The sequence below is a fragment of the Dryobates pubescens genome, chromosome 18, assembly GCF_014839835.1.
Source record: "Dryobates pubescens isolate bDryPub1 chromosome 18, bDryPub1.pri, whole genome shotgun sequence".
In the NCBI taxonomy this organism is placed as follows: domain Eukaryota; kingdom Metazoa; phylum Chordata; class Aves; order Piciformes; family Picidae; genus Dryobates; species Dryobates pubescens.
In genome coordinates this window covers 4,781,968-5,027,695 of record NC_071629.1, presented here as the reverse complement: position 1 = coordinate 5,027,695, position 245,728 = coordinate 4,781,968, and the positions used below count along the sequence as shown (strand labels likewise).

Below are 245,728 nucleotides of genomic sequence, written 5' to 3'. Positions count from 1 at the left end.
GCCGTTCCCAGCTCCACAAGTGCCTGACGCCCTCACACCTCCTCCTGCCCTCCTGCCATGGACACCTGCAGCCCCTGCCCAGCCCCTGCCCAGCTCTGCTGCTGCTGGGTGTCCTCCCAGCCCGGGCCCCCCACGCTGCTAGTTTCCCATCTGTCCCAGCTGCTCTGACGCCAGCAGAGGAGTGCCCTGGGAGCACAGCGGTGGGGCTGGGACCTGCGGGACCTGCGAGGCCACGGAGCTGCTGCTGTTTGTCCGCCTCGGGAGGCGACTGTGGTGCCAGGCTGGTGCTGCCACGGTGCTGCTTCAGGGGGTGTAAAGGAACCGTGGCAGGGACCCTCTGCCCTGGGAGCAGTGCCTGCAGTGCCTCCTGTCTGCGGTGGCTGCTTGCAGCCCGGGACGGCGCTGCCCTGTGTGCACCGTCCCACACGCTGGCTCCCACGTGCATGGTCCTCCAGGCACTGTCCCACGCTGTCCCCAGCAGCCCCACAGGGCACGGTGGTGACTCAGCCCATGCCCAGGCTGCAGCTTTGCCATGAGGGACAGGCAGATGTGCCCTGGCTAACGGGGACACTGGCCCTACAGCCAGCACACAGTGCAGGCAGGTGGCTCCCCCGTTCCTGCACAGCCCTGAGCCCACCAAAGCTGCCTGCTCAGACCCTGCTGGGAGTGCAGAGAGTGGGGCATGTGCAGGCTCCTGCCAGGGCAACACTTCTTGGGGGGCTGTGGCACGATCTGGCCCTGCCACCACAGACATCTGCAAGGGGTCGTGGTGCCACACACAGTTCACCGGTGGGTGCTGCCTTCACCACTGTGGTGTGGAGGGAAGCTTTTGGTGGAGCTGTACTCACCCAGAGCTTTATACCCATCCAGAACACTGTGCCCACCTAAAGCATGATTCCCACCTAAAACATGATGCCTACCCTGAGGAAGGTGTCCACCCAGCACCCTGTACCTGCCTAGAGTGCCCACTCAGAACGTCATGCCCACCCACAGCTCAGTGCCCACCCAGGATGCTGTGCCAAGCCAGAGCACTGTGCCCATTCACAGCCCTGTGCCCTGGAGCACTGGTACCATCTTGCAGAGACTGGCCAGGGGCAGGGAGCAGGTGGCAGCTCTGGGAAGGAGGCTGTGATGGGACACGTGGATCACGCCAGGCTGCGTTCCCCTGCGTGGCACCAGCCACGGGTGCTTGTCAGAGGCTCTAAAGGTGAGGGGAATGAAGCTTAGTGCAAATGGGCCCCTCACCACCTGAGCATCACCCCCTTCTTCAGGCAGGTGCCCTCATGGTCCATCTGGGTTCTGTGCCAACTCTCAGTACACTTTTCCTGATGCTTTTCAATCACTCTGTGGGATTTTAATTAGGGGACAGGGAAGAGGAAAGAACCCCAAACTCTTAAAGGGGAAGAAGTTTTTCTGCAGTTGTTTGTGATGGGCTTTGAGGGTGGTGAGAGCCTGGCACAGGTTGCCCAGGGAGGTGGTGGAAGCCTCATCCCTGGAGGTTTTTAAGGCCAGACTGGATGTGGCTCTGGGCAACCTGCTGTAGTGTGAGGTGTCCCTGCCCATCCTTGGGGTCCCTTCCAACCCTAACAATTCTGTGATTCTTGCCCTGCTAGATCATGTTCTTTCTCAAATCCCTTCTTCTAGGTGCCAACAGAGTCTAGAGAGACCCTTCCTGAATGCCAGCCCTGTTCTCAGCAGCTTTTTCTGGGTCAGGGGGCTCCAAGCATTTTAAATGAAAGTGTGATTGACTGATATTTGTTAATGCCCCAGTGAAAACCCTGCTGGTTCACTCCTCTCTCCTTGACCATTTCCTGGCTGCCAGCAGCAGAGTGTGGCAGCAGCTGGGTGGGAAACACCCTGATCACTGCCTTCAGGAGGAGGATGTTTATGAGCAGTTTGAGTAGCTCCTGGAGAGCTTTAGATGCTGCACGAGTTCATGTGAGTGAAGCTTTCATTAGTGGAGGGTGTCCTGCTGGCTGCTCTTCTGCTGCAGGCTGGGGAAGGAATCAGACCTAACAGGGAGTGCTGGAAGCAAGAAGTGTGAATGAAAAAGTGGTTTAGCAGGGGACACTGCCTGTGTGTCATCTGCCAGGGGTGTGCAGCTTCTCCTGCCTGGCCTTTAAGGGGGGAGCAGGAACTCGCTGAACTGCCCCAGCTGATGGGACAAGGAGCATTCTGGTACCCCCACAGCTCCCCTTGCCCTCGAGTGGGGCACTGGGGTTTTGTTCTCTGTTCCCTCAGCAGCCAGCTAAACTTCTGCAACTTCTTTGTTCAAAAAGCTGATGACAGGAGAGAGAGTGTGGGGCCCAGGAGCACCAGCCCCCACATCTGGATTTGCTGGGGGAGAGTTAACTCTGGCTCCTTGTCTGTTTTCATGGGCTGCTGGAGGAACTGGGAAGAAAAGAGGCTTAAGACATACCAAAGTCTGGGTGCTGACATGTATCTCTGTGTTTTCTTCTGCGTTTTCTTGTCTGCTTCTGCTTCAGTAAAGCAAAGAGAATTTCACCATCTTCACCATCATGTAGAAGCTGTCCCTGAGGCTTCCCTCAGAGCAGCCAAGCCCTGGTGAGGGGACCCGTGTCCCTGTCCCCCTGTGGATCCACTGCCTCTGCTCTGGTTTAGCTGGGAAGTGAGAGGGCTTTCGTGCTGGCTTCATCTGAGTCCCAGCTCAGCTCATCAGCTCCTGCTGAAGGCAGCAGATGGAAGACAAGGAACACACATGCTGGGGTTGGCCCAGGAGCAGCTCTTTGGGGTTCAGGTTCATCAGAGAAGGGGTGCAAGGTGAGGTTGCCTTTAGCCAGCGTAGGAGGAACTCTTCAGTCCTGTGTCATGCCAGAAGCAGTGAGCTAGACGACGTGGTGCAGTTGCATGCCCAGGCAGGCAGCTTTCTTGTGCCAGCAACTGCAGAACTTTGCCCACCTTCGCCCAGCAGCTCCAGCCACTGTCAGCAGAGAGCTTTGCTTGGCATGGGTCTGAGCTGGGGCAGCAGCTCTCCACCTGGAGACACGGTGTGAACACTTCTGCAGGGCCTGGCAGCATCTCAGCATGGTTCTCATGGGAGTCAGAAGGCCTTTTGGAGCTTGGCTTGGGGAAAAGGTGTGAAGCCAGAGCGCCAAGCACCGCTCGCCATGCCACGGCCGAGTCAGCCAGCCCTGCACAGGGCAGGCAGCACCCTCGCTGCCCTTCCCACCACCTGCTGGCTTCACATCGCTCACTCTGGCCCTGTGGTGCTGCCACAGTGTGCAGGGATGCTGAGGTGGTCCCTGAGGTGTCACCTGCCTCCCAGCCCCACAGCATCACTGGGAAGAGCCAGCTCAGGCTGGCTTCTGCTCGCTGCTGTCTGCAGCTGGCGCTCCAAGGGCTGGTCTCTCTCCCTAGGGGTCTCAATAACATAAGGTATGTTAAGCACATATATATAGATATAAATAAATATATATAGAGAGAGTATATAAAAGGCATGCCCATTTTGTATTGCTACAGATATTTATGTAATGCTCTAAGAGAGTTTCTACTTGGGTTGCACAAGGACTGCAACAAAATCCTCTCCAGGCAAGCAGTCAGTTTGTGCCAATGCTGAAACTTGTAGTAGGTTTTTTCCCTGGCTAAGTACTGCCCAGTTTTCCCAGGGCCATCCTTTGGTGGCATGAACAGAGCATATGCTGGCACACAGCCTGCTGGTGGGAGCTGCTTCTCCAGCTTTCCTGTAGCTGCTTCTGGTTAGGCAGGGATAGTATTTGCACTTGGGGGGGGATGATGGAGTGGCCTTTGTGTCTGCCCTCTTTGGCTGCACAGAGTCCTCACACCTCAGGGCAGAATCCTGGAGTTCTAGAGTGGTGCCTGGTTTCTGGCTGTTTCCAAGCAGGCTTAGAGGCACAGCAATGCTTTCTGGTACCATGCTGACCAGTCCTGGTGCCTGCTTCAGATGGACACTGGCTGCTGTGCTGGTGTGGCAGGGGACCAGCAGCACGGAGCAGTGTGTATCCCCAGGGTGGTGGGGATGGGACCTGCAGCATGCTCACAGCACAGCCCCAGCCAGTAAAGGGGGGGGGGGGGGGGGGGGGGGGGGGAGGAGAAGTGCTCCAGCTGCAGCTCCCCCATGCCCACCCCTGCACACTCACCTGCTCCTGGGCAGCATGGAGGGACTTTGCTCATGCCCTGGCAGGGGAAGCTGCACTTGTGATTCAAAAGGTCTGCAGCACACATCCAACCACAGCAGATTTGTCTCGAGCTGCTCTCTGTGCTGGGTGTGTTGTGTTCTGTGGCAATCTAATGCTGATTTGATTTGTTACATGTCTCTGTAATAAAACAAAAAGAGTTCTCTAGATTGATATATTTTATTTTCTTTGTAATAAGCCAAAAAAAAAAAAAAAGCTCATTGTTGGTGCCTTTTTTTGCCTGGGGGGGAGGTAACTCCCAGCCCACAGCTGCATCCATGAGAGTAACACAGCATAATGTCTGCAACTGCTCCTTTGGCTGGCCTGGGGTGAAGTCACAGAGGACACACTGCAGGAAAAGAACAAGAATCCTGTAGAAAGGGCAGAGAGGTTTTCAGGTGCAACAGCCAGGCCTGGTTCCCAGGCCAGAGTTAAGCTTTTGGCTGCCCACACCTGGCCTGGACCAGCTTTGGTGGGACTTGGGGGCTGCGCTGCCAACCTTGCTCCCCTGCAAGGTGTGCAGAGGGTGAAGCACACAGAGATCAGTTGTGGTTGCTGCTGTATGGGGATTGCACCATTGTGGTCTTGTTTCAGGCACCTAGCAGAAAGGGCAGCGTTCTGCCCACATGGACAGCCTCTGGGGCCACGTTCTGCTTCTGGAGAGGGACGCTGGATGGATCCCTGCCGCTCCTCTGCGGTCTTCAATTGGAACTCAGTACACTGACCAAGGAGGGTTGATGTCCTGACATCACTGATGATGAGGAGCAGTGACATTGGCTGCCTGGGCTGGTGAGGTGTGGTGGAGGATGCCCAGGAGACGACTGTGACCCAGACATCACCGTCTGGGCCTGAAGGACATTGATTCTGGTACCCAGAAGAGAAGCCTGCCCAGCACCGGGATCCAGACAAACCCAAGCACACTGCAGCAGGGGAGATGCAAGCTCCCTGGTTTTGCCTGGTTTAGTCCATGCTTGGGCCCCCTGCAAGCCCTGGGCCTGTGCTGTGCCAGGGGGCAGAGCCTCACGCTTGGTGTTCAGCTCTTTGGTTTGTTTGTAACCTTGAAATCCGTTGTTGTGCTGAGTACAATAAAGGCAGCAGTTCGTTTGCTGGCACACAGCTCTGCGCCTCTCTTTGGCTTCCCTTTGCAGCTGCCTGCATGGCAAACCCTGCCCAGTGTGAGGAACATCAGCTCTTGAGGATGCCAGGCCTCAGTGGGTCCTTTCTTTTCAGCGGCCAGGGCTCTGTGTTGGGTCCTTCCTGGGCTGTTTTTCACAGTCAGGTTTTGCTCTTAGTCACCTCTGAACTGTCAACTCCATTTACACACCAACTGACTTAATTCTTTCATGTATGCCTCTTTGGGTCTTTTAATTCCAGTTTCATTTGATGAATGTATTTCTCAAAGCAAGGAGCTAATAAAGGCCAGTGTCCTCCTCCTCCTGGTGGTGTTCTCTGTATCTTTATGAGCAGCTGCAAATCCCCTCTGCTGCAACTTGGTTCTCAAGCTGACCTGTGCTCCCCAAGTCGTAAAGAAGGCTCCTTATCAGCTCAGCTTTTAATTCAGGGTACAGATGGGAATGCAGCAGAGGGTCAAGATTTTATTCACTCTTGAGCCAAGCCAAAGAGCTTGGGAAAGCAAAACCAAAACCAAAACAACCATCACTCGTCAGTCACAGCTTGCTGGTGGTGCCCAGCAGTAGTCCCTGTGCCAATGCACTGCAAGCTGACCGAGCAATGTCCTGAGCGGCACCAAGAGCCTTGCCCGTGAGGAGGAGCATCATGGTTGGTTGTCTGCAGAGAGCCTGGGCCCATCCCTCTTTGTGAGTCCCAGCCAAAAGGGAAGGTATCATTTTAGAGTTCCCCCTTAACTAGCAGTGAAAACTCCTCTGCCCTGCCCAGGCTGTGGTGCTGTCTCGTGTGCCTGTCAGTGCCAGCCCCACCAGGCGTTTATTTGGCCTTGGGATATTCAGGAGCTGCCACTCCAACATATCATGGGGTCATGGCCCTGTCCTTCACATGGCTACACATCTCCTGGTCTTAACACCACCTCTGTCCTCCAGCCTCAGCCCACATGAGAACAGTGAGGGAACCGCTGAGTGTTTGCAGAAGATCCCTGGAGCCTTTCCAGGTCAGATTGAGCAGGGCTCTGAGCAACCTGATCTAGCTGAAGATGTCCCAGCTCACTGCAGGGAGGGTGACCTTTGAAAGTCCCTTCCCACACAAACAATTCCATGACTGTGATTGTCTCTGGCAAGGAGGCAAATCCCCTTCCTCTGCGCTGGTTTTGCTCTGCTCGGCCATTCCTGCCGCACATCACACACGGCTCCACCCTGATGTTCACCACCACCTACAAAGTGCACCCCAGCTGCTGATCCTCCTCTCTCTGTCTGACCACACAGGAGCTGTGTGGCCTGGCAGGGCTGGTGGCTGCCACGATGCCGAGCTGCAAGCCTGGAGGGATCAGAGCAGCCCTTGGAGAAGCATCCAACTGAGCAGCACCGAGCTCTCCAAACACAGCCCAGTCACCACGAGAGCCAGGGGCCTGGTAAGGAGCAAAAGCCATTGGTTGTTAGGAGAGTCCCTGAAATTTGCTTTGGTTTCTCCACCAGAAGCAATCAGGCCAGGAAAAACAACACTTTTCTACAAGGGTTTTACTTCTGCCAGGCACTGGTGGTGTCCCCCAGGGATCAGTGCTGGGCCCTCTGCTCTTTAACATCTTTATCGATGATCTGGATGAGGGCATCGAGTCCATCAGCAGTAAGTTTGCAGATGACAGCAAGCTGGGGGCAGGAGTTGATCTGTTAGAGGGTAGGAGAGCTCTGCAGAGGGAGCTTGCCAGGCTGGACAGATGGGCAGAGTCCAAGGGCATGAGATTGAACACATCCAAGTGCCAGGTTCTACACATTGGCCACAGCAACCCCATGCAGTGCTACAGGCTGGGCTCAGAGTGGTTGAGAGCAGCCAGGCAGAGAGGGACCTGGGGGTACTGGTTGATAGTAGGCTGAACATGAGCCAACAGTGTGCCCAGGTGGCCAAGAAGGCCAATGGCATCCTGCCCTGCATCAGGAACAGTGTGGCCAGCAGGAGCAGGGAGGTCATTCTGCCCCTGTACTCAGCACTGGTTAGGCCACACCTTGAGTCCTGTGTCCAGTTCTGAGCTCCTCAGTTTAGGAAAGATGTTGAGGTGCTGGAAGGTGTCCAGAGAAGGGCAACAAAGCTGGGGAGGGGTTTGGAGCACAGCCCTGTGAGGAGAGGCTGAGGGAGCTGGGGTTGCTTAGCCTGGAGAAGAGGAGGCTCAGGGGAGACCTTCTTGCTGTCTACAACTCCCTGAAGGGAGGTTGTAGCCAGGTGGGGGTTGGTCTCCTCTCCCAGGCAGCCAGCACCAGAACAAGAGGACACAGTCTCAAGCTGTGCCAGGGGAGGTTTAGGCTGGGTGTTAGGAAGAAGTTCTTCCCAGCAAGAGAGATTGGCCATTGGAATGTGCTGCCCAGGGAGGTGGTGGAGTCCCCATCACTGGAGGTGTTTAGGAAGAGCCTGGATGGGGTGCTTGGTGCCATGGTTTAGTTGATTAGATGGTGTTGGGTGATAGGTTGGACTTGATGATCCCAAAGGTCTTTTCTAACCTGGTTAATTCTGTTCTATTCTCTTCTATTCTTTTCTTTTCTATTCTATTCTCTTCTATTCTATTCTCAGCATGGAGAAGGACTTGCTGGGAGGTCTGAGAGGGCTGCAGAGCTCCACTTCATGCTGCCAGGTACTTCTTTGGTTTTGGGGTTGGGTTTGGTTTTTGTTTGTTTGGGGTTTTGTTTGGTTTTGAAGGCCTTTGCAGGTTCCTGGCCCTTTAGCCAACAGCCCCTGTCCCAGGCAGGCTCCTGGATGCCCCTCCTGGACCTTCTCTGGGAGTGGAGCTGCTTGGGGACATGACAGCATGTGTGGCATAGATAACTATGCCTGGCTGCTGCAGGGTGGACTCCCAACAGCAGAAATCCACTGAGGAACTAATCTTGGATTGTTTTCTGCTTTGGGTTTGGTTGGGGGGATTGGGGGGGGTTGGGTTTTGTTTGGTCTTTGTCTTTTCAATTTGCTGAAAGTGCCTCATGTCATGCAGCCCTAAAGTGGCTCCATGCTTTAAAGCTCTTTGTTTGCCTTTGTTTGCCCACAGCCAGTGGGAACTTTTTAAAGCAGCAGAACTGTTCCATTCCCTAAAGCTTTTATCACCCCCTGGCTGGTGGTTTTCCTCCCCAGGGGCCCTGGGCTGGCTGTGCACAGACACAGCTGCACTGGCAGCTGCTTCCCTCTGTGTGTGTCCAGTTGTGTCAGGGTTTGGGCTGCACTCACCCTCTCAGGCAGCTCCAGAGTGGAGGGAGATGCTCCACATGCTGGATTATCCCAGGAGAGGAGGGATCTCAGTCAGCAGCACAGCCCAAAGCTGCCCCAGCTGTGGGGACCCCCAGAGTGCTGCTGGGCCAGTGCAGGGTGAGCACTGTGGGTGCTGAGCACACGCAGCCTGCGCTGTGCTTCTGTGTCACACTGAGGGCTCAGAATCTGGCCACTGAACCCTGCTGTGACTGCTGATACCTCACAGCCCTGACCTCAGCCAAAGAGCAGCAATGGGCCCAGGAGCCACCAGGATATTGGCTTTCCATGGGCCTAGCACTCATCAACCACTTAAACAAGGCATTTGCAGACAGTGCCCTTCACACAACCCTGGTGGTGAAGGACACCCAGCTGTGAGAAGCTGAGGGGAATGATGGCCACAGGGCCTGGTAGTGAGAAAATTAATTGGTTGTTCTGAAAGCCCTTTAAATTTAGTTTAGCTTCTCCAGTTTGCCTAGGAGAAGTTCTTGCAGCTCCTTCAAGGATCAACTCACTTCAACTCCAGACCTCACCTGGAGCCCAGAGAGCACTGGGCTGCCAGTCTCCCACTGACCTCTCCAGCACTGGGACTGGTATGCAGAGCCCTGGGAGTGCCCAAGGCCCCAGGCAAGGTGGTGATGGGCTCCTGCAGCTCCCTGCTCCTTGCTTGCCCAGATCAATGCTTTGTTCATCCCTGATCCCTGTGGAGCACCACAGAAAGCTTTAAGGTGCAGGCTGCAGCAGGAGAGCAGTGTGCAGCCAGCGTGGGAATGGGTGCAGAGCAACCTGCTGCCCGTGCCAAGCCTTTGGGGTTGGGTTATTTTCTTTTGCACAGAAATCAGCCTTTCTGTCAGCAAAAGCTTGGAGGTGGGTGATGGGTCACTGATGCTGGCAGCAGGCATCCCCAGCAAGTGCTGCCTAGCTGGGGCAGGTTCACCCTGTGGACACTCTCTGACCAGGAAACGTGTGACCTGCCCAGCCCAAAGCAGCAGCCCCCAGAGCAGCCTCTTCAGAGGGGCTGCCTGGGCTCCAGCCCCCAAGCCCTAGCCCTGCTTCTGTACCTCCCCTTTCTGGTGGGGCAGCTCTTGACTGCCCCTGCAGCTCACCCATCCCTGCCCAGGGAGCAGCAGGGAGGGGACAGGGGCTGCTTTGCATGGGATGTTACCCCTCAGGAGGTCCTTTCTACAGCACCAGTAGGTGATGTGGCAGGCAAGGAGTGGCCACCACGGGGGCTGCCTCACAGCTAGAGCTGCACTGGCTGTTCAGGGATGGGGGGTGTCTGCTGCTTGAAGTTCGTGTCTCGGTCCAGCTGGCACCTCCTGCTTCCTGCCTGCCCTGAGCAAACAGCAGTGAGCACAGCTGGTTGAGCCCAGGAGCTGCTCTGCCCTCGGCCTGCGCTGGGCTCCACTTCACCAGGCAGCCACAGACCTCAGCAGGGTCATGCTGACTTGTGTGCTCTTGGCATGAGGAACCTTGGCCACCTCTGGGGTTTGCTCCTTGCCCACAACTGCTGCCACCTCCCACTGCTGCCAGCAGGCAGACGCCGAGAGGGTGGGCAGGGCCCTGCCTGCTCCGTGTCCTGCCCCGGCTGGAGCAGTGATTGTAAGGGCATGGTGCCAGTGTGGGGCACAGTGTGGGGCACAGTGTGGTGGCATAGTGTGGGGCACAGTGTGGTGGCACAGTGTGGGGCACAGTGTGGTGGCATGGTGCTGGGATGAGCCCACAGGGACAGGGCAGGGAGGGAGGGACTGGGGTGTGCAGGATGAGGAGCAAAGGATGCAGGACCTGTGGGAGGATGGAAGTCTTGTGGGGGCAATGCACTGGGCAGGGGAAGGGGAAGCTCTCTAAGCCTCCGTGGGAATGGCAGCATTTTATACAGGATTTCCAGCACCTTCAGGGTCTTTGGGGACCTCTGACAGCCTCTGGCAGAGGCTGTGGAAGCCCTTCTCCCGTAAACTTCTGGAGATGCGATGAAACTAAATCACAGCGCAGCTTTGACTGGTTCAAAGCATCTCCTGATTTCTTCTTAAGCCAATGGCAGGATATTTTTGGTGTCCCAGCCCTTGATTTATGGCTGGGTAGGCCGAGTAACGCTGCTGACAGCTGCCAAGAAAACGCCTGCTGCAGGAGGCTGCTCCTAAATCAAAGGCTTCAGCTGGCTGAGCGCGCAGAGAGCAGGGCCAGGGAGAGCTGCGCAGCTCCAAGCCCAGGCTCCCATCTCCCGAGGAGCCCTGCGTGGGTGGATTCCTGTGCCTCCAGGGGTCTGCATGCAGCACACACATCTCAGCTGCCAGGGCTCCACTGAGCACATCTCGAGTCTAAATTTACCATATAGCTGTGTCTACTGGAGTGTGCCTTTCACCTCTCCAAATTCCTCCTCTGGGCAGCCCTCGCTGAGGCCCAGCCTCCGGCTCTGACTCTTCGAGCTTTCTGAGCCTTTCCCCCACCAGGTTTTGCCTCTGCTGGGAAATAGTTTTCTGGCTCAGATTGAATCAAAGCATTTTCTGTCAGAAAGCAAAGCACACACCTGTGCACTGGGACACCAGAGATGGTGGGATAGTGCCTTGGTGCTTTTAATCAGAGAGTGGTTTGGGTTGGAAAGGACCTCCAAAGGGCATCTAGTCCACACCACCCTGCAGTCAGCAGGGACATCCTCTGCTAGCGCAGGTTGCTCAGAGCCTTGTTGAGCCTGACTTTGAATATCTCCAAGGATGGAGCCTCAACTACCACCCTGGGCAACCTGTTGCAGTGTTCCACCACCCTCATGGTGCAGAACTTGTTCCTAACATCCAATCTGAATCTCCTCTTTAATTTCAAACCATTGCTTCTCATCCCATCACTGCAGGCCTTTGCAAACAGTCCCTCTGCAGCCTTCTTGTAGCCCCCTTCAGGTACTGGCAGGCTCCTGTTAGGTCTCCCCAGAGCCTTGATCATTTCATACAAGGGCTAAAGGGAAAGGCAAAGAGGCTGTCTCCCCAGACTGTTCTTTTGGAGGTGTCTGGCCCTGTGAAAACAACAGGCTGCAAAGGAACATCTCTAGAGGCAGAAGGAGCCAGGAAAAAAGATGGGGAAAAACCCTCTCAAGCTGCTGCTTCACCTCATGCCACCCAGGCATGGAGACTCTGTGTCCATCCAGGCATGGAGACCCTGTGTCCACCCAGGCAGGGAATGCTCCAGACACAGGAGTGGGGTGGGACAAGCACTGGAGGTGCCTGTTGGGGATGCTCTCTGTGGGGCTGTGCCCACTGCCAGCTGCTCCCCAGTGCTGCTCAGTTTCTCCCCCTTCACTAAGGACCTTTAGTTTGTTCTGGGTTTGAAGCATTTTGTGCTTCACCAGCAGCCTGGAGCCCCAGTGTCTCCAGGTGGATCATGCAGTGGGATTTTCTGCCAGCCCCACAGTGACAGCTGCAGATAGATGAAGCCTTTGGGTCCAGGTGAGACCTGCACAAGTGCTTTGTCTGGGGATGGAAAGGCAGGTTATGGGGGCTGCTCTTGAGCCCACCTACCCCTGCTCACTTGATCCAGGCTTTCCCTGCATCCCACACCAATCCCAGGGCCAGCCCTGCTCTTCATCTGCTCCTGGCTTCCACAGCACCCTGCAGCTGAAGTCACAGAATCATAGAATAGAATAGAATAGAATAGAACAGAACAGGACTAGACTAGACTAGAATCAACCAGGTTGGAACAGACCTCCAAGCTCATCAAGTCCAACCAATCACCCAACCCTAACTAATCAACTAGACCATGGCAATAAGTGCCTCATCCAGTCTTGGAAGTCCTGGACAGCTGTCCTCTCAGGAAGTTCCACTTCAATATGAGGAGAAACTTCTTTACAGTGAAGGTGGTGGAACACTGGGAGCAGGCTGCCCAGAGAGGTTGTGGAGTCTGCTTCTCTGGAGGCTTTCAAAACCTGGCTGGATGTGCCCCTGTGCAGCCTGCCCTGGGTGATCCTGCTTTGGCAGAGGGGTTGGACTGGATGATCTCTGGAGGTCCCTTCCAACCCCTACCCTTCTGTGATTTCCCTCCCCACATTATTGCTGATAAAGCTCTGTCCCTCAGTGCCCCACAGGTAACCCAGCACTAACGTCCCCAGATACTCCTGGGATGATATCTGGGAGGTTTCCAATCACAAGGTAAATGAGCTTTTGGAGGCTGCATCCCTGCTTGCAGGGGGTCAGCCAACCTCTAGCTGTGGTTAGGATGGGATTAGACCAGCTTATAAAAGGACACAGAGGGAGTGATGCCATTGCCTCTGCTGGTGGCAGGCTGGACACACCAGGCCGTGGAGCATCTCCAGGTGATGACCTTGTGCCAGCTGGAGCTGCCTGCCCACTCCTGCCCTCCTCAGCTCCTCTCCTGCCCCATACCAGAGGGTTCACCCCACAGCCAAGCTGATGGCTTGAGCTCTGAGCTCTCCTAATCCTGGGTCTGGTCCAAGGGCTCACGAGGGAGCAGATTCCCTGCTCCAGCCCTGTGAGCGCTTGCTGAGCCGAGCTGAGCTGAGCTGAGCTGCACATGGTGCTGGAGGAGCTGAGGAAGGTGCCCTGCCAGGCTCCTCAGCCTGGCATGAGCTGTAGTCATTCCAGTGAAGCTCTGGGGTCTCTCCAGTTGTCACCACTGGCATTAGCTTTTGCAGCTGCAGAGCCAGGGGAATCAAAGCAGGGACCACAGGAGGCACTGCACATCCTGTGCCATGGGGTCACGCTGGAGCTGGGCGCTTCGGCCGCCGCTCGCCCGCCACGCTGGGCTGGGAAGAAAGCAAGGTTGCCCTCACTCGCCCTGCCAGGAGGGGGAATTCATTTTCTTCTTTGCCAAGAGAAGAAAAGCCAAGAATGCCAAAGTGCTCCAGGCTGCAGTGAGTCCTGCTGCACGGACTCCATTTCCACTCCCCCTCCCAGCAGCGGATGGTGCAGGCGCTGAATGGGCACTGCTGAGCCCCGCGGCCGGAGGAGATGAGGAGCCTTGGGGATGCTGGAGGGTTATTCCCTGTCCAGCTGCTCTCTGGGGGAACCTGGGAGTGTTCTGGCCACTCTGAGGGGGTCTCAGGCCCCATGCCACAATGGTGGGCAGGGAAGGAGAAGGCAGAACCGTGCCTGGGGAGATGGTTCCTGCTCAGGGCTCTGGAGCTGGGGCACGGTACAGACCTGCTCCCAGCCTGCAAGCCTGGACTCATGCTGCAAAGCTCAGCAGCCTTTAAGTAGGGTGGGAGGGGTACAGAATAATGGCAGCTGGAAGCCTGAGAACACAGCAATTAGTGCCTGGCTAGGGGTGGAGGTGAGAATGCTCCCCCTCATTCGGCTGAAGAATCTGACACCAGAGCTGCACTAATGAATTCATCTCCGAGTGCCAGAGCTGCAGCCTTTGCCAGTCACCTTATTAGGTTAAAATAATAAATGCCTCACCAAAGGAGCAAGGGCTGCACTTGGGAAACCTGTGGAAAGAGGCTGCACCTCCAGCTTGGAGAGGAAACCAAAGGCTGCAGGGTGCAAGCAGCAGGGGGCAGCTCACCTGCCCCATGCTTCCCCAAGGACCATCCCACCTCTCCTGGCACCTCCCTGCCAGCTCCGGTGTGCTCTCCTCAGGCACATAAACTCAGGCTCAAAAGCAGGTTGCAAGGCTCCTGGTTAAGGGCTGTTTTCTCCTGGGAGAGGTTGTGTTGGTAAATAAAAGCAAGAAGCTTGAAAAGCAAATCCTAGTGCAGAGTGGCAGAGCTGGGAGGGATGGGGAAACAGCCATGAGGGGGGAAGAAGCTCCTGGGTGGGTGGAAGAAGCCAGAGCTGTGCCTGTGGTAATCATAAACAAGCAGAAAGGTGTTTGTGGTGCCAGGGGCTGCCCCTTGCAGGGTCTGAGTGAGGATGGGATGGCTACAGCATTGCCTAAAGGGCCAAAAACCACACTGGGACTCTGCTCTTGTTTTACTTCATGGAAACTTTATAAACACTGCCATGATCTGTGCTTGCACCCAACAGAATGGCCCCAGGGCTGCTGCTGGGGGCCCTGGCATGCTGCACAGGGTGAACCCTACAAGCTGTGCCACTCTTCTGGCTCTGGCAGCAAGGATTTGTGCCCCAGCCCTCTGCCAGCACAACCCAACATCCCACCACTGCTCCACCGCTGGGCCAGCACTCAGCTGTGCACACAGGGCATGAAAAGCCAGCAGGACACAGGTGACAATGTCTTGAAAAGGACACAGGAGGTTTCTGATAGGCTGCTTCCTCCTGTTGTTCACAAAGCCAGACCAAATCCCAGCTCCCTTGGATTCCCCTCTTCCCTCAGACTCTGCCATGGGGGAGATGCAGCAGCCACAGTGCCCCAACAGCCACTGTGTCCCAACAGGCACTGTGCCCCAACAGGCACTGTGCCCCAACAGCCACTGTGTCCCAACAGCCACAGTGCCCCAACAGCCACTGTGTCCCAACAGGCACTGTGCCCCAACAGGCACTGTGCCCCAACAGCCACTGTGTCCCAACAGCCACAGTGTCCCAACAGCCACAGTGTCCCAACAGGCACAGTGCCCCAACAGCCACTGTGTCCCAACAGCCACAGTGCCCCAACAGCCACTGTGTCCCAACAGCCACAGTGTCCCAACAGCCACTGTGTCCCAACAGGCACAGTGTCCCAACAGGCACAGTGTCCCAACAGCCACTGTGTCCCAACAGGCACAGTGTCCCAACAGCCACAGTGCCCCAACAGGCACAGTGCCCCAACAGCCACTGTGTCCCAACAGCCACAGTGTCCCAACAGCCACTGTGTCCCAACAGGCACAGTGTCCCAACAGGCACAGTGTCCCAACAGGCACTGTGTCCCAACAGGCACAGTGTCCCAACAGCCACAGTGCCCCAACAGCCACAGTGTCCCAACAGCCACAGTGCCCCAACAGCCACAGTGTCCCAACAGCCACTGTGTCCCAACAGGCACAGTGTCCCAACAGGCACAGTGTCCCAACAGGCACAGTGTCCCAACAGCCACTGTGTCCCAACAGGCACAGTGTCCCAACAGCCACAGTGCCCCAACAGCCACTGTGTCCCAACAGCCACAGTGTCCCAACAGGCACAGTGTCCCAACAGGCACTGTGTCCCAACAGCCACAGTGCCCCAACAGCCACTGTGTCCCAACAGGCACAGTGTCCCAACAGGCACAGTGTCCCAACAGCCACTGTGTCCCAACAGCCACTGTGTCCCAACAGGCACAGTGTCCCAACAGGCACAGTGTCCCAACAGGCACAGTGTCCCAACAGTCACTGTGTCCCAACAGCCACAGTGCCCCAACAGCCACTGTGTCCCAACAGGCACAGTGTCCCAACAGCCACAGTGTCCCAACAGCCACTGTGTCCCAACAGCCACTGTGTCCCAACAGGCACAGTGTCCCAACAGGCACAGTGTCCAATGGGACAGGGACCTGTGGGTGCCAGCACTGCACAGCCTCCATGCCAGCCAGAGCCACCCCTGTCCAGAGCAGTGTGAGGAGTGGCTCCACCACAGCCACCCATGTCCACGTCAGTGTGGAGGTGCCACCACCACCAGCCTCCTGTGTCCATGGAAGCCTTGCACTTGCCAAATCAACAGCCCTGGGGGTCCTCAACACACAGCCCTGAGAAGGGAAGGCATTCTGGGAGACACTGGCCTTCTGTGAAGGAGCCACTGGCCTGCCACCTCTGGGACAGCCACCCCACCAGGTGAGGAAGACACCAAAGGGCAGGCTCAGGCTGAGTGGCCACAGCAGGCAGGTCTTTTGACAGCTGGGCTGCTGGAGAGGCTTCCCAGCAACCACAGCCATTCCAGGCTGGCCAGGGCACCTCTCCCACTTCATCCTGCTGGCTCACAGCCTTACCTGCTCTCCCAGAGCAGGGCACCACGGCAGGCTGTGTTTTGGTGCTGCTCACATCTCTGGCTGCTGGCAGAGGGTGCAGCAGGAAGGGCTCAGCGTAGCTCTGGGAAGCCCTGAGGAGCTGGTGTGTGTGAGCCAGTGGAGGTGTGGGCATCACTGGCTCTCTTGGTTTGGGGTGTTCTTTTGCAAGCCCACTCTGACATGCCACTGGCAAAGCAGGAGTACAGCAGCAGGGCCACTGGCAAGGCCTGCAGGAGTGGAAGCACCATGGACACAACACAGCTGTGTCCAGAGAACTCCAGAATTACATTCAGCAATAAAAAGCAGACAGGGGCTGGATGCACACACAGGGCAAGGAGGAGATGGCACCATGGCAGCACCCCCCCCCAGCAAACCCCCCCTGGGCAGGATACAAAGCAGCCTGAAGGGATGGAGCACCTGGGAAGCAGCTAATGGGTCTGGGGATGGGAATGCTTCCAGCACCCAAGGAAAATAATGTGGGACACAGAAGCTGCCTCTGGGCTGTGGGAGGAAGCAGGGAAGCTGCTGGTTGCCTATTTACAGGTAAAAGCTTCAGCCCAGGAACAGAGCCCTGGTGCCAGCTGGAACCACAAACAAGCCTCTACTGTTAGCAAGGGTACAAGGGGTGGTCCTGGCTAGCAGAAACTTTCCAGACCAAGAGCATGATCTGCAGGGCTGCTGCTGAGGGAAGGAGACTGGACATCTCTTGGGTTGGAAATCAATGTAACAGACAAACAAGGAACTAGGTCCCTCTAAACAAATGGTGGGTTTGGACCCACAGACAGGGAGTTTTCAGCTCCTCACCACCTCTCTGCTGGCCCACCAGAATAACCCCTGGACAGAGGTTTCATGGTGGGGCCATGGGAAGTGGATCTGGTGGAAGAGTGGCTCATGCAGGAGCAGGAGGAGGAGAAAGAGGCCGAGGATGAGGAGCACCTGTGGCCTCCTTCTCCCAGCAGTGCCCTTGGGAGGCTGCTGAGCTGCCTGGTGCTGCCCTGCAGGCAGGGGATTCAGTCTCACCGAGGCCAGGCAGGAGATGAAGATGTCCCACAGAGCTGAGCACAAGGCACTCCAGTTCCTATCCTCCTGCCACAGCAGTTTCCAGTTACATACACTGTGCTCTACACACTGGCACACACACTACAGCTTACTGAGAGAGCAAAACATAACAGAAAGGAGGGAGCTTCTGAAAGCAAGGTGGGGCCAACCCCAACCCCAGTCATTCCACCCCTGCAGCCGAGCAGAGGGGGTCAGCCCCTCGTGTTTTGAGTCCAATGTCCGCGCAGGGTCAGCCCTGCCGAGGCGCCTCCCGGCGAGCCTGTGGGCAGAGGGCTGCTCCCGGTGCCTGCTGTCCCTTCTGCAGCCCAGTGGTGCTCACTCAGCCCTGCAAATGGTCCCTTGTGAGGGCACAGGAGTGTCCCTCGTGGCCTGTGCAGAGAGGAGTGCTGGAGGGCCTGGAAGAGTTGGTCACAAGCCTGTGGGCAGGGGCTGCTCTCCAGCGTCACCTCCCTTCTCTTCTGATTTCCTGAGCCGCCTGTGACAGTGAGCTCTGAAACTGCTGTCCAGGGGCACTGGAACTGGAAAAGTCTCAGCTGTGGCACGGCCATTTCACAAGCACAGAGGATCTCCTGGGTCTAGCTGGGCTGAGGTGGTTACAAAGTCTGGAAGAAGAAGACAAACACGTTCTGTGCAGCAGCTGAAATTCATCGGCGACGGCAAACCCACAGCCGGAGCCAGCCCGGCCCTTGGCACCAGCAGAGCAGCAGGAGGCTCAGGATGGGCAGCACAGGCTGATTTACCCCACCCTGCCACATCACTCCCATCTCTAGTCATCATCTTCCTTTCTGCAAGGGTGTCCTGCAGGGAGGACACTTCTTATCCTTCTTTTGAGGCTCCCAGTGCCTCCACTGAACTCCTGCCACCCCCCGATTGCTGAGCTGGAGTTCCACGCGTGTGCTCTTGGGGTGCTGCTTGATTTATTGCCATAAACACATACCTCAGCTCTCATCACCTGGGATCCTGCCTTGTGGTGATGAAGAACTGCAGAGAGGGAAGCACAAGAAAACAAACCAAAAAGGCAGTTGATGCAGTAAGCAAGTTCACAGTTGGAGCCACAAACTGAGGAGAGGCCTGGCAACCACCACGCCAGGGATACGCTGAAGACCCCGAGTGGACTTGCTGCCAGCACTTGGCAGGCAGCATTTGCCACTGACACACAAAGCTGCTGGCACTTCTGGCAGCAGCTGGTGATCCTTCAGAGCAGGACAACGAAGCTTATTTGGGCAGCTATGATTGAAATGGAAATCTGCTGCCAGGAAGCCTGCAGCTCCGAGCTCTGCCGTCCCAGCCTAGCCCCAGCTATCCCTCCCTTCCCGGCCTCTGGAGGAGCTACACTTCTACATACACTGCCTGCAGGACCATCCACTCTCTGCTCATGCACCTCTGATCATCTGCCACGATCTAAGCAGCCCTCTTCCTCCTCCTCATCCCTCCCCTGAGCTTGTCTGAGCTCCTTGCAAAGGCTGAGCAGCAAGCACAACAAGCACCAGGCTGACTCAGATCCAGACAGCTGATAAAAGGAATCTGCAGAGATGTTTATTACTTAGCAGATTGGCATTTAGCTTATCAAGTCCCTATCTGGCTCAGCTTTTATGCTTTCTGCTCTTCATTTACTTTCAAGAAAAGCCTGGGCTGGGGCTTCCCAAGGAGACTGGCTCTGCCTTCAGGGCAGCCCCCTCAAAGGTCTGTTCACAGGCTAACATCCCAGGGCCAGCCTTACTTGCTTGTTCTTCGGGAAGCTGTCTCAAAGAACTTTGTCCTGGAGGCCACCCTGCAAAAAGAAGGAGAGAGGTCACTCCAGTGATCCTGCAAGGCAATTCTGAATCACAGAGCTGTCAGGGTTGGAAGGGACCTCAAGGACTGTCTAGTTCCAACCCCCTGGCCATGGGCAGGGACACCTCACACTAGAGCAGGTTTGCTAATTCGCTGATTAGATCTCCTCTGCACCAGGGAAAAGAGCATCAGCAGACACTGAAGAGGATTGCCTTCTCATGGTGCCTTCTCTGCTGAAGCAGCAGCCAAGCTCCTGCTGCTGCCAGCTGTGCTCCCCTCTGCCTGCAGACAGCCCTGACCACACAGCCTGTGCTCCCTTTTGGCCAGACCATGTTTGTGCTCATAATCCTGCATGCTGGTTCCTGAACCTGCATCCATCCCTTCTTGTGGCCCTCAGCTTTGATGTGCTTTGCATGTAGCTTCTAGCTGTCTTCAAAGACAGACAGATTCTAACAAAGGATTCAGGAAAGCAAAGGCAAGGCCTGACCCTGCCCTGAGGGTGTGGAGCTGAACCTCAGCAGCACCACTGGTGAACCTAGCAGTGATCAGGCAGGGCTTGGATCAGCTGCACAGCATGGCACAGAGAGCAGAGGCAAGCAACCAGTCCTGGCTGCTGGGCATCTGAGACCCCCAGGTTTTTAGTCACCCTTTCCTCTTTGATCCCCATTGAAGGCAGCAGGGGTTTGTCTCTTTAAAATCTGAAAGGGATCTGATAATGAAGCTGAACACAGCCCAATTTCCTTAAGAGAGATCCAAGCTGGATCTTGTTCTTCCCCTGGAAGTGCCTCATTTGAGAGGCTTGCTCAGAGCCAGGCAGGGAGGGGCTCTCCAGATTCACTGACATCAGAAACAACAGAGAAGGTGACAGGGCAAAGCTCAGCCCCAGGGCAGTGCTGGAGAAGGTTCAGAGCTTTGTTCTTCCAGCCTTGCCTCTTAGGAGGAGAGGCTGAGAGCCCTGGGGCTCTTTAGCCTGGAAAACAGAAGAATGAGAGGGGATCTTATGAATGCATGTAACATCGAGAGGGGGCAGGTCATGAGGATGGGTCTGGGCTCTTCTCAGTGGTGGCCAGCAATAGGACAAAGGGCAACAGGTCCAAGCTAGAGCACAGGAGGTTTCACTTCAGCTTAAGGAGAAACTTCTTTGCTGTGAGGGTGCTGGAGCCCCAGAGCAGGCTGCCCAGAGAGACTGTGGAGTCTCCTTCCCTACAGAGGTTTCAAACCCACCTGGATGCATTCATGAGCAACCTGATCTAGGTGGCCCTGCTTTAGCAGTGGGGTTGGACTAGATGGTCTCCAGAGGTCCCTTCCAACCCCTCCCTTAGCCCTTGGAATGTGCTGCCCAGGGAGGTGGTTGAGTCACCGTCCCTGGAGGTGTTCAAGAGGGGATTGGACGTGGCACTTGGTGCCATGGTTTAGTTGTCATGAGGTGCTGGGTGACAGGTTGGACTTGATGATTTTTGAGGTCTTTTCCAACCTTATTGATTCTATGATTCTATGTCCATGTTCCCCTTCTGAGCTGTGCCCACTGCACAGCTTTCCAGCATGCCATCAAAGCCAGGCTTGCTGAAGGGGGTGGCCATGGGCTCCAGCCACTGTATGCCCCCAGCACTGGAAACCAATGTGGTATTTCTCCTCCTCATCTCACCTAAGTCCCCACGGGTGACACCAGCTCCTGCTTCTGCCACCTGGGCTGACCCCATGGTCCTGCACGCTCCTCAAGCCCATGGGCATCAGCAGCCCCTGTGGCCAAGCTGCCCAGCTGGGTAGCACGTGCCAGCTGAGCACTGCGAGCTTACACAGATGAAGGTGTCTCCTCTGCTGTTCCTGCTATCAGATCTGGCTTCTGCTCCAGCCTGGGAGGGATGGAGGTCCTGCATGGTGGGTCTGGAGGTCTCACAGGGGGACGCGTTATCACGGGCTTGTCCCCGTGGGATCGTGGCTTCAGGACGCCGTCACACTCACCTGCAAGGTTGAAGGTTAAAGCACTGAGCAGGAAGCTTTGGCAGAGGGCTGGATGGTTATCAAGAGGCATTTGAGGAGACAGGGGGCTTAGTTCTCCTCATCTGCTCCAACATCCCCTCTCTGACAGCAGCCAATACCCAGAGTTCAGGGAGACTCTGAGGAAAAGGCAGCTCCCAGTCTGCTTGTGCCAGCACAGCCCTCCTGGCACCAGGCAGAGGGGCTGATGCTGGACCCTGTGATGACAAACTTGATAGAGGTGCTGGCTGCAGAGGTGATATTGCCTGGGAACTAGTTTTCTTCGACACAGCCTGTGCAGTGCTGCCCATCAAAAGCAGGAGGAACAGCACAAACAGGGGATCCCTGCAGCCTGGGGTTGCTGCTTCACCTAACATCTTCCTTCACCACTGGCACTCCCCCAGCTGTCTGCTCCGCTCACAGGGGTTCCTGTCCCTGCTGCCTTTGCTCCCCAAGGTCCAGCCAACCTCCTCACTCACTGATCCCTTGGAGGCTTTCAAGAGTTAAGTGAGTATGGAATAAGTGTCAGACTTTACCTGACACCTCTGGTGGCCCCACACCTCCCCTCAGTCCCTCAAAACCATGTGAAGGGCTGGGCTCCTGCCCTCCCAATTCCAAGGTTTCCACTGCTGGAGAGTTCTGTTTCTCATTAGAAGTCAGAGATGTTTTCTTGTTTTCTAACATAATTAGTTTCTGCACCTACTCAACCAAGGCTTTGTTAGTGAACCTTACCATACCCTGGTGTCCATCTCAAACACCCCAGCCCTGCCTCTCCTCTCCTCCAGGCTAGCACTTGTAAATCCTGGTCCTAAATGCTCTCCTTGGTAAAGCTCCACGACCTGAACCACACAATCCAAGGATTTCTAATTCTTCAGCCTCTTCTTCCTCTTGGAGTTTCCAAAAGGACCCCCAAACTGTGAGCATCAGAAGCTCAGTCCACTGCCCCTCCAGCAGTGACTGGCAAGTATCAGTACAGATGCAAGAGGACTTCATTACTGCCTCAGTGCTCTCCTCTCTCCCCGCCCAAGGAGCCACAAGCAGGGGCGGTTTTACGAGCTGTGGCTCCGGGACACGCTGTCAGCACACCACGTCTGATAATGGAAGCCCATAAACCATGGAAGCACTGAGTGCAGCTGAGGTATAAATCAACCTTAAAAGCCATCTCCCTCTTCTGAAAGCAGATTTCCACCTACCATTTACGGCACCAATTCCAATTAAGCCAGCGGTGTCCGTCAGCCGGCCCCGAGGCCTGCCTGGCCACCCACCAGCTCCCCGCTGCGCACGGGGACTCCTGTGTCAGCCACTCAGCCTGCGGTTCATTCCCTCAGTGCAGGGCTGGGGGGCTGCAGCTGACAGGCACCCACAAGCTGGCAGATTGCAGAAAGGAAGATGACAGCTCTGGGCCCCTCAGTTTAAGAAGGACATTGAGACTCCTGAACGTGTCCAGAGAAGGGCAACGAGGCTGGGGAGGGGTCTGGAGCACAGCCCTGTGAGGAGAGGCTGAGGGAGCTGGGGTTGCTTAGCCTGGAGAAGAGGAGGCTCAGGGGAGACCTTCTTGCTCTCTACAACTCCCTGAAGGGAGGTTGTAGCCAGGAGGGAGTTGGTCTCTTCTCTCAGGCAATCAGCACCAGAACAAGAGGACACAGTCTCAAGCTGTGCCAGGGGAAGTTTAGGCTTGAGGTGAAGAGGAAGTTCTTCCCAGAGAGAGTTGTTAGCCGTTGGAATGTGCTGCCCAGGGAGGTGGTGGAGTCACCGTCCCTGGAGGTGTTCAAGAGGGGACTGGACGTGGCACTTGGTGCCATGGTTTAGTAGCCATGAGGTGCTGGGTGACAGGTTGGACTTGATGATCTCTGAGGTCTTTTCCAACCTTATTGATTCTGTGATTCTATGACTTTTATTGCAGCCACTGTTCTGAGTGCTTTATGAAACTCAGCACCAAGTGCCCTCCCCAGTCAGAGCAAGGCAAAATGTTCTGGAGCCAGCTCTTCAGGGGACAGCATCTACAGACACAAAGATCCACAAACACCCACCTGCATTCCACCCCTGAAATGGGCAATGCCAGCTCAGACCTGGCCCCAAGTGAGCTGTTTCTACTGGTAATAGCTTTCTGTATAAAGCTTAAGAGATTAGAAATAATAATCATGATTTATATTTAACACCAACTGATCAACAGCTGAAAGAAGTGTTCCCAGGACTGCCTTGGTGAGCCAGGAGCTGAGTCACAGGGGCCTTGCAGATGAAACCAGCAGACATCAAAATGTGAAACTGACTTTTGCCGTTTTCCCCATCTCTGCTGAGGAGAGCCCTGGCCACCCAGAGCCCTGCTGGCTGGTTAGAGTGGGTACAGATTGCTGGGGGTTGAATGGTCTTTATGCTGCTGCTCAAAGCTGGATTTTATGAGTCCACCGAGCTAGGCTGAGCTCAGAACAAGCTGAGCCTTGGCTACTGCATGGAAATCCTGCTTCATCTGACACTGGTGGCATCTGTCAGCTAGGCACTGGCACCAGCACCAGTGCCAGGCTCAGCAAGCTGCTCTGAAACCCTGCAAGCAGTAGCAGCCCCAGTAAGCCACAGACCAAAGGTGGTCTTACTATTTGCTGTCTGAAATAAACTGGGACGAGCCCAGAGGCCAAGGCTGGATCAAACCTCCAAGCTGTTCTGGTCTCCCAAACCCCTCCTGCTGAGCGACTTCAAGAGGACAGAAGCCCACCACCCACCTCCAGTCATGCCAGCACACGATGCACAGTGGGGAGGGCTGGCTCAGGCACCTCCAGATCTCCCTGGGAGAACATTTTTGCCTCAGCTCCTCTGGGAGCCCCGGGCACACACTCACCCTCTCTGCCGTAGATGCCTGGCCTGGGAGCGGGCCTCCTGGCCTGCAGCGTGGCGGTCCTCAGTGCAGGGCTGGCCAGCACCCCGTTGGCAGCCTTGATGGGCGGCTTCACCCCTCCGTCCTGCAGCCTGGGCGCCAGCTTGCCCAGCTCCGCCTCTGCCCGCGGCTCGGGCCGGCCCTCGGGCGCTCGTCCCGGCTCGTCCCCGCCCGGCCGGGGCGCGGGCAGGCGGCTGCGGTGCAGCGGCTTGGGGACCTCCGTGCCAGCGCTGCCGCTGCCGCTTCCGCTGCCGTTGGGCGTCTGGCCCTGCCGGTCTGCTGCGGGGCCAGAGGGGCAGAGAGGCTTCGCGTTACAACCACAGAGCCACAGACTGCTTTGGGTGGGAAGGGACCCTGGAAGGGACCTTCTGTCTAGTCTGGACGTCCCTCTTTCAGTTCAAACCATCACCCCTTCTGCTGGCACAACAGGACCTGTGCTGTCTCCAGCTTTCTTACAAGCCCCTTTAAGTCTCCTCAGAGCCTTCTCTTTTCCAGCCTGAACAACCCTAACTCTCTCAGCCTGTCCTCACAGGCTCCAGACCTCGAATCGTTTCTGAGGCCTCCTCTGGACCAGCTCAGGACCCTGCTTAGGAAGCAGCACAGTGCTGTGTGGGTCTCTGCCCGTGGCAGTGCAGACCTCCATGCAGCTCCTGCCATACTGAGGGACAAGGACACTCGCAGCAGGGGATCAAGAGATCCTCAGCCCAAGCAGAACACAAACAGCAAGTGGCTCACACAGGTGCTGAGGACTAAAGTGAGACAAGGCTGAGAACCACAGGATGTACTCCTGGGTTTCTTTGCAGTTCCCAAGACTCTTGCTCACAGCAGCTGCACACCGTGCTTCACAAACCACCAGCCTCATCCTTCTCACTGTGGAATCTGACTGCCCCCTTGCAGCTTCTGCTCCCCATTTGGGGAACCATTGAAATTCAAGGCCACCTCTCCCCCCAGGAGCAGCCTTGTGAATTCAAACAGCAAGCTGAATCGATCGTGTTTGGCTGGTGCCAGGAAGTACACTTGGCAGTATTAAGCCAAAAATATTAGCAGAGCTCTAAGAGCTCTAACAGAGAAAAAGACTTTTTGTTTCTTTGGTGATGATGTGATCTAGGGCACTGCTTGCAAGGACACAGCAAATTGGGTGGAGGCAGAAACGTGGCTTTGAATCAATGTGCCCTTTGATGTGACAATTTCCTTCCAGCCGAGTGAAATCAAGAGCAGGCTTGTACCTGGTCTAGAAAACCCTGTCACTGGGTCCTGAAAAAGTGCTGCAGAGCTCTGCTGTGAAATTACAGGGTCTGCAGGGCTGGACCAGCTGCTGTCAGGGTCTGGTGGAACAAAGCTCCAGCAGCAGGCAGCCACTCCCAGCCTGGACCCATTCTCACTGCCCCACCAACTCTGCTCCCCAGTTGCTTTTCCATCACTTTGTGTTCCTGCCTCTGAAGCTGCAAAACCTCTCCACTGCTCTTCTCATGCACAAGAACCAGTTTCAGTTTAGCTAAGGGAGAACACTGCAAGCAACAGAAGGAAGGAAATGCCCCTGGAGCTGGAGTTGTGAGGTGACACAGCCTATCTGTGAGGAGTTTTTCTTGCTTTCCTTTCTCATTGACCAACAGACCCCTCCCTGTCTGCTGGGCTCCTCACCTGGGAAGTGCAGTCCTGCTCCTGTTATCCTCCCTGTTCCCAGAAAGGTGTTAACAGAAACAGGAGAGGGGAGAGGCAGGTAAGGTATCAGGGAACAGCCAGACTGACCTGCATTTTCTTCCACAGAAGCTCCAAAGAAGACAGGTCTCTCCCTCAGTGGGCGCTTGGAAATGGTGATGGGTTTGTGCCGCCGGGCAGTCACCCTGGGAGGGGGCACTGGAGGTGCAGTGGTGTCTTCTGGAGGCCCAGAATAGATCTGTTAAGGCAGACACGTTTAGATGACCCTCCTGGCCCATCAAGCTGAATGACATCCTCAGAGGTTCACCTCATTAACTGGCTGTCATCAAAAGGCAGCTCACAGCAGATGGAGTCAGGAGATTGAGTCAGACCAGGAGCACAGACCCAGCTCCTGCTGCCTCTGCCATTGGCTGCCCTGCTGCTCCTCTGCTCTCCAGCAGAAGCTGTCTGCAGCCCAACTCACCTCTGACTGACCCAGGAGGGCTGAAAAGCTTTGGCTGCTCCATGCTGCTCCAACCAGCCACAGCCCATGGGAACCTGGCTGGGTCCTCATCTGCCCTGCCAACCTCCAGCTCCTCCAGCCCCCCTGGAGCCAGCCAGCCACTCTCAGGGGCCAGCAGCACCCAGGGAAGCCCTGGGGCTAGAGAGGAGCTGGAGCAGGGCTCAGACTTTAGTGGTGTCTCCAGTGACACGTCCTGCCCTGGGCTCTCTTGCCCTGTACCTCGCACAGCCACCGCAGCTGCAGTGCTAAAGTAATTAATGCAGCAAAATCACCAACACAGGCAAAAAGTGTAGCAGTAAACACTCCTGGAGCAGAAGCCAACAACAGGTTCTGAGAAGCATCAAATTCTCCACAGCACTGAGGTGATACAATCTACACCACGGAGCTGGTTTAGATTTAAGGCTGGAAAACCCTTCAGCTCCTGGCTTACAATGGAGTGTGTGGCACTAGGCAATTCTCTTGGATGAAATACTGGCATAAAAACAATGCTTCCAAGGAGTTTTAGCCCCTTTTCCTCACTGCTCATATGGCACCTATTTGGTTGGATTTGATTTAGAGGTTCTTGTTTATGTCAGTGGGGTGGGTTTTTTTTCCCTCTCCAAGAATTGAGCTTCTGGGAAGGCTCCTGAATATCTGAAACACCACACTGAGGATGAAAACCAACTGCTCTTTGTGCTTCCCACCCCGCCACAATGGATATTAGTTAAATTTGTAGCCAGCTTTTAAAAGGGGGTTACTCCAGATGGAGTGGCATAGGCTGCTGTGACCCAAGACTGAGCTGCCCACACTGGGACAACACAAAGCTGGTCCCTTCCTGAGTGTTGACAGCAAAAGGCTCAAGCCCAGAGGGCAAGAGCTGGTGCCAAGCCCACCAAGGGCCAGGGCAGCTGCTCCCCCAGTGCACCCTTTTGTTAGGGAAGAACAATATTGTTGTGTCACACAGGAAAACAAATTTGCAATGGTTTAACTCAAAGCCCAAAGCATATTCATCCTTCTGCCAGCCAAAGGGCAGTTCTAGGAGATCAAACAAGTGTTTTTCTAGGAGAAAAAAACACTTCCCCACTTTAAACTTCTTGATCCCAAAGAGCAGGCAGCATGTGCCAGGGTGAGGGTGGCACTGGCAGCCAGGCTCCCCACACCTCCCTTATCTGGGCAGCACAGGGGTGAGCTTGGACCTGAGCTGCTCCCAGCTTTGTCTGCCCAGGCTTTCCCTGTAAAACCATGCAGTGGAACTTGGCCCTTGCTCTGCCTTGGCCTGCCCTGCTCTGCAACCAGACAGGAGGAACAGGTGAGGGTCCATGCGAGCTCCAAACCCCAGTCTGGTCACTTCAGCTGCTCTTCTGTCCCAGTTCTGTGGCACTATGTGGCTGATGATGCTTAATGTCAACAGAGGCTTTGCCCTCTGCAGGGGTGGAGCATTTTCTCCACTCCAGAATGCAGGGTCCTACATGCTCCCTACCCCTGGATTCAGATGACTTTGCTGTGACATGAACAGCCCATGACTTAGCAGCAGCAGCTCACATGCTATTGAAACAGCAAAGGACTACTACCTGCAGCAAGGCAAGGTCTGGAAACATCAACCTCCTTCCTACACACTGACAAGGATCCAAGATGGTTTTTGAAAGACAAAGAAGTGTTAAGCTCCCCACAGATGCTTATACAGGGACCATGGAATGATGTCCTCACCAGATGCTTTTCCACATCTGCAAGCCATGCTAACCCCCACCACAAACTCCTCTTCTGGAAGATGTGGGAGCAGCCTCAGCTTTGCTTCTGCCTCCTAAATGAAAATCCAAGTTAAACAACCCCAATGTACAACAATATTGACAGACCCTCATATATTGAGGGTTTGTAGAGTGAAGATGATGTTTCCAGAGTGAGCAACTCATTTAATTTAACTGAAATATATGCTCTGGCAACAGTAATTATCTACCAGGACTTCAGGAATAAGCTACTCTGTCCCTAGGGCCTTCATATTGCACCATACAAACCACATCCCTCTCCTCCTGCAGGCTCATTTAAAGTGTTTGCTCATGTGTGAGCTGAAGGCTCTTTAAACTCTGGCACTGAACTTAGCAGCTCCATCTAATAAATGTGACTAACTAAACCTTATTGCTGAAGAAATTAAAAGCAAGCAGAGAGATGTCTGGCTTAATGAAAGATGTCCTTCCAGCTCTGGGAGGTGGCAGTGCAAACGGTGTGCTGACAGCCCGCACCGTGGGCTGTGCGGGAGGGGAGGACAGAGGCTCACTTCTGGAGCGAGTTGTGTGAGGCTCCCAGCACACAAACAAGTCTCTGTTTTGCTGCAGCAGCTTATTAAAAGCATTTGCAGAGACCTACAAAGAAACTGGCTTGTCATTTTCATGTGGGTACTCAAAGGACTCTCTCAACTCTTTCATCCTCTTCCTCTGGTTTCTGCCCTCGCCACTACAGCCAACTCCTACACTGCCCATCTGGTCCCTGTTTGGCTGCTCTGGCACCACATTCACTTGTGCAAGAGCCCTGCTCTTCCAGCTTCAGCCTCCTCTTCCTCTCACCAGAAAGGTGCTGCACCTCTGCTCATGTGCTGCCCTGTCTGCTGGGAGCACTGCCCCATCCTCTGTACAGCAAGAGACGCTCTGCAGTGGGTGGCTTCTGACTTTCCCCTCCTTTAAGGCATGAGAGATTGCTTGGACACTGTCCTGTCAAGCAGTGAGAAGGACTGAACTCACTCCTCTGAACCTTGTGCAGCTACAAGGAGAGCAAGCTGATCTCTGTGCTGATCTGAATGCAAAGGCTGCTCAAGTGTTTGATTATGAACAGAGAGCTGGATCATCCTCCAGCCACCCTGAGCCACGGCATCAGAGAGCACGAGAAGGAAGTCCTGCCACAGGAGACAAAATGCCACATCACCAAAAGCTGCTCTCCACAAATTAAATTTGGCATCCAAGACAGCAGAGCGAGCCAGGCTGTGTGTTTAGGCCCTGCACTCAAACAAAAACACTCAGCAGAGGTCCCGTGCAAGGCAAAAGCTGCTGGAGCCCTGTGGAGAGCCCTGCCCCACAGGGAGGTCCCCTCCCCAGCCCTACCCACTCCATCTCTGCACCTGCAGCTGAACAGCTGAATGATTGTCATCAGCCTTTCAATAGTGGCCTGCTCTGGGCTGTCTTCCCCTGTATTAATAGCTGTATAGTGCTTCACCTTGCTTTGTGCCCACTGGAACCAGTTATGCTCTTTGCCTATAGCAAAGAGAAGTGCAAAGCCCTGTCATGTCCAGAATTGTCTAGAACAGAGTGTCCAGATTTGCCTAGAATAGTTATTTTTCTTTCCAACAGATGCCTCTTACTCAAAAAGAAAACCACCCCCCCCTAGATGCAGGCTTTCCCTCAGAACTAGAATCGTGCAACCATTCTCCAACCCAGCCCACTCCATGATTGTGTGATTCTGCCACTGTTAATGGCTCTTTTGAGTCTTAATTTAGCTGAAGCCTAGCTTGAAGGCAACAGTGAGGAAGGCACCTGCTACACTTTTTGCTTCCTTCTGAAGCATATCAGAGCAGTACAATACACAAAACAATCACAGCCTCTAAGGAGGCTTCGGGAAGAAGGAGCCAGAACTCCACAGCGTTGCCACAGCAACAGTTTGCAATGAATGCGACGGAGCAGCCCGGAGTTGTGTGAAGGCTCCCGGGGCTGCTACCCATCCATACCTTCCCAAAGTGCTCAATGAGGATCTCCACTACTATGTTTTGGAACTTGATGTTCATCATGGCAGCCACGGTGTCCTCCTGGGATCGCATGAGGGTGGGTCCAAATATCACCCCCATGTTAGACGGCGACATCAGGTTCTCTCGGCTGTGCTCACAAACGCTGCAGAGAGGAAGGAAAGAAGGAAGGAAGGGAGAGGGTTTGGTGCTTTCCAAACAGCTCTTACCCCAAGCAGCAAAGGGATAGAGTAAGAAGCAGTCTTCATTCTGTCTCAGCAGGATTTGTTTCCCAAGCCTACCAGGATAAAACATGTCTCTGGCTATGACACACGTGCTTGGCTAAGGGAACTGGTTGGGAGAGCAACATGCCAGCAGCAGTTTCATTTGATCCCTTCCCAGCTCCTCTCTTTAACCCTGAAATCATGTCATCTGCACAACACACACACAAAAGGCAGCATTTCAATCACAAGATCCTATTTATCCAGAGCTGAATTCTGGCTTTATTTTTTCCCTCCTTCTGAAGGAGGAGGACTGGCTGTGGGGGGCCTACTATGGAGGTCTTCAGTAAATCTCCACACAGCACCACTGCTTTCACAGCTTGGAGCTCTGGCTGTCCAACAGCCTTCAAGCTCTGGAGGAATGTGCAAGCCTTGGAGTAGCACTGATGGCTGATTGAAGTCTTAACTGCCTAGGTGGGTGCTGCCTGCTTCCAGGAGTGGAGCAGAGGAGAGATACCCTGAAGCTGACACATAATGAATCCTGGGTATGCCCTGCAAGCTCTGGTGTTAAAGGGGTGTCTGTCAGCACGAAGGGGAGAGGGAACAGACTTCAAGAGAAAACACTTGAAGGAATAAACACAGTGACCACAAGTGCAGTGTTAGCTCTACTGGACTGTGCACCAGACATGCTCAGCTCTGCCACTTAAACAGGAAGGCTTCTAACCCACCCACCCCCGCCATCTGCAGGCAGGATCACCCAGCCAGAGCTCCTTGGTTCACAGAGGGGCCATTGCACCAAGGATGAGCACTTGTTCTTGAGCACTAAGGGCTGACAATTTCACATCAGCCCAGCTTCTGAAACAGGCCAGTTTTGGAAACAACTTCTCTAAAGGTCCAAAGTGAGCCCTGCCATACCAAAGCCATTGCTTCTGCAGCCCTTGGTCCTTCAGCACCTGCACATAGATCACTCCCTGCCTTTTGAGCTTCAGCACGGCCCACCACAAGCCACTCTCCCTGCTGCACCTCTGCTCCTACCTGGGGTGAGGAGGGCAGAGCTTCCACATGGAGCCTTCACATTTGCTGTGACAAGGTGGCAGTGCAGTGCTGGTGCCATTATCAGCTATCAGACCTTTTCAGTGGTGGAAGCACTCCCTCACTGCTGGAAGCAGTGCTGCTCAGTGCCACCAAGCATCCAGCAGAGAGTGACACACTCCAGCCCCTGTGCTGCTCACGACATTGAACCCATAGAGCTGGAGAGCAACCCAAGGCATGCTTCACGTTCAGCCCACGGGCACGGGCCCTACAGTCATTCCCAGACCCCACCCCTGAAGTCCTTTTTAAGTGGAGGGAGAGGTGACAATTGACAGCTCCATGTAATCCCATTTTTGAATTATCTTCTGCTGGGGCTGCTCAGCAAGGGGCCAAAGCTGGTAATTAGAGAAGCATCACTCAGTGCAGCGGGTAGCAGGGATAATCACACCATTTGTGCAGTCTAAATGTAAATCCTGAGGGGGATTGTGGTGGATAGCACTCTGCAAACCTGCCATCAAGCTGATTCCATTATTCCCCTTCCTTTGGCTTGAGAGACAAATGCCTGCTTACTTGACAAGGTGCTGCACGAGGAGCTCTAACATCTCTCTGTTCTTCTCAGGCAGTTTATAGACCAGTGTGTGAATGGCTCCCAGCCTGTAGTCCAGGTTCTCAGACTCTGGAGGAATGTAACACAAAGAAAAGTCTGTGCCCACCACTTTCACAAAGTCAATACCAGGAGAGAAAGATAAAGGCAAAGAAAATCTGTGGGAGCTGCTCCTACTGCAGGCCAGGGCTGGCTGAACCCAGCGACGTGAGGCAGAAGGAAAGCGAGATTGCACAGCGACAGGGCAGTCATTGTGAGAAACAAAATGAAGTGGAAAGAGGGAGAAATGAAGCTTGAAGGGAGCTCAGGGTTGCACACTGCCTCTAGGCATGGCCAGGTACTGCCCTGCACAGCAGCACACCTGGGGAGCACACGGCCGGCCTCGCTGCTGGGTGTCTTATCAGCCCAGAGAGCTGTGGCCCTAAACACCGTGCTAACGAGTCTTGCAGGGGAAAACAAATGGAGTCCCTGATCCAAAGAGGTCACCCTGAGAGGCATAAATAATCAAGAAACAATAAGATACCCGGTGTGAAAAGAATAGGGTGGGATCTTGGTAACTGGGAAGCTCAATGGCCCAAGTTTCTGAGGGAAGGTAGGGAAGGGATGATGGTTTTGCACATACCCAGGCACCACTCAGTGAACCACTTCTGAGAGTAATAAATCTTGGGCTTGGGCACAGTCAGTAGCTGGTGGAAAGTTTTCCTTTCCAGAGACAGAACAAATGTTATTAATTCCCTGCAGACCCACAGTGAGGAGAGGCAGGAGCTCTCCTTCCCTCCCCTTGACTCCAGGGGGCTGTGAAGGATGCTTTCATCCAGAGTGCTTCAGGGTGTGCCACACGTTTCCAAATGCCAGTGCTCTCACGCTGAGGGAGATAACCAACTCCCTCTATCCCTCTGGTCCCCATCTCAGCATGCAGGCTCTCAGCAGGCTCAGAGGATGCAGCCAGTCCAGATTACTGTGGTTTATTTCAAATGGCTGTTACAAGAGGACAGCCAAGGACTGGCTGGTTTAGCACACCCATGTTACTTGGCTGTCTCTGCTAATGCTGGCTGTGGCTCGGATCCAAGAGCTGCAGCAGAAAAATGTCTTTTTGTGTAGTGGTGGACACTTTGTAGCCAACATCCCAGGACAAATCTCACAGCCCCAAAAGGAGCACCTATCTATCTGTGCAGCAACAGCACATCCCATTCCCTCACAGGTTTGAAAATAAAAATAGCAAGAGGAAAGTATTTTTCTGGGGCACTTGTGCTGCTTGCAGGTATGTTGACATCCCCTGGCTCTCCAGACCTTCTGAAAGCATGAAACTCTGTAGGAGGAGAGCACTGCAACAGCAAAAGCAAGAACCAGCACCCTTGCACAATGAAGCACTCAGAAGAGGGGGACACTCCTCTTTCTGCAGGGGGAAGCAGCTGGACACCCAATGTCGGGCTGGCAGGGCTCTGCCAAGCGGTTCTGATGCACACAGATTGGAAGGGCAGGGCAGCAGGAGGACTTACTGGCAGCCTGGACCAACTCTTTGTGGAGCTTGTAGGTCATGACAGGTTCAGACAGGTTCCTGCAATAACCAGAAAGAAAGCTCAGCTCTGGCAGGGCAGCCTGACCTGCTTGGGACTGATGTCAAAGCCCTCCCGCACCACCGCTTCCCAGTGGCATCTCCCTCCAAGCCGGTATTACTTCAACAGCTTTCCCAGTAGGATGCAAGGTTTCTACACCAGGCATGTTCCTCCTTTGCCTAGGCAGGGCAGGGGTGACCTGCAGTGCTACCTGAGATAAAACTTCAGGGAGCTGGTAATTGTCTTGATGTCCCAGTCGCCGCTTTGGAGGTCCACGTCCCCTGGGCACTTCGGATCTGGAGGGAAGAACAACATGGCTTCAAAGAACCAGAAACAACCAAGGTTCATTCTGAGTCTGTTGGATGAAGAGGCTCTCAAGACAAATGGAGCTCCAGCAGCACAGGAAGCAGCTGCTGATGCTCCCAGCTGGGTAAAGCAGAACAGCACCAAGGTCAGTGTTCTGGAAGCGCTGCGGTGCCACAGGGACAGAGGAGAAGCAGAAGGTCACATTTAAGCAGCGGTGGAAAGTTAGTCAGGGCAGCTTCTCCATGCTTTGCTTTTGCCCAGCACAGCCAAGAAACATGGCAGAAATTCCATAGTTCTGCAGGTTCAAGGGAAGCTTTCTGATACACCAAGTAAACTGAGTGTCCAAGCTCCCATCCTCCCTCACAGTGACTCCCTGAAGGCTGTGCTGCAAACATTGCCTCTCACTGCACAGAGGGGAGGGGAGGAGGAGGAGGCTCAGCAGTGTGGAGGTAGACCTTGCTCCTGCCTCCAACCCTCACCCAACCACCACATCATTTCTGTGGTACAGTGAAGCAGAGGACATTGTTGGAGGATGTGTGTGTGTGTGCAGCTGGACTAAAGAAAGGTAGCTCCACGATTTGTTCTAAAAAAGAAACAGGACTAGAAGGGAAAAAATGATTCAAACCCTCTCCCTCCCCACTGCAGTTCTGGATGAAGCCCTTCTGCAGCAGTTCTTTCTGTGTGGTTGCCCTTTTCCTCATGAGTTTGTGCACAGTGGGGTGGCAAGTGGTCAACCAGACCAGTGAATATAAAGAAAATGAGATGCCACTGACTGGTGCAGAGGAGAAAAACACAGAGCTGCTCACAGGGAGGGTGAGAAGAAGCAATAAAAACTTGGTCTAAGCAATTAGTCATCAGGGAAGCATAACTGGGGAGTTGTCTGGGGTGGCAGCTCCATGGGAACTGGGTACAGCTCTGTGACAGCTCAAAGCAATCCCTTTCATAAACAACAAGTAGTAAAAGCAATAGTAAACAAGAGTAAAACACAACAGCCTCTGAATGTTCCACTAGTATCAGATTGTCTGCACAGACAGCTGGAGTGAGCCTGAGGCACACAGGTATCAATGTAAACGTGCCTTCTGCAAGCTCCAGCCCCTCAGGAAGGGGTGGTCAGCATGGCTCAGCCTTTGAGATGGACCCTTTGGACCTAAGGGCCAGCTGGCAGCCTGCCCTGGCCCATGTGTGCCACAGGGCACAGGCGTGGTGGCCTCAGCAGGTCCCAGAATGGGGCAATGTCCTGTGAGGACAGGCTGAGGGAGCTGGGGCTGTTCAGCCTGCAGAAGAGAAGGCTCCAGGGAGACCTAATAGCAGCCTGCCAGTACCTGAAGGAGGCTTACAAGAAGGCAGCAGAGGCACTGTTTGCAAAGGCCTGCAGGGATAGGACAAGGAGCAATGGTTTGAAACGAGAGGAGATTTAGATTGGATGTTAGGAACAAGCTCTGCACCATGAGGGTGGTGGAACACTGCAACAGGTTGCCCAGGGAGGTAGTTGAGGCCCCATCCCTGGAGCTATTCAAGGTGAAGGCTCTCAGCAACCTGCTCTAGTGAAGGCTATCTCTGCTGACTGCAGGGGGGCAGGACTAGATGAGCTTTACAGGTCCCTTCCAACCCAAACCCTTCTATGATTCTCTGTTGCTGCCCCACAGCCTGCTGCAGGGAGCTCACCTGTCTCTCAAAGACTGCCCAGGCACTTACAGCACAGGGTTCAGAGCACAGAGGCCTTGCAGCAGAAATGCCAGCACTGACTGATCAGTGCTTGCAGCAGAAATGCACACAGGAACCTACTGATGCACAAAGCACATACAGTGAGGTGTCCCAATGCTGGGGCTAACCCCAAAGCCAGGCTAACAGCCTCCCTGTGGGGCCACCATCCCAGCAGAGGCCTCCACAATACACCACCAAGGAAAAGGGTTCCCCCTGAGCTGACCTGCAGGGGCTGTTTAAGGAGGTCACCATGCAGGATCCGTGGGACATGGCACTCTCCATGCCCAGCAGCAGCTGGCAAGTTCCCTGGCATCAGCACTGCAGGAGGAGAGGCTGAGGGCTCCTCTCTCCTTGGCCAGCATCCTGCACCCTGGGTTGGTGGCAGGAACGTGTCCCCAGGGTGTGACTTCAGAATGCCCCAGTATTTTTAGCACCTGATGGGAGAAGTCTTGTCCCCACTGCCCCAGGGGTGCTGCCTCCCTTTACCTTGCAGATGCTCACTTAACTTACAGCTCAGGCTGCACCACCACCATGCAAATGCAGTTTGAAGGGAGAGGCCCTAGAGTGGGGTGCAGAAAAAAGCCTGGGAAAGGGGAAGATGTGCCTCGAAGTGGCCCCAGGGACCAATCCCCAAGCTGGCCACTTCTTGCTGTGGAAGTCCAGCCCCCTAGTCCCTCCTAAACAATACAAACCCCAGGATCCAGTGTCACAGAATAATGAATCCTTACCAAAAAAGGCATTCAGCAGCTTCTGCACCTGAATATTGCTGCCAACAGTCCGGTAGACACCCTCCGTGGTAATCCCTAAGCGGGAGAAAGCCAAAGAGTATCAGCCGAGCTCTCCCCTGCTGCTGGAAGTCCACAAGCCCCATCTAGTGGAACTGCACTCCCGGGTGTCAGGGTTCTGGCTCTGCACAAATGCTGCTCCTGTCCCAGTCGAAGGGGCTCTGTTCCACTGCCCCCCTAGGCTTCCACCCCAGCAGAGCCGGGCTGGGCACCTGCTGCCGGGCTTGTGTCCCCGGGCGGGCCAGCACAGCCACGGGGTGGAACGCACGCTTGGGCTGCAAGCCCCAGCTGCCTACACACACCACCTCTGGAAACAGTGCTGCTGAAACCTGGGTGTGCTCAAACAGGGCTACAAAGATGCTGAGGGGACTGGAACAGCTCTCTGATGAGGAAAAGGCTAAGAGACCTGGGGCTTGTTTAGCCTGGGGAAGAGCAGACACTGAGAGAAGATCACAGAATCATAGAATCAATAAGATCTCAATGAGATCTCAATGAGATCAATAAGATCTTCTCAATGCTGCTCAATAGCTAAAGAGTGGGAGGGCAAGAGGACAGGGCCAGACTCTTTTCAGTGGTGCCCAGTGACAGGATAGGGGCAACAGGCACAAACTGGAACCCAGGAGGTTCCATCTGAACAGGAGGAAAAAGTTCTTTCCTGTGAGGCTGCTGGAGCCCCAGAGCAGGCTGCCCAGAGAGGTTGTGGAGTCTCCTTCCCTGGAGACATTCCTAACCCACCTGGACATTGTGATCCTGGGCAACCTGCTGTGGGTGGCCCTGCTTTTAGCTAGGGGGTTTGGACTGGATGATCTCCAGAGGTCCCCTTCCAACACCCTCCCCGCTGGGATTCTGTCACAGAAGGCCAACACATTGAAAGAGGTTCTCTGAACACAGTAGCCAGTGTTAGAAACCAGACCTGCTGTATCTGCCTGGCTGTGTGAGGAGGGGCTCCTTACCCTGCTCCTCCTCACTTCAGTGGGGCTTGGCTGGCCCTGTCCCTCAGACTCTGGAAACAAACCCAACCACCTGTCCCTGTGGCAGCTGGGATCCAGGCATTCTGCAGTGACTGATCTCCATCCCCTGAGCCACACCAGTGCTGCACACTGGCTGGGCATCTCACGAGAGCAGAGGTGAGCTACCCCCGTCCAGCCTGCCTCTGTCCTGCTGCTTTAACAGAATGGGCCAGGATAACCCCAGCCTGCCCTCCCAGGACAGAAAACACTCCCAGACCTGCTCTCCTTCTGCCTAACAATGAATTTTCTCAGAGTCAGATGAGAAACTGATGAATGGAAGCAGAGCAGAGGTGGAAGTTCAACCCTAACCCAACAGGGTGTAACAAGGCTCTGGACACGCAGGGTTTCTGCTGCTCTCACACGGGTTGTTCAGTTAAAAGTCAGAGTCTTGTTCCACTGACTAACACCAGACAACACAACACATTCCAGGCCACAGGAAGCAGTGCCAGGATGGCAGCACCCCCTGATGCCAGGGCAGGCACCTCACCTTTGGTTTCCACCGCGTTGATGCACTTGCGCACGAACTTGAAGCCGACCTCGTTCAGCTCCACTGTTCCAGAGGACAGAAGCAGGGTTAGATCCCAGCACAGCACAAGGGAGAGCCCCAGCCCCAGCCCCTGCTCTGCCCCAGCACACAGCTGGGCTCACATGTGCACCTGCACTGGTGAAAGCAGGGGCACTCTTCACCTCCTGACAAGGAATCATCAGTTCCATTGGTTCTCTCTTTTGCCTTGAATTTGAGTTTCAGCACCGCTGCCTACCCCCTTCTGGCATAGAATCATAGATCAATAAGGTTGGAAAAGACCTCAGAGATCATCAAGTCCAACCTGTCACCCAGCACCTCATGGCTACTAAACCATGGCTCCAAGTGCCATGTCCAGTCCCCTCTTGAACACCTCCAGGGACTGTGACTCCACCACCTCCCTGGGCAGCACATTCCAACTCTCTCTGGGATGAACTTCTTCCTAACATTCAGCCTAAACCTCCCCTGGCGCAGCTTGAGACTGTGTCCTCTTGTTCTGGTGCTGGTTGCCTGGGAGAAGAGACCAACCCCCACCTGGCCACAACCTCCCCTCAGGTAGTTGTAGACAGCAAGAAGGTCTCCCTGAGCCTCCTCTTCTCCAGGCTAAGCAACCCCAGCTCCCTCAGCCTCTCCTCACAGGGCTGTGCTCAAGGCCTCTCCCCAGCCTTGTTGCCCTTCTCTGGACACATTCAAGAGTCTCAATGTCCTTCTTAAACTGAGGGGCCCAGAACTGGACACAGGACTCAAGGTGTGGCCTAACCAGTGCTGAGCACAGGGCACAATGACCTCCCTGCTCCTGCTGGTCACACTACTCCTGATGCAGGCCAGGATGCCCTTGGCCTTCTTGGCCACCTGGGCACACTGCTGGCTCATGTTCAGCCTGCTATCAACCAGTCCCCCCAGGCCCCTTTCTGCCTGGCTGCTCTCCAGCCACTCCAACCCCAGCCTGTAGTGCTGCATCACGAAAGCATAAATCAGAGCCCCGCCACACATGAATTTGTGCCTGATAAGGAGCTGGTTATTCATTTCCAGAGCACTGCAGGGTTGGCAGTCAAAGCTCTGGTGCATCACAGGTTGGTGTGATCTCTGCTTATCCACTTGATTGGCTTAAGAAGCCGAAACAATGGAGCTGGATACGCTGGGTAAAGCGGAACACACGTTTTGTTCCAGCCAATTACCCACAGACTCTCTGTGCCTGTCTGGGAGGCATCCCACAATGGTTTTGCTTGGAAGAGACATTGAAGATCACAAGTCCAACCATGAAGCAGGTAAGAAAGCCAGGAATAAACTCTGCACCACGAGGGTGGTGGAACACTGCAGCAGGTTGCCCAGGGAGGGAGTTGAGGACCCATCGCTGGGTTATTCAAGGTCAGGCTCGACAAGGCTCTGAGCAACCTGCTCCAGTGGGGGATGTCCCTGCTGACTGCAGGGGGTTGGACTAGAGGGGCTTTGGAGGTCTCTTCCTACTCAAACTATTCTATGATTCTGTATCTATACACATAGAATAGAATAGAATAGAATAGAATAGAATAGAATAGAATAGAATAGAATAGAATAGAATAGAATAGAATAGAATTAACCAGGTTGGAAAAGACCTTTGAGATCATCAAGTCCAACCTGTCACCCAACACCATCTAATCAACTAAACCATGGCACCAAGCACCACATCCAGTCTCTCCTAAACCCCTCCAGGGATGGTGACTCCATCACCTCCCTGGGCAGCACATCCCAATGGCCAATCTCTCTTTTTGGGAAGAACTTCTTCCTCACCTCCAGCCTAAACCTCCCCTGGTGCAGCTTGAGACTGTGTCCTCTTGTTCTGGTGCTGGTTGCCTGGGAGAAGAGACCAACCCTGCCCCTGGCTACAACCTCCCTTCAGGGAGTTGTAGAGAGCAAGAAGGTCTCCCCTGAGCCTCCTCTTCTGCAGGCTAAGCAACCCCAGCTCCCTCAGCCTCTCCTCACAGGGCTGTGCTCCAGACCCCTCCCCAGCTTTGTTGCCCTTCTCTGGACACCTTCCAGCCACTCAACATCTAACCTCAGGCCAGCTCTAGCAGCTCAGAGAACAGCAAGAGAAACAACTCACTTTCTTCCTGTTTGGTGATGGGGCTCTGGTAGATCTGCAGAGGGGGAGGGAATGGAGGAGGAGGAAGAAACAAAACCACAACACAACAGGATTCAGTTATTTCTCTCCAAAGAACATGCAGCACCCCATCCCTCACCCAAAGCCAGCATCCCTTTTGATGATGAAGCAAGACACCATTATCTACACCAGGAATGAGCTTTTGGTGCCTTTCACTGGAGCATCTGTGTCTGGGAATGGAATTCTGTCCAGTAAAGCCAGCCTGGCACATGGGGATTGGGGGGGGGGGGTTTGTCTGCCTGCTTGCTTTTACAAATTCAAATAGCAAGCCATTCCTTCACCCCATACCAACAAAAATCTGATAGCTGGTCACTAATAACAAACAGTGAGTGCCATTCTTGGGAGAAAAATCTAAAGTCCTTTAGCCATAGTGACAACAACCAAACCAAATGAGCCCCAGGCATCCCCCAGGTGACTGCCTGCCCTGCCTGAGCACACTGACCCTCCTCTATGCTTCCCCATGGCCTTTCCTCTTTAAATGAGGACAAAAGTGCTGTGGAGGGTGTCTGCACTCCATCTCCCCACTCCCACATCCCACCCTCCCAGCCCTGTGCTACCTCACTGCCAAGCATCCTCCCTCCCAGAGCTCCCTTAGGGAAAGGCAACTCTCCAAAGGGCAGCTCCCAGCAATGGGCTGTCCTGCACTGCACAGCTCCAAAGGCAAGGGCAGCTCCCAGCAATGGGCTGTCCTGCACTGCACAGCTCCAAAGGGCAGCTCCCAGCAATGGGCTGTCCTGCACTGCACAGCCCCAAAGGCAAGGGCAGCTCCCAGCAATGGGCTGTCCTGCACTGCACAGCCCCAAAGGCAAGGGCAGCTCCCAGCAATGGGCTGTCCTGCACTGCACAGCCCCAAAGGGCAGCTCCCAGCAATGGGCTGTCCTGCACTGCACAGCTCCAAAGGGCAGCTCCCAGCAATGGGCTGTCCTGCACTGCACAGCTCCAAAGGCAAGGGAGGCTCCCAGCAATGGGCTGTCCTGCACTGCACAGCTCCAAAGGCAAGGGAGGCTCCCAGCAATGGGCTGTCCTGCACTGCACAGCCCCAAAGGCAAGGGCAGCTCCCAGCAATGGGCTGTCCTGCACTGCACAGCTCCAAAGGGCAGCTCCCAGCAATGGGCTGTCCTGCACTGCACAGCTCCAAAGGCAAGGGAGGCTCCCAGCAATGGGCTGTCCTGCACTGCACAGCCCCAAAGGCAAGGGCAGCTCCCAGCAATGGGCTGTCCTGCACTGCACAGCTCCAAAGGGCAGCTCCCAGCAATGGGCTGTCCTGCACTGCACAGCTCCAAAGGCAAGGGCAGCTCCCAGCAATGGGCTGTCCTGCACTGCACAGCTCCAAAGGCAAGGGAGGCTCCCAGCAATGGGCTGTCCTGCACTGCACAGCCCCAAAGGCAAGGGCAGCTCCCAGCAATGGGCTGTCCTGCACTGTACATCACATTGCCCATTTAGAGGACACTCAATGAAGCACAGGAGTCTGTGCTTTGCTTGGATTGAGGAAAGAACCACCAGCAGGTCCAGACAGGTGGATGAATGCTGGTGTAGGGTAGCTGCTCCCATGGGGCAGACTTTCCAAATGCTCAGAGCAAGGACAGATGGAACAAAAAAAAATCCTCTCCAGCAGGTTGCAGAGTGAGTTGTGAGCAACAGGAACATGGAGTGTTCCAGAGCCAGAAAGGCCACAGTCCCTGGGCTGTCTGGCACAAGTGGGGAACGACCACAGCTGAAAAGGGGGGGAAACCGAATCCCCATGGCAAGCTGTGCCACGAGCAGGACAGCACCGTGCTCCAGCTGGGATGTGCAGCAGCAGAAGCCAGAACTGCCGGCAGCTGTGTCCCTGCTCCTCCCCAGGACCCGCCAGCAGAGGCCACTGCTCGGCAGGCTATTCACAGCGCACAGCGGCTCCTTCCGCGCTTACCGGCTCCTTCCCGTCCATGGCTTCCATCCACAGCCTTCGGTTGGCTTCTGAGAGGGCTTGCAGCGTGATGGTCCCAGACCTGCACAGCGTTCAGCCACGGACAGGCAGGAAAACGAAGGCAAATTGGCTTTCAGCAAACAGCAAGGAGTGATTCCAGCAGGGTGAGCAGGGCTGAAGGGGAAGAGCCTCACCTTTCGTTTGTCTCAATGTCAAAACAGAACCTTTTGTCTATGGAGTCAGTCTTCCTCCTTACACAGGATTTCAGTGTCAGGTCTAAGGTGCCCTAGGAGAGGAAAATCAGCATTGAGACTAGAGGAATGTAACAAAGGAGAAGATTTCAGGCTCCTCAGTGCCCTTTGGCTGCAGCCCAGCACTGCCCACGGAGCACCAGCTCTCTACCCATGGCACTGGTACCAGGAGCACAGATGGTCCTTCCTACCTTCAACAAAGACAGGGATCAAAGGCTTTGTGTGTCAGACTTCCTCTCCTCAGCCACAAAATGTTCTAGACTTCACATCACTACCCCCACACACGAATGCTGCATATCTCAGTGACAAGCACCATGCCCCCACAGAGCAGGAACACTGCTATCAACAAACCTCACCAGGCAGCTGCTCAGTCCTGGAGGCCAGGACCATGCTTGTCTGGAATCTGACATAGCTGAGCCCTAATTTTGATCAGAGCTACCAGTCAGTAGCTGATCAGTGCTAGCCATTGCACTCAGGGTCATGAGGAGAGGCTGAGGGAGCTGGGGTTGCTTAGCCTGGAGAAGAGGAGGCTCAGGGGAGACCTTCTTGATCTCTACAACTCCCTGAAGAGAGGTTGTAGCCAGGGGCAGGGTTGGTCTCTTCTCCCAGGCAACCAGCACCAGAACAAGAGGACACAGTCTCAAGCTGTGCCAGGGGAGGATTAGGCTGGAAGTGAGGAAGAAGTTCTTCCCAGAAAGAGAGATTGGCCTTTGGAATGTGCTGCCCAGGGAGGTGGTGGAGTCACCATCCCTGGAGGTGTTTAGGAAGAGACTGGATGGGGTGCTTGGTGCCATGGTTTAACTGATTAGATGGTGTTGGGTGATAGGTTGGACTTGATGATCTCAAAGGTCTTTTCCAACCTGGTTAATTCTATTCTATTCTATTCTATTCTATTCTATTCTATTCTATTCTATTCTATTCTATTCTATTCTATTCTATTCTATTCAAACAGCTCCAACACAAAGTATCTCTGACAAAAATGAGAGCTAACTAACTCAAACTGGAGCAGAGGCACCCTGGTGGAAGGCTGGCACTGTGGGGCTGAGCTCTGGCCCTTTGCATTTGTGGCCCTTAATAAAGGGGCATTGACTGACCCTGCAGCAAAGCCAATTGGGAGCATGATTGTAAGATCCCCAGGACTTTGCACCAACATTTAAGAGACACCCAGGAGACCTCACAACCAACCACACCCTAGGGCTGCCTCTGCAAACCTGGAACGTGTTCATCACCCTGGCTGTCCCCACATTGTGCCTGTGAGACCTCTGGCAGAGGTGGCTGGGGCAGCCCTAGGAGAGCAAGGACAGCCTCCTGCAAGGTTACAGCCAGCCTACACACCGTGATGATAATCTCCTGGCTGTGCTCTCTGTGTGTGCTGGCTGGTTGGGGCTTTTAAGAGCACAGCCTGTAATTGTAGCATTTGAGACTGCCTGTCCAACCCTAACCTGAAGATGCAGCTCACCAGACAGCAAGGCTTTGGGATGGAGACTAATTTACATCATTACAAGCCCTTACCCTCCATTAATCGCCCTTAGGATACATGTTTACAGCAGAAACGACAACAGATCTCTTCAGTCCTTGTTTTGGACATTTCTTTGCCAAGGTCTCTGCCAAGGGCTTCCAAAAAAGACATTTGATTTGATTGCTGCAGCCTGCAGAGTGCTGCCAAAGAGCAGGCTGTGAGCTCACGAACTGGAGAACAGCACGCCTCACTGGGAGGTCCCTGGGGGCTCTTGCTCCATGGCAGAGCAGGGTGGGTGGACTCAGCTGGCCACACTTGCATTGTATCATCCTGCATCCTACCCCTCCTCTGTCACACTGAGGAACTGCAGGGAACTCCCTGACGCTGGCAAAACCCAGAGCAGCTGCCCACAGGGCTGCCTTTCTGCAGTTTAAACCTGCCCCAGCTCCTCCTCTCCCAACGCTGCTCCCCCCTACACCTAACCACTTCTGAAGAGCATAAACCAGAGCCACAAACCAGTGACTGTGTGAACATGCAAAGGCAGAGAAACACTGCATCTGGAAGCACTCCACTGACTTGAGTAATTCAAGCACTTGCAATGGCTGCCAGAGGCCTCTGTGCAAAGAGGCTGCAGGTTCCCTGCCCTGCTTTCAGGGGCAAATACAAACTGAGCTCATCTGGAAAGGCCTAGACCAAACACTAGACCAAACCTGCAAGTCACCTCTGCCCCACTAATGCTCAATGTTACATGAACCTGTGCCTCTGCTGCCAAACCCTGCAGGCTTTGGGCCATTTGGGAGAGAGAGATGAAACTTCACAGAGCTGCTTCTCTTCACAGAGCTGCTCAGGACAAGGTGCAGTGGGTACAGGCTACACAGGAGGTTCCACCTCAGCACGAGGAGAAACTTTACTGTGAGGGTGCTGGAGCACTGGAGCAGGCTGCCCAGACAGGTTGTGGAGTCTGCTTCTCTGGAGACTTTCCAAACCTGCCTGGATGTGTTCCTGTGTGACCTGCCCTGGGTGATCCTGCTTTGGCATCCCTAACATCCTGTGATTCCTTCAGGTTGCTCCAAGTCCCTGGCCTGTGCAGCCAGGAAGCCCACCCTTCTGCTCTGTGGCCAGGAGCCTTTCCACAGCTGGCATGCCCTGAGGACCAGCTCTGCCAGGCAACTGCTCCTGACAGCAAGGGTGGCCTCTGCTGCCCTGGACATAGCCCCTGCACATCTGTTTGCTTCTGGAAAGAGATGATGTGAGTGGACTGAAGGTGAGCCCTGATGTGTGGGTCAGCGTTTGCAGCCATCTCAGGAAACCAACTCACTTGCTTAGCTCCAGGCTTCTGGTCCATGGGTGTCATCCGTAAGGTTTTTGCCTCTTTTTCATACTGGCAGTAGTATTTCACCCAGGAGATGCCCAATGCCCCTGCAGAAACACACAGGGAGCTGGAGTCAGAGACAACATCTCAGCTGGATGCAGTCAGCGAGGCACGCCGGGCGTTCCCCATGGGTCCAGGCTCCGCCGGGGAGGGACTCGTTGCTCTCACCAGCATCTCCACTGACAAGAGCTAAGAAGAGAAAGAGGAGAAGGAAGAGGAGAAGGAGGAGAAGGAGGAAGAAGGAGAAAGAGAAGCAGGAGAAGGAGGAGGAGCACTGGGCAGCAGCCACCTCCAACACCCTCCCAAAACCCTGCTGGTGAAAGGGCGTTTGTGGGACTCTGGTCCTGAGCCAGGCTGGTTTGGCCAAGCCCAGCCAAGACCTACAGTGCCAGCCTCCTACGTGGCCTGAATGCTTGTTTCACACAGACACCACTATTTCTTCCTGTTGATGAACAAAACCCCTGGTAGTAAAGACAAGAGCACCTTTAAGCCACTCTGAAGTTCCTCCTTGCATCACAGCAGATTTATCCACACTCTTCTCTACTGCCTTACCTAAAGCCCTTTTACATGAAACACTTAACTGATATTTTTTCCCCTGCCTGTAATTCCTTTCCAAGTTGCAGTTGTTGGGAGGAACAACTCCCTTCACACTCAGTTTGTAGGGGAAAGAAAGAGAGGCAGCAAACAGCCACTGGCGTGCAGGGATAGGCAGCATTTGTTTGTGGTCTCAGGTTGCTGCCTCTGTGTTTTGAAAGCAGGATGAACATCCACACAAATGCATGCAGAAATACAGCTGCCTCTATCATCCAAACCCTAACTGCTCAGAGAGGAAGCTGTTTGCAGATCCAGGAGCCACAGCTCTGCAGCCAGGCTGGTGTCCCCTGAGTGCTCCCTGCTTGCATGGCCATGGGAAGGTGCAGCTTTTACACTGTAACAGACTGGATTTGGTTTGGTTTGCTTCTGCAAAGACTCGCAACGAACTCTGCCCTCAGAAGCTTCACTCTCAGTGCTGGGGAACACTTTAACTGTGCTCAGATGCCCTCAGAGACACTGTGAGAGGGAAGCTGGGCAGGCCACCAGATTTGTCCTGATAAAACACAGCCAAGGAGCAACCTGCCAGAGCTCTGGTCTCTCCAGCGCTACAGCAGAGCAATAAATCTCATCTAATTTGAGCACAGGGCAATTAGCTCCTTGCTCACACAGCTCATGTCACCCAGAGACAGCTCAGTGCCAGTGCTGAGAGAGCTGGCAGCTCAAGCTGTCAGTGATCCCTGGGCACTGGCAGGGAGTGACAACCTGAGCAGCACAGCCCAAGGTGCTGCCACAACTAAAGCTGGCCTGGGCACAGGGGCTGAGCAGGGCTATGAGCAGGGCTACGAGCAGGGCTATAAGCAGGGCTATGAGCAGGGCAGCCTGGGCTCACACATTCTTTACAGGCTGCCCAGAGAGGTTGTGGAATCTCCCTCTCTGGAGACTTTCAAAGCCTTCCTGGATAAGTTCCTGGGTGACCTACTCTAGGTGATCCTGCTCTGGCAGGGATTTGGGCTCGATGATCTTTCGAGGTCCCTTCCGACCCCTAACACTGTGTGACTCTCTGATTCTTTAACAGATGGAAGAGCAGATAAAATCCATTACATTTCTCCTGAGTGTAGAGATAGCCCTCGATGGTTGGCTGCCCAGGCAGCTTGCAGGTCAGAGGAGCTTCTTTCATCCTCTTCTTCAGGTCTTCCAGCTCCTCCCGCGTGCTGGAAAAGTGATTCCTTGTCTGTGAAAGAGAAAACACGAAGCAGCACATTTGAACACGAGCCAAGAGCAAGCTTCAGGTGTCCCTGGTCAAGTTTTGGGTGCTCTGGCAGAAAATTAATTGGTCCCCAGTGTGGAAAATGCAGAAGCCACTCCACAAAGTCACATGAGAACTCCAGCTGCAAGAACACCAGGCTGGTGAAGATGATGAAGAGACGAGGTCTGACACAGCATGCAGGGAATGGTGCTGAGGAGTCACGGCTGGGAGGGAGGGGGCACTTACAGAATAGAATAGAATAGAATAGAATAGAATAGAATAGAATAGAATAGAATAGAATAGAATAGAATAGAATAGGAATAGGAATAGATATAGGAATAGATATAGGAATAGAATTAACCAGGTTGGAAGAGACCTTTGAGATCATCGAGTCCAACCTATCACCCAACACCATCTAATCAGCTAAACCATGGCACCAGGCACCCCATCCAGGCTCTTCCTAAACCCCTCCAGTGATGGTGACTCCACCACCTGGGCAGCACATTCCAATGGCCAATCTCTCTTTCTGGGAAGAACTTCTTCCTAACATCCAACCTGAACCTCCCCTGGTGCAGCTTGAGACTGTGTCCTCTTGTTCTGTTTGACAGGACTGAGGGCCAGCCATGAAAGAGTGAGGATAAAAGAAACAGGACATGGGAATTTCACCCCCTGAGTACACTCAGCCAGCAGAGGAGCCTACCAAAGCACATGGTAAGCATTAAGATCAAGACTGGAAGACTTCTCATGGTCTTTAAGGTCCCTTCCAACTCAAGCCATTCTGTGATTCAGAGGATGAGTACAACTGCAACCTGATGGCACTGGAAGAAATTCTCAGGCTTGTTTATGCACCAGGTTAAGTGACACAACTGCTGTAGCCCCTTCCAGACAGAATCTGCTTTGAAAACCACTCTAACAGCACCTGCAGACTCCCTTGTGCAGGAGAGGAGGAAAAATATGTGTGAACTGAGAAGGAAACAGCTTTATCTGCACCTCCCACAGTGCAAACATGGACAGTCTGCTTTGCATGGAAAAGCTTTGCCACATTTAACTGTAAGTCACATGAAAAACCAGAAAGAAATCCTTCAGCTGGGCAGGAACTCACATTCTGCAGGCTGAGCTGAAGCTGCTGTTTGTAAGGGAGGAAATCCTGTGTGAGCTCAACTGTCAGGTTGTTGTAAGTGAAGAGGCTGTGGAGAAAAGCCAGCACCTGCAAAGGAGAGGAAGGGCATGGATTCAGCTTCTCTTCTGTGTTGCTAGTCAGGGGGAAAGATAGACAGGAAAGCTTCAGAAATTACATAGGCAAATGTTTAGGGTTTGGGTTTTTTTCTTACAGTTTTGGAGTGGTGCAAGTCTCAGTGCTACTTAGCCACCACAATGTCCCTAAAGCCCAGGTCTACCACCCACACACCTGTCTTAGGGAAGCACACCCACAATGAAAGCCCCTCCTGGGAGCACAAGAGCAGATCTGCAGATTCCAGGGGACCTACCCAGGCCTACACTCAACCACATCTGGGCAGAGCCAGCCAGCCACCCAGGGCAGGATCCCCATATACAGCCATGAGCTGGGACCACTGCAGCCCATGCTGTGACAGGGCAGCAGATGAGATGTCACCTCTCTGCCTCTGAAGACAGCTGCCACCAAACACAAAGTGGCTGAGATCATTCATAATGAGAGCTCCAGCTACCCACAGCATCATAGAATCACAGAATTGTCAGGGTTGGAAGGCACCTCAAGGATCAGCCAGTTCCAACCCCCCTGCCATGGGCAAGGACACCTCACACTACAGCAGGTTGCTCACAGCCACCTCCAGCCTGGCTGCAAACACCTCCAGGCAGGAGGCTTCCACCACCTCCCTGGGCAACCTGTGCCAGGCTCTCACCACCCTCATGGGGAAGAACTTCTTCCTAACATCCAATCTGAATCTACCCATTTCTAGTTTTGTTCCATTCCCCCCAGTCCTATCACTCCCTGACACCCTCAAAAGTCCCTCCCCAGCTTTCTTGTGGCCCTCTTCAGATACTGGAAGGCCACAATTAGGTTTCCTTGGAGCCTTCTCTTTTTCAGACTGAACAGCCCCAACTCCCTCAGTCTGTCCTCACAGGAGAGGGGCTCCAGCCCTCTGCTCATCCTTGTGGCCCTCCTCCATCCAGCCTGCTGCTCAGGATCCACTTACAGACAGGAGAAACAAGCCTGTGGTTTCACATTGCTCCAGCAAACACCACTAATGCTGTTAAACTGCAGCAATCCAAGTGTGCAAGGTTAACTCCTGCTCCATCAGAAGACTGCCCAGGACCAGACACAGCCTGGTAAATGATTCCTTCCTGCCTCAGCATCTGAGCATCCAACAGCAAGGCCTGAAAGGAAAGGAAGCTCCTACCGGTTCCACAATACTGAACTTCTTGCTCTCTTGTACTTCCTGGATCTGGTACACATACTCAAGGGAGGACTCAAAGAAATTGTGTCTCTCTTTGTCAACCTGAAGGTCAGCCTGGAAGAAAGAGGGAAGAGGTGAAAACAAGAAACCCCATCACCTCTAGCTCGACAGTATCTGCCGAGCATTTGTCTGCCAGCACACAACAGCCCTGTCCTCACGTCAGGAGGAGCCTGTCAAAGGTGTCCAGCCCAGGTCTGGCACATCTACCCAGGTCTGCACAGAACCAGAGGACTGGAACTTTGGCCATTCTTCCCAGGTCTGCCCTGCTCTGGCTCCCTTTCCTTTATGGACCCAGAACCTCACCCCCCTCTGCAAGGACAAAGCTTTCCCGTAGGGTGTTTGCTACTTCAGCACAAGCTCCTTCTCCAGCTGCAGCCCTGCACGGGTGAGGGCAGGGCCATTACCATGATCCTCTTGCCTGACTCCAGCTGTGACCCCAAACCAGCAATTCCAGAGCTGCAGCAGCAGGCAGGACAACATGGCATGCCACACTACCACAGCTGGCACAGGGTTTGCCTTGCAAAGATGTTTGTAGGTTGATCTGAGAACTGGTTTGGCAGCTCTGCTTTACCCAGCTCCTCTGATGTGGGCTGCAGCAGCTGGTGCTCTCCCTTCTTGTTGCACAGTGTTTGGCAGCAGCAGCAGCACCTGCCAGGGGGATCCCTTCCTCTGCCTGTCTGCCTGTGGCTCACCACCACCCATGGGCCTGCTGCACAACTACCTCTGCAAGAGGAAACCAGCCTGGCCAAAAGAACAACAATAACCAAGGCAGATAAAAGGGTGGCCAAGCTGGCTGGGCCAGTACAGCTGCTCACTGCCCACTGCTGTGTAAGGGTGAGAAGTAGTGATGATGATGATGACTATGGTGAACTACCACCTCAATATCCTGGTCCCCTCCATGTGAATAGGCTTTAGAGAGATTTCATTACTGAAAGGGATCATTCCCCCTCCCATTTTCAAGATCTAGGAGCAGCTGCTGGGGTTGCCTCTGGACCCAAGGCTGAAGAGAACTCCATACACACCTCCTGCAGCTGGGATTCCTTCTTCTTGGAAGACAAATGCAAATGGCGATCCAGCATGGAATAAAACTTCTCCCCATCCTTCTCAAACTTCTTCTTTCTTTCCTGTAGATACAAGAGTTGGAACAGGACCACTTAGTGGCATTCTCCAGACAAGAATCTGCAGCCAGGCCAAGCTCTTTTGTGCAATTCAGTTTTGGCATGGAGGAATTCTGCCTGACCCACCAGAACAGGAGGTCCCCTTCCATTTGCTCTGTGTCCACAGCCTGTTGCCTCTGCAGGATTTAGTTACACCTCTTGGAGGCAGCCCCCTGCAGATGGTCTGATGCTTGCTGAGCTACTGTCCACCTCTAACATGCCCACCACAGGCACATAAATATGACTGTGGGCTCATCTGTTGAGTCAAACCCAGAACTGTCTGCACTGACAAACCCGAAGGGGTCTAGAGCAAGGGCAAAAAAAGAGAGACTGAAGAATGAAACCCTGAGAGAAGGCAGGGAGGAGCTGAGCTGAGGACCAGGCTGTGTGCTTGAGCCTCACAGCAACTGTGACCCCACAGAGGACTGTGGCAGTTCAAGAAACAACCAAGAGCAGCAGCTGGGTTGACAAATACCCACATGAGATTAGGTAAAGGAGCCATCAGTGATGGCTCAGAAGCAGTTAAATGGCTACAAGAAGGAAACTGCAGCCTGGCAGCAGCCTCAAGGTCAGCTTTAAGCAGCTGTTTGGTGTCTACATACTGCAGGCTGTGTATTAGATGCTCAAATCCTCTGCCTAGCTTTTGGAAGCTCAAGAAGGTGGAAAAGAGTCCAAGGGAACCCCAGCCTCCTGTGGAATTCCTGCTACCTTTTAACAATTACCTGCTCAAAGCCCTGAAATGGATGGATAAGCAAACAAAGAGTGATGGCACCATGAGACAGAGGAGATGGGCTCTGCCAGGCTGGTGGATGCTAGTTGTCCTCCTCACAAGTTCAGCAGTGAGCACAAAGCCTGAAGCTGTGCTTCCTAAAGGAAGCTCTTTCTCTTTCTGTAGCCGCTTCTCCTGCCATGAAGTTTTGCTTCCCCATTCCTCCTGCACAGACTCTCTGGTCTGTCCCACAGGATGTCCCCACAGCAGGATGCCTGGGGGCTCACAAACCCAGCAATGTGCCTCTGCAGGGTCAGCCCCTGCCTAACTCTCTGCTCTCTTCTCTGCCCCTTGCTGCCATAGTGCCTATGGAAGAGGAAAGGTAATTTTGTGGTGGGCACTCATAGGCAGATGCTTATAGGCTGTTTTCTGGGGCACATGAAGCTTGCCCAGCTCCCCACATTACCCATGGAGGGTAGCATCTGTCAGAAGGGCAAAGGCACTCACACACCTGCAATCACCACCTTGGCTTTGGCTGGAGGAGCAGCAGGCCATCAGCACCCAGGCTCATGCTGGAAGGCACCAGTTCCTCAGAGGCACCCCAGCCAAAAGGCAGAGAGGAGGCACTGCCAGCTGTCTTCCTGCAAGAAGGCTTTCTCACCCCACAAGAGTCTAATCCTTGCATGTGGCCATTGTGAAAGCACAAGGGCTATGGAACAAAGCAGAGGATATCCCTGCTCAGACTGAACTGTCTGGAGCAGGGCAGGCCTAGACCAGCAAATCCTTTTTACCCCATTAATTAGACCTGCTGCCCTGCCCAGAGCCTGTAATTAAACCCCTGAGGGGAAGAGCCTCTTCTGCAACACCAGGGATACTGCAGCTTGGCCTTAGCAAACCCATGCCTCTCCATGAAGAGATCCATATCAAATCCAGAGGAGCAGAGAGTCCTCCATGAGTGCAATCTCACTGCAGCAGAACTGCAGCTGTGGAGCTGGTGCCAGGAAGGTCTGTCCAAACAAACCACCACCCTGGTGACTAACACCCTCAGAGGCCAGCCCAAACCTCGAGAAGCAGAAGCCTTTGTGAGGGGCTCTGAGGCTGCACTTGTGGGCTGGCTGTGACATGTCCATGGCCCAGCTGCCGTGTCCAGCACCGCCAGGAGCCTGGGCTTGCTCTTGTTTCTGTGCAGAGGAGCCGCCAAACCCCAAGGCCAAAGAAATGCAGTGAAACAGTGAAAGAGCTGCACCAAGGGCACAGGTGGCCAACACAGCTCTGTGGGGCTGCAGCCCACACCTCTCCTCCTGCCAACTTCTTGTGTCCTGGAGAGGATGGCTACACCAGAGGCAGGTCCTGAAATCTCCCACTGATGGCAAGCCAGCTCCAAACCTGACCAACGAGACCTCAGCTCCCCCTGCAGAGGTGGCACATGGAGGTGACCCCTCAGCCCTGCTCCCTGGGGGACCCACAGATGAGCTTGAGGCATGCCTCCAGGTGCCCTGTCCTGCCTCTCCATGCCAGAGTAGCAAACATGGGGTGACTCAGCTGTCCCCACCCTGCTGGAGTGGCCAAAGGACCACGAGCCCCCGGCTGCAGGGGAGACCACGAGCCGGGACCCGTGCAGCAGCTCTGCCTCCAGCTCACCACAGGAAGGCACAGCCCATCCTGCAGCAAAGGCTGAGAGAGGAAAGGACTGGTGAGAAGAAAGGAAAAGCCTTCTAGGGAGCAACAGAAGAGCTTTGTCCATAGCAGGAGCTCAGCGGGCAGCCAGCAGCTCCTTCAGGGAATGCTTTCTCCTCCATCAGCCCTTGCAGGTGGGCAGGGGGACACAGCTGTGCCAAGGGTGTGGAGTTTCAAGCATTCCCTAGGGATTGAGGGCATCAGGACCAGGAGCCTGGATGGACACCAGTGTGTGGAGCACAGCTTGCTCGTGCAGAGAGCTGCTGCTGCAGTGTGGAAAGGAGCGCAGCACAGAGCAGCATCTCTGGCTGCTAAAAGGGGGGCTGCCAATCACTTCCCACTCTGGCTAATTAACACATAACTGAAAAGCAGAAGGATGAACTACAGATCCTGCCTGCTTGTCCAGCCAAGGCTTCTAACAGCCTGCTGGCTGCTGAGCAGAGCAAGCCAAGACAAAAAAAGACACCACCAAGAACCCACCCAGGCTGAAGCACGAACTGAAGCACGAACACAAATCAGTTCCTCATGAATATCCCACACAGGACAGCACTGTCTCCCCATCAGGATCTGCCAAGTCCAAGAAGACACTCAACTTTCTTTGCTCACCCAGAGGAAAGGAGCTGATTGCACCTGAGTGCAGGCAGAGTTGTGCAGCAGGGAGAGCACCCAGGGGCTCTCCAAAAGCTTCAGCAGATGCTGTGTTAACCAGAAACGAGCAGGAGTCCTTGGAGCACTGAGCTGCCTGTCCAGCAGCTGATCCACCAGCAGCTTCAGCCAGCTCTGTGTGGGACAGGGGCAAATCTGGGGCCCCTCAGCAGCCACTGAGTTCCAGCTTGAGCAAGAGATGGGGCAGCTGAGGACTGCAAGGAGGAAGGGCCAAAGTTGCCAAAACTCTTCCTTAACTGCTAGCTGCTAATTAGGATCTGCTGAAATTCTTGTCCTGGAAGAGGCAATGAGCTGCCAGCCAGGAGCCCAGCTCACATGGCTACTTCTCTTCTTCTTAGAGGACACAGTCTCAAACTGTGCCAGGGGAAGTTTAGGCTGGAGGTGAGGAGAAAGTTCTTCCCAGAGAGAGCTGTTAGCCATTGGAATGTGCTGCCCAGGGAGGTGGTGGAGTCACCATCCCTGGAGGTGTTCAAAAAGGGATTGGACGTGGCACTTGGTGCCATGGTTTAGTAGTCAGGAGGTGTTGGGTGACAGGTTGGACTTGATGGTCTCTGAGGTCTCTTCCAACCTTATTGATTCTGTAATTCTATGATTCTTAGGTCTCTTCCAACCAAAACAATTCTGTGATTCTGTGAAATGAAACACACTTTGCTTGCTGGCAGCTTCCACCCCTGAACACACCTGAGGGGCTGAGGTGGAGGATCAGCCCCCAGCAGGGGGGATGGGGCAGCAGGCTCTGCCTCAGCTTCTGCTGGAGAGGAGCTGAGGGCATGGGATGGGCAGCAGGCTCTGCCTCAGCTGCTGCTGGAGAGGAGCTGAGGGCATGGGATGGGCAGCAGGCTCTGCCTCAGCTGCTGCTGGAGAGGAGCTGAGGGCATGGGATGGGCAGCAGGCTCTGCCTCAGCTGCTGCTGGAGAGGAGCTGAGGGCATGGGATGGGCAGCAGGCTCTGCCTCAGCTTCTGCCAAACAGTGGAGGGAAGAAATAGGAAGGAATGAAGCGTGTTCATGTGGAAAGAAATACTTCATGCTTGAGTTCAACTGATTTTTGTGATGCATCAGCAGCTGATCCAACAAAAGGATGTGCAGAAGTGGGGGGCGCGGTGCTGAAGGAGCATTGCTCTAAAGGCACGCTCAGTTCAGCCTGGCCTTTTCCCCCTCACCTGCTGCCTTCTCTTCCAAGCCCCTTAGATCCCCCTCCCACAGAGACACAAGCAAGCACAAGTTTCTGTCCTCCCTTTCTTTTGGAACTGTCAGTAATGAAATATGAATGAGACTGAAGCAGGTGCTCTGAGGAAGATGTGTTCTCTCCTGGGTGAGGGCTTGCTGAAGGACACTACACTTATTCAGCATCCCAGAGTGGAGCATACATTCCTCCAGCAGCTTACAGTGAGCCCAAGCAAGCCTCTCCCCCTCTGCTTTTGCCTTCCTTTTGTGTTTTGGGTTGGGTTTGGGGGGGGTTATTTTATTGTATTGTTAAAGCTGTCTTCTTCCAAGTGGAATTGGGATGAAACTTTGCCTGTTCAAGTCCCCCTAAACTTCATGACTGCAGCAAGGCTACAGAGCTTGCCCACAGCAGTGAGCTGGAAGCTGAGGGCTCTGCTGGCAGGCTGCTGGCAGGGAGCAGGGGACAAGCACCGTGTGAGGCCTCTGTGGCAGCACCCTGAGGGGGTCTGTCCTTCAAGGGGGTGAGGAGGGGCTGTCCTCAGGCTGCTGCAGAGCTGCATCTGCTGCCAAACACACACGTGACCCTGTTGCAGGGCTCTGGAATCTGTGCTCAGTAGCAGCATGCTCATCTGGGGCTTCAGGCCACAACCAGCCCCACCATGCTTCCCATGCCCACTTGCAGTGAGCATCCTCCTCATTACCCTTCCTCATCCAGAATTGCACCACCCCATGCACTGCTCTGCTGGATTTCAAGCCTCACAGTCAGGCATGGCTTCACTGAGTACTCCTGGAGCTCAGCTGCTGCCCGGCAGAGATGGCACATGGCACAACATCCACCGAGTTCACTGCATGGACTGAGCACATGGCCCCTTGCAACCATGGCAGCTGCATCTACCTGGGGCTGCCACCACCAGCAGCTGGCTCCCACAGGTGTGTGGCTAGCGGGGGAAGGTGGCTGGAGAGGGTGGCTGTGGCAGGTCCCAGCGCCACCCCAGGGGCTGCCGTGCATGGGAGCTCACCATCGGGCTGAGGAGATTCCCTTCAGCCCCTGGAAAAGGGGTTAATGCAGACTCAGATGGCTCAGGCAAGGCTGGCTGGCTGCTCTCCAGCCAGAGCCACCACAAAGACCCAATTCAAAGCCCTCTCCTATCTGGCTTCAGCATCTTGTGAAGAGAACCGAAAACATCTCACAGGAGGGCAACGAAGCAGAGCCCACAGGTCCCTGTGCCACCCCTCTGCCCTGCTGCTCGGCCTGCCCACGGCCTCTCTCCTCCCTGCTGGAAACCAGGAAGCATGCCCTCGGGTGATGCCACTCAGCAGAGGTGCAGCAGAAGCAGAGAGAGACCCCCAGGTGCCAGAGCCCCGCTGTGAGGAGCTCTCAGTTGTGTTTCTCGCCTTCTCCTGAGGGATGTGACTGACCCCAAGGAGCAATGTGGGCTGGCAGGGAAGCAAGGCTTTGTGTCCAGGCAAGACCCGGAGGACACAGCACAGTGGGACCCAGGCCAGCCTGGGCTCCTGTCAGGAATGCATCAGAGGTGAGGGCAAGGCTCTGGAATGGGCTGGGGGAGGCAGTGACCAGGGTCACTGCTCAGGCTTGTGCTCCACCATTGGGTGCAGTCAGTCTCAGGTGGCACCTGTGGGGAGGAGCAGACAGGACAGGTGACCCTAGACTGACCAACAAAGGATTGCATCCCATGGACATCATATTCAATATAAAGCTGAGGGATGGCCAGGGTCAAGCCTCTTCTTCAGTGGCCAGTGTCCAAGGAGGACTCAGTCTGCAGTCCTGATCTTTGTGTTCCTGAATCCAGTTCCAGAATCCAGCTGCTTAGTCTGGTTCCTGTCTGTCACTGAGTCCAGCTCAGTGACTCCCCACAGCACCAGTGGTGACTGTGGCTAATTGCCACTGGGGGTTGGGTTTGATATTGGTTTGTGGCTATTTTATTTTATTGTTGTTTCCATTAAACCAGTTTCAGTTTTTGTTCCTAGCTCATCAGTCTCTCTCTCTCTCCTATTCCCTTTCTCTTCCCTTTGGGAAGGCAGAGTGGTTCATGCAGAGTGTCTGTCACTCATCTAGTGCCCAGCCCAGCCATAACTCTTGACACCTACAAATGCAGTGGGGGCCAAGTGCTCCCTTGCAAGCTGCTGCATCCCAGCACTCCTGCAGAGTTGTGGCAGAGCCCTTCTTCAGCAAGGGAGGTTTAGACTGCATGTTAGGAAGAAGTTCTCCCCAGAAAGAGAGATTGGCCATTGGGATGTGCTGCCCAGGGAGGTGGTGGAGTCACCATCACTGGAGGTGTTTAAGAAGAGACTGGATGAGGCACTTGGTGCCATGGTTTAGTTGATTAGATGGTGTTGGGTGATAGGTTGGACTGGATAATCCCAAAGGTCTTTTCCAACCTGGTTAATTCAATTCAATTCAATTCAATTCAATTCAATTCAATTCAATTCAATTCAGTTCAATTCTATTCAATTCTATTCAATTCTATTCTATTCTATTCTATTCTATTCTATTCTGACATTCTTGTTCCTTCCATGAAACAAAGCTCAAAGCCAAACCACACAGAGCTCCAAACAAGCTGCAGTGAACCCCTACTGCCTGCCACCTTTCTCAGTAGCTTCCAAGCAGCATCCTGCCATGGTCACTGATGCCTGTACTCCAAGCACCTTGCCCCATCAGCAGAAATCAAGGAAGGGCTGTATGTTGCCAGGTGAACCTGTGTCAGTGCTACACCACCAGTTGTGTCGAGACACTTGCTGCCAGCTGGGCACCGACCAGCTCCAGAGCAGGAGACAGGGTACAAGCCCCATGGGCACCCCAGTCTAGACACAAAGTAGTTCTTACATGCCTCAAGGGCTACTTGAGAAGACAGCCTGAAGGACACTTTAATAATGTCATCTTAACATTTTTAGATTGCTGTCCTCTTGACTGCAGTGTTCTATAAACACAGAAGGGAAAATCAGCTTGGCCTTGGCCTTGTCCCCATGACTGCTTCCTAAATCTGTGCTGGCCCTGTTGTTGGTGCAGACAGATCAGTCAGGAGGGAGCTTCATCCCAGCCCTGGGCACCTGCTCCTAACTCACAGATCTGTTGCAAACCCCACTGGTAAGTTGGTGAGAAGGCTAGGAGGAGAGGAGGCCTTCTCCCTGTGCCTGGCAGAGGTGACTTCACCAGCACGAGACTGTTGGCCATGCCCACGCTGCTGCAGCTTCTCAGAGAGGCAACCACACACACAGCAGTACAGGGGCTTCTGAAAGGAAGGATGGTGACCAAGGACCATTTCTCAGATCCTGTACTTATTAAATGTCAAAGGCTCCAGATGGGCTGGGCTGAATCCAAGCCCCAAACTCTCTCCAAAACAGCTCCATTTCTGCGCTGGTTCAGAGCCAGCCCCATTTCAAGCTGCTGCTGAGCAACATGGAACCTGGATTTCGGGGTAGCAGGGAAGGGAAAAGCAATCTTTTCTGCTCAACATGTGCAGGATTTGCTTTTTTAATAGGTTGCTTCTTTAAAAGTTTGGTCCATCTGAAAGATTCATTAGATGCTTTAGTGAAATGTTTCATAACAAAAGCCCCATGGCTCTGCCTGCCTGCCTCTGCTGCTCTGACAGTCACTTAGCTGAAGAAAGTATTTTATTCTCAACAGCACTGAGCAAACAAAGGGGAGAAGAGAGAAAGAAGCAAAGAGCTTCTCCTGATCACCACTCAGCACAAGTGGTGCTCAGTCCAACCCAAGGCAGCTCAGAACGGAGGCAGCGCTGGAATTAGGCCAGAAGAGAACCCAAAGAATTCAGGAGAAAGGTTTTGGAGCTGCTTATGATTGAAAAATCAGACTCAGAGTCACAGCAGAGAGTCTCTCGTGCCAGCAGCTGAAAGGCAGCGCTACATGGGGACGTTTCTGAAGGCATGCATTGGAAGTGCAGCACGACAATAGCCTGCTTTTCTGTCAAAGCAGCAGGAGAAAGCAGCAACCAACCACCACAGCTCAAAGGGAGGAAACAAATCTGTCTGAGATTGAAAACAACCAACTACCTGAGCCTTACCTTGGTGAATCCTATTTGCTCCTTCCGAAAGCTTTCCAGAGGTTTGATCAGCAGGTCGCTGGCGTTCTGCACCTACAGCACAAGGCAAGGAATGGTCTGATTGCAGCACCCAGGTTCATGTTCTCCTAACTGCAGGCTGAAGAGGGCTAGAAGCCAAGAAACTCTGACTTTGAATGTCTCTGACTTGCAAACTTGTTCTTTGTCCATAAGTGAAGTCACTTAACCCATCCATAGCCATGCTCCCCCAGCTGTTCATACACAGAAACCCCTCTCACAGAATCACAGAATGTCAGGGGTTGGCAGAGACCTCCAGAGATCATCCAGTCCATCCCCCCTGCCAGAGCAGGAGCACCTAGGGCAGGCCACACAGGAGCACTTTCAGGTGGGTTTTCAAAGTCTCCAGAGAAGGAGACTCCACAACCTCGGTGATCTCAGAGGTCTTTTCCAACCTGGTTCAGTTCAATTCAATTCAATTCTATTCTATTCTATTCTACTCTACTCTATTCTATTCCATTCTATTCTCTCTGGGCAGCCTTCCCCAGGGCTCCAGCACCCTCACCATTACAAAGTGTCTCCTCATGTTGAGGTGGAAGCTGCTGTGTTCTAGCTTGTACCTGCTGGTCCTTATCCCATCACTGGGCACCACCCAAAAGAGAGCATCACCTTCATCTTGACACCCACTCTTCAGATATTTATAGATGTTAATAAGCTCCCCAGGTATTTACAAATGTTGATAAGATCCCCTCTCAGCCTTCTCTTGATGGCATGTAAGGCTTGAGGGACACTCTGCAGAATACAGCTGGGTTTCCCCAGCCTGCCACCAGCCCTGTGCCACAGGCTGTGCCCAGGCAGGACAATCCTGTCAGTGACAGCACCTGCCACCCACTCCATGTTAAGAGAACCACTGGACAGAGGCAGGCTGGGAGCACTGCATGTTCTTCACTGGCTGGGCGAGCCCTCACAAGCAGCAGTCCCAGGGGGCTGGGCTGCTTGTTTCTCTCTCAGAGAAGCACAAACCAGAACAAATATACCCTCAAAGGACACTGGAGGCAGCAGCTCAGCTGGGTCCAAGCCCATAGCAAGCTGCCCTGCCTGCTCTGAGGAGAAGAAAGGGAGCAGAGAAGACTATGCTGCTGTGACAGGCTCTCTTCTGAGCTCCAGAGAGGGGAGAGAGGCAGAGAAGGGGATACAGCACTACACTGCCACGGCCCCTGCAGCTGATTTAAAGTTGCTCAGTGTAGTGAGAGCGTGAAACCTTCTGAGCAGGCTACTGCGAAGGACTGGTCCTACGGGCAGGGGACAGAAAAGTTGGACACCATCCCTAAAAGCATTCATGATCCCTTCTGCCCACTTAGCTACTGCCAAAGGAGCCACACTGCCTGGGGATATAATGAATAAAGAAATCTTGCAGCTTTCCTCCAGCCTCTGACTGGTTTCCTCCCGTCCCCTGCCTGCCTGCGGCCCCGCGCTGTGGACGTCCCTGCGGCGTGGCCCAGCCAGCAGCCTGGCACAAGCCCTCGCTGCTGCACGAGGCAGAGGAAAGCAGAGCCAAGCAGCACATTCCTGGCATGCTGCAGAAGCTCTCCACTGAGCCTAACCTCCGTGTTTTTCCTGGAATGAGGAGTGAAACGGGAAGCCAGCACTGGGGCTGGAGGAGCTCTGCAGAGGCAGAGGGCACAACGCAGCGGGAGACTGAAAGCAGCGCAGCGCCTGTGGAGCGCTGCCAGTGAGGGCAGGGGAAGGGGGCAAAACCAAGCCAAAAGTACATCTTGCTTCCTATTCTTTCATCCCAAACCCACCTCGTTACCAGCTCACATGCACCTGGCTCCACAGGGCAAACCTGCTGCAGATGGCGAGGCCCTGGGGCTCCCACCTGGCAGAGGAAGCGTTGGACACTGTAGAACAACTTCCCCGCCAAGCACCTCCCCTTTGCTCAGGGCCCACAGCGATGGCGCCAGGGACCAGACGTGGTACAAAGCACAGCATTCCCAGGGCTTCCTAAATGCATTTGGCATTTAAACATGGTGTTGAGGCAGTAAGTACCAGAGCACAGTTCAGATCACCTTACCATCATGGACCTCTCCAGCTCTACCTCCTGGAGCAGCTCTGCGAACTCCTTGAAGGACTCGGCTGTCAAGAAAAGAAGAGGCTGGTCAAATGGAGCTGGCCTGGGGCACTGAAGCATGGACTCACACGTGGGGGTACCCAAACCTGGCTGCACCTCCAGCATCACCACATTAGGGCTTGCCAAAAAAGGGGAGGAGAGGTGGCCCGGTCTGGCCACGGGGGAAGGCTGGCCATGAGGAGCATTGATTCATGCACTGGAGAGGAGGGCCTCCTGCCTGGGCAATGCCATGGCAAAGCAGGAGGATGGTAATCACCTTTCATTAGGGATGTTATTGCAAAGCCAGCAAGGCAGGCAGCAGGGAAGGGGCAAAGGAGGGGAGGAGACCGGGGCCTGCAGCAGGATGGGCTCTGCCACAACAGGCACAACAGGGCTGCCTGCCCTACCTGGAGGGCTGCCAGCAGCACCAGAGTGTGCTCAGCACCTCTGCCCAAGCTGGGAAGTGCTGCAGGTGCTTTCCAGGGCCAAGACAAGCCTGGGAAATGAAAGCTGCCCAGACTGACAGAGATTGCAGTCATTGACAAGAAACACTAATCCCCTGAACCTGTGCAGGAAAAGCTGTGGGTGTAGAAATGGTCATAGACATCAACACCACTCCCCCAAATGTTAACAATCAAACAGATCTTGCTGATAGCATTTTTTCCCTTGGAGTCCAGCTGCAACAAAAACATGAGACCTTTTATTTTACAAACTGAAACAAGGTTTAGTTAGCCTTGGGGAAAAAAAGGAGACTAAGTAGGAGGGGGTGACTCTCCCCCCACACCAACAGGATTATCACCAAGAAGGAACACTCAGCCCTTCTCTCTGCCCACTGGAAGGGGCTGAATTTGTAGCAGGGTAGAAACAAAACCTCTCTGATCAGAAAATCACTCACAGCACCGACATGAGGAGCACTGCAGAAGCCTTGGTGGTTCTCCAGGAGGCTGTCAGACAAGGCTGGGAAAACACCTGGCTATGCACACAGCGTGTCTGGGTGCTGAATGCCTGTGGGGAATGATCTGATCACCCCAGTGTTCCTGGGAATTACCTGGGAGTTGGCTGGGAAAGGTTCCCACGGTGCCACTTACTGCCTTTAAGCTGCCAGAGCAGCACCCTGCTGGGAGCAGTGCTGGGGACAGGTCTGTCTGGCCTCATGTTCACTCCTGCAGCCATGTGTAAAGCACAGAATGGCTTTGGGAAACCTACAGGAGCTCGTGGGCTTGCAGTCAGGACCCTGCACTCCCTGCCAGCACACTGAGCAATTTAAAGACTCTCTGAGAATGACTCAAAGAACCCCAGAAGTGCCTGGCTCATGCCAGAACTCCAGCAGGCCTGGCTTGGCATAAGGGATCAAATCAGGCATAGCACAAGGACATACAGCAACAGCTCATCCCACAGACGAGGGGGAGAGGGATGCATTTGAGTTCTGTCTGCAAGCTGAGGCCCTCCCCCCTCATCCACAGGCAGTGCCTGTGGAGAACGACCCATCCCTCTGCTCAGAACCAGCAGGAGATAGGAGTTAGGGGGTTCACTCTGCAGTTGCTGAGACAGACACAGAGGGAAAACCACAGCCTTGTGACACCTTCCCTCAGCTGGCAGCATCAAACCAGAACCTGCCTGATGAGCTGGGAACTTCTGAGTTCTCCTCCAATGCAAGGGCTTCAGAGCCTGGCAAGTGCAATGTCCTACTACTTTATTACTCTTCACCACAGGGCTGACATGAGGACTTCCACTGTGGTTACTCGGGATGAAGTGAAACCTGCAATGCACACAGGAGCCAGAGCCAGGAAAGGAATTCTCTAGGGGAGAAAGAGAACCCAGCCCTGAACTTAGAGGGAAAATGTCAGTGCCTAAAATTTCCTTCAGATGTTTTTTTGTTTCATTTTTCCTTTGCTTTACAGAAAGATTCCAGGAACACATTTCCTGGCACAGTCACAGAGCAAACCTCTTCGTCCTTGCACCACAAACGCAGGGTCAGAGAGCACCAGGGGGTGGCCACACTCCTGGCCTGAGCTGACACTTGCAAACCCTTGCAGAGCAGAGCAGGGAGGTTGCCTGCCACCACTGCCTGTCGCCAGCGGCTGCCGCCGCTGCTTGCCCAGCCATGCCCGAGGACTGCCTGGCAGTGGCTCAGCTGCCCATGCTCAGCAGCACCCAGGAATGGCAAAAAGAGAATGTCAGCCTCCTGTGCCTGGGAGGGAGAAGGGGAAGGATACCTCATCTCATTTCATTCCTCCCTTCACCTCTGAGATGCTGCTGATCCCAGGTCCCCTAGGGCTGGCTGGTGGAGGCACTGCAGCCACGCTGTACCGCAGATGGGTCTGCAACTGCTAACATCTCTGCTCACCACAGGCAGCAGCCCAGCTCTGGGTCCTGGCTCACACTGGCAGTGTTCAAAGCCACCACCTGACATGCTGCCTACAGCTACCTAAAGGAAGTTTGTAGCCAGGAGGGGGTTGGTCTCTTCTCCCAGGCAACCAGCACCAGAACAAGAGGACACAGTCTCAAGCCATGCCAGAGGAAGTTTAGGCTGGGGGTGAGGAGAAAGTTCTTCCCAGAGATAGTTGTTAGCCATTGGAATGTGCTGCCCAGGGAGGTGGTGGAGTCACCATCCCTGGAGGTGTTCAAGAGGGGACTGGACATGGCACTTGGTGCCATGGTTTAGTAGTCATGAGGTGTTGGGTGACAGGTTGGACTTGATGATCTCTGAGGTCTTTTCCAACCTTACTGATTCTATGATTCTATGCCAGGGGTGCCAGGCTGCTGTCTGCCTGCACTGACAGCAAGAACTGCCCCATCAGTGACACAGAGATCAAAGGCATTCCCTGCAGTGTGATAAGGAGCTGCCTCTGAATGCTCTGCTTCATTCCCAGCCCCTGCACATCAAAGGAGCTCCCACGCAGCTCCTTGGCACCCTTGCAGGACATGGAAGCTACTCTGGAGACATCAACGCCCTGCTGCTGTTTTGGGCATAAGGGAGCCCTGTGAAGCAGCTCAGCTGCAGCAGGCACTGCAGGGTTTGTGGAGGAGGAACAACACAACCCAGGCTTCTTCAGTGGGGAAACCAGGGACCTCTCCTGAAAGAAAAGAAAAGCTAAACAAACATTCCCCAGCAAAAGCAGAAGTGGGGAAAGGCTGGTTTCACCACAGAGGGTTTTACATTTGCTGTACATCTTCCTGCTCTCCTCTGCCCACAATGCCCCTGCTCAACCTCTGCCATTTCCAGCAGGCTTCCTTGCCCACCAAGCACCGTGGTCCTGCTGCACCAGCTCACCCTAGCCCCACCACACTGGCTCACCACAGCCCCGCCACACCAGCTCGCTGCTGCTCTGCTCTGCTCCCCACCCCCAGTGCAGAGGCACAGGGTGTTGGAGCTTCATCCTCTCCAGCCAAGAGGAGGGAGGCTCCTTCCTTGGGCTGCTGGTTGCTTCAGATCCCTCTGCTCCCAGAAGGGGCATTTATAAGGCAGCATTTTCCTCTGCTTTGGAGGGGTTTGGCAATTCAGCACCTCTGGTGCCATTAGCTCTGGAGGCTGACTCACTTCCAGCAGGTTTCACCTAGAGACTTTCCAGAAAGGAAATCAGATTTTGCAGGGCAAGCTGCAAGCTGCTTTAAAGGGCTTTAAATAAAACAACCCAAAGGCTTTACTTCCTTCCCCTTTCCACGAGGGCTGAGAGACCTGACATCAGCAGTGTCACACTTGCAGCTGCTCTTCAACAGCAACCTGACAAAAGCTTGGGGGTTGTTGATTCTTGCCTGTTCACCCCCACCAGGCAGCAGCCTGGCTCAGGCCCTGTGCCCCCCACCACGGGTGGCCAAGAGCCCCAAGGTATTGGAGGATCTCTTGTTGTTCCTTCTGCCAGCTGTCCCCCCTGCACCCACACCCCTGCACTGGCCATTCACCAGCACTAGCTGTGTCAAGAGCAGGACAGATGTGAGAAGCATCATGTTTAGGGGCACTGAGGCCATTTGGTTTAGCTGCCTGGGTGCAGCTGGCAGTTGTGTTCTCTGCAGAGCTGCATGAGGCTGGCAGGGACATAAAATGGCTTCAGGATTGCTAATCCCAAAACAGATGTACCAGAGGCTCCCCTGCTGTGAAGGCAGAGACTGGTGATTACTTGCCATATGACAACACATCCAGTAATTAATTTTTCCCAGCAGTTTCCAGGATTCTGGGGTAGCTTTGGTTTTGTTTTTGGCAGAGCAAAGGCAGTGTTAGGAGCAGCATCTGCCTGGCTTGGGCAATGGGGCTGATGCTCAGTGCCACGTGTGCTCCCACTCCACCTGTGGCAATGGGTAACAGGACTTGCTGGGAAGGCAGGGCCTGGCAGCACTGAGCATGGCTGGAGCCATGGGAAACCTCTACAAATGGCAGCTCAGAAGGCCAGTGGCATCCTAGGCTGCATCAAAAGAAGTGTGGCCAGCAGATCCAGAGAGGTGATTCTGTCACCTTACTCTGCTCTGGTGAGACCTCACCTGGAATACTGTGTCCAGCTCTGCAGCCCTCAGCACAGGAAGGACATGGACCTGATGGAGTGGGTCCAGAGGGGGGCCACAAAAATGATCAGGGGACTGGAGCACCTCTGTTATAAGGACAGGCTGAGGGAGCTGGGGTTGTTCAACCTGCAGAAGAGAAGGCTCCAGGGAGACCTAACAGCAGCCTGCCAGTACCTGAAGGGGGCTACCAGAAGGCTGCAGAGGGACTGTTTGCAAAGGCCTGCAGGGAAAGGATGAGAGGCAATGGTTTGAAATGAGAGAAGAGGATATTTAGATTGGATGTTAGGAACAAGTTCTTTGCCATGAGGGTGGTGGAACACTGGAACAGGTTGCTCAGCAAGGTAGTTGAGGCTCCATCCCTGGAGATATTCAAAGCCAGGCTCTGAGCAACCTGCTCTAGAGGAGCATATCCCTGCTGAGTGCAGGGGGGTGGGACTGGATGACCTTTGGAGGTCCTTCCAACCCAAACCATTCTATGGTTCTATGACTCTATGAAATTATGCATTGAAATGGGAATGTGAAATTCTAGCCATGAAAGTTTGACTCTAAAACACAGTATGGAACAACCTGGCTCCTGATGCTCTCTAAGAACCAGGCAGGTTACTAGAGAAGGAGAGAGTTTCTCAGTCACTGAAAGCTTGCATCAAAAAGCAGAAAACTTACCAATATTGATCTCATCATCTGTCAGTGTGTCACCAATGAAGTCAAACTGAAAGGACTGCAAAGTCTGGGAGAATTTCTGTACTGCAGAGGAGTAACCTGGAAAAGAAGAGAGCAATGATCATGGCTGTGTTAGTGTAGCTGCTCCACAGAAACAGAAAGTCTTAGAACTTTAGCCTGGATGGAACCAAGCTAGAGGAGAAAATCCACAGAAACCCTGAATTTAGGCACTCCAGAAACCATCATGATGTTGACAACCATGAGAGGCTGCAGAGAGCATTTGTTTTGTTCTCTTTTTCTTTCTCACTATTGCCAAAAGTGCTTCTGCAATGCTAATGGGTGCCTCACATCAAGCAGACAGCTGATCAATAGCCTCCTGCCCTGCAGCTCACAGAAGAGACACATCCCCTGCAGGAAAACACCCAGCTGCACATGCAGCAGGATGCAGGAATGGTTTCAGAGGCAGAGCAGATATCCCCTGGTGCCACACAGGCATCCCCACAGTTCCTCGGAGCAAGGAGGCTGCCAGACAGGCTTGGCAGTGTTCAGAGTGATGTTTCCATTATAGGAGAGAAAAATCTGTAGAGTCAGAAAATAAACGTGGGGAGGAGGACAGGACTCAAAATAACTGCCCCTCTTCAGGGGGTCATGGACACAAACAGGCCCTAAGAGCTGCTCAACAGTGCTGCAGCTGAGCACAGAGAGCCGCAGGGCTCAAGCTGGGCTCCTCACAGCATCTGCAGATGGCCCCGGGGCCCACTCCTGGCCCGCTGGTGAAGAAACCTTCAGTCTTGGAGCAAAAACACTTCCTGATGGTGGTTGGTAGCTCAGCCCAAATTATTTTTGGACTCTGCAGAGATGTTTCTAGCCAAAAGGATCCTTTGTGCCTTCGCATCCTGTGGGGCTGCTTCACAGCTTGGTCAGTGGCTCTGTTGTTGCAGGCGGCTGCCGGTGCTGGCAGAGGAGCTGGAGAGGCAGGGGAGCAGTGACCCTCACAGCAGACCCCAAAATCCCCCAGCCCCTGAGGGCTGTGAGAGCCACAGGTAACACTGTACCACAGGACAAACCATGTCCTTCTCCTGCAGAGCACTGGGACATTGAGGCTCTTGAACGTGTCCGGCGAGGCTGGGGAGAGGCCTCCAGCACAGCCCTGTGAGGAGAGGCTGAGGGAGCTGGGGTTGCTTAGCCTGGAGAAGAGGAGGCTCAGGGGAGACCTCATTGCTGTCTACAACTACCTGAAGGGAGGTTGTAGCCAGGTGGGGGTTGTTCTCTTCTCCCAGGCAACCAGCACCAGAACAAGAGGACACAGTCTCAAGCTGTGCCAGGGGAAGTTTAGGCTAGAAGTGAGGAGAAAGTTCTTCCCAGAGAGAGTTGTTAGCCATTGGAATGTGCTGCCCTGGGAGGTGGTGGAGTCACCATCCCTGGAGGTGTTCAAGAGGGGACTGGACGTGGCACTTGGTGCCATGGTTTAGTAGTCATGAGGTGTTGGGTGGCAGGTTGGACTTGATGATCTTTGAGGTCTTTTCCAACCTTATTGGTTCTATGATTCTATCTGGTGGATTTGACAGCCTCACATCAACCACAGCCTCCTGCATGCACTTTTGGGCCTGGTGTGTCTTTCTCCAACAGCAAATACCCAAGAGACACACAGAGGGAGGCTGAGCTTGTCTGATCTCAGTGAATAGGATGTAGACACTAAAACTAAAGCCAAGGAATAGTTCTTACACTTTGATTTAGGTGGCTATATTCCCCACCTCTGGACTCCAGCAATAGGCACAGTCCTAGGCTGGGTTCATTCCTGGGGTGCAGCAGAGATAGTGTGCACAGTGCAACTGTGGAAGTAATGGATGGCACACACATATTGGTATCAAAACTTCATAGAATGGATTGGGTTGGAAAGGACCTTAAAGATCATCTAGTTTCAAGCCCCCTGCCATTGGGGCTTCCACTAGACCAGGCTGCTCAAGGCCCTGTCCCAATATGACCTTGAGCATCCTCAGTGAGGGGGCATCCACAACCTCCCTGGGCACCCTGTTCCAGTGTCTCACCACCCTCATGCTAAAGAATTTCTCCCTAATCTCCAGTCTAAATCTTCCCTCTTCCAGCTTCAATCTATGTAGTGATAGCACTGCAAGCCCTTGCATGCACCCAGCTCACACTTTGCCAAATGTGTGGCTTCTACATCTGTGTGTTTTTGGAATCAGCTGTTAAAAGCTGTTGGGAAATGGCAGCCCCAAATGAGGTGTCAATAACGGAGCAATGGTGTCTGCAGAGCATAAGCTACCCCCTAGGGTGAGGAAAATGGTGAGCCAGGTGGATTTTTGGTTCTTTTTTTTCCACTGCAGACCCAGTGACAAGAGAACTCATCACCTCACTGGCAAACATGGGGGTTCCTCAAACTCTGCTATGGAAGGGAGAGAAAGATTTGACAGCACTGAACTGGACGCTGGGAAAAGAACTCAAGCAGCCTGTGTGGGATCCTGGCAGGTCCCCACGCTGCTCTGCTCCCCCTGTGCTTAGGCCAGGAGCACCTCAGAGTCCTGAAGTGGCCATGGCATGTGGGGACAGTGAGGTCCCAGCCTAGAGGAGAAGCATGGCCTCAAAGTGCACACAGTCCCTGCTTTCCCCTCAAAAGCCTCCTTCAGCAGTTTCCTCTGATGGGTCAGACCTTGGCTCCTGAATGGGCAGATTCAGGCCTGAATGTGACTATTTAAGCACAGCTGGTGGTGGGGGTGCTGAGAGCACGTAAATGAGTGAACTCCAGCACAGAATGATGTCATTGACTTGATGGAAAACCTCAGCAAATAATTCACTCTCAGTCCCTGCAGCGTTTGCCTCAGGCCAGGGCTGGAGGCTCTCCTTCACTTGCAGCTCAGCAGAATCTTCCTTTGGTCCCCTGCAAACCCTCAGCAGCAGGCAGCTCAGGGACTTCATGAATGCCCCATCCCTGGAGGTGCTGAAGGCCAGGTTGGATGAGGCCTTGACAACCTGGTCTAGTGAAAGGTGTCCCTCCCCATGGCAGGGGTGTTGGGAGTGGATGATCTCTAAGGCCTCTTCTAACCTAAACCACTCCATGAATTTTCCATGGCTGCCGCTGGCCTCTGCCCAGGTCCTCCTCACTTCACAACCATGTTTATTAGTTGGGGAGCTTCAATCACTGCACTCAAACACCCACTCACCCTGACCCAGCACTGGGTGCCTGAGCAGCCCATCATGTCCTATTCTCCCACATCCCAGCCAGTGTCCAGCCATCTGTCTCTTCCACAAGCCCTATGAGGAGAGGCTGAGGGAGCTGGGGTTGCTTAGCCTGGAGAAGAGGAGGCTCAGAGGAGACCTTATTGCTGTCTACAACTACCTGAAGGGAGGTTGTAGCCAGGTGGGGGCTGGTCTCTTCTCCCAGGCAGCCAGCACCAGAACAAGAGGACACAGTCTCAAGCTGTGCCAGGGGAGGTTTAGACTGGATGTTAGGAAGAAGTTCTTCCCAGCAATAGAGATTGGCCATTGGAATGTGCTGCCCAGGGAGGTGGTGGAGTCCCCATCACTGGAGGTGTTTAGGAAGAGCCTGGCTGGGGTGCTTGGTGCCATGGTTGAGTTGATTAGATGGTGTTAGGTGACGGGTTGGACTTAATGATCATGAAAGTCTCTTCCAACCTGGTTAATTAAAATTGTTCTTCCTTACATTGTTCTCACTCTGTTCATTCCCTCCACACTTGTTGGCTGAGGGGAAGGTGGCAAGGCCCAGGCAGCAATGGCTGTGTGCATCCCACGAGCCTGGAGCACACAGAGACCCCTCTCACTGCCCCTGGCCAGGACCAAAGGTTTGCATGCACCACTTTCCCACCACGTGTCAGCTCGGTGTTTAGCTCCAGCACTGGTGGAACAGGACTTGGCCAGCTGCTGCTGTTGGGAGTTTATAGAAACAGGGGGTGGAGAAACAGCAGCCAGAGTCTGAAAAAGCCAAACACAATACATTTGAATCGGGGGTGGGGAAAGAATTAACAACATTACCAGTTTAAGTTACATTTTGCCTTTCAAAGCACTGTCTGGCCTGAAATTGGATTTGCCAGTTGTGCAGCTGAAGGAAATCCAGGTGGATGTGCTACCAGCCACGTCTCACAGCTTAACAGTGGAAAAAGGAACGAGCAGCCCTTCATTACTGCACTGCTCTGCAGTTTGGCTTGGGACAAGGAATGGTTTTCATTCTGGGGAGCCACCAAAGCTAGGAGCAGGCTGCAAGCAGTGATGACGTGCACTCATAGGATCATTTTGCTTGCAGGAGACCTTTAAGATCATCAAGTCCAACCATTAACCCAGCACTGCCAGGTCACCACCAAACCATGGCCCTCAGCCACACATCTACACGGCTTTGAAACCACTCCAGGGATGGAGACTCTACCACTGCCCTGGGCAGCCTGTTTCAGGCATTGACAGCTTTTGGGGGGAAGAAACTGTTCCTCAATTCCAACCTACACCTTCCATGGGGCATTCATGAAGTCCCTGAGCTGCCTGCTGCTGAGGGTTTGCAGGGGACCAAAGGAAGATTCTGCTGAGCTGCAAGTGAATTAAAGCCTCCAGCCCTGGCCTGAGGCAAACGCTGCAGGGACTGAGAGTGAATTATTTGCTGAGGTTTTCCATCAGATCAATGACATCATTCTGTGCTGGAGTTCACTCATTTACGTGCTCTCAGCCACTTGAGGCTGTTTCCTCTTGTCCTATCACTTGTTCCTTGCGAGAAGAGACTGACCCCAACCTGGCTCCAACCTCCCTTCAAGGAGTTGCAGAGAGCAAGAAGGTTTCCCCTGAGCCTCCTTTTCTCCAGGCTAAACAATCCCAGTTCCCTCAGCCACTCCTCACAAGACTTGTGCTCTAGAGCCCTCACCAGCTTTATTGCCCTTCTTTGGACAGACTCCAGCACCTCAACGTGCCTCCTAGAGCGACAGACCGTTCGCTGTGCTGCGCCACGCCAACACCTGGAGCTGATGGTGGCAGAGAGCCATCCCTGCTCTCCCGTGCTGAGAACACTGCTGGGGTGGCCAGGGCAGCAACCTGACACTGTGTGGCAACCCCACCCCAGAAAAGCAAGCGTGGAAGTTGCGGGGTTAGGAAAGGAGAGGACAAGGCAGCGCTGCACAGGCCTGGCGCTGCTCCTGAGGAGCCTCTAATGGAAACCAGACTGCTCCAGTCCAACGAGACTCATCCCTGCGCACGTAGAGAGCCTTGGCTGAACACAGCCTTCTGACAAGCCCTCTGCACACACACAGGACAGCAGCAGCCACCGAGGGAACAGAGGATGCTCCTGCCTGGGGGCTATGTCTTTGCAGGGTCCGGCAGCCACGACAGCACCACGGCCCTGAGCAGCTGTCCCTCCCCTTGGTGACACCCAAACAGTGCTCTGCTGATAGCAGGGGATGGGGCAGGGCATGGGGGGCTGGGAGGAAGGGATGAGACACAGGCACAGGAAAGCAGCTCGACAGCAGGAAGCGGCCACCATGGCCATGGAGCTGGGCAGGAAGCTGTGGGGAAAAAACAGGGCCACAGCTCCACGCTGGGAGAGATAAACCCATCTTCTCCTTCCTTCTGTCAGGCACTCAGAAAACTCTTCCCTCCCCATAAGAACCACAGGGCTGCCAAACGCCCCCGCTTCACACACCCAGAGCCTGGCAGGAGGGAGAGGGTGCGGGCTGGGAAGAGGCAGCTGCAGGGTCTGTCCTGCTCACACAGCACCAGGAACATGTGTGGAGAGCTGGATCGCTGCTGAAGGAATCCCACTGTGCTCCCAAGCCAGTGACATCCCTCCAAACAGCATGCAAAGGCTCACCACCCCCTTGCAAGGACTGCCTGCTCCTGGTACAGCTCAGCTTGTTTCCATGGAAACCTACCAAAATCAATTCGATCAGGAGGCCTCTAGGACTCTTCTCCCCTCCAGCATACAGCAAGTGATGCCAGCTTCCACAAGCTGTGGTCACAGCAATGTGCTTCTCTAGGGCAAACCAGGCCCCATCTCTCTCCCTGCACAGAGTAACCCCAGCCTGGCTGCAAGGAGCATCAGCTGCAGCTGCACTGCTCACAGGAGGCACACAAAGGACTTTCTGCTGGTATTTCATGGAATGGTTTGGCTTGGAAGAGACCTCCAAGGGTCACCTAGTCCAACCCCCCCTGCAGTAAGCAGAGGCATCCTCAACTAGATCAGGTTGCCCAGAGTCCTGTTGTCTCATCCTGGCCTCAACCACCTCCCTGGGCATCAGTTGCAGAGTTCCACCACCCTCATGGTAATGAGGTTCTACATGTATAGAAACACACCTCCAGAGACTGCAACTGTTGAAGGCTGTGCCCCACAGCCTGCTCAGCGAGATTCTCCTCTCAGCCTTTCACAGTGTCCACAGGTAACTGAAGACCACAAACAAAAACATTTTGCTACCTCTGCCAAAGCCACAGGTCTCTGAAACAGCACAGATTGCCACCAGGAGCCTTGGAACAGCTTGTGGTGCTGCTTTTTCCTCCCCAAAGCTTAGAATTGAAGCCAGCAGGAAGCCATGACCACAGGACAGACCCCGAGGGGGAACGCAGCCCTGTGCACCACCACATGCTGCAACGGGGACAAGTGGCTGTGGCCGGGCAGTGGGGCACAGAGGTGCTGCTCCAGGGTCCAAGATCCTCAGTGCACCGCAGACACACATCTCCAATCAGCTTGGCACTCCTCAGAGAAGGGTCCCACTTCCCCAGGTTTCCATCTGTGTGGCTGCAATGGTCCTGCCTTGCTGAGAGAGGAAACCACATCCTCAAGTAGAGGGAAATAGGAGTGCCAGTGACACCCCACTGGGGACAGCTACAAGAGCCACCAGGATCTCTGTGCACCAGGAAAGGAGGATCACAGGGTGTCAGGGGTTGGAAGGGACCCAAAGAGATCATCAAGTCCAACCCCTCAGCCAGGGCAGGACCAAACAATCTAGCTCAGGTCACAGAGGAACACATCCAGACAGGCCTTGAAAGCCTCCAGAGAAGGAGACTCCACAACCTCTCTGGGCAGCCTGTTCCAGTGCTCTGTGACCCTCACAGTAAAGAAGTTCCCCCTTGTGTTGAGGTGGAACCTCCAGTGCTGCAGCTTACATCCATTGCTCCTTGTCCTGATCAGAGCAGATCATGCCTGAACTGCCTCACCTAACACCACAGGGACACAACAGGATGTTGAGTGTCACAGAGGAGCAGAAATAACACTCTGAAACCCAACAAAGCCTCCTACTGTGTAAAGGAGCCACAGAGCATGCACCTCACAGCTGCCAGGAGCCTCACACAGGTTATTCCAACCTAAACATCCCAATTTTGTTACATTTGTGAGCTGAGCAGATGTTGGGAATGCCAGCACCATCTCCACTTCTCCCTAGGATGTAGCCAGGTGAGAGCTGCTGCTCCTCTGGAGCTAAGGGACCCAACAGGCAGCAGGTCCAGCAGGTCTTTGGCTCCCCCTCAGTCACACACTGCTCCCTGTGTGTCACACTGCAATTGAGGGGAAAAAAGTGAAATAAAACAAGCCCCACCACCTCATCACCATAGTGACACTGGCCAGGGACACTTCTGGAACAAACCACAGAATCACAGAATGGTAGGGGTTGGAAGGGACCTCTAGAGACCATTGAGTCCAATCCCCCTGCCAAAGCAGGAGCACCCAGGGCAAGCCACACAGGAACACATCCAGGCAGGGTTTGAAAGCCTCAAGACAAGGAGACTCCAAACCTCTCTGGGCAGCCTGCTCCAGGGCTCCAGCACCCTCACTTTAAAGAAGTTTCTCCTCACATTGAGGTGGAACTTCCTGTGGTCCTGGAATTTGACTTGAATCCAACCAAGGGCAAGACCAGCTGAACTGAGATGGGAGTGCCCCTGCCCACACTGGAAGGTGAGCAGCAACTGAACTGTGCCAGCAGAGGGGCAGTTAAGGGATGAGAAACCAACAGAGATACAATTAACCAGACTGGAAAAGACCTTTGAGATCATTGAGTCCAACCTATCACCCAGCACCATCTAATCAGCTAAACCATGGCACCAAGTGCCTCATCCAGTCTCTTCCTAAACACCTCCAGTGATGGTGACTCCACCACCTCCCTGGGCAGCACATTCCAATGGCCAATCTCTCTTTCTATAAAGAACTTTCTCCTCACCTCCAGCCTAAACCTCCCCTGGCACAGCTTGAGACTGTGTCCTCTTGTTCTGGTGCTGGGTGCCTGGGAGAAGAGACCAACCCCCAGGTGGCTACAACCTCCCTTCAGGGAGTTGTAGAGAGCAAGAAGGTCTCCCCTGAGCCTCCTCTTCTCCAGGCTAAGCAACCCCAGCTCCCTCAGCCTCTCCTCACAGGGCTTGTGCTTCAAGCAACATGTCCTCCCTCTCTTCCTCACTCCAGTTCAGTCCTAGATTAGGATGCTGAAGCCATAAATTCCAGAGAATAACGCTTTGGGCCTGTAAATAAACCTGTGGGTCTGGTGTGACAGTAGCAGCAGAATGCTCACAGTAGCACAGTAACCAAACGTGGAGGCCACCTGGAAGCTTGGCACAGCTGTGGTTCACTACAGCAAACCAAAACCAACCCAACCCAACCCAAAAATCAGTCCAACAGGAAGCAGGGAGCTGAGGGTGTGAAAACTCCAAGAAAGAATGCTGGAGGGGCAGAGGGTGCTGAGGAGTAGGCTTCAGCTTGCAAAGACAACTGTGTGCTTCATCTACTTTCAATAATGCTTCATTCTTTGATCCATGTCAGTCTGACCACCAGGGAACAAGCCACTCCTATGCTTCTGCATCTGACCAACTGACCACAGCATGGATATGCCCAGCAAGGAGCCACTTAGCAAGAGCTTCAACAAGCCATCAGGACCCCACTCCAGCTGATTCTGAGCTCTGGCAATGCGAACGGAGACAGCGTATGGAGAAGTTCCATTTCTGCCTTGTGTTTTCTTCTCCTCCTGCTGGAAAACAGAAATATCAAACCCACACACTTTGTGCTTCCTCCAAATAAGCAAACAAAAGACAATACAAGTCCATTCTGTACTTAAATGGAAGCATTTGAAGCCAAGCACAGATTTTAGGCTCAGGACCTGAACTCTGGAAATCCGTTTTTCTCAGGGCAACGTTGCAAGACCCTGGGGAGGGGGGCAGCAGCTGAGGATCCACCTACATTTCTTCCCAGTGCTTGATCACTATGGAAGACCTTTCACTTCCTCATGGAGAGCTGTGCCACAGGACATGCAGAACGTGAGAACTACCAGTTTGCCTTCAGCATATGAAAGAGAAGGACTCTGATCCCTGAGGGGAAAAGAATGTGCCCATTGTTACCAACTCCCACTGAAGAACTTCCCAGGGAGGAGATGGGAGTTCATCCACGCTGCCAGCCCAGAGAGGAGGGTCTGGCCAGGATGCTCAGTGGACTCTCTGTGCCTGCAGCAAAGCTTTATGAGCCAACACACCAAGTGCTTAGCCCAAGGGCCGGATTCTGCTCTGAGCTGTTGCGTTTACACAGCGTGTACGAACTGGATGAAGTCCCCAGACACTGCCCCACCAAAGCACCTCAGCTCTGGAATCAATACAGCTCAGCCCTGACTGAGCCCAGAAGTGCCATGACAGAGGTGAGTCCTGACTCTTAGAATGCTCCTAAACACCCCACAGCTGCTCCAACACAAAACCATGTCAGGTTTTTCAGAGGAGGGAAAGGCTCCAACCAGCCTTGTAGGTAGCTCCACACATCTCCAAGCCTCTAGTGAGGAAAACATTGCTGCTGGTACTGCACAAACAAGGAATGGTCACCATTAGGTAGTTAAATCTGGCCCGGTAGAGTGCAGACAATGGATTGGATAGAATAGAATAGAATAGAATAGAATAGAATAGAATAGAATAGAATAGAATAGGAGTTAGCCAGGTTGGAAAAGACCTTTGAGATCATCAAGTCCAACCTATCACCCAGCACCATCTAACCAACGAAACCATGGCACCAAGCACCCCAGCCAGTCTCTTCCTAAACACTTCCAGTGATGGTGACTCCACCACCTCCCTGGGCAGCACATTCCAAAGGCCAATCTCTCTTTCTATGAAGAACTTCTTCCTCACCTCCAGCCTAAACCTCCCCTGACACAGCTTGAGACTGTGTCCTCTTGTTCTGGTGCTGGGTGCCTGGGAGAAGAGACCAACCCCCACCTGGCTACAACCTCCCTTCAGGGAGTTGTAGAGAGCAAGAAGGTCTCCCCTGAGCCTCCCCTTCTCCAGGCTAAGCAACCCCAGCTCCCTCAGCCTCTCCTCACAGGGCTGTGCTCCAAACCCCTCCCCAGCTTTGTTGCCCTTCTCTGGACACCTTCCAGCACCTCAACATCTTTCCTAACCTGAGGGGCCCCAGAACTGGACACAGGACTCAAGGGGTGGCCTAACCAGTGCAGAGAGTGCTCTGCACCAACCCAGGGCATGCTGTTGGTGAGGACTCTGAGGCTTCCTGGGTGCTGTGGGGGTTCAGAGGCACCAACACACCTCACAAAGGGCCATTTTTTCCACAGCCTGATGTGGGTTTTCCATTTGCCAGATGTAAATGGCCAGCACGAGCCTCTAAAAATAGCTGCCTGTCTTTAGCTGCACTTCACAGACCTCTCCCAAAGGAATCCATTGGATGTCTAATGCCTGTCAGACATTTCTCTCTTCTAATCAGTCCTTATTGACTGAGGCTTTTACAAACTGCAGGGCTCTGGTTCAAGCACAAATGCATTTTTCAGCTGCCTGTTGCTCTGCAAGGTGGATATCTGCCCTCTGTTACCATCACCTGAACTGACACCTCACACTCCCACTTCCATCCCCCCCCCCAGTTTCTGTTTCCTGTCCTACACCTGATTTTTTATTCTCATAAATTCTCCTCCTTGCCCAGACAACCTCCTGGCAAGTGCACAAACCAGCTCAACAGGCTTAATTGCTTTGGTTACTGTTTAATTAATACAAGTCCAACACAGCAATTCTTGACATTTATCATGCATTCCTCATGCTTGTCTTCTCACCCTGCTGACTGATGGGAACCTGCCACACCATCACACTTCAGAAGAGCTGGCAGGCCTTGTCATGCCAGAGTGAAGAGCAAGGCAGTCAAACACACAGAGAAGGCTTTTCTGGCTGCCCTGAGTGAGAGGTTTCACACCACAGGTCTCTCCTCATCAAGAGGCAACCTGCTCTGGGTAGCCCTGTTTTAGCAGGGAGGCTGGACTAGATGATCTCCAGAGGTCACTTCCATCCCCCCACAGAATCATAGAATGGTTTGAGTTGGAAAGGACCTCCAAAAGTCATCTAGTCCAAGCCCCCTGCAGTCAGCAGGGACATCCTTTACTAGAGCAGGTTGCTCAGAGCCTTGTCCAGCCTGACCTTGAAAAGCTCCAGGGATGAGGCCTCAACTATCTGCTCCAGTGTTCCACCACCCTCATGGCAAAGAACTTGTTCCTAACATCCAATCTAAATCTCCTCTAATTTCAAGCCATTGTCCCTTGTCCTATCCCTGCAGGCCTTTGCAAAGAGTCCCTCTGCAGCCTTCTTGTAGCTCTCTTCAGGTACTGGCAGGCTGCTATTAGGTCTCCCTGGAGCCTTCTCTTCTGCAGGCTGCACAACCCCAGCTCCCTCAGCCTGTCCATGCAGCAGAGCTGTTCCAGCCCCTGATCATTTTTGTGGCCCTCCTCTGGATCTGCAGCATCAGGTCCATGTCCTTCTTGTGTTGAGGGCTTCAGAGCTGGCCACAGTACTGCAGGTGAGGTCTCACCAGAGCAGAGTGGCAGCATCACCTCTCTCCAACTGCTGGCCAGGCTTCTTTTGATGCAGCCTAGGATGAGATTTGCCTTCTGGGCTGCAAGCACACACTGTTGGCTCATGTCCAGCTTCTCATGCACCAGCACCCCCAGGTCTGATTCTGAAAGACTGCTCTCAATGTCATCATCCCCCAGCCTGGATTGGTATCTAGGATTGCCCTGACCTGGGATTCTGTGGACAGCTCAGAAATCAGGCAACACAGCAGCTCAAAAAAAGACAATCAAAGCCACAAGCAAGTAAGTAAGGCTGGAAGGGCAGCAAAGTTGTGGGGAATATTGATCTGGTTTGGAGAAGACTGGGAGGGAGTGCTGTGCTTCTGGGGAGAATGATGCAGTCTTCCCTCACCCTTGATTCACTGAGCACTAATTATCCAACACAACTTCTCTTCCCCAGGCCTTCATACTGCCAGATACTGCTGCTCAGGAGGACAAGAACACAGCCCAGCCAGGCAAGGGACAGCACACATGGACCCTTGTGCTCTCCCCACAAACAAAACTGGCACCAGCTCTTCACTGAGTGCTCCTCATGTGAGCGAGAGGTAAAACCACACTCTGAATGCCTGAACTCCTCAAAGGACTATTTTTTACCTCTGGCATTTTTCTGGCCTTTCAAGCTAATCTCACAGCCCCACACAGCTGGAAGGCTTCCTTCAGCAACGCTGGAAAAGGGCACAGGCAGACAGCCCAGACCATGTGGCTAGCTGAAATGGAAGTGAAAAACTGATTAGCAGCCTCAGAAACCAGCAAAAGAGGTGAAATGTGCATTAAGAAATGCTACAAGGACAATTTATCTCAATCTTCCATCTCATGATACCCACTCAGTATGCCAGAGGGGAAAGGACCAATTTTCTGCAGTAATTTGAACCCTGGGCTCACAGAGAAGCTGCCTTGAAGAGCTCCCACCACCCCAAAGGACCAGAGGGGCTGGCAAACATCTGTGGGGCGGTGCAGTCATCTCTCCTCACAGGTTATGCCACCCCCAACTCTCACACCAGGGATGCCTTCATTCATGACTAAGCCCCTGGCAAAGCCCAAGGGTTGAGAAAATTCCTGGGGTTTGTATTCCAGGTGAGTTAAGGAGACACAGAGGAAAACATGCCTCATGAAGACCACCTGACCACAGCACCCAAGGGTGCCAGGAAGCAACACTGGTGAGCACTGGGCTCAGCACAGCTGCAGGACAGGGGTGACAGGCTGTGGTTGAGCTCTGCACCTCAGTGATACAGATGGCATCATGCAGCATGTCTCCAGCATAAGACTCACCTTAATCACTCAGACAGGAATAACTGGTTTCAGAGCAAACAGCCAAAGGGTCACAGACACAGAGAAGATCTACCAAGGAGGAAATGCTGCCACGGCCCTTTGGTCCACCACGAATCAAAAGCCCACTGTGGAGGCTGGCTGCTGCGACATCCACATGGATTTCAGACCAACTAGTGTCTAAATCAAACCACCACTGCAAAGCTGAATTGCTCAGCACCACCCTGGAGTGTTCTGAAGTGGAGGGAATGAAGGAGAGACTGCTGAGAGACTGCTGAGAGTCACAGAGCGAGGGGAACACCGCCCAGCTCTGCAGGCACTGGTGCCACAGGGGAAGGTGGTGCCATTTTTCCTGCACTTGGGGATTCAGCAGCCCTTAAACTCTTCAGAGGAGGGTTTTCCAAGGGCAGTGCATGGGGCTGCTCTCCTTCCAAACATTAAGAACCAAAGCTGCTGGACACTTGGCCCTGTAGCAGAGCATGCCGAGGCTGCCAATGAGCACAGGGATGGCAGTGCCAGGTGAGCTGTGGCAGCTGGGTGTCATGGCAGGGACTAGGGCTGGAATTCAAGCAGCTGGAATTCCAAGGAAACAGGGTGAGGCTCAGAGGAGGCTCTGTCTGCTGCACCTAGTTATGTACCTATTTATATCATCATCACATGGAGACTTGGATCCATCCCAGCTGCCAGGAGCCACTTCCAGCCCATGCCATGCCAAGCAGCACCACCTGGGAGCCTCCCAAGCACCCTCAACCAGACCAGCAGCAGGACACCCCAAAACCACCCACAGTGCAGAGCACCATTAGGTGGTGCTTCCCTTTTTCTAACAGCTTGCCCCAATCCAGGTGACAAGGCTTAGAGATGGTGCCCAGGGTGGTGGTGGAAGCCTCATCCCTGGAGGTTTTTGCAGCTAGGCTGGATGTGGCTCTGAGCAACCTGATCTAGTGTGAGGTGTCCCTGCCCATGGCCGAGGGGTTGGAACTGGATGATCCTTGAGGTCCCTTCCAACCCTAACGATTCTATGATTCCATGGTGATTAAAAGACCCTTTGAAAAACAACCCCCCCAAAAAAGCTGAGCCATGGAACACCAGTGAATGTTCTCCTTCGGGAGGTGCGAGCTGTGGAGGAGAGGCCGAGCACCCTCCTGCCCTCCGGGGGGTATGAAGCGGCTGGTCGGCAAGGACAAGGCAGAGCCGCACGAATCCTCGCTGAGCTTGAGGCCACCCGGAGCTCCCCGGCGCGGAGCGCAGCCGCGCAGGCTTTTGGCACGGCCGCTCAGGCGTAAGCGGCAGCAGGGTGTGCTCCAAGAGCCGCGGCTCCCCGCTGGACAAGCAGTACGAAAGCAGGGAAAACAAACACGAAAACAACAGCCTCTTATCCGGGGCAGAGCATTAGCAATCCCCACAGAGATATCTTATGATCCGCAGAGCCATCAGACGCATCCCGTTCCAGCCTTCCCAGGCAGGGGCAAGGCGAGGGGAAGCCGAGCGCTGGCGGCCGCTGCAGCGGGGCGAGCGGAGCCAGCGGCTCCGTTCCCCGGGACTCGGTGATTTCAGAGTTTCCTTCGATAAGGGCGCAGGCAGGGGGCCAGATGACTCACACGCGGTGCAAGGGCAAGACTTGCGAGCAGCTTAGGAGTGACTCGAAGCGGTTCAGCGTGGGGAGGAAGCCGCATCCCTCCTGCTCCAGGGCTGGGAGCCGCTGCCAGCAAGCAGTGGGACAGTCCCGCACCAGCCAGCAGCGCCCGGTGGCTCCCTGAGCACCTTAACTCAACCGGCGCTGCGATGTTCCAAACCCATCCACCCTGCACAGCACTGTTGGCTCAGCTTTGCTGAGAGCTACCCCATTCCTGGGCACCTCTGTAAGCCCCACATCCCACAAGGACTTGTCGGTCTGGCTCTTGCCTCCTCCGCGGAGGGTCTGCCAACGTCCTGCAGGTCCCCAGTTCATCACTTGATGCCACAGGAGAAACTTGTCCCTTATTTTCCATCTTCACAGCCACGAGTTTCAGCAACATTAATAAAATCACTCTTGTCTTAAAAATATCTAGCCTCAGCACTTCATAATCAGACTTGTCTGGAGGAACAGGATAAAGAATGAAATGGAGAGGGAACAGACTGCAGAGAGCAGAGGGAACAGACTGCAGAGAGCAACCTGAATTCCGAGCTTATGCCTGTAAACTTTATCTCACTCTCCTCAGCTGCTCTTATCGTCATTAGAACAACTCGTGACTGCACATTCACGGAGAATTCGGTGACAACAAAGGCCACCAGCCACAAAGGGAGCGTTTGGCCGTGCCCCAGAAAAGGCAGCATGACCTGGGGATCGCTGCTCCCCAAGGAGGAGCTGGGCTGACAGCCGTCGGCAGCCTGCAAGGCAAAACAAAGGCGGGTGCGGAAAAGTCCCCCAAACAAAGATCAGGAGTTTCCAAAGGCTTTTTTCCTTCACACACATCAGAAACTCAAACAGAAGGTTTACACATTGGGATCATTCATTTAGTGTTTTTGTAAGAAAAATGGAATCACAGAGTCACTAAGGTCAGAGAGGACTTTTAAGATCATGGAGTCCAGCCATCACCCAACTCCCATGACCACTAAACTGCACCCTGAAGCACCACATCCACAGGCTTCTTGAACACCTCCAGGGACAGTGACTCCACCACCTCCCTGGGCAGCCTGTTCCAATGCCTCACCACTCTCAGTAAATATTTTTTTGCTAATGTCCAATCTAAACCTCCTCTGGCATAACTCAAACCCATTTCCTCTTGTCCTTTTGCTGGGTGCTTGGGAGAAGAGACCAACACCAGCCTCACTACCACCTCCTGTCGGGTACCTGTAGGGAGCAGTAAGATCTCCCCTCAGCCTTCTCTTCTCCAGACTAAACAATTCCAGCTTCCTCAGCTGCAGCTCCTATGCCATGCCCTCCAAACCCCTCATGTCTCATCGCTCTTCCCTGGACACACTCCAGGACCTCAATGTCTTCCCTACACTTTGGTGCCCAGAATCGAACCCAGCACTCAAGCAGTGGCCTCACCAGCGCCAAGTACAGAGGCACAATCACTTCCCTACTCCTGCTGAGCATTGTTTTTGATAGAGGTTGGCCTCCTTGGCCACCTGGGCACACTGCTGGATCATGTTCAGCCAGCTGCCCTCCCTCCCCCCCAGATCCTTTTCCACCGGGCAGCTTTCCAGCCACTCTGCCCCAAGCTTGTAGAGTTGCTTGGGGTTGTTGTGAACAAAGTGCAGGGCCCAGCAGTTCTTCACACTGCACAGAACCTCTGTTCTTCTGCTAGCTACTGCTGAGGGACTGTGCTCCTGGCACCACTTAGAGCTCCAGCAGCACACTGTGCTGCAGCCCAGCATCCATCACGGGCTCTTGTCCCTTTCCCTGCTTAATGAACAAACTATTGCAGACCAAATCTATAGCTGGGCAGCAGAGATGGCTTCTAGAGTCGTCTTCTCCAGGCAGGTACAACATGGCAGAGAGCTGAGGAGCAGCATGGCCAGGACTGTGCCATGGGGAGGTTAACTGGTTCCATGCCGTGGCACAGATGAGTGCGGACACCACTGCAGCCCCACAGAGCCAGGCTGGCACACAGCAGGAGAGAAGCCACCAATGAAAAGCTTATGGGCAAGCATGGACACCATGTCTGTAGTCACCAGTGTGCTACCCACAAAATTAATTAAAATATTCCAAAAATTTCTCAAGAAAAAAGGCAGAAAAGCTGAGTCTTCAGATGGTGACTCAAGAGGAAACTCTTTGGTCAGCAGCAGTGCTGCTTTGAGCCCATGGGCTGTCAGACACATTACAAAACATGGATAACACCCACATCCTCCCAGGGAAGGAGCCAGGAAAGGACACAGAAGATGGATGAAATGCTCTCTCTGCATGTCTCATGTGTGGCAAAGAAGAAAAAATATACTTAAACACATGAAAACAGCTTAACCTCTTGTCCTGGCTCTTTGTGCTGATGTCTGCAGGCCCGTTCTCAGGAAGCATATCGGGATGCTGATCAGGGTGGAAAAGCCATCACCAAACACTGCACATTGGTTTGGTTTAAGGTGGACCAGGGCTGGTCCACAGCCTCTTCCCTAGCCCCTGTATTGGCAGGAAGAGGGCTGGCAGCAGATGCCAGCTGATACTCCTGGCTTGGGCTTCTGTCAGCAAACCCAGCCCTGAGCACCCATTGTGTGGGTGACAAGGACAGCGAGGGAGCAGCTGTAATCAGCAGAAGCCAGCAGTTCCTGGGGAGGAGGCTGGGATCCCCAATGACCCAGCCTGGGGGACAGGCCTGGCTTCCAGAGCTGGTAGCCTGCCCCAGGACTCCCACCATCCATAGAGCTTGGCACCAGACAGCTTGCAACAGAGCCACTGCTATGCAGCCACGCTGTCCTGCGACCAAGTCCAGCGTGCCAGCCACAGGGCAAAGCAAACACAACGCTGCCAATGTGCAGGGCAAGCACATTGCCCCAACCTGGAGCAAGATCTAACACACACATACACCAATGGGGCCCAAAGAGAGGGGCAAGATAGGCTCACAACTGCAGCAAGCAGATACTGTGCATGTTCCATGTCCTTCCTGCCTGCATGTGAGGATACAGCTTTGGTGGCTGGGGGGGAGGGCTGGCTTTTGGAAGGGTTTTTTCTTCTTTTGTGCTATTGTTTTCTAGTTTCTGGTTAGAGCATGTCTGGTTTAGATTTGCACCAACATGGGGCTCTACACTCTGTGCACAGAGCCTACAGCCCAGGAAAATCATAGAATCAACCAGCTTGGAAAAGACCTCAGAGATCATCAAGTCCAACCTGTTACCTAACACCTCCTGACAACTAAACCATGGCTCCAAGTGCCACATCCAACCCTTTTTTGAACACCTCCAGGGATGGTGACTCCACCACCTCCCTGGGCAGCACACTCCACTGGCCAGTTACTCTTTCTGCGAAGAACTTTCTCCTCACCTCCAGCCTAAACTTCCCCTGGTGCAGCTTGAGACTGTGTCCTCTTGTTCTGGTGCTGGTTGCCTGGGAGAAGAGACCAACCCCAACCTGGCTACAACCTCCCTTCAGGGAGTTGTAGAGAGCAAGAAGGTCTCCCCTGAGCCCCCTCAAAATGAGCTGCTTCACTGCCAGGGGGAGTGACAGAGGCAGCAGCCAGCTGAAGCCCCCTGCGCCCACGGACAGACAGAAACTTTCTGCAGGTTGAGCATCGCTGCAGAGCTGCTGCTGGGGCTGGGGAATTTGAACTCCCACTGCAGCCAATGGCAGAAACACACAGAGGAAAAAAGGTTGTGATTTTTTGCCAGTGGCAGGAGTCCTGTTTGGTGGATGTCATTACACACAGGGATGGCAGGGTGCTCCCAGGATCGCTTCTGTAAATGGCAGTGTGTGTCAGCAGCACTGCAGAATCATAGAATCAATAACCTTGGAAGAGACCTCAAAGATCATCAAGTCCAACCTGTCACCCAACACCTCATGACTACTAAACCATGGCACCAAGTGCCACGTCCAACCCCTTTTTGAACACCTCCAGGCCCTGTTCTCTCTCCCACACACAGCTTGTCTACTCAAGGTCTCTGTGAACAGTTTCCAGGCAGGTATTCCTAATACCACTTTGCTGTAAGACACTGCAAACCATGGCCTGCAAGCTGTAGTGCAGTGGTGCTCAGGAGCATGTAGGTCTCCAAATCCCTCAAGAAGACATTTTCATTGTTACTGCATGCTTCTCTTCTGCAGAGAATCCTGGTTCCTGGCTAAATCAGTATGCCTTCCACATCTGTAACTCACTGAGTGTAACTGGTTTAGGCCTGGAAGGTGTCTAAGTCCATTTCCCTAAAGCAACTGACTGTTTTTAAGCTGGATGTAGGTCTGAAGTCTTTCCAGACAATTAGAGCTGAGAAGTTAGGAGAACATCTTAAGGTATCAGCAATAAGTGGAGCCCTTTACTGGATGAAACCCCTGGTGAGGATAGAGAAGACCAGCAAGGAGCAGACAAGGAGAATACATTATTGCTGGAGGAGAATGATGTACTTTCCAGCAAGTCATTTTTCCCCTGCTGAAGTCCAGAAAGAGCTTAGCACGAGCTGCTACAGCATAGTGTGTTCTGGGAGTGAGGGGGAAGGTGTCCCTGTGGCAGTGAGCCACATGTGAAGAGCTGGCCCAAGGCAGCTCCACCCAGTGCCACCAGCATGGGTGGAAAAGCAGGTCCCCAGTTAAACAAAAGACTTCAGTGGGAAAGCATTAGGAGAAAACCACCAGACCTGTATCTGCATTTCTCCTCTGTGATGCTTTCCTCAACATCCTTCAGCTGGAAGGTGACTGGTGAGGCAGTGGGGCTGATACCTGTCTGGACTCAGCCCTGCTCCAGGCAGGAGTGTTCCATCACTTGTTGCATCTGCAGCTGCAAGCTGAGGATCCCCCTAAGCCTGTGTAATGCATCTCCCAATGCAGGGATGGCAGGTTGGCCAAGCTAATGAGCCCCCAAGCTCCTGTTCAGCTGCTTATACCCAGCTAAGGCCAAATCTTTGTTGTGAGAGCAATGCCTACTGGTACAAGGTCAGGTCAAGGCTTGGGCACCGACTGTTGCTGGTGGGCAGCATAAGCAAAGTGCAGGGATACAACCAGAGGAGAAAGAAGAGGATGGGCCAATTTTTAAGCAGTCAGACTTGTTCAGCAGCAGCTGCATGACTGAGCTGGGCACACGAGCAGCTCTTCGCACTCCCTTGGCCAGTGGCATCAGAGAAACTGCTTATGCGAGTCTTGTTTGGGCTCCAGAGCCCCCTGGTTATACTGAGCAGCTTAACAAGCAGCTTTCCACGAGACAGAAGGCCTCTGTGCAGCCACACGGAGGATTTCTCTGCACATCTTCATTAATGTGCCATATGCTGGCTCACAACTGAGCTGTCTTTGTGGGACAGGATATTTTTAATGCCAGCGCCGCGATGCCAAGCCCTGCCGGGAGCGCAGAGCTAATGTTTGCCTGGAAAGCCACAGCCTTTCCTGCACCAACAGAAGGGCACACATGGGACAGGCTCCTTCCTCTTCCTCCTTTTCCACAGGGGGCTTTAGGTTTGCTCTGACACAGGCCAAAAAAAAAAAAAGCCCTGTATCTGGCTGTAACACAATGTAAACCAGACTCAAGCCTTTGTCTCCAGGCTCTACATAGAATCAATAGAATTGTCAGGGTTGGAAGGGACCTCAAGGATCAGCCAGTTCCAACCCCCTTGCCATGGGCAGGGGCACCTCACACTGCAGCAGGTTGCTCACAGCCACATCTAGCCTGGCCTTAAAAACCTCCAGGCATGAGGCTTCCACCACCTCTCTAGGCTACCTGATCCAGTCTCTCATCATCTTCATGGGGAAGAACTTCTTCCTAACATCCAAGCTGAATCTACTCACTTCTAGTTTTGTTCCATTCCCCCCAGTCCTACCACTCCCTGACACCCTGAAAAGTCCCTCCCCAGCTTTCTTGTAGCCCCCTTCAGAAACTGGAAGGCCACAATAAGGTCTCCTCGGAGCCTTGTCTTCTGCAGACTGAACAGCCCATGGGGTCTCTGCAGAACTGGCCAGACCAGGACACTCAGGGTGGTTCTAACCTCATTATAATCCTGCATTCTGCTTGCTACCCTCCAAACCATTTAGCTCCCAAGCACCACCTCCAACAACAGCACAGAAACTTGTGGAGAACAGGTCTGACATACTGAGGACCACAGAGTTCCCCTAAGCTGACAGCAATGTTTCCCCACACCAGACCTGCAGGTGGAGAGAGACAGCGGGACCGTCCCTGGGTCCCCCACTCAACCTCATCCTCAGGCAAGTGCCCACCCAATCCCTTCTGCTGCAGCCTGCTGTGTGCTTTGCAGGCACAGACACCTCTGCACATTCCTGCAGCATGCTCTCCTTCCAGGACAAACCACTTGCACTGCCTGGGGAGGCTGGTTAAGTGACATGCAAACTCCGAGGCAATCTGCAAAGCTTTATGCAGTGCAGAAATCAAGTTCCAAACCACGTATGCAACGTCTGCATAAGGACTCAAAGCTCTTGCAGCTTCAAAGGATGGTTTACACCCTTGCAGTGCTTGCAGATTAATAAAAAGAGCCTCAATTTGACATTTCTCAGACTCCATTTGCTACATAATTGGCGAGGGAAGATCAAAGAGCAGGGGGAAACGGATGGGTTTGCATTACCACACACACTGCAGAGCGCAGCGAGGAGAGGTTCCAAAACACACACAACATACTGAGCCACAGACAGAAAATGCTGTACAGAAGCCATTCTTAGCCCAGCTATGATCCTACACAGTCACCTACTTGTGACATCCTTGCCTGTGGCCTTGTGCACGCAGTGAGTCTTGCCTGTGGCACCAGCGCTGGCCACCAGGCTGTGAGCACCGGGACACAAACAAGCTGATGCCGGCGCCAAACCCTCGGTGACGGGGTACCTTGCTGCCCACACTGGGCTCTGACCAGCCTGAGGGGTCAGACGCCACCTCAAGGGGCAGAGGGATGCCAGCCTGGTGTGCTCTGAGAGAGGAAGACCTTGCAGCTTCCATGAGGGCCAGCATGGAGTGCTGAGCTTGGCTTCTCAGGACCCTTGGCCTGAGGAGTGCTGAGGAAAACTGTCACAGATGAAGAGAGCAGCTGGCTACCCAGCCCTAGGGAGGAAGGCAAACCTCCCAGCCCCTCTCTCTCCCTCCCTGGCCAGGGCCAGGCCATGAGGAGGCTTCAGCACTGCCAGCACAACGTATGGGGCCGGCGCTGTCACTTGGCACCACCAGAGACTCTGCATGCTCCTGGCACGAGAAAGAGGGGCTGCAGCCAACGGCACAACACAAATAACTCACCCTTACTGCTGCAAAGTCATTTGCTATCACTGACTTTCACACCCAAGATTACCACAAATGAACAATATTTTTCTCTGCTTTAGACAGTTTAATTTCTCATTTGGCACAACTTCACACTCAGCCATCCTATGGCATCCCACCTACAGCCAGCTGCTGGTGGCTTTTCTGGCACTGGCAGCCTCTTACAGAGACAGCGACATGACTGTGACTGCACGAGGACCCACGTCAGGATGTGGGGGGCTGCACAGTGCTCAGGAGGGTGTCTTATTTATCTCACACAATTGTGTTTATCTCTCAGCTGGGAACATGTCAGAGTCAGGTGGGTGTGGTAGAACCCATTGCTCTTAATCACTCGAAAGGCAAGAGGAGTTTAAGGCACTGAACGACACCCCTCATTTGGGTGCACAGCTCCCCACTTCAGACAAAGCCCTGAAGTAAGAGCTGCTCTGCAGAAGTGGAATCCAAGGCATGCAGCAGACCAAGGGAGCTGAAGTTCTCCTTTGCAGAGCAGGACAGCATGACTAAACCCAGGAGCACACACCTTCCTGTTTGCGTGGGCTGGGGCAGATGGTGAGGGGCTTTCTGCAGCCCCCTGACAAGCCTCCTCCGACGCGTGCGCTCTGGAGCGCACAAAACACAGCTGCCGCTGGCAGCCCTCCTGGAGCCCACTCCCAACCCCAGCTAACCTGTGTGGGAGCTGCTCTGGCTCTGCCCCACCACAAACCCAGCACAGGCAGGGCTTTCCAGGGACGGCTTCCAGTGTTGGCCCCTGGACAACAGCACTGGGCAGAGCTCTCCTTCCTGCTTCTCCGTGCAGAGGAGCGAGAGGCAGGGAAGCCCTGCTGCCTGGGAAAGCATTTACCCACTGCCCAGGCTGCGCTTCCAGCCCCTCCCGGGCTGGGGAAGTTCAGCTTCTCATTAGAACCACGCAGAGAAGCTGAAGTTGGCAGACTCCTGCAGAGGAGCAGCAGCTCATAAGCAGATGATTCTTCCCCAAAGCCCACATGCCCTCACCCTGGGTCCTCACTGCCCTTGTCTCCCCACCTAGGAGCACAGAAGTGGCAGATCTGGCTCAGCAGCCAGTGGGAGCAATGTTCCCAAGCTGTGTCAACAGACAAGGCTCCCTTGGCAGTGACTGCCCCTGGCAGATCTCCATGCCATGGCATCTCCAACGAACAACAGACTCGCCTCTCCTCCTCTCTGGGATAGCAAGTGGGCACCTACACATAAGGTCCCACCAAGCCTTCACTTATCTCCCTAAGGAAGCACTGCTCATGTGTGCCATACATGGGAATCCCTTTGGGAAAGGCATTAAATGACCCCTTGCTCAGACCAGTAGGAATTCTCTGAGGAAGGGCCCAGGTCACAGTGAGCCTTTGGACTGCTGGTATAAACACCAGTACATGAACCTGGAATAAAGATGTGGCTGCCTTAAAACTGCTCCCTGCAGCCAGGTCACACTTACAGTGATTCACTGACCATCACCCAGGATGGGATTAAAACTGGGAAAATGGGAGTGTGTGCATTTGTAACAGGAGTGATCCACGTCATTAAACCAGCACAGCACACTCCATGCTCACTTGAGACGTGTTTAAACTCAACCTCATGTACTACACTGCTACACATACAAATCGTGGTGAATCAAATCTACAAGCAAAAGGGCTACCAAAGCAGCCCCAAATCTCCCCAGATCTCAACTAGAAGTCACTGAAATAGCACTTACTACCTGCTGGATGCCTAGCTTGTGCTGCTGGCACAGTCAAGTGATACCAAGAGGGTTTCTTCTTTTCTAACCTCTAGAAACTGTGATGGAACACTCCTAATATTTATACTACCCAGCAGATTGGCTGAGACAACCTTAACTGGCTGGACACTTTCCACAAGAGCACTGCCAGCAACCAAGAACAGAACACCACACGTGCTCCTCGTATCACAGGCAACTCAAAAACCTCCCTCCTCACCCAGAGCACAAACTGAAGGTCCTGCAGCGCTCCACATAAAGCTGTGCTCACTTTTTCCCCTATTACACAGAATCACAGAATGCTTTAGGTTGGAAGGGACCCAGTCCAACCCCCCCTACAGTCAGCAGGGGACATCTCTGACTGGAGCAAGTTGCAACCTGACCTGGGATGTTTCCAGGGATGGGGCACCCAGCAGCTCTCTGGGCAACGTGGGACAGTGTCTCACCACTCTCAGGGTAAAAATATTCTCCCCTCTATCTAGTTTGAATCTCATTTTAGTTTCACACCATCAGCCCTTGTCCTGTCACAACAGTCCCTGATGAAAAGTCTGTCCCCATCTTTCTTACAGGCCCCTCTAAAGTACAGAAAGGCTGCAATAAAGTCTCCTTGGAGCCTTCTCTCCTCCAGGCTGACCAACCCAAACTCTCTCAGCCTACCCTCGCAGCAGAGGGGTTCCAACCCTCGCATCACTTCTGTGGCCTCCTCTGGACCTGCTCCAAACAGGTTAATGTCCCTTGTGCTGAAGACAAATGTAAAACCAAAGACAACTCAGAGCAGTCTCCTGATTTTTTCAGTCTATGTGGGCTGTGTTTATGGCAGAGCATGTAAATCACAGCAGACCCCATTTCCCTGCAGTGGGGGAACCGCTCCTCTTTCCTTGGGAGCCGGTGTGAAGCGCTGCTGACTCGCACAATTCACGTGGATGTGTTGTTTGCACCCAGCCTGTGCTGCTCTGAGGCTTTTGTTCAGCAGTTTCCATCACGGTGGCGGCTGCAGAGCTCGCCAGCTGGAGACAGCAGGTGCTGGACGGCTCCGGGGGCCGGAGCAAAATGGGGGCTTGATTTGCTTTAAATCTCCTGGTGGAGTTTATCCATTTATTCACCAGCATGCACACTGACAACATCCACATCTGTAACACCACCAGAGGTCTGTGCTCCGCCCTGTGAGTCAGTACCTTGGGAAGGTTTGGCCGAGGGCTGAAGTGTGCCAGGGACAGGGTACGGCAGGGGGGCAGGACCTCTTGCACAGATGACAGGTCCAACCCAGGATAATTAACCCTCTGGCCCTGACAAAGGGATCTCACTCTCTCTCCTGGTGGGAATATCAGCGCTTTCGATTCTCAGCTGCTGAGGGCCAGATGCATCCCACAGCACTGCCCAGGGGCAGAAACAGCCATCAACTACCTCTGATTTACCAGCCATCAGCCCAAGCAGCTTTGGGCACGCAGAGTGAGCAGCCCCAAATTCCCTTCCAGGGAATCCTGGGCAGGATTCAGAAAAGAAGCTCGAGAATTGTTTTCAAATCATCTGTTACCTGAAGGGGAAGGGGTGAGTCCAAGGGGGCTGAGGGAAGCCCGGGGTGGGTCCTGTCCACAGCTCTCTTCCCAGCCACGTCCAGCAGCCTGCCCCTGCCTCACTCTTAAACAGAACCCAGCACAAAACCACCCCCACAGCATTTCAGGGAAGAAATGCGGGGTTTTGCAGTCCTAAGGGGTTAGCTGTGCTGTCTGGGTGGACTCAGTTTCCTTCTACTTCTCCCCTTCCTCTTTGGCCAGCCTCGCTGGGATGCATCTGCTGACCCAGCAAAATCCCCTCACATCCCTGCTCTGAGCACAGCTCAGGGCTTTGGAAACATCAAAAATAGAAACAGTTTTGAGCAAAGCCATGAAGCACACACACACAAAAAAAGCAAAGTCTTTGTATTATCAAGCAGGCCTGTTAAAATCCCTTTGGTTTTCATGTTGCTTGGGGGGGTGGGGGGTGGTTTGGGGTGTTTTTTTTGGTTGGTTTTGGGGCAGAGATTTGGGGTGGTTTGGTGGGGTGGGGTTTTTTTTGTAGCACATTATAGGGTCTTGCAGCTCTGTGATGTCTGCTCTCTCAGTCACACTAGCTTTTGTCTTTGCTGTTTTCCAGATGGGCAGACATGGGCTATTCCAGCCACAGCCTCGATAACAAGGAAGCTCTGAATTATTTGTAACAAAAGGGCAGCAGCTAACCCGATTAATACCAACTGAAAACCAACCAGCTGGCAAGAGAAACAGCGTATGAGCAGAGCCTGCCCTGCTGATGTTGTCATTTGCCTTCACTGGGCCTGATGCAGCTGCCCTGCTGTCATGCCCTTCTGGCCACATTGTAATGCACATCTATAAAAGCAGAGAAGACATGAAATATGACATGAAATATGACACAAGGAAAGCTATCTGCAGCGCTTGGGGGGGGGGGAATGAATTCTAAACAGAAGGAGAGGTCATTGCAGAGTTATCCACACAGGACTGTGTGGTTTCAGGTGGCATAACCTGGCCCAGGTACCTCTGATGGTCTGGGTTGGTATTTCTGAGCAAGGGACTCCCTCAAAGTCGCTGAAATCGACATTTAATCGGGAAAAGCTCTCATAGCCCCTAAAAAAAGGCAAAGAAAGGACCGCGGGCTATCTTTGGTGGTGCCCTCTCAACCTCACATCAGCCGCCCCAGGGAAGCGGGGCTGGGTGAGGAGTGACCCGTGCTGGCCTGGCCATGCTCCACCCGTTCCCTGGTGAAGCAAAATAACGGAGCACTTTCCCCAAACAGGATATTATTTGCCTTAAACGAAGGTGGTGCCTGTGAAAGCTCCACCGGCTCAGCAGCTGGCGCCCTGTGATGCCGGTGGTGTCAGCCCAGCTCACTCAGATGATGGAGTTCGATGTCCCCACGCAATGCCAGCTCTGGATGAACACCCAGGCACGGCAGAAGGCAGAGCTTGGTGCCCCTGGCCTGCCAGTCCGCCCCGAAGCGATGTCAGTGACAAAGGCAGCTGCCAAGCACTGGGGCAAGGGGACATGAAGCTCCGCAGAAGCCAAGCTGAAGGTGGGCTTCCAAAACCACGTCTGCAGGATGGTGTTCCGTAAGGAGAAATCCTGCTCAGCCCAGCGCAGAGGCGCCGGGTGCTGCCGGAGCAGCCCCGGAGAGGCCCCATCCCCGGACCACCTCCGGCACATCGCCAGCACAGGCGGCGAAGGGCAGGACACGGCCCCCGATCCCCGACCGATCCCCAGGCTGGAGGCCGCCGAGCCCCCGGCCGACCCCCGCCGGCGGCGCCGCTCACCCCGTATGGCGGCGATGAGCGCGTTGCCGTCCTTGATCACCTCCTTGATGAACTTGTTGGTCCGCTCCAGCTCCTGCTCGTAGCACTTGAGCCGCTCTCGGAAGTCGGGGCTGTCCAGGTAGCAGTCGCTGAACTCCAGCGGCGGGTGCCCCATGGCTCCGCTGCCGCTCCTCCCGCCGCCGGCCCCGCCGCGATGCTGCGGGGCGGACACGGTTACCCCGCCCTGCCCCGGCCCCCGGAGCCCCGCACCGCGGCCATGCCGCCGCCCCACCCCACCGGCACCGCCCCGCCGGCACCGGCACCGCCCCGGACTGGCCCCGCAGGCACGGGCGGAGCCTGCCCCGGCCCACGGCCGCTCCCCCGGCCCGTCCGCCTGCGCCGGGCCGGCAACGGGACCACCGGGATCGCCGAGCTGCGGGGCTGGGCAGGGCGCTGGATGAGGCGACCCCCGCCCTCCCCCGCTTCCGGCCGCCCGCCGCTGCCGGGAGCTGTAGTTCAGGGAGTCATGGAGACGTGGAACGGCTTGGGTGGGACGGCACCGTTAGAGGTCACCGAGTGCAGCCCCTGCAGTGAGCAGAGCCCCGTCCAGCCTGACCTGGAATGGTTCCAGGGATGAGGCAAATGCCACCCCTCTGGGCAGCCTGGGCCAGGGCCTCACCACCCTCAGCATAAAACGATGTCTTCCTTCCATTCAGTCTAAATCTCCCTCTCTTATTTCAAAACCATCACGGCTCGTCTTCTCACAACGGGCCCTGATAAAAAGTCTGTCCCCGTTTCTATTCCAGAGGAACTCCAGCCCTTCAGTCACTTCAGTGGGCTCCTCTGGTCCACCACTCCAGCAGGTCCATGCCTGGAGGCACAGAGGACTCCAAGAGGACTCCTGACCTGGACCCAGCACTGCAGCTGGGGTCTCAGCAGAGTGGGGCAGAATCCTCCCCATCACCTGCTGCCAATGCTGCTGGGGATGCAGCCCAGAACACGGTTGGCTTCTGGGCTGTGAGTGCACTTTGCTGGAGAATGTCCAGCATTTCATTCACCAGCACCACCAAGTCCTTCTCCACAGGGCTGCTCTCCAGCTCTTCATCTCCTGCCTGTGTTGATACTCGGGATATCCTGACCCAGGTGCAGGACCATGCATCTGGCCTTGTTGAAACCCATGAGGGTCACATGGGACTACTTCTCTGAATGGATTCTGTCCCTCAGGCATATCAACCACACCACTCAGCTCAGTGTCATCTGCAAACTTGCTGAGAGTGCCTCGATCCCACTGTCTGTGTTGTCGATGCAGATATTAAACAGCACTGGCCCCAGACCAGACCCCTGAGGGATACCACTGATCTCCCTGGCAGTGATCTCCATGTGACTGTTGACCACTACCTTCTGGATGCAACCATCCAATTCCTCATCCACCAAACAGCATCCCCATCCAACCCATCTCTCCCCAGTTTGGAGAGGAGGACGTTGTGAGGGACCGAATCAAAGTCCAAGCAGGTAACAGCTTTTGCTGTCCCCTTGCCCACTGCTGTAGTCACTCCATAAGAGAAGGTCAGCAGGTCGGTCAGGCAGGACTTGCTCATCCTGAAGCTGTTCTGGCTGGCCCCAGCCACCTCATTGTCCTCCGTGTGCATCCTTCCAGGAGGATCCGCTGCAGCAGCACCCAGGTGTTTCTCCATTACTGCTCAGTCTGTGCTGCTCCTCGCTGGCGAGGACACAAAGGGGACACGGAACGGGCTCAGAGGGGACACATAAGGGACAGGGGGACGGGCGGGCGGGCCACGCCGGCCGGGCTCGGCGAGGGCGCCGCCTGCCGGCGGGGCCGAGTCGGAGAAGGCGGCCCCGCGGCCCCCGCGTTGCCACGGACGCCCTGGCGGCGCGGGACGCAGCCGCGGCCGCCGCCGCGCTCGCTGATGACGTCACAGGCGGCCTCCACGTCGCCAGGGCAGCCAAGATGGCGGCGGCCGAGGGGAGCGTCGCCGGGGCGCCGCTGGTGAGTGGGGCCGGTGGGTGCTCCCGGGCGCTCCTGGCGGGCACGGCTGGCTTCGGCTGCGGGGTTGAGGCCGCGGCCCGCCTCACTCCTGCCTTTGCTGGGCGGCAGCGGGCCCGGCGGCGCAGCGGGAGCTCCGGTGCCCTGGGCTGCAGGAAGCTGCGGCCGGGGTGGCAGGGCCGGCCGGGCCGCTGGCGCTTGGCCTTCGGCCCTCAACGCCAGGGGGATCCTCCCCAGGGGGATCGGGCGGGGGTGGGGGCTGCCTGATCACTGACGGGGAGCAGTCTGCCTCCCGCTGCTCCTTCCCTGCTGCTCCCCGCCTGCCCTGTCTGCTCCGAGTTCGCTCTGTCAGTGGCCGGGCTGCGCCCTGTCTGCGTCCATCTTCCTCCACCTGCGAGGAAGCATTCGTTTCGTTCACAGCCCTGGCTTTGTGCTGGGCCTGCAGATGTCTCGGCATTTTCCCGTGAGTTATTTCCTCACGGAGTCCGTGAAAGACAGCGTCCCTGTGTGCTTTGGTGTGGCTGAACAGCTGCCAGACGTTACCTTACTTAAAAAAAACACAAATAAGCCTTTTGTTTCTGTTAGTTATTGCTGGCTGAATAAAACACAGGAAGCAGGTTATGGGAGTCACAGGGGAAGACAAAAATGTTTTGTCTGTACACCTCTGCTCACCTCTTCAGACTGAGCTGTGAAGCAGGCAGACAATGGCTGGGCTCTGTTGACTGTGTTATGTGTTGGATCACTGACTTCTGAGCAGTTGTTTCCATTCTAAGCCCAGATGCAAAACCAGTTCAAGTGAACACCAGCTGGGTTGTATTTCTCTTTCTAAAGGTTTTAAAAAAAAACATTTAGTTTCCAGATCTCACAGATGTGTCAATATCTGAAGATATTCCAGTGGAAGGGGAGATTACTGTTCCTGTGGGATCTCACTCTCCTGATGAAGAGTTCTCCACGCTGGATGAGCCTGTTAGGGATACCATTGTGAGTCTGTGGTAAAACATGTGTGTTGCTGGTATTTTTGGCCAACTGGTATGCAAAAGAGACCTAATAGTGGCCTCCCAGTACCTGAAGGGGGCCTGCAAGAAGGCTGCAAGAGGGACTGTTTGCAAAGGCCTGCAGGGATAAGAAAAAGAGCAATTGTTTGCAATTAGAGAAGAGGAGATTTAGATTGGATGCTAGGAACAAGTTCTGCACCGTGAGGGTGGTGGAACACTGCAGCAGGTTGCCCAGGGAGGTAGTTGAGGCCCCATCCCTGGAGCTATTTGAAGTCAGGCTGAACAAGGCTCTGAGCAACCTGCTCTAGGGGAGGATGTCCCTGCTGAGTGGAGGGGGGGATGGATTAGACAGAATCACAGAATCAATAAGGTTGGAAAAGACCTCAAAGTCCAACCTGTCACCCAACACCTCATGACTGCTAAACCATGGCTTCAAGGGCCACGTCCAATCCCCTTTTGATCACCTCCAAAAAGGTGAAGCCAAATAAACTTCCAGTTGGGCTGGACTGAAGACAAAGCCCTATTTAAGAGACATCTTTTGCTCCCAGAGCTCTTTTTGGAAGTGGCAGCTACCTTGCCTGCAATCCTGAGGAGCTCAGCATGGTCCATGGCATCACACAGCCCTTTGGCGGTGCAATGGAGGCACCTGACCAAGCCCTCCAGCAGTACCATGCCCTTACCTTTGGAGCTGCCTTCCAACCCAAACCATTCTGTGCTTCTGTTTTTGCATAGCTCTGCTTGATTTGTGCTTCATTGTAAATTTAAGAGATTTAATTTTTTGTTAATTAGCTTCTTGTGGGTCAAAAAAAAAAATCATCTGAATTGCAACCCTCCAAAGTTTCTCTGTGGCCTCAAAATCTTTGCAAAGCTAAAGCTGTCAGGTGCTTGGAGCTTGGGAGAAAACTCTTCTGACTCATAGGATTTTTTCATTAGTTTTGTTTTGCCTAGAGGAGCAAAGAAATTCTTGATCTTAATTGGGTGCCATTAAAGAACAAAACACTGGGCTGGTTCAGGAGTGCAGAAAAAAAGGAAGGGGATGTGTGCTGCAGACATTTCAGAGTTGGGCCCTGTTTAGATTTGCCATCAGTGCTTCTTCACTTCCATCTTGCAGCTTTTAGTTTGGATTGTGATGTTTCTGAAGGGAGGAATGAAAGTGCTGCTTCTTTTGTTTCAGATGAGAGATCTGAAGGCTGTTGGGAAGAAATTTGTCCATGTCATGTATCCCAAGAAGAGCAGTGCGCTCCTCAGAGACTGTGAGTACGAGGGAGGCTTTCAGAATCTTGAAAGGATATCTTGCCAGGAGGGAAGGGGAAAGTTCAGGGGAGCAGGGATTCAGAACTGGCTGTTCCATGCTCTTCCTATTGTTGTAGACTGAAGAATAGCAAATGTGAGAAACCAGAGTGCTGGCAAAGGGCTTTGAGAGTGGAACATGTGCCAGAGTCTGTAGAATAGATGATATTATAGATGGCATCCAAAGGCTTAACAGCTTGATGTCCAGATGGACATGAGTGGCAGGTGGTGTCCCTCAAGGGTCTAGATTTGGACCAGTGCCATTCAGTGTCTTCATCAATGGTATCAACAGCAAGATTGAGGAACACTCAGCAAATGATGATACCAAGCTGGGTGGTGCAGCTGGTAGGCCTGAAGGACAGGATAGCATCCAGAGGAACCTGGACAGGCTGGAGAGGTGGGCTGAGGGGAATCTCATGAGGTTCAATAAGTCAAAGTGTATGATCAGGCACCTAGGTCAGGGCAATTCTAGGTATCAGTACAGGCTGGGAGATGATGAGATTGATATCAGCCCTGCAGAGAAGGACTTGGGGGTACTGGTGGATGAGAAGCTGGACATGAGCAGACAGTGTGCACTTGCAACCCAGAAGGCCAATGGCATCCTTGGCTGCATCAAAAGCAGCATGGCCAGCAGATGGAGAGAGGTGATTCTGCCCTTCTGCTCTGCTTTGGTGAGACCTCATCTGGAGTGCTGCAGCCAGCTCTGGAGCCCTCAACACAGGAAGGACATGGACCTGATGGATGGGTCCAGAGCAGGGCCATGAGGATGCTGAGGAGGCTGGAACACCTCTGCTATGAGGACAGGCTGAGGGAGCTGGGATTGTTCAGCCTGGAGAAGAGGAGGCTCCAGGGATGCCTCTGCTCACTGCTGGGGGGTGGGACTGGATTACCTTTGGAGGACCTTTCCAACCCAAGCCATTCTGTGATGCTGTAACATGGCACAAGATGCTTGATCAGAAATTTATCAGTAAGCATAATGTGCAAAATGAGGCAGTGAGAGTTGGGAAAGGTGCTTTACTAAACACAGGAAGATCACACTGAACAGCATTCTGTCATGTTTAGGCATTGTTTTTTCCCTTTGCAGGGGATCTCTGGGGCCCTTTGGTGCTTTGTGTCTCACTTGCTCTGTAAGTACTTAGAGTGGGGAGATTTGGGGGTTTATACTCTTTTTCTGTTGGAGAAAGGAGAAATGAAATGTTTCTGATGATGTGTGTTGAGTTCAAGTTCTCTGCTCCTCCTCTGGTCCTCTGCAGGTGCTGCCTGTTCAGGCTTTTCTGTGAGATCTCTTTGAGCCACTTGAAGCTTAGGACCTCCCTTCTTTAAACTCAGGGTGAAGTCTTCTTAGTCCCCTGTTCTAAGAGCAATTTTACTGGGAGGTGTCCTTGATTCTAAAGCATTTGGTCACCTTTGATCCTCACCTGCAGACCAAGGCCTTTGTGTAAGAGCTGCAGAGTCCATGCCACACATCCTGGGGAAGCTATGGCGAAAGGGAAGCTGTTGTGGGAGATCACAGATGGGAGATGGTGGTAGCTTCCAGCTGCTCCACTCTGCTGCTTCTATCCTGTACTTATTGTAAGCCTTTCTGAGAAGTTAGCAGACTTTAGGTGCTTTAATTTCCATCTCAGCCTCTTGCCTGTGGTTTCATTCCCCTCTGTGTGCTACCCAGCCCTCAGAACAGGCGAAGAGGCCGAAATGCCCTCAGCTGAGCCACAACCATTTCCCTTGCTTACATGGAACTGAGGATACTACTAAAACCAGGGAAACAGATGGAAAATGATGAGTCTGCAGCCTCACTGGAGTCAAGTTTCTGCCCTCTGCTCCAAGTCTGCTAAGCCTCAGTCACTGATTGCAGGTGGTTTCTTTGTCTGTCTCTGCCACAGGATGCTGCAGGGAGGATCAGCAGACAGTAAAGACGACGGAGGGCCGCAGTTCGCCGAGGTCTTTGTCATCATCTGGTTCGGTGCTGTAGTCATCACACTAAACTCAAAGCTGCTTGGAGGCACAATGTGAGTGCTGGAGAGCTGAGCAGCGCTTAGAATGCTGCTGCCCACGGAGCTCCTGCCCTGCTTGGTTTGACTGCTTCTCCTCCCCCCCCCCCCCCCATTTCTGTCTCCACCCCAGATCCTTTTTTCAGAGCCTGTGCGTGCTGGGTTACTGCGTCATGCCTCTGACAGTGGCCATGCTGGTGTGCAGGCTGGTCCTGCTGGCAGGTTCTGGGACCATCAGCTTCATCATCCGCCTCATCGTAGTGCTGGCCATGTTTGGCTGGTCGACACTGGGTGAGTAGCTCCGGCCTCACAGCGCCTCCACGTGCTGTGCTGGGTGGTAAACTGGGCTGGGCTCTGCAGTTCCAGGGGTTCCCCAGGCTGTGGAGTACTGTAGGCATGATTCTTCAGCTGCTGTGTTGGCAGAGTTTCAGCCTCTGCTCCTGTTAATTGTCATGGTGCAAGCTGTGTCCAGCAGAGGGAAGATGAATGAGCGTTGAAGCCCACTAGAGACCACTGAGTGTTTTAGTCTGTGGCCTGTTACAAAGGCTCTTGGAAAGTGCTGATTTTTATACAGATGCACTTGCATTGTTTATTTTCTTTATCTGGAAGTCTGACTCTTGTTACAGAGTGTTCATCAATTATCTCCCTGGATGGTAAAGTTTAAATTGGTGTTGGTGCTGAGCAGTGGATTATGCTGTTCTCTTTCAACACAGAATGGTTTGAGTTGGAAGGGGCCCCCAAAGGTCATCCAGTCCAAGCCCCCTGCAGTCAGCAGGGACATCCTCCCCTAGAGCAGCTTGCTCAGAGCCTTGCCAAGCCTGACCTTGAATAGCTCCAGGCATCAAGCCTCAACTACCTCCCTGGGCAACCTGTTCCAGTGTTCCACCACCCTCATGGTGCAGAACTTGTGCCTAACATCCAATCTAAATCTCCTCTAATTTCAAGTCATTGTCCCTTGTCCTATCCCTGCAGGCCTTTGCAAACAGTCCCTCTGCAGCCTTCTTGTAGCCCCCTTCAGGTACTGGCAGGCTGCTATTAGGTCTCCCTGGAGCCTTCTCTTCTGCAGGCTGCACAACCCCAGCTCCCTCAGCCTGTCCTCACAGCAGAGGTGTTCCAACCCCGTGATCATTTTTGTGGCCCTCCTCTGGGCCTGCTCCATCAGGTCCATGTCCTTCCTGTGCTGAAGGCAGTGCAGCTTGTAACTCAGAGTTGTCACCATCTCCAGGGGGCCTTGGGCTTTTTTAGCTGCTGCTCACATGTCCAATGTCTCTCTCTGCCCGCAGCATCAACAGCTTTCCTGGCAGACAGTCAGCCTCCCAACCGCAAAGCCCTGGTGGTCTACCCCATCTTCCTCTTCTACTTCGTCATCAGCTGGATGATCCTCACCTTTACACCTCAGTGAGCTCCCACCAGAAGAGACTGTGTGATAACAGACTGGAGGTTTTTTTCATGGACACTGCTGCAGCTGATCCTTGGCTTTATCTCTTTCTAATTTATACATAGAGGTATTGTAAAGCAAGGCAGGTTATGGGATAAAGCCAGAGAGCTGCACAAATGGGTCCTTTGTCTGTCCCTCTTTTGGAAGGCTGCAGAGCTCCAGCTGCTGAGGGTTGTTTTTTTTTCTTTAGCTCTGCTCTTCAGTTGTGTTAAATAAAAAATGCCAGCTGTGACAGGGACCATTCCCCTGAGGAACAGAGCAAGGCTTTGGGTAGGTGGAAGAGGAAGCCACAGGATGGCAGGAGGTGGCAGAGTCCTTGCTGTGCCTGGATTCTCACTGAGGATGAAGATGCCTTATGAAATAACAGAACTGCTGTTAGGTGTTGGGGAAGGATGGAAATGTGTTCAGCTCCATTCCCTTCTAGAGCAGAGAAATGTCCATAAAGCACAGCACAGGGCTGTGAGCTCTCACCTTGAAACTGGAGCTGTGCTAAAACTTGGGCCTGTTTTACAGGTCAGCAGGAGCTGGGCAGAAGGGAGTTGCCTTTGCTTATAGTCCTGTGTGTTTGTTTTGTCCCTTGATGTGTTAAGAAAGAGTGTTGCAGCCAAATGCCTTTGACACCCCAGTTCCACTGATCCACCCATTTGCTGAGCTGGAGTTTGTTTACACATGGTAGTTACACAGCTTTTCATGTGACCATAGGTTAGAGAGGTAAAAGTCCTGGAGAGATTTATCTGTCCTAGGAGGCTGAGAATGGAAAATTGTCTGGAGAGTTCCTACTGAAGTGTCTCTACATGTCAAAAAACAAAGCTGCTGTGAAGTGAGTCCAGGACTCAGTAGGTGAGATGTTTGGGTGCTGACATCCACCACCAGGGCTTGGGCCTGAAAGTTTTAAACCAGGGTTGGAGGAGGAAAACTCAATCATGTAGAAGATGGTGGCTGCTGTGAAGCAGGAGATGACTTGTGGTCTGACCTGCTTGTGTGAGGCTTCACTTGGTTGGGTGTATGGACAGCACTGAAACACAAATGTCTATGAATTTCATAGGGTTTCTTGGTACTTAGAGGGTTGGGGGCTTGGTTACTTGGGGCTTTGTTCTTTTTGCTTACTACTTTTTTTATGAGAAGGGAGGAAGTTTTCTCCTGCTCCCTGTTGGGTGCTCTGTGCACCTGCCTGGAGAAGCACCCACAGGGGTACAATGTCACTTACATTTCAGCACAGGGACTGAGACCTAGACAGCTGCTCTTTGGAAACTGTATGGGGAATTATTTATGTTCTTTGTTGCTGTCAGTGTCCAGGGGAAGAGCTCTGAAACACATGGGGGGTGGAGAAAAGCTGCTCTTAAAATGGCACTTCTGGAAAGGAGCAGCATTTCATTTCCTTCCTCCTGGAGTGATGCAGAGAGACCTGAAATGGGGCTGTGAGAGCCCTGCTGAGGTGCAAGCATGCCTCATTTAGATCTGAAAGTGCAGCTTCTGCTGGAACCACTGTAGGTGTTTGACAGTTGGGATGGGGCTTCCCAAATGTGCAGCTTAAAAGGGCAGCTTTGCACTGCTGGGAGCACAGGGAAAAGCTGCCCTCAGCAGGGATCCAACTTGGCTGCACAGCAGGAGGGTGTGCCAGGCTGCCCCTGCTCCTTCTGCCCCCCTGACACCTGCACCCACAGCTGCTGTAAGTGCTGCAGGAGGAGCTGCAGTGTGCCATGCCCATGGGAATCTGATGGGAATGAGGAGTTGGAGAACCTCCATTAAATGATTACTGCTGTGGAATGTGGATGATTTTTTTTTCCTCTTTCCAAGTGCAGAGTTTTCAATTTTGTCTAAACAATGCTTTGGCTTGATGAAGCTGAAAAGCACTCAAGGGAAGTAGGTAGTAAAGGTCCAGTGGGGTTCTCTGAGCCAAACATTTCCTGCAGCATAGGAATTTAACCTTCCTTTTGGAGAAATCCTTGGAATTCTCTCTGTAGTGTCTTGTGGCTTAAGCTGATGCTGGATCTTGATGGCAATTGGAGTCACACTTAATTGCTGCACTAGCTCTGTGAAAAGAAGGGAGATTGAAGAGGAATTAAAGTCCCAGCTTTTCCCTGACTTGTTCTGAACGTGGATGTGTGCCTCGTGATTGCTTTCTGTCTCCTTTTCTTCCCCTTCATGTTACTTTTGTGTTGACTTAGATTGACTTTGCAGCTGCTCAATGAAGCTTTTAGTCTGAAAGAGCCTGAAAGAAGAGGCAGAAATGTGCTGGTTGGATGGTGAAGGGGATGCTCCTTCTTTCTGTCTCAACTGTTCTTTTGCCATGAAAAGCTGGACCAGGTGATCCTAGAGGTGCCTTCCAGTCTGCTCTTCCATGATTCTATTTGGGCTTTGACTCCTAGCAGTCATTCAGTGTAGAAGTGTCCTGGTTTAATGCAGTCTGCTCTAACAAGGTCTGTTTAATACCCATGAAAAGGACTTCTTGGTTTCAACTTCAAAGTGCACTGAAAGGCCTCTGGACAGCCCTGTGTGTGGATTACAGGTGCTGTGCTTGCTGTACCCATGGTTGGAGGTAAGGAATGGCCTTTTCCTGGTGCTCCCCAGGGCAAGGGAGATGGGAGAAGCTGTCTGCCACCCTGGGCCCCACCACTCAGATGCAGGGCTGCTGGAGCAGGTCCAGAGGAGCGCCCCAAAAATGATCAGGGGCCTGGAACACCTCTGCTATGAGGACAGGCTGAGAGCCTGTGTAGGTGGGAGCCTCTCAGTCTCTCAGTCTCTACTCCAAAGGGATCCTTGGACAAAGAAAGGTGTTTTGTATGGCTGTGGAGTGAATTCAAGAAGGTGAATCACACAATGGTTTGGGTTTGGAAGGGACCTCCAAAGGTCATCTAGTCCAACCCCCCCCTGCAGGCAGCAGGGACAGCCTCCACTGGAGTAGGTTGCTCACAACCTCTTCAAGCCTGACCTTGAACAGCTCCAGGGATGAGGCCTCAACCACCTCCCTGGCAACCTGCTGCAGTGTTCCACCACCCTCATGGTAAAGAACGTGTTCCTAACATCCAATCTCAATCTCCTCTAACTTCAAACCATTGCCCCTCATCCTGTCACTGCAGGCCTTTGCAAACAGTCCCTCTGCAGCCTTCACACCCCCTCAGGTACTGGCAGGCTGCTATTAGGTCCCCCTGGAGCCTTCTCTTGTGCAGGCTGAACAACCCCAGCTCCCTCAGCCTGTCCTTGTAGCAGAGGCTCTCCTCTGGACTCCCTCCATCAGGTCCATGTTCTCCCTGTCCAGAGCTGGGCACAGTACTCCAGGTGAGGTCTCACCAGAGCAGAGCCAAGTGGCAGAATCACCTCTCCTGGATGCCATTTGCCTTCTGGGCTGCAAGTGCACACTGTGTGTGTGCACCAGGGAGTTAATTCCTGTTGGAAGGAGCAGCAGGGTGAGGTGTCAACCCTCTCCCCCTCTGCTGGAGGAACCTTGCTGCTATTACAGGTGCATGTCAATATTTGATGTCCTTATGTCCTGGGCCATTGTGCCTACTGTTTTCTAAGAGCAAGGACCAGGGTGAGCATGTGGTCTGTGTGTGCTGGGCTGGGAGGTGGTGCTGGGAGGATCATCACTGCTGCTTTCAGAGCAGGAAAAGCCTGAAGCTCTTCTTACAGGTCCATGGGAGAAAAGCTCTGGTTCTGCCAGGACAGGGCACCGGTGGGGAGCTGTGGTTGGTAACAGCAGCAGGGCAGGAGGGAAGAAGCCTCCCCCAGTGCCTGCCCAGCACCCCCATCAAACACTCAGAGCAGAATATGTCAGATGTGAAGCCATCAAAGCTGAGCCAGGACATCAGTTTGTGCTTAAATCTTGCCTGGCCTGTCTGGTCCCAAACTCTGCTAAGCCACAAGGATGATCAGAGGGCTGAAGCACCTCTCCTGTGGAGACAGGCTGAGCGAGTTGGGGCTGTTCAGTCTGGTGAAGGCTCTGAGAAGACCTTCTTGTGGCCTTCCAGTATCTGAAGGGGGCTCCAAGAAAGCTGGGGAGGGACTTTTGAGGGTGTCAGGGAGTGATAGGAATGGGGGGAATGGAACAAAACTAGAAATGGGTAGATTGAGATTGGATGTTAGGAAGAAGTTCTTCCCCATGAGGGTGGTGAGAGCCTGGCACAGGTTGCCCAGGGAGGTGGTGGCAGCCTCATCCCTGGAGGTGTTTGCAGCCAGGCAGGATGTGGCTGTGAGCAACATGCTGTGGTGTGAGGTGTCCCTGCCCATGGCAGGGGGTTGGAACTGGCTGATCCTTGAGGTCCCTTCCAACCCTGACAATTCTAATTCTAAAGGGAATGAGCAGCTGTGGTGGCTTACCCCTAAACTGGTGTTTGTGCAGGCAGCCCCTCTCCCCTTGCCTGCAGCTTCAGGGCAGGGAGATCTCCATAACCACCTCAGTGCCCAACTCTGCCCCAGTGCTGCTTGGTGTGCTGAGATTAAGATAGGAGGGGACTAAACAAGGCATGGGGAAGGAGGGATGAGAACCTTGGTGGGAAGGTGGCCTGATGAATGGCAATTAAACCCCATCCCTGACTGGTACTGGAATGGGAAGCAATACCCTGAAGCACATCCAAGCTCCTGCACCGTGCCGTATGGTGACAGCAGGGACTCTCCTGCAGCAGTCTGGCACCTGGGCTGCGGAGCCTTCCCTGGCAGGGGTGGCTGCGGAGCCTTCCCTGGCAGGGGTGGCTGCGGAGCCTTCCCTGGCAGGGGTGGCTGCGGAGCCTTCCCTGGCAGGGGTGGCTGCGGAGCCTTCCCTGGCAGGGGTGGCTGCGGAGCCTTCCCTGGCAGGGGTGGCTGCGGAGCCACGGGCGCCCCTGCTCCGGAGCCCTCGCTGGTTCCGCTGGACAAGAAGCCACAACGTCCTGCTGGTCACAAGAGGGCGGCAGGACCTTGCACTGCCGCAGAGCTTGGCTTTCTCTCCGGCTTTGTTTAACCTCCTCCTGGCTTTTACTGCCACACCGCAGGAGACCTGGGCTCCGGCGGTTTAGCGAGGGCAATTCCTTTCCGGGCAGCCTGGGGGAGGTGAGTTCTGAGCGTCCAAGCTCGGCAGTTCCTCACACTGCTGTGCCCGACTGCTGATGCTAGAGGGTCGCTACCTGCTCTGCCTTCTCTGCACCGTTGACACAGTTTGGAGCCTGAGGATCATTTTAATTCAACAAGAGGCACTTTCCAAAGCCTGCTGGGGCAGCAAGGAAACAAACTGCTCTTTTTTGTTGTTCTTCCCCTTCCCCCCTGCCCTCAAGATTCTAATGATCAAGCTCTGAGTTAGAGGAACTGCACTTAGAGCAGTGCATAGGAAATCATTAAAGCCTTCTGGGTTATTTGCTTGTTAGTCAATGAATGTCTTCATGCTCTGAAATGTGTCACCCACTGCTGCATTTCCCACAGCAAGTACTCAAGGGGATTTCTTTTCCCTGTGCCCAAGTCACTGGTGGGTGGGACACAGAACTGTACAATGGGTTGGGTTGGAAGGCAGCTCCAAAGGTCATCGAACCCAAGCCCCCTGCAGTCAGCAGGGACATCCTCCCCTAGAGCAGCTTGCTCAGAGCCTTGCCAAGCCTGACCTTGAATAGCTCCAGGGATGGAGCTTGCTCTCCCCAGGAGCTGGACTGGGCAAAGCAGGTTAGTTAGTTAGTTAGTTAGTTGTTTGGGCGGTGTTGGATTGGTTGATGGGTTGGACGCGATGATCTTGAAGGTCTCTTCCAACCTGGTTTATTCTATGTATTCTATGTATCTCATTGGAGATAACGTGGCTGAAGGGCTTGGTGTGGCAGGGGTCTGCTTCCTCTGTGGGAAGAGCAGCTCCCTTCTTCCTAGTTATTTCCCTCTCATCATCCTCTGCCTGTGTTTCAGAGCTCAAGGCCATTGGCTTGTAGAGGGAGGCAAACAGGGAGGGTTTTGTTCAGCCTGTTACAGCCTCCCTGTGCCTGGCACCTCGGCACATCTCCCTTCCTCAGCCTTCTGTGTTTGAGAAGCTGCTGTTTGTGCTGGAGGCTGAAGCCAGGGAGCTGAATGTCAATAGGAGCCGTGGGGACAGGGAAGCAGATGAGGGCAGGAAGCAGCCAGGCAGCCTCCTGCCACCCTGATGCTCCAATCTCACAGAATCAACCAGCTTGGAAAAGACCTCAGAGGTGTTACCTAATACCTAACACCTCCTGACAACTAGACTATGGCTCCAAGTGCCACATCCAAGCCTTTCTTGAACACCTCCAGGGATGGGGACTCCACCACCTCCCTGGGCAGCACATTCCAATGGCCAATTACTCTTTCTGGGAAGAACTTTCTCCTCACCTCCAGCCTAAACCTCCCCTGGCACAGCTTGAGACTGTGTCTTCTTGTTCTGGTGCTGGTTGCCTGGGAGAAGAGACCAACCCCCACCTGGCTACAGCCTCATTTCAGGTAGTTGTAGAGAGCAGACGTGGCAGGGAGGGGAAGGAGCTCTCCCAGCACTGCTGCCATGCCTGGGCAATCACCATCTGCCTTGGCTGAACTCCTGCATGTGCAGAAGGTATGGCCTCAGCTCCTCCCTGGACACCTGAGACCACATCTCCTTGCTGCACTAGCAGTCAGATAGCACCCAGGTGAAACATGTCTCAACCAGACCCCTCCAAGCCCCCTCTCTTCTTTCAGTGCTGCATTGCTGGCAGCATCAAGAGCATAACATGAAACATAAACTCCCTCTAAAAGGATAAAAGAAGCTCTCTGAGCTCCTGGGAGAAATGGAGAACACACAGCACAGGTGGGGAAGGGCTGAGCAGTGGCCCCAAAGGGACAGTGTGGAGAAGAGAAGGCTCTGAGGAGACCTAATTGTGGCCTTCCAGGATCTGAAGGGGGCTACAAGAAAGCTGGGGAGGGGCTTTGGAGGGTGTCAGGGAGGGATAGGACTGGGGGGGATGGAACAAAACTAGAAATGGGTAGATTCAGCTTGGATGTTAGGAAGAAGTTGTTCCCCATGAGGGTGGTGAGAGACTGGCACAGATTGCCCAGGGAGGTGGTGGAAGCCTCATCCCTGGAGGTGTTTGCAGCCAGGCTGGAGGTGGCTGTTAGCAACCTGCTGTGGTGTGAGGTGTCCCTGCCCATGGCAGCGGGGTTGGAGCTGGCTGAGCCTTGAGGTCCCTTCCAACCTTAACAATTCAATGTTTCTATGACTGTGGGTAACATCTTCTGCAGGAGGTGTGTCAGTGGACAACATGATCCCTTCCAGCCCCTGAAATTCTGTGACTCTGTGAACATACAGGGAGCTGCTTACAGACCAGGGAGCTGCTTACAGACCAGGGAGCTATGGTCAGGTGCTGTATCTCCAGTGTGCACTCTGTTTGAAAGCACTTCAAAGGGGGATTTTCAAGTCCAACTAGCTATTAGGTCTCCCCAGAGCCAAGAGCATGTGTCCTATCTCCTCCCAGACATGTCCTGGAGCTGACCATTGTTCCCTGTTGTCTGCTTGCACAGTGCAGGTGTTGATGGCTGTGTTTGGGATGGAAGGTGAGCTGGGTGCAGGACAAGCAGCTGTCTTCCCAGGCTTACACCAGAGCTCCCTGCTGGGAGAGGGGCTAGAGGAGCAGCCCATGCTTTCTCACTGATAGGACAGAGATCCTTGCTTGGGTTTTTCCCCTTCAGCCCAGGAAATGGGAAGTCCCTCCCTTGGACTGTTTGATTTCCCAGCAGGTGCTCCTCCTGCCCAAGGTGGCTCTGCCCACTGCACTTTGCTCAGCGGGAAGGAAGGAAAGGAACTGCTGCTGGGCTCCTGTGTTCCACCTGAGAGCTGCTGCTGCTGCTGGGCTCCTCTGTGCTCCACCTGAGAGGAGCTGCTGCTGCTGGGCTCCTCTGTGCTCCACCTGAGAGGAGCTGCTGCTGGGCTCCTGTGTTCCACCTGAGAGGAGCTGCTGCTGCTGGGCTCCTCTGTGCTCCTCCTGAGAGGAGCTGCTGCTGCTGGGCTCCTGTGTTCCACCTGAGAGGAGCTGCTGCTGCTGGGCTCCTCTGTGCTCCTCCTGAGAGGAGCTGCTGCTGCTGGGCTCCTGTGTTCCACCTGAGAGGAGCTGCTGCTGCTGGGCTCCTCTGTGCTCCTCCTGAGAGGAGCTGCTGCTGCTGGGCTCCTGTGTTCCACCTGAGAGGAGCTGCTGCTGCTGGGCTCCTCTGTGTTCCACCTGAGAGGAGCTGCTGCTGCTGGGCTCCTGTGTTCCACCTGAGAGGAGCTGCTGCTGCTGGGCTCCTCTGTGCTCCTCCTGAGAGGAGCTGCTGCTGCTGGGCTCCTCTGTGTTCCACCTGAGAGGAGCTGCTGCTGCTGGGCTCCTGTGTTCCACCTGAGAGGAGCTGCTGCTGCTGGGCTCCTGTGTTCCACCTGAGAGGAGCTGCTGCTGCTGGGCTCCTCCGTGCTTCTCCTGCCATCTCTGATGCCACCTGATTGAAGGTGGGAGCCTGTGAAGGTCTCATTGCTTTCCACCAGACAAAGGCAGAGGGTAAGTTTCAGAGCTCAGAGAGCTGCTGGGTATCACTTGGATTGCATTTTCTGGCTCTTCTCAAGCCTTACCCTGGTGTTTTGTGTCACTGTCTCAGGACCATAAACAGACACTGCAATTATTTACATGCTGTGCTTATTTAAAACCTGCCTTTCCCCATCGCTCCCCACAGATGAGAGCTGGGATGGGGCTGCTGCCTCTTTCTTTCTTTCTCAGGGCTTCTGAATTCTTCACAGCAGTGGCAACAGAAGCCTGAGAGAGTGCAGCCCTGGCATGGGACCAGCCTGGTGTGGCACCCAGCCCGTGGCCAGGATGAACCCTGGGCAAACAGGCAGTGGGGCAGTGACCAGGGCGGGTGAGGAGATGTGGCAGAGGTCGCTGGCTTCCAGGAGGTGGCTCTGAATCAGTGGCCTCAAGCTGTCTCTGTGATTTGGAAAGGAAAGGTGCTTCAGTCCTGATCTTGTGCTTTGTTAAGGGATCTATAACCTGGCTGGGAAAGTTCCCAGACTAGTGGGTTTGAACCTGAGCTATAATTTCATGTAGCTGTGACTGTGGAGCCCTCTCCCTGGCTGGCAGAAAGGTGGGCAGCCAGGGGGCCTGCAGGACTCGATGCTTTCTGCCCAGAGCAGCACACCCAGCTCAGGCTGAGCATGCAGGAGAGAGATCCCACCTGCTTATCTTTGCTTTTCCTCTTCTACCTCTTGATTTGCTGGAGCATGAGGCTCCAGCTCAGCCTTTCAGGACAGGCTGCTCTTGGGGTGAGCCTGGCAGACCCTGGAGCCACTGGGGGAAGAAAAGAAGTCCCTGCTAAACAATCATGCTTTTGTGTGAGGGTTTGCATAAAGGGTTTCTGAAGCTGCCTCTGAGTTTTCCTGGCATCCCCAAAGAAGGTCAGCAGCAGTGTGTGGGGCTTCTGTCCAGCCTGGAAATACCTCTGGGGCTGTGGTGCCTGTGGGCACGGGAGGGGCACTTGCAGTGCCCAAGCAAGAAGCATCTCTGCTTCTGGCCTGAAGAAAGGGCATCGTGGCAGTGATCTGAGAAGGTGCCAAGAGAAGTTGTGCCTGGTGCTGATCTGTTCCAAATGCCTTCTGTGGTTCTCCTGGGAGGGAAGAGCACTGTGCCTTTGGTGTGCCCCTGCTGCAGCAACCTGCTTCCCACTTGATGGACCTGAGTTCCCCTCTCAGATTTGGGGTGCTCTGCTGCTGAGGTGCCTACCAGATTGGCCCAGCCATGTCAGGGGGTGACTGCAGCCATTGCAGCAAAGCTGGGCTGTGGGGAATGATCTAGGAGCATCTCCTGGAGGTGGGATTTGCACCATGGGCCAAGCAAGGAGGCTTGGCCAGGCAGCAGGTTGGACACAGCCCTTGGCTCATGGTGACCATCCTCTGGAGACCCCAGAGTGCTACACTGTGACAGCAGAGCCCAGCAGGCCAAACTGGACATGGGTTGCCTTGTGGAAACCTTTGGATCCTGTCCCTTTTGTGCTCCTGCCTGCTCAGGGGATGCACATCCTGATGCTGGGCCCACCAGGGGAGTTTTGGCTCCAAGAGCAGAGCTGCCATGTCCTGCCACCATGCTCTGCATTAGAGGCTGTGCTGGATGGGATCTGCCTCTGGATTCAGGTGTGGGAAGCCCAGCACAGGAATGGTCCCTGCCCAAGCCAGGGGAGGCTGTGTGTGAGCTCATCACGCAGGGGGAACTTGCCCCTGCTTGCCTGGAGCAGCGCTCTGCGCCTGACTGAGATTCCTCTTCTTGTTCATTAATCCCAAAGCCTGGCCAGAATTAGGGCTGGATCCCTCCCAGACAACAGCTGGCACCAGAAGCACGTGCAAAAAACATACCAGGCACTCAAGAGCAGTTTACTGAGCAGCATTTGGCTGTGCAGGGCTGACAGACAGATGTGTCTCTGCTGCCTGGCATCATCCGGTGAGCTGCTGGGGGTCTTGGCTGCCAGAGGGAGCAGCCAGGCACCAGTGGGAGTAGGTCCCTTGCTCCCAGACAGCTGCTGGCTCTGGGTGCTGGTGTTGGTGCCCCTTGTGTGATGGCAGCCCTCCCCACACCACTCTCTTGGGCAGTGCCCTGTGGCTGCTGGCCGTGGAGGGGAAGGGCTCCCAGCTGCCCCCTGCTAAACCAGCTCACAGGGACAGCACGGGCACCCGAGATTGTCCCTCCTCATCCATCTCCCTGGACAGAGCCAGGCCATGCCCCAGGGCCCTGGGCTGTCCTCTGGCTGTTAATAGCACAGCCCTCTGCTTTCCTTCCATGTGCCACAGGAGCCTCCCTGCCCCTGCTAATAATATGGGATGCTCACAATTCCTTGGGCTGCTCTGGCGCCGGCCTTAGGGGCAGAGGATTAAGGTCCTGGCCAGGCTGTAGCAGCTCTGCAATATTCCCATGGGAAGGGAGAGCTGCCTTGGGAGCATTCTGTTTATGCTGCTCTGCCCCAGAACACAGCCTGTGTTGTATTCCTCTTGATCCCCAAGGTGCCTCTGGGAAAACCATGGCAGAGCAGAGGGTTCCTGTCGGATCCTGCTTGTCTGGGAGTCTTTGTGGACTCTTCCCAGACACTTAGGTGCTGGAATAGGAGCAGAATCAAAACTGGTCAGGTCTGCAGGTCTCAAATGAAAGCCATTGCCCTCCTGTGTCTGTTGGGTCTCGTAGTGTGAGTGGTCTGTAGCATCTCAGGGAGGTCGCCACAGCAGTGATGCTCTTTCCAATGATCCCTCTTTCAAACAGTGCTCTCCCTCCCTGCTGATCACAAGCCCTGGGACTGCAGCATCCTGAGATTCAAGCAGCCCCCAGTCAGCCTCAAACACAGCCCTGGGCCCCTGTGCTCAGCCAGTGAGTTTGGAAACGACAGTGTGAAGGCTGCACCCAAGTGCCCCCCATGGATGGTAGCTGCTGTGGGTGGATTTGGAAGGAGGAAAGGGAGGAGGGATGGAGCCAGGCACCTGGATCCTCCACTGTGCTCCAGCTCTGCGTTGCCCACCAGAGTCAGGTGGGTTCTTTTTCACCCACAGCCCTGGAGGTGTGGGGGGGGAGGTACTGGGGAGCCCTGGGCATGCAGCAGCTGGCCTTGGCCAGGGAGGGCATCCGGCTCTGGAGGGAGCCAGGAGCCTCACGACAAGGCTAATGGGTTTATGTTAATGGCATTTAGCGGTGCAAGCCTGCTGTTGGAGCCCTCAAGCCTTCTGGCTGACAGCTGTGGGCTAGAGATCTGCAGAAGCCTCAGTGGAGGGGGGGCAGGAGCAGCTTGTGCAGCAGAGATTCCACCAAAACAGCTGGGTGCTTGAGGGGCTTTGGCTTGGGTGTTGGCTGGGGGGGTTTGCAGCTATGTTATCTGTTGTTTAGTGAAACTGAAGAGTTTGGCAAGTCTGGGAGGACTAATCATCTGAGAAGTTTATTTAGCTTTGGAGGGGAGACACACACTAAATAAAGCAGTGTTTGTAAATACACTGACTGGTGCTTACAAACCAGCCCCTGGGGGCAGATGCACAGATCCAGCCTCTCCTAGGATGCTGGGGGGACTGGGGAGGATCACAGAATTGTGGTGAGACCCCCACCGGGAGCACTGTGTCCACTTCTGCAGCCCCTGCTACAGGAAGGACTTGGTCATGCTGGAAGGTGTCCAGAGAAGGGCCATGAGGATGAGCAGGGGGCTGGAGCTGCTCTGCTCTGAGGACAGGCTGAGGGAGTTGGGGCTGTTCAGTCTGGAGAAGGCTCTGAGGAGACTTTCTTGTGGCCTTCCAGTATCTGAAAGGGGCTACAGGAAAGCTGGGTGTCAGGGAGTGGTAGGACCGGGGGGAATGGAACTTGGTGCCATGGGTTAGTTGTTTAGGTGGTGTTGGATTGGTTGATGGGGTGGACGTGGTGATCTTGAAGGTCTCTTCCAACCTGGTTTATTCTATGTATTCTATGACTAAACTAGAAATGGGTAGATTCAAATTGGATGTTAGGAAGAAGTTCTTCCCCATGAAGATGGTGAGAGCCTGGCACAGGTTGCCCAGGGAGGTGGTGGAAACCTCCTGCCTGGAGGTGTTTGCAGCCAGGCTGGATGTGGCTGTGAGCAACCTGCTGCAGTGTGAGGTGTCCCTGCCCATGGCAGGGGGGTTGGAACTGGCTGAGCCTTGAGGGTGGTGAGACACTGGCACAGGTTGCCCAGGGGGGTAGGAGACTTCATCCAGCTGTGGATACAGCCAGGGGGCCTCAGGGCCCCTAGGGGAGGCCACTGGAAGTATGGATCAAGGAACACTGCAGTTGGTGTCAGGGGTGAAACAAGTGCTGGGAGAAGGTGATGTCCTGCTCCTCTAGAGAAGGGACTGGCTGAGGGGATGCCCATGGGACCAGCTGGCTGCTTTATTCCTGGGGCTTGGGGGATTTATGCCTCCAGCCCCAGAAGGGTCACAGGGTGCTGCCTGCTCATGGACTGTTTCTTTCTGCTGCGGGAGCCCACACGTGGGGATGAAGTAATTGCCTAATTGTTCAGCAGGGAGGGAGGCTTTGGCATGCTGGGGCTCTGGTGCAGCCTGTGGCAGCATGTGGCATCCCAGCAGCATGTTGGTGTCCTCAGAGCCCAGTGCCAGCCCACATCCTGTTTGTGCCCCAAGACCCATCTCATGTCTCCTGTGGTGCAGGAGTGGGCCTGCAGCAGAGGAGACAGGCTGGTTTGCCAGCATGGGCATGTGCCCCCCCAGGCAAAGGCTGGGCAGTTGCCTTTGTCCTGCTCAAGACAGCAGCCCTGGCTGGTGTATTCATAGCTTGTCTGTCCCTCCTCAAAGTAGAAGCAGCAGCTGCCCCGCTGGAAATAGCTCTGCATTATCATGAAATGGGCTCTTTGTTTGTGTCTGTCTGTCAAGCCTGGTCACGCTGGGTGGTGATCTTTGGCAATCCAGCCTGGTCACAACTGTCCCCTCGCTGATCACCATCCCATGGCATCCCTCCTGCTGCTGTGTGACCCACTGCCAGGGCAGATGAATGGCAGAGCTGTGGTTCGGAGCACAGCCCTGTGAGGAGAGGCTGAGGGAGCTGGGGTTGCTTAGCCTGGAGAAGAGGAGGCTCAGGGGAGACCTTCTTGCTCTCTGCAACTGCCTGAAGGGAGGGTGGAGCCAGGGGCAGGGTTGGTCTCTTCTCCCAGTCCACCAGCACCAGAACAAGAGGACATAGTCTCAAGCTGTGCCAGGGGAGGTTTAGGCTGGGCGTTAGGAAGAAGTTCTTCCCAGCAAGAGAGATTGGCCATTGGGATGTGCTGCCCAGGGAGGTGGTGGAGTCACCATCACTGGAGGTGTTTAGGAAGAGCCTGGCTGGGGTGCTTGGTGCCATGGTTGAGTTGATCAGATGGTGTTGGGTGATAGGTTGGACTTGATGATCTCAAAGGTCTTTTCCAACCTGGTTAGTTCTATCCCATCCCATCCCATCCCATCCCATCCCATCCCATCCCATCCCATCCCATCCCATCCCATCCCATCCCATCCCATCCCATCCCATCCCATCCCATTCCATTCCCTGCCTGTGCTGGGGCCACCAGCAGGAGAACATTTGGCCACCTCTGGCTGAGCAGCAAAGGCCAGGAGCTCTGCTGGGAGTGGCAAGGTTGGGCACCTGACAGGGCTGCTGTTGGAGTGGTTTGCTCTCAGAATGCAAGCCAAGTGCTTTCCACTCTGATCTGTTTAGAAACAATAATGAGGCTCTTAACAGTTTTCCCATAGAATCACAGACTGGTTTGGGTGAGAAGGGACCATTAAAGGTCCTCTAGTCTCTGCAGTGAGCAGGGACAGCTTAACTAGACCATCATGTTCCTGGATGCAGCATTGGGGATTGGGATTATCTGTCAGGAGGAGCTTTTAAATGGCAAAGCCATAGAATAGAATAGAATTAACCAGGTTGGAAAAGACCTTTGAGATCATCGAGTCCAACCTATCACCCAACACCATCTAATCAACTAAACCATGGCACCAAGTGCTTCATCCAGGCTCTTCCCAAACACCTCCAGGGATGGGGACTCCACCACCTCCCTGGGCAGCACATCCCAATGGCCAACCTCTCTTGCTGGGAAGAACTTCTTCCTATCCTCCAGCCTAAACCTCCATTCATGGTGGCAAGTGGGCAAGGATCTTGGTGCCTCACTGGTGGCACAGGCTGGCTGTGGAGCAGCAGGACACTGGGAAATGTCTTCTACTCCTCTTCAGCATTCACATACCTCAGCTGGCTTCTCATGGGACAGCTGCTGTGGTGCCTGGTGGCAGGGCACTGAGCCTAGCACCAAGGTCCATGCTGGGGGCTGGCACCGCAGTCTGAGACCCAGCTGTGGCACGCTGGCTGCTAGGCCCTGCCAGTCAGAGCCCCTCCTCTAGGGCTGAGGGTGGGCTGCTCCAGCATGGGAGGGTGCAGCTGTGTCCTTGGGAAGGCAGCATCTCTGCAGCCTCCCACTTGAGCTTCCCATGGGCAGCAGGTGTTGCATCTTCTCCATCCCACACGGCGCCTGCCCTGCCCTGCCAGCACCCCGCCACCACTGGCAAAGGAAAGGGTGACTATTGCCACCCTGCTGATGGGGCAAGCTCTTGGCAGAGCAGCTCCCTTCCTGACCCTGGGGAGATGCCTACATAGGGCAGCCCGTGGGAAATCACTGCAAGCCCAGGCCTGGTGGGGGCTGCTCGCAGGCAAGGCACAGCTCAGACCCTGCCTCTGCAGATGCCCCACAGAAGCAAGGCCAGCCCTTAGCAGTGGTACCAGCAGCGATGGTGTCTTCTCCTGCCTTTGAGGACACTGCCTGGCAGGCTGCCAGCCCTTAGCTGCTATGAATGCTGTGCCTGGATGCTGTTGAGCAACAGCCATGACAGCAATAGCTCATCAATGGGACAGGAATAGCTCCTGGCTGCAGGCGACACAGGACCCCCTGGGTGAGGTCTGTTGTGAGAAGAGGCTGTTCCTGTCCTGCAGGACACCAGCCCGGTCCTGTGACTCACAGGGAAAGCAAGATGCTTGTCGTGGTGCTGGGTCTGGTTGGCAAGTGTCCTGCTGTCTGCCCCAGCCCTGGGCACTGCGGGCAGCAGGTGGTGCAGGGCTGCCATCGTGTAGGCAGCTCCTGGTGAGCAGCCATGGTGTGGAGTGCTCCTCAGAGTCACCTTCTCAGAGGGGATTGAGTTTAAAATGGGCTGCCACATGAGTCTGAAGGTGATAATGGTGCACATACTTACATGTAGGATGCATAGACTTACATTTAGGAACAAGTTCTGCCCCAGGAGGGTGCTGGAACACTCCAACAGGTTGCCCAGGAGGTAGTTGAAGCCCCATCCCTGGAGATAGTCAAGGTGAGGCTCAAGAGGGCTCTGGGCAACCTGACCTAGTTGAGAATGCCCCTGCTGACTGCAGAGGGGGGTGGACTGGATGGCTTTTGGAGGTCCCTTCCAACCCAGCCCACTGTATGATTCTATAGGTGTATATTTACATATGTAATGCTTCTGGGTTTCCCGTGGGTGCCTGTGGAGCAGAGACATCAGAGACACTGGGAAGAGCCAAGCACAGCAGCAGAGCCTGTGTCCTGGCATCACTTGGCAGAAACACCCCCTTGGTGCATCCAGCCTCCAGGCCTCTCTCCTTACCAAGGACAGGACCCTGGTACGCCGAAGAAGGATCCTGGCTTTCAAATTGCTTGGATGCTTTTGGCATGAGTGGATAGGAAGAAGCTACACAAGAATGCAGAAGCCTCTGTGGTTTGTCTCCCAGGCCCTGGGAAGGAGACAGCTTGCTTCTCTTTGTGCTAACGTGGTGGGGTTTGCTTTTGGAGGAGCTGGGAGGAGGGCTCAGCACTGCCAGAGCACGCTGTGAAGCGGGGTGCTGGTCTTCCCTGCTGGGCTGCTTCACCCTGGTTAAAGCCATGGTGCTGCCCCACTAGGACTTTCCTACTTTTGGCAGGATGGAGCCATCCCCACCAGTCTTTTATGAGTGCCCTGCAGCTGTTGGTTTGCCACCTGATGTGCTGCTCATGCTAGCTGGAATGGGCAGCTGCCCAACCTCCCCTTCCAGCAGGGCAGTGGTGGTGGGTCCCCTGGCAGCTTCCACACCCTGTGAGTTGGACTGGGGACCTGGAAGGAAGCACTCGTTCCAGCTGCCTTCACCTGCCACAGGGCACAGCCAAGTCCTCAGTGAGGATGTAAGCCCTTTACTTGTAAGTCCTCAGAATAAAATCCCTGGCCCTTGAGGCAGCAGTGAGTGAGCTGTGGGGGGTGGCTGACTCCTGGGCAGCAGAGTCTGGCTTTAGCTCCCAAGTGCACCCTCCCAGGGGTATGACACTTGCTAGGTGAGGTGACCCTGGACAAGCATCCCACGCAGGTGAGACTCTTCCCAGTCCTGGCAGTTTAAAGGAGGAGAAGAGGCCAACACACAAAGCTCACACCGTGCCTTGGTGCCCCCAGCCCTGCTGTGCTGGCCCAGTAATGCAGGGGACACAGCAAAGCAGCTGTGGCTGGTGCCAAGCCTGGGAGCCAGGCCAAAGTGCTGCTGAGGAATGAGCGAGGGGGAGATGGAAGGAGGCAGCTGGAGGTGGTGCCAGGATTGATGCTGCCTGCATGCTGCTGCCAGGGCCATGGCAGTGCTGCTGGGGCCATGGTGGATCTGTGGCAGATCAGGGAGAACTGGGTGCAGGTCAGGTCTGCAGGATGCTGTGGGTGCCCAATGCCATCTTCTCCAGTCAGGTGCAGCTCCTCCAGCTCTGTTGCCTCATGGTCATTCGTACTCCTGTCCTTGCCTTGTCAGCAGAGCTGTGACTGCTGCCTCCCCCTCAGAGAGCACTACTGAGGCTGGCACTGCCCCTGCTGTAACAGGGATCTGGGGTCTAAGCAGCCCCTTCAGTTTCATGGTCATGGTGACCATGGCCAGGAGGAGCTGCCACACCCTATAGGATGCTTGCACTGGCACCAACCTGGGCCCTGCCAACCATGGTTGCTAGTGCCTTGCTGCCTTCTTTATTCCTCTTCATGATGGTCTTCCGCTCTGCTGGCATCTTGAGGCTGTCTTGGTGTCCCTTGCATGCCCAAAGCCAGGCTGAAGAGTTCTGGTGACAGGCAGGGAAAAGCAGCAAAGGTGGTCCCAGGACGGGCAGGAGCAGAGTGCTGAGGTGCCAGTCCTGCCTGGGGGTGGCTCGGTACCATCTCCTCACCTGCCTTCACTGACATTTGGCAGCAGCCTCAGCTGCTGCATACCAACTGCTGGGGTGTCATGCTACAAATAGAGCCTTGGCCTGGGGCAGAGCCACTGCACCCTGCACCCCAGCACAGGCTCCCCACCTGCCACCGGCACGCGTGGGCACCGGGTGTGCGCGGGCAGGAGCAGTGCCCGTGCTGGGCAGAGGGCAGGGGTGGTGTGCTGGCTGCTCACGGGGTACCCACCGAGCGTCCTGGGGGAGTGTGGCTCAGCCCCTGGAGAGGCTGGCTGAGGGCTGTGCCTGGGGCAAAGGTGGCAGCCTGCTGTGCCCATGGCAAAGCTGCCCCAGAGTCCCTTGAGGCTGGGGATCGCGGCGGGGACATCCAGGGACAAGAGGGACGCCTCAGGGGGGACAGCACAGGGGACTCTCAGCCGTGACTGCCGCTGGTGAGGTGGCGCAGGGGCTGGGTGAAAGCCTAAACCGCCTGGGGTTTGGGTTTCCAATGCCCTACATGTGCCTTTGACAGCCCAGCTCCTGTTCCTCCGGCGCCGGGGGTGTTCCTTTCCCCTTGTTTCTTCCCGCAGCCGGGGAACGGAGCCCCGCTCGGTGCACTCGAGGCAGGAAGGAAAGCCTGGAGCTGTTTAAAACTCGCAATCTTCAGGGAATTTCGCTCGCCGTCCAAGCCCGTTCCCAACCAACAGAGTAACGGTGCAGGGTTTGAATCGCTGACCCGCCTCCGCAGCCTGCTGCCTCCTCCCTCCCTCCTGCCCTCCCTGCCTGCGCCGGCTCCTGCCCGCACCGGGGCTCTGCCCAGCTCTGAGCCGCCGCCAGCGGCCATGGGGGTGCCGGGGTGGGCAACCCCCGGGATCTAGGGGGGCCCTGTGCCTGCCCCCCTGCCCGGCCCATCATGCCATTGCTGGATTTTTTCTGGGCGTGCTTCAAACGAGCCAAGGTAAGGAGCTAATGAAAACGTGTCCCTCTTTCACACCCCCTGAGCTCCAGGAGGAGCTGCTGGAAGGGCTGGTGCGGGGCACGGCTCTGGGGGGCTGGGGGTTGTGCGTGGTGCCTGATGTCTGCTCCCCAGGGATGTTGTGCCTGCTCCCCGTGGGCACAGGAAAGGCTCTTTTTGGTCGGGGCACGTGTGGGTGCTTTGGTCAGTTCACCAGTGGTGGTGCCATGTCCCAGAGTCCGTGGTGCTGAGGGCAGGCAGGGTGCTGTGCCTGGCCAAGGGTCTGTGGATGCAGCATGGGTAGGTGTAACAGAGCCAGGGGTGGGCTCCGTGTGCTGCTGTCCCCCAGCGTGGTCTGCAGGCACCGAACCAGCTCCTGCCATGCATGGCTCAGGCTGGGGTGGGGGCACCCCCACAAACTGGGGGCTCACTGGTGCAGCATCCTGCTTTGCCAGCCTGGGGGGAAGGGGGTGCTGCAAGCAGGATGACAAAGGAGCAGCGAGCCCAGAGGCCCCCAGCTTTAATTTCCTGCAGCAGTGGTGCTCCTGGCATCTGGCATTTTTCACTTGGCTTTAATTCCTCATCTGCCTTAATAACGTGCAGCTCCCTCCAGCTGCCCCTGCCTGCTGGCTTGGGTTTCTTGCCTCACAGCCTGTGTGGTGCAGGGGTAGTTGCTGGGGAGAGGTTTTGGTGGTGTGGTTAGGATGGCTTTCAGGAGCTGCAGGCTGGGAAAAGCAGTCCAAAAAGCCCTCTCCAAGCGGTGCTGCGCTGTGGATCTGCCGTGGTGAGCCGGACGTGGAATGCAGGCTGCTCCCCCGGGGGTTCAGGGCAAAGCTTAAAATAGTCGAGCCCAAAACTGACATTTGTGAAATTCATTACTAGTGTTAGTAGCTGTCTTGTCCCTGCTGTCTCCAGAGGGCTTAGCAAGTCCTCGTTAACCCTCCTTGGCCCTGCGCGCTGCGTCATCGCCGCTGTGCTCGTGGTGACAGGGAGACGGCGACCAGGTCCCGCATCCCCTCTTGCAGACCTCTCAAAGGCCTTCAGCCTGGCCTGTGCTGGGCTCTGCTGCCCATGGACTTCAGCAACACTGAGAACAACCAGCAGAGCACTGGTGACCTGGAGCCCAAGGGGCCAGCGGCTGTGCTGGTGGGGAGGAGGTGGTGAGCTGCTGGGAGCTGCCCTGGCTGTCCCTGGGCACCCCCAGCTGCAGCTGCTCCTCTGGCTGCAGCCCCGGGCAGCACGTGGGGCTCCTGCCCACCCTGACGCATTCCCAGCGTTCTCCTCATCTGAGGAGACACATCCCCATCTGAACCCTCCAGTTTCACTGATCCAGGCCATGTTTGTACCCACTTCTTGCCCAGGCAACACTTGTGTAGGATGCCTGGAGCAGTGCGGGGACCAGACACGAGCAGAAGCCATCCATGGGTCGGGCACTCAGTTTGTCCTTCGGTTCTGGGGTTCTTGCTCCCCATCAGCACTCTGGGCACTGAGCTGTCATGGCCAGGGACACCTCTGCAAGGGAAACTTAAGGCAGTTGGAGGTTCCAAAAGATGTTTGCTGTGGGATAGTTGAGCTTTGTGCACAAAACAGAAGGGCTCTGCCCTGGAACAAGGCTGCAAGACCTTTGACTCACCACCTGCCATGGAGAGAAAGAAAATCTGTCCCAGAAGGTGTGAATGGCCCTCAGAGTGGGGAAAGATGGGGACTCTGCCTGGATGGGAGCTTCTCCAGAGCTCAAAGCTGAGGACCAAAATGATGTTTCTGCATTTTGTGCTTCCTCCTTAGCTCAGCACATGAGACTCAGGCTGAGTTTGGCATCAAAAAACCCCTGAATGATGATGAAGGGCTCCCTGCTTGGTGTTAGAGCTGCCTCCTCCCCAGCTCCAGGACTGCTAGTGCTCTTTGCATAGTTCCCTGTGCTGGTGTTAAGCTTCCTGTTGCCCAGCTTGTAGCAGCACAAGGTTCTGGTGGAGGTTTTGTTTCTCTTTTCTTCCACTGGCAGGCTGCCATTCCCCTATTTCCCCAGCAGGCAGCCCCCCACCAGCCAGCAAGACCTGGCTGATCCCCACCTGGATCTTGCAAGTGCCAGACAAATCCCTGTGGAGCATGAGGCTTTGGGAGAGGGGCACTTGAGGAGCAGCTCTGCCTGGCCAAGTGGCTGGGTGGGCTTTGGGGAAGGGACAGAGGACATCACCCTCCTGATTTCCTTGGGGGAGGTCTGATGGCCTCACGTGGGGCTGAGGCTTCTGCTTCAGCCTGGTTCCTCGTTTTCCTCCCTGTGCTGGTGTTGCTCAGTTACTCAGCATGAGCAGCAGAGGAATTTGTTGAAGAGGGAGAACGGTGCAGGGATTAAAGCTGTCAAGGTTAAATGAGGTGGAGCTATGGCTGGTGGAAGATTTCATGGGGAAAAACAAGGTGTTAGGGACAGGACAGGATGGCAGGGGAGAGGAGGCTCCCCAGAGCTGCCTTAGCACACAAACCAACATCCTCTGCCTTTGCTGTGGCTTGGGAGAGCAGCCCCAGCTCAGCACCCACCAGCCCTTGCCCCACTCTGCGGGCACCTCCCAGGCGTGCTGGCTGCAGGGCCGGTGTGTGCAGAGCCCGTGATAACAGGCTGATAACAGGGGTCCCACTGATCACCCCCCTCTCCAAACGTGTTTGACTCTGATGCTCTCCAGTTGCCCACACGCTGCCAGAGGCATCTGTGCAGGCTGCCCCCGCGGGAGGACAGAGCTGAGCAGGCAGCAGGACCGGCAGCTCCCTGCCCTTCTCTCCAGTGGGAATGGGTTCCACAGTGGCAAGCGAGCAGGAGGAGCCTGGTGACCTCCTCAAGGGCTCCCTGTGGGTTCCAGTGGTAACCCTGGCCCCACTGCTGGGCACCCCTCAGGAGAGGAGCCCTGCAGCAGGGAGATGGCTGAGCCCATCGCTGCGGGGTCATCCCCAGCCTGCCGGCCCGGCAGGAAGAGGGGTCCCTGGTGGCCCGTGGGAAAGGTCGGCTCAGCAGCCTGCTGCATTCCTGCAGCGATCCCAGCGGCACCTCTGGCCCTGCTCAGAGAGCCTGCAGCTGCCCTGCAGCACCCAGAGAGTGGCCTGCAGAGGGTCCTGGGTCCCACGCTTGCCTCAGCTCTGGGACAGTGCTAGGACCCTCCTGCTCCTCCACCCCCATGCAAACTGTCCTTGTCCCCAGCGTGGTGGCAGGGCTTTGCCCTCTGCAGATCCCATGCTGTGTGGCTTTGCCCTGCAGAAGCCCAGCCCCAGCAAGGGGCAGCCTCAGTGCACGTTGCTGGTGTCCCCTTCCCCACCCTGGGAGCTGTGCCCATGGAGAGGCTCATGGAGCAAGAGCCCAGCCTGCTTTCAGCTCTGCTTTGTTTTTCCCCTTTCTTTATTGTTGGCTTTCTGTGCATGCAGAGGCCATTGTGTGCTCTGCTCCCAGGGGCATGGAAATGTGGACATTTCCCCAGCTCTCTGTGCAGGTACTGAGGGGCATGGCTGGGAGGACTCCAGCCTGGTGCAAGGGGCTACCCTATCGAGGTTTCCCCCAGATCAAACCCCAGCTCCAGCCCCATCATGGGGTGGACTTGGGTGTGATGGCACAGAGTATGGTGGGTGAGTAGCTTGTGGATGTCACCTTGGTGCAGAGGGACCATGGGCTGCACACCTGGAGGAAGGGACTGTGTCCTCCCAACCTCTGTTCTGACCCCCTGATGTAGGTCTGAAAGCCTCTGATGGCTTCCCTCAGGCAAGCAGCCGTGGTCGTGGGCACACCAGGCACACTGTTTGCTCAGTGCTCTGGGCCTTACTAATCACTGATGTCCTAAAGCCACTGGGGCTGATACCCTTGGCACAAGCCCTTGCTCAGGCTCTGCTTGTCCTCAGTGCTGGAGCACTGCTGGTCCCAGCTCCTCTCCTGGCAGGGAGGAGGCTTGGAGCTGGGACTGAGCTCAACCACGAGTGGTAGGAGTCTGTGAATGTGAAAACTAAAAAGATCATTTAATTATTTATCTTCTTTTCCCTTTCTTTCTTTTCACAGAGTTTCACATTGCTAGAAGATAAAAAAGATGCAGGTAAGCTGTGACAATGCTTTCTGGGGCTGGAATGCTCTCACTGGGGGGTGGGCAGGAGCTGTGGGAGACGAGGATCATCCCCTCTAGGTTCTTCTTCCAGCAGCATGATTTCCCCCAGCACTGTTGTTTCTCAAAGGGGTAGCAAAGGCAGTGCAGGAGGGACCCCTGAGATGTCCTCAGCCCCTGGTTCACCCCAGCCCTGCCTGCACACACAGCTTGGCTGTACATTCCAGCCATCAGCAGTGTGGGATCCCAGGTGCTGTGTGGGGAGCAGCCCTGTGGAGGGGCACGGGTCCCCTCGTGCTGTGCCAACAGCCCTTCAGCTGGCCCTGCAGCAGCTCTGCCCTTCTCCTCTGTCTCCTTTACAGTTCCTCTCTCATTGTAATCAGCAATGTCATGCACTGCAGATAAGCTCATTAGGAGCTCCAGAGCTTACAACCCCCCATGCTGTAGGAAGCTTTGTGTGATTGAGATGTCTCACCAGCGACAGCCTGGCAGGAGGAGGTTGTGGAGCAGCTCTGGGCTGGTCTGTGGTTGTTGTACACCTCTCCATGAGCTGCTTCTGTCCAAACCAGCCCTCTGCAAAGGACTGCCCTGCTGCAGGGCACTTGTGGGTGCCAGGGAAGCTGGAGGCTCACAGGTGATCTGCAAGAGGAGGAGGTAGAGGAGGTGTGTGCCCATGGGGCTGGGGATGGAGAAAGGCCTTGTGGGCTCCTGGATGGGGCACAGCCAGATGTTGGTTTTGAGAACACTGCAGCCAAACTTGTCTGAAACAGCATTGTCAGTCCTGGCTGCTGCCCTGCTGAGTGTGAAGAAATGCTCTGCATCTCAGAACCTCATCATGGTGGGAATGGAAGGGACCTCTGGGGATTGCCTAGTCCAACCTCTCTGCTAAAGCAGGGTCACCCACAGCAGGTCACCCAGGATCACAATGCCCAGGTGGGTTTGGAATCTCTCCAGAGAAGGAGACTTCTCAACCTCTCTGGGCAGCCTGTCCCAGTGCCCCAGCTCCCTCAGGCTCTGCTGTTGAGCATGGCCCAGCTCATGAGCAAGATGGGTAGAGGTCCTGCATTCACAGGTTGCTCTAATGGAAGCTCTTTGCTCTGTGACATCTCTAAACCTGGTCTGGTCCCACAGTCAGCTGGCAGCTTTCAGCAGCTCTGGGAGTGTAGGGACCCCGAAGCATTGTCTGCTTGGTGTCAGCTCCTTTGCTGTTAGCACAGAGCTCAGGACAGGTCCCTCAGATGATGGCTCTCAGCAGCAGAGGTGGGGAGAAGCAGTGCTGCTGGCCAAAGCCTCCAGCTCTGGCAAATGGGAAATGCCAGGAGCCAATGGCATGTACCTGTGGATCTCTGAGCAGCTCCTCTGACTGGAGGACAATGATCTGGCTTCTTGATTTTCATCCATGTAAGGGCTGGGTGAGCTCTGAGCCCAGCTGGCATGAGAGCCAGGGAGCACAGGGAAGCCCTGGGTGACAAAAGGTGCTTTGTGAATGGCGCTCCAGAGGCAATCCTGGGTGGTCTCTTCTGCCCTTTTAGGGGAGAGGTTAACAACATGAGTGCCAAGAGCTTGTCAAAAGGGGTTAGAGCCTTGTGCAAGAGGAGGGGGGCAGGGAAGACTCCTACAGATCACACCCATGGCTGGGATTTTTGGGGGGAGGCTGTTTACAGGGTTCCCCCCTTGGTTTGGAACTGCCTGTAAAATCCCAGTTATCCTGGGAAAGGCTCAGCCACATTCACAGCCATCCAGCTCACATCTTCCTGGCCTCACATCCCTGTCCCAGCCTGGTGGGCTTCGCGCTGCTGGAGGGATGCTTGGCCACTTTGGCATCACACTTGCATGGGCTCTGAGAGCAGGAGGAGCAGAAGCCCTTGCCTAGGTGAACAGCTGCAGAGGTTTTCACCAAAGGATTTGTCAGCTGCCATCCAATGCATTGATTACTCCAGCTGCTTGCTGTCACTGCAGTCTGCAGCAGCGTGGTGCCAGTGGAGCAAGGCTGAAGATCTCTCTTTCCTGTGAATTACTCTGGCCTTGGAATTGGAGCAAGCCCAAGGCCAGTTCAAACTCCCCACTGGGGTTTTGAAAGCTCTGAATAGAATGATAGGGTCATAATTTGTGTGGCAGAGAGCTTTAAGAGCATCAAGTCCAACAGTTAAGCCAGGTCATCGCTGCATCATGTCCCTCAGCACCACATCTGCACAGCTTTGAATCCCCTCTAGGGGTGGTGACTCCACCACTGCCCTTGCAAGCCTGTTCCAGGGATTTATAACCCTTCTGGGGAAGAAATTGTTCCTTGTGTTCAACCTAAACCTTCTGTGGTGCAACTTGAGGATGTTCCCTCTTGTCCTCTTTTTTCTTGGTAGAAGAGAAAACCCCCACTGGGCTCCAGCCTCTTTTCAGGGAGCTGTAGAGACCCAGGGCAGTCACTTCTTGTCCTCATAGCTGACTGTCCTCAGAAGATGCTCTGACAAACAAAGGTCACTTAAGGAAACATGCACAGTGGTCTCAGGAGACACCATTCTGTCCCTGATGATCTCTTAGGGCTCCAAGAGGACCTCAGCCCTCAAGACAGTGGTAGAAGGCAGGGTTGAGTTTGTTCTGCCTTTATCCCAGTAACTGTTGGGAATGTGTCTCTCCTGGGTCTCCCATCACTTCCCAGATCCTGCCCCTGATCCTCCCCTGCAGCAGTGCTGTTCTCCTTGCACGTCCCTCAGACTCCCTGAGCTGCTTCCTGAGGGGAGCCAGACCTGTTCCCAGCTCCCAGACCCCATTCCTGCCTGGGAGGATCTGGACTGGGGCTGCCACAGCCCCTTCCCTCCACAACAGCTGTGGGAAGACTCTGCTGCTTCCCACCACCATTAAAACAGCTCAGCCATGCTCAGCCCCTCAGCAGTGATGGTGGCAAAACACTTGGACTTCATCTGCCTTCCCAGAGGTCCCACTTCAGGAGCACAGGGGACTCAGTCTCCCCTGGACACCCCCCAATCAGGCCTCCCCCAGGCCATGTGGGACCCACTGCCTGTTGGCTGGCCCCAAGCCATCTTGCTGGAGCAGCCCCAGCTGGGTTTCCATGGATTTTCTAACTCTCTGCTTCCTCTTGGACCTTCATTTCCCATGCATTGTTCTGCACAAAGCAGAGAGGAAAAGGCTCCCACAGCAGCTGGGCACGCGAGAACGGCGGCCTGCCAGCAAACCCCTGCCCGCAGCAGCAGCAGCAGCAGCAGCAGCAGCAGCATGGGGAGCTTGCTCTGCAGATGTTGTCAAGCAGTGGCCTCCTCTGAGTGCAGTGGGGCAAGGGGAGGGCTGGTGGCTTCCTTCAGGGCAAGCAGGCGGTGGTGAGAGCAGAGCGCTGCTGCACGTGGGGAAGCAACAGGGAAGGAGCAGCACCAGGGACTCTGCTGAACTTTTGCCCCTGCACAAAATAATAAGGGCTGCATTTAACCCAGCATCTGGATCCCTGAGAATAACCTGCTAAATTTAGCTGTTGTTGATATGTTGTCACAGCTGAGCTATTCTTCTTCTCCCCTTACACGAAAATCCCTTCTGCTGGCTCTCTTGGGTTGCAGCCCGAGCCCTTCGCTCCTCGCCTGGCCTGTGCCCACACGTTCAGTGCCCGGCTCTTTGGGGGGAAGAAGGTGAGGATTTGGGTCTGCTTTTCTGTCACTGAAGGGGTTGAAAGGGAGAGGGAGCCCAGGGGCTCCTAGGATGGGTGTCTGTGCTGAGATGGGCGTGCAGGGACCGTGCGTGTTCCAGCTGCAGCGTCATAGAATCAGTAAGGCTGGGAAAGACCTCAGAGATCATCCAGTCCAACCTGTCACCCAACACCTCAGGGCTACTAAACCATGGCTCCAAGTGCCACATCCAGTCCCCTCTTGAGCACCTCCAGGGATGGTGACTCCACCACCTCCCTGGGCAGCACATTCCAACGGCTAACAACTCTCCCTGTGAAGACACAAGGGAGGGGACCAGAGGACATCTGCGGCTCGAAGGGGTGGGGTGGGATGCTGGTTGTGGCTGCAGGGACCTGTTTCTGCCCTCCTGGGCAATGGCTGTCTGTTGTGTGCTGGAAAACATGGTCAGGGGTCTGGAGCTGAGCAAAGAGGCAGGAGGCAGAAGTGACTGTGATTAGCAGTGGTCGTGGGCTGACACGTCTGGCTCCTTGTCCCCCCTGGCCACCCGTGGGGTTGGTCTCAGGCTCGGCTGGTTAATCACACTGCAACGCCAACCTTGGTCCTCCAATTGACTCCAGGTCCCTCCTGGGAGCCTGGGTGGGTGGCAGCCCCCAAGCTCAAGCCCTGTGGGTGCTGGCCCAGGAGCAGCAGCTGAGCCACGCTCTGAGCAGCCCTGCTGCTCTTCTGGTTATTTTCCATGAAGGATGAGGATTGTTTCTCAACTGCTCTCAGTTTTCCTCCTGTTACGGCCTCCCTGGCATTCTCCTGCCACTGGGATCTGATCCCCTGCCTGGCTAGTGCAAAGCCCTGGGTGATTAGCTCTAAATAATCTAAATAGTGAAATAGCTTTAAAAACAAAGCAAAAAAAAAGGCCACTTCCCAAACAAGAACTGGTACACTAAAAATCCCCCTGCCAGGGCAGCTCCTCAGCAAACAGCTCAGGTTTAGCTTTCTTGCCACCAGATGTTTTCTCAGGAGCTGGGGACAGCATCTCCTGGGGCTTGAGACACAATCCCCAGCATTTCCTTTGCAGCCTCCTCAGTCAAGCCCCGAGGTTATTTCTAACCCCCTGAGCTCTCTGATACCTGTTTACCCACACTGATTTAATTTCCCCTAGGAATTGGGCCGGTGCTAAAGCCTCTGGGCAGAGCCAAGGCTGCAAGCTCTGCTGTTCCCTGCCCGTCTCCTGTGGGGTATTTATTGGCATTTTAGGTGCTTTCTGGGGCTGCTTCAATAAAGCACAGGTCTGGAGGCTGTGCTGGGCACTGCCTGTCCTGGCTGGTGCCTCCCCAGCCCTGCTCTGGGAGCTGCTTTGTGCTGCTGCTCCATGGAGATGGATGGTGGCTCCCACACGAATCCACGTGTGTGTAATTACATCCCTGGTCAATTAACCCAGGCAGTGGTTAATCACTGTGGCAGTGCAAGGGACTCCTGTTCATATCTTTGGCTTACAGCAGTTTAAAATGCTTTGGGGCTGTTCTCCTGTCACCTCTTGCAGGACAAACACAGCTCTCCTTCCCCACTGCTTCCTCCTGCCAGGGTGGGCTGCTCAGCCCTCCTGAGGAATGAGCTGAAAAGGTGGAAGTAGAAACAACCCTTTAGAAGCAACCCAGACCCAGAGTGGCCACACTTCAGTGTTTCCAGTAAATGATGGTGGGGAAAGAAAGATTTGGCAGAGGGCAGAGGCTCCTCCATCCCCAAAATGAGATTGTTCCTTGCCCTTTTTTGTGTCTTCTGCCCATAAAGATTCTTTGACTTTGAGCCCAGAGATGGCTGCAGGAATCGACCCCCACCCCCCAGCTCATCCTCCATCCCTTCTAGGGCTTCCACTTCAGGCTCTGGGAGCTTTTGTGTTTCCTGCAGCTAACAAAATGCAGATTCTGAGCAGCAGGATCCTGTCATGACTTGGGGGATGTTCTTTGAAGGCCAGAAAGGAAGAGCTTGGGTTAGAGGGGGTGGTGGTGGGAGTGGGGGTGGGGTGTTTGCCTCGTGTGGGCTGGGGAAGGGCAGAGGAGGAGCTGGGAAAAGGCTCCTGTGACCACTCTGTGCCCAGGGATGCTGCCAGGTTTTGCCAGTGCTGACAAGGAGGGATTGAGGCAGGCTGGGAAGAAACTGCAGGCAAGAAAGCACATTTCTAACCCTGTCCTCTGGGTGGTTTGCAGGGGACAAAAGGCTCAGGAGGGAAGTTTCAAGCGTGGTTACTTCCTTGAAACAAGAAAATACGCTGAGAGGTCTGGCTGTGCAATGGCTTTGCTGTGGGAAGAGCTCTGGACATGTGAGCTGCCTTACAATGCAAAGGAAGAAGATGTTCCTGGGTCTGAAACAGCCTCCCTGTGCTTTGGAGAGAGCAGCTTGGTGTCAGAGGAGATGGATGGGGCTGAGCACAGCCTTTGTGGGTGCCCTGTAAAGCTCCAGTGGTTTTGTCTTCAAAGCACAAGAGGTCAGGTGGGGAGAAAAGGTGTGAGGTGTTCACAGACCAGTCTGGTCATGTTAATTCCCTCTCCTCTTAATGAAGAAGCTCTGAATCCTGCCTGAATCATCCCCAGTGCTTTGAACACCAACCCTCCCCCAGGAGCAGAGGCAGGCAGAGCGTTCCCAGGTGGGACCAGGCTGCTGAGGTGTGAGGTGGATGCAGATGGAATGTGAACAATCATGACACTGACTTTGGCACCTGGTGCTGGGCAGCCTTTGGTTCCTGATCCAAGCTGGAGCTGCATTGGTTGACATCTGCTGGGAGCCAAGGATTCCTGGGGGAAGAGAGCAGCTCCAGTGGCACCACAATCCTCTGGCTCTTCTTCCTGGCTCTGAGCAGGAGGTATCAGCCTGGCTGTGGGCTGGGAGGCTCAGCTTGGTCTGGTGTGTGTGTGGGGGGTGCTGAGGAAATAGCAGTGAATGTAGATAGTGACAGGGAGAATCAAATGGGGCTGCCAGTGGGAGGTGGGCTTCTTGAGAGTCAGTGGAGCAGAGGTGCAGGAGGCAGAATACAGCCCCAAAACACGGGCTGGGGAGGTCCAGGGTTTGGCTTCCCTTCTGAAGTAAAGCAGTGTGGATTCGGTGGTGGTTTGGCTCTGTGTCTTTGCTGCCTGCTGTGTCAGAGCAGGATGGTGAAGGTGTTCTGGCATGGGCAGGTTGTGTCTGTGGGTGTCCCTGAGGAAAACTGCAGTGCTGAGGTTTAATTGGTTTATGATGGCTTGTGACAATTTGTGTAAGGTCAAGCTGTGAGCTTTGCTGCTTTACCCATGGCAGGTCCTCTGCTGGGCTGCCTGCCTGCTGTGGCAGAGCCCAGGTGTGGTCTGGGAGACCTGGTTCTCCACTATCCCCTTGGGGGTACTGTTGGCATGGGGGGGAGGATCAGCAGCAGTAACCCCCTCGAGGTAACAGGAGGAGGTTCTAGCATGGGTGGCTGAAGCAGAAGCAGCTGGGGTAACTGAGCTGGTTGCTGCTCCTCCTTGCTCACCCTGTTTGCCTTCCAGGGCTGGGGGCCTTCTGCTCTGGTTCAGCAGTGGCCACATAATCCAGATTCCTCAGATAAATTCCTGCTGTTTCTCCAAGATCTGTGGCCACTGTATTAATTGCTGAGCACTCTGGGAACACAGGACCCTTGTTGCACCAAGTCAGCTCCCATGAATGATGCTGTTGTGCCTATGTCCCTGCCTTTCCCTTCTCCTCCCTCCTGCCCTCCTCCTGTGGAAGCTGGGGAATTTGGTGTTGGTGGGATCCTGCCCACTGCGCTCGCGCAGCTGACGGCGCCGGCTCCAGCTGCCATTTCATGGCTGCCAGTCACCTTCTTCCCCTGATTTTCCTCTTGTCAACAAGGATATTGAAACCACCCTGCTCCCTCCTGCTGCAGTCATGCTCGCTGTGCATGCTGGCACTGAGCCTGTGCCAAGGCTGGTGCTGGAGCATCCCCACGGCTCCGGGAGTCATCCTCCCAGCGACCAGGGCTGGCATCAGGATGTTCCTCCTCTGACCTGGTGTGCTGTGGTTGATGGGCTGCAGAGAGGGTGTAGGCAAGGTTGGCATCAAGGTGGACATGGTGAAGGTGGTTTCTGGGTTACCTGTCCTGCAGAGAGGTCCTGAGGTGGGCAGAAGCAGGCAGCTCCCCTCCCACTTGCTGTTATTAGGATGTCCGATACCAAATCAGATGTTTGGTCATTTAGGAACAGCTCCAAGGTGGCACTCACATGGATCCACGTGCTCTGCATGGGGACAAACCTTGTGTCACAGGAAAGCTCTGGCAGCGCCCATGCGTGGGTTTGTCACTCAGGGGTGGGCCAGGGGTGCTCTGTGGGGGCAGTGCAGGGGGGACTGCTCTTGGGAAGAGCAAACAAGCATCCTGCGTTGGGTGGATGGATGAGGAGCACATCAGGCACCTTGGGGTGGCAGGGTGTGACAAGATCAGGGTGGGCCCAGCTCTGCCGTGGAGTTAGACCCAGGTGAAGCCTGTTCCTGTGACCATGTTGAGAGTTTCTCCTGTCCTCCTCCTAGGGCAGTGGGAAAATATGGACCATGGCTAACAGTAGGATTAACAGAGCAGGAATCCCTGAACGTGTGTGTGACTTTACCCCGGGACACCCATCCCTGCTGTGGGTGGATTTGATTTATACACCTGAAAGAAAACTGTATCTTTGGGTTTTTTTTTCTCCCCTGTTGATTTTGGTTGTGGGCTCACGAGAAGCAGGTCACAGCCATCCTAAGGTGCTCAGGCCGTGTGTGGGGGGGGTTGTCCCTTGTGGTGTAGTGGTCGGCCGGAGCAAAGCTGCCTTTCCCGGAGATTCGCAGTGCTTTATTTCCCTTCTTTTTGCTTTGTTTTGACCTTTTTCGGCTCTTTTTCTCTTGGCGGGGGTGAGGGGGGCTGTGTGTGGCGAGATGCGGCCAGCAGAGGGCGCACTTCCCGCCCCCTAGGAGGCGTCCGGCGGGACGAGGGGACCGGTCACAAGCTGGGAGGGGACACACAGCAGGGAATACGGGGTGGGGGGGGAGTCACTCGAGGGGAAGGGGCTCACGGGTGAGCAGTGGTCACATATGCGTGTTTAGGGTGTCACACGTGGAGGATGCGCTGCTCATGAAATTGGCTTACAGGCGGTGCTGGACTCCCCCTGGGCTGACCCCCGCAGGGTCTGCAGGTCTGGTGTGTCCTGGTCAGGTGCCGTGGCAGAACAGAGTGGAGCTCTCAGACCTTAGCCAGCCCCTTTCAGCTGCCCTTGGATTCCCGATGGAGCCTGGGGAAGCCTCCTCTTGCTCCCCCCCAACAGCTGGATGGGATAAGCCATGTGTGTCTTGTGGCCCTGTGCTCCTCACATCTGGAGGTGCTCTGTTCTCTGGCACTGGGGAGTGTGTGATCAGGGAGCTGTGGAGCCAGTCCGGATAGAATCGAACAGTCATGGACTGGTTTGGGTTGGAAGGGTCTTTGAGGGTCACCCCTGTGCAGTGAGCACGGACATCTTCAGCATTTTAGAGAAGCAGCTAAGTTATAGTGGGTTATAGTGGGGTTGTTTCCAGCACTGCTATTGTCTGAGCATCCCAGCCTCAGCAGAGGTGTCCAGTGTGCATCTCCCAGCATGATCTGTTCCTTGGAATGAGCCCTCACCCACAGCTGGCCCACAGTCTGGCCAGTATTCCCACTGGGACCCGGCCCAGAGCAGGGAAGGGTTTGAGAGGGCAGCACCAAGAGCTCACCCAAAAATGCCCTGACCTCAGATCTGTGCCTCAGGCTGGGCTGTATCTTCATCTGTGGACAGCTGTAGCCATGCTTCTCATTACAGCAGGATCAGGATTCATCCTGGCTTTCCCTGGGTGCATGTGGCTCTGCTCTCTCAGCCCTGGCTGTCTGCCAAGCTTGGGCTGTGGTGGGGTGAGTTCAGCTCCTCCAAGGTCCCATTTATGGTCCCCTCTAAGTACCAGGCCAAGGTTATTCCTTGGAGCCTGTTACCGGAGCTTCCCCAGGTTAAGATCCGGGCGTCCTGACCAACCAGGTGGTCCCCACCCTCCCTGCTGGGAAGAGGAGGAGAGAGGTCCCCATCCTGTTCACCTTTCCTGACATTTTTTCCTGGTATCTGGCCAGCCTTAAAGAGCCTTTGTGGATTTTTCCCTGCCTCTCCTCGGCCATGCCCTTTGCACCACCCGCACCAAGCCCTCTCCCCTTGCTGGGGCTGGTTACTGGGGGGCTGGGCAGAAGTTCTCCAGCCCCCCAAGCCACGCTCTGGCCGCGGCTTCAGGGTGCTCCAGGCTATTCCCAATGGCGAGCTCCACCATTCCTCAGCAATTCGCTGGCAACTATTAATATCTGCGGGTGTGAATGCGGCCCATTGATGGGGGCAGTGTGTGGTATGCACGGTCCTGCTCCTCCCAGCATCCGCCCCGGCACTGGCGTGGCCTCAGCTTCTCCGGAGCGAGTGGGACGAGAGGGGAGGGTCCACGTGGAACCGGCGGCTACGGCCCTGCCCTCTCTATAGCTGAGCGTCTCCGGGACATTTCCTGCCTCTCTGCCCCCACGCCCTCTCCGTTCCTGCTTTGCATGAGGAAATGAGTGGAAAATGCTTGAAATCCTCCTCGGAGCTTTTTCCACTGGCTGTCACCCTGCTGCTGGCGCCGGGCTCTGACCCACCACAATGCCAGGCGGAGTAAAGCATCGGGAGCTCTGCCCTTACCCTCTGTGCCCCCTGTGCTGGGCACAGTCCTGCGTTTTCCTGCCCCTTTCCCACTTCTGTGGCCAGAGGGAAATGTCTGTCCATGTGCACTCAGAGCCCAGAACCAGCTGTGTCCCGGGCTGCTTCCCCAGCAGTGTGGGCAGCAGGTCAAGGGAGGGGATTCTGCCCCTCTGCTGTGCTCTGCTGAGACCCCATCTGCAGTGCTGGGTCCAGTTCTGGAATCCTCAGTACAGGGGAGACATGGAGCTGTTGGAGCAGGGCCAGAGGAGGTCACAGAAATGATGCAAGGGCTGGAACCCCTCTGCTGTGAAGACAGGTTGAGAAAATTGGAGTTATTCAGCCTGGAGAAGAGAAGGGTCCAGGGACACCTTGTGGCCTTTCAGTTCTTAAAGAGGCCTGTAAGAAAGCTGGGGACAGATTTTTTAGCAGGGTCTGCTGTGATAGGACAAGGGGTGATGGGTTTAGTCTAAAGGAAGGAGATTTAGACTCAGTGGAAGGAAGCAATTTTTTACCCTGAGGGTGTTGAGACTGTCTCAGGAAGGTGCCCCATCCCTGGAAACATTCTAGATCAGGTTGTTTGGTGCTCTGAGCAACCTGCTCTGGCTGCAGATGTCCCTGCTGACTGGGGGGGTAGTTGGACTAGATGACCTTTAAAGATCCCTTCCAGCCCAAAACATTCTGTGATTCCTGTCTGAACTTCACTGATCTCTACTGCAAGTCAGCAGCCACTTTCTTTGCCATGGCTGTCTGGGGAGGGTGGCACTGGCCACTTGCCCTCCAGCAGCTTTGGCCCCTCCCTGCCCATCCCCTGGACCCTGGCTGGCGAGAAGCTCCCAAATACAAAGCTGTATGAAGACTTTCAAGTCAACAACAGCCTTATTGAGAAGCTGGTTGCTGGGAGCCACTTCCCTCTCAAGCTGAGGGCTGCAGAGGCAGTTGGGAGGGTGGTGGGAGGAGGATCAAGAGCTTGGGGCTCGGGAAGGAAGGAAGGAGATGTGCATGAAAAGCCTCTCAGACTGTGAAAACAATGGAAAAAAACTCTGTTTTTTTCCTTGATCCTCCCATGTCAGGGTACTTTGGCAATCCTCCTACCAGTAAGAGAAGAGCTGATTGTAGCTTCCCTGCAATGTACCTGGTCTCTCTCTTGCTTTTCTGGTGATCCCACACCAAATTGTTGCTTTCCCCCCCTTGCATTCATCTGTGCTTTGTGTATTTGCTCATCAAGCCTCCTGCCCATCACCTCCATCTGATGCCCTCCTTCCTCTCTGCTGCTCCTTCCACACTCAGGCTGGTGCTTGCTGATCTCCAGACTTTTAGTCTCCCCTTTCCCACTAACAAATTCCTCCATCAAGTCCACCTTAAACCTGCTTCCCCCCCGCCCCCACGCTTATCCCCTCTATTCCACACTGCTTCCCATATTTTGTGTTTCACCCTCTGGCACATAGTCTGCAGCTGGTCCCATCGCCCGTGACACGAGTCTAGGACCCATAAGCCAGGTTGTGAGATGTGTGTGTGCTGTGGGGAGGATTTTCCTCAGCCTGTGCTGTTAGAGGCTGAGGAAATCCCCTGCAGCATGAAGGGGACTTTAGACAGACACATCCTGCAGGAGCAGCCTCTCTGCTCCCCTTGGTGCCTGGCTGTGGCTTGCATCCCTGGTTTGCCACCTGTGTGGCTTGATGGGCAGGGAGAGACAGGGACAGCCAGGTGTCCGTGCAGAAACTCCCCTGGGACTTGTCTTTGTGGGGGAACAGCCTGAGGGACCCTCACGGGTGCTCAGCCCAGCGAGGAGGTTGCAGCTGTTGATTGTCCCTGTCCCAGGGCCCCCAGCCCACATGAAGCCAGGCCAGGCCCTGCAGTTGCTGCTGCCGGTCTGGAAGCGGAGGGAGGGAGATGGCTGAATGCGGGGGGACAGGGGACCGAGAAGCTGAGGGCAGTGCAAAGCAGCCCTGTGGGACACGGGCAGGGGCTGGGATCATGCTGGGTTTCACATGTGTTGTGACAGCTCCTTCCCGGGGCTGCAGCTGGTGTGGCTCCACGGTTGGACCTGTACATGTGTGCACAGAGCCAGAGAATAACGAACCCATGGAATTATGGAATCGTTTTGCTTGGAAGAGACCCCTCCAAGGACAGGGACTCCACCGTTGCCCCAGGCAGCCTGTTTCAGGACTTGGCAGCTCTTTTGGGGAAGAAATTGTTCCTCAAGTCCAACCTAACCATACCCTGGCACAACTTGAGGCCATTTCCTCTTGTCCTATCGCTTGTTCCTTGGGAGAAGAGACTGACCCGCACCTGGCTCCAGCCTCCTTTGAGGGAGGTGTAGACGGTGAGGTCTCCCCTCAGCCTCCTTTTCTCCAGGCTGAGCAACCCCAGCTCCTGCAGCTGCTGCATGGAGCAGCCTCGGGACCTTCAGCCTCACACCCTGCGCTGCGCACCAGCACTCGGGTTTCCCCGGGCTCTGGAGCGCTGGAGGGCGGCCGGTGGGACCCTGCGGCGGTGGGGCAGGGGTGGAGCGGGCGCGTCCCGGGGGTTGGAGGCGGAGCCATCGGCCCGGCCCCGCCCCGCAGCCCCGCACCTGCCGCGGCCCCGCTCACACCGACAACGGCCGGAGCCGCGGCTGGTCCCGGCCCGAGCCCGCCCCTGCCTCTGCCCCTGCCCGCGGCGGGGCCGAGGGTCCTCCAGCCCCCTCCACACCCCTCCTCCTCCTCCTCTCCGGGGTCTCAACCGATCACCCCCGGGAAGCGGGGTTTTGACGGGGGCACGGCACGGCCCGAAGGTAAAGCAGAGCCCGGGGGTTCTCCAGGGTGTGCGGGGGTGTGTGGAGGGGTGTTGGTGGGCGTGCTGGGTCAGGACGGTGTTTGGGGGGCGTTGTTTGTGTGTAGGGAGGTGTGTGGAGGTGTTTGGGGGTTGATTCTCGGGGGGGGGGGGGCGGTTTGTGTGCTGGCGGGGGTGTGTTTGAGGGTGTGTGTTGGGGGGGCACACGTGTTTGTGTGCCCGTGGGGGTGTGTTGGGGGGCAGAGGCAGAGCTGAAATTTGGGTGACGGCAGCCAGCAGCGCGCTGTGCAGCTCCGGAGGGCGCTGCTCCGGCCACGCTCCCCGCTGCGGCCGCCGCTGTCAGCTTCACGCCCGTTATCGGTGTTATCTGTGTGTGCCGGCGGGCACGCTGTCGGGACCAGGTGGCTGTGGTTTAGCCGGAGAGGAGGAGAAGCCCGGAGGTCGTTTCCCGACATAGCCGAGCTGTTAGTAGGTCCCGGTCATCCCCGGGCTGAGTCACAGCCGCGCGTGGGGCTGCTGCCATCCGAGTCGCTGGTTTGGTGTGGGAGGCTGCCGGGCTCCTTCCTCGGCTGACCAGTTCACTGCTGCGGCCCCAGGGGGATGCGGAGGGGATGATGTGAGGAGAAAGTTCTTCCCAGAGAGAGTTGTTAGCCATTGGAATGTGCTGCCCAGGGAGGTGGTGGAATCACCGTCCCTGGAGGTGTTCAAGAGGGGATTGGACGTGGCACTTGGTGCCGTGGTTTAGTAGCCATGAGGTGTTGGGTGACAGGTTGGACTTGATGATCTTTGAGGTCTTTTCCAACCTTATTGATCCTGTGATTCTATGAGTCTGGGGCTGCCTGGGTTTCCTCAAGCTTCTCCTCACTCCACCTCTACCTGGGATTACCATGATTAAACCAGCGCCTGGAAAAGCACGGATTTGCCTTCTGATCCTGAGTCGATGGAAAAGCTGTGCTGACGTCCAGAGGCTTTGGATCAGGCCCTTCTGCTGTGGCAGGGGGACTTGATGTTAAGGCTGTTGGCACGTGGGCACGTGCTCACAGCTGATCATCTTGTTTGGAGACCTTTATCTTTGGTGGGAGCAGATGGGTTTGCCACGCGTGCCTGGCACGTCACGTTACGGACGGGCAGCAGTCAGAACGTGCTGCCGAGGCAGGGGAAGCTGCTTTCTCAGGGGCTGCTTGATCATGGCAAGCTTAAACACCAGCTTGTGGGATTGTGGGCTGTGTTTTGGAGGAGCCTCTTCTTCTGGAGACCCTTGCACGGTCCCAGGACGTCAAAGCATGTGTCGTGATGTTGTTGGCAGAGCTCTGCATTCTTTTCCATGTGCATACTTGAATTCTTATCAATGAATGTGCCTTGGTGGGTTTTTTTCCTGTTTACACTTTAACTGAAATCTGGTTAGGAGAGGCAGCAGGCTGCTGGAGCAGGAGCACCAGCCCCTCGGTGCTCTGCAGCCTTGTGCAAGGGTCTGCTCCTCACTGGGTGCAGGGCAGGGGCATGGTTCAGCTCAAACCCCCTTCTCGCAGGGGAAAAAAAAATCAGCTCCCACCTTTGTCCCCAAAACTTGCCTGGAAGTCCCTCCTGTGACTAAACACCAGTGTGGAGCTGCTATCAAACATGAGGTGCTCACATTCACATCATGTTCCTGTGCTTCCTCTGAGAAAGACTGTTCTAATAAAAGCCCTGCTGAATAAACCCAGCCGTGCTCCTGCTGAGCATTCCTTGCCTGCGCTGCCTCAGTGTCCAACCCCCAGCCCGTGCCTGGGACCGGCTGCCAGCCATTTAGTTTCGTAAGAGCACGACATATGGCCATGCCCAAGGGCACTGCAGTACTTCCCTTGGGTTTTTGCACTCCTTTCAAAAAGATGTGGAAGTTCTGAAAGCCAGTCGCAGTCGAGCAGGGGAAGGGAAGGTTGTCCTTTCCCTGAGGGCTGAGCAGGGCTCGCTGCGTGACTTTGCAGCGGGGGAACAAGCTGACACGTCGGCTGGCCCTGAGCCCTGCCAGCTTCCCTGGCCCCGCTCTGCTGTGGCAAGGAAGCTTTGGGAAGCTTCTGGAGGCCAGGCGCTGCCCTGGCTTCACTCTCCTGGGAACAGGGTAAATCGATGCCAGCAGAGAGGAGAATTGAGGAGCACAGGACAGCTGGCCCAATGCAGGGGTTTGCAGGCTGATGTTTCCACTCTCCATGCTTTTGGAAGGGCTTTTGCATTCAGATGTGTGTGTGAGGCTTGAATCCTCCGAGTGCAGGCAGCATGTTGGTGATGAAGTTGCAGGGCAGATGTCTCCTGGCACAGTGACTGTATGGGGAGCTGGGGACGGTCCTGAGGGACAGCAGGACCTCAACCTTGCTTCAAAGCTTATCACATAGCATTGGTGTCTCCTTCCATCTCCACCAGCCTGATGACAGAGACGTTGCCCACCTCTGCCCACCAGGTTTGGTGAAACACGTTGCCAGGGCCCAGTGGTGGCAGCTGAGCTTCAGAGGCAGTGGGCAGCCTTCAGGCTGGGCTGCTGCTGCACTTACCTGTCCCATGCTGTGCTGGTGTCAGTGCTGAGGTGAGAGGATCTGCAGGCTCCAGGAGCAGCAGCACCTCACATCCAGAGCACTGCTGAGGTGAGCTGAGGTGGGAACTGAGGCATGTGTGGCGGTGGGGACGTCTGCGTGGAACCTGGGTCTTCTTGTTTCTCAGCTTGCTTTCATCCACACACTGTTTCAGCCCCACTGGGGAGTGTGAAGGAGGTGTTTGGTGGGATTTAGTGCTGGGAAGGGGGCCATGAAGGGAAGTGGCCAGAGCTTTGCCGGTGAGCAGGCCAGAGGAGCTGCCTGTGAGGCTCTGTGCCGAGCTCCCTCGCGCTCGGCAGCAGCCTGGCAGCGCATGGCTGCATTCCAGCAAGGCCGGGGGTCTCCTGCCCGGTTAATGATTGAGCCACAATAGCCCTTCTTGTGAAGCCTTTCTGAAAGTCACCTCTGGATAATTATATCAGCTTCTGCAGGCAGCTGGGCTGGGTGCACAAATTTAAAGGAACAGGGGCTGCTCCTGCTTTTTCCAGCAAGAAATTCCCCTCTGGATGCAGGAAGTGCTGCCTTGGGGGGGGTTGCTGTCTGACTTCTCAGTAATTTGGTGTCCACCTCTGGAGCCCTCATCACAGGAAGGACATGGAGCAGGTCCAGAGGAGGGCCATGACAATGATCATGGGGCTGGAACACCTCTGCTGTGAGGACAGGCTGAGGGAGCTGGGGTTGTTCAACCTGCAGAAGAGAAGGCTCCAGGGAGACCTAACAGCAGCCTGCCAGTACCTGGAGGGTGCTACTAGAAGGCTGCAGAGGGACTGTTTGCAAAGGCCTGCAGTGACAGGACGAGGGGCAGTGGTTTGAAATGAGAGGACATGTAGATTGGATGTTAGGGACAAGTTCTGCACCATGAGGGTGGTGGAACACTGCAACAGGTTGCTCAGGGAGGTAGTTGAGGCTCCATCCCTGGAGATACTGAAGCTCAGGCTCAACAAGGCTCTGAGCAACCTGCTCTAGTGGAAGATGTCTCTGCTGACTGCAGTGGGGGTTGGAGTAGATGAGCTTTAGAGGTCCCTCTCAACCCAACCCACTCTATGATTATCTGCATGGTTCTGCACAGGCACTGTTGGTGGTGTGGAGATGGCCTCACTTTGCCCTGCTTCATGCTCATCCCAGTGCTCCCTGGGGGTGACTCTGGATGCCAGCCCTGGCTACCGCGGGCTCTGAGAGCATCCAGCCCCCATCTCTGGTTGCTGAGCTGCGACACCCACGGGTGGCTGCCTCCTGCTCTTCTCTGTGCTGCACAGTTAAGGATCAGCAGTGTCTCCATGCCACGTGAGCACACTTGCCCAGTGCCCAGCAGCAGAGCTGTTTGTTGAGCTGCTTGCAGGATCCCTTATCAGAGCAGGGCACTTGTCACCCAGTGCCAGTTACAGGCAGAGTAAACGTTAACGGCTGGGCTGGGAACGGGCATTAACAAGTGCAGCAGCTTGACCTTCCCCACTGAGCTCAGCTCTTTCATATCCTCCTGCAAGGAGGTTTGTGTCCAGCTTGAGTTCCTCCTGCTGTCCTGTGGCTGAGCTCAGCTGTGCCCTGCTGTGGCTTCCCCAGTGCCCACCTCGCAGGTCCCACGGAGAGGCCAGGGACTGCTGCAGCTGATCAGGGGGAGTTCAGCAGTACCAAAACCTGCTGGCCAAGTGGGCTTGGTGTCACACCTCGTGTAGGTGAGGTGGCAGCTGCTGAGGAGCACACTGGCCGTGAATCCAGCATGGTGGGGGTTTGAAGGGACCTCTGGATGTGATCCTGTCCAACCCCTGTGCTGTGCCAGGGTGAAGCAGAGGGGCTGCAGGGTTTGTTCCTTTCCATCCTCTCACCTTCAGCCCCAGGGACCTGTGTCTGCAGAGTGGGGTGGCTGGCAGCTCAGCTTGGAGCTGGGGCAGAGAGGCCAAGCAAAAGAACATTTAGAGGGAAAAGGAATTAAAAAAGAACAGAGCTGGAGAGGAAGAGGCTGGGCTTGGGCCAGCAGGTCAGTGTGGGGAGGGAGGTGGAGCAGTTTTGGGGGCTTCAGTGAAGGTTTACTTGGGGGGGTGGGGGGTGTGTGCTGGTGAGTGGCAGCTGGTTGCTCCTGGTGAAACTGGAAACGGCCACAGGCAGGGGTGTCACAAGGCTGTGGGACAGTGATGTTCAGCAGTGACTCAGAGTGCACTTGACCTCCTGTCATTAGTGCCATTGGGCAAGAGCAGGAGATCCGGGCAGGCAGGGCTGCTGTCTCAGTTTCATTTTCCCAGGCAGGTAATTGCCCCATGGACCCTGCCCCCCTTCATGAGCAAACCCCACCGGGGTGGCTGTCCCCTGGCAGAGCCACCAGCATGAGCCTCCAGGCATGGTCAGGCACCAGCTTCAATGTCCAGGGCTGGACTTGAGCTCTGGCTGTCTGATTTCTCCTGGAATTAGGTCCTGGGAGCTGTGGTGCTGTCTCAGGAGCAGCAGGAATTAGGAAGCAGTGCTTCTCCCTCAGCTAGAAACAAAGTGCTGAAAGTAAAACACAGCTTTGAAGGACTTGAGGACACCTGAGGCTGTGTGTATGAGAAGATAGGTCAGCAGGACCTGCTGGGTGCCCCATTGCCTTACCTGGGCCCCCCTGACCCCCTCCCATCCCCTCCAGCCCTGCTGATGGAAGGCTGAACTTGTGCCTGATGGTCCCTGGCAGCACTTACCACCTGCCCTGTGTTTCATTCAGCATCCTTGTGCCCACCTCCAGATCTTTTTCTCTTCTATTACAAATGTCTCTGGTTGTGACCTTTCGTTGCTGCTTTGGAGCAGGGAATGTTTCCTTCATTGATTTCTGTCATGCATAAATGCCCTACCTCCAGGCCAGCTCAAGAGCAGCTGCCTGGGAACCACAGAGGAAAGTACCTGCCTCCTCCTGGGGCCTCATCCTGCCAGGAGGATGGGTAAGGGCCTTGCTGGGAAGATTGTTTAAGGTTAGAGGTGTATTTAATGTCCCAGTAAAATACCTAATGGGCACAGTGTAGCGGTGGGAGCGCTGGGGAGCTCTGCAGGGGTGCCCAGCAGGCATTGCTGCTGGAGATGTCCACCTCCGAAGCCTGCTGTGTGATTTGCTCCTCATTAACACCTTCTGTGTGGGCATCCATGTGGGTTCTAGGTATTAAAACACTTCCTGGATCTCGGGATTGCCTTGCACAGCTTGTCTCAGCAGAGCCAGAAGGCTCTCCCGGGCCCTTTGCAGAAGCATCCTTCTGCCGAGGAGCTCTCCAGGGCTCTTGCTCCGGCTCTCCAGGACAGGTGCCAGCTCAGGCAAGCTCTCTTCCTGCATCTCCAGGCTGTTCTCACTGGGTACTTCGATACAGGAGGCAAAACCCCCACGGACTGAGCAGAAGCCATCTCTCTGCCCAGAGGCAGGTGTGATCTCCTGCTGACCCCCTGCCCCGCGCTTTCCAGCCCGGAGGCAGCCGACCCTGCTGCTTTCCTTTCCCACGCCCGGGGCTCGCACACACGCTCACACCCTGCAGCACGGCTTCTGCAGCACGGCTTCTGCAGCACGGCTTCTGCAGCACGGCTTCTGCAGCACGGCTTCTGCAGCACGGCTTCTGCAGCACGGCTTCTGCAGCACGGCTTCTGCAGCACGGCTTCTGCAGCACGGCTTCTGCAGCACGCTTCTGCAGCACGGCTGCCCTTTACAAAGCCCCAAGCAACAAGTCTTCGGGGCCTTTTGCAGCAGCAGCTGACTCCTATCAAGCTGCTTGGTGCATCTGGGACTCAAAGCCCTGCGTGTGCAGCTCTGAAGGGGCACGTTTAGGGAGGCCAGGCGGGCTGGGGACAAGGGAAGTGTGCTTGTGGCTGCAGGGAGCTGGGCTCTGCTCTTGGCTTTGGCTCTGCCTTAGGAGAAGCTTTGCCTCAGTTTTCTCCTGTGCAGAAGAGAGATGATGAAATGTCTTTCTCTGGAGGCCTGCGAATGCACAGGGGTGTTCTCCCTCTCCCTCTCCCTCTCCCTCTCCCTCTCCCTCTCCCTCTCCCTCTCCCTCTCCCTCTCCCTCTCCCTCTCCCTCTCCCTCTCCCTCTCCCTCTCCCTCTCCCTCTCCCTCTCCCTCTCCCTCTCCCTCTCCCTCTCCCTCTCCCTCTCCCTCTCCCTCTCCCTCTCCCTCTCCCTCTCCCTCTCCCTCTCCCTCTCCCTCTCCCTCTCCCTCTCCCTCTCCCTCTCCCTCTCCCTCTCCCTCTCCCTCTCCCTCTCCCTCTCCCTCTCCCTTCTCAGTTTTTTTCTTGTGTTGTGTGTAGGGACTTTGGTACAAAGCCACTGCTTGTACCTTCTATAGCTCCCTACCTTGCTCTGCTTCCTGCTCAGCAGGACATGCTAGGGCTGGGAGCTGCTGTTGCTGTGGGTCTGGATGAAAGCATCCCACAGGAGGGCTCTGGGAAGGGGAGGAGGATATAGCCCCCTCATCCCTGTCCTCCCCAGCAGAGTGGGGTAATGCAGGACCTCCAGCAATGCCAACAGTTGTGTGAACTCCTCCTGTGCCTGGTGGCTCTGGGAATGGAGCCTGTGTTTATGCAAAGTTAAGAGTGGGTCTCAGGTTGAGCCTGTTCTGAGGGTCTGGTGCTTTCTTTATCAGACATTTTGCCTAATTTTGGACTATTTTGCTCAAGACCCAGTCATGGCACAAGGATCCAGGGACCTCTGGCAGGAGGCTTCTCTTGCCTCCCTAATCTGGAGCACAGACCACTTGAAAGAGCCCCAGGGTGTGAGGTGTGTGGGTGGCTGAGCTTGCAGCAGGGACTGGAAGGGTTAAAGCTGCTTTGCAGTCTGATTTAAGGGGGAAAAAAAAAAAGCCATTTCCTTCGTGTCCAGAGACAGTTTATTTTCTGGGCATTCTTCAGGACTCAGGGAGGTGCCTTTTCTTTAAGGCATTTCCTGTAAGCAAGTTTATATTTGGAGTGGGGAGGGTGGGGAGGAGGAGGTGGGTGCTGGGGAGGGGTCCAGTGGCCTGAGCTGAGTGACCTCAGCTTTTGGCTTCTTGTCCCAAATTGTTGGAGGTGGTAGCTGGGAGCAGTGTTTGCAGGACCAGCTGTTGCAGTCAGACAAGCAGCAGGGTCCTGAGCCCCAGCAGGGGGGCTGAGCCAGCATGTGTGGGGTGCTGGGACCCCAAACAGCCCCTTCAGAGCAAAGGGAGTGGGTGAAGTTGGTGGTGGAGCAGCCAGCTCTGACTGACATCCAGCTCTGACTGACATCCAGCTGTTTAGAAAGAGAGGCAAAGTCCCACTGCCCAGCCTTGCCTTTGCAAACCCCCTGGTTCTTGGGGCTGCTTGCCCCTTTGGTGTGTCTTGGAGCTGGGGGCCACACAGAGCAGGGGGCTGAGGGGTGCTCTGTGTCCTCTGCAATATGGAGTTACAGTGTAGGGCATGATGCCCTTGGCTGTGCTTGTGGGTGCTGTGCTGTGCCATGCCATGCTGTGCTGTGGTGCTGTGCTGTGGTGGAACTGTGGAGTGATTACCCAGCCCAGGTCTGCAAAAAGCACCAGAGAGGAACCAAGGGCTCTGGAGAATGGAGCTGCCCCTGGCCAGGGAGCTTGGTTTGGTGTGAGGGTTTGAGTTGGCCTCGCTGCTGGTTGTGCTGGGTGGGAGCCTGGAGCTGGGGTGCTGCTGTGTTTGTCTGCCCTCCCGTTGCTTCTCCCTGCTAAGGCAGTGCTAAGCCCTTCTCTAGGTCTGTTTTGAGGGGGGTTAGGTTAATATGAGGAACTTACATCCATCTTCAGCATAATTCAACATGGCTAACAGCAGAACCTAGCTGGCTGGCTGGGCCCTGAAAGTGCTCAGCGCCAGGAGATGTCCTCTCAGCCCCTTCCACCCTTTAGGACCATCCCTTCCATCACTTTTAAGGCAAACCCAGCTGGCCACCAAATTCCGAGGTTTAACGTTGACCACCTCTGAATTCTCTTCCCTCCCCCAGGATGCCTTTGATTCCCATTAACAACAAAGAAATCAAGCGAGCAAGCCCGGGACCAGATGAGCTCATCAAAGCCTCCTCTGCTCTTGATGCGGCTGTGGTGCACATTTAACTCCTCTCCCCTCGCCGCTCGGTCAGATTGGCTCCTGCAGGGCCCTGGGTGAGCCGCGGTGGGCTGGGCTCGGCTGGGGGCTGGGCTGGGCTCGCCTGGGAGGCAGCGGCGGGGTCCCGGCAGCTCTCCCATTGTTCCCTGTGCCAAGTTCCTTCTCCCCCATTCTGTTTTCTTTTTATTACTGTGATTTCCTAACATCGGAAGAGGCGAGTTATGAAACTGGAGTTATCCAAACACGTCTTGTTTGAAGATAGCGTTTCATCCAGCAGATGCAGCTTCCTGCTCTCTAAATGCTTTCCATTGTTCCACCTTGGCTCCTGGCCCCAACCCTGCTGGGGCCACTGGTAGCGCTGCTTGGCTTCGGTGAGCTGAGGAGCGGTGGTCCCAGCCCCGGGGCTCACAGAATCACTGAACTGTCAGGGCTGGAAGGGACCTCAAGGCTCAGCCAGTTCCAACCCCACTGCCATGGGCAGGGACACCTCACACTGCAGCAGGTTGCTCACAGCCACATCCAGCCTGGCTGCAAACACCTCCAGGGGTGAGGCTGCCACCACCTCCCTGGGCAGCCTGTGCCAGGCTCTCACCACCCTCATGGGGAAGAACTTCTTCCAAACATCCAATCTCAATCTGCTCACTTCTAGTTTTGCTCCATTGCCCCCAGTCCTATCACTCCCTGACACCCTAAAAAGTCCCTCCCCAGCTTTCTTGTAGCCCCCTTATGATACTGGATCATCAAGTCCAGCTGATCACCCAGCCCTAACTAACCAACTCAAAGGTCTCCTCCAACCTGGTTAATTCTTTCTATCCTATCCTATCCTATCCTATCCTATCCTATCCTATCCTATCCTATCCTATCCTATCCTATCCTATCCTACCATACCCTACCCTACCCTATCCTATCCTATCCTATTCCATTCCAACTAGACCATGGCATAATCTGCCTCATCCAGTCTCTTCCTGAACACCTCCAGTGATGGTGACTCCACCACCTCCCTGGGCAGCCTATCCCAATGGGCAATCTCTCTGTCTGTGAAGAACTTCTTTCTAAGATCAAGCCTAAAATGCTGCTGGCCATGAGGCCTCAGGAGAGCTTTCGGGGAAGGAGAGCTGCAGGTCTTGATCTTGTTCAGCTCCCTGGTTGCTGCTTGTGGCCTCAGGTGAGGCTGAATCTTAGAGAATCATAGGACCATAGAATGGTCTGGGTTGGAAGGGACAATAGAATAGAATAGAATAGAATAGAATAGAATAGAATAGAATAGAATAGAATAGAATAGACCAGGTTGGAAGAGACCTTTGAGATCATCGAGTCCAACCTATCACCCAACACCATCTAAGCAACTAAACCATGGCACCAAGCTCCCCATCCAGTCTCTTCCTAAACACCTCCAGTGATGGAGACTCCACCACCTCCCTGGGCAGCACATCCCAATGGCCAACCTCTCTTGCTGGGAAGAACTTCTTCCTACAATCCAGCCTCCACCTCAGTGGGCACAGGAGGGAGGAATGCTGTGTGTTGCTTCCCAGGTGGGGACTGCAGAGGAAGCCCCATCCAGCCCTTCGCTCCCCCTCCGGTGCCAGCCTGCAAGTCCTGACATGGGGATGGGCCCTGGGTGGCTTGCAGCGGAGGAGGAAGGAGATGCCATGTCCCTCACCTCTCCCTGGGAACACTCTGGAACTCTGGGCAGAGCAAAGATCAGCTCCTCTGGTGCAGATGGGTGATCTTATCCAGGAGGCACCTCGTGACCCTGCTCTGCAGCTCTGCAGGGAGGAACGAAACGCTCTGTGAGCAGCTGGCAGGCAAGAGCAGCAAGCCCTCTGGCGTGGCCATCACAGGCCAATGTCACCATGCACACCTGGGTGCCTCTGCCTGTGCAGCAGGGCTTGGAGGGTGCCCATTGGTGTGGCTGGAGCTCCCACAGCACGTCAGCAGCTGCCCATCCATGCAGCCAGGCTCTGGAGTCACAGAATCACAGAATGCTAAGGGCTGGAAGGGACCTGGAAAGATCATCCAGTCACCCCCCCTGCCAGAGCAGGGTCACTCTATACCTGCTCACACAGGAATGCATCCAGGTGGGGTTTTAATATCTCCAAGGGAGGGAGACTCCACGACCCCCCATGGCAGCCTGTTGCAGTGTTCTGTCACCCTCACAGGGAAAACATTTTCCCTCCTGTTTCCATGGGACTTGGATTGGTTCCTAAGGTCCATTTCATGTTGAAACCACGGAGGTGCTGCACTTTCAAAGACAGATTTTGAGGCATTTGGGGCCTTAGCAGGTGAAGCTGTTTAAGCAGAGAAGTTTTCCCCTTGCTTTGCTTTTCAGTGGCCTTTGTCCCAGTGAGCAGAGACACTGGAACCCCAGGGAGGTTGATGTGGATGTGGAGGTTGTGCTCAAGACCAGGTTGGATGAGCAGTGTGGTCTAAGTGTGAGGTGTCCCTGCCCATGGCAGGGGGGTTGGAACCAGATGGTCTTTGAGGTCTCTTCCAACCCAAACCATTTTGTGATTCTGTGGTTTGGACAAAAGCAAAAGTCTGGCTGGACTCGGGTGGGACTGAGCAGCCATGGGGCTGGTGGAGAGGTGATTCTCACCCTCCGAAGGTGCTGAGGGACTGCTGGTATGCTGGGCCAGCCCCTTCACAAAGGGATGGCGATAGAAGCTTTCAAAGCAGCCGAGCACTCCATTCTTCTAAGCACTTGCGAAAGGCACTTGTTAATGAAGAGCTTTGCGTCCCTTCAGAGGGCACACACACGAGTGAGCCAAAAGCCAGTGACTCACAACAATAGCCACGGATGAGATTTGGAAGGGTGTGAGCTGATTGTTTTACCACAAACGATGCTGGGCTGCAGCTCCAGGGCAGAAGTTTTCTGAGGCAAAGGTTGCCTCAGAAAGGTCCCCAGGAGACCACCTGCATGCTAGTGAGATGGAAAAGTAACTTTTGCTTGAGGAGATGCTTAAAGCATTGCTCTGAAGGACGCTGGAGGAGTTTACAGGTGTAGAATACTGCCGTGGAAAGCACTCAAGTGGGGCACTGAGGTGGCCCCTCCACGGGTGGGCAGTCCCACGGAGGTGTGGGGAGCAGGGATGGTGGCTGCTGAGGTGTCTTACCCTGCAGCATGGCATGGTACAAGCTTTCAGCCTTGCTGAGGGCTCCTCCTGGCAAGGGGAGCTGTGTGAACACCGTGACACCCTTTGCTTTGGTCCTCCTGCCCTGCAGCAGTGGGGAGGCTTCCCGTGGCTCCCCTGTCCTGCGTGGGCGCTGTGGCAGAGGCGTCACTGGAGAGGCTCCTCCGGGTGCGATTGCAGGTGGAGATTCCGGTGTAACTGATTCAGGTCAGGGCTTTCCTAGCCCCACAAAGCGTCAGACACGGGCTGGAGCATCAGCCCTGCTCCTGAGCCCGTGGTCAGGAGGGGAACTCGCCTGCTTTTAGCAGCAGGCTCCTCCTGGCGCGTCCGGCGGCGAGCACAAGCGAGGCCATTGTGCAGCCCGGCAAGAAACCCCCAGCAGGTCTCGCAGTGACAGATCTCCTTTTGCTCACAGAGGGGCTTTCACACGGGAGGGAAGCGGGGAGCAAACATGCCCATTCCTGCCAGAAGGCACTGCCTTGCCAGGAACTGGCCTCTGTGCTGCTGCTGCTCCTGCAAACGGGCCCTGTGTTGGATCAGGGCTTCCTGCTGCCTCCTAACACATGGCCTTCTGCTTGGCCTGGCGCTGAGGAGCTCTTCCTCCGCTGCTGACCTTGCTGCCTGCAGCCACAGCTCCGGCTCCGCCGCCTTCGGCGTCACAACTTCCCTCCAGCAGCAAGAGCTGTGCAGGGACTGTGAGCTCCTGTGCCCTTGGAAGGCTGGGAACTAGCTGGTTAATTAACACAGCTGAAGAAGAGTCACTTAGCCATCTCTGGAACCATTTCCTGTTGCATGCAGCAAAGCTCTGGCATCTGGGACTGTCCTTCAACCACGGCGCGCTCCAGTTCCCTCCGTGCACCCTCAGCTCCTCCACCCCTGTTTTGTGGGCAGGCTCTATGGCTGCTTCTGCCCCTCAGCAGATGCCATGTTCTACACCAAGGGGCACGGTTTGGGCTGTGCCTGGGCTGTGGAGAGGGCTGGATGGCAGAGGTGGCTGTGCCAGCTCCTCTGAGTTTGCCATTCCCGTGGTTCTTGACTGTCAGGCCAGCATATGAGTCTATAACATCGCTTGGGGCCAGCTTCTGCATCCTGTTTTGTAATATTCCCTGACATTCCCCAAATTCCTGGCAAGGACACTTCTGTAGTTTCTTGAAATGTTCCTTTGTCTCTCTGCAAAACTGTGACAACCTTTAAAACTGCTCCTCAAGGTGTCTGTTGGCCCTCTCGTAAGGAGGAGGAACCCTGAGCTTTCACTCCAGCCCCAGAACCATCTTCTTCCAGTGGGGGAAAAAAAACAACCCAAGAGAGAAGAATGGCTGTGGACTCCTGCTTGACTCAGATGACCACAAGTCTGTGCTATCTGGTTCCATCCACTCTTGCCCTACAGTTTTACTCTGACCCCCATGTTTTTGTCATGGTCTTGGGCTCAAGCAGCCATCAGATGGGTCAGAAGTCCAACTGGAGAAGAAGCATGAGTTGAGAAGGCAGCCTACAGGTCCTCATGCCAATATTTTCCTGCTGCTGGGACACCCTTCCCTCAATTCTTTAGGCAGCAGCTCCCCAGGACATGAAAGGAGCTTCTTGATGGGTGGGCTGTGCCAGCTCCTCCTTTCTCCCATGGGTGACAGGAACAGTGTCATTGGGACCTTCTCTGTGCCCCCAAAGGAGGTGTGTGTTCAGAGACCCTCTCAGCCTCCTCTCCTGGGCAGCAATTCAGTGTGCTCCAGCCATTGTGGCATTGGAGCCAGCAAAGGCTCTGTCCTGCCTTCTCCCCCACCTCCAGATGTTGGCTGACTGGAGGCCCTGGAGGCAGCTGCAGCTCTTGCTGAAGCTGGAAATGACGGACTGGTTTCCTTCTGTGGCCCCACAGTAACGTTAATGACAGGAAGGTCTGGCCAGGAGAGCGGTGGAAGAGGCTTTTCCTGAGGAGAGCTGGACACAAATCCCCTTGGGGGGAGGGGAGGGTGTTGCAGGGGGCAGGATGTGTGCGTGGCACCTGGTCTCAGTGCTGGTGTGAGGGTGGGTGGTGTGTCCCCTGTGGGCATTGGGCACCAGCTTCCTGCACCTCCAGTGCCAGCTGGGTTTGGTGTCTGTCTGCACAGCAAGGCCTTTTCCCCAGCGAAATAGCAGCAGCATTATTTGTTATCGCCTGGCCCAGCCCTCTGACGGCTTTCAGCAGCGCTCTCTTTGTAAGGGGAGGTCTTGCTTTCCATCCCAGGAGGATCAAGACCTCTGGGTTCAAGGATTTCATTAATGGGCTGTGTCAGAATATCTCTGGGGGGTCCTGGAGCAGCTTTGGTGGAGCATGTGTTGTGAGCTGGAGCGGGCAGCGGCCAAGGCACCCTCTGCTGCAGCAATGCCAAAGGGCAGCAGCGTGGCTGTCCTGAGGCCTGGTGCTTTCCAGCATTTCTGGGGTGTGAGATCATTTTTGGAAGTGGCTTTTGACTCCCAGAGCTGGTGGAAATTTTACACATGATCACTGGTGACTTGGATGCTGCTGTGACACCTCCCCATCTGCACAGGGGTTGCTGCTGTCAGCTGGACACCCCGGCTCTGATGTGTGCTGGGCTTTTCATCCCACCCCTCTCCAAGGTCTGCTCACAGATGGATTTACCAGCCTGCTGTGCTTTGGATCTGGGCTCTCCCTTGCCCAGATCCTGCTCAACTGAGGGCATCTCACAGCTCATCCTTTAAATTATTGATGCCAAAAGCTCTGACCTGGGGAAGTGCAGCTGCAGAGGATGTGCTTTTCATGGTGGAGACTGATTACATGTCAACCAGAGCTGCTTGCTTTGACAGTGGTGGTTCCCTCAGCTTCACTCTGCCTGGAAAGGTTGCCAAGTCCTTCATGGAGGAAAGGAGCAGTCCCAGAGCAAGGTGAAGCACTGAGGGGTTGGGCACAGACCAAGAACATACTGAAAATGAGTCAATTAAGTCTAGAGATCTTGGATGGCAAGTTCTCCTGCTCTCATTCATGAGCCATCTGCTTCTAAAACTTTCACTTCTCTTTGGTATCTTGGGGGAGTGGGAAATGTGTGACATTAGTCTTTGCTTTTAGTTTTTTCCATCTGCACACAGGATGGGCTGTGTTCACACATAGCCCTGCAGCTTGCAACAGCTGACCCCAAGGAGCCCTTAGTCAGGGGTTTGGTGAGTCAACATTTGATGGAATAGGAAATGAGGTTCTAGTGGTCTCCATTGCTCTCCTTCCTCCTGGCTCACTGAAGGGGCACTGCCACATACTCCTGGTTGATCCCAATTCCAGAGCCTGAGGTCTGCTAATTGCAGCTCTGTGGGATGTTTCACACCTGAGCACCACTGGAGCACCTCTCTGAGGAACCTGGGGCTGTTTAGCCTGGAGAATAGCAGACTGAGAAGGGATCTTCTCAATGCCCACCAACAGCTAAAAGGCAGGGGGCAAGAGGATGTGGCTAGAATCTTTTCAGTGGTGCCCAGTGACAGGACAAGGGGCAATGGGCATGAACTGGAACCCAGGAGGCTCCATCTGAACAGGAGGAAAAACTTCTTTGTTGTGAGGGTGCTGCAGCCCAGAGAGGCTGTGGAGTCTCCTTCTCTGGAGAGATTCCAAACCCACCTGGACATTGCAGTACTGGGAGACCTGCTGTGAGTGACCCTGCTTTAGCAGGGAGGGTTGGACTGGATGATCTCAAGAGGTCCCTTCCAACTTCCACCATGGATTTCTGGGACCATCTTGATCCCCAATTTTTCCAGCTGCAGTTGAAAGCTGTGTGCTGCCCAGCTGAGACGGGCATCCAGCGGCCAGGACGGGCCACCTTGCTGTCCCTGCTCGGGGATGTTTAGGTGTTTAGGCAGCCTGTGGACCTGGCACTTAGGGACATGGTTTAGCGTTGACCCTGCAGCGCTGGGTCGGAGGTTGGACTGGACGATCTTGGAGGCCTCTTCCAACCGGATGTTTTCTGTGATGCTGTGATTCTGACGCTCGGAGGAAGAGCCGCAGGAATGGCTGCTGTGGGGCAGTGAGCCTGTCCCACAGCTCGGGCGGGGATCGGTGAGCTGGAAGCGGTTAAGCGGCGTGCGGCGAGCATGTGCGCTCCGCTCGGCGCCCGGGCGCGCTCCCGCGGCTCCCACCCCCGCGCTCCCGGCGGCTCAGCCTCGGCGCGGCAGGGGATGTCCTCTTCGCTTCCAAGCGGGAATGAGACGCTGCCCGGGCAGAAGGGTCCATGAGGGCACACTTGATTAGCTCGGCGCGCATGGAAAAATCGGGAGCTCCCCGGCTGACCGCCAGCGAGAAGGGCTTGGCTGGGACGGAGGTCTTGCCTCTGGCCGCTGCGCCCGGGCTGGCTGAGGAGGGGGCTTGAGGAGGCTGGTGGTCATGCTGATACTCCTCTCGGCATTTAATCCACGGTTTCCAATGAACAAAGCCAGGATTAACAGCTTCTGCCATGGTGAGTCTGCTCGTGTCCCAGCTTTGTGTTGGCGTTGGGAGGCTTCAGCCAGCAAACGCTCTTGTGGGGGCAGAGGGGAGAGTGTAAACCGACTTTTTCCTTCTCAGGGATTTCTTTGCTTTGGCTTTCAAGTGGCAGGGTGAGGGCAGGGTTAGAGCCTGTCGTTTGGTGTGGTGTTGGGGTGTTTTTTTCCCCCCTTGTAAAACAGGGCAGATTTTCCTTGATTTCTTTCTTTTTGCCTGGAAATGATCCGTAGGATCTGCCCAGCCAGAGAGGGGCTGCTCTTGGGAGCCCCCTGAAATAAGGCAGGAGAAGTGAGGGTGCGGCTGTGTGGGGTAGGAAGGAGGGGAAGTAGAAGCGACAGAGAGCAGGCTGGTTCGAGTCGTGGGTGCCTGTGGCTGTGCTGCCAAACCCCTTCGCTCCCTCCTTGAGCTGCTGCTGGCGGAACAGCTCTGCAGCCCTACAGCATTTGGGCTCTCACGGAGTCAGCCAAGTCGGTGCCAGCGTGGTGGTCGCAGGGCATGCCAGCTCCTCTAACCTTGGCTTGTTTCCTGAGCCCAAGCCAAGATGCCTTTCCGTGAGCCCGGGAGCCGGCACCGGTGCCAGCTGTGCCGCGGGACGTGGCATCGCCTGCCGACGCCAGTTTGCTTGCAAGCAGTTCAAAGCGAGAGGAAAGGAAGGCGTTGGGGGGGAGGCGGGGGGAGAGGGAGGGGAGAGGGCTTCGGGGCTGTGAGCTGTGGAGGGAAATGCCATCTTGAGCCACAGTGAGTAATACTGGGCCATGCTGTTGGACATTCGGTGCAGACTCTAACTGAGCCCTGAACTCAGCAGATCAGAGAGGTCCCATGGGCAGGGTGAAGGTCCTGCCCCAGAGTACACAGACCTGCCAATACATGAGAAGTGGTCTTTAGCTGCTTTGTGAAACTTGGACTTTGGTGTTTTGGGTGTTTTTTTGGTGTTGGTTTTATGCTTTGATTTGTCATTTGTCCCCGGGGGGCTGCACGGGGATGGCCCCGTTGGGGAGGAGGCTGGGAGGGCCACGCTGTGTGTGAACCTGAAGTGTGCTCTTTGCAGGGCAAGGGCTGCTGTGTGGGCAGCTGCACATGCAGGACCTCGTGGGGTTCAAAGCCTGAGTTCTGCGGAGGTCTCTCTGACCTGGGGTAGGGTTTTCTCGGGTTGAACAATCAGCATACATGCAGGCATCTGTGCTGAAGCACTGAGCACCTTCTCTTGCCCATCTCCAGCCCATGCTGCCCAGTGGATGCAGGGACTACATGATAGAGCCTGGCCACAGCAAATCCCATGGGCTGCTGCTTGAGGGCATGTAGCAGGCAGGAGGAGGGATGGCTTTGGAGTAACTGTCAGAGTCAGCAGGAGGGGGGTTGGTGAGGCTGATTAGTGCACAGAGATGGGGAAATGTGTGATTCTGCCTTATCTTTGTGTTGCAGCCTTTAAGGAGGGAAGAAAGTCACATCAAGTTACGCCAGGAGAGGTTTAGGTGAGGCATTAGGAAAAACTTGCATCCCAAAAGGGCTGTCAAAGACTGGAACAGGCTGCCTGAGGAAGTGGTTGAATTGCCACCAGTGGATGTGTTTGGAAGCCATCTAGATGTGGTGCTCAAGGATGTGGGGTAGTAGTGGCCCTGAGAGAGTTAGATAACGGTTTAACTTGATGATCTGGAAGGTCTTTTCCAAGCAGAGTGATTCTCTGACTCAATGAAAGTAGCCCCAAAGCAACCTGTGTGCCTCTGCAGAGGAACAGTGCCCATTTCCCCCTTGTGAAGCCATCTTTTTGTACCAGGGCACGTGTGGCAGCTCTGGCTTTATGCTTACCATCCCCAGGGGGGTTTAGGTCTCCCACCACAGTCCAGAGGAGCCTGTGTGTTCCTCAGCTGGGAACTGGGTGGGTTCATGATTCTGTGTGGCATGGAAAAAGCTGCAGAGCTCACAAGGGAGTGCTGCTGCGTGGGGTTCCTCTGGTAACGCATGCTGCTGTTTAGGCTAAATAAATGCACACAAGAGGGAGGAAATTCCCTCCTCTGTGAAGGGAGGGATTGGGTTTTTTAATGTCTGGATTTAACAGAAGGAGCTGAGGATGGCTCCCGAGCTTGTCATGCAGGAGAGAAACCACAGCAGGCTGCACCGGCTGCAGGTGGGAATGCACATCAGTGCAGATGCTGCGCTGTGGAGTTGAGAGCTCACTGCGAAGGTGAGAGCAGCTGATAGTTCTGGCTTGTTAGTCAAACTAGTCTTGTTTTCCTTTGTCTTGACCTTCCTTGCCTTGGTGCTGCTCGTGTTGGGTCTCATACTGCACGTGGCAAAATCAGCAGCGGGATGCAGCTCGCTGGACTTGACCTTTGGAGCATGCTGGAGGTGCGAATCAGCTAAGAGTGCATCATTTTGTGGGTGCTGCATCCAACACTCTGCCAAGCACCAGAAAAACTGACTTCTGTTGTTGTCCATGTCAAGCCATGCATGATGCCATCCCCCCTCATCAGGGAAGTGTGATCTCATCCGGTACCTGCAGCATCCGACTGATACTGTGCCCTGTGCTGCTGACGCCGAGCTCTGGCACCACTGGCTGTCCTCAGAGGACAAGGTTTTGCTCCTCCAAACAAAGTGTGTGTGAGTCCCATGGGATGACCAACAGGAAGAGAGCAGTGCAGTTTTAGAAGGGGTGGGAGACAGGATGGGCAAGGCAGATTGATTTTCCTCAGCCTCTGAGTAGCTGTTTTCATCCTGCTTCTCCTCTGGGTGTCCAGTAGCAGGAATGAGAGGGCCCAGCCACCGTGGCCACCCGAGCAGCAGCAATCTGTAGGTGTGTGCCAACATACATCCCATGCTTGTTGTGTGCAGAGGAACTGTGTTTGGACAGAGCTGGCTGCCTGGTTGCAGGCACAGGGCTGTTGGAGCATGAGTGTGTGGAAGGGGGCAGTGCAGATGGACCTGTGAAACTCTGCTTCTTCATTCCACAGCTGGGGCCACCTTTTCCATTCAGCTCTTTGGGGCTGTACTGGGGTGTCTTGGTGGCTTCACTCAGTAAAGGGCAGCAACCCCCAGACAGATCCCACTGCTGCAGCGTGGTCATCCCCACCAGTATCACTGCTGGGAGCTCCAGCCACACAGACACCTTCTTTCTAACTCTTGAATTCACTGGGAAGCTGAGCCTGAAACCTAGGCAGGGTGTAATGTGTCTGGTGCCCACCAGAAGACAGTAACTGCACTCCAGAGATCAACCATTGGCTGTGCTGGTGCTGATGGGTGTTCTGTGGGTGGTGTGCAGGGTGAGCTGGAGCTGGAGGCTGTCTCTCCCTTGAGCTTACTTTGCCTTTGCTTTCTTTAGTCATGGAAACTGAGGCTTCTGCTGGGCCCCCTGCTCCTGCTGAGGGGGACTGGCCGCTGTGGTCCCTAGGGTGCAGAGTGGGGATGGTTCCTGCCGTGTCTGTTGTTCTTCTGGAGTCAGAGCAGCTGTGAAAATGCAGGTGGGGGAGGCAGGGAGGATGGATCAGGGTCCTCACCTTCCTGGCCCTTTGTTTCGGTGCCCTTTCCATCCCTTGGTTCTGACCAAACATCTGCTCTGCAGCTGCAGCACTCCAGCACAGGACATTTAACCCCTGAGTGACTGCAGGGCTCCTGCTCCAGTGAGCAGGTTGAGGGCCAGAAGAAGGTGGCCTGAGATGACCGAAGACTCTGAGGAGCGGAGATGCCTGTGGGGAGCATCTGTCCTCTGGGGCACCCCTGTAGCTGGCTTACACACAGGTCTGCCTTTGTTCTGTCTGCCATGTGGTGTGTGACCTAAAACCAGGGAGAGGAGCAGTCACCAGCTCCAGGGGACTGGCCACATCCTCCTTCCTCTGACTTGCTTAGCAAGAGGCAGGACTAGTGCTAGGTTTCTCCTCTCCAGCAGCTGGTGCACCCCATGAACATGGATGTTGGGTGTTCAACTGTTTGATCTAAAATAACACCCCAGGGGAAGAAGTGTGAGGGGAGAGGAGAGGGGAGAGGAGAGGAGAGGGAGAGGAGAAAGGAAGAGGGAGAGGGAGGAGGAGAGGTTCGGAGAGGAGAGGTTCGGAGGGGAGAGGAGAGGAGAGGAGAGAGTTTTCCCCCCTTTCTAAGGCAAAGAAGGTAACAAATGTGTTTGCATGTCACTGAGACATGGTGAAGCCTCATTCTCTTGGGGCTGATGTGGCTGCTTCAGTGGTGTCTTGCCATCTTCCTCACCCACAGCAAAGGCTGCAAGCATGAATTTAAATTGCTCCAGGTGGTGTTGGTGGACATGATGGTGGTCCCCATGGAACTGGGGGTGTTCCCTGAGCAGGTCCAATGCAGCTCCTGAGTTGGGTGCTGTCCCCCCAAGGGAGAAGCTTCTTTTTGGCTGGTCATAGTTCGGAGCTGAACTCTGGCATTGCCCTGGGCTTCCTCACGGCTGAGGTCTGAGAGTTGTGTTTCTGCTCTGCAGAGCACAAGGTTCTGCTTGCTTTGGGTGCACAGGGCTGTGTTTTAGCTTTCTCTGGAGCAGAATAAACCAGGCACAAGGCTCCTGTTTGGCTCATTTGCAAAAGAAGACACCAAAGCTGTCACATCCAGTTGATAACGATGGTTACATGCAGCCCTGGCATGGAGCCAAGGTATGAGCAGGGCAGAGATAAGGGGTGTGTGGGGGGGGTAATGCTTCTTGGGAGGCTGCTGTTGGACTGCCCAGGGTGGGATCCAGGCATACCCTGCATGGACCTGCCTCTGCTCCAGGTTAGGGGCATGAGTGGGGCTTGTGTTGTTATAGAGGAACTTGGCTCTGACGACAAACAGAGCACTGTTTGTCCAGTGTCCTAGGGCCTTTCCTTCCTCTCCACTGTCCTGTACTGAGTAGGTGCTGCCCAGCTTTGCTGCTGTCCAGGGCACAGGACGCTGGGCATGAGCACCTTCCAAAGCTGGCTATTGCCCTGAGGTTATGGGGAAGGAAGAGAGGGCAGCTGGCCAGTGGCTGGAGGGCAGCTGGGAATTGAAGGAGTTTGAGGTGACTGGCATGTGAGGCTGGTGCATGAGGTGACCCAGAAACCTGACAGCTTCAGTCTCCCTGCCCCATGGGTGACCATATGGCTTCTTGCCCTGGGTGTACCAACTGGAGCTCGGCTACTGACACCCTCGCAGGTGCTGGCCACCGACTTCCGCTTTGCCTCTAGGATCACTTTTACCTTCAGACTTCCCTTGTGCTCACCTGCCCCAGGCAGCAGCTGTCTGGGCCGTGCCCAGGGTGAGGGTGGGCCCTGGTAACCACGAGGGCTGGCGGCGCCCCTGCAGTGTCATCACCCCGTGGCGCGGTGCCACCCCCCGAGCGACGTCCTTGGGAGCAGGGAGGACGTTTTGGGGCCGGAGGCAGCGCAGGCATTTGAACAGTTCCTCGCTGGCTCCGGTAGCAAGGAGCAGTTCCCCAGGCTCGGGAGCCCGATTTACCGCGGGAAGGTTAATTATGGACAGCCGCCGCGGCTGGGAGAGCCTCCAGCCGCCTCCCGTTCCTCTCTGCGTGCCCTCTCCCTGCTGGCAGCTTGGGAATCTCCCCGGGTTGCTGGATGGTGCTGGGAGCTGGAAGCAGACAGCTGGCGTTGAGGGGTGCTGAGTGCCAGACCGCGCGTGGCCGGGGGATGCCCGTGGCCGTGGAGCGCTCGCCGGTGCCTCTCGGGCTCCACGAGCCCAGCCCGCTGTGGGCAGCAAGGCCTGGCAGAGTTGGGCAGGTGGCTGAGGGTGAGTCAATCACAGAATGTTAGGGGCTGCAAGGGACCTCGAGAGATCATCCAGTCCAACCCCCACGGCAAGAGCAGGATCACCTAGAGCAGGTCACCCAGGAACTCATCCAGGTGAGTCTTGAAGATCTCCAGAGAGGGAGACTCCACAACCCCCTGGGCAGCCTGTTCCAGTGTACTGTCACCCTCACAGGGAAATAATTCTTCCTCCTGTTCCCATGGAACTTCCTATGCTTCAGCTTCCACCCATTGCCCTTTGTCCTGTTGTTGGGCATCACCAGGCATCACCTGGCTCCATCCTCTTGGCACTCACCCTTTACGTCTCTCTGAGCATTCATGTGGTTACCTCTCAGCCTCTTCCAAGCTGAAGAGCCCCAGCTCCCTCAGTCTGTCCTCATAAAGAAGATGTTCCCCTCCCTTAATGATTTTCCTGAGGGAGAGGGGTGCCTTCAGTCAACATGGAGAGGTCTGCATTTGGACCCTGGTTGCTGGGAGCGCTGCCCTGTGTGTTGCAGGCAGAGGGAATTCCTCCCTAGAAGGTAAAGCCCCAGCCCCAGTGGTTTCAGCAGCAGCTGGGTCGGTGTTTCCCGTGGGATGGTGATGTGGCATAGCTGTGTTTCAGACTCCAGAGTGATTAGCTGGTTTCCTTCAGGCCCCACACGGTGGTGGTTCAGCCTCTCAGGCTTTCAAGCAGCGAAGGTGCAGAGCCCTGGGTTGGGAGATGTGTGAGGATTTTGTGTCACTTCAGTTAAAATTAGGCCAATATTTCTGTCCACGGGCTGGGAAGGGAAGCTGAGCTCCACTCCTGCATAGTCACTGGTGCAGGCAACAGCTTACTTTAAGGGGGGACGGAAAGAAAACACCCAAAAGAATAGAAAGGAGAAGTTTCCCCCCGGCAGCGCCGCGGGGCTTTCCATGAGGTAAGATGTGGGCAGTCCCAGGCTGTGGTTTGCTTTTTACACTCCAATTGGCTGCGGGGGACTCTTTTATGGGGCGTTTGGAACCTGGCCGTGAGAGGCTGGGATCTGGGGTGTGACTGCCTGCCTGTGATTGCTGGTTCCTAAAGCGAAAGTGCAGAGTGGGGGTTCTGGGAAGTGGCTTTCCTGCCTGTAATTGCCCTGGCCTCCTGGCTGCCAGCGAGCTCCTTTTAGAGCTCTTAGTGCATCTCTCAGGCTTTTCCCCCCACCCACGCCTGCTCTGTGTCAGAGCTGCAGCCCCAAAAGCGCTTGAGGGAGAAGTGTGAGGCTCCAGACACCCCATGGGCAGAAGCTGTTCCTGCCAGAGCCACCATGGACCTGGCAGAGGTCTCAGTGCTCCCCTTCCCATGGGTTACACCCAGGGATGTGCCACGGAGCTGTGGCAGTGCAGGAAGGTGGTGGGTGGGATTTTGTCCTCTTTTTTGCCCCCCCCTCCCCCACTTTCATGTCGGTTTTCATCCTCTGCTTCCACTTTCAGTAGCAAAATGATTGCTTCTTTCTTCCCCTTGCCCTGGTTGCGTTGGGAGGTGCTGGGGGCTCCAGGTTCCCAGTCTGCAGCAGGGGACACACTGCCCTGCATCCCCAGGTTGCTTTGCAGCAGCCAAGTTGGTGGAGCTGCCCCCATTCAACCTGCTCAGGGTGTTTCTGATGGACCATGGTGGCACATTGACCACGGTGGCACTGGGGCCACAGTTTTGTGTGCCCCTGCTTGAGCACAGGAGATGAGGAGAGCAGCTGTGGATGCCTTTTCCTGGGGAAATACCATTCAGCCTCAGCAGCTGCTGGAGAAGGACAGAGTCTTTGCCTGGAGGAGATTGTCTGGTGGCTCTTAGGGGCTGTGCACCATCAGGAGCTTTGTCCAGTGAGTGCATTGGTGCTGGGTCCATGGGGATCTCCAGAGGCTTGCTGAGTGCTCATTTCACATGGAGAGCTTCCTTTGAAGTGGGAGCCATTAACAGGGTCTCTCATCTACCTTGCCTGCCTGCATTTGTGGATCAGGCTGGCAGCTTTGTGTGTCCTCGCTGCTCTGTTAGAGGTGGGTGAAGGTGGCTGGCAGGTGGGTTCTGACAGGTTGGTGCAGACAGCTGGGTAATGCAGACAGGGACAGAGAAGGCTTGTGCTAGGCTTCCAGGAAGCCACCAGCTCCTCTTCCCCTCTGTGAAGCCCGGGTGGGAGTGCTGCCATCTCTTTGTGTCTCACCGTCATCAGGGTTCCTGGGAGAGCAGCGCTGCAGTGCCAGCAGCCGGCGTGTGGCTGGCACACAACTCGTGCCCTTGCCCAGCAGCTCCCCAGCAGCAGCTGCCCCTGCACGGAGTGTGCTTGGGCTCCTTCCAGGCTGGGTTTGGTGGGATTTGTTCCTTAGGGAAGCACAGGCTGTGGGCGTGCTTTGCCGGTGTCTGCCTGCCTGCTCCTCCCGCAATACAATTCCAATGGGATCATTTCCGCCACGTTTAAAGTGCAGATCTCAAAGATATTAAGTTGCTACAAGCTCATGAGAATCGTTTTTTTCTGACCAGAAAAGGCAACAAGACTGTCTTCCTGACTTTGCTGAGGGTGTGTAGTGTGTGATGAGCCTTGATTAAGCATCAGAAAATCCACACCTCTGGAGACACAATCCCATGGGAAGCCTATCTCCACCGCTGCTGCTTGTGGCTTGTCTGCCCACTACAGTTCTGCTGGCTTGAAGCAGCAGAGGGTTCCCCAAGCAGCCTCCCTGAGGCTTGGGCTGGATTTCCAGCAGAGGCTACCAGGTGTCTGGTGTGGGATTTGGGTACCCCATCACCTTGCCTTGGCTGAGGAGGGCTGGAGACATGGCTGGCAATGGGTGACCCTGTGCACAGCAGCTGGCTGTGGCCCTGGTGCTGCTGCCACAGATGTGCCCATTCACCAGCTGTGGGTGCACCACCCACCCATGTGTTATCAAGTCATGAAATGGTTTGGGTTGAAGGAACCTTTAAAGGTCATTTAGTCCAACCCCCACCTTAGTAGAGCAGCATCATGGTTAATTGTTCTGTTCTGTTCTATTCTATTCTACTCTACTCTATTTGCAACTAGAGCAGGTTGCTGAGAGTCCCATCCAACCTGACCTGGAATGGTTCCAGGGATGGGGCATCCACCACCTCTCTGGGCAGCCTGGGTCAGGGTCTCACCACTCTCAGTGTAAAAAATGTTTTCCTTCCATCTAGTCTGAATCTCCCTCATTTAGATGAAACCATCACCCTGTGTCCTGTCACAACAGGCTCTGCTAAAGAGTCTGTCCCCAGCTTTCTCACAGGCCCCTTTGAGCGCTTAAGGGCACAATAAGGTCTCCCTGCAGCCTTCTCTTCTCCAGGCTGAACAAGCCCTGTGGTAACCTGCCCGTCCTTTCCTGCACATCCCTGGGAAAGCACGTCGGTGGGAAGGGCGGGCAGGAGGAGGAAGTTGGCCCTGGCTCCATCCGGGACAGGGCACTTGGAACCTTTTCTGTGCCAGCCCTTTGACGTGGGGAGGGCTGCTGCTGGGGATGGGCAGAGCCCTTGGTGGGCTTGCTCCCACTGTGTGGAGCTCCGGGGGGGATGCAGGACTCTCTGCAGTGGGCAAAGCCTGGGGCTCGGCTCCGAAACGGGGTGAGGAGAGGACCGGTTCCCCTCGGCCTCCCGCCAGCCCCTGGCCGGGAGGAGGCGGTGGAAGGGAAGGAAATGTCGTGCTCCTACTCCTCGTTTCCACCCGGCGACGGGCAGCCAAGCTGGGAGCATCCTGCTGCAGACTGCGGCCCCAGCGCCCGGCTGCTGCCCGCGGTGAGGTGAATGCGGCCGCGCTGGCTGTCCCCTGGCTCCCGCGTGTCCCCTGGCCAGCTGAGTGGCGCTGGCTGGCACCTCGGCCATGCTCTTCTACCGGCTCAGCCCCTCCGGCGTCAGGGGTAAGCTCGGCACATGACTCTGCTTCGGGATGTCCTTCACTTTGCTGTCTTCTCCGAGAGGGACGCTGGACCTGTCCCTCCCTGGGGACAGTGGGCAGCAGGGGTGTCAGGACAAGGGCAAGGGCAAATGGGAGGTTGGTGGTGCTGTTCTTGGCTGGGGGCACCCTGAGCTGCAGCCTCTGGCCACGCTGGCCTCACGGCTGCTGATTGTGTTACGAGTGAAGGAAGAGTGGAGTGGAGCAGGGCAGGGTCTGGCAGGGTCTGGCAAATGCCCATCCATGGGCTCTCCAGAGCTGCTGTGCCCAAAGACCACTCATGGACCACTTGGAAGTCTTGGAGCCCCCCTAGCTGGACAGTCACAGCCACAGGGTACCTGCCCCTGTGGAGGTGGCAGGATATGCAGGAGGGATGCAGTGCTCCACAGGGACCAGGCTGACCTGGTCAGGCTCCAGAGCTGAGGTCTCCACTGGGATTACTGGTTTTGAGCCCAGCTGAGGGCAGGAGGGGTCAGCCCCAGGATTCCAGCTGGGCTCATGGCCCAGCTAAGGACAGCTGCACTGTTTTGGACACAGATAGTGATGCTTCTTCCAAAACTTCTTCCCAAGTATTTGGGTCCAGGGTTTTGGTTTGGTCCTGTCCTTAACTGAACTGCTTGTTTGGAGCTTTCATTTTATTTTTGTCCCTTGCTGTATCTTTGTAATTGGAAATTCAGGCAGAGCTCTGGGCTGAGGCTGGTGATGGGTGGTGATGAAATTGGGGTGTTTCACTGAAGTCTGCTCTGGGTGGCTCCAGCCTTGGTCCAGTCTGCGCTGGGTGGTGCCTCCCAGAAACTGCCATCACATTTTCTACCCCTGAGGTCAAACGTTTGTCACTCTCAGGAGCATAAACCACAGCAGACTGACAGCAGGCAGCAGCTTGCTTTGGCAGCCTGAGCTTTGGGCTGTCTTCCCTCAAGTTGTGTGAATTTGAGAAGCTTCCCAGAAAATGGTGTGGGCTGCTGGATGGGCGAGAGCTGGACTGTGTGCGAGGGGTGGGAACCAACCAGGCAGGGGGTGTAGGAAATCATCAGGGTTTTGGTGCCTGCCAGCTTGAAGGAAGAGGTGGGGTGATGGGAAAGGGGAAGGAGGAGGGAGAAGAAAAGGTTCACTTGGCAGGCTTCTCTGGAGGATGTTTGCAAAAGTGACCAGCCTGAAGCTTTGATGAGCTTGGAAGTAATTATTAAAAACAGAGATCTTCCTCCCTTGCCTGGCACAGTGCTGTGTTTGGTTTGGTGGGTTCAGAGATGAAATGTTCCATCAGGAGGTTAAAATCCTGTCTTGCAGCCCTGTCACTCCTACATTACCTCCCCCTCTTTGCCTTCTGCTAGCAGGGAGGCTAAACCAAGTGGTTTCTGCTCCCTTAGGCTCAAACCTCCACTCTCTGCACAGTATCACTGTCCACCAGCATGACCCAGCTCCTATTTGTGAGCCTGGATTTTGTGCACATGGAATGTGGGATCAGGAGGTGGGGGGGAGTGGGCTGTGGCTCTGAAGAGCATCACTGCTGCCAGGTGGGATGCTCAGGAGCTGGAAGGGAGCAGGTTGTGGCTCTGGGGAGCGTCACTGCTGCCAGGTGGGATGCTCAGGAGCTGGAGGGGAGCAGGTTGTGGCTCTGGGGAGCGTCACTGCTGCCAGGTGGGATGCTCAGGAGCTGGCAGGGTGCGGGCTGCTGCTCCAGGGAATATTGCTGTGCCAGATGGGATTCTTAAGCCAGTTCTTTGCTTTCTTTCAGAAATCGAAGCCAAGAAAGCTTGTGCCTGGCTGCGAGCAGCAGGCTTCCCCCAGTATGCCCAGCTGTACGAAGGTGAGAGCTCCCTCCTCCTGCCGATGCCTGCGCTGTGTCTCAACCCGGGGTGGCTGCAGAGAGCGCTGACGAAGCTCTTCGGGGGGGAGAGGAGACGAGGAGGGTTGTTTACTAGTGATGTGATCATGTGTTAAAAGTTTAAGCCCTCAGCCTTGGCCGTGGCCTGGAGAGCTGGCCATGCCGTCAACTCTTCTGCATTCCTGAACTCTTCCCCTTTGGGCAGGGCCATGAGGAGTCCCCGGGGTGGCAGCTCCGGCCAGGGCTTTGGAGAGCCATCGGCTCCTCAGGAGCTGGATGAGTGTTTGCCGTGGGTGGGAGCGCAGAGGCAGCCCGGGTAGGTAACGCAGGGAGGGAGGCTTTCCTCCCTCCTCCTCTGCTGACACATCCAGCAGCTCCTGCCCTGCCCTCGCCTGCTATCTGGGAGCAATTCTGCTCTTCGTGAGGACGCAGCGGGGCTCGCCTGGGGCGGATCACGTGCCAGGGGTGCAGGGGGTGGGCAGACCCCCTATCAGACCTGCCTCTGCCACGCACCCACGGGTGGCTGGCGGTGGCTGTGCCCTGCAGCTGTACCCCGTGGTGGGATGGCTGGGCCGTGCTGGGGCAGCTGGCTGGGACAATGGCGGGAAGCCAGGTCTCCGGTGGGCCGGGGCGGTGGCCATTGTTCAGCAGGGCACTTCCACCGCCCCCCACCACACGTGCACAGGAGCCACGCTCTTACCCCCCACTGATGGCTTTACAGGCTGCCTGTTTGCCTCTGGTTTCTATTTTGGGGGGCAAACGCCTCGCACAGCCACGTGCAAGGACCAGCAGGGTTCCTGCTGGGACACCCGGCCCAGGTGCTGGTCCCCAGCAGTTCTTGCAGCCTGAGGGGTGAGGATTTGGTGCTGGCTGCTGGTCTAAGAATAAACTGACCCTTTTTCAGCCTCTCTGTGCAAAGCTTTCCACATCCTCCAAGTGTTTCATTCTGTTTTTCTCCCCAGCTGCCAGGGCTGGGTGTCCCCTGGTAACCACACTCGAAAGCTTCATTAACAGCTCTCCATCCTTGGTGTCCTTCCTCCTTTTGCTCCCCCCTATGCTTTCCACCATCCCTTGTGCCTGCTGAAGTGTCTGACTTGGGGGGAAACCACTGATTTTCCTCTCACTTCCCTCCCCAGACTCCTTATTCCCTCTTGACATCGGTGCTGTGAAGAAGGACCACAGCTTCCTGGACCAGGACTCCCTCAAATCCCTGTGCAGGTAACTCACCCTCACACCCTTTCACTGCTGCAGGTGGGGGCTTCAGGGTGGCTGCCCACAGCTGGTGGGATGCTGTTGGGTGCTCAGTGTGCATCCTGGCTGCCACTCAGAGCCTGCCTGGTGCTGTCACTGCCTCTGGAACAAGGAGTCTTCAGGCTTTTGGAATGGGCAAGTATTGATGTGTGCATTGGTCTTTCAAGGGAGACAGCATGGCTGGTTGTTGGGTGGTGCCAGGGAAGTGACAGCAGTTTTGCTCTGAACACAGAGGTCCTGGAGAGCAGAAGCATTTCCCATTCTTCTCTTCATCTGACTTTCAGGCTGGGTTTTAATTTCATGCTTGGGTAATTAGCCCCTAAAGCTCCATTAGAAATGAACTGATCAGTGCTGAACTGCAAAACAGCCAAGAGAGACCCAGTTCTGCTGGGTCTGACACAGTACTGCTGGGTCCCAGTTCTGCTGGGTCTCACCCAGGTCTGTCCACACTCTCCCCTTCCACCATCAGCTGCCCAAGGTTCCAGGGAGGAACCGTGTCTGCCCACGGTGTAGGTTATGTTGCTTTATTGTGCAAGGCTGCTTTGTAATCTCTCTGAGAGCAAAGCAGAGTTTGGAAACCACATCTCTGAGTCAGTGAAAGGGCCTTGCTTAGCTGCTGGTGTAAGGCAGATTCAGCTCAAAGTGCTCATGGATGAAATCATGTCCATGGACTGAGTTTCACTCAGCCACCAGCTATGTGCCACCTGCAAGAGAGAGAGAACACCCAGCAAGGGGTCTGCTGGGCTCTGTGAACATCTCAGTGCTGCTAATTAGCACTTTGTGCAGGTCATTAGGAGCTGCTGCTGCTCACGGTGAGGCTTTGGGAGCTGTCAGCTTGCAGTGGGGTTCATTCTGTGCAGGTGAAGCCTCTGCTGGTTGGTCCTTCCCCAGACAAGCGCTGGGCTGGATTCCTGCCCTCACAAGCGCTTGCTGGCTTCGTGTGACGTTGGTCGTGCTGGTGCCTGGCAACACAGCCCTCCTGAACATTTTCCACCAGGACATGGCTACCCCTGCAGCAGCAGGGCTCAAAATAGCTCCGGGAGATGCCGCGGGGCCGTGGGCAGGCAGCGTGTCTTTGGCGGGGGGGAGGCATCCCAGCGCTGCCAGCCGCAGCAACATCTAACACCCAAAACAGGGACCCCCCCCGGCCCTGGATGGGCTGTGTGTCCAGAAAGGCTGTCTGTCCAGATGGTCTGTCTGCCTGGATGGGCTTTGTGTCAGGCTGGCACGCAGTGACTCAGCCTTGCCGTGGCTTTTGGGCCACAGCGCTGCGCCTGTGCCCCCGCGCTGACTCCGCGCCGAGGAACGAGCGCTGCCTCCCACACACTGCTCCCAGCAGAGCAGAGCAGGGATGGAAAAGGGTCTGGTACTTATTATTTGTTTTTCCAGCAGTGAGGTTGCTGTGCTGGGCAGGAGGGGATCTCCTGTGCTGCTTCCCACTGAGCTCTTGGTTTTCCCTCCCGGTGGTCTCAGCAGGGCAAGAGGTGAAGAGAGGTCTTTGACCACCCTGCCCTGTCTGAGCTTTCAGGTCCTTTTGTCATCACCTGGATGGCCACAGGAACATCTGAGGTTGTTTTGCTCTAATAAGCAAAACAGCTCATCCCTGCCTGCTCTCAGGATGGCTTTGAGATGCCTGTGCTGGACCAGTGTGGCTGGGCAGGAATGTTCTAGTCCTCCCTGTGGTGTCCCTGGGTCCCCGAGGTGTCCCTGTGCAGCATCTGGCTAGCAAAAAGGTCTAAAAGAACACTGGAAAATTCTTCCAGTTCTTCCAAAACCCAAAAGGATCCCCTGGATGTGTTCTCTTCCCCACTAGCAAGCTGTGCTCCCATCTCACTCCCTCTGCTAGGGGACTGCATTGAATCCTGCTGCAGGACCACACTGTTGGTTGGGGGACATTCCAGAGGGATTGTAAGTGGAGCATTAGTCTAAGTTTTTGTCCCTGAGATTTGCTTTTTGGCTGTGCAGTTGGTATTTGCAGGCTGGAACAGAAGTGCCTGTTGTAGTGCTCATGGGGGTGCTAATTAAAGTTAATTAATTGGAGATTCAATGGCTTGCATAAAGAAGAAACAGCCAAGGCTTGAGCTGTAGGTGAGAGAAAAGTGAAGGGCCTGGAGGGGGCCAGCCCTGACCCTTGGGAGCAGCAGCACCCCTGGCAGCCCTTGGAACGGGGCTGCTCCTCCATGGGCAGTGGAGTGGGGGATGTGGCTGTCCCCTCAGCACTCTGTGGGGCCAGCTCATGGTCAAGGCAAACCCACAACATGTGGAAGGTGCCAGGATGCGTGGCAAATGCCACTGGAGAGGTGGCCAGCACCCATGTGGTGCTGGAATGGTGGGAGACGGGTATCCTTTGGTGCTGTGGCTGTGAGAGAGCAAATATGGGCTGCTGGGGTGGCTGCTGGTGTTTGGGCACAGCCAGGGTGTCCCAGTGCTTGTGTGGGGAATGGCTGGGCTTGCAAAATCCTTGCTGGCTCACAACCAAGGGCTTGTACCACTTGAGCAGTTTCAGCCCTTGGCTGCAAAGCCCAAGGTTCCTGTGATTGGGTGCCTGGGTGGGTGGCAGCCAGGTGTGGGTGCCTGCAGGACTCCTGGAGCTGTGCTGGGCTTCACATGTCCCCCTGATCCCTGGAGCTGCAGCTGCTGGGGGACAGGTGAGTCACAATAGGGGCTCTAAGACAGAAACAGTAGAAAAAAGAGGAAATTCAGCGCTGTGGGGACCAGGACTGGGGTAAAGCCTCTCTCATTTCTTGCAGGAGGCTGATGACCCTGAACACATGTGCCTCCATGAAGCTGGAAGTCCACTTTCAGCGTAAACAGGTAGGCCCTGGGTAATGAAGGGCAGGTGGGGGGCTGAGGGATGTGGGGAGATGTGTGCACAGCAATCCTGTGGTCAGTAATTGCCCCAACTGTGCTCCAGGACCGCCTCAGCCCCACTGTGCTCCAGGACTGCCTCTGAGCATGGAGCACATCAGGGATGTCACCACTGCCTGTGGGATATCCAGAAGCAGCCTGGAAGCAGCAACTTCCCTTCCCTGGTGCACTACAGCCCTTGAGCATGGCCAAATAATTATATCAGTTATAGTATGGCCAGCAGGACCAGAACAGGACTTGTACTTGGCACTTGTGAGACCATACCTTAACTACAGGGCTCAGTTTTGGGCCCCTCCCTACGAGGAGGACATTGAGGTGCTGGAGCATGTCCAGAGAAGGGCAATGAAGCTGGTGATGTGTCTGGAGCAGAAGTCTTGAGAGGAGCAGCTGAGGAAACTGGGGTTGGTTAGTCTGGTGAAAAGGAGGCTGGATGGAAACAGGCTCAGGTTGCACCAGGGGAGGTTTAGGTTGGATGTGAGGAACAATTTCTTCCCCAAAAGGGTTGTCAAAGCTTGGAACAGGCTGCCTAGGGCAGTGGCAGAGGGGTTTAAAAGCCATGAAGGGGTTTAAAAGCTGTGTAGGTGTAGTGTTCAGAGACATAGTTTAGTGGTGAGCTGGCAGTGCTGGGTTAACAGTTGGGACTCAATGATCTTAAAGGTCTTTTCCAACCAAAATGATCTCATGGTTCTATGATTCCATACAAATGATGCCTGGTGGCTCCTGGGGCCCTCCACTGCTGAAGAAGACCAGGGCTTGTTTACAGGGCTCTGCATGATGCTTCATTCCCCACTGGGGGCCGTGCTGGTGGCTGTGCCTCCCTCTGGGTGCCAGGGGTAGGGGGGAACACATCAAGCCTCCACAGCTCCTACTGATTGGTTGTCCTCTGCTCCAAACTGCCCATAGAATGAAGACTCTGAGGAGGAAGACCTGTGTGCCATCAGCGACCGGTGGGCTTTTCAAAGGGACAGCAGGAGGTGGTCACGGGTGGGGTCGGTTGATGTCCTCTCCCAGGGCTCCGAGGTCCTGAGCTCCAGCATGCGGCCGGTGTCCAGCCGCGAGAGCATCCTCACAGACCTCAGCACCAACCCGGAGGCCGTGTCGCTGCACAGCGCCGGCAGCGCGGGCAGCACGGGGGGCACGCCGGGCGGCGGGGCGGCGCCCCCCGGCCCCCCGTCCTCCATCCACGCCACCGCCGCCGCCGTCACCGCCTCCAGCTGCAGCCTGAGCGAGCGGTCCTTGCCGGAGAAGCCCGGCGGCAAGGGCTCCAAGGAGAAGCCAAAGAAGCGACGCTCTCGCAGCTTCCTGAAGAGGATCGAGTCCCTCCGAAGGAAGGACAAGGAGAAAGCCAGCCCGGACGAGAAGGTGGCCCCGCAGGGCAGCCTCGCAGCCGCGGCAGCATGGGGTTCGCTCAAGACCAACGGGGACCTCGCGGCCACCAAGGCCACCAGCTCCTCAAAAAAAGGCATCTCCGCCTCTTTCCACGGCAAAAAACGCTTCTTCTCGGTATCCTACAGGACTAACCGCTTGCTGGGCTCGGGTGGGAACAAGGTGGGCTCTGACCCGAAACGCGGCGGGGTCTACCTGGAGGACTACGACAGCGCCGTCACGGCCGGCGGCGACTGGGCGGCGGGAGGCTGCCAGCCCCTGCAGGCGCACCGCGGCAACTGCCTGGTCTACATCCCCCGGGACCACAAGCCGGGCACCTTCCCCAAATCCCTCTCCATCGAGAGCTTGTGTCCCTTGGGCGGCAGCTCCCTGGCCCACTGGAAGTCGGGGAAGGGCGCCGCGGGGCTGGGTGCGGGCGGCAGCAGCAGCAGCAGCGGCGAGGGCTTGTCCTCCCCACGGAGCTTCTGCCGGCAGCGGCACCGCCGGGGCTCCTGCAGCTCCCTGGGCAGCCGTCTCAGCCTCTACGACAACGTGCCCGAGTTCGGCAGCAGCGAGGAGTTCTGCAAGGAGGACGGGGAGGTGACCTACGAGAACCTGGATGACATCCTGCAGCACATGTGGGGGCTCCAGCAGAAGGTGGAGCTCTGGTATAAAGCCATCTCCCCCGACCTGGCTGGGGAGGATGGGGGAGAGGAGGAGGAGGAGGAGGAAGATGAGGAGGAAGAGTCGGACTCGGGAGGGGAGCCCTCCAACCTGCACTTTGAAGAGCGATCCATGTCGGACGTCGGCACCTCCACCAGTGACTTTGACAGCACAGGCAACTCCCTCAACGAGGCTGAGGAGATCGAGGTGCGGGAGCGCCGGGACTCCGGGGTGGGAGCGTCGCTCACCAGGCCCTGCCGGTAAGGATGGGCTGGGACCGGGGCTGGGACCGGGGCAGGGGCTGTGTCCTCCCCTCCTCTGCTGCGCCTGGGCAGGCCTCAGTCCTGGAGCTGCCATGGTGCTGCTGGCCAGAGGACCGCCGCAAGCCCTGTGCTTGGCACTGGTGAAGTCACACCTCAAATGCTGGGCTCAGTTTTGGAGCCCTCACTCCATAAGGACATTGAGGGGCTGGAGTGTGTTGAGCGGAGGGTAATGAACTGGTGAAGGGTCTAGAGCTCCAGGCTTGTGAGAAGTGTCTGAGGGAAGTGGGGCTGTTCAGCCTGGAGAAAAGGTGGCTCAGGAGAGATCTTTTCACTCTCTACAACCCTCTGCAGAAGGTTGGAGAGAGGTGAGAGTTGATCATTTCTCCCAAGGAACAAGCGATAGGACAAGAGGAAATGGCCTCAGGTTGTGCCAGAGGGGGTTTAGGTGGGACATGAGGAACAATTTCTGCACTGGAATGGTTGTCAAAGCCCAGAGCAGGCTGCCCAGGGCAGTGGTGGAGTCCCCATCCCTGGAGGGGGTTTTTAAAGCTGTGTAGATGTGGTGCTAAGGGACAGGGTATAGTGGTGACCTGAGAGTGCTGGGTTAACAGTTGGGCTTTATGATCTTAAAGGTCTCTTGCAACCAAAATGATTCTGTATATCTATGAGCCCATCTGCCCTCCCAGGGGTGCTTCTGCAGCAGGGGTGCCCAACCCATATCCCATAGCTGGTGAGCTGCTGGTCCTTACCCTCGCGGCGGAAGCGAGTGGAGGGAGGATGATGCTGGTGGACCAGCCCCACGGTGTGGTGGAGGCAGGGAAGCTCAGCACGGATGGCTGCTGCACTCTGCTGGCTGCTGCACTCTGCTGCCTGCCAGCCCTGCTGCCTGCTGCTGCTGTGTCCAAGCAGTGAGCTCCCTCTCTGCCTGCACGGACCCTAACCAAATGGGGTTTGATTTGCTCATCGAAGGAGGCTCCAGTGCTCCCTTGTGCTTTCCCTGGAAAACTCTCTGAACTCTCTGGATTCCCTAGATCCTGCTGGGCTGATACTGGAGGGTGATGTGCCTCTAGGCAGACATGGGGATTCTTTTGTCACCTAGAAATGTCCCTTGTGCCCTTCTAGGCTTGAAGAGGCCCCAGAACAGCTGGGCAGGAGCCTTTGCAGAGCATTACAAGCCTGGGACAGGTTTTAGCAGGCTCCCAAGAGAGTACTGCTTTCTTGGGGCATCTTTGCTGCTTGAGGAAACAAGTGTTGGGGATGTCCCCCTGATGCAGCATTGTCCTGCATGGTGGTCCTGCAGGCTTGTGTCACCTTGAGCATCTGAACCTTCCTCAGGTCTCCTGGTGGGGCTGTAGCCCAGCCACCCAAGGGTGCTGCAATGTAAGGGGAGGGGATGTTGGTTGTTTCAGGGGCTCCTGGGGGAGGGAGAGGACCTTTGAGGCAAGAGCACACATCTCTCATACTCTCCCTAGCACCCTTGCAGTGGGTTTGAGCTCCTGTGGGGAGGAAGCAGCACTGTTGGCACTGGGGTTGGCATTGAGATCCCTGGGCTGGCACCTTCCCCCAAAGCACTGAGTGCCATGGGGCAGGGAATAGCCCTTCCCTGGGGTCACCAGCTCTCACCACCAGCCTTTCCCTGCAGAAAGCTGCGTTGGCACAGCTTCCAGAACTCACACCGGCCCAGCCTGACCTCTGCCTCCCTGGAGATCAACCGCCAGTCCTCTGCCCAGCTCAACCTGCTCCAGAAGTGCTCCCTGCTCCGTCTCACAGCCATCATGGAGAAGTACTCTGTGCCCCACAAGCAAGCCTGGACGTGGTGAGCTGGTGGGGAGGGGAAACAGGATGGTTCCTGCGTGGTGGGTGCTGTCTCCCAGCCCAGGCCCTGCATCCTGGAGCAGCTTCTGTGTGGTGATGGAGAAGGGGGAATGGAAAGAGCTGAACCAAAAGCTGGCCTCGCTCTGCACAGCTGTGGGCATCGTGCAGGTGTGAGCTGGGGGCTGACTCCTGGGCATCCAGGAGAGCTGCAGGTGCCTGTGAGGTGTTAGAAATGCTGCAGCAGTGTGAGAGAGCAGGATGGAGAGTTCCATTTTAGCCAACTTTCAGAGCATTTTGACTTAATAGAAGGTGCAGAAGCTGCCTTGCTTGTGTTCAAAGCGGGGCAGAAGCTGGGATGTGTGTGTGGTGCCTGGGTCCTGCTCCCCTCAGCGAGGTGGTGCTGAGGGAGCCATTGCACTGATGTCTGTCTCTCTGTCCCGTCTCTCAGGACTGTGCCCAAGTTCATGAAGAGAAGCAAAGTCCCTGACTACAGGGACAAGGCAGTTTTTGGGGTGCCCCCTGTTGTCAACGTGCAGCGGACGGGGCAGCCCCTGCCGCAGAGCATCCAGCAGGCCATGCGCTACCTCCGCAGCCGCTGTCTGGACCAGGTGAGGCCATGGCCACTGGCAGCAATTTAGGGGGGACAAAAGTGGCTTTCAGGGTCCTTTTTATTCTCCTCTCAGGGTCCTTTGTTCTCCTCTTGTGGTGCTTGGCTGTGGTGAAGTGGGAGGGCAAAGTGTTGGAGATGTCCCCCTGATGTAGCACTGCCCTGCATGGTGGTCCTGCAGGCTTGTGTCACCCTGAGCATCTGAACCCTCCTCAGGTCTCCTGGTGGTACTGTAGCCCAGCCACCCAAGGGTGCTGGTGCAGTGAGCCTGAAGTGCAAGGGGAGGGGATGTTTGTTGTTTCAGGGGCTCCTGGGGGAGGGAGAGGACCGCTGATGGGTGTGGGGTTCCCACACCCTCAATGTCTCCTTAGCCACCTATCACTCAAGGTTCTTCTTGGGGATGCAGCACAGCGAGGTCTTTGGGGAAGGGGCTTCCTAGACTGGCAGCCTGGACACCCTTGAGCCTTGAGCTCCAACCAGGCTTTCCCTGGCAGGTTGGCATCTTCCGTAAGTCAGGGGTGAAGTCTCGGATCCAGGCGCTGCGGCACATGAACGAGAGCAGCCCCGAGCACGTCAGCTACGAGGGGCAGTCTGCCTACGACGTGGCCGACCTGCTCAAGCAGTATTTCCGTGACCTGCCCGAGCCCATCTTCACCAGCAAGCTGACAGACACCTTCCTGCAGATCTACCAGTGTGAGTGTGGTGGGCTGGGGACACCCAGGGGAGCCACTGCCACACAGGGGACAGGGCACCCCCAGGAAGGGGATGGGGGGGGAGCTGCAGGGCTGCTCAGTGGGAGACAGGAGATCATGGGGGTGCTGCAAGGCCATCTCCAGGTATGGTCATTCAGGGAAGGAACAAGGGGACATTGAGAGCTGTCATCCCCCCACCTCACCCCTTCCCTTAAGAAGGAAGGCACAAGAATAGAGCCTGAGGTCCCAAAAGAGAGCTGGTGAGGAAGGAGATCTGCATGGCTGAACAGAGAGCTTTGGCTGCACATCCAGATGGGCCTTGAAAGTCTCCAGAGAAGGAGACTCCACAACCTCTCTGGAGAACCTGTTCCAGTACCCTGTGACCCTCACAGTGAAGAAGTTCCTCCTCATGTTTCTCCTGTGCTAGTTTATATCCACTGCTCCTTGTCCTATCACAGGGTGCAACTGAGCAGAGCCTGTCCTCTCCCTCTTGACCCCCAGCCCTCAGATATTTATAGAGATTGATCAGATCCCCTCTTAGTCTTCTTTTCTCCAGACTAAACAGCCCCAGGGCTCTCAGCCTCTCCTCACAGGGCAGTGCTCCAGTCCCCTAACCGTCCTGGCAGCTCTCTATTGTACTCTCTAGTAGATCTCTGTCCCTCTTGAACTTTATTAGTAGTTGGACCAATGGGATGATTTCCAACCTTACTGATTCTATGATTTAGCCCTTACCATTATTTTCCCTTTCACCTCCAGTGGTAATTTATTTACATTCTGTCACTTTCTGTTCAAGATCTGTGGCAAATTTTCTAGGCACAGCCTAAAGCTACCAGCCTGAGCGCTGGGCTGTGGTGGAAAGCTGTGGTGGAAAGCTGGGGTGTCAGGGGGAGGGGATGGGTGGTGGGGATGGAGCTGCTGACCCACCTGCCTGGCCCTGTGCCCGCAGTCGTCTCCAAGGAGCAGCGGCTGCAGGCGGTGCAGGCGGCTGTGATCCTGATGCCGGACGAGAACCGGGAGGTGCTGCAGACCCTGCTCTACTTCCTCAGCGACATCGCCTCTGCCGAGGAGAACCAGATGACTGCTGGCAACCTGGCCGTGTGCCTGGCCCCCTCCATCTTCCACCTCAACGTGTCCAAGAAGGAAAGCACCTCTCCGAGGTGAGGGCTGGCCCAAGCTCTGGCCTCCCCAGCCTTCCTGCAGCCCCTGTCTCCCCATCAGCCCTACCCTCTCCCTCCTGGATGAGGCGTGGTGGGAGCACGTGCTCTCACACGGCTCCTCATCTCTCTGCTCTGCAATGCTGGGGGGGGGGGTCCTTTGCTCTGTGGCACAAAGGATAGGGGGCTGGAGGTGGGCAGAATGCCCATGTGGTCCCATGCCTGCTTCTCCTCAGGGCAATACACAAGAGGGGCACCATGGGGAAGCCTGACCAGAAGGACCTCAATGAGAACATGGCTGCGACGCAGGGGCTCTCCCACATGATCACTGACTGCAAGAAGCTGTTCCAGGTGGGTGGCTGTGGCCTGTTCCAGCCCAGTATTGCCCTCCCCGTGTGCTGCCAATGGGAGAAGCGACCTCTCTGATATTGCAGTCAGTGTGGGGTGAGATAAGAGGCATCCTTCAGCTTCCCCATCCCTTAGCAGCACAGGTGCCACTGTTTGGTCAGCTCCAGGAGTGAATCCCAGCTGCTTCTTGTGGTGGTGCAGGTCACAAGCCGCAGGACGTATGTCCAGGGAGGCTGTTCCCATCCTCCTCCCTGCTTGGTGATTGAGGAGTTGTGGTTTTCTAGCTGCCCAGGACAACTCACAAAGTCCACACAGCATCTCTCTAGCTTTCTGAAGACCTGTATGATCTCTTGACTTGTAGGTTTCCCACGACATCTTGCTCCAGTTGAGCAGCTCTTACATGGCAGCAGATGCTTATCCTCATCCCCTGACTGACTTTGTGTGTCAAGGGGAAAGCAAGGATCTACACTCCTACTTCGAGCAGAGCATCCAGAACCTACTCAAAGAGTCATCAGAGAAATTCAAGGGGTGGCTGAGCACCCCAGGGCCCCTGAACACAGAGCTCTCCTGCAAAAAGGTAAATGCTGCTGTGAGGAGGGGGGCTTGGAGTCACAGTGGGGAAGTGTGTATGGGCCTGGCCCCTGGGAGCCACGAGTCCTGTGGGTACCTTCTGACCTGCTTGCAACCCCTTGGTGCTTGTTCTCCTATTTGATAAGGGATCAGCAACCCCTTCCCTAGGCAGAGGAGGGGCTAAGAGATGGACAGCTCTGGGATGGAGGCTCCTGTCAGAGAGCCCACTGTGCTGCTATTAGCAGAGGAGCTGGTTGTCTGCATCCAGCCCATCTCCAGCAGCTCCCATCCCAAGCAAGCAGATATGCTTGGCACATCTCTGTGGCAGTGCAAGCCATCCATGAAGCTGCTCAGGGGGTTCACACTGTGGGGATACCACCAGCGAGCTTGCCTGACCCTAACCCTCATCCCATCAGGTTGGGGACGGGCACCCCCTGCGCCTGTGGAAGGTCTCCACGGACATCGAGGCTCCTCCTGCCACGGTGCTGCACAGGGTGCTTCGGGAGCGTCACCTCTGGGATGAGGACCTGCTACAGAGCAAGGTGGTGGAGGCCCTGGACAAGAACATGGAGGTCTACCACTACGTCACGGACAGCATGGCCCCACACCCGCGCAGGGACTGCGTGGTGCTCCGGTGAGGGCAGGCAGGGGCGGCTGGGAGGGTCTGCTCTTACAGAAGCATAGAATCAACCAGGTTGGAAAAGACCTCAGAGGTCATCAAGTCCAACCTGTTACCTAATACCCAACACCTCCTGACAACTAAACCGTGGCTCCAAGTGCCACATCCAGTCCATTTTTGAACACCTTCAGGGACGGGGACTCCACCACCTCCCTGGGCAGCACATTCCAATGGCCAATCTCTCTGGCTGGGAAGAACTTTCTCCTCACCCCCAGCCTAAACTTCCCCTGGTGCAGCTTGAGACTCTGTCCTCTTATTCTGCCACTGATTGCCTGGGAGAAGAGACTTGGTTTGGTGGGCTCTGCAGGGCCCCTGATGCCCTGCTCTTGCTGAGGTCTGGGCAGGGGCTGTGGGCAGGCAGGGCTGGGGGCTGAGCAGGGCCGCTCTGTCGCGCAGGCGCTGGCACACGGACCTGCCCCGGGGAACCTGCCTGCTCGTCTCCATCTCGGTGGAGCACGACAAGATGCCAGTGGAAGGAGGTGTCAAAGCCATCATCCTGACCTCCCAGTACCTCATTGAGCCCAGCGCCATGGGCCGCTCCAAAGTGACCCACATCTGCAGAGCTGACCTCAGGTGAGGAGGCCCTGGGTGGTGATGTGTCACCTGGCAGGGAGGGCTTTGCAGGTGCTGGTGGCACCCAGGAGCTGCTCTCTCATTGCTGGCCTGGCTTGGCTGCAGCTCATGGAGCGTGATGCTTGCCTGCCCCGAGGGAAGGGGGTGAGGGTCTGGGGCCAGCTGACTTGGAAAGGAGCCTCCAGCCGAGGCTTGCAGTGCCGGTGGCTCCTCCAGCAGCTCCAAGTGCAGCAGCAAGTCCCTTAAAGCTTCAGCTGAAAGCATGGGGTTCACACTCTGCTCTCAGTGGTGGGCCATACTGGGCTGTAGTGGGGTAAGGGTGGGCTGATGCAAGGCTCTGGTTGTCGCTCTGGGCTGGTGCAAGCCCAGGTGGGTCACAGATAAGACCCTCATTTTCCCCAGTGTCTGCAGCAGGGGGTGAGGGAGGCATGTTCCCTTTTCTGGCATAATGTGCTGGTCCATTACAGCTGGAGATATGCTGAGGGCCTGGCCCCAGGCTGCTCCATGGCCCTTGCTGGGGTCTCTTCTGCCTGCTCACTCTCCTGCCTCTTCCCTTCTCTAGGGGCCGGTCTCCCGAGTGGTACAACAAGGTCTTTGGCCACCTCTGTGCCATGGAGCTGGCAAGGATCCGAGACTCATTCCCAGTCCTGAGTCCCAGCGGCCCTGAGACAAAGATCTGAGGCATGGGGAAGATGCTCTGACCTGTCTGACATGGACTTGCCGGTGGATCTGTGCTGGGGCTCTCAGCGGGGAGCACAGCCTGGGCAGCTGGCCGTGGAGGGGGAGCCTGGTGTGCTCCCATCCTGCTGGGCATCCTTTCACCCTGGACTGGCCATTCCCCATCCCACCATCCCGGTTGCTGCTTCAGCCACCCCTTGTAGAGGCGAAGCCCTGCAGCCTGTGGTCTCTGCAGGAAGGCTGGTGAGCAGAGGGAAGGAGAGTGGCTATGGGAGGACCCCGGGGAGCAGCCTGGGAAGCAGGGCTGGCCAGTGGCTGGCCCAGGTTGAGCTGGTCCTCCATGAGGTGTGGGAGCAGAAGGTGCATGGAGCGAAGCGAGGAGGACGGTGCCATGTCTGTAGGTCGCAGCGCTGGGTTGGGAAGTGAAGGGATGGGCAGTGAGGGGTGGGTTGTGAATACAGGGGCAGTCAGGAGTCATGGTGAGAAGCTGTCAGGTAGTGGAAGAAGCTGCTGGTCTGGGAGAAGAGGTCTCCATGTGGATCTCTAGGTCAGCCTCAAGTGCCAGCCCATGTTGAGCAGCAGAAGGAACCTGTTGCACCTTTGGTGTCAAAGTTCAGAGAAGACAAAGCCCTCTCAGCCCATGCCTTGCCCATACTCAGCAAAAGCCCTCTCCTGTGCACTGGGTTTAGTGGGGGCTGGCTGATGCTCCAAACCAAGTCTGCCCCTCTAAATCAGCTGACCCATCATTTGGGGAGGGGGCAGGACCTGCCTAGAGCCCCAGAGCAGCTGCCCTTGGAGTTGGCTTCAAGCTGGAAAAAGGCAATTCTCCCCTGGAGCAGGTACAAGGAGGAAGGGACACAGCTATCATGGCAGCCCCCATGGAGGCTGATGTTGCAGTCTGCAGGAGAGGGAAGGAGGTCATAGTGGCACTGGCATGGCAGGGTTCTGGGCTGGAAGCTCTGCCCCAGGCAGGATGAGCACGCTGAAGGGCTGTGATTGTCCCCACTAATGAGAGAATGATACAAGCAAAGCATGGTAGCCCAAGCTGGGCCAAACCCCTGTCGTGTCCTCTGCAGTAAGGTGGGGTGCTGGGGTTGTCCTGGATTCACCCCTCTTCGAGCAGCTACACACGGCGCAGTCCATGCCCGGCCCGGGTGCAGAGCTGCCTCCCTAATGCTACTCCCTTCCCATCCCTCCTTTCCTCAGTGGAGAAACCATCCACCACCCCTAACAGCCCCCAGAACCGACCTGGTTCCTCCTTTCAGGCAGGAGCCCAAGTCACTGGACGTCATTCCAACTGGAAGACCACAGCACCCACGTGCCAGGCCCTTTCCTGGGGTCAGTTGTGGCATCACACCTCCTTTCTGTGTCTCTCGTGAGGGGGGGAGGGGTGGTGGTGAGGGAGGGGGAGAAACCAAACCACACCACAACCAACCAACAAAAAGCAACTTGGCCTCTCTTCTGAGTTTTTATATATATATATATATTATATTTTATATATATATATAAAAATATAACTAATGTTTAGGGGAGTGATGTTTTTTTTTCCCCCTCCTCCTATTTTTGTAGATGTTTCTCTCTTCTTTTGTTTTGTTTTGTTGGGTTTGTTTTTTTTCTATCTATAAATACTTGTACAGTTGGAATATTAATATATAACTCTGGTGGTGGGGCTCAGGGCCCAGCCATGCTCACTTCAGAGACTTGCCTTTTGTATTTAAGGGACTCCTGGTTTGTATCACCTGCAACCAACAGCTTCCTCGACTTGGATTGGGGCTGCTCTTCCCCTCCATGTAATTAATAAAGTACTAATGAACTCTGCTGGCTGCTGAGGACACCTCCATGCTCAGCAATTCTCCTGCCACGGGAGCATCCCAGAGCTGAGCCTCCTGGGGCTGTGGGGCTGAAGGCGGTGCCCGGAGGCTTCCCAGGGTGGCTCTGTGCCGCCCCTGGGGATGGGTCAGGTGGTGCTGGCCTGCAGTGTCACCAGGGTAAAGCTCCTGCGGGATTCCTGCAGCTCTGGCTGCTTGGTCTGCAAACAGCCTTTCACCTTCTCCTGGAAGGAGGCGGTGGTGATGGTGTAGAGGATGGGATTTAAGGCGCTGTTGATGGGCAGGATGAAGATGACCACCCAAGAGGTGACAGTGCCTGTGCCAACAAGGACGTGCCATGGTAAGGTTTAGGTGGCCCCGGCTTCCACCCAGCCCTGGGTTTGATTTTTCTCCCCAAGAAAGCTTGGATCTGGTGATCCTTGAGGTCCCTTCCAACCTGGTATTCCAGGCTTCTCTGAACATTAGGCAGATAAGGAGGGGCTGGTTCTGCCCAGGGGCAGCCCACCCACTCCCCACCCCAAGTCTCCAAAGCAGGGTGATGCCATTCATGAGCTCATGGCTGGAAGGTCAGGCCCCACGGGGAGCCGTGACTGCTGCTCCCTGAGGAGAGGCAGGGGCCCAGGGAAACTAGTAATGCTATCTTCCCTTGGAAGAGAGCTCCAAACTCAGCAGCCAGCAGTGGGGAGAGGGGTTCACCTGGTATTTCCACCTGCAGCAGGGAGAGCAGCTTGAGGAGGAAGATGGGTATCCAGCAGAGAGCATCAGTGAAGACGATGAAGAAGAAGCGCTTGGCAATGGTGACCTCCCGGGAGCAGATGCCTCTCTCTGCTGTTTTGGATGCAGTGATGTGGATGGAGTAGAACATGCCAGAGTAGGCAAAGACAATGGTGATGAAGGCTGCAAGATTCAAGCCTGGAGAAGAGGAAATCTCTGAGCAGCGCCGAAGCGCAGAGCTGGGATAGGTGGCAGCAGGACTACTCCTGCTTCCAGCACTAGAGGGGGCAGAGACATCTCAGCAGCATCTGGAATCCAGCTTTAGCCCAGGGAGGTCCAGTTCTGGTGTGAGGCTGGGCACAGCGTGAGTGGGGACCCCCCTAGCCCAGAACGGCAGGGGGCACCCTATCTTCACGGTGAGATGGCAGCACGCCGTAAGGACAGATGCCCCACTCGTGGAAGGGGGGTGGAGTCTTATGGCACCTTGCTCAACTGAGCAGTCCCACTCCCACCAGGGACACCCATCCTGCCCTGCATCCTCCCCGTCCCCAGGTCCCAAGTGCCGAGGTGAGCTTACCCAGGTAGATGGCAGCAGAGTAGCCGCGGGCAGCAGGCCGCTCGCCCGGCTCCGACTGCAGCGGGAAGCACACCCCATTCCTCCCGTAGTAGTTCCCAAAGGTCTCCTTACAGCACAGGGGGACGATGCTGAGGGAGAAGCCCAGAAGCCAGATGGCCACCAGCACCGAGATGGTCTGCTTCTTGCCAGTCCTGTGGTGGCTGAACGGAAAAACTATGGAGAAGTACTTCTCCAGGGTCATGTAGGTCAGCAGCAAGACTGACACCTGTGAGGAGAGCATGGCCAGGCTGCCCACCAGCTGGCACTGCAGACTGCCCATCCAGCCCTGGGCATGCTTGTTGTATTCGCCTGAGTACTTGAGGTCAAAGGCTCCGATGATGAAGAGGTAGATGCCCATGAGGCCGTCTGCACCTGGTGGGGAGACAGGGCACAGGGAGAGAGCAGCATCAGCGGGCAAACGTAGCCTTGGGCATTAATGCCGCAGCCATAAACTCGCCTCGGAGCTGCTGTGACACCCTGGGCAGGAGCTGAGATGCCCCAAGCTCAGAGGGAGGCCCAGAAACCTCTCTACCACCAACACAGAGAGGTCCCAGCTGCACCGGGGAGGCGTCAGCTGGGCGTCCCCGGGCAGGAGCTCTGCTGGCGCGCATCTCATCCGCCCCCCTTCCCTCTGCCCCTCCCCGTGGGTGCCTGCCCAGGCAGTGCCCAGCTCACAGCACAGGGACTTGATGGCCATGGTGTGCTGGCTGTTCTCGGTGCCGAGGAAGGAGCGCATGCCGATGACGAAGAGGTTGCCGAAGCAGGTGAGGCAGGCGATGGCCCAGACCGAGACGCGCAGGACGATGCTGGCCAGCAGGTGCTCCAGGGAGGAGATGCCATCCGTGTTGGGCTTGCAGCTGCGCACGTGGGGAGCGTAGCTGCAGTACTGGAACTTCTTGAAGTAGCTGGGGGGGGGGAGAGCAGAGGGGTTCCTGGCTGTAGCCTGGAGCAGAAGTGGGTGTGCTCTGCCATGAACCGGCTCTCTTGGCCACACTGCCAGAACAAGAGGACACAGTCTCAAGCTGCGCCAGGGGAAGTTCAGGCTGGAGGTGAGGAGACAGTTCATCACAGAAAGAGTTGTTAGCCATTGGAATGTGCTGCCCAGGGAGGTGGTGGAGTCACCATCCCTGGAGGTGTTCAAAAAAGGCTTGGATGTGGCACTTGGAGCCATGGCTTAGTTGTCAGGAGGTGTTAGGTATTAGGTAACAGGTTGGACTTGATGATCTCTGAGGTCTTTTCCAACCTGGCTGATTCTATATTTTTCCCTATTTAGGTGGAGGACACCCCAGCAGCTCACTGGCCCAGAGCCTGGGGGCTTGCAGGGACCAGGGGAAGCGAGATGGGGAAGTCAGGGGGAGAATGGAGACAGCAGCATTGCAGTGTAAGAGAGGGGGCAGCGTGATGCCCTGTGGCTGCCCCTGGGGCTGGAAGGGACCGAGTGGAGCGAAGCGAGGAGCAGCTCTCTGTGCATTGCTGCAGCTGGATTTGGACACTAAATAAACAGCAGCCTGGAGCCTTGCCAAAGCTGGCTGGAGGCCCCTTGCTGCCGTTTGGGTTGTGCCACAGTCACACTCTTAAATCTGCCACCATTCAGCACTGTCAGCTGAGACATCCACCAGTGTTTGCCTCCAACCCCCCAAGCAGCATTTCAAAACCATTCCCTGAGAATCATAGAATTGTCAGGGCTGGAAGGGACCTCAAGGCTCAGCCAGTCCCAACCCCTCTGCCATAGGCAGGGACACCTCACACTACAGCAGGTTGCTCACAGCCACATCCAGCCTGGCTGCAAACACCTCCAGGGATGAGGCTTCCACCACCTCCCTGGGCAACCTGTGCCAGTCTGTCACCCTTATGGTGAAGAACTTCTTCCTAACATCAAGTTCCATTATCAGGGATTCACATTCCCCCTCTTCCCCCCCCCCCCCCAGTTATTATTCCTGGTTAATCTTTTCAAGCCATATAAAAACCCAATCCAGCCAGCCTGGAGGTTTTTAAGGCCAGGCTGGATGGGGCTCAGGGCAGCCTGGTCTGGTGTGGGGTGTCCCTGCTCATGGCAGAGGGGGTTGGAACTGGCTGATCCTTGAGGGGCCTTCCAACCCTGACAATTCTATGATTTCATATCAAAACCCAATCATAGAATTGTTAGGGTTGGAAGGGACCTCAAAGATCATCCAGTTCCAACCCCCCAGCCATGGGCAGGGACTCCTATCAATCCCTCTCACAGTCCAGTCCCTCTCACAGTCCAATCCCTCTCAAAACCCAATCCCTCTCACAGTCCAATCCCTCTCATCAGCTCAGCAAAACTGGGCATTGGGAAACGACCACACAAGTGCAGCATGAGACTCATTGCTGCTTAATTATAGATAAAAGGGGAGGAAAATGATCACTTATTAGCAAGTCAGGTAGGGGATGTAGCATGTGGAGAGTGCAAACAAGGCTAATTAGGGAGAGGAGGAGGTGCAGTTGTCGTTCATTACAGCTCCTTTAGAATGTGCATCAGGAGAAATTTAATGATTGTTTTCTTCTTCCAAAGGGAAGCTGAAGTGCTTAGCTTCTGGGGGAAAAAAAAATGAATGACATTTCCTTCTCCCAAGGAGAAGCCAAAGTGCTCCCAGCTGGCTCTGTGGTCCAGCATCCCCCCTATGTGTGGTGCCAGTCCAGCCTGGCCGCACATCACAGGGTTCTTGGGCTATTATCTCAGGCTGAGCAGAAGATGTGGTTCAGGGGAGACCTTATTGCTCTCTACAACTACCTGAAAGGAGGCTGTAGACAGGTGGGAGTTGGTCTCTTCTCCCAGACAACCAGCATCAGAACAAGAGGTCACAGTCTCAAGCTGTGCCAGGGGAAGTTCAGGCTGGAGGTGAGGAGAAACTTCTTCCCAGAAAGAGTAATTGGCCATGGGAATGTGCTGCCCAGGGAGGTGGTGGAGTCCCCATCCCTGGAGGTGTTCAGAAAAGGCTTGGATGTGGCACTTGGAGCCATGGCTTAGTTGTCAGGAGGTGTTAGGTATTAGGTAATAGGTTGGACTGGATGATCTCACAGAATCACCAAGGTTGGAAGAGACCTCAAAGATCATCCAGCCCAACCATCTCTGAGGTCTTTTCCAAGCTGGTGGATTCCATGATTCTGTGGCCTCCAGTGGCATTATTTAACCAAAGCTTGGCACCAGGGCACACCTACCTGGCCAATGTCACCTATATAACCTGCACCTTTCACTCTGTATGGCACACACCCCTGGATGGAACACCCAAACTGCCCCCTTCCCGTGGGAGGGATGCTTCCCTTGCTCTAAAAAAGCCCTGAGTGTTGAGACCCTCTGGCTCAGGGGGTATTTAAGCAGAATCATCATGCTCAGGGGGCTGCCATTGCCCTGAAGTACTTGTTCCTGGGTGTAGGAGTAGTGAATCAGTTCCCCTCCCAGCACCCCCAGATACAGGTGCCAGGGTGGCAGCATCCTGCACTCACATGTGGGAGAGGTTGGTCAGCTTCTGGAAGGTCAGGTTGTGGATGTTGGGGATCTCCAACCCTTCCAAGCTCCTGTAAAAGGAAACCAGTGCAGGGGATGCTGGAACAGCTCCAGGTTGGGTGTGGGGCTGCCACAGGCAGTGGTCTAAGGTCAGGGACATTGAGGGACTCACAGAGAGCGTAGTTGGGGCAGGCTCTCAAACTGGCTGGGGAAGAGCTCCTTCAAGGGGTTGTAGGAAATATTCCTGAAAAGACATGAGCTTTTAGTGCTTTTCCCACCTGGAAGGTACCAAAGAAGCTGGAAGTGAGGGCAGAAGGTGTCATTCTATGGCTTTTCCCCCCAGGACGTATTCACAGCCCCGAAGCAGAAGGTGTGATGGCACTGTGCTGGGGGTAGACTTGTGAGGGGGAACCCACCCTGCTGGGGCTGCTGGGGGCATCTAAACAGCACAATGTCAGGATGCAGGGGTCCTGCCTGGGGTGGGACAGCCCCAGTACTCACAGCTGCTGGAGCTCAGCCAGGCCATGGAAGAGTGAGGAGGGGAGCTGGTCCAGGCTGTTGGATGAGAGGTCACTGTGCAAAGGAGAGCAGGATTTGAGACGTGCTTGAGGACACCAAGCCTCGCATCCAGGGATGCTGAGCAGCAAAGTGTCCTAGGCAGGGAGCAGAACTGGGTCCCAAGCAAGAGACCCTCACCCCTGGCCCCAACACTGCAGGAGGCCAGGCAGGCAATAGCTGGAAACTTACAGCTCCACCAGCCTGCTGAGCCTGGAAAATGTCCCCTCTTGGATCCACCTGAGCTTGTTTCTGCGCAGGATCCTGGAGGGGAAGCAAAGGAAGGGAGCAGGTGAGTACTGTATGGCCTCACAGACACCCTGGGAGCATTGTTCCACCTCTGAGCTGTTTAAAGCAGCTGGAGGTGCCGGTGCCACATCCCTCCTGAATGCACCAAGCCACAGCCACCATCTCCAGCTGTTATGGGGAAGGTCCAAGCCAGAGCCCAGCTCACAGTTCTTAAACCATCACTGAAGGTGTTTAGGAAGAGGCTGGATGGGGTGCTTGGTGCCATGGTTTAGTTGATTAGATGGTGCTGGGTGACAGGTTGGACTTGATGACCTCAGAGGTCTCTTCCAACCTGGTTAATTGTATTGTATTGTATTGTATTGTATCGTATTGTATTGTATTGTATTGTATTGTATTGTATTGTATTCTGTTCTATTCTATTCTATTCCATTCCACTCCATTCCACTCCACCCTATCCTATCCTACCCTATCCTATCCTATCCCAAAGCTCAGGGAAGAGCTTGTCAGGAGTGTGGAAGATGAGCAGAGCTGGTGAGAAGGCTCAGAAGTAAAACCCCAGGAAGATGCACCAAGAAACACACAGAGTTCCAGAGCAGCAGGGGCAGAGCCCATGCCTGAAGGAGAGAAGGCCTCCTGAGTGCTGTGATGCTCCTTAGGGAAGGCTCACATGAAGGTCTGGGCTCTGCTGACCTCACCCTCTGACCAGGGCAACCTCCTCTACTGTGCTTCATGCACTGGGGGTGGGGGGGAATGGGAGAGTATAGCCAGGCTGGCTCATCCCACAGAGCCTGAGCTTGAGCCCTCACCTCCTCCAGTGCCCGTGCTCCCAAGGCTGTCTGCCGGGCTGGTGTCACCACCGAGGCATGCTTACGCTGGCCGCAGGACGTTGCCATGGCACTGCCACAACAGCCCCAGGAAACATGCAGCTGATCAAAGCCAGGGGCTGGGCTGTGGGAGATAGGATGGACTGGGGGGTGGCAGCTCGCCCACCCAGCGTGGGGGGCCGTGGGCAGCCCTGGCTGGAGGGAGGAAAAATGGAGTGATGAAGGCTTTTTGGGACTTAATCCCTGTTGGGGCTCCTCCAGGAAGGCAAGAGCAGGGCCTGGGGTCTTTGACTGGAGAGGAATAGCAGAGCTTTCCAAAGTGCTCATCTTCAGGGACACTGCGTGGGGACAGTGGTCAGAGGAAGGCCAAGATCAGTCCCCAGAGACCTGCAAAGGGGATCTCCAACCCATCCACATCCCCACCTCTCTGGGGGTCAGCTTGGGACAGATGTTCTTCACTGCCCAGACAGGGTCCATGAGGTGGGCATGGGCCCTGCAAAGCAGCCCAAGGTTCAGACACAGTACTCAGCATCTCTGTTACCTGCTGGGACCTCCTTGGGAACTGCAGGGAGTTGAAGAGCCCTGGACTCTGATCTGGCATTACTGGCACAGGGATCAGGGAGGCAGAGGAGGCTCAGAGGAGACATTATAGCTCCTGAACTACCTGAAGGGAGGTTGTAGCCAGGTGGGGATTGGTCTCTTCTCCCAGGCAACCAGCACCAGAACAAGAGGACACAGTCTCAAGCTGTGCCAGGGGAAGTTTAGGCTGGATATTAGGAAGAAGTTCTTGCCAGCAAGAGAGATTGGCCACTGGAATGTGCTGCCCAGGGAGGTGGTGGAGTCACCATCACTGGAGGTGTTTAGGAGGAGACTGGATGGGGTGCTTGGTGCCATGGTTTGGTTGATTAGATGGTGTTGGGTGATAGGTTGGACTGGATGATATCAGAGGTCTTTTCTAACTTGTTCTGCTCTATTCCATTCCATTCCATTCCATTCCCAGTGCTCCAGCTAACCACAATCACCAATCCCTAGGAGGACCATGGTCTGCCTCCCCACTCCACTTCTGCTCTCCTGCCCTCACCCTGTGGCTGCTGGTAGCCCTGTGCTCGTGGCTAACACCTGCATGGTGCAGAGCCTCTCTCTCTGTGAGCTCATGGACCACCCACCACGTGCAGCTAAACCAGACCTCTGCCTTTGCCAGATCCAGGAGGGCACCTGGATGAGAACATCAGCCTCAACCCCAGGAAAGAATAGGGCAGGAGCTGGTTCCAGACAGGAGGAGAGGACACAGACTCTGTTTGACATGTGGGAAGCTGGTTCACAAGTTTTATGGCCTTCCTCAGGGATATTTTTAGGGGATCTGTGTGCCAGCAGATGGGTTGGGCTGGCTGCAAGCTCTGCTGTCTGCACACCACAGAAAGCTTTTGCTGTGCCCTGTCCTGCCACCATCTCCCACCTGAAGAGCATTCCTGTTCCATTTGGGCAGCCCCCACAAGCTGGTGACAGAGCACTGGGATGAGCTCATCATCTTCCCATCCCAGGGGAGCCATCCTCCAACACAGAGCCCCTGGAAAAGGCTCTGGGGCCCCACCAAACTCAGGAAGCTGAGTGCACTGTTGATGTTGTGTACAAACATGGGCTGAAAGCGTTCCACAGGAGACAGCAGCCCCTTGCTCTGGCCCACAGCAGAACAGGGCAATCAGCTGAGTGCTGGCTCTGCCCCCTCCCACACTGACACAGGGTCTGCACCAGCACATGGGACCCACAGTCAGGACCCCAGGGTACTCACAGCACTGTGAAGTCGTGGCACTCCTGGAAGACAGCCCTGTGCACCTCCTGGATCCTGTTTCCCTCTAGCTCCCTGCAGAAAGGCAATCATAGAATTGTTAGGGTTGGAAGGGACCTCAAGGCTCAGCCAGTCCCAACCCCCCTGCCATGGGCAGGGACACCTCACACTGCAGCAGGTTGCTCACAGCCACCTCCAGCCTGGCTGCAAACACCTCCAGGGATGAGGCTTCCACCACCTCCCTGGGCAACCTGTGCCAGGCTCTCACCTCCCTCATGAGGAATAACCTCTTCTTTACATCCAATCTGAATCTACCCATTTCTAGTTTTTCCCCATTCCCCCCAGTCCTATCACTCCCTGACACCTCCCTGGGCTCTCTCTCCATCCCTCTCATGCTTAGAGGCTGCTCACTGTGATCCCCCATCTCCTGCTTGACCTCATCCCCACAGGCAGGGATGCTCCCAGCCCTGCTGCTCCTCTGCTCTGGGGTTGGGAGCAGCCCTTGCCCACTCCTGGCTGCCCTCAGGCAGGGTACTTACAGCCAGCTCAGCTTTGGCATCTCCGTGCAGAGCGAGGCGTTGGGGATCTGACTCAAGGAGTTGTTCAGCATGTACCTGAGTGGGGGGCAAGAAGGACAGCCCAGGTCATGGCACCTGTTTGTCCACCTGGGATACAAACCTGTGCATGGATATGGTCCTCCTGGGCCACACAGTGTTTCATGAGGACTTTCTGCTGGTCCTCACCTAGGGAGACACTTGCACTGTGCAGATACCCAGGGGCAAGCTCCAGGCTGGTGGAGCAGCCTGGTTGTGGTTTGCCCTGGCTCCAGGCTGGTGGAGCAGCCTGGTTGGGGTTTGCCCTGGCTCCAGGCTGGTGGAGCAGCATGGTTGGGGTTTGCCCTGGCTCCAGGCTGGTGGAGCAGCATGGTTGGGGTTTGCCCTGGCTCCAGGCTGGTGGAGCAGCCTGGTTGTGGTTTGCCCTGGCTCCAGGCTGGTGGAGCAGCCTGGTTGGGGTTTGCCCTGGCTCCAGGCTGGTGGAGCAGCATGGTTGGGGTTTGCCCTGGCTCCAGGCTGGTGGAGCAGCATGGTTGGGGTTTGCCCTGGCTCCAGGCTGGTGGAGCAGCATGGTTGGGGTTTGCCCTGGCTCCAGGCTGGTGGAGCAGCCTGGTTGTGGTTTGCCCTGGCTCCAGGCTGGTGGAGCAGCCTGGTTGGGGTTTGCCCTGGCTCCAGGCTGGTGGAGCAGCATGGTTTGTGGTTTGCCCTGGCTCCAGGCTGGTGGAGCAGCATGGTTTGTGGTTTGCCCTGGCTCCAGGCTGGTGGAGCAGCCTGGTTGGGGTTTGCCCTGGCTCCAGGCTGGTGGAGCAGCATGGTTTGTGGTTTGCCCTGGCTCCAGGCTGGTGGAGCAGCCTGGTTGTGGTTTGCCCTGGCTCCAGGCTGCTGGAGCATCCTGGTTGTGGTTTGCCCTGGCTCCTGCACACCCCAAAACTGCAGTCACAGCCACGAGAAACCACCACAGAGCAAGTTCCCCCCAGCCCTCAGAAAATGGCCCAGCCCAGGGCAGTGTGGAGCTTCATTCACCTTCTTTGGGAAGGAAATCAAGGTAAGGTTTAGTGGCAGTGGGAGATGCTCTCCAGTGAGCTTCAACAGGCACCTCACCAGGAGAACAGGGCATGAGAGCAGCAGTGAGTGACAGCCAGTAGAGGCTAATTTACAGCCTGAACCACCCCCAGTGGTGTTTCTACCAGCACGTTTTACACATGCCAGGGCAGAGGGCTCCTCACTGTGCCCTTCCTGACCATGGGAGAGTTTGTTTGGTTTGCTAAACAAATAAATAAAGGGGGGAAAAAAAACATGCAGGGGGATGAGCAGATCACACCACCCAGCAGAGCAGTGCTGCTGCCTGCAACGTGAGCTCAGTCCCACCACAGCCTGCACAGAGTGGGAGACAGGGCTGGGACACCCAGGTGTAGCAGAGGAGCAGAATCCCACGGGCACAGCCCAGCTTCCTCAAGCCTGCTGCCAGTCTGGCTGCCCTCCATCCTCCTGTGCCAATGGCTCCCCAGTCACTGGGCACAGCCACAGCAGTTACCCAAGTCCTAAACACCCCAAACCCAACTTTTAGGCTTTCACAACCTGACTGCCCCAGTCCCATCCCCAGCAGAGATCACGGAATCATAGAATCGAGCCTGGAGCAGCAGCTGTGGCTGAAGCAGTCTCCTTCCTGCTGTATGCCCAGGCAAGGCAGATGCATGGCAGTGTGCAGGGGTCCACAGGTGCCTGGGCACCCACACCCACGTGGGGTTTTCCTTTCCCCACTGTAACAGCCATAACTTCTGCCCTAAGGCTGAGTCCAGGCCGCTGCCAGGGCTGCTGAGCTGTGCTCTGCACTGTGGGGCAGCTGTCGCGGTCGCCTTACAGCGATTGCAAAGCTGCCTTGGCAGTGGGTAGAGCAAAGCCATTAGCCATCAGGTCCATCTTGGAAATGACTGGACCTCAAAAGCCCCTTGGCTGGAGGTGAGCCGTTGTGAGGACCCCCAGCAGAGGGGCAGGACTCTGGGCAAGCACTGGGCTCTGTTGGCAGTCTCTGACTCGAGCCGTGAGCAGCCCAAACCGCAGGCACTGCTACCCATTGAGCTCAGCGAGTGCTGAGGCTCTGCTCAGGCCAGCCCTGTCGCTGTCCCAGCCAAGAGCAATCAACACTGGTTTTAATTAGAGCATGCTGAGAGCAGGAGAGGGCACAGGGAAGCAGCAGCACCAAGCTGGTCCCCTGCCAACTCCTGGAAGCAGGATCAAGATAGCCATCTCCCTCGGACCATTACCCTAGGCAGAGCAAGGAGGCTGCAGCATCCTTGACTTGACCCCCCCAAAAGTCTAGAAACTGCCTGTAGAAGGGGTGCAGGAGGCACCAGGCAGCATGTCCAGGGCAATCTCTCCCCAGACCCTGCAGGGGGCCTGCACCCCCCCCCCCCCTACTTACAGGAAATACAAAGACTTCAGCCCTGCAAACGTTGTGGGGACGATCTGGGCAATCTGGTTGTTGTCCAGCATCCTGGAAGGAGAAGGGGAGAAGTGTGTGGGGACACACACCCCCCTGGTGAGGAGGCAGAGGGACAGCCCTGTAATTAGCACACCCATCCCTGAGTGTGTGGCTGGCCCCCTCCAAAGCTTGACACCCCCCCCCCCAACCCCTTGAATCCTGCCCAGGCTGAAGCTTCAGATCCAGCTTGCAGGGTCTGGATTTCTTCACATCAGGGTCTGTTGGATTTTTCCTCTCCTCTGCTGTGAAATGAAGATAAATTAGAAACCATTTGGGGAATTCAGGGCTGTGCTTGGCTTCTCCAAAGTCCTCTGGCTTGTTTGCTCCACAGACCACCCTCTGTGAGCTGCTCATCCTCCCTCTGCCCCTTTGATTTAAGGAACAAGTGCTCTGGTCCTACAGCAAGAGGAGGCAACCTGGAGGGTGCAGACCCGTCCTAGCTGCTGCTGCTGCTGCTGCCAGCACAGATCAGCAATAAACCATCTCCTGAAGGGGCCTTTAGGGTTTCTTTTCCATAGCAAAACCTTTTAGAAGCCCCATGTGTGAAACAACAGAAGGAAGAGGCCCAGATCAAAGAGAGCCTGTGAGAATAACCAGAGGGAAGGGCAAGAGCTCTGCTTTCAGCTCAGGAGTCTATTTTTCAAGGTGATGGAGCTGCAAATCTCCATGTTTAGCAGCACACTTAAAGCCTTTTGTACACAGACCTCCAGTGCTCCAGCCCAGGAGCTGAGAGCTGAGGCTGCATGAAGCTCCTCACTGCTTCCTGCTACCATGGCAGCTCCAGAGTGGAGAGAGGAGCACGGCACAGCAAGCCCCCACAGGGATCAGCTGGCCTTTGGACAAGAGCACATCCAGTGTGTGCAAAACCCTGGTAACAGGGGAAGGAAGCTCAAATAGGAGCTTCATAAAAGAGCTACAGCAGAGGGCAAGGTAACCCAGGGTTGGTAGGGAAGGTTGGTGAGCACCCAGGTGGGCACCCAGGTGAGCACCCTGGCCCCCAGGTGAGCACTGTGGCCCCCAGCGCAGGCATGTTACCACAGACACCTCAAAACCATCGAGCCCACTCCCCTTCCACTTCAGGAAATGAAATCAAGGTCAATGTGAGGAAGAGTCAGGGTCAGCCTCATCTTCTGGGGGCGGCAGAGGAACTCACAGCCACTCGAGGCGATGCAGGTCCTCAAAAACCCGGGGCTGCAGCTGCACGATCCTGTTGTGGCTGAGGAACCTGGCAGCAGAGCAGAGGAGGAGAGTGAGCTGAGCTGAGCTGAGCTGAGCTGATCTATTCTATGTGATGCTCAGCCCCTGCTGCTGATTCAACCTCCTTTAGCTCAAGCTGTTCCTCCCCAGCTGCCCCTGCCATCATCTTCCTTAGGGGCTCAAAGGCTGGATCAGGGCTCAGGCTGGATAATGTGGAGCCCCTCCTCTGCCCCAGGTTCACCCCAAACCATGCAACTCCAGCTTAAGGCATGCTTGATAGTGGCTCTTGCAGGAGCAAGAACAAAGGCTTAGATCCTGACGTGGAGCTTGCTGTGCTGTAAGGCCCATGCCCACCCCAGGGCTCCCCTCCCCAGGGCCCCAGCACACAGACACCTTTTACTCACAACATTTTGAGCTGAGGAAGTCCAGAAAAGGCTCTGGGTGAGATCAGCCAGATCCTGTTGCTTTGCAAAAACCTATTTAAAAACCAGAAGAGAGACTGGGGAATTGCTTCCTGGGAGGTTCTCAGGGTCCATGGCATGTGCCCAGATCTGCAGGGCACCAGCTCACAAGGGCTGGCTGCTGCCTGCATGGCATTCACAGGCCACTGTCTCTGGTCGTGCTTGGGAATGAGGTCCAGGCTGCAGCCCCTGCTCTGCTGCAGGCTCCTTGTCTCAGGTAACTGTAGTTAGCCCTCCTCAGGTGACCCTGGAGAGGCTGTTTTCCCCTCTCTGCCTCATTTACTTTGTGTGAAAGGAAGGAAGCTGGAAGTCCAGAAGCCCCACGGCCAAAAGGGGCTGCTGGAGCTGCCTCACGTGTTCTTGCCCTGCCTCCCACGAGGGCAGCCTCCCCTCACCCTGCTCCTCTGGGTCCCTCTCTGAGCTCCCTGGTGCAGCAGCCTAGAAAGGTGATGTGCTGAGCATCAAAGGCTCTGAGCTCTCCAGAGCAGGACAGCTCAGGCATGAGGCAGCTCACACAGGGCAGTTACTGGCCAAGATGGGCACACCCCCACGACCTGCTCACTCAGGGCATCAGGAACCTGCAATGCCCATGGTAAGTGCCTGCTGCCCTCATTGTGCACCATGGGCCCCAGGAGCTGCCAAAAGCAGCTGTCTGGACAAAAAGTAGTGCCCTGTTAGCATGCCTTGTCCCAGGCAAAGCTGTCCCAACAAGTGTCACACTTGTTCCTTCCCCCCTCCCCCCAAACAAGCCAGAAGCAGGCTAAAGGCAGCAATACTCACAGCTTCTCCAGCCTCCTGTACCTGCCAAACTGATTGGCCAGCAGAGAATGGATTTTATTTTTCTTCAGGTCCCTGGCAGGAAAGCAGAAGGAAAAAGATCCAACCCAGAGCCAGGGGGCCAGGAGAGAGGAGAGACCTTTATCAGAGGAGAGCAGTGAAGACCAGGCTCTCCTCCTCTTGTGCAACACAGGCACAGTGAAGCTGCTGTTCATCAATGCCACATTGCTCATTGACCTCCCAGTTTGAGAGCACCTTTTGCCTCAGAGGAGTTTCCCCCACTCTCCTGCCTTCCCAGCCCTTGTCCTGGGCATGCAAAGGTGCCCCAGGACTCAACATCCATCCTCCGACTCTGTGCCTCTCAGATGGAGGCTTGGCAGTGAAGACAGCACCCCTGGTCCTCCCCTGGGGCAGCAATCCTCTCCCAGCTCAGGGATGTGGTGGGAGGGATGCAGTGAGCAGCTGAAGCTCGGCATGGGAAGGGCTCTTTGGATCCAGAGACAAGCAACAGCCAGGGATTTGATTTCCCCCACTTCACTCTTGTTTTCCTGCAGGGTGGCAGCATGTGCCCCACTCATGCCTCTCCCAGGGGAGTGGAGTGATGCACCCACTGCTACTCACAGCCTGGTGACGTTGGAGGAGACCAAGGGGACAGTGGTGAGGTCCTGTTCAGTGCAATCCACAGCCCTGCCCCAGCAGAGGCACTGCTCTGGGAAGAGCTCCAGCCCTGCAGGCAAGCAGAGGGGATGTGCTGAGGGGGGCAGCCAGAGGGCCACGCTCGGCAGGGGTGAGCCAAAGGCTTGGAAAGGATACCCAGCCCAGGAAGGACAGCTTACAGCAAGCATCTCCCTCATCTTCCACCACCATCCTGCTGCTCCTCGCAGCCAGCATGTTGCTCAAGATCTGCAGCCAGCCGCTGTCATCCACTGCAGGGCAGAGAGCAGGCAGCACCATCAGCACCAGCTGCTGCTCCATGCCACACCATAGGAAGCCTGAGGTGTGGCTCCAGCTCTACCAGGCCAGAAGAGATGTTCATCCAGCCCTGTGGCATGTCTCCAAGCACAGCCACAATAACAGCTAATTTCTAGCATCCCACCCAGCCCACACTAAGAGAGACAAGGAGCTACTGGAGAGAGTCCAGTGGGGATTGCAGAGATGCTGAGGGGCCTGGGGCATCTCTGTGAGGAGGAAAGGCTGAGAGACCTGGGGCTGTTTAGTCTGGAGAAGAGCAGCCTGAGAGGGAATATGCTTAATGCTGAGCAGCATCTAAAGCACAGGGGCAAGAAGATGAGGTCAGACTCCTCAGTGGTGCCCAGGGGAGGCAGGGCAAGGGGCAACAGGCACCAACTGGAACCCAGGAGCTTCCATCTGACCATAAGGAAAAACTTTTTCACTGTGAGGGTGCCACAGCCCTGAAGCAGGCTGCCCACAGAGGTTGTGGAGTCTCCTCCTCTGTAGAGATTCCAAACCTGCTGTTGTGAGCCTGGGCAACCTGCTGTGGGTGACCCTGCTTTAGCTGGGAGGTGATCTCCAGAGGTCCCTTTCAAGCCCTACCATGCTGTGATACCCTGAGCCAGATGCTGCTTCTGAGCCACTTAGTTAATCAGCTCCCAAAAGCTACAGCTTTGTCCAGTCTAGCTCACTTACACACTTGGGCTCAGCTCTCATGAATAGAGAGTGGAGATGTCTGGTGAGTGGGAAAAAAGAACTCACGTGGTGCCTTAGCACCTCTAAACCTGCGTGTCCTGACTTGACACTGACCCCTCTGCTCCTTTGCCTTCCCACCACAGTCCAGAAACCACTGCCCCAGCCTCGTGGCAGCAAGGATTTCCCTGCACCCCAGCCTGGAGAGTCCCCGAGGGAGGAGCTGCTCCCTGGGGCACACATGGCCTCGGTGCCAGGGTGTGCAGAGCCAGGAGCTGGGGACCCAGCTGGAAGCTGAAGCAGATCCAGGATCTCTCGTGCAGGGGGAGCAAGCTCTGCTCTGATGCACTCCTGGTCCCAGATCTCGCTGCGGCCAGGCCTGGGGGCTGCTGTGTGTGAGGCCATGACCCCTGCTGGCCCGGCGCCGGCTCTTACCGCAGTTCTCCTCGTCGGCCCCGTTGCCGCAGTCCTCCTCCCCGTTGCAGTGCAGGGCCTGGGGCAGGCAGACGGAGAGGTTGCCGCAGGGGAACTGCCCCAGGGGACACACCTGCTCCTCCCACAGGGCATGGATCAGAGGAGGCTCTGCCAGAGGAAGAGGAGATGCTCAGCGCTGGGGTAGCAGCTCCTCTCCTTGCACCTCTCCCAGATGTTCCTGGGGCCACATCCTGCTCTGTGCCCAGCTCCGGTGGCTTTCAAGGCAGGGCTGAGTGCCTGAAGGGTGCTGGTGCTGCAGCCAAGGGCCAGCATCACCACATTGGTGTCCCACAAGACTATGCTCTGGCTGGAGCAAGTAAGCTCATCAAGCAGACATCCAGGAGACATCGACACGCCCCAGGACCCAAATCTTTGCTGCTGGAGCACTTTTAGCTGCCAAAACACCACCCTGGAGCCAGGAGACCTGGTCAAAGGCAGTTCCACTGAGGAGCACGTGGAAATGGACAGACCCATCACAACAGCCACCTTACCTTTCCTCCCCACCCCTTGCCTCCAGCCCCTTCCAGACCACCCCAGTCCCCGAGGCACAGCCCCATCCCCGGGTGCAAACAAACCTGCCTTGGCAGCTGCAGCTCTCCTTTTGCTGAGCCCCTTCCCTCAGAGCCATCAAAGACAGCCAGCTCCAGGGCCCTACTCATTAATTTCCTGCAATTATCCATGCCCAAGGCATGCTTCAGATCCAGCTAAACACTTGCACAGCCCACTCTGATCAGTGCCCTGAGACATGGCACCCATCAGGCACCAGGGAAGATGACTGGAGGGGGTGGGACCCAGCTCCTCACTCAGGATTTCCTCCAACTGCCAGGCTATAAATGGCTAATGGAGCATGCTGTAATTAAAAGCACTTTTTGCTCACCCCCCCCTCCCCCCCTTAACATCCCATCAGCAGGCTCTGTGGTGTGATGTGGGAATGTGTGAGGTTTAGGGATGACTGAGCAGGGACCACAAAGCCCTGGCAGACAGCACTGTGTGGGCATGTTCTCCTCAGGCCATGCAAACCTTGGGCTCTTCATCCACCCCAGTGGAGTTTTCCTGCAGACAGCTTATGCCTGGACCAGAGGAAGCTTTCCACTGGGCTAGAAACATCCTCAGGTCCTGCAGTAGCTGAGCTGGACACAGACAGCTCAAATTCCTGCCTGGACATCACAACCAGCTGGAGTCCCCCACCCCTGCCCTGGGATCTACTGACACACCTGGGGTGTTTGTTCTGGGGGAAAGAAGGACTCCAAACCTATGCAAAACCTGATGGGTTTACTCCACATGACCCAAAATCTTTTAAGATCTGGATCAGAGTCTGTCAGCAGCTCTGCATATCTCTCCTGAAGACTGGAGCCAAGCCAAGCACCTCTGGAAGGGATATTTGTCCACTTTAAGCCATAGAGATAGATTCCTTACTGTGAGGGTGGTGGAACACTGGGGCAGCTTGCCCAGGGAGGTGGTTGGGGCCCCATCCCTGGAGATACTCAAAGTGAGGCATGACAGGGCTCTGGGTGGCCTGGTCTAGTTGAGGATGCCCCTGCTGACTGCAGAGGGGGTGGGACTGGATGACCTTCAGAGGTCCCTTCCAACCCAGACCATTCTGTGATTCTCTAAAGTGGGTGCCAGTGACACTTTAACCTATCCCTCCGTTGACCCTCTTCACATTCCACCTTGAGTTGGCCAAGACCCCACATGCCAGCCATGGGGCATGAAAGGAACCCCTATTTTGGGGCAATTTTGAAGGCTGAGCCATTGGAGTGCCTGGGGAGCAGGAGTGTGGGAGCTGGCAGGGGGCACTCTCCCTTCTTTCTGGCTGGGGCCACCCTGTGCTGACCTGGTTCTCCAGGATGCACCTGTGCAGGGGCTCTGCACTCAGAAACAGCTCTGTCCCCTTTTTCCAACCTGGTTGATTCTCTTTTCTTTTCTTTTCTTTTCTTTTCTTCTCTTCTCTTCTCTTCTCTTCTCTTCTCTTCTCTTCTCTTCTCTTCTCTTCTCTTCTCTTCTCTTCTCTTCTCTTCTCTTCTCTTCTCTTCTCTTCTCTTCTCTTCTCTTCTCTTCTCTTCTCTTCTCTTCTCTTCTCTTCTCTTCTCTTTTCCATTCTATTCCATTCCATTCCCTATTCTATCCTATTCCTACTCCTTTTCTATTCTATTCCTATTCCTATTCCTACTCCTATTCTCTTCCTACTCCTATTCTTTTCCTACTCCTACTCCTATTCCTATTCCTATTCCTATTCCTATTCCTACTCCTATTTCTACTCCTATTCTATTCCTATTCCTGCTCCTATTCTGTTCCTACTCCTACTCCTATTCCTATTCCTACCCCTATTCTATTTCTACTCCTATTCTATTCCTACTCCTATTCTATTCCTACTCCTACTCCTATTCCTATTCCTACTCCTGTTCTATTCCTACTCCTATTCTATTTCTACTCCTATTCTACTCCTATTCTATTCCTATTCCTATTCCTATCCTATCCTATCCTATCCTATCCTATCCTATCCTATCCTATCCTATCCTATCCTATCCTATCCTATCCTATCCTATCCTATCCTATCCCATCCCATCCCATCCCATCCCATCCCATTCTTTACCCCAAAGTAAATACATGGGTCATAGCCTTAGCTTCCAGAGACCTCTGCTTTGGGACTGCTGGCCTTTGGCTGCTCCTTTGCAGGCCAGGGGTGGGTGTGTGGGTGGGGGTAGTTCTAGGCTTTTGTAAATACTTGTGGCTGTCCTAGAAGTGTCTAAACCCCCAGGGGTGTCACAGATGCTGCTGCCAAGCACTGAAGGGTAACAACTGTCAAGAAGCCTATCTGCTGTTGGATGCTGTGGAGCTTTATCACTGAGAAGCTGTTTATGCAGGGGATTTTTGTTTCTCTAGCTGGGAGCAAGAATGTCTCCTTCCTTCTGGTACTACAACAAACACCAGGAGAGAGTGAAAAATAGAAAGCAACTCTAACCCCCAAACCAAGACAGAGGAAAAGTGTCTCAGGCCAAGGAACTGCTGAGAACATAGCTGATTTTTTTTTGGGACAACACAGCCTGTTAGCCAAACAGCCCTTCCCTGGCAGAGATGGGATGGGCACAGGCACTGTGCCATGCTGAGGACCTTCCTGCTCAGCTCTGCAGGGCCCCAGGAAGAAGCAGCAGCCAAAGGCAGCTGGGGTTAACCTCAGTGCCTGCCTTGACTTTTTACAAGGGCCACCCAGGATTGCAAACAAAGCTCAGGCATCTCCCAGAAAACAGCCCCAGTGCTCTGGGAGCTGAGGCTGAACGAAACAGCTTCAGTCCACACTGCCCCCGCCTGCAAGGAGCCTGGGTACCTTGTGCTGGCACAGCCCGTGAGCTGCAGGACGGGCTCAGGGCTGATGCATGACCCAGCCCGTTCGTGTCTGCACTGCAGGGCATCTCCAGCAACCCCCAGCCCGCGCAGGCTGGCAGCCCCCTTGTGCCAGCACAGCGCACGGCTCTGCCCGCAGCTGCCGCGCCCGGCGGGGCCGAGCTGCGCCGGGGCAAACGGCTCCGACCCAGACACGCACAGTTCACTCTTTGATTGGAGAGAAAGCTTTAACCCCCTCACTTTGTGCTGTCATCCCCCAGAGCAACCCACAACAGACTGGGCTGGGATGGAAGAGGTGCAGAGCTCCTGCCTTCCCACCACTCCCGCTCCCAACTTCCAGCAAAGTGCTGCTTTCCAGTCGGGATTTTTGGCCGCTGCTCCCTCCCCTTTCAGACCCTAACCTTGCCTGTGTCTGCTGCCCTCCACTCCTGCTCTGTCTGCTCGTGAATAAAAGGCAGAACCTCAGTTTGCAGCTACCTCAGGGTTGGCAGGTGCGATGGATGCCCAGGAGAGCGACCAGCAGCCGTGCAGGGAGCAGCGGCAGTGGGTCCCTGCTCACGGGACAGCCTTTCCTCAGCCTCCCTGTGCCATCTACCAGCTTCTGTACCGAAATCCCACCATAAAATGATCTGCAGTCCCCACCCCAGCACATCAGGCAGCCTGATTTCCTCCCCACCCTGGATGCTGTGACCTGTAAAGAGCCACTTACTTGTAGCAGCGAAGAGAAGCGGTGGCAGGATGATCAGCAGCAGCCTCATGGCAGCAGCCACTGGCAGGGCAGTTCCTGGCCCTGAGAGGCTCTGAAAGCTCCTGGGCTGCTGGGTGGAGGGGGGAGGAATGTGGAGATGCTGGAGGTCCTCTCCTGCTAACGTACACCGGCGCCCCAATAGCTCCCAGGGGCGCTCACGCCAGCACCGGGGATGCTACAGGTTGGCACCGTACTCTGGGTGGCCATCACCGTCCCAGGGAAGGTGCTGGAGCATCTGCAGCGCCTCCCAGCCTGCACAGCACTCTGCACACAAAATCCAGTGAGGGGCTGTGCGTGATGAAGAAGTGGAGGAAACAAATCCAGTCCTTCAGGTGGGTGGCTGCAGCCCTTTGCCTCTGCTCCTCGTGCCAGGGGCAGTTTGAGGCTGGGCTGTCCCACCTGCCCACTGAGCACCCTGGGGTGTTTGGCCCAGGAGAGCTCAGGACCAGCCTGGGGAGGAGGAGGAGAAGAAGGAAAAAAAGAGGAGGGGAAGGAGGAGGAGGAGGAGGAGAAGAAAAAGGAGGAGGAGATCTGTTTCCTCCCCAAGAGGTCCCTCTGCTGGGGTTGCAGTCAGTACCCACCCGTGGCTGGCAGCCCAATGGTCATGGTCTAGAAGTGGCACCTGCAGGGATTCCTGCCCCATCCAAGTCCTGGGTGCTCTGGTCAGCCATCCTGGTGCAGGGACACAGCTCCAGAAGGGACAAGGCAGAGGCCAGCCCTGAGCCTCCATCTGAGGTCCTCAGCTTTGTAGGCTGGGTTCCAGGCTTACTCCACAGGACTGCAAGCAGGGACCTTTCTCTCTCCCCAGTGATGCTGGGGTCCCCCTGCCTCCATCCCTGCACTGTCTGGGATTCCCTCCCTGTCCCAGGAGCACCCCAGAGAGTGAGCAGAGAGCAGGATGGAGATGGGTGCTGTGCAACCCATCATGGGCACAGGTCCTCCTGCTGCAGGGGCTGTCACCAGGCAGCCTAATTGTGCCCATAGGTGGCTCCAAAGTGGTCAGGGATGCCAGCTCATGCTTAACCCCTTAACCCCTCTTTTGCTGTTGGAAAGCAAATTGTCACTCTGCTCACAGGACCTACTGTGCCACCTCTCCCTGACCTGGAGCTGCAAGTGTGTGGAACTAGATGACCTGCAGATCCCCCCTTTCACCTGCACATTGTTGATAGTACACTGAAAACTTCTCAATGAACTTCCAATTGTTGTTGGTGCTTCTGAAGCAACACAACAACTCTCTCTAACCATCACATCCTACATGTGTTCAACCCAGCAGCAGCACTTCCTTCCCTCAGGAAGCCCAGCAGCAGCAAGGGGCACTCACCTTCTCTTATATAGCCCCCACACTGCACTGCTCTTCATCCAGCTTGCTGTTCTTGCCCCTCTCTGGGGCATCCATATAGGCTATAGGCTGGGCAGGGACTGGCTGGAGGGCAGCCCTGAAGAAAACGACCTGGGAGTGCTGGTGGATGAGAAGCTCAACATGAGCCAGCAGTGAGCACTTGCAGCCCAGAGAGCCAACCAGAGCCTGGGCTGCAGCAAGAGAAGCAGAGCCAGCAGGTCGAGGGAGGGGATTCACCCCCTCTGCTCTGCTCTGCTGAGACCCCACCTGGAGCACTGAGTCCAGTTCTGGAGCCTCTATTACAGGAAGGATCTGGAGGTGCTGGAAGGTGTCCAGAGAAGGGCCATGAGGATGAGCAGAGGGCTGGAGCTGCTCTGCTGTGAGGACAGACTGAGGGAGTTGGGGCTGTTCAGTCTGCAGAAGAGAAGGCTCAGAGGAGACCTAATTGTGGCCTTCCAGTATCTGAAGGGGGCTACAAGAAAGCTGGGGAGGGACTTTTGAGGGTGTCAGGGAGTAATAGGACTGGGGGGAATGGAGCAAAACTAGAAATGGGTAGATTGAGATTGCATGTTGGGAAGAAGTTCTTCCCCATGGGTGGTGAGAGCCTGGCACAGGTTGCCCAGGGAGGTGGTGGCAGCCTCATGCCTGGAGGTGTTTGCAGCCAGGCTGGATGTGGCTGTGGGCAACCTGCTGTAGTGTGAGGTGTCCCTGCCCATGGCAGGGGGGTTGGAACTGGCTGATCCCTGGGGTCCCTTCCAACCCTCACAATTCTGTGATTCTATGCTCTCCATGGCCTGTTCTTTGCTCTGGTCCTTGACCAACCTTTGGTGCTCTCAGAGCCTTTCAGCTTTCATTCCTCTGTCCCTGCAGGCTGCCAGCATCTTTACACCAAGTCTGTGTTTCTTAACATGAACTCTGCTAGTGGGCCAAAAAATTTCCACCCCTTGGCAGCAATCTCCACCCAGCTCTTGGGGACGTGCCTCCCACCACCTACCCAGATGATGTATGGGTCTTGGATGCCTCCCCACACACATTTGCAGGCTGTGAAGCACAGCAATGCATCACAGTACTGAGGAGGAGCTTGGAGAGGAGTTGTGCAATCGTGTGGCATGGATTTGCATCCTGGGATTTCAAAGAGCAAACTTCATGGAGCTCCAGAGTCATCTTCAGCCCCCAGCACAGCCCACCCCGAGCTCTCCTTGCCTGCCCCCTGGATAACATCACTTTGGGGCACATCAAGGCAGCTTTCCCCTTTGAATTTGTTTTCCACTCATGCCAACTCCCCAGGTTCTCACTGGGGATGGTTTCTGCAGGGCTTCTGCCGCACTCGGAGGGGAGGCTCTGCCTGCCTCGGAGGCCATGAGCCACACGCCAGGGACCAGCTCCTCTCTCCCACGTGTGCTGAATGGGGGGATGCCAGCTGTCTGTGCACACCCAGCTCTGCCCCTGGCCAGGAACTGGCAGCCTCCACCTTTGGCAAGGCAGCTGGTCTGGCTGCTGTGGGACTTGATGGCTCGGATGGAGTTGTTAGTGTGGGGCCATTGCTGGGCTGGTTCATCCATCTACCGGCAGTGACAGCCTGCTGCTCTGCTCCCAGCCTGGGAAGCAGGATGCTGAGCTCAGCAAAGCAGCCATGCTTCAGTGTTGCAATACCAAAACATGCTCATCAGCTCAAGAAATTGCCCCTGGAGGAGTGAGATGAGGCAGAGGAGACAGATGTGAAGCTGAGCCATCTTTCCCTAAGTCAGCAGCCTCTTCCTACCCATCTGCCCACCCTCACCCTCCCGACAAAGAAGCAGGCAGGTTTCCCCTTCCCATCCCAGCCTGAGCACTAGAGGCCCCCCAGCGTTGTGCCTGAACCACAGGTGATCCAGGCAAAGTCCTGAATCCTCAGAGCAGCCTTTGAAACATCTCTGGCCTGTGGAGGCAGTCTTTGGTGACACCCAGCATTTCCCTCCCTCTCCTACTACCACCTCAACAGCTGGGCACAGGCACATCTTTACAGGAGCAAAGGAGGGACCCTCCACAGCAGCATCCCATGCTAACAGCTCTTCTGTACAACTGACTTCAGAGGAACCAAAACACAAACCTGGAGAAAGCAGTGCTGGTGGGACATGAAGGATTCATCAGACTAAGAGAGTGTCCAGGCATGATGCTGGAATGCTGCATTTCAGGTCCTGAGCAAATCCTCTCTGTGCTTCCCTGGGTGAAGCCTGCGCTGCTCAGCCAGTGCAGCATCACAGCAACAAGCAGGAGGGCTTCAGCATCCCTAGTGAACAGACATCATCTGAGTCAAGGACAAGAAGGACTTTCATGCATCTTTACTGCCTGACCCCAGTGGCAGGATGGGGTTTTTGGTAAATGTGTTCATTTATATATGACAGAAAGTGCTGGAGGCAGAAGAAACCTGCACCCAGCCTGCCCTGAGGCATCACCTGCCTTTATTCAGCCTACCCTGCACTTCCTGCACCCAGCCTGGAGCAGGACTTGCCACATGTCCTGTAGGACAGTGAGTGGCCCCAGCAAGCAGCAGGATTCCCAAGGAATCAGCCTGTTTAAACCCAGCTGGGAAGCTGGAAAGCAGCTTGGCAGGGCTCTGCATCCCTCTCCTCTCCTTGAGCCTAACCCCCCAGGCAGAAAGGAGATGGAGAAGAGGGCAAACCAGAGAAAAACACAACTTCAACTGCTGTTCTAAAAGGTAAAAAACCAACCACCCAAGGAACTTCAGCAAAGTTCAACCCCATTACCATCCATATTAACAGCAGAGAAGAGCTAGAAGCAGCAAACCCCAAACCACCTCCCTCCAGGATCTCATTTATTAGCTGGCAGGAGAGGACAGGGAGGAAGGAGGTCGCAGGTTTGAGAGCCTGCCAAGGAAGAAGCAAATGGACAGGAGAAAGCTTTCCCTGCTGAACTGTAGGGAAACATGCTCACAATTAACAATGCACATAGCTGTGCATGGCCTTGCCCCCTGGGCAGTGTCTGTCCACACACATCTCTCTGTCCTCTCCTCCATTATGGGGAGCACCAGAAGGTAGCTGGGGGTGCAGCGGGGCCGTTGGAAGCTGTTCTCCTCCAGGAGTTTTGTGTCCTTCTGCACTTTTCCTGGGCATTATTGTGGGGTTTTTTTTATCATACTGGGGAAAAAAAACCCCAGCATGCCCAGATCTGACCCAAACCTGGAGCTGAGTGAAGCCAGGCAGGTCCCTGTTGGGAGGGAAGGGCCTGAAAAGTGGAAGACAAAGTCTCTGTTTGGAGCAAGGGCATGTTAGCGCTCTGCTGCTTAATGAGATTCATTCTGAAGGTTTGGCTGACTCATGGGCTTTAATAAACTCCAAAGCTGATGATGCAAAGAGGTTAGCTGGGGTGTCAGCTCCAGCTGGGGTGGGATGGGGAAGCTCTGCCTGCTTTTCTCCTCTGCAGTTCTTCCACCAGTGGTTTGTGTGCTTGCTCCAAACGTGCCTCGCTGCTGCTCACGCCGTTCTCTGGGCTGCAAAACCATCTGAGGTTGAAAACCTTCCACACTGATGGAACTTTTAGCTGCTGCCCCTAGAAAGCAACCCCAAAGCCAGCTCCTTGCTGCTGCTTTACACATGGTCTGTGAAACAGGACAAATGCTAGGGAGGTGGTGGAGGCCTCGTCCCTGGGGGGTTTTAAGGCTGGGCTGGATGTGGCACTGAGCAAACTGATTTAGTGTGAGGTGTCCCTGCCCATGGCAGCAGGGTTGGAACTGGATGATCCTTGAGGTCCCTTCCAGCCCTGACAATTCTATGATTCTAGTGCATGGTAGTGTCCTACACCTCTGACTGTGTAGTGCTCTCTTTGATGCACCCTGTGCTGGGCAGAATGTGTGCAAGTGCACTCACACCCCTGATGGGATGATGCAGGGCTTGCTGGACTGCTCCATGCAGAACCCACTGGCCAGCGTGGCAAGCAGGTTGAGGCCACTCTCCACTACCGCCAAGATCACTTCTGCCACGGTGTAGAACACCCCCTTAGCAGGACAGTCACGCAGCAGGAACTGCTAAGTTGACTTCTGGAATGGTTCTGTTGTCTAACTCCCCAAAGAAATAAGAATTCATGAAGGGAAACGCATGGCTGAAGCTAAACATGGGCTTTTAATGGAGTTAGCATTTGCATTGCAAAGCAGCTCTGACCCCTCTGCTTCCATGAGCTTTTACCAGCATTCCCATATGCCATGCTCAGGCCACAAGAGCCTGGGAGGAAGCCCATGAACCCACCACTACCCAGACCAGCACTCCCAGCTCCCAGAGCTGGGCAGAAACATGTCTGCAGGCCATAAAGCTGTAAAGATTGACAGAGAAATAATTACCCTGCTTGTTTATGGTTTAAACTCCCAGAGAGGATCAGAACCAGTTTCACCAGACACCAAGCAGGGCAAAGGCAGAGCAGCCCAGAGCTGCTCTGGACTGTGACAGGGCTGGGGAGACCTTATTGCTCTCTACAACTACCTGAAGGGAGGTTGCAGCCAGGAGGGGGTTGGTCTCTTCTTCCAGGCAAGCCGCACCAGAACAAGAGGACACAGTCTCAAGCTGTGCCAGGGGAGGTTTAGGCTTGAGGTGAGGAGAAAGTTCTTCCCAGAGAGAGTTGTTAGCCATTGGAATGTGCTGCCCAGGGAGGTGGTGGAGTCACCATCTCTGGAGGTGTTCAAGAGGGGATTGGACGTGGCACTTGGTGCCATGGTTTAGTAGTCATGAGGTGTTGGGTGACAGGTTGGACTTGATGATCCTTGAGGTCTCTTCCAAGCTTATTGATTCTATGATTCTAGGGCTGGGAAGGAGTGGAACAAATGACTCAAGCTGTGTAGGCTGGCACACTTGGCAGTTGCCTAATGTATTCTGCAAGCTGACATGCTGCTTACTTCTGCAGATTGCTGTAGAATGAGGCACAGGAAAATATTTGGGCCTTTGCTTTCCAGCTGTCATGCTGCAATGGTGTGAAACTGCCAGCCTCAAAGCAGACAAGGAGTTTGATCTCAACACCTTGTCCTGGTGCTGGGTTTCAGACACAAGCTCTGAGCTGTGCTGCGTTTTAGGGTTCATCCCCTCCACTGCTTTAGCATCCCGAGAGCTGCTGCCTGCTAAGGGTGTTGGGTCCTGAGCTTTTCAGGCTCAGGAGAAGCATTGGCTCTCTGAAGGCCATCAGATCTGGGCAAGGGCTAAGCCAGTTTTGGGCTTTATTGGCCCCTTCTGCTGGCTAGCCCTTTAGACACTCCAAAGCCATCCTTCCCACCCTGACAGCTTGAATCCTGCAGGGCTAGACTTGCCTCTGAAGCTATAGATTTGTCTTAAAGCTCCTGGGCTCTTACAGAGCATCACTCTGGCTTGTGACTGCAGCCATGCTTGGTGAGGGATAAGGGCAGATATTCCCATTCTAAACAGCCCAAGGAGGTTTCTTGGCTGTAAAATGCACATCCCAGAGACGGACAAGGAGAGATCCCTCCTTGCCTCTGCTCTCTGAGCACTCTGTTCCCTTCTGCTACCTGCATTTCCTCCCAAGCAGGATTTTTGCTGTCTATCAGTCATTAACCCCTTGTTTGCCACCCAATGCAAGCTTGTCACCTTCCTTGTTTTGTCTGCAGAGCCAGGGAAAAAAAAAAAGCCCCACAACAGTAACAGAAATTCTAGCCCTGGGGATGATAGCTCTGTAAAACCAAACTCCTGGATGCCAAAGCTGCTTCTGCTAGGAGCCATCTCCAGCAATCACAGCCCTGGCTCCACATGCAAGAGCAGTGTTTGCAATAATAATCAAACGTTCAGCAAACATCATTAGAACTAACTTGCCAATGAGCAGAAGTAATCATCAGATAATTGCTGCATGGACAGCCAAGGAGGGAAATTAGGAGCAGTGTTTTCTCCATGTTAAACAGGGAAACACAAACAGGGAAATGGAAGCAGCAAGGGGTGAAGGGAGGTGGTTAAGGCCACACAAAGGGAGTTCCCAGGAGAGAAATGCCTGGACTGACCTTGAACCTACCTGCTGCTTGGCTCTCCTTGTGCTGGGGACTGAAACCCCTTCCCAAGGTGATGGATCTGGGGTCTATCCAGCCTTGTCACTGCCTCTGCTCCTGGTACGCTGCTCACAGTGGGACCCGACACCGTGCTGCTACCCCGGGCAAGGCTGCAGTGCCCAGCCCTGGGCATCGCTGCAGAGCTTTGGAACACTTGTTCTCAGCACTCCCCAGAGGAGGAACCAGCCCGGTGCTGTGTGTTTGAACTGCTTCCCGCGGGCAGTGGTGCATTTTCTGCTCCACTCAGATACCAACACTCTCAGGTGTTGGTATTTCAACCACTTCGCTCAGACATCGCTATTTTCATCACTTCACCGTCAGCCCCCACCTTGCTCAGAGCAAGGCAGGGTTGGTTTTCTCCCTCCCCACCTCTCCTCCTGTCCCCGCCGCACCGTGCCCGGCCCCGCCGCACCGTGCCCGGGCCCCGCCAGTGTTCCGCGGGCTCGCAGTGCCACCTACGGGCAGCGGGACCTCGGCTCCTCGGAAAGGGAAGAAAATCCTGCTCCAGATAAACTAAAATAAACCGAGGGGAAGTTTTGGGCGCTGCAGGGAGCGGATTATGCAGATGAGGCTCATCCGCTTTAATGGCGCTCCAAGATTTTTAGTCACATTTAATTACCTTCCTTCTTCCCCCTCTTTTCTCCGCCTGTCCCTGATCAAATTAAAACAAACAACCCCCAGCAGAGTGTTTGTGAGGGAAAATGGTGTTGGAGGCTAATTAAAACCTGATGCTCGTCACCGAGCTGGGCCTGGCAGACGTCGTGTCGGGTGGCAGGGGGACGTGCGGCGTGCTCAGAGCAGGATGCTCCCAGCGCAGCTCATCAGCTGCAGGTCCTCCTGCCCGAGCTGGAGGAGAAACACGTGGGTCTCAATTAGCTTCAGCAATAATTGAATGGACTGATTAATAAACCCAGGCAGCATCTCCTCTAGGATGTTGCTGAGCGTGGCAGGGCAAGGCCTGCGGTGGGGTCGGCTTTCTGCCTTTGAGGTGGGGGAGCTGAGGAGCAGGCAGGCAGCTTGCCTGGGCACCCCCTCTGTACAACTGTGAGCAGAAGCTTGTCTGTCCCCTTTAGCACATAGCTCGTTAGGCTGGCTCTGGGCAGTCTCCCTGCCCCAGCATCAGCTCATCTCCAGGTTTGGCCTGAGTGGGGAACAACCTCAGCTGTCCCCTCCTGGAGTGATGCCTTGCACCCTGCAGCAAAGCCCCAGCACTTCAATAGAATAGAATCAATAAGGTTGGAAAAGACCTCAAAGATCATCAAGTCCAACCTGTCACCCAACACCTCATGACTACTAAACCATGGCACCAAGTGCCACGTCCAAACCCCTCTTGAACCCCTCCAGGGATGGTGACTCCAGCACATTAAGTTACCCTCTTCCTGATCTCTTCTGGGATTTCCTTTTTCTCTACACAGAATGACTGCTGGCAGAGAAAGGAGTCTGCCTCTTCCTCCTCCTAGTTCATCCACTCTTCCTTGCCTAATTGCATGTTTCTCTACAGAGCAAGTCAGATTTAGAGCTCTTTCATTCATTCTTCCTTTAGGTTCACCCCCATGCCTTTGTAGCTGCTCATCAACTAGCCAGAGCCAGAGGGAGAGAAACCCAGCATGGCCAAGCACCCTGGCTGAGCATCCCCAGCAGTCCCCTGGTCACCAGCACAGCCCTGCTGTCCCCAGCAGCCGAGCACAGTTTCCCACGACAATGTCAGCTCAGCAGCTCCCATGCCCAGGTACAAATCACTGTGGGTCTGTGCACAGAGCTGCTCAGAGCAGGTTTGGAGCCCTGGATCGTGATGTCTCAGCAACCTGCCTGATGAGGAGCAGCCGGAGGGAGCTCTTAACATCTGCCTGTCATCACATTTGCTAATGGAGAATTAGGGCAGAAGAATCAGGGGAGGATTTCAGAAGGCTCCTCCTGAGCCTGTGCAGGTCAGGCATCTGCCAGCAAGGAAATGCAGGGCCAGACCCTTCTCTGCACCCATTTCCTCCTCCTGCCTGCTGCCCAGCTGCCTGGGCTTTCCTCTTTGGGGAAGATCTTCATCCCTGGCACAGGAGAGCTCACACATGTGCTGTGGGAGGAGAAAGCTTGGAGCTGGACCAGCTGAAGTCCCTGGGAGGAGAGAGTTGCAGTGCTGGACCAGCTGGCCTCCTTGTTTCCACCTCACCCAGTGCCACCCCTGAGGCTGGGGCCACCCCACAGTTCCCCATCCCTTGCTCCTGAGTACCTTCACACTGCTTTGTCTGCACACACAGCTTGGTAGCTCTTTGCTGGCACATTCTGCTTTGCACAGTTCTGATGGTGAGCTCCCACTGAAGTCTATCCTCCATACCTTCTCCCAGAGCATTTGGGCTGGACTGACTCCTCCTCCAGCACATCCGCCCTGCCTTCCAGCAACGCCTCTGTCCTTCTTCTGTGCAGTATCCCTGCCCTGCTGGTTCCCCTGAACCCCTATTTATGACCTGAGCAAAGGAATTAGCACCTCCTGACCAGCAGCAGAGTATTTCCTCCTTTGGAGGACAGTTGCACTTTTCTGGTGTTTCCAGTACCCAGGTGCCCTCGGTGTCCCAGCTCCTGGTCCCTCCAGCCCTGCAAGTCCAGCCAGCAGGGGGAGGACAGACAGCCACTGCCACCAGAAAGAGAGATGTTGACAGGCCTTGTGTGGCCCAGGCAGTGATGGGGAGCCAAGCCACGTGTGAGCCATTTGTGGCCCAGCCCCAGGGCAGCCTTCCCCCGTCCTCGGGGATGTCCTTGTTACAGCATCAATGAAGCTCCTGAATTATTCCTCTTTCATATCGCCGCAAATCAATGGGCCCCAGCGCTGTCAGATGCAGTATTTTAGCTGGGAGAGTCCTCAAGGGGAGCTGGGCTCATTAATTAAATACATTTAATCAATCTGGCCTACAAGGGCACTGGTTATTTATTCATCAGAGGCTGCACGGTGCAAACCGGGTGATCTGAGAGGCAGTAAATAAACATGGAAATGAAGCGCTGAGGCAGCAGAGCTCACTCCTGCCTGGGAGACTTCAGAGCTGGGTCAGATAATCTGGGAATCACATGTTTAATTTAACAAAACCCAATAAAGACTCTACCTGCAAGGAGCAGCTCCCCAGGGAAGCCGCTGAGAGCCCTGGATGAGGCTGCCGTGGGAACGGACTCCCCAGGCGCTGAGGCGGGCAGGAGGCACAGGGGATGGATGTGCCTGGCTCCTGCCTTCTCCCCACCAGCCAAGCCATGTGCTGCTGAGAGGGGCCCTGCTCCGTGCACACAGGGGAGAGGGGAGCAGCAGCTTTCTCCATGCCAGGCCATGGGGATGGGAACAACTGAAATGTGGACCTGGGTTCCTGCAGGGTTATGTAGGAGGCACTGGCGAGGCACTGGCACAGGTTGCCCAGGGAGGTGGTGGAAGCCTCATCCCTGGAGGGTGTTGCAGCCAGGCTGGATGTGGCTGTGAGCAACCTGCTGCAGTGTGAGGTGTCCCTGCCCATGGCAGGGCGGTTGGATCCTTGAGGTCCCTTCCAACCATGACAATTCTATGATTCAATTCCATGTGCTCAGCTGCTCTGCTGTGGAGGAACTTGCATGGTGGTGTTGCTCACACATTCCAGTGATGTTAATTACACTGGGAGTCTATCAGGAATTAAAGAGGAGGATTCCAGCTGATGGGAATGGAAATAAAGCAGGTGAACATGTGACTTTTCAGCTCATCCTTTGCAGGAGTTGTTCTCTGCTCTTCAGAGAAACACTGTGGGAGCCAAGCTGTGGGGAAGCAAATCATAGAATTGTGAGGGTTGGGAGGGACCTCAAGGATCATCCACTTCCAATCCCCCTGCCATGGGCAGGGACACCTCACACTACAGCAGGTTGCTCACAGCCACATCCAGCCTGGCTGCAAACACCTCCAGGGGTGAGGCTTCCACCACCTCCCTGGGCAACCTGTGCCAGGCTCTCACCACCCTCATGGGGAACAACTTCTTCCTAACATCCAATCTCAATGTACTCACTTCTAGTTTTCCTCCATTCCCCCCAGTCCTATCACTCCCTGACACCCTCAAAAGTCCCTCCCCAGCTTTCTTGCAGCCCCCTTCAGATACTGGAAGGCCACAATTAGGTCTCCTCTGAGCCTTCTCTTCTCCAGACTGAACAGCCCCAACTCTCTCAGTTTCTCTTCATATGAGAGGAGCTCCAGCCCTCTGCTCATCCTCATGGCCCTTCTCTGGACACCTTCCAGCACCTCCATATCCTTCCTGTAGTAGGGACCTCAGAACTGGAGACAGTACTCCAGGTGTGGTCTCACCAGAGCGGAGTAGAGGGGAAGTCTCCTCCCACCCCAGGTGTGGCCACTTGGCCCTCCCCACCCACTCCCCTATTTAATCCCCTCCAGGAAGGGCAGCAGCCCTAAGCTGAGCCCTTCTGGGCTGGAGGATCCTCCTCATCACCGGTGAGTGCCCCTGGTGCACACTGGGTGATGGTGGTGGTGACAACAAAGGCCGGGGGGCCTGGTGGCCCCCCGGCCAGCTAGGGAGAATGTTGGCTAGTCAAAACTTAAACAAAAGTCTTTCTAAAATACATTTGGTTGAGGGGAGCACCTTGTTTTTCTGTTGGCTCAAGCAACAGCACAGGAAAGTATTTGAAGTCTTCCTAACAAGTTGTTTCCCACAGCCATAGCTTGCATCACAGGATCATCACAGCTTTGACAACGCTCCTGCAGTTCCAAAAGTTTTTGTTGTGGCTATCAACAGAACAGAATTAACCAGGTTGGAAAAGACCTCTGAGATCATCAAGCCCAACCTATCACCCAGCACCATCTAATCAACTAAACCATGGCACCAAGCACCCCATCCAGGCTCTTCCTAAACACCTCCAGTGATGGTGACTCCACCACCTCCCTGGGCAGCACATTCCAATGGCCAATCTCTCTGTCTGTAAAGAATTTCTTCCTAACATCCAGCCTAAACCTCCCCTGGTGCAGATTGAGACTGTGTCCTCTTGTTCTGGTGCTGGGTGCCTGGGAGAAGAGACCAACCCCCACCTGGCTACAACCTCCCCTCAGGTAAGTTGTAGAGAGCAAGAAGGTCTTCCCTGAGCCTCCTCTTCTCCAGGCTAAGCAACCCCAGCTCCTTCAGCCTCTCCTCACAGGGCTGTGCTCCAGACCCCTCCCTAGCTTTGTTGCCCTTCTCTGGACACCTTCCAGCAACTCAACCTCTTTCCTAAACTGAGGAGCCCAGAACTGGACACAGGACTCAAGGTATGGCCTAACCAGTGCTGAGCACAGGGCAGAATGACCTCTCTGCTCCTGCTGGCCACACTGTTCCTGATCCAGACCAGGATGCCATTGGTCTTCTTGGCCACCTGGGCACACTGCTGGCTTGTGTTCAGCCTACCATCAACCAGTACCCCCAGGTCCCTCTCTGCCTGGCTGCTCTCCAGCCACTCTGACCCCAGCCTGTAGCACTGCCTGGGGAAAGAGATATACATATGTATAACCACAAAATCATAGAATCAACCAGGTTGGAAGGGACCTCCAAGATCATCCAGTCCAACCTATCACCCAGCCTTAGCCAATCAACTAGACCATGTGTATGTGTGTATATATACATACACACACCCCCCCATATATATATGTTTATAGACAATAATTCCATGAAATGTCAAAAATAGTGGTGGTAAAGAATTACAGCACCAGGGATATGATTCCTATTTACCCTTTAAGCCCTTCCATGTGTAAGCCACTTTCTCTGTGGGGCATGGGTTGCTCATACTCTCTCCTTTAACAACAGGACCAGAGGGTTTTTGATGTTTTACAAGGCTGGACTTAACAGCAAAATTCTTTTTGCCAGGCTAGGGCTAACCCAAATTGCTGAGACTTGTTTCCATTTGTGGGTTTGCTTTTTTTCACAGGGTTCTGGCTAGCCTGTCCTTCCTGCAGCAGGTGGCGGTCACAAGAAGCTACAAAGTGCTGCAGGCTTTACAAGCACACTGTGAGTGATAGCACTGGTGCTCCAAAGAGCCTTCAGTCCAGTGACTGAGAAGTCTCTGCAGCTCTGCTGTGCCACCTGCCACTTTTCTTGTTCCTGATATCAAGAACAGTGTGGCCAGGTGGGTGTTGGTCTCTTCTCCCAGGCAACCAGCACCAGAACAAGAGGACACAGTCTCAAGCTGTGCCAGGGGAGGTTTAGACTGGATGGTAGGAAGAAGTTCTTCAGAGAAAGAGAGATTGGCCATTGGGATGTGCTGCCCAGGGAGGTGGTGGAGTCGTCATCACTGGAGGTGTTTAGGAGGAGACTTGATGGGGTTCTTGGTGCCTTGGTTTAGTTGATTAGATAGCGTTGGATGATGGGTTGGATGCGATGATCTTGAAGGTCTTTCCATCCTATTCCATCCTATTCCATCCTATTCCATCCTATTCATGTGATTTCTTCTTCTCCAGGACTTGACAAAGCTGAGTTCTCCAGAGATTGTTTGGGAACTTTCCATATGGAGGTCAATCTCTTCTCTACTTTGGAGTCCTCCAACCAAAACTGGGAAATGGGCCTTAAGATGAAATGCTATCAGCCACACCTATATAATAACTGGTTCCAAGTGGTCCTTTCCATCCTTGAACATACATTACCAGAGTTCATTTTCAGCCTGAAGCCAAACTGTGCCTGTAAGCAACAGTCCCATGGAAGCAGGATTAAATTGTCTCACACCATCAAGGACTGACTGCAGAACTTCAGCTGCCAGTTGTCAGGAGATTGTGCTTTGCTTCTGTGCCAGAAAGCCTATAAGAGTGCATTCCCCACTTAGGAATCACTTGGAAAGGTCCCACACCTGCCTTGCTCCTTAGTTTGGAGTCCTGACTCTAGGTTTACCTTCATAATGCTCCCACAGAGTGCCTTGGATTGCAGGTTCTGTATCCAAGTTCAGTGCATGCTGAACACAGTGTATTCCCTCAAGAGCCTGCTCTTGGAGCAGTGGGTTTGAAGGATATTCAAAGCTGGAACTGGGCTCTGGGAAGTGATTCACTGGAGTTCACAGGCTCTATGAAAAGGCTAGAGCAAGAACAGATCACAGAATCACAGAACTGTTGGGAGTTGGGAGGGACTTCAAAGCTCAGCCAGTTCCAACCCCCCTGCCATGGGCAGGGACACCTCACACTACAGCAGGTTGCTCACAGCCACCTCCAGCCTGGCTGCAAACACTTCCAGGCATGAGGCTTCCACCACCTCCCTGGGCAACCTGTGCCAGGCTCTCACCACCCTCATGGGGAAGAACTTCTTCCCAACATCCAATCTCAATCTACCCATTTCTAGTTTTGCTCCATTGCCCCCAGTCCTATCACTCCCTGATACCCTAAAAAGTCCCTCCCCAGCTTTCCTGTAGCCCCCTTCAGATACTGGAAGGCCACAAGAAAGTCTCCTTGGAGCCTTCTCTTCTGCGGACTGAACAGCCCCAACTCTCTCAGTTTCCCTTCATATGAGAGTAGCTCCAGCCCTCTGCTCCTCCTCGTGGCCCTTCTCTGGACACCTTCCAGCACCTCCAGATCCTTCCTGTAATAGGGGCACCATAACTGGACTCAGTGCTCCAGGTGGGGTCTCACCAGAGCAGAGGGGCTGAATCCCCTCCCTCAACCTGCTGGCTCTGCTTCTCTTGCTGCAGCCCAGGCTCTGGTTGGCTTTCTGGTCTGCAAGTGCTCACTGCTGGCTCATGTTGAGCTTCTCATTCACCAATGCTCTAAGGTCCTTTTCTTCAGGGCTGCTCTCAAGCCAGTCCCTGCCCAGCCTATATCAGTGCCTGGGATTGCCCCAACCTAGTTGCAGGACCTTGCACTTGGTCTTGTTGAACCTCATGAGGTTGTCCTGGGCTCAGCTCTCCAGCCTGGCAAGGTCCCTCTGGATGGATCCCTTCCCTCCAGTGTGTCTGCTGCACCACACAGCTCGGTGTTGTCAGCAAACCTGCTGAGGGAGCCTCAATGCCACTGTCCATGGCACCGACAAAGATGTTAAAAAGCAGCTCAGAATGGGTTGGATGGAGTTCAGGATGAGCTCCCCACAAAGCATAGGGTAGTTTGGTGCTGGGGATTTGCTCCCAGTCAATTTTGGCACCCCAGGGTGATGTGCGAAGGAGTGAGCTCCCCAGGGGCAGGAAGGGCAGGGGGTGAGGAGGAGTTGTTGGCAATACTGTGGGTGGTCTGAAGAGCAAGGGAAAAGGTAATTCCAAGTGCAGATGGGTAGGGAGGCTGTCAGAGCACAGGGAGGGGGACTGGATTAGCCTGTTAATCATCATAAATGAATATGCAAAGCTGAGGAGAAGGGTTTTTCCCACCACAGCTCCCTTTCTCCCTGAGAACTCGCCTGACTCGGATGTCACCCTGGAACTGAGCCATTTCCCCACAGTCCCCAGATACCCCTAACCCAGAAAACTTCTACAAATGGGTGTTAACCCCACTCTTTGTGAGTGCCTGCTGACTGCTTGCCCCTCAAAGGCCAGAAAGCCTTTGGGAAGTGCTGCTGTACTGACCAGACAGGATGGCCGAGCTCAGAGCTCATCTTTCCTGCCCAGCTTAGGTCCTCAGCATCACCCAACAGCCACATCTGGACATGGGTCCCTGCAGAACTGAGGCAGGTCACTGACTCTGCTTGGAGGGCTTTACCTGGGGGGGCAGAGGCCAGACCTGCCTGAGCCCCTCTGTCTCTGCCTCCCTTTGGGCCAGGATGGGTTTTGTGGCACCTGGAGTCTCCCCTCCTGTTTTTGTGGGAGCTTGGAGTGGCAAACTAATGTGAGGAACATAAACTGTTAAATAGCTTCAACCATAAAGGAAAAAAAGCTTCAGCTCCAGGTTTGACCTAATCCAGTACTTTTCCAAGCTGGTTCTACCCCCACATCCCAGGCTCCCAATGACTTGCAGCGACCTCATTACTTCTGAGTTCACACAACAAACTTGGCTGCTGGTTGATGGTTCATCAATACTGGGCTCATTCCTCTTAAGATGTGTCCTATCCAGAAAGAAAGTGCTTTTAGCACATGGCCCAAGTTTCTGCCCAGCCCACTCCACTCCCCAGACTTGCCTGGTGGAAGGGTGAGAGCACAAGCAGCACTAAATACATTCTTTTACCCCTCTGCCTCTGAGGATCCCAAAGCACAAACACACCTCCCTGAAAGATACTCTGGGCTGGGGACGTGGAGGGGTTGGTCCAGCTGCCTGTGACATGCAGTAGAGCACAGGCAGAGCTGGCACCTGCTGCAACAGCCAAGTGCAGCAGCTACAGCTTGTTACAGAGAGGAACAAACCACATTCCCCTGAAGCAGAGCATTCCCAAGACACCTGAACAGAAAATCCATACAGTGGGAAATGAAAGCATTTGTCCTTCTGCTGCCTTGGTTGTGAGCTGAAGGAGTGTGTGTCTTCTCCAGGGGCTGCAGGGGAGAAGACAGATGGTGAGAGTAACTCCAGTTGTCAGTCCCCAGGCATGGGCAGAGGAATCAGTATTTGGCATCTGATTTAGCTCTGCTGCCTCCCAGAGTCACCCCTGTCCTGAGCACTGGAAGATGGATGGGCTTCTGGGATTGTTCAATTAAACCTTACTAAACAGGAGGGGATGCCATCACCCCCCAGCCCCCACCCCCAACCAGTGTCACCTGGCAGCTCCTAATGAAGATCTGATGAGTCTGTGCCTGCTCTCTTGAATCTGAATGTCTTCCCCCTTCCCCTCTGCCAGTCAGAATTAACGTGGCCCAGAAGAGAATAAGGTTTATGAGACCCATGGGAGAACCCAGGCTGGCAGAGCTGAGGCCAGGGGGCAGGAGCAGGCATGGACAATCCTCTGGCTTCTGAAAAAGGGGGGGCCTTTGAGGGGGACCCTCTTTCCAGCTGACTGGGCTGCTGTGTCAAAGCAGAAATGGCTGCAGTGGGTGCTTGCCCCAGCGAAGGTTGGTTCCCTGCTCATCTCCAGGTGGAACCTCAGGTGTTTCCTCACCTCTTGTGTACCAAATCACCACAGCTCATAGCAAAAATTCTCTCTCATTTCATGATGTCCCATGACTGAGGCTTGTCCCTGCCAGTCACCTGCTGACTTCTTGCTCTGGCCAGGATGGTCCTTGGGGATATGCCACCAGCAGAGCCCGTGGTAGCTCAGGGACACGTGTTACAAGGAGCTCCTGGGAGCTGGGCACAAGCCAAGTGGAGCCTTGCTCATAGGACTACTGTAAGCTAGACAGGGGACACCTGAGGAGCAGGAGAGGAGGAGGGAGAGGCAGACATTCCAGGAGAATCCACATCTGTAAGAGAAGGGAGTGAGGTCCAAGGCTGTAACACATCCCAGATGAGGCTGTGGAAAGGGCTTCAGCAGAGCATGAATCACTGTGAGCGGAGGGGAGAGCCACAGCTCTGTGATAAGAGGCAAAGTGACCTCACTTGGCTCTTTGATCTCTGATTGCTGGCTGTGTCAACTGAGAGCCTTGCACAAGGGTCTCCTGGGCACCTTGGAATTCCAACCTCTCTCCCCCTTGGCTGCTGGACCAGTCTTTGTGTACTCCCAAGGCATGGGACAGTGGGGCTCTGGTGCCCACAGGCCACTCAGGGTGTGGGGCAGAGGGAGGTGACAGCTGCCTGCAGGGTCAGGCCTGTCTGAGACCAGATCTGGAGACCTGCAGAAGATGCTGTTCTCAGCGCAGGTAGGACCCAGGTCATCCACACTGGCAGGAGTGGCTGAAATGGATGGGTGCCAGGGCTGTGGGGATGCTGCAGCGGTCAGCGGGCGGGGTCTGGGCAGGGTCCATGAGTGGTCAGGGTGGGGTCCGAGTGGGGTCCGGAAGGGGTCGAGGCGGAGGTCCAGGGATGGGTTCGGTCGCTTTGCTGCTGCTGCCGCGGGGGGGCAGCGGAGACCGCGGGAGGCACGGCCGGGCCGTGCTGTGCCAGACCGTCAAGTCAAGCCGAGCCGTGCTGTGCTGCTGGGCAATCCGCTTTAGCGAGATCCGAGCCCTCCTCGGGATCTTTCCATTTGAGCAGGAAGGGATAGAGCGGAGAGACACTCGCGGGATGCTCTGACAGCTTAGCAGGAGGGTTTGGGGGCTCACCAGAGAGTGATGACCTCATTTGTAAAGGGAGTTCTGAAATCAAATCGATACAGAGTTAAAAGGGGAAAAAACCCACTGGAGATGGACTCCAGGCGGTGGTTTTGACAGGCTGAGCTCAGTCCCAGACAGGGTAGAGGGGGCCACTGAGAGAGGACTGGTCCCAGCAAAGCAGGAGGGCAGGATGGGTGCAGAGATGAACCTGCCCCAGGACCGGGTGGCCAAACTGCACCCAGACCCCCCTCTCTCCGGACCTGAGCTCTGCTTGGCTCATTCCAGCTGAGCTGCGGGCATGTCCACGTCTGCAGGTCCACCAGAGCTCAGCCCCATAGGTGCTGCCCGGGGTCAACGCCTGCTGCTGCCACGAGCATGCTCTTGGAAGACGTTTTGCTCCCATCTCGTGTCTGTTTCCCCCTCTTGCCCTGTCTCCTGTCTGTGCCACTGGAGACCCTCCCGTGGAAGTGGGATCTCTGTTTCGGGGCGCGGAGCCGGGCTGGCCCCACCTGCTGCCAGTACCCCCCGCCTGGGACGCGCAGCGTTGCCGGGGTGATGGTTCTGGTGGGGTAAACAGAGGGAAACGGGGATGACGCAGCTGGGAAAGGGCAGGATGAATTTTATTTCACGTTTACTGAAGCACAAATTACCATAAGAAACGGTTTCCTTGTGTGCAAACAAGGGAAAGTGAGACCCTTCGGGCTGCGCGGGCTCTCTGCGGGCTCAGAAAACAGGCTCTCGGCAAACATCCCTGACCTGCTGCCTGAGCCGAGCCGCGGGTTTTCCATGGAAATGTCTGTTTACATTTGGAGGCAGATATCGGGGTGTTTGGGAAGGCTCTTTTGGCAAGCGCAGTGGGGAGATGGCCACGGCGGCATGCTCTGGCTTTGTAGAGGGCTGGCTCCCCCTCTAGGATCTGGGAAGCTTGCTCTGGAAGCAGCGACCCCTCAGTGGGACAGGAAGGGTCTCTGCCTCGGCTGATCAAACCAGGAGGAGGCTCCCGGCAGAGGTTATGACCGATCTTAGGGCAGATAAGGGGGAACAGATCCTAGATTTTGCAGCTAGTGCTCCAAGCTCTGGTTGTTTCATCTTTGACTCCCACCTTCCCGGGCAGCAGGGAATACGGAGCTGGAGAGACAGAGGAGCCTGCTCTGCTCGTGCTTGATGACTCATTGTCCAGTTCACAGGAGCATCTGGCCTGGCTTCAGAGGAGCTGCTGGACCTGCTCAGCAGGAGCTGACAGAGCGTGAGCCTCTAACCCCAGCGCAAGCTCCTGGGACGGGGTCAGACACAGGAGAGAGCAGCAGCCAGCTCTGAAGGGGACAGCCTGTGCTAGAAAGTGCCCAACAAAGAGCACACCAGGGCTGTGGCAGCTCCAGAGGACCCTGCTCCTGCACCCCAGGAGAAGCAGCTTGCTGGGCTTTTGCTAAAGTGCTGTCTGCAGGGCTTGAGTGTTGTGTGATGGACTGACATCAGCTCTGGACCATCTCCCAACACAGGATTTTAAAGACATCTTAAATGTTTTACTGATGCCAAGGGACCCAAGTCCATGGCTGCTCCTCAAGGCGCTGAAAACAAAGGGCATGTGTTTTACAGCAGACCTTGGCTGGATTCAGGATCCTCTCTCTGGCTTCCTATCCCAGCTGTGGCAAAAGTAGCTGTGGCATCTGTCAGACCTCTTGCTTTCAACCTGACATCATCCCCTCTTCTCCTCACCACCAGCGTCAGGCCGAGCAGGGGGCACGGTGGCTGCCCAGCCTGTGCTGCCTGGCTTCTGGGTGCTGTGTGACCACATTTCCCTACAGCTCTGCTGTGGGGCGAAGAGCAGTTTGTAGGAACAGATTAGGATGAAATGCACATGTGGAGGTTTTCTTCCCACCTCTTCTCTGTCTTGCTGAGAAGGCAAACCACAGCAGCCTGCTCCAGGTCCTTTGGAGGAGTTATGGGAAATGACTTTACAGAAGAGCAAGTACCTCAGAGATGAATTTCCATCCCTTGCTGAAAGCACTCACCACGGGCTTGTTCTCTCAGTACATTCTGAGGAAGCCCCAGAGGCAGGATGGACAGGCTCTGGCAGGAGCTTCAGTCCAGGAGCAGGGAAGATCTGACAGCGGTGATGTCAGGCTTGCCTGCAGATGGAATTGTGTTCACTGCTCCTCACAGCCACGAGGGACCACGTGGAATTATCTACTCTGATCTGCAGGGAGGGAGAGGCCAGTGGGATGATTAGGCTAGAAATGCTTGATTAGTGCAAAGTCTTCCCACGTCCCCCACTCTGCAGGGGTCCTACTGTTCTGCTTTCAGGCCATCCCACTGAGGGTGAAATGAAGAAGCCCTCAAGGAAATTTAAAGTGGCTGCAGGAAATACCTGAACCTTTCTGCAGCAGGAAATGAAAGAGGAGAAGGTTGAGTGGTGGTGAGGGGCCAGGACACTCGCCCGGGAGCATCCTCGGTCTGCAGGGGCTGTGTAGCTGAGGAGGTGAAGGGAAGGTGATCATCCCCAGACAGTGAAAGAAGGGGGAAAGATTTCCTTCTAAGAGAGGGGGAGAGATCCTCTACACCCACTCACAAAATCCCTGTCTGGATAATTCCCTGATGAGTGGAGAAATTTGCTGCTGGCTGCTGCTGTGAATCACTGACAGAAGGAATTATCTATCAGTCCTCTGGGTTTCCCTTGGCTGGGAGGGAGCAGACATCCCTTGAGAAACCAAGAGTTCATCAGACAGCACTATGCACTTTTGCCCCATGCTCCACTTTGCAAGTCATTTCCCTGGTATTCCCAACTCAGCTGCTCTCTCTTTCCCCCTTCTTCTGCTGTCCCAGGGGATGGATGAGCTTGAAAGCAGCCTGCCCCAGGGCATACCCCAAAGGCACCCACCTCTGGAGATGTCTAGCCCTTCTGACCCACCAGAGACCCTCTGGGGAGAAAGGATGGGGAATGTCCTGGCAGGTGCCTTGGGAGAAGGAGGAGGAGGCAGAGGAGGAGGAAGGAGCTGATGGGCTGGGTGAGGACATGGTATCAGCTGTCAGGAGCCCGCTGCGAGCTGAGCATCACCCGCTTCCCCCTCTGGTGTCCTCATCAGCGCCAAGCACACGCACGGAGGGGCCAGGGCACTGAAATCTAGATATTTATAACAATCATAATTATTATTCTTTCACCAATTTTCTCTTCCGTGGATGGGGCCTGGCAGGGACTACAGAGCAGGCAGGACTGCTAGGCAGAGAGTAATGGTGCCCCCAGGACGAATAAAGGGCGGACTTCAAACCAGCAGATGCTGCTGAAAGCCTCGGCGCAGGAAATATCTGCAGAATGAATTGGGAGGTTTATGGAGCTCAGCTTGCAGGTTCTGCAAGAAAGTTTCCCCAGCACAAGAGGGGAAGAAAAGGGGCTGGCGCCTCGGGGCTGACACCCTGGGGTGCTGGGCTGGTAGCTTGAGGCATGGTACTGGTACCTGGTGGCATGGTACTGGTACCTGGTGGCATGGTACTGGTACCTGGTGGTGGAGGTGCCAGTTCAGGGTGGCACCCCCCAGTGGTTTACACGTCTGGCATGAGCCCTGGGAAGAAGAAGATATGGCTCCCTGCTCACTGATCCCCAAATCTTTCCTCAGGAAACCCTACAAAGAACTGAGAGCTGTGGTGCTCCAAGGGGCTCTCAGTGGGTGCAGGGATGATCAATCCCCAGGGAGGGAAGGAGAGAGCTCTCACAGGAGGAAGGACAGCAGCTAAGGAACAAGAAGTGCAATAAGCATCCTTGGTGAGAAGTGGGGGCCTGGGCCCCATGGCCCTCCTTACACTTCAAGTCTCAGTCTATACCCACACTCCAAACTCCACGTGGGCCTGTGGTGTGGGGAGTCCTGGGTGGTGGTTCAGGAGATGGGGCACCAAGAGGCTGCAAAGGACTGATGGTACCATTGACTGTATGCAGCCATGACTGCTGCCCTATGCCAGGAATGAAAAGAAATCGAGCAAACAAGGTTCCTGCCCCCCAAAAAGCCTTCAAACTATGCTGGGAAGAGCTGAGGCACTCCAGCAACAGCTGGAACAAAGGCATTCCTGCGTGTGCTGCTGAGGCTTGGCACGTGTCGTGCAGTTTCAGGCTTTTCTGTTTTTTACAGTGCATCATAAAATAATGTTCTATATTCTATATATTTTTATGGCCAGCAGGAGAGCAGTAGAGGGCAGGGAACAGCAGAAAGCTGGCCGGCAGAAGGAGTCTCCAAGAGGAGCAGTCCCAGGTGGGCAGAGACCCTGGGACTGGGGTCTGCTCCAGTGTAGAGTGGGACAGAGTGGGTTGAGGCACCCACATGCCTGTGAAAGGGATGAGCTGGGATGCAGGATGCCAAGAACAAAGCAATGAGGAAGGAGAGAAGGCTGGAGTGGGGATACCACCCTGGTTAGCTTTGCCCAGGGGGGACATGCGAGGCAAAACCTGTCCTGATGGAAGGCCAGGCGCATCTGAGGTTCTTTTTGTCCACTTGCTGGATGTCACATTGTTAATAACAAGAAGAGTGTGGAGTTTTGAAGCACTTTGACAGGTCACCACCAGCCTGGCTCTCATGTCCCCTCCTTAGCTGCCTGCAGGTCCCATTGCTGCTGCAGGTGTGGAAGGGGCTGGCTGGGCTCTGCAGCCACCAGGTTGTGTGACCTGAAGGGCTTTCCAACAGGGACAAGACCTTGGATTCAGCTTGAAGGTGCAGGTGAATGACCTTCCCCAGACATCTGCCCTTTCTTGCAAGCTATGGGGTGGGGGAACATAAGCTGTTGATACAAAAGACCTTGAGGGCTTGGGTATGCAGGGATCAGAATGTTTCTGGGAGTCGAAGAGTGAAGGGTTCTGCTGAGATAACCCAGAACACAAGGACTAGATATAAGGAAGAGACTGAATAAATGAAAGAAATGTGTTATGTTGAAGGTGATGAGACAGTGGCCCAGGCTGCCCAGAGAAGTGGTAGAAGCCCCATCCCATTCCAGGTCAGGTTGGAGGGGGCTCTGAGCAACCTGACCTAGTTGAAGATGTCCCTGCTCCTGCAGGGGGATCGGACTAGAAGGCATTCAGAGGTCTCTTCCCGCCCAAACCATTCCATGCTTCCATGACTCGGGTCACATCTTCCCCACCTCTCCCCAAGGGACCGGGAGGGTGTTATGGATGCATCAGCCAAGCCGTTTGCCGTTATGGGAAGGGCACGGTGCGGAGCCGGTGCCAAGCTGGCACCGAGCCCTTGGCTTCAGGATGGGGCTCATTAGGTGCTTTAATTTTTAAGATGCTCGCTAACTTTATGGATTCCTTTCTGGCCGAGCGTGGAAACTTGCCTGTGGTCTCTGCTGGCGTCGGTGGGCTGGGGCTGCCAGGGCGGGACCGGAGCACAGCGTGTCGGGACCTGCTCCGCGGTGGGTGGCTGGCTGGGAGGGCTGGGCGGGAGCTGGGGGGGGCATGGACCGGAGCCTGCCCGCCCGCGCCGGGCGTGTTCCTGCAGCCCTTCCCGGGCCATCCCAGCGGGAGCCCAGGTGATGGTTCCTCCTTGGTGCCTGCCCCTGGAGCAGCTCCAAGCCTTTGATTCCAGAGGCTTGTCAGGACACTTTAGCAGCCTCCAGAAGGTGTGTGTAAACACGGGGATTAAAAAAAAGATGGTTCCAGGGGCTGTGCTGAGGCTAAAAATGGCACTGAGGTAGCCCAGAGAGAGGGAGAGCTGCCGCATCAGCAAATACTTTTCTTTTTAATCCCCGGGGGAGCTGCCAGCAACGGGAAAGGGGTCAGGGCTTGGGAAGCAGGAGGGGGTGAAGGCCAGGGGAGGACCTCAGCCCAGAAGGCGGCAGGAGAGGAGAATGCATGGCTGTAGGCTGGGTGGCAGATGCTTTGAGTGTTCGGTGGGGAAGGAAGGAGCAATTTCTAGATGGAACGATAGGACTGCCTAGACAACCACACTGTTTGTTAGTGGGAACGCTGGGGAATGTTAGAGGGAAGGTGCTATGAAGGTCATTTGTTGTGGCTCAGCAGAACAGCACCTTCAGGTCTCCACAGCACACAGCTGCTGCTGGAGCAGGACCAGGGCTTGCTCCCTCTGATTCCCAGTGGGATGTCTTATGGCTCACGGATTTTTCTCCCAGTAAAATACAGCTGGACAGGAAAGGTCACTCCTGCTTTCTCCTTGCTTTCCTCTTTCTCACCTTTTCCTCTCCACCTTTCATTTTGTAGCTTATTGTCAAGCTCTGCATTGGAACCATGGCCAAGGGAGTTTGACAGGGGACATCAGAGACAGGGAAGCAAATCTGAGCAGGCTCCAAGCCCCTTCACCACCTGCAGCGGCTGCCCAGGGGTGATACTCTTCACTTCTTGCCGGCCTTAGAACAGAGGGTCCCACCAAAGCTGCTCTGGTTAATGCACCCCTTGCTCCAGACCAGGGCTTATCAGCTCTGTGAAAACAGTGTGCACCTTCAGGCCCCACTTTGGCCCCTCCTCAGCCCCACTGGTCTCCCTTTCTGGGCCTGGATCTGTCTCCCAGCCTTTGAGGAGGAGCGGCTCTTGGTTTGCCAAGCACACAGCAGCGGCACGAAGCCCTCTCAAAGCCGGCTGGAGGAGAAAGAGCTCTTTCTGTGAGCTCAGGGTATCCCTCTCTGCTCCCCCAACAGATAGGCTGTGGCCAGAAGTTAATATTCCTCTGGCGTGGTGCCCTGCCCGGGGAGGGTGGCAGGCTCTTGCGTTTAATAACTTATTTATCTTGCCTTATTGCAGGAATGATGACAGTTTTCATTATTAAGCTGCTAGGTAATAGTCTAGCCTTTGGTGGGAGCTGAATCATCATCCCCTCTTTGCTGACAATTTGATTCAATTACCCGGGAGAGGTGTGACAGGGAGGAGGATGAGCGGTGCCTGGTGATGCCGCAGTGGCTGCCCTCCATGGGGCAGCAAAGCAGAGTGGCCACGGTGCTTGGTGCCAGGGTGCAAGGATGGGCTTGGGCTCTTCATTGGTGGCTGGCTTGGTGGCTGTCCTGCTCTCTGCTGTCCCCAGTGATGCTCTCTGCTCTTCCCCAGAAATCATAGAATCACCCAGGTTGGAAGGGACCTCTAAAGGTTGTCTAGTCCAGGCCCCCCTGCAGTGAGCTCTCTACTGTGCTCCCCTGTGTTCCTGCAGCAGGACAGACTTCCACCCCAAGGAGCCCACATGTCCATTGCCTTGGGGCTTGCAGGAGGAGGGACCGTGTGGGGCATCAAGCACAGGGTGGTGGGGATCACATGCAGCACCCAGCCAGAGAGCCACGTCCCTGGCCCTCTCCAGCAGCCTGCTCAGTGCAGATGTAGTGGTGGCAGGGACACCGGAGAGGGCTCTCCACCCTCTGCCTTGCCCTGAAGCTGTTTTTCTCCTCCACATCCGCAAGAGGTTCAGAAACCACCAGCCCAGGGTGGTGTTTTGTGTGTGCAGGATGGTGCTGGAGGGAAGCCACAGGCGGCCTGGTGAAGCTCTTCCCTCCCTGCTCTCCCCGGATGCTGCCCAGGCAGCGTCTTGCAGCAGCAGCAGGAGGCAGTAGGAGCCCTGGGAAGCAGGAAGCACTGGGCAGGTTATGGCCAAAATGGGGAGAAACCAGAGAGAAACTGGGCAGGACCTCTCGGGGTTGCTGCGTGGGGAAGCAGCTCTGTGACCGCTGGCGGCTGCAGTGAGGTGGCAGCAATGATATATGCAATCAATTAAATATGGCCAATCTTTAATTAGATGGATAAACATGCCTAGAGTTAAATGAGGGCTCTTTATGGAGAAAGAATGCAGAGTGGTACCCTGGTAAATGAGAAACTCATGCACTTCCCAAATGGCAGCTTCCCACATTCGCTCCTGGAGCTGCCTGTGGAAGCCAGCCCCTCGCCTTCCCTTCGGCTGCCAACAGCCAGGGGTGTCTGGGCACGGGGACAGGGGCACATGGTGGCATAGGCAGGGCTGGCAGCGGGGTTGCCCTCTACAACTACCTGAAAGGTGGTTGTAGACAGGAGGGGGTTGGTCTCTTCTCCCAGACAACCAGCACCAGAACAAGGGGACAGAGTCTCAAGCTGTGCCAGGGGAGGTTTAGACTCAAAGTGAGGAGAAAGTTCTTCACTGAGAGAGTAATTATCATTGGAATGTGCTGCCCAGGGAGGTGGTGGAGTCACCATCCCTGGAGGTGTTCAAGAGGGGATTGGATGTGGCACTTGGTGCCATGGTCTAGTCGTGAGGTCTGTCGAGACAGGTTGGACTTGATGATCCTTGGGGTCTCTTCCAACCTTAGTTATACTGTGATACTGTGAGAGGGGCTGTATCCTGCTCCTCCAGGAGCCTTGAAGCAGCTGGGATGAGTCCTGGCATTTCCCAGCTTCCCACTCAGCCTATCTCCCCCGCTTTGCACTGTGCTCCACAGCAGCTCTCGGCCTTGCTCCGTGCCAGCCTGGCAGCCAGACCCCACAGATGGGCAAGCTCTGGGCTCAGGCACGTCCCCTCCCCTCCCAGATGCACACCTTGTTATAGTGCTGCCGTTACAGGGAAGGGAAACATGGTGCTGGTGGTGGTGGTGGTGGTGGGGAAGCGAAGCAGTTTCTAATTATGCCTTGTTTGCTTTCATTTAGAGCTAATTCAGCCCACACAAAAGTCATTCTCCACGTTAAAAGAAATATATATTTAAAAGGAGAGAGAGAGAAAAAAAAAAAAGAGCCCCACAGATGCACAGCTTCATTAAAAAAAAAGGGAAAAAATTCAGTGTAGAATCTAAGTCAGGTCTATTTCCACCTTTTCCCCCCTCTGATTAAAAACTATTTGCATTTCAAAACAAACCATCATTAATTTGGACCAAATGTTACCGAGGCTCTTCTTTCTAGGCAGGATAATTAAGCATGTGGCACGGTGGTGAAGGACTCTCCATCTCCCCACAAAGGCTTAGATTAGCTGCTTCCTCCGGGCTGAGATGGTGCCTCGGAGGGATGCGGAGCCGGGCCCGCTGGAGAAGCTCTTGGCCACCTTGTGGCCCCGAGCCTGAAACTGGGGTGGGGGTGCGAGTGCTGCAGCAGCCTGCTGCTGGGGGTGGAGGGGGAGAGGGGAAGGGGGGGGACACACAGAGAAAACGATTCCTGCAGGTGAAGCCTGTGCTGAGTGTGCACGTCAAGAATCGAGGGCAAGAAATCCCCCAGGGAAGCTTTTAGCCCCAAAGCTGTGACGGTTCCTGCACAGGCTTGGTGATCTGGCTGACAGCAGTGGTATTTTCTGCAGGCACAGGGATCTGCCAGCACAAGCTGGAGGCCACGGTACTTTGAGATGAATGCAAAAAAAAAGCCCCAGGAAACCCAGAGCTTATTTGCAGGGAAGCCAAAGACTTGGGAGGATGGAAAGTCAGTGCTGAAGGTGAGCCTCTGCCTCCTCCTCTGCTCTGCTAAAGCCTCAGAGGGTGGAAACTGGGGAGCATCAGTCACCTTCCTACCTTCCCCTGGAGCCAAGCACAGCCCTGGCCCCAGCCTGGCTCTTGCTTTTTCTCCCTATCACTTTGGTTTTGCTGTGCTAGATCAGGCAGCTGGCTCCAAGCATCCTGCAGTCCCCCAGGCCTTTGCCAGGGACGGGGGTGGACATATCTGAGAAGCAGAGAGGTCTGTGGCTGGTCTTGCTTGTTGGAACTGAAAGAGGGAGATTCAGACTACATGGAAGGACAAAGTCTATCATGCTGAGGGCTGTGAGGCACTGACCCAAGTTTTGCCCAGGGAGGAAATATTCCAGGTCAGGTTAGATGGGGCTCTGAGCAAACTGTTGTAGCTGAAGATGTCCCTGCTCTCTTCGAGGGAGTTGGAGTAGATAACCTTCAAACAGCACCTTCCAACCCAAAGCAGTCTGATTTTATGCTTCTAGAGTCAGCACAGCTGGAAAGGAAGAGGAGGAACTTGCAGGCTCACAAGCATTTCTATAGCCAGGGGTCTGTTTCTTTTCTGTCACCCAGTGCCCTGTGCTGGAGGTGCTGGAGCTGGTCTTGCACTCTCCCACAAGCAGGTAAAGCAATTACAAGGCCAGAATCCATCTTCCTTCCAACATAAGGCCTTCTGTGATTCACTGAGTCCTGAGGTTTTTCTCTCCTTCTCTAGCAGGGCTTAGTCCAGATGATGAAGATAGGTCAGAGGAAACCATGTCTCTGGCCTTTGCTTTCTCCTAAATTCACATTCAGCTGGAATGAAAGTTTATTAATTACAGGGGGAAATACCCTGGAAATTAAACACAGACAAGTCAGAGCCTTGCGTGAGGAGCTTTGAACAGGGCTGCAGGGCTGGTCAGGACTGAGTGCCTCTGCACTTTCTTCCCAGGGTGGTTTATCCTGCAAGGTGTCCGTGGGGGAAGGACATCTTAACTCAAATCAAGCTGGGCAGCCCAAGGGCTCTGACCTAAGAGCTTCTCAGCAAGAGGGCCCTCAGCCTCTGGGCTTCAAGGCCACAGGGGCTTCCTACAGGAGCAGTGAAACAGAGCCCTGAGAGCACAGGGGTCGATTTGCCACAGATGATGAAGCTCTTTATTTGAGGGCTGCCTGTGTTGCTGAGGGCCAAGAATGAGGATGCCAAGGCTGACCATGGGTAGCTGCTCTGCCATGCCACTGCCCCCTCCTCTTGCCTGTGTTTTGACTCCTGAAATGTCCTGTGGGCACCTTGACATAGTAACTCTGAAGGAACATGCTTTACCCAGACTTTTCCTTCATTGCAGTTGCTCACTGTGTGTCTTTGCTACTGGTTTGGAGCCCTGGCCAGGACCTGCAGGCACCCACCACCTCCAAGCACATGCGACTGCCCAGCTCCCGTCCCCCCTCAGCTGTGTCTGTTTTCCAGAGGATATTGGCCAACATTCCTCTTGAACAACATTCCAGAGATATTTACAAGATATGTACAGAAAATAAATACCCAGAAAGAGAACTTATTAAAAACAATAAAGCAGAGGAGCTAAGGAACCTCTCCTCCTGCCCTGCTGACACCACGCAGCCGCCCTCAGGAGCTGCCCATGGACCGGCGCCAAGATGGAGCCACAGCAGCCCTGGGAGCAGAATAGAGCCATTTGCTTTTACCCCTCCTCATGCACCCAGCGTGGCTTTGGCATGGTCTCTCTGGAGCAAGGCATGGAGCTTGGGGAAGTCATCCTCCCCGGGGTGAGGGTGGGGGTCATCTCAGCGGATCTCAAGGCAGCCTATGCCAGCCTGGACCACCCATCCCCAGCACCCACTGCTGCGGCGCCTGTCAAAGATGCTGTGCTCAGAGCATGAAACAGCTCGGAAGTGCTGTGCTGGAGAGGAGAAAGAAAGCAGACTATTAATTAACAGCAAATGTACAGTTAATGGGCCCTTTTTCCCTTCCTAAACAATTCATCAAAATGATTTCATTGAAATTTAGCTGATGGGGCGCTAAATGCAGCTGCTGTGTCCTGCTCTGGGTTTTTCTTCTTCTGCTGCTGCTTCTTCTTCTGCTTCTTCTTTCCCCCCCCCCCCCCTCCTGTCCTGGCTGGAACAGAAAGCTGAGACTGCAGCCTCAGAGCTGGGATTAACTGCACACTTTGGGGATGGAGATGGTGGGAGGGAATAAGTCAGTGCTGCCATTCCCCCCGCCCCTGCTAGAGTTTGGAAGATAGAGGGGCTGCAAGCAGAGGGGTTGCAACACACAGACCTGACATAATCCTCACCCCTGTTCTGTATTCATGCCCCTTTTACTGCCTGCAAGTTCATTTAAATACAGAGCAGAAATTCCTACTGGGCCCGTTTAGGGACTGTAATAAAGCCAGGCAAGGGAGGGAGGCCAAGCTGGTTACTGGGGGATGCTGTGGGTGGATGTGTCACACTGTTACCAAGCACATTTGACAACCCCCTGAAACAGCCTGGCTGTGCAAGAAAACTTCCCCCCAAAAAGGTGGTTGTTAAATTTTTTTGTAGTGTGCTTCAAGATTTGTCTTCTACAGAGAGAGGGAAAGCAGCTGTTTATGGCTTTAAAGGCTTGGGCTTGCCCTTAGAAGTCACACTGGGTTTGGAATTTAAAGGTACAGAGAAAGGCTCCCTGTAACCCAGAAAGCTGCCCTGTAACCCAGAAAGCTGCTTCAAAGGCTCAGCTGCCTCTGTCTGGACTGACTTTGGTCCCAGGCTGGGCAGCACCTCAGAGCAGATGCTTAATGGCCCTGCCAAAACTGCATGCTGAAGAGCTTCACCCAAGCAGAGCCAGGAGATGCTCCTCTGTCTCTGCTCTCCACCTCATAGCTCTGCAATCCCCAAACACCCTGAGGTCAGGGCAGCTGAGCTTTTTGAGCACAACAGAGGAGTCCTTCTCAAAGCCCAGCCTCTCCATCATCTACAACCCCAGGAGATTCTCTCCTTGGACACAGGCAGGGACAGAAGTCTTGCTGACCTTGGGGTCAGCTGGATGCCCTGAGAGGGCTATGGACCACAAGGTGGAGACTGTGCAGCGGGAAGGGAAGGGAAGGGAAGGGAAGGGAAGGGAAGGGAAGGGAAGGGAAGGGAAGGGAAGGGAAGGGAAGGAAGGGAAGGGAAGGGAAGGGAAGGGAAGGGAAGGGAAGGGAAGGGAAGGGAAGGGAAGGGAAGGGAAGGGAAGGGAAGGGAAGGGAAGGGAAGGGAAGGGAAGGGAAGGGAAGGGAAGGGAAGGGAAGGGAAGGGAAGGGCATATTTTCAGTTGGAAGGGACCTACAACGATCATCCAGTCCAACTGCCTGACCACTTCAGGGCTGATCAAAAAATAAAGCACATGGTTAAGGACATTCTAGTTGAAGATGTCCCTGCTCACTGCAGGGAGCTTGGCCTAGATGACCTTTAAAAGGTCCAACCCAAACCACTCCATGATTCTGTGCTCACCCAAGCAGCCTCCTAAACCCTGCCAGACGTGTGGCATCGACTTCTCCGGGAAGCCTGTTTGAGGGAGGTGGGGCAAGAGCCGCAGTCCAGGGAGACAGCGATGGACAAACAGGATCCAGCTGCCAGAGGAGCAAATCCTGGAGCCTCACAACTTTCCCATCCAGCCATGAAACAATCTGCTGATTTTATTGAAACCAGATCAGCGGCTGCGTGGCGCAGGGGCTGCTCGGGCCGGCTCGGCACGTCCAGCAGCCCTCGGGAGCTGCCCGGCGCTGCGAGGGAGCACCAGAGGATGACAGAAGAGAGGCAGGCTGGCCCGGTTCCACCGCCACAGCCTTGCCCACGCTCACAACACGTGCACATGTGTTTCCACAAAAGGTGGATCAAGGCATTGCCAGGATCTGGGGGGGGCTGGCTGAGAGCCCACGTGGCTCCCATGAAGTCCTTACCCTTTGGCTTGTTCTCCCTGTAATATTCCCGCTGGTCCTTTCCTCTCACACCTCTTCTGCTGCCTGATTTGCAGAGGATGGGGCTGGCATCTCCTTTCCCTGGTGCTGTGGCGTGCAGGGAATGTCAGTGTGCCCAGGGCTCAGCCCCAGCCCCGTGCAGGGAAGCCCTCAGCCTGAAAGTCCTGACTTGGCCTAAGTCCAGCCTGGGCTGGCAGCTCTGGTTCCTGTAACCAGGAATGACTGGGAGTCATGGGAAACCAACCAAAATCCTCATCACCACACCACAGCCACAGCCCACACTCTCCATGGAAGCCCAGGTTTATCCTGGAGGTCACAACTGAGATGGATCAGCAGAAGTAACCAAATCTGCTGTGTTGAGCCTGCTGCGGTGGCACCCAGAGCCACGACCAGCACCAGAGCATCCCTGGGCTGAGAGAACAGGAAGAGACAGAAATGGATTCCCACTGCTGATGCTGCAAAGGCAGCCCAGAGAGTTTGGGCACTTGGAACCAGTCACTGGTGAGCTCAGGAAGGATGCTGGTGGCTCGTCACAGAGGCTCAGTGACTGTCACCAGTGTGGCAGCACTCTTGGTGGTGTTGCTGAAAAGTCTTCAGGGCAAAGGGCTGATTTGATCTCAAGGGCCACAAATCTGCCCTTGGGGCTGAGCTGTGAGGGGCCCAGTGAGGGCTTTGCTGGGGGCCCTTGAGGTGGATCTTTTGCTCCCAGGGATGAAGGGAGGTAAGCAGCTGGCCAAAGCTGTCAAGCAATGACAGACCCTCTTTGATGCCCCTGGATTGAAGATCATCCCTCGGTGCTTGCTTTGCAGAGATCTGAGTGACCTCAGTAGAAGTGAGAAGTGGACCACAAAGATAATAAAAGATGGAATCAGCTGGAGTCACTGTCCTGAAGAGGAGAGTGAACCCCAAACCTCTCATCAGTCAGAGCAGACAGACTTCTACTACAAAACATCACTTAAAGGGTGGTGCTTTTGTTTCAGGATATTGCTTCGTCCCTGTTGATTTGTACCAAGCCCTCTGAAGTCCAGAGCTGGACCATCACTGGTTAGGCCACACCTTGAGTCCTGTGTCCAGTTCTGTGCCCCTCAGTTTAGGAAAGATGTTGAGAGGCTGGAAGGTGTCCAGAGAAGGGCAACAAAGCTGGGGAGGGGTCTGGAGCACAGCCCTGGGAGGAGAGGCTGAGGGAGCTGGGGCTGCTTAGCCTGGAGAAGAGGAGGCTCAGGGGAGACCTTCTTGCTCTCTACAACTACCTGAAGGGAGGTTGCAGCCAGGTGGGGGTTGGTCTCTTCTCCCAGGCAACCAGCACCAGAACAAGAGGACACAGTCTCAAGCTGTGCCAGGGAAGGTTTAGGCTGGATGTTAGGAAGAAATTCTCAGGGGCCCACCTTGGGCGCCCCACCCCAGCAGAGCAGGGGCTGCCCCATCACCTGCCTGGGTGGATGAGACAAAGATGGTGCTGAAAAACGTTGGGGATTAATTTTCTGTGTGCAGTTTGGGGAGTGGAAAGTGTCAGCCCATTAAGGGTTGCTAAGAGACTCGAGTGAGAGCCCAACTTATCCAAACAGCCCAAGCTTGCAATGGATACTTGAAAATCGACAGGAAAATCAATGGTGCCTTCGAGCAGCATTCCTCTGCCCCTTGACTGCATATGGAAATGTTTGGGGGACCTTGTGGGGGTGCAGGGTCCTGGCAACCCCCAGCTCTCCCTCACCACGGGCAGGTTTCACAGGAAAAGCATCTCTGCTTCGCTGCATGAGGAGGAGCTGGCATGCACAGACACCCCAGGCTTGCTTATTCATCTGTCTCAGACAGCTTCAGGGCAGGGCGAGGGAACCCCTCTCCAGCAGCATCATCTCTGTCCACGCAAAGAATGCCCCTGGGGATATTGTTACAACACTCCTTGTGGGATAAAGGACTCAATCCTGCCTGCTTAATGCCATCCAGGAAGGTATCCCAGGTGCTTTAACGAGGCAGAGCGTTATCCACCCCTCCACCCCACCTCTGCTCCCCTCTCTGCTCAGACAAACCATTCCCAAATGATCCCAGGGGTGGAAATGAGGAAGTAATCTTAGATAGGGTAGGGTAGGATGGGATGGGATGGGATAGGGTAGGGTAGGATAGGATAGGATAGGATAGGATAGGATAGGATAGGATAGGATAGGATAGGATGGAATGGGATGAGATGGGATGGGATGGGATGGGATGGGATAGGATAGAATGGAATGGAATAGAATTAACCAGGTTGGAACAGACCTCTGAGATCACTGAGTCCAACCTATCACCCAACACCATCTAATCCACTAAACCATGGCACCAAGCACCCCATCCAGTCTCTTCCTAAACACCTCCGGGGATGGTGACTCCACCACCTCCCTGGGCAGCACATTCCAATGGCCAATCTCTCTTGCTGGGAAGAATTTCTTCCTAACACCCAGCCTAAACCTCCCCTGGCACAGCCTGAGACTGTGTCATCTTGTTCTGGTGCTGGTTGCCTGGGAGAAGAGACCAATCCCCACCTGGCTACAACCTCCCTTCAGGGAGTTGTAAACAGCAAGAAGGTCTCCCCTGAGCCTCCTCTTCTCCAGGCTAAGCAACCCCAGCTCCCTCAGGGCTGTGCTCCAGACCCCTCCCCAGCTTTGTTGCCCTTCTCTGGACACCTTCCAGCCTCTCCACATCCTTCCTACACTGTGGGGTAGCTCAAGGACCATTTGGCTGCGGCTTAGTGCAACCTCTATTTTTGGCACCTAAAAAGTCTGAGTTTCTTTTCTCCTTTTTCTTTTTTTTTTTTTCAACAGAGTAAATTACCAAACCCCAGAGCTGGCTGATTTCAACAAAGTGTTTTGATGAATAATAAGCCCTAATGGGCCAAAAAAACAAGACAGGGAGTTTATCTCCATCCCCGCTGCACATCGCATTTCATCCGCGCATCCGCTCGCTTCCAGCCTTCCTGCCCAGGCTCTGATTGGAGAGTCTGTTTTCTTTCAGAATCTGCTTCAACTGCTCCAAAATGGAACATTTGGAGGGTTCTAGAGAAGAAGAAAAAAACAAATGAGGAAAAAAAAAAAATTAGCTGTTTCTTTCTTCCATCAGCAGCATTCTGTCGAGAGGCTTCTGCAGGAAGCTGAGGAGGAGCAGCCTGTGGAGCTGGGAGGTTCTGTCACAAGGCAGATCCTGCCCTCCTCCCCGGCCTGAGTTTGTGTCCCAGGGCAGGGCAGAGGGGTGGGAAGGCAAACACAGCCCCACACAGCCACATAGAATCAGAGAATTGTCAGGGTTGGAAGGGACCTCAAGGCTCAGCCAGTGCCAACCCCCCTGCCATGGGCAGGGACACCTCACACTGCAGCAGGTTGCTCACAGCCACCTCCAGCCTGGCTGCAAAGACCTCCAGGCAGGAGGCTTCCACCACCTCCCTGGGCAACCTGTGCCAGGCTCTCACCACCCTCATGGGGAACAACTTCTTCCTAACATCCAAGCTGAATCTGCTCACTTCTAGTTTTGTTCCATTGCCCCCAGTCCTATCACTCCCTGACACCCTCAAAAGTCCCTCCCCAGCTTTCTTGGAGCCCCTTTCAGATACTGGAAGGCCACAATGAGGTCTCCTCAGAGCCTTCTCTTCTCCAGACTGAACAGCCCCAACTCCCTCAGCCTGTCCATATAGGAGAGGAGCTCCAGCCCTCTGGTGATCCTCATGGCCCTTCTCTGGACACCTTCCAGCACCTCCAGATCCTTCCTGTAGTAGGGACCTCAGAACTGGACACAGTACTCTAGATGGGGCCTCACCAGAGCACATCTTCCTAACCTCCTCAGGTCTTGGGGAGCAGCCTGATTACTCTGTTGCATATTCATTGAGATCATCTGTCCTTTGCATAGAGAAACAGAAGTGCAAACTGCAGGAGTGAGTGATCATGCAATCCATGTGCCTGCTTACCTCTCAGTGGTATCTTTGCACTGGAACAAACCTCCACAATCCCTTAAACCCAGCTTCACTCTGAGGCCTAGGGGAAAATAATGACAAAACAATGGGGGGGAACCTGCAGGTCTGTTTGTGGGACCAGACCCTGCTCCAGAGCTGGGGTGCTGGAACTTCTCAAGGATGCCCCAGGGATCAGTCCTTGTTCCTCATCCCTGCTCCTATGCCTCGATGCTGGGACCTCCTGAAGATGCCTCAGAGGTCAGTCTCTGCTCCCAAGCTGGGATACTGGGAGCTATCAAGGATGCTGTGGGGCAGGACTGGTGTCCCAAAGCCTGGATCAGCTGCAGACCCCCGCTCCCTGGGGCAGTGCTGCCATGTGTTCCCACTTATAAACCAATTACATTGCATATTGGATCCACTTGGGGATTTTCTGCTTGCTGCCTCTCCAGGGGGATGTCCCAAGGCACTGTCTGGGACCGGCTTCTGACCCTCAGCTCAACAGGAGTTTGTATGGGGAGGGGAGGAGAGAAAGAGTTTAGACCTGGAGCCCACACTGGCCTTTAGCTAAAGCATCTTTTTGTTGGTGGGATTAAGGGAAGGAGCTCTTGTAGCCTACCTGGAGTGGGAAACGGGAAGCACAGAGCTGCATTTGCAGCCTCTCACAGTCTGGAGGGGCAGCCTGGGCTATCCAGAGCCTTGCCAAGCTGCTGCAGACCTTGACCTTTGTGATTTGGTGCAAGATCATCCTCATGCAGCCAGCTAAGCACCTTCTCCAGGGTGACAGCACGAGCCACAGCGGGGAGCAGTCAGCTCGCCGGCCGCTGCGCCAGCTCCGGGCAGGGCCGAGCAAGAGCGGCGAGCCCCAAGCTGGCAGGACTGGGCTGCAGGCTGGGAGCAGCAGGCAGGCAGCTGCAGAAGCTCTGCCCCATCCCCAGCAGCGTGGAAGGGTGGTTCTGCCTGTCTGTGGTTCTCCTGGTAGCCTGGGCAGAGAGCAAGAGCCAGTCTGCTGGCATGAATTATTTATTGGCCCTTCGATGGGGGCTGTTGCCAGCAGGGTTGCAAGCATGGTCTAGAGCTGTCTCTTGTGTACAGCTGTAATGGGGATGCTGAAGTGCTTGTCAGGCTGATAGACCCCTGAGAGCTGGGGGAGAGCTGCTCCAGCCTCCAAGGGAAAACATAGCTGGCTGCAAGGTCCTGGCTGGAACCCAGGACTCGGTGCAGCCCCAGCACGTAGCTCTCGTGTTGCTGCTTTGTTTGGGCAGTGCCAGGATGAGTTATAAAAGAGCAGTGGTCAGGAGGGCGATGCTGGGAAGGCAGTTGTGTGCTGGGCTGCAGCTCAGCTGGAAAGTCTGAGTGAGAGTGGGGATGTGGAGGACCTGCTGCCCTTGAAGAATCTGCTGCTCCTCCAGGCCAGGCTAATGGAGATTTTCTCTGGGGATAAAACAGTCAGACTGCTTGCACAGATCTTCCTGGGAGCTGGGAGGGGTGATAAGGGAGGTGGAAATGGGAACCTGAGATGAGATGCCCTGGTGGGTGAAGGCTGTGAGGCAGAGAGGGCAGGTGCTGGATGCTCAGCACCCATCCAGGCCTCTCCAAGAAAAGTGGAGGCAAAAAAAAAGAAAAGAACTAAAATAAAACCCCAAGTGCTCTAAGCAGCCAGACTCATTTGCTTCAGGATCATTTGCTCCAAAGCCATAAGTAATGCACTTCCCTTGACTTTGGGTGATCAATGCCACTTAGCCACATGCACTCAAATTAATAAACCCTCGTTCTCTTGGCCGTGCTCCACGCTGCCTTTGGAGCATCGTGCATCCTCTGAAGGAGCTCAGACCTCTCCCCAGCATCCTCTGCCAGAGCAGCCTGCCTGCTTTGCATGTCCTCATTGAGACCAGAGGAGATGGAGAGAGACCTTCTCTTGCCCTTACTTGTCCCAGGGGAGCCCTGTGTCCAGACAGGGGGTGCCCAGGAGATGCCCCAGTGCAAGAGCACCCAAAACGGCTGCCTGGGCAAGCCCGGAGGGGTTGATGGAGCAGGCTGCTCTCCCATGGGAACAAGAGCCTGGCTCCGTGTTGGCTTTCAGGGTGGGAAGGCATGAGCAGCGTGGGACAGCAGCTCACATCTCCTTGCCTTCAGAGCCTGAGCCTGGTGTGTAGATGACTGTCAAAGGGGGAAAGCTCTCCCAGCACTTTGTGTTCACAGGCAATTACTGTGTGAGAGAGCAAAGGGGATGCACCGTCTAGCAGACAGCCAGCACGTCTGATCCCCCTGTCCTTTGGGAAGAGATCCAGATGCTTTTAAGTCTGGGGATCTGAGTATCTAGTGCCATTTCTGCTTGTTTTTCTTTGTGCAGCCTCTAGACCTCAGAGGCTTATTTCATCTCAGTGGCGGGGTTGCTCCCCTGCCGACGAGCAGCAGCCAGAGCCATTCGCTGCTCCAGGAATCCCTTCCTCCTCCACGGTGGCATCCTCCCAGCAGCAGCATCCCTGTCCCCAGCCACACCATCCCAGCACCCAGTGCTCAAAGGCAGCCTGTGGCCAAGCTTTCCAGCCCTGGGGTTTCCGAAGGGCTGTAGATAGAGGCGAAAAAATGCTGTGGGGTCACCAGCAATGTGCTGACAGGATGGGTCCAAGCAGAAACTCTCAGCTCAAATGGTGGCTGAGGGGTGAGGAGCTCTTAATCTCCCTTCCAGTGTCTGGAGCCACTGCTGCCTGTTTCTCTAATCTATGGGCAAAGACTCAGAAGCAGCAGCATTGCCTTGGGAATAAGCAGATTTATTTTGAGCTAACACGAGTGCTGTTGTGCAGCACTGGGATGTTTAACCTTGGCCAGGAGGAATGATCTTTCTGTTGCAGAACAGATAATTAATTGTTGCCAAGCCCCCAAGAGATCAGACAAAGGGAGGGCAGCTCCCAGGCAAATTCCCAGATTTATGCAGTGCCTGGAGCCATTCTCACTGCCCTGACTGAGGGAGCTGTGGCCAGCTCTGGCATTTGGCTAGCACCATGCTGGGTGCTGAGTGGGCAGTTTTACACCAACTGCAGAGTCCAAGGGCCTGCTCCAAGCCACTACATCAAAAGTGCCCGAGTTGGTTACTGGGAGGTGTGCCCTGAAGTGCAGTTTGAAGTCTCATCTTTCCCTCTCCTCCACTCAGCTGCCTCCCATCCCCAATAGCTGCATCAAGGACCAATAGCTTGTGTCCTGTGGCTTTCTGTGGGACAGAGACCTGCATTCTCTCCTCTGAGATGCCCCATGGAAGAGTGGTGGGTCTCTAGGTGGGCAGCTCTGCTGGGTGATGTTGTGGTCAGCCCTGGTCTGCAGCTTTGGGGCAGGAGTGGGCAGCAGGCAGTGGGATGCAGGAAGTAGGCAGCAGGTAAGAGGCAGTGGGTAGGGGATGCAGGGAGCAGGCGGTGGGATGCAGGGAGCAGGCAGCAGGCAAGAGGCAGTGGGTAGGGGATGAAGGAAGCAGGCAGTGGGCAGGGGATGCAGGGAGCAGGCAGTGGGCAGGGGATGCAGGGAGCAGGCAGTGGGATGCAGGAAGCAGGCAGTGGGCAGGGGATGCAGGGAGCAGGCAGTGGGATGCAGGAAGCAGGCAGCAGGCAAGAGGCAGTGGGCAGGGGATGCAGGGAGCAGGCAGTGGGCAGGGGATGCAGGGAGCAGGCAGTGGGCAGGGGATGCAGGAAGCAGGCAGCAGGCAAGAGGCAGTGGGTAGGGGATGCAGGGAGCAGGCAGCAGGCAAGAGGCAGTGGGCAGGGGATGCAGGGAGCAGGCAGTGGGATGCAGGGAGCAGGCAGTGGGATGCAGGAAGCAGGCAGCAGGCAAGAAGCAGTGGGCAGGGGATGCAGGATGCAGCACTCCCTGCGCCAGCAGCTTGCTCCCCTCCCCTTGCCTCATTTCCCACATTTCAGCTCTTGTGGGACACATCAGCTTTTGGTGTAGGTCTGCCTGCAGCAAGCAGTCAGCAAAGTTCCCCTAAGTGTGCTTTTGGTGTACTTTTCACAAAGGTCACTGTGTGTTTACTGGCAAAGCGATCGATGCTGCTTCATTATTTATAAAGGATCCCACTGCTCTCTAACCACCTGCGGTTGCAGCACGCAGCAGGTCTCCTCTGCTGCCTCTTCCATCCATCAGAGAGTCCAGCTGCCTCCTGCTCCACCCAAGGGACACTTGATTTTAAGCCATCTCACACACGCACACAGAATTTCAGGGGCTGGAAGGGACCTTGAAGGATCATCCAGCCCTGCCGGAGCAGGAACACCTACACCAGCTTACACGGGAATGCACCCAGGAGGGTTTTGAATATCTCCAGGGAGGGAGGCTCCACAACCTCCCTGGGCAGCCTGCTCCAGTGCTCTGTCACCCTCACAGGGAAAAAACTCCTCATATTTACATGAAACCTCAGCTTCCACCGTTGCCCCTTGTCCTGTCACTGGGCACCACGCAGCAGAGCCTGGCTCCATCCTCTCGGGACTCACCCTTTACATCTTTATAAACATTGAGGAGGTCACCTCTCAGTCTCCTCTTCCCCAGGCTAATGAGCCCTCAGCTCCCTCAGTCTCTCCTCTCCTCATCCTCCCTTGTGCCTTGGGATGGGGCTGGTGGAGCCTGTGGCTCTGTCGAGGGGCTGCAGCGCATCTGCTGTGGCCAGACATCACCACTCACCCCTTCCCCGAGGGACACCACCCATTTCCATCCATGCCCTTGCCCACAGGTCAGTCCCAGCAGTCAATCATAGAATCATAGAATCAATAAGCTTGGAAAAGACCTCAAAGATCATCAAGTCCAACCTGTCACCCAACACCTCATGACTACTAAACCATGGCTCCAAGTGTCACATCCAGTCCCCTCTTGAACACCTCCAGGGATGGTGACTCCACCACCTCCCTGGGCAGCACATTCCAATGGTTAACAGCTCTCTCTGGGAAGAACTTTCTCCTCACCTCCAGCCTAAACCTCCCCTGGCACAGCTTGAGACTGTGTCCTCTTGTTCTGGTGCTGATTGCCTGGGAGAAGAGACCAACCCCCTCCTGGCTCCAACCTCCCTTCAGGAGGTCTCCCCTGAGCCTCCTCTTCTCCAGGCTAAGCAACCCCGGATCCCTCAGCCTCTCCTCGTAGGTCTTGGGCTTGAGGCCTCTCACAAGAGACAGGCTCAACCAAGCTGGACTGGTCTAGACTAGCAAGGAAGCTTTTCTGTGCTCCATGAGGAGCCCAGCCATGCCCCCTTCCCCATGGCCATTCGTGCTCCCTCCTGCCTCTGAACCTCTTCTGCTGGCTTTATCCACCCACCTGGTGCTTGTGTTTATTGATCTGAACCTGTGGCTACATACAGGGCATCCTCTGGGCAAATTCCCTGGGGGCTCTCAGCCCTCAGCCTGGATGCAGAAAAGGTAGGTTGGTTTTCCTGAGAGCTGAGCTGCCCCTGCATGTGATCCCATGGAGCAGGGAGTCATCCAGGGGAGGACTGGGAGTGGAGCTCTCCCTCTCCAGACAGACAGACAGCACAAGCTGTGCCCACACAGTATGGGTGCCAGTGACAAGGTTGGCTTTTCCTGGGCTGAGGGTGTCCATGGAGGGACAATTCCAAGCCCTCAGCAGTAGCTGCTCCTTGCTGCAGTGCAGCCCCATCACCCTGATGTGCTCCCATCACTCTCTGCCCAGAGCCATGGCTGTGTGGAAACCTGTGCTTGCTGTGATGAGGGGAGAGAGGGGAGGAAAGAGAGGGAAGGGGACTAATGCCTTAATAAATATGATTTCAGAGCAAACAAGCTGGCTGCTCTTCCATGGTGCAGCAATGTTAACCTGGTTTTACATTACCAGCTCAGATGGCAAGTGTGGCTATTTTTAGGCTCTTAATGCTGCTGGAAGAAGAGAAAAAGAAGGAAAAGAAAGGAGAAGAAAGTATAAGCCCCACCATAAACAACTGGACCTGGGTGGGACTGGGTTGTGAGGGCATGTCTGGAACTGCTCCATTTGGGGTCCAGCCATGGGGAGTTGGGCACCTCAGGTCTCAGGCTGGTGTCTTTCTCAAGGGAGGGCTTGGGATGCATCTTGGGACTGTCTGGGGACACCAGCGTGCATGTGAGGGTCACGCAGAGGCTCAGGCTCAGGCATGGTCACAGGCTTGTCCTGCTGCAGTGTCACCATTGCTGTTGGACACAGAGGATGTGTAGGTACTGCATCCTGCCCAATCTCTGCTGCCCTCCCATCCCAGCTCACATCCCCCAGATGACCTTTCCTGCTCCTCCATTCCTCCACGTTCTGGTCCTCACTTCCATGGCACAAGAGCTGCTGTGGCAGAGAGGAGCCCCAGGGACAGAGCTGCCTGGAGAGGTACAGCTCAAGAAGAACCGAGGCACAGCCTCACAATTAGCTCCTGATGCAGCTGCAGAAACCTCCCTGCCTTTGCCCCAGTGTTAATGAGCTGGAGCTAATTAGAGCAGATTCACATCTGGCCGCAGTGTGTGGTTACCTCCAGCTCCAGCAGCCCCTGTGATGCAGGGTCCAGCCCAGGTGCTCCTCTGCAGCCTGCAGTCTGAAGAAGAGAGATTTTTTTTTCACTCTTAGCACTGAGGGTAGCTTATCCCTGCTTTGGTCAGGGCAGGCACTTCCCTGGCATTAGCCAAACCACAGGGACCTGGGAGCAGCTCTCTCCTGACCGGGGCTGGCACAGTTTAGGGGCTGCTGCAGCTCGCTGCTTGCTTTTCTGCTGCGATTAACGCACTTAGGCCTGGTTCTTCTGCAAGCACTAAGGAGGGGGCAGTGGCTAAGGGGGTGCTCGTGTTGTGATCTGTGTTGTGCATCACTTGGGCACAACTGGAGTGCTGCTGCAAGGAGGATCCTTCTGTAGCTCACAATTTGAAGGACAAAATAAACCAGAGGAGTGAGCAAATCCCACCAGCATTTCAAACGCTGGGAGGGGGAAATTAGTCAATCAATTCTCTTAAAAACCCAGGAAAAGAGTGTTTCCCTGCCCCCTCTTTCCCATGAAGAATAAGGAAGCTGAACTTGCTGAACCTACTTTTTTCCTCAGGATAAATTTGTGCAAGAGCAAGGGGTGAGCTCCAGTGGAGCAGAGCCGGGCGCGGGGGGCTGCAGCTCGGGGGCTGCCGGGCGCCGGTGGTCAATTTCCTTACAGCTCATTGACCTGAAATTGGGACTCCAAAGGGAAGAGGAATTCTAAATGAATGTTCCAGCAAGCTTCATTTGTGCTGAGGGATGCTGCATGAGATTGTGGAGGGCAGGGATAAACCATCCTGGTGATGTCAAAGCTCCGAGCACGAGCCCATCCTGCTTGATGGGGTTTGAGATCATGGAGCGAGCAGGATGCTGGCTGCAGTTACTGTCTGTGGGAAGGAGCTCAGCTGATGACCCTGAACATCAATTTGGAGTAATCAGCTCGTTTCCCTTCAGAAAACAAAGTCCTGGGAGGCTTGCAAGGGGGAGATGGATTAATAGCCCAGAACTACGTGTCGGGCCAAGCATGTGGCTGTGCCTGAGGAAAGGCCAAGCCTGCAAGAAATGATGGAGGCTGGGTTTCCCAAGGAGCCCTTAGCTCTGCTGGAGATGCTCAGGGGGGGATTTGGGTCCCCAGCATGGCTGTACCAGCCAGCACCCTGCACTGGGAAAGGGAAGGCTCTCAGCATCTTGGGGTGTTAAAGCCATCCCCATCACACTGAGGTTTGGTCTTATAGGATAGAACTAACCAGGTTGGAAGAGACCTTTGAGATCATCTAGTCCAACCTATCACCCAACACCATCTAAGCAACTCAACCATGGCACCAAGCACCCCAGCCAGTCTCTTCCTAAACAACTCCAGGGATGGGGAACTCCACCACCTCCCTGGGCAGCACATTCCAATAGCCAATAACTCTCTCTGTGTAGAACTTCTTCCTAACATCCAGCCTAAACCTCCCTGGTACAGCTTAAGACTGTGTCCTCTTGTTCTGGTGCTGGCTGCCTGGGTTCTTATTGGGTTTTGGGAGAATGAACACCAGTCTGAGCCTGGGAAATGCTTCTGGTGATGGGATTGAGCTCTGGAGGGCTGCCCACTTGCAGAGGGCTAGAAGGGAAAAGCTGCAGGGGTTGCAGAAGTCAACAATTTCTGATCAAGTATTCAGCCCAAGCTGCCTTTGAACTGCCATCGACTCCTCCCAGGCCAAGCCACTGCAGCATGAGCTGAGAAAGATGGGGACAGACAAAAAGTCTGGGGCCTGCTGTGACAAGACAAGGGGTGATGGGGTTGAACTAAAAGAAGGAGATTGAGACTAGATGGAAGACATTTTTGATGCTGAGAGTGGTGAGACCCCGGCAGAGGTTGCCCGGAGAGGTGGCAGATGCCCCATCCCTGGATCCATTCCAAGCAAGGTTGGACAGGACTCTGAGCCTGCTCTAGCTGAAGATGTCCCTGCTTGCTGCAGGGGGTTTCACAGGCTCACAGCATGGCAGGGGTTGGAAGGGACCCAAAGAGATCATTGAGTCCAACCGCCCTGCCAGAGCAGGACCATGCAGTCTAGCTCAGGTCACACAGGAATGCATCCAGATGGGGCTGGAAAGGCTCCAGAGGAGACTCTACAACCTCTCTGGGCAGCCTGCTCCAGTGCTCTGTGACCCTTACAGTAAAGAAATCCCCCCTTGTGTTGAGGTGGAACCTCCTGTGCTGCAGCTTACATCCCTTAATCCTGAGACAGGCCAGGAAGCCATTGGCCATCTTGGCCACCTGGGCACACTGCTGGCTCATGTTCAGCCTACCATCAACCAGCACCCCCAGGTCCCTTTCTGCCTGACTGCTCTCAGCCACTCTGACCCCAGCCTGTAGCACTGCCTGGGGTTGCTGTGGCCAGTGTGTAGAACCTGGCACTTGGATGTGTTCAATCTCCTGCCCTTGGACTCTGCCCATCTGTCCAGCCTGGCAACGTCCCTCTGCAGAGCTCTCCTACCCTCTAACACATCAACACCTGCCCCCAAATGATGTCTCCTTTGGTGCTCAGAGACTCCCCAGAGCTGGCACAGCCAAGACCCTTCCCAGCTCCTGAGGGCAGCTTTGTGCCTTCAGCTGGGTCTTCGCTCACGACGAGCGAGCGCAGCTCTTGCTAGCGACACTCACCCAGGAGACTGTGCTGTAAACCACTAATGATGATGATGATAATAATAATAGCAATAGTCACACTACCAGAGAGCTTCCCTAATTTGTACTAAATGACTGGGGGACCCGTTGTGAGCTAATGAAATCTGTCTCAGCAGCCAGGGGAGCAGGCAGGGTTGTGCAGAGCCAGGGCCGTCCATCACTTCGTTTGGCCCTCTTGACAGCTGCAGTTTGTTTTTAATTGTTGATGCTATCTCCTCACTTCCCTCCAAATATATGGCACTGAGGCTTTGTGGAAGCAGTGAGGACTCTCTAAAGCAAAGCTGGAGATGTGCTCCAAAGCCTTTCTGATGGGTTGCTCTCACAGCAGAACTGTGTCCAGTTCTGGGCCCCTCAGTTTAGGAAAGAGGTTGAGATGCTGGAAGGTGTCCAGAGGAGGGCAACAAAGCTGGGGAGGGGTCTGGAGCACAGCCCTGTGAGGAGAGGCTGAGGGAGCTGGGGTTGCTTAGCCTGCAGAAGAGGAGGCTCAGAGGAGACCTTCTTGCTGTCTACAACTCCCTGAAGGGAGGTTGTAGCCAGGTGGGGGTTGGTCTCTTCTCCCAGGCACCCAGCACCAGAACAAGAAGACACAGTCTCAAGCTGTGCCAGGGGAGGTTTAGGCTGGAGGTGAGGAAGAAATTCTTCCCAGCAAGAGAGATTGGCCATTGGGATGTGCTGCCCAGGGAGGTGGTGGAGTCACCATCCCTGGAGGTGTTTAGGAAGAGCCTGGATGGGGTGCTTGCTGCCATGGTTTCCTTGATTAGATGGTGTTGGATGGTGGGCTGGACTCAGTGATCTCAGAGGTCTTTTCTAACCTGGTTAATTCTATTTTTCAGTCACATAGATTGCAGGGGTTGCCCCAGACCAGCATGGATCTTGGGACACAGCCATTCAGGAACACCATGGAAGCTCTGAGCTCTTCAGAGCCCAGTGCTGGGCAAAGGACATCCAACACCAGAGATTCATAGCCAGCAGGTTGAGGGAGGTGATTCTCCCCATCTATTCTGCTGAGACCCCACCTGGAGCACTGTGTCCAGCTTTGGAGCACTGTGTCCAGCTCTGGAGCCTCTATTACAGGAAGGATCTGGAGGTGCTGGAAGGTGTCCAGAGAAGGGCCACAAGGATGAACAGAGGGCTGGAGCTGCTCTGCTGTGAGGACAGACTGAGGGAGTTGGGGCTGTTCAGTCTGGAGAAGAGAAGGCTCTGAGGAGACCTCATTATGGCCTTCCAGTATCTGAAAGGGGCTCCAAGAAAGCTGGGGAGGGACTTTTGAGGGTGTCAGGGAGTGATAGGACTGGGGAGAATGGAACAAAACTAGAAATGGGTAGATTCAGCTTGGATGTTAGGAAGAAGTTGTTCCCCATGAGGGTGGTGAGACACTGGCACAGGTTGCCCAGGGAGGTGGTGGAAGCCTCCTGCCTGGAGGTGTTTGCAGCCAGGCTGGATGTGGCTGTGGGCAACCTGCTGCAGTGTGAGGTGTCCCTGCCCATGGCAGGGGCGTTGCAACTGGCTGAGCCTTGAGGTCCCTTCCAACCCTAACAGTTCTACGATTCTGTGATGCCAGTGGTGGGGCTGAGATGAGCCATCCACCCCACCTGCCCTTATTTGTCTCTGCAGGTCTTTTATGCCCAAACCCCTCTCCTACCAGGCACAATCTGCCTTTGTCCTCTCTCCACCCTTCTCCCCGCAGTCTGCTCCTGCTCACACCTTGCCTAGGGTCCCTGCGACCTGCCACATCCCTCCCTCCACCCCTGTGCCCGAGCCAGAGGTATTTTGCAAACACAAACGCATTAACAAGCTGGCAAGAGCCCCCATGAATATTTCATGTTTAACATGCCCTCGTTTCCCTCTGTTTAATGGATGCTCTCCCCATTATGTCTCCGCTTGTTTGAGCAGGATACCTTTTCAGTGGAACATAAAAGCCGCTCCCCGGTGAGGTGGAGAGGAAACCACTTAGCTCTGTGATTCAATAGCCCCCGTTGCAGCCGGGTCCAACCGCCCGCCCCGGCGTGGTTAGTGGGTTGGGTTTCCTTTAACAGCTCCTCGTTCCCTCCCTCAGCTCTTCTCTTTTTCCCCCCTCTTTTTCCCCTCTCCATTCTGCTGGCCCATGGGTTGGGAAAGCCCTGCACCAACCCCAGCTGCTCTCAGGCGGCGGTTT

General features: G+C 55.1%; 4 protein-coding genes across 7 annotated transcripts; 2 read left to right on the top strand and 2 right to left on the bottom strand.

Moving 5' to 3' along the window:
* Positions 1-15,870: 15,870 nt before the first annotated feature.
* OPHN1 (oligophrenin 1) lies at positions 15,871-92,816 on the bottom strand. The gene is made up of 24 exons (XM_054169449.1): positions 92,579-92,816; positions 65,642-65,737; positions 60,446-60,507; positions 58,378-58,449; positions 49,983-50,084; positions 48,904-49,014; positions 47,628-47,732; positions 46,381-46,510; positions 44,692-44,792; positions 41,858-41,949; positions 41,667-41,745; positions 39,701-39,734; positions 37,582-37,644; positions 36,028-36,102; positions 33,501-33,585; positions 33,233-33,291; positions 31,700-31,805; positions 29,883-30,042; positions 25,783-25,930; positions 23,998-24,312; positions 20,984-21,149; positions 19,135-19,185; positions 18,352-18,395; positions 15,871-18,016 (listed from the first exon to the last, which is right to left on the bottom strand). Exons 1-23 carry the CDS (start codon positions 92,730-92,732, stop codon positions 18,353-18,355), a joined length of 2,409 nt encoding a protein of 802 aa, XP_054025424.1. The 5' UTR covers positions 92,733-92,816; the 3' UTR covers positions 15,871-18,016; position 18,352.
* A 1,689-nt stretch (positions 92,817-94,505) lies between these two features.
* YIPF6 (Yip1 domain family member 6) lies at positions 94,506-100,994 on the top strand. The gene is made up of 7 exons (XM_054169564.1): positions 94,506-94,565; positions 95,415-95,543; positions 96,732-96,810; positions 97,932-97,974; positions 98,728-98,853; positions 98,969-99,126; positions 100,119-100,994. The coding sequence occupies exons 1-7, from the start codon at positions 94,527-94,529 to the stop codon at positions 100,235-100,237; spliced, it is 693 nt and encodes a 230-aa protein (XP_054025539.1). The 5' UTR covers positions 94,506-94,526; the 3' UTR covers positions 100,238-100,994.
* A 17,644-nt stretch (positions 100,995-118,638) lies between these two features.
* Positions 118,639-178,492, top strand: STARD8 (StAR related lipid transfer domain containing 8). Of its 4 annotated transcripts, XM_054169555.1 has the most exons (15): positions 118,639-118,823; positions 122,851-122,884; positions 163,498-163,569; positions 164,724-164,805; positions 167,589-167,652; positions 168,610-169,994; positions 171,640-171,813; positions 172,261-172,420; positions 172,914-173,112; positions 174,058-174,268; positions 174,502-174,616; positions 174,975-175,190; positions 175,600-175,817; positions 176,259-176,435; positions 176,998-178,492. In XM_054169555.1, exons 1-15 carry the CDS (start codon positions 118,779-118,781, stop codon positions 177,113-177,115), a joined length of 3,270 nt encoding a protein of 1,089 aa, XP_054025530.1. In that variant the 5' UTR covers positions 118,639-118,778; the 3' UTR covers positions 177,116-178,492. The 4 variants fall into 4 exon arrangements, with proteins under 4 accessions (XP_054025530.1, XP_054025533.1, XP_054025531.1 ...); XM_054169558.1 differs by lacking the exons at positions 118,639-118,823; positions 122,851-122,884 and adding an exon at positions 135,896-135,978; XM_054169556.1 differs by lacking the exons at positions 118,639-118,823; positions 122,851-122,884 and adding an exon at positions 151,970-152,114.
* A 578-nt stretch (positions 178,493-179,070) lies between these two features.
* On the bottom strand, positions 179,071-198,841 carry LOC104306402 (relaxin receptor 1). Its single transcript, XM_054169791.1, has 19 exons — positions 198,793-198,841; positions 197,814-197,834; positions 194,703-194,825; positions 193,460-193,549; positions 193,245-193,350; positions 192,627-192,698; positions 191,790-191,861; positions 191,342-191,413; positions 190,129-190,200; positions 187,692-187,766; positions 187,156-187,227; positions 184,486-184,557; positions 184,240-184,311; positions 183,911-183,982; positions 183,738-183,809; positions 180,948-181,177; positions 180,234-180,644; positions 179,639-179,854; positions 179,071-179,258 (listed from the first exon to the last, which is right to left on the bottom strand). The coding sequence occupies exons 1-19, from the start codon at positions 198,839-198,841 to the stop codon at positions 179,071-179,073; spliced, it is 2,157 nt and encodes a 718-aa protein (XP_054025766.1).
* Positions 198,842-245,728: the final 46,887 nt, after the last annotated feature.

What these genes read in the sequence shown, in the direction of transcription:
- OPHN1 (XM_054169449.1), bottom strand. Translation starts at nt 92,732, where the DNA reads ATGGGGCACCCGCCGCTGGAGTTCAGCGACTGCTACCTGGACAGCCCC. An exon ending in TCCCTGAAGTTTTATCTCAG is followed by an intron (nt 33,292 to 33,500) that starts GTAGCACTGCAG and finishes TGGTTATTGCAG; the next exon opens with GAACCTGTCTGAACCTGTCA. An exon ending in AGAGTTGGTCCAGGCTGCCA is followed by an intron (nt 31,806 to 33,232) that starts GTAAGTCCTCCT and finishes ACATTCCTCCAG; the next exon opens with AGTCTGAGAACCTGGACTAC.
- YIPF6 (XM_054169564.1), top strand. Translation starts at nt 94,527, where the DNA reads ATGGCGGCGGCCGAGGGGAGCGTCGCCGGGGCGCCGCTG. An exon ending in AGCCTGTTAGGGATACCATT is followed by an intron (nt 95,544 to 96,731) that starts GTGAGTCTGTGG and finishes CTTTTGTTTCAG; the next exon opens with ATGAGAGATCTGAAGGCTGT. An exon ending in CAGTGCGCTCCTCAGAGACT is followed by an intron (nt 96,811 to 97,931) that starts GTGAGTACGAGG and finishes TTCCCTTTGCAG; the next exon opens with GGGATCTCTGGGGCCCTTTG.
- STARD8 (XM_054169555.1), top strand. Translation starts at nt 118,779, where the DNA reads ATGCCATTGCTGGATTTTTTCTGGGCGTGCTTCAAACGAGCCAAG. An exon ending in AGAAGATAAAAAAGATGCAG is followed by an intron (nt 122,885 to 163,497) that starts GTAAGCTGTGAC and finishes GCTTTCTTTCAG; the next exon opens with AAATCGAAGCCAAGAAAGCT. An exon ending in AAGGAAAGCACCTCTCCGAG is followed by an intron (nt 174,269 to 174,501) that starts GTGAGGGCTGGC and finishes GCTTCTCCTCAG; the next exon opens with GGCAATACACAAGAGGGGCA.
- LOC104306402 (XM_054169791.1), bottom strand. Translation starts at nt 198,841, where the DNA reads ATGAGGCTGCTGCTGATCATCCTGCCACCGCTTCTCTTCGCTGCTACA. An exon ending in GGCCGACGAGGAGAACTGCG is followed by an intron (nt 193,550 to 194,702) that starts GTAAGAGCCGGC and finishes TCTGCCCTGCAG; the next exon opens with TGGATGACAGCGGCTGGCTG. An exon ending in CTGGCTGAGCTCCAGCAGCT is followed by an intron (nt 183,983 to 184,239) that starts GTGAGTACTGGG and finishes ATGTCTTTTCAG; the next exon opens with GAATATTTCCTACAACCCCT.